This window comes from Vicugna pacos, chromosome 22 (genome assembly GCF_048564905.1).
Source record: "Vicugna pacos chromosome 22, VicPac4, whole genome shotgun sequence".
Taxonomy (NCBI): domain Eukaryota; kingdom Metazoa; phylum Chordata; class Mammalia; order Artiodactyla; family Camelidae; genus Vicugna; species Vicugna pacos.
In genome coordinates this window covers 1287229-1575586 of record NC_133008.1, presented here as the reverse complement: position 1 = coordinate 1575586, position 288358 = coordinate 1287229, and the positions used below count along the sequence as shown (strand labels likewise).

At 43.6% G+C, this 288358-nt stretch overlaps 2 protein-coding genes and 1 long non-coding RNA gene across 3 annotated transcripts in view; all 3 read right to left on the bottom strand.

The window, feature by feature from the left end:
• Nucleotides 1-54458: 54458 nt before the first annotated feature.
• On the bottom strand, nucleotides 54459-279107 carry LOC140688316 (uncharacterized). Its single transcript, XM_072946940.1, has 5 exons — nucleotides 278763-279107; nucleotides 278170-278309; nucleotides 273514-273732; nucleotides 78688-78821; nucleotides 54459-54980 (listed from the first exon to the last, which is right to left on the bottom strand). Exons 1-5 carry the CDS (start codon nucleotides 278918-278920, stop codon nucleotides 54732-54734), a joined length of 900 nt encoding a protein of 299 aa, XP_072803041.1. The 5' UTR covers nucleotides 278921-279107; the 3' UTR covers nucleotides 54459-54731.
• Nucleotides 162901-197357, bottom strand: LOC140688315 (uncharacterized). Its single transcript, XM_072946939.1, has 11 exons — nucleotides 197081-197357; nucleotides 191117-191276; nucleotides 190441-190714; nucleotides 187766-188046; nucleotides 187162-187240; nucleotides 186853-186921; nucleotides 166173-166199; nucleotides 164304-164362; nucleotides 163954-164106; nucleotides 163294-163417; nucleotides 162901-163012 (listed from the first exon to the last, which is right to left on the bottom strand). Exons 3-9 carry the CDS (start codon nucleotides 190511-190513, stop codon nucleotides 164011-164013), a joined length of 684 nt encoding a protein of 227 aa, XP_072803040.1. The 5' UTR covers nucleotides 190514-190714; nucleotides 191117-191276; nucleotides 197081-197357; the 3' UTR covers nucleotides 162901-163012; nucleotides 163294-163417; nucleotides 163954-164010.
• A 2604-nt stretch (nucleotides 279108-281711) lies between the features above and the next one.
• LOC140688322 (uncharacterized) overlaps nucleotides 281712-288358 on the bottom strand; it is an 11249-nt gene continuing 4602 nt past the window's right edge. Inside the window, exon 3 of the long non-coding RNA XR_012062962.1 lies at nucleotides 281712-281790. This is a non-coding gene — a long non-coding RNA (uncharacterized lncRNA). The remainder of the gene's footprint in view (nucleotides 281791-288358) is intronic.

The window sequence follows — 288358 nt, the reverse complement described above, 5'->3', positions numbered from 1 at the left end:
CCTTACTCTGATTTCTCATTCTGTTTCCTAGTGCCGGTTTGAAGTGCCTGCCGTTTTCACTGTAAAACCGAGTTGGAGCTTGTTCCTCCCCATATATATGTATGGAGTGGAGTTGGCAACTGAAAAGGAACTTTGTGTTCCCTTCAAGCTAGGTGAAGGACGGCTTTCACACACACTTATCTCTCAGAACTGAGCATGTGGAGAGACGTTCGTTCATCCAGCACAAAGGGAACGGGTTGCAGGAGAAACCCTTACTCTGGTTTCTCAGTCTGTTTCCTAGTGCCGGTTTGAAGTGCCTGCCGTTTTCACTGTAAAACCGAGTTGCAGCTTGTACCTCCCCATATATATGTATGGAGTGGTGTTGGCAACTGAAAAGAAACTTTGTGTTCCCTTCAAGCTAGGTGAAGGACGGCTTTCACACACACTTATCTCTCAGAACTGAGCATGTGGAGAGACGTTCGTTCATCCAGCACAAAGGGAACGGGTTGCAGGGGAAACCCTTACTCTGGTTTCTAAGTCTGTTTCCTAGTGCCGGTTTGAAGTGCCTGCCCTTTTCACTGTAAAACAGAGTTGGAGCTTGTACCTCCCCATATATATGTATGGAGTGGAGTTGGCAACTGAAAAGAAACTATGTGTTCCCTTCAAGCTAGGTGAAGGACGGCTTTCACACACACTTATCTCTCAGAACTGAGCATGTGGAGAGACGTTCGTTCATCCAGCACAAAGGGAACGGGTTGCAGGAGAAACCCTTACTCTGGTTTCTCAGTCTGTTTCCTAGTGCCGGTTTGAAGTGCCTGCTGTTTTCACTGTAAAACCGAGTTGCAGCTTGTACCTCCCCATATATATGTATGGAGTGGAGTTGGCAACTGAAAAGGAACTTTTTGTTCCCTTCAAGCTAGGTGAAGGACGGCTTTCACACACACTTATCTCTCAGAACTGAGCATGTGGAGAGACGTTCGTTCATCCAGCACAAAGGGAACGGGTTGCAGGGGAAACCCTTACTCTGGTTTCTCAGTCTGTTTCCTAGTGCCGGTTTGAAGTGCCTGCCGTTTTCACTGTAAAACCGAGTTGCAGCTTGTACGTCCCCATATATATATATGGAGTGGAGTTGGCAACTGAAAAGAAACTTTGTGTTCCCTTCAAGCTAGGTGAAGGACGGCTTTCACACACACTTATCTCTCAGAACTGAGCATGTGGAGAGACGTTCGTTCATCCAGCACAAAGGGAACGGGTTGCAGGAGAAACCCTTACTCTGGTTTCTCAGTCTGTTTCCTAGTGCCGGTTTGAAGTGCCTGCCGTTTTCACTGTAAAACCGAGTTGCAGCTTGTACCTCCCCATATATATGTATGGAGTGGAGTTGGCAACTGAAAAGAAACTTTGTGTTCCCTTCAAGCTAGGTGAAGGACGGCTTTCACACACACTTATCTCTCAGAACTGAGCATGTGGAGAGACGTTCGCTCATCCAGCACAAAGGGAACGGGTTGCAGGAGAAACCCTTACTCTGGTTTCTCAGTCTGTTTCCTAGTGCCGGTTTGAAGTGCCTGACGTTTTCACTGTAAAACCGAGTTGGAGCTTGTACCTCCCCATATATATGTATGGAGTGGAGTTGGCAACTGAAAAGAAACTTTGTGTTCCCTTCAAGCTAGGTGAAGGACGGCTTTCACACACACTTATCTCTCAGAACTGAGCATGTGGAGAGACGTTCGTTCATCCAGCACAAAGGGAACGGGTTGCAGGAGAAACCCTTACTCTGGTTTCTCAGTCTGTTTCCTAGTGCCGGTTTGAAGTGCCTGCCGTTTTCACTGTAAAACCGAGTTGGAGCTTGTACCTCCCCGTATATATGTATGGAGTGGAGTTGGCAACTGAAAAGAAAATTTGTGTTCCCTTCAAGCTAGGTGAAGGACGGCTTTCACACACAATTATCTCTCAGAACTGAGCATGTGGAGGGACGTTCGTTCATCCAGCACAAAGGGAACGGGTTGCAGGAGAAACCCTTACTCTGGTTTCTCAGTCTGTTTCCTTGTGCCGGTTTGAAGTGCCTGCCGTTTTCACTGTAAAACCGAGTTGGAGCTTGTACCTCCCCATATATATGTATGGAGTGGAGTTGGCAACTGAAAAGAAACTTTGTGTTGCCTTCAAGCTAGGTGAAGGACGGCTTTCACACACACTTATCTCTCAGAACTGAGCATGTGGAGAGACGTTCGTTCATCCAGCACAAAGGGAACGGGTTGCAGGAGAAACCCTTACTCTGATTTCTCATTCTGTTTCCTAGTGCCGGTTTGAAGTGCCTGCCGTTTTCACTGTAAAACCGAGTTGGAGCTTGTTCCTCCCCATATATATGTATGGAGTGGAGTTGGCAACTGAAAAGGAACTTTGTGTTCCCTTCAAGCTAGGTGAAGGACGGCTTTCACACACACTTATCTCTCAGAACTGAGCATGTGGAGAGACGTTCGTTCATCCAGCACAAAGGGAACGGGTTGCAGGAGAAACCCTTACTCTGGTTTCTCAGTCTGTTTCCTAGTGCCGGTTTGAAGTGCCTGCCGTTTTCACTGTAAAACCGAGTTGCAGCTTGTACCTCCCCATATATATGTATGGAGTGGAGTTGGCAACTGAAAAGAAACTTTGTGTTCCCTTCAAGCTAGGTGAAGGACGGCTTTCACACACACTTATCTCTCAGAACTGAGCATGTGGAGAGACGTTCGTTCATCCAGCACAAAGGGAACGGGTTGCAGGAGGAACCCTTACTCTGGTTTCTCAGTCTGTTTCCTAGTGCCGGTTTGAAGTGCCTGCCGTTTTCACTGTAAAACCGAGTTGCAGCTTGTACCTCCCCATATATATGTATGGAGTGGAGTTGGCAACTGAAAAGAAACTTTGTGTTCCCTTCAAGCTAGGTGAAGGACGGCTTTCACACACACTTATCTCTCAGAACTGAGCATGTGGAGAGACGTTCGCTCATCCAGCACAAAGGGAACGGGTTGCAGGAGAAACCCTTACTCTGGTTTCTCAGTCTGTTTCCTAGTGCCGGTTTGAAGTGCCTGCCCTTTTCACTGTAAAACCGAGTTGCAGCTTGTACCTCCCCATATATATGTATGGAGTGGATTTGGCAACTGAAAAGAAACTTTGTGTTCCCTTCAAGCTAGGTGAAGGACGGCTTTCACACACACTTATCTCTCAGAACTGAGCATGTGGAGAGACATTCGTTCATCCAGCACAAAGGGAACGGGTTGCAGGAGAAACCCTTACTCTGGTTTCTCAGTCTGTTTCCTAGTGCCGGTTTGAAGTGCCTGCCGTTTTCACTGTAAACCCGAGTTGGAGCTTGTACCTCCCCATATATATGTATGGAGTGGAGTTGGCAACTGAAAAGAAACTTTGTGTTCCCTTCAAGCTAGGTGAAGGACGGCTTTCACACACACTTATCTCTCAGAACTGAGCATGTGGAGAGACGTTCGTTCATCCAGCACAAAGGAAACGGGTTGAAGGAGAAACCCTTACTCTGGTTTCTCAGTCTGTTTCCTAGTGCCGGTTTGAAGTGCCTGCCGTTTTCACTGTAAAACCGAGTTGGAGCTTGTACCTCCCCGTATATATGTATGGAGTGGAGTTGGCAACTGAAAAGAAACTTTGTGTTCCCTTCAAGCTAGGTGAAGGACGGCTTTCACACACACTTATCTCTCAGAACTGAGCATGTGGAGAGACGTTCGTTCATCCAGCACAAAGGGAACGGGTTGCAGGAGAAACCCTTACTCTGGTTTCTCAGTCTGTTTCCTAGTGCCGGTTTGAAGTGCCTGCCGTTTTCACTGTAAAACCGAGTTGGAGCTTGTACCTCCCCATATATATGTATGAAGTGGAGTTGGCAACTGAAAAGAAACTTTGTGTTCCCTTCAAGCTAGGTGAAGGACGGCTTTCACACACACTTATCTCTCAGAACTGAGCATGTGGAGAGACGTTCGTTCATCCAGCACAAAGGGAACGGGTTGCAGGAGAAACCCTTACTCTGGTTTCTCAGTCTGTTTCCTAGTGCCGGTTTGAAGTGCCTGCCGTTTTCACTGTAAAACCGAGTTGCAGCTTGTACCTCCCCATATATATGTATGGAGTGGAGTTGGCAACTGAAAAGAAACTTTGTGTTCCCTTCAAGCTAGGTGAAGGACGGCTCTCACACACACTTATCTCTCAGAACTGAGCATGTGGAGAGACGTTCGTTCATCCAGCACAAAGGGAACGGGTTGCAGGAGAAACCCTTACTCTGGTTTCTCAGTCTGTTTCCTAGTGCCGGTTGGAAGTGCCTGCCGTTTTCACTGTAAAACCGAGTTGGAGCTTGTACCTCCCCATATATATGTATGGAGTGGAGTTGGCAACTGAAAAGAAACTTTGTGTTCCCTTCAAGCTAGGTGAAGGACGGCTTTCACACACACTTATCTCTTAGAACTGAGCATGTGGAGAGACGTTCGTTCATCCAGCACAAAGGAAACGGGTTGCAGGAGAAACCCTTACTCTGATTTCTCAGTCTGTTTCCTAGTGCCGGTTTGAAGTCCCTGCCGTTTTCACTGTAAAACAGTGTTGGAGCTTGTTCCTCCCCATATATATGTATGGAGTGGAGTTGGCAACTGAAAAGAAACTTTGTGTTCCCTTCAAGCTAGGTGAAGGACGGCTTTCACACACACTTATCTCTCAGAACTCAGCATGTGGAGAGACGTTCGTTCATCCAGCACAAAGGGAACGGGTTGCAGGAGAAACCCTTACTCTGGTTTCTCAGTCTGTTTCCTAGTGCCGGTTTGAAGTGCCTGCCGTTCTCACTGTAAAACCGAGTTGGAGCTTGTACCTCCCCATATATATGTATGGAGTGGAGTTGGCAACTGAAAAGAAACTTTGTGTTCCCTTCAAGCTAGGTGAAGGACGGCTTTCACACACACTTATCTCTCAGAACTGAGCATGTGGAGAGACGTTCGTTCATCCAGCACAAAGGGAACGGGTTGCAGGAGAAACCCTTACTCTGGTTTCTCAGTCTGTTTCCTAGTGCCGGTTTGAAGTGCCTGCCGTTTTCACTGTAAAACCGAGTTGCAGCTTGTACCTCCCCATATATATGTATGGAGTGGAGTTGGCAACTGAAAAGAAACTTTGTGTTCCCTTCAAGCTAGGTGAAGGACGGCTTTCACACACACTTATCTCTCAGAACTGAGCATGTGGAGAGACGTTCGTTCATCCAGCACAAAGGGAACGGGTTGCAGGAGAAACCCTTACTCTGGTTTCTCAGTCTGTTTCCTAGTGCCGGTTTGAAGTGCCTGCCCTTTTCACTGTAAAACCGATTTGCAGCATGTACATCCCCATATATATATATGGAGTGGAGTTGGCAACTGAAAAGAAACTTTGTGTTCCCTTCAAGCTAGGTGAAGGACGGCTTTCACACACACTTATCTCTCAGAACTGAGCATGTGGAGAGACGTTCGTTCATCCAGCACAAAGGGAACGGGTTGCAGGAGAAACCCTTACTCTGGTTTCTCAGTCTGTTTCCTAGTGCCGGTTTGAAGTGCCTGCCGTTTTCACTGTAAAACCGAGTTGGAGCTTGTACCTCCCCATATATATGTATGGAGTGGAGTTGGCAACTGAAAAGAAACTTTGTGTTCCCTTCAAGTTAGGTGAAGGACGGCTTTCACACACACTTATCTCTCAGAACTGAGCATGTGGAGAGACGTTCGTTCATCCAGCACAAAGGGAACGGGTTGCAGGAGAAACCCTTACTCTGGTTTCTCAGTCTGTTTCCTAGTGCCGGTTTGAAGTGCCTGCCGTTTTCACTGTAAAACCGAGTTGCAGCTTGTACCTCCCCATATATATGTATGGAGTGGAGTTGGCAACTGAAAAGAAACTTTGTGTTCCCTTCAAGCTAGGTGAAGGACGGCTTTCACACACACTTATCTCTCAGAACTGAGCATGTGGAGAGACGTTCGTTCATCCAGCACAAAGGGAACGGGTTGCAGGAGAAACCCTTACTCTGGTTTCTCAGTCTGTTTCCTAGTGCCGGTTTGAAGTGCCTGCCGTTTTCACTGTAAAACCGATTTGGAGCTTGTACCTCCCCATATATATGTATGGAGTGGAGTTGGCAACTGAAAAGAAACTTTGTGTTCCCTTCAAGCTAGGTGAAGGACGGCTTTCACACACACTTATCTCTCAGAACTGAGCATGTGGAGAGACGTTCGTTCATCCAGCACAAAGGAAACGGGTTGCAGGAGAAACCCTTACTCTGGTTTCTCAGTCTGTCTCCTAGTGCCGGTTTGAAGTGCCTGCCGTTTTCACTGTAAAACCGAGTTGGAGCTTGTTCCTCCCCATATATATGTATGGAGTGGAGTTGGCAACTGAAAAGAAACTTTGTGTTCCCTTCAAGCTAGGTGAAGGACGGCTTTCACACACACTTATCTCTCAGAACTGAGCATGTGGAGAGACGTTCGTTCATCCAGCACAAAGGGAACGGGTTGCAGGAGAAACCCTTACTCTGGTTTCTCAGTCTGTTTCCTAGTGCCGGTTTGAAGTGCCTGCCGTTTTCACTGTAAAACCGAGTTGGAGCTTGTAACTCCCCATATATATGTATGGAGTGGAGTTGGCAACTGAAAAGAAACTTTGTGTTCCCTTCAAGCTAGGTGAAGGACGGCTTTCACACACACTTATCTCTCAGAACTGAGCATGTGGAGAGACGTTCGTTCATCCAGCACAAAGGGAACGGGTTGCAGGAGGAACCCTTACTCTGGTTTCTCAGTCTGTTTCCTAGTGCCGGTTTGAAGTGCCTGCCGTTTTCACTGTAAAACCGAGTTGCAGCTTGTACCTCCCCATATATATGTATGGAGTGGAGTTGGCAACTGAAAAGAAACTTTGTGTTCCCTTCAAGCTAGGTGAAGGACGGCTTTCACACACACTTATCTCTCAGAACTGAGCATGTGGAGAGACGTTCGTTCATCCAGCACAAAGGGAACGGGTTGCAGGAGAAACCCTTACTCTGGTTTCTCAGTCTGTTTCCTAGTGCCGGTTTGAAGTGCCTGCCGTTTTCACTGTAAAACCGATTTGGAGCTTGTACCTCCCCATATATATGTATGGAGTGGAGTTGGCAACTGAAAAGAAACTTTGTGTTCCCTTCAAGCTAGGTGAAGGACGGCTTTCACACACACTTATCTCTCAGAACTGAGCATGTGGAGAGACGTTCGTTCATCCAGCACAAAGGAAACGGGTTGCAGGAGAAACCCTTACTCTGGTTTCTCAGTCTGTCTCCTAGTGCCGGTTTGAAGTGCCTGCCGTTTTCACTGTAAAACCGAGTTGGAGCTTGTTCCTCCCCATATATATGTATGGAGTGGAGTTGGCAACTGAAAAGAAACTTTGTGTTCCCTTCAAGCTAGGTGAAGGACGGCTTTCACACACACTTATCTCTCAGAACTGAGCATGTGGAGAGACGTTCGTTCATCCAGCACAAAGGGAACGGGTTGCAGGAGAAACCCTTACTCTGGTTTCTCAGTCTGTTTCCTAGTGCCGGTTTGAAGTGCCTGCCGTTTTCACTGTAAAACCGAGTTGGAGCTTGTAACTCCCCATATATATGTATGGAGTGGAGTTGGCAACTGAAAAGAAACTTTGTGTTCCCTTCAAGCTAGGTGAAGGACGGCTTTCACACACACTTATCTCTCAGAACTGAGCATGTGGAGAGACGTTCGTTCATCCAGCACAAAGGGAACGGGTTGCAGGAGGAACCCTTACTCTGGTTTCTCAGTCTGTTTCCTAGTGCCGGTTTGAAGTGCCTGCCGTTTTCACTGTAAAACCGAGTTGCAGCTTGTACCTCCCCATATATATGTATGGAGTGGAGTTGGCAACTGAAAAGAAACTTTGTGTTCCCTTCAAGCTAGGTGAAGGACGGCTTTCACACACACTTATCTCTCAGAACTGAGCATGTGGAGAGACGTTCGTTCATCCAGCACAAAGGGAACGGGTTGCAGGAGAAACCCTTACTCAGGTTTCTCAGTCTGTTTCCTAGTGCCGGTTTGAAGTGCCTGCCCTTTTCACTGTAAAACCGAGTTGCAGCTTGTACCTCCCCATATATATGTATGGAGTGGAGTTGGCAACTGAAAAGAAACTTTGTGTTCCCTTCAAGCTAGGTGAAGGACGGCTTTCACACACACTTATCTCTCAGAACTGAGCATGTGGAGAGACGTTCGTTCATCCAGCACAAAGGGAACGGGTTGCAGGAGAAACCCTTACTCTGGTTTCTCAGTCTGTTTCCTAGTGCCGGTTTGAAGTGCCTGCCGTTTTCACTGTAAAACCGAGTTGGAGCTTGTACCTCCCCATATATATGTATGGAGTGGAGTTGGCAACTGAAAAGAAACTTTGTGTTCCCTTCAAGCTAGGTGAAGGACGGCTTTCACACACACTTATCTCTCAGAACTGAGCATGTGTAGAGTCGTTCGTTCATCCAGCACAAAGGGAACGGGTTGCAGGAGAAACCCTTACTCTGGTTTCTCAGTCTGTTTCCTAGTGCCGGTTTGAACTGCCTGCCGTTTTCACTGTAAAACCGAGTTGCAGCTTGTACCTCCCCATATATATGTATGGAGTGGAGTTGGCAACTGAAAAGAAACTTTGTGTTCCCTTCAAGCTAGGTGAAGGACGGCTTTCACACACACTTATCTCTCAGAACTGAGCATGTGGAGAGACGTTCGTTCATCCAGCACAAAGGGAACGGGTTGCAGGAGAAACCCTTACTCTGGTTTCTCAGTCTGTTTCCTAGTGCCGGTTTGAAGTGCCTGCCCTTTTCACTGTAAAACCGAGTTGCAGCTTGTACCTCCCCATATATATGTATGGAGTGGAGTTGGCAACTGAAAAGAAACTTTGTGTTCCCTTCAAGCTAGGTGAAGGACGGCTTTCACACACACTTATCTCTCAGAACTGAGCATGTGGAGAGACGTTCGTTCATCCAGCACAAAGGGAACGGTTTGCAGGAGAAACCCTTACTCTGGTTTCTCAGTCTGTTTCCTAGTGCCGGTTTGAAGTGCCTGCCGTTTTCACTGTAAAACCGATTTGGAGCTTGTACCTCCCCATATATATGTATGGAGTGGAGTTGGCAACTGAAAAGAAACTTTGTGTTCCCTTCAAGCTAGGTGAAGGACGGCTTTCACACACACTTATCTCTCAGAACTGAGCATGTGGAGAGACGTTCGTTCATCCAGCACAAAGGAAACGGGTTGCAGGAGAAACCCTTACTCTGGTTTCTCAGTCTGTCTCCTAGTGCCGGTTTGAAGTGCCTGCCGTTTTCACTGTAAAACCGAGTTGGAGCTTGTTCCTCCCCATATATATGTATGGAGTGGAGTTGGCAACTGAAAAGAAACTTTGTGTTCCCTTCAAGCTAGGTGAAGGACGGCTTTCACACACACTTATCTCTCAGAACTGAGCATGTGGAGAGACGTTCGTTCATCCAGCACAAAGGGAACGGGTTGCAGGAGAAACCCTTACTCTGGTTTCTCAGTCTGTTTCCTAGTGCCGGTTTGAAGTGCCTGCCGTTTTCACTGTAAAACCGCGTTGGAGCTTGTACCTCCCCATATATATGTATGGAGTGGAGTTGGCAAGTTAAAAGAAACTTTGTGTTCCCTTCAAGCTAGCTGAAGGACGGCTTTCACACACACTTATCTCTCAGAACTGAGCATGTGGAGAGACGTTCGTTCATCCAGCACAAAGGGAACGGGTTGCAGGAGAAACCCTTACTCTGGTTTCTCAGTCTGTTTCCTAGTGCCGGTTTGAAGTGCCTGCCGTTTTCACTGTAAAACCGAGTTGGGGCTTGTACCTCCCCATATATATGTATGGAGTGGAGTTGGCAACTGAAAAGAAACTTTGTGTTCCCTTCAAGCTAGGTGAAGGACGGCTTTCACACACACTTATTTCTCAGAACTGAGCATGTGGAGAGAAGTTCGTTCATCCAGCACAAAGGGAACGGGTTGCAGGAGAAACCCTTACTCTGGTTTCTCAGTCTGTTTCCTAGTGCCGGTTTGAAGTGCCTGCCCTTTTCACTGTAAAACCGAGTTGGAGCTTGTACCTCCCCATATATATGTATGGAGTGGCGTTGGCAACTGAAAAGAAACTTTGTGTTCCCTTCAAGCTAGGTGAAGGACGGCTTTCACACACACTTATCTCTCAGAACTGAGCATGTGGAGAGACGTTCGTTCATCCAGCACAAAGGGAACGGGTTGCAGGAGAAACCCTTACTCTGGTTTCTCAGTCTGTTTCCTAGTGCCGGTTTGAAGTGCCTGCCGTTTTCACTGTAAAACCGAGTTGGGGCTTGTACCTCCCCATATATATGTATGGAGTGGAGTTGGCAACTGAAAAGAAACTTTGTGTTCCCTTCAAGCTAGGTGAAGGACGGCTTTCACACACACTTATTTCTCAGAACTGAGCATGTGGAGAGAAGTTCGTTCATCCAGCACAAAGGGAACGGGTTGCAGGAGAAACCCTTACTCTGGTTTCTCAGTCTGTTTCCTAGTGCCGGTTTGAAGTGCCTGCCCTTTTCACTGTAAAACCGAGTTGGAGCTTGTACCTCCCCATATATATGTATGGAGTGGCGTAGGCAACTGAAAAGAAACTTTGTGTTCCCTTCAAGCTAGGTGAAGGACGGCTTTCACACACACTTATCTCTCAGAACTGAGCATGTGGAGAGACGTTCGTTCATCCAGCACAAAGGGAACGGTTTGCAGGAGAAACCCTTACTCTGGTTTCTCAGTCTGTTTCCTAGTGCCGGTTTGAAGTGCCTGCCGTTTTCACTGTAAAACCGAGTTGGAGCTTGTTCCACCCCATTTATATGTATGGAGTGGAGTTGGCAACTGAAAAGAAACTTTGTGTTCCCTTCAAGCTAGGTGAAGGACGGCTTTCACACACACTTATCTCTCAGAACTGAGCATGTGGAGAGACGTTCGTTCATCCAGCACAAAGGGAACGGTTTGCAGGAGAAACCCTTACTCTGGTTTCTCAGTCTGTTTCCTAGTGCCGGTTTGAAGTGCCTGCCGTTTTCACTGTAAAACCGAGTTGGAGCTTGTACCTCCCCATATATATGTATGGAGTGGAGTTGGCAACTGAAAAGAAACTTTGTGTTCCCTTCAAGCTAGGTGAAGGACGGCTTTCACACACACTTATCTCTTAGAACTGAGCATGTGGAGAGACGTTCGTTCATCCAGCACAAAGGAAACGGGTTGCAGGAGAAACCCTTACTCTGATTTCTCAGTCTGTTTCCTAGTGCCGGTTTGAAGTGCCTGCCGTTTTCACTGTAAAACCGAGTTGGAGCTTGTTCGTCCCCATATATATGTATGGAGTGGAGTTGGCAACTGAAAAGAAACTTTGTGTTCCCTTCAAGCTAGGTGAAGGACGGCTTTCACACACACTTATCTCTCAGAACTGAGCATGTGGAGAGACGTTCGTTTATCCAGCACAAAGGGAACGATTTGCAGGAGAAACCCTTACTCTGGTTTCTCAGTCTGTTTCCTAGTGCCGGTTTGAAGTGCCTGCCGTTTTCACTGTAAAACCGAGTTGGAGCTTGTACCTCCCCATATATATGTATGGAGTGGAGTTGGCAACTGAAAAGAAACTTTGTGTTCCCTTCAAGCTAGGTGAAGGACGGCTTTCACACACACTTATCCCTTAGAACTGAGCATGTGGAGAGACGTTCGTTCATCCAGCACAAAGGAAACGGGTTGCAGGAGAAACCCTTACTCTGATTTCTCAGTCTGTTTCCTAGTGCCGGTTTGATGTGCCTGCCGTTTTCACTGTAAAACCGAGTTGGAGCTTGTTCGTCCCCATATATATGTATGGAGTGGAGTTGGCAACTGAAAAGAAACTTTGTGTTCCCTTCAAGCTAGGTGAAGGACGGCTTTCACACACACTTATCTCTCAGAACTGAGCATGTGGAGAGACGTTCGTTTATCCAGCACAAAGGGAACGGTTTGAAGGAGAAACCCTTACTCTGGTTTCTCAGTCTGTTTCCTAGTGCCGGTTTGAAGTGCCTGCCGTTTTCACTGTAAAACCGAGTTGGAGCTTGTACCTCCCCATATATATGTATGGAGTGGAGTTGGCAACTGAAAAGAAACTTTGTGTTCCCTTCAAGCTAGGTGAAGGACGGCTTTCACACACACTTATCTCTTAGAACTGAGCATGTGGAGAGACGTTCGTTCATCCAGCACAAAGGAAACGGGTTGCAGGAGAAACCCTTACTCTGATTTCTCAGTCTGTTTCCTAGTGCCGGTTTGAAGTGCCTGCCGTTTTCACTGTAAAACCGAGTTGGAGCTTGTTCCTCCCCATATATATGTATGGAGTGGAGTTGGCAACTGAAAAGAAACTTTGTGTTCCCTTCAAGCTAGGTGAAGGACGGCTTTCACACACACTTATCTCTCAGAACTGAACATGTGGAGAGACGTTCGTTCATCCAGCACAAAGGGAACGGGTTGCAGGAGAAACCCTTACTCTGGTTTCTCAGTCTGTTTCCTAGTGCCTGTTTGAAGTGCCTGCCGTTTTCACTGTAAAACCGAGTTGGAGCTTGTAGCTCCCCATATATATGTATGGAGTGGAGTTGGCAACTTAAAAGAAACTTTGTGTTCCCTTCAAGCTAGGTGAAGGACGGCTTTCACACACACTTATCTCTCAGAACTGAGCATGTGGAGAGACGTTCGTTCATCCAGCACAAAGGGAACGGGTTGCAGGAGAAACCCTTACTCTGGTTTCTCAGTCTGTTTCCTAGTGCCTGTTTGAAGTGCCTGCCGTTTTCACTGTAAAACCGAGTTGCAGCTTGTACCTCCCCATATATATGTATGGAGTGGAGTTGGCAACTGAAAAGAAACTTTGTGTTCCCTTCAAGCTAGGTGAAGGACGGCTTTCACACACACTTATCTCTCAGAACTGAGCATGTGGAGAGACGTTCGTTCATCCAGCACAAAGGGAACGGGTTGCAGGAGAAACCCTTACTCTGGTTTCTCAGTCTGTTTCCTAGTGCCGGTTTGAAGTGCCTGCCGTTTTCACTGTAAAACCGAGTTGCAGCTTGTACCTCCCCATATATATGTATGGAGTGGAGTTGGCAACTGAAAAGAAACTTTGTGTTCCCTTCAAGCTAGGTGAAGGACGGCTTTCACACACACTTATCTCTCAGAACTGAGCATGTGGAGAGACGTTCGTTCATCCAGCACAAAGGGAACGGGTTGCAGGAGAAACCTTTACTCTGGTTTCTCAGTCTGTTTCCTAGTGCCGGTTTGAAGTGCCTGCCGTTTTCACTGTAAAACCGAGTTGGAGCTTGTACCTCCCCATATATATGTATGGAGTGGAGTTGGCAACTGAAAAGAAACTTTGTGTTCCCTTCAACCTAGGTGAAGGACGGCTTTCACACACACTTATCTCTCAGAACTGAGCATGTGGAGAGACGTTCGTTCATCCAGCACAAAGGGAACGGGTTGCAGGAGAAACCCTTACTCTGGTTTCTCAGTCTGTTTCCTAGTGCCAGTTTGAAGTGCCTGTCGTTTTCACTGTAAAACCGAGTTGGAGCTTGTTCCTCCCCATATATATGTATGGAGTGGAGTTGGCAAATGAAAAGAAACTTTGTGTTCCCTTCAAGCTAGGTGAAGGACGGCTTTCACACACACTTATCTCTCAGAACTGAGCATGTGGAGAGACGTTCGTTCATCAAGCACAAAGGGAACGGGTTGCAGGAGAAACCATTACTCTGGTTTCTCATTCTGTTTCCTAGTGCCGGTTTGAAGTGCCTGCCGTTTTCACTGTAAAACCGAGTTGGAGCTTGTACCTCCCCATATATTTGTATGGAGTGGAGTTGGCAACTGAAAAGAAACTTTGTGTTCCCTTCAAGCTAGGTGAAGGACGGCTTTCACACACACTTATCTCTCAGAACTGAGCATGTGGAGAGACGTTCGTTCATCCAGCACAAAGGGAACGGTTTGCAGGAGAAACCCTTACTCTGGTTTCTCAGTCTGTTTCCTAGTGCCGGTTTGAAGTGCCTGCCGTTTTCACTGTAAAACCGAGTTGGAGCTTGTACCTCCCCATATATATGTATGGAGTGGAGTTGGCAACTGAAAAGAAACTTTGTGTTCCCTTCAAGCTAGGTGAAGGACGGCTTTCACACACACTTATCTCTTAGAACTGAGCATGTGGAGAGACGTTCGTTCATCCAGCACAAAGGAAACGGGTTGCAGGAGAAACCCTTACTCTGATTTCTCAGTCTGTTTCCTAGTGCCGGTTTGATGTGCCTGCCGTTTTCACTGTAAAACCGAGTTGGAGCTTGTTCGTCCCCATATATATGTATGGAGTGGAGTTGGCAACTGAAAAGAAACTTTGTGTTCCCTTCAAGCTAGGTGAAGGACGGCTTTCACACACACTTATCTCTCAGAACTGAGCATGTGGAGAGACGTTCGTTTATCCAGCACAAAGGGAACGGTTTGAAGGAGAAACCCTTACTCTGGTTTCTCAGTCTGTTTCCTAGTGCCGGTTTGAAGTGCCTGCCGTTTTCACTGTAAAACCGAGTTGGAGCTTGTACCTCCCCATATATATGTATGGAGTGGAGTTGGCAACTGAAAAGAAACTTTGTGTTCCCTTCAAGCTAGGTGAAGGACGGCTTTCACACACACTTATCTCTTAGAACTGAGCATGTGGAGAGACGTTCGTTCATCCAGCACAAAGGAAACGGGTTGCAGGAGAAACCCTTACTCTGATTTCTCAGTCTGTTTCCTAGTGCCGGTTTGAAGTGCCTGCCGTTTTCACTGTAAAACCGAGTTGGAGCTTGTTCCTCCCCATATATATGTATGGAGTGGAGTTGTCAACTGAAAAGAAACTTTGTGTTCCCTTCAAGCTAGGTGAAGGACGGCTTTCACACACACTTATCTCTCAGAACTGAACATGTGGAGAGACGTTCGTTCATCCAGCACAAAGGGAACGGGTTGCAGGAGAAACCCTTACTCTGGTTTCTCAGTCTGTTTCCTAGTGCCTGTTTGAAGTGCCTGCCGTTTTCACTGTAAAACCGAGTTGGAGCTTGTAGCTCCCCATATATATGTATGGAGTGGAGTTGGCAACTTAAAAGAAACTTTGTGTTCCCTTCAAGCTAGGTGAAGGACGGCTTTCACACACACTTATCTCTCAGAACTGAGCATGTGGAGAGACGTTCGTTCATCCAGCACAAAGGGAACGGGTTGCAGGAGAAACCCTTACTCTGGTTTCTCAGTCTGTTTCCTAGTGCCTGTTTGAAGTGCCTGCCGTTTTCACTGTAAAACCGAGTTGCAGCTTGTACCTCCCCATATATATGTATGGAGTGGAGTTGGCAACTGAAAAGAAACTTTGTGTTCCCTTCAAGCTAGGTGAAGGACGGCTTTCACACACACTTATCTCTCAGAACTGAGCATGTGGAGAGACGTTCGTTCATCCAGCACAAAGGGAACGGGTTGCAGGAGAAACCCTTACTCTGGTTTCTCAGTCTGTTTCCTAGTGCCGGTTTGAAGTGCCTGCCGTTTTCACTGTAAAACCGAGTTGCAGCTTGTACCTCCCCATATATATGTATGGAGTGGAGTTGGCAACTGAAAAGAAACTTTGTGTTCCCTTCAAGCTAGGTGAAGGACGGCTTTCACACACACTTATCTCTCAGAACTGAGCATGTGGAGAGACGTTCGTTCATCCAGCACAAAGGGAACGGGTTGCAGGAGAAACCCTTACTCTGGTTTCTCAGTCTGTTTCCTAGTGCCGGTTTGAAGTGCCTGCCGTTTTCACTGTAAAACCGAGTTGGAGCTTGTACCTCCCCATATATATGTATGGAGTGGAGTTGGCAACTGAAAAGAAACTTTGTGTTCCCTTCAAGCTAGGTGAAGGACGGCTTTCACACACACTTATCTCTCAGAACTGAGCATGTGGAGAGACGTTCGTTCATCCAGCACAAAGGGAACGGGTTGCAGGAGAAACCCTTACTCTGGTTTCTCAGTCTGTTTCCTAGTGCCAGTTTGAAGTGCCTGTCGTTTTCACTGTAAAACCGAGTTGGAGCTTGTTCCTCCCCATATATATGTATGGAGTGGAGTTGGCAAATGAAAAGAAACTTTGTGTTCCCTTCAAGCTAGGTGAAGGACGGCTTTCACACACACTTATCTCTCAGAACTGAGCATGTGGAGAGACGTTCGTTCATCAAGCACAAAGGGAACGGGTTGCAGGAGAAACCATTACTCTGGTTTCTCATTCTGTTTCCTAGTGCCGGTTTGAAGTGCCTGCCGTTTTCACTGTAAAACCGAGTTGGAGCTTGTACCTCCCCATATATTTGTATGGAGTGGAGTTGGCAACTGAAAAGAAACTTTGTGTTCCCTTCAAGCTAGGTTAAGGACGGCTTTCACACACACTTATCTCTCAGAACTGAGCATGTGGAGAGACGTTCGTTCATCCAGCACAAAGGGAACGGGTTGCAGGAGAAACCCTTACTCTGGTTTCTCAGTCTGTTTCCTAGTGCCGGTTTGAAGTGCCTGCCGTTTTCACTGTAAAACCGAGTTGCAGCTTGTACCTCCCCATATATATGTATGGAGTGGAGTTGGCAACTGAAAAGAAACTTTGTGTTCCCTTCAAGCTAGGTGAAGGACGGCTTTCACACACACTTATCTCTCAGAACTGAGCATGTGGAGAGACGTTCGTTCATCCAGCACAAAGGGAACAGGTTGCAGGAGAAACCCTTACTCTGGTTTCTCAGTCTGTTTCCTAGTGCCGGTTTGAAGTGCCTGCCGTTTTCACTGTAAAACCGAGTTGGAGCTTGTACCTCCCCATATATATGTATGGAGTGGAGTTGGCAACTGAAAAGAAACTTTGTGTTTCCTTCAAGCTAGGTGAAGGACGGCTTTCACACACACTTATCTCTCAGAACTGAGCATGTGGAGAGACGTTCGTTCATCCAGCACAAAGGGAACGGTTTGCAGGAGAAACCCTTACTCTGGTTTCTCAGTCTGTTTCCTAGTGCCGGTTTGAAGTGCCTGCCGTTTTCACTGTAAAACCGAGTTGGAGCTTGTACCTCCCCATATATATGTATGGAGTGGAGTTGGCAACTGAAAAGAAACTTTGTGTTCCCTTCAAGCTAGGTGAAGGACGGCTTTCACACACACTTATCTCTTAGAACTGAGCATGTGGAGAGACGTTCGTTCATCCAGCACAAAGGAAACGGGTTGCAGGAGAAACCCTTACTCTGATTTCTCAGTCTGTTTCCTAGTGCCGGTTTGAAGTGCCTGCCGTTTTCACTGTAAAACCGAGTTGGAGCTTGTTCGTCCCCATATATATGTATGGAGTGGAGTTGGCAACTGAAAAGAAACTTTGTGTTCCCTTCAAGCTAGGTGAAGGACGGCTTTCACACACACTTATCTCTCAGAACTGAGCATGTGGAGAGACGTTCGTTCATCCAGCACAAAGGGAACGGTTTGCAGGAGAAACCCTTACTCTGGTTTCTCAGTCTGTTTCCTAGTGCCTGTTTGAAGTGCCTGCCGTTTTCACTGTAAAACCGAGTTGGAGCTTGTACCTCCCCATATATATGTATGGAGTGGAGTTGGCAACTGAAAAGAAACTTTGTGTTCCCTTCAAGCTAGGTGAAGGACGGCTTTCACACACACTTATCTCTTAGAACTGAGCATGTGGAGAGACGTTCGTTCATCCAGCACAAAGGAAACGGGTTGCAGGAGAAACCCTTACTCTGATTTCTCAGTCTGTTTCCTAGTGCCGGTTTGAAGTGCCTGCCGTTTTCACTGTAAAACCGAGTTGGAGCTTGTTCCTCCCCATATATATGTATGGAGTGGAGTTGGCAACTGAAAAGAAACTTTGTGTTCCCTTCAAGCTAGGTGAAGGACGGCTTTCACACACACTTATCTCTCAGAACTGAACATGTGGAGAGACGTTCGTTCATCCAGCACAAAGGGAACGGGTTGCAGGAGAAACCCTTACTCTGGTTTCTCAGTCTGTTTCCTAGTGCCGGTTTGAAGTGCCTGTCGTTTTCACTGTAAAACCGAGTTGGAGCTTGTACCTCCCCATATATATGTATGGAGTGGAGTTGGCAACTTAAAAGAAACTTTGTGTTCCCTTCAAGCTAGGTGAAGGACGGCTTTCACACACACTTATCTCTCAGAACTGAGCATGTGGAGAGACGTTCGTTCATCCAGCACAAAGGGAACGGGTTGCAGGAGAAACCCTTACTCTGGTTTCTCAGTCTGTTTCCTAGTGCCTGTTTGAAGTGCCTGCCGTTTTCACTGTAAAACCGAGTTGCAGCTTGTACCTCCCCATATATATGTATGGAGTGGAGTTGGCAACTGAAAAGAAACTTTGTGTTCCCTTCAAGCTAGGTGAAGGACGGCTTTCACACACACTTATCTCTCAGAACTGAGCATGTGGAGAGACGTTCGTTCATCCAGCACAAAGGGAACGGGTTGCAGGAGAAACCCTTACTCTGGTTTCTCAGTCTGTTTCCTAGTGCCGGTTTGAAGTGCCTGCCGTTTTCACTGTAAAACCGAGTTGCAGCTTGTACCTCCCCATATATATGTATGGAGTGGAGTTGGCAACTGAAAAGAAACTTTGTGTTCCCTTCAAGCTAGGTGAAGGACGGCTTTCACACACACTTATCTCTCAGAACTGAGCATGTGGAGAGACGTTCGTTCATCCAGCACAAAGGGAACGGTTTGCAGGAGAAACCCTTACTCTGGTTTCTCAGTCTGTTTCCTAGTGCCGGTTTGAAGTGCCTGCCGTTTTCACTGTAAAACCGAGTTGGAGCTTGTACCTCCCCATATATATGTATGGAGTGGAGTTGGCAACTGAAAAGAAACTTTGTGTTCCCTTCAAGCTAGGTGAAGGACGGCTTTCACACACACTTATCTCTTAGAACTGAGCATGTGGAGAGACGTTCGTTCATCCAGCACAAAGGAAACGGGTTGCAGGAGAAACCCTTACTCTGATTTCTCAGTCTGTTTCCTAGTGCCGGTTTGAAGTGCCTGCCGTTTTCACTGTAAAACCGAGTTGGAGCTTGTTCGTCCCCATATATATGTATGGAGTGGAGTTGGCAACTGAAAAGAAACTTTGTGTTCCCTTCAAGCTAGGTGAAGGACGGCTTTCACACACACTTATCTCTCAGAACTGAGCATGTGGAGAGACGTTCGTTTATCCAGCACAAAGGGAACGGTTTGCAGGAGAAACCCTTACTCTGGTTTCTCAGTCTGTTTCCTAGTGCCTGTTTGAAGTGCCTGCCGTTTTCACTGTAAAACCGAGTTGGAGCTTGTACCTCCCCATATATATGTATGGAGTGGAGTTGGCAACTGAAAAGAAACTTTGTGTTCCCTTCAAGCTAGGTGAAGGACGGCTTTCACACACACTTATCTCTTAGAACTGAGCATGTGGAGAGACGTTCGTTCATCCAGCACAAAGGAAACGGGTTGCAGGAGAAACCCTTACTCTGATTTCTCAGTCTGTTTCCTAGTGCCGGTTTGAAGTGCCTGCCGTTTTCACTGTAAAACCGAGTTGGAGCTTGTTCCTCCCCATATATATGTATGGAGTGGAGTTGGCAACTGAAAAGAAACTTTGTGTTCCCTTCAAGCTAGGTGAAGGACGGCTTTCACACACACTTATCTCTCAGAACTGAACATGTGGAGAGACGTTCGTTCATCCAGCACAAAGGGAACGGGTTGCAGGAGAAACCCTTACTCTGGTTTCTCAGTCTGTTTCCTAGTGCCGGTTTGAAGTGCCTGTCGTTTTCACTGTAAAACCGAGTTGGAGCTTGTACCTCCCCATATATATGTATGGAGTGGAGTTGGCAACTTAAAAGAAACTTTGTGTTCCCTTCAAGCTAGGTGAAGGACGGCTTTCACACACACTTATCTCTCAGAACTGAGCATGTGGAGAGACGTTCGTTCATCCAGCACAAAGGGAACGGGTTGCAGGAGAAACCCTTACTCTGGTTTCTCAGTCTGTTTCCTAGTGCCTGTTTGAAGTGCCTGCCGTTTTCACTGTAAAACCGAGTTGCAGCTTGTACCTCCCCATATATATGTATGGAGTGGAGTTGGCAACTGAAAAGAAACTTTGTGTTCCCTTCAAGCTAGGTGAAGGACGGCTTTCACACACACTTATCTCTCAGAACTGAGCATGTGGAGAGACGTTCGTTCATCCAGCACAAAGGGAACGGGTTGCAGGAGAAACCCTTACTCTGGTTTCTCAGTCTGTTTCCTAGTGCCGGTTTGAAGTGCCTACCGTTTTCACTGTAAAACCGAGTTGGAACTTGTACCTCCCCATATATATGTATGGAGTGGAGTTGGCAACTGAAAAGAAACTTTGTGTTCCCTTCAAGCTAGGTGAAGGACGGCTTTCACACACACTTATCTCTCAGAACTGAGCATGTGGAGAGACGTTCGTTCATCCAGCACAAAGGGAACGGGTTGCAGGAGAAACCCTTACTCTGGTTTCTCAGTCTGTTTCCTAGTGCCAGTTTGAAGTGCCTGTCGTTTTCACTGTAAAACCGAGTTGGAGCTTGTTCCTCCCCATATATATGTATGGAGTGGAGTTGGCAAATGAAAAGAAACTTTGTGTTCCCTTCAAGCTAGGTGAAGGACGGCTTTCACACACACTTATCTCTCAGAACTGAGCATGTGGAGAGACGTTCGTTCATCAAGCACAAAGGGAACGGGTTGCAGGAGAAACCATTACTCTGGTTTCTCATTCTGTTTCCTAGTGCCGGTTTGAAGTGCCTGCCGTTTTCACTGTAAAACCGAGTTGGAGCTTGTACCTCCCCATATATTTGTATGGAGTGGAGTTGGCAACTGAAAAGAAACTTTGTGTTCCCTTCAAGCTAGGTTAAGGACGGCTTTCACACACACTTATCTCTCAGAACTGAGCATGTGGAGAGACGTTCGTTCATCCAGCACAAAGGGAACGGGTTGCAGGAGAAACCCTTACTCTGGTTTCTCAGTCTGTTTCCTAGTGCCGGTTTGAAGTGCCTGCCGTTTTCACTGTAAAACCGAGCTGGAGCTTGTACCTCCCCATATATATGTATGGAGTGGAGTGGGCAACTGAAAAGAAACTTTGTGTTCCCTTCAAGCTAGGTGAAGGACGGCTTTCACACACACTTATCTCTCAGAACTGAGCATGTGGAGAGACGTTCGTTCATCCAGCACAAAGGGAACAGGTTGCAGGAGAAACCCTTACTCTGGTTTCTCAGTCTGTTTCCTAGTGCCGGTTTGAAGTGCCTGCCGTTTTCACTGTAAAACCGAGTTGGAGCTTGTACCTCCCCATATATATGTATGGAGTGGAGTTGGCAACTGAAAAGAAACTTTGTGTTCCCTTCAAGCTAGGTGAAGGACGGCTTTCACACACACTTACCTCTCAGAACTGAGCATGTGGAGAGACGTTCGTTCATCCAGCACAAAGGGAACGGGTTGCAGGAGAAACCCTTACTCTGGTTTCTCAGTCTGTTTCCTAGTGCCGGTTTGAAGTGCCTGCCGTTTTCACTGTAAAACCGAGTTGGAGCTTGTACCTCCCCATATATATGTATGGAGTGGAGTTGGCAACTGAAAAGAAACTTTGTGTTCCCTTCAAGCTAGGTGAAGGACGGCTTTCACACACAATTATCTCTCAGAACTGAGCATGTGGAGAGACGTTCGTTCTTCCAGCACAAAGGAAACGGGTTGCAGGGGAAACCCTTACTCTGATTTCTCAGTCTGTTTCCTAGTGCCAGTTTGAAGTGCCTGTCGTTTTCACTGTAAAACCGAGTTGGAGCTTGTTCCTCCCCATATATATTTATGGAGTGGAGTTGGTAAATGAAAAGAAACTTTGTGTTCCCTTCAAGCTAGGTGAAGGACGGCTTTCACACACACTTATCTCTCAGAACTGAGCATGTGGAGAGACGTTCGTTCATCCAGCACAAAGGGAACGGGTTGCAGGAGAAACCCTTACTCTGGTTTCTCAGTCTGTTTCCTAGTGCCGGTTTGAAGTGCCTGCCGTTTTCACTGTAAAACCGAGTTGCAGCTTGTACCTCCCCATATATATGTATGGAATGGAGTTGGCAACTGAAAAGAAACTTTGTGTTCCCTTCAAGCTAGGTGAAGGACGGCTTTCACACACACTTATCTCTCAGAACTGAGCATGTGGAGAGACGTTCGTTCATCCAGCACAATGGGAACAGGTTGCAGGAGAAACCCTTACTCTGGTTTCTCAGTCTGTTTCCTAGTGCTGGTTTGAAGTGCCTGCCGATTTCACTCTAAAACCGAGTTGCAGCTTGTACCTCCCCATATATATGTATGGAGTGGAGTTGGCAACTGAAAAGAAACTTTGTGTTCCCTTCAAGCTAGGTGAAGGACGGCTTTCACACACACTTACCTCTCAGAACTGAGCATGTGGAGAGACGTTCGTTCATCCAGCACAAAGGGAACGGGTTGCAGCAGAAACCCTTACTCTGGTTTCTCAGTCTGTTTCCTAGTGCCGGTTTGAAGTGCCTGCCGTTTTCACTGTAAAACCGAGTTGGAGCTTGTACCTCCCCATATATATGTATGGAGTGGAGTTGGCAACTGAAAAGAAACTTTGTGTTCCCTTCAAGCTAGGTGAAGGACGGCTTTCACACACACTTATCTCTCAGAACTGAGCATGTGGAGAGACGTTCGTTCTTCCAGCACAAAGGAAACGGGTTGCAGGAGAAACCCTTACTCTGATTTCTCAGTCTGTTTCCTAGTGCCGGTTTGAAGTGCCTGCCGTTTTCACTGTAAAACCGAGTTGCAGCTTGTACCTCCCCATATATATGTATGGAGTGGAGTTGGCAACTGAAAAGAAACTTTGTGTTCCCTTCAAGCTAGGTGAAGGACGGCTTTCACACACACTTATCTCTCAGAACTGAGCATGTGGAGAGACGTTCGTTCATCCAGCACAAAGGGAACGGGTTGCAGGAGAAACCCTTACTCTGGTTTCTCAGTCTGTTTCCTAGTGCCGGTTTGAAGTGCCTGCCGTTTTCACTGTAAAACCGAGTTGGAGCTTGTACCTCCCCATATATATGTATGGAGTGGAGTTGGCAACTGAAAAGAAACTTTGTGTTCCCTTCAAGCTAGGTGAAGGACGGCTTTCACACACACTTATCTCTCAGAACTGAGCATGTGGAGAGATGTTCGTTCATCCAGCACAAAGGGAACGGGTTGCAGGAGAAACCCTTACTCTGGTTTCTCAGTCTGTTTCCTAGTGCCGGTTTGAAGTGCCTGCCGTTTTCACTGTAAAACCGAGTTGGAGCTTGTACATCCCCATATATATGTATGGAGTGGAGTTGGCACCTGAAAAGAAACTTTGTGTTCCCTTCAAGCTAGGTGAAGGACGGCTTTAACACACACTTATCTCTCAGAACTGAGCATGTGGAGAGACGTTCGTTCATCCAGCACAAAGGGAACGGGTTGCAGGAGAAACCCTTACTCTGGTTTCTCAGTCTGTTTCCTAGTGCCGGTTTGAAGTGCCTGCCGTTTTCACTGTAAAACCGAGTTGGAGCTTGTACCTCCCCATATATATGTATGGAGTGGAGTTTGCAACTGAAAAGAAACTTTGTGTTCCCTTCAAGCTAGGTGAAGGACGGCTTTCACACACACTTATCTCTCACAACTGAGCATGTGGAGAGACGTTCGTTCATCCAGCACAAAGGGAACGGGTTGCAGGCGAAACCCTTACTCTGGTTACCTAGTCTGTTTCCTAGTGCCGGTTTGAAGTGCCTGCCGTTTTCACTGTGAAACCGAGTTGGAGCTTGGACCTCCCCATATATATGTATGGAGTGGAGTTGGCAACTGAAAAGAAACTTTGTGTTCCCTTCAAGCTAGGTGAAGGACGGCTTTCACACACACTTATCTCTCAGAACTGAGCATGTGGAGAGACGTTCGTTCATCCAGCACAAAGGGAACGGGTTGCAGGAGAAACCCTTACTCTGGTTTCTCAGTCTGTTTCCTAGTGCCGGTTTGAAGTGCCTGCCGTTTTCACTGTAAAACCGAGTTGGAGCTTGTACCTCCCCATATATATGTATGGAGTGGAGTTGGCAACTGAAAAGGAACTTTGTGTTCCCTTCAAGCTAGGTGAAGTAAGGCTTTCACACACACTTATCTCTCAGAACTGAGCATGTGGAGAGACGTTCGTTCATCCAGCACAAAGGGAACGGGTTGCAGGAGAAACCCTTACTCTGGTTTCCCAGTCTGTTTCCTAGTGCCGGTTTGAAGTGCCTGCCGTTTTCACTGTAAAACCGAGTTGGAGCTTGTACCTCCCCATATATATGTATGGAGTGGAGTTGGCAACTGAAAAGAAACTATGTGATCCCTTCAAGCTAGGTGAAGGACGGCTTTCACACACACTTATCTCCAGAACTGAGCATGTGGAGAGACGTTCGTTCATCCAGCACAAATGGATCGGGTTGCAGGAGAAACCCTTACACTGGTTTCTCAGTCTGTTTCCTAGTGCCGGTTTGAAGTGCCTACCGTTTTCACTGTAAAACCGAGTTGGAACTTGTACCTCCCCATATATATGTATGGAGTGGAGTTTGCAACTGAAAAGAAACTTTGTGTTCCCTTCAAGCTAGGTGTAGGACGGCTTTCACACACACTTATCTCTCAGAACTGAGCATGTGGAGAGACGTTCGTTCATCCAGCACAAAGGGAACTGGTTGCAGGAGAAACCCTTTCTCTGGTTTCTCATTCTGTTTCCTAGTGCCGGTTTGAAGTGCCTGCCGTTTTCACTGTAAAACCGAGTTGGAGCTTGTACCTCCCCATATATATGTATGGAGTGGAGTTGGCAACTGAAAAGAAACTTTGTGTTCCCTTCAAGCTAGGTGAAGGACGGCTTTCACACACACTTATCTCTCAGAACTGAGCATGTGGAGAGACGTTCGTTCTTCCAGCACAAAGGAAACGGTTTGCAGGAGAAACCCTTACTCTGATTTCTCAGTCTGTTTCCTAGTGCCAGTTTGAAGTGCCTGTCGTTTTCACTGTAAAACCGAGTTGGAGCTTGTTCCTCCCCATATATATGTATGGAGTGGAGTTGGCAAATGAAAAGAAACTTTGTGTTCCCTTCAAGCTAGGTGAAGGACGGCTTTCACACACACTTATCTCTCAGAACTGAGCATGTGGAGAGACGTTCGTTCATCAAGCACAAAGGGAACGGGTTGCAGGAGAAACCATTACTCTGGTTTCTCAGTCTGTTTCCTAGTGCCGGTTTGAAGTGCCTGCCGTTTTCACTGTAAAACCGAGTTGGAGCTTGTACCTCCCCATATATATGTATGGAGTGGAGTTGGCAACTGAAAAGAAACTTTGTGTTCCCTTCAAGCTAGGTGAAGGACGGCTTTCACACACACTTATCTCTCAGAACTGAGCATGTGGAGAGACGTTCGTTCATCCAGCACAAAGGGAACGGGTTGCAGGAGAAACCCTTACTCTGGTTTCTCAGTCTGTTTCCTAGTACCGGTTTGAAGTGCCTGCCGTTTTCACTGTAAAACCGAGTTGCAGCTTGTACCTCCCCATATATATGTATGGAGTGGAGTTGGCAACTGAAAAGAAACTTTGTGTTCCCTTCAAGCTAGGTGAAGGACGGCTTTCACACACACTTATCTCTCAGAATTGAGCATGTGGAGAGACGTTCGTTCATCCAGCAAAAAGGGAACAGGTTGCAGGAGAAACCCTTACTCTGGTTTCTCAGTCTGTTTCCTAGTGCCGGTTTGAAGTGCCTGCCGATTTCACTGTAAAACCGAGTTGCAGCTTGTACCTCCCCATATATATGTATGGAGTGGAGTTGGCAACTGAAAAGAAACTTTGTGTTCCCTTCAAGCTAGGTGAAGGACGGCTTTCACACACACTTACCTCTCAGAACTGAGCATGTGGAGAGACGTTCGTTCATCCAGCACAAAGGGAACGGGTTGCAGGAGAAACCCTTACTCTGGTTTCTCAGTCTGTTTCCTAGTGCCGGTTTGAAGTGCCTGCCGTTTTCACTGTAAAACCGAGTTGGAGCTTGTACCTCCCCATATATATGTATGGAGTGGAGTTGGCAACTGAAAAGAAACTTTGTGTTCCCTTCAAGCTAGGTGAAGGACGGCTTTCACACACACTTATCTCTCAGAACTGAGCATGTGGAGAGACGTTCATTCTTCCAGCACAAAGGAAACGGGTTGCAGGAGAAACCCTTACTCTGATTTCTCAGTCTGTTTCCTAGTGCCGGTTTGAAGTGCCTGCCGTTTTCACTGTAAAACCGAGTTGGAGCTTGTTCCTCCCCATATATATGTATGGAGTGGAGTTGGCAACTGAAAAGAAACTTTGTGTTCCCTTCAAGCTAGGTGAAGGACGGCTTTCACACACACTTATCTCTCAGAACTGAGCATGTGGAGAGACGTTCGTTCATCCAGCACAAAGGGAACGGGTTGCAGGAGAAACCCTTACTCTGGTTTCTCAGTCTGTTTCCTAGTGCCGGTTTGAAGTGCCTGCCGTTTTCACTGTAAAACCGAGTTGGAGCTTGTACATCCCCATATATATATATGGAGTGGAGTTGGCAACTGAAAAGAAACTTTGTGTTCCCTTCAAGCTAGGTGAAGAACGGCTTTCACACACACTTATCTCTCAGAACGGAGCATGTGGAGAGACGTTCGTTCATCCAGCACAAAGGGAACGGGTTGCAGGAGAAACCCTTACTCTGGTTTCTCAGTCTGTTTCCTAGTGCCGGTTTGAAGTGCCTGCCGTTTTCACAGTAAAACCGCGCTGGAGCTTGTACCTCCCCATATATATGTATGGAGTGGAGTTGGCAACTGAAAAGAAACTTTGTGTTCCCTTCAAGCTAGGTGAAGGACGGCTTTCACACACACTTATCTCTCAGAACTGAGCATGTGGAGAGACGTTCGTTCATCCAGCACAAAGGGAACGGGTTGCAGGAGAAACCCTTACTCTGGTTTCTCAGTCTGTTTCCTAGTGCCGGTTTGAAGTGCCTGCCGTTTTCACTGTAAAACCGGGTTGCAGCTTGTACCTCCCCATATATATGTATGGAGTGGAGTTGGCAACTGAAAAGAAACTTTGTGTTCCCTTCAAGCTAGGTGAAGGACGGCTTTCACACACACTTATCTCTCAGAACTGAGCATGTGGAGAGACGTTCGTTCATCCAGCACAAAGGGAACGGGTTGCAGGAGAAACCCTTACTCTGGTTTCTCAGTCTGTTTCCTAGTACCGGTTTGAAGTGCCTGCCGTTTTCACTGTAAAACCGAGTTGCAGCTTGTACCTCCCCATATATATGTATGGAGTGGAGTTGGCAACTGAAAAGAAACTTTGTGTTCCCTTCAAGCTAGGTGAAGGACGGCTTTCACACACACTTATCTCTCAGAATTGAGCATGTGGAGAGACGTTCGTTCATCCAGCAAAAAGGGAACAGGTTGCAGGAGAAACCCTTACTCTGGTTTCTCAGTCTGTTTCCTAGTGCCGGTTTGAAGTGCCTGCCGATTTCACTGTAAAACCGAGTTGCAGCTTGTACCTCCCCATATATATGTATGGAGTGGAGTTGGCAACTGAAAAGAAACTTTGTGTTCCCTTCAAGCTAGGTGAAGGACGGCTTTCACACACACTTACCTCTCAGAACTGAGCATGTGGAGAGACGTTCGTTCATCCAGCACAAAGGGAACGGGTTGCAGGAGAAACCCTTACTCTGGTTTCTCAGTCTGTTTCCTAGTGCCGGTTTGAAGTGCCTGCCGTTTTCACTGTAAAACCGAGTTGGAGCTTGTACCTCCCCATATATATGTATGGAGTGGAGTTGGCAACTGAAAAGAAACTTTGTGTTCCCTTCAAGCTAGGTGAAGGACGGCTTTCACACACACTTATCTCTCAGAACTGAGCATGTGGAGAGACGTTCATTCTTCCAGCACAAAGGAAACGGGTTGCAGGAGAAACCCTTACTCTGATTTCTCAGTCTGTTTCCTAGTGCCGGTTTGAAGTGCCTGCCGTTTTCACTGTAAAACCGAGTTGGAGCTTGTTCCTCCCCATATATATGTATGGAGTGGAGTTGGCAACTGAAAAGAAACTTTGTGTTCCCTTCAAGCTAGGTGAAGGACGGCTTTCACACACACTTATCTCTCAGAACTGAGCATGTGGAGAGACGTTCGTTCATCCAGCACAAAGGGAACGGGTTGCAGGAGAAACCCTTACTCTGGTTTCTCAGTCTGTTTCCTAGTGCCGGTTTGAAGTGCCTGCCGTTTTCACTGTAAAACCGAGTTGGAGCTTGTACATCCCCATATATATATATGGAGTGGAGTTGGCAACTGAAAAGAAACTTTGTGTTCCCTTCAAGCTAGGTGAAGAACGGCTTTCACACACACTTATCTCTCAGAACGGAGCATGTGGAGAGACGTTCGTTCATCCAGCACAAAGGGAACGGGTTGCAGGAGAAACCCTTACTCTGGTTTCTCAGTCTGTTTCCTAGTGCCGGTTTGAAGTGCCTGCCGTTTTCACAGTAAAACCGCGCTGGAGCTTGTACCTCCCCATATATATGTATGGAGTGGAGTTGGCAACTGAAAAGAAACTTTGTGTTCCCTTCAAGCTAGGTGAAGGACGGCTTTCACACACACATATCTCTCAGAACTGAGCATGTGGAGAGACGTTCGTTCATCCAGCACAAAGGGAACGGGTTGCAGGAGAAACCCTTACTCTGGTTTCTCAGTCTGTTTCCTAGTGCCGGTTTGAAGTGCCTGCCGTTTTCACTGTAAAACCGGGTTGCAGCTTGTACCTCCCCATATATATGTATGGAGTGGAGTTGGCAACTGAAAAGAAACTTTGTGTTCCCTTCAAGCTAGGTGAAGGACGGCTTTCACACACACTTATCTCTCAGAACTGAGCATCTGGAGAGATGTTCGTTCATCCAGCACAAAGGGAACGGGTTGCAGGGGAAACCCTTACTCTGGTTTCTCAGTCTGTTTCCTAGTGCCGGTTTGAAGTGCCTGCCGTTTTCACTGTAAAACCGAGTTGGAGCTTGTACATCCCCATATATATGGAGTGGAGTTGGCACCTGAAAAGAAACTTTGTGTTCCCTTCAAGCTAGGTGAAGGACGGCTTTCACACACACTTATCTCTCAGAACTGAGCATGTGGAGAGACGTTCGTTCATCCAGCACAAAGGGAACGGGTTGCAGGAGAAACCCTTACTCTGGTTTCTCAGTCTGTTTCATAGTGCCGGTTTGAAGTGCCTGCCGTTTTCACTGTAAAACCGAGTTGGAGCTTGTACCTCCCCATATATATGTATGGAGTGGAGTTGGCAACTGAAAAGAAACTTTGTGTTCCCTTCAAGCTAGGTGAAGGACGGCTTTCACACACACTTATCTCTCAGAACTGAGCATGTGGAGAGATGTTCGTTCATCCAGCACAAAGGGAACGGGTTGCAGGAGAAACCCTTACTCTGGTTTCTCAGTCTGTTTCCTAGTGCCGGTTTGAAGTGCCTGCCGTTTTCACTGTAAAACCGAGTTGGAGCTTGTACATCCCCATATATATGTATGGAGTGGAGTTGGCACCTGAAAAGAAACTTTGTGTTCCCTTCAAGCTAGGTGAAGGACGGCTTTCACACACACTTATCTCTCAGAACTGAGCATGTGGAGAGACGTTCGTTCATCCAGCACAAAGGGAACGGGTTGCAGGAGAAACCCTTACTCTGGTTTCTCAGTCTGTTTCCTAGTGCCGGTTTGAAGTGCCTGCCGTTTTCACTGTAAAACCGAGTTGGAGCTTGTTCCTCCCCATATATATGTATGGAGTGGAGTTGGCAACTGGAAAGAAACTTTGTGTTCCCTTCAAGCTAGGTGAAGGACGGCTTTCACACACACTTATCTCTCAGAACTGAGCATGTGGAGAGACGTTCGTTCATCCAGCACAAAGGGAACGGGTTGCAGGAGAAACCCTTACTCTGGTTTCTCAGTCTGTTTCCTAGTGCCGGTTTGAAGTGCCTGCCGTTTTCACTGTAAAACCGAGTTGGAGCTTGTACCTCCCCATATATATGTATGGAGTGGAGTTGGCAACTGAAAAGAAACTTTGTGTTCCCTTCAAGCTAGGTGAAGGACGGCTTTCACACACACTTATCTCTCAGAACTGAGCATGTGGAGAGACGTTCGTTCATCCAGCACAAAGGGAACGGTTTGCAGGTGAAACCCTTACTCTGGTTACCTAGTCTGTTTCCTAGTGCCGGTTTGAAGTGCCTGCCGTTTTCACTGTGAAACCGAGTTGGAGCTTGGACCTCCCCATATATATGTATGGAGTGGAGTTGGCAACTGAAAGAAACTTTGTGTTCCCTTCAAGCTAGGTGAAGGACGGCTTTCACACACACTTATCTCTCAGAACTGAGCATGTGGAGAGACGTTCGTTCATCCAGCACAAAGGGAACGGGTTGCAGGAGAAACCCTTACTCTGGTTTCTCAGTCTGTTTCCTAGTGCCGGTTTGAAGTGCCTGCCGTTTTCACTGTAAAACCGAGTTGGAGCTTGTACATCCCCATATATATGTATGGAGTGGAGTTGGCAACTGAAAAGAAACTTTGTGTTCCCTTCAAGCTAGGTGAAGGACGGCTTTCACACACACTTATCTCTCAGAACGGAGCATGTGGAGAGACGTTCGTTCATCCAGCACAAAGGGAACGGGTTGCAGGAGAAACCCTTACTCTGGTTTCTCAGTCTGTTTCCTAGTGCCGGTTTGAAATGCCTGCCGTTTTCACAGTAAAACCGAGCTGGAGCTTGTACCTCCCCATATATATGTATGGAGTGAAGTTTGCAACTGAAAAGAAACTTTGTGTTCCCTTCAAGCTAGGAGAAGGACGGCTTTCACACACACTTATCTCTCAGAACTGAGCATCTGGAGAGACGTTCGTTCATCCAGCACAAAGGGAACGGGTTGCAGGAGAAACCCTTACTCTGCTTTCTCAGTCTGTTTCCTAGTGCCGGTTTGATGTGCCTGCCGTTTTCACTGTAAAACCGAGTTGCAGCTTGTACCTCCCCATATATATGTATGGAGTGGAGTTGGCAACTGAAAAGAAACTTTGTGTTCCCTTCAAGCTAGGTGAAGGACGGCTTTCACACACACTTATCTCTCAGAACTGAGCATGTGGAGAGACGTTCGTTCATCCAGCACAAAGGGAACGGGTTGCAGGAGAAACCCTTACTCTGGTTTCTCAGTCTGTTTCCTAGTGACGGTTTGAAGTGCCTGCCGTTTTCACTGTAAAACCGAGTTGGAGCTTGTTCCTCCCCATATATATGTATGGAGTGGAGTTGGCAACTGGAAAGAAACTTTGTGTTCCCTTCAAGCTAGGTGAAGGACGGCTTTCACACACACTTATCTCTCAGAACTGAGCATGTGGAGAGACGTTCGTTCATCCAGCACAAAGGGAACGGGTTGCAGGAGAAACCCTTACTCTGGTTTCTCAGTCTGTTTCCTAGTGCCGGTTTGAAGTGCCTGCCGTTTTCACTGTAAAACCGAGTTGCAGCTTGTACCTCCCCATATATATGTATGGAGTGGAGTTGGCAACTGAAAAGGAACTTTGTGTTCCCTTCAAGCTAGGTGAAGGACGGCTTTCACACACACTTATCTCTCAGAACTGAGCATGTGGAGAGACGTTCGTTCATCCAGCACAAAGGGAACTGGTTGCAGGCGAAACCCTTACTCTGGTTACCTAGTCTGTTTCCTAGTGCCGGTTTGAAGTGCCTGCCGTTTTCACTGTGAAACCGAGTTGGAGCTTGGACCTCCCCATATATATGTATGGAGTGGAGTTGGCAACTGAAAAGAAACTTTGTGTTCCCTTCAAGCTAGGTGAAGGACGGCTTTCACACACACTTATCTCTCAGAACTGAGCATGTGGAGAGATGTTCGTTCATCCAGCACAAAGGGAACGGGTAGCAGGAGAAACCCTTACTCTGGTTTCTCACTCTGTTTCCTAGTGCCGGTTTGAAGTGCCTGCCGTTTTCACTGTAAAACCGAGTTGGAGCTTGTACATCCCCATATATATGTATGGAGTGGAGTTGGCACCTGAAAAGAAACTTTGTGTTCCCTTCAAGCTAGGTGAAGGACGGCTTTCACACACACTTATCTCTCAGAACTGAGCATGTGGAGAGACGTTCGTTCATCCAGCTCAAAGGGAACGGGTTGCAGGAGAAACCCTTACTCTGGTTTCTCAGTCTGTTTCCTAGTGCCGGTTTGAAGTGCCTGCCGTTTTCACTGTAAAACCGAGTTGGAGCTTGTTCCTCCCCATATATATGTATGGAGTGGAGTTGGCAACTGGAAAGAAACTTTGTGTTCCCTTCAAGCTAGGTGAAGGACGGCTTTCACACACACTTATCTCTCAGAACTGAGCATGTGGAGAGACGTTCGTTCATCCAGCACAAAGGGAACGGGTTGCAGGAGAAACCCTTACTCTGGTTTCTCAGTCTGTTTCCTAGTGCCGGTTTGAAGTGCCTGCCGTTTTCACTGTAAAACCGAGTTGGAGCTTGTACCTCCCCATATATATGTATGGAGTGGAGTTGGCAACTGAAAAGAAACTTTGTGTTCCCTTCAAGCTAGGTGAAGGACGGCTTTCACACACACTTATCTCTCAGAACTGAGCATGTGGAGAGACGTTCGTTCATCCAGCACAAAGGGAACGGGTTGCAGGCGAAACCCTTACTCTGGTTACCTAGTCTGTTTCCTAGTGCCGGTTTGAAGTGCCTGCCGTTTTCACTGTGAAACCGAGTTGGAGCTTGGACCTCCCCATATATATGTATGGAGTGGAGTTGGCAACTGAAAAGAAACTTTGTGTTCCCTTCAAGCTAGGTGAAGGACGGCTTTCACACACACTTATCTCTCAGAACTGAGCATGTGGTGAGACGTTCGTTCATCCAGCACAAAGGGAACGGGTTGCAGGAGAAACCCTTACTCTGGTTTCTCAGTCTGTTTCCTAGTGCCGGTTTGAAGTGCCTGCCGTTTTCACTGTAAAACCGAGTTGGAGCTTGTACCACCCCATATATATGTATGGAGTGGAGTTGGCAACTGAAAAGAAACTTTGTGTTCCCTTCAAGCTAGGTGAAGGACGGCTTTCACACACACTTATCTCTCAGAACTGAGCATGTGGAGAGACTTTCGTTCATCCAGCACAAAGGGAACGGGTTGCAGGAGAAACCCTTACTCTGGTTTCTCAGTCTGTTTCCTAGTGCCGGTTTGAAGTGCCTGCCGTTTTCACTGTAAAACCGAGTTGGAGCTTGTACCTCCCCATATATATGTATGGAGTGGAGTTGGCAACTGAAAAGAAACTTTGTGTTCCCTTCAAGCTAGGTGAAGGACGGCTTTCACACACACTTATCTCTCAGAACTGAGCATGTGGAGAGATGTTCGTTCATCCAGTAAAAAGGGAACGGGTTGCAGGAGAAACCCTTACTCTGGTCTCTCAGTCTGTTTCCTAGTGCCGGTTTGAAGTGCCTGCCGTTTTCACTGTAAACCGAGTTGGAGCTTGTACATCCCCATATATATGTATGGAGTGGAGTTGGCACCTGAAAAGAAACTTTGTGTTCCCTTCAAGCTAGGTGAAGGACGGCTTTCACACACACTTATCTCTCAGAACTGAGCATGTGGAGAGACTTTCGTTCATCCAGCACAAAGGGAACGGGTTGCAGGAGAAACCCTTACTCTGGTTTCTCAGTCTGTTTCCTAGTGCCGGTTTGAAGTGCCTGCCGTTTTCACTGTAAAACCGAGTTGGAGCTTGTTCCTCCCCATATATATGTATGGAGTGGAGTTGGCAACTGGAAAGAAACTTTGTGTTCCCTTCAAGCTAGGTGAAGGACGGCTTTCACACACACTTATCTCCAGAACTGAGCATGTGGAGAGACGTTCGTTCATCCAGCACAAAGGGAACGGGTTGCAGGAGAAACCCTTACTCTGGTTTCTCAGTCTGTTTCCTAGTGCCGTTTTGAAGTGCCTGCCGTTTTCACTGTAAAACCGAGTTGCAGCTTGTACCTCCCCATATATATGTATGGAGTGGAGTTGGCAACTGAAAAGAAACTTTGTGTTCCCTTCAAGCTAGGTGAAGGATGGCTTTCACACACACTTATCTCTCAGAACTGAGCATGTGGAGAGACGTTCGTTCATCCAGCACAAAGGGAACGGGTTGCAGGAGAAACCCTTACTCTGGTTTCTCAGTCTGTTTCCTAGTGCCGGTTTGAAGTGCCTGCCGTTTTCACTGTAAAACCGAGTTGGAGCTTGTACCTCCCCATATATATGTATGGAGTGGAGTTGGCAACTGAAAAGGAACTTTGTGTTCCCTTCAAGCTAGGTGAAGGACGGCTTTCACACACACTTATCTCTCAGAACTGAGCATGTGGAGAGACGTTCGTTCATCCAGCACAAAGGGAACTGGTTGCAGGCGAAACCCTTACTGTGGTTACGTAGTCTGTTTCCTAGTGCCGGTTTGAAGTGCCTGCCGTTTTCACTGTGAAACCGAGTTGGAGCTTGGACCTCCCCATATATATGTATGGAGTGGAGTTGGCAACTGAAAAGAAACTTTGTGTTCCCTTCAATCTAGGTGAAGGACGGCTTTCACACACACTTATCTCTCAGAACTGAGCATGTGCATAGACGTTCGTTCATCCAGCACAAAGGGAACGGGTTGCAGGAGAAACCCTTAATCTGGTTTCTCAGTCTGTTTCCTAGTGCCGGTTTGAAGTGCCTGCCGTTTTCACTGTAAAACCGAGTTGCAGCTTGTACCTCCCCATATATATGTATGGAGTGGAGTTGGCCACTGAAAAGAAACTTTGTGTTCCCTTCAAGCTAGGTGAAGGACGGCTTTCACACACACTTATCTCTCAGAACTGAGCATGTGGAGAGATGTTCGTTCATCCAGCACAAAGGGAACGGGTTGCAGGAGAAACCCTTACTCTGGTTTCTCAGTCTGTTTCCTAGTGCCGGTTTGAAGTGCCTGCCGTTTTCACTGTAAAACCGAGTTGGAGCTTGTACATCCCCATATATATGTATGGAGTGGAGTTGGCACCTGAAAAGAAACTTTGTGTTCCCTTCAAGCTAGGTGAAGGACGGCTTTCACACACACTTATCTCTCAGAACTGAGCATGTGGAGAGACGTTCGTTCATCCAGCACAAAGGGAACGGGTTGCAGGAGAAACCCTTACTCTGGTTTCTCAGTCTGTTTCCTAGTGCCGGTTTGAAGTGCCTGCCGTTTTCACTGTAAAACCGAGTTGGAGCTTGTTCCTCCCCATATATATGTATGGAGTGGAGTTGGCAACTGGAAAGAAACTTTGTGTTCCCTTCAAGCTAGGTGAAGGACGGCTTTCACACACACTTATCTCTCAGGACTGAGCATGTGGAGAGACGTTCGTTCATCCAGCACAAATGGAACGGGTTGCAGGAGAAACCCTTACTCTGGTTTCTCAGTCTGTTTCCTAGTGCCGGTTTGAAGTGCCTGCTGTTTTCACTGTAAAACCGAGTTGGAGCTTGGACCTCCCCATATATATGTATGGAGTGGAGTTGGCAACTGGAAAGAAACTTTGTGTTCCCTTCAAGCTAGGTGAAGGACGGCTTTCACACACACTTATCTCTCAGAACTGAGCATGTGGAGAGACGTTCGTTCATCCAGCACAAAGGGAACGGGTTGCAGGAGAAACCCTTACTCTGGTTTCTCAGTCTGTTTCCTAGTGCCGGTTTGAAGTGCCTGCCGTTTTCACTGTAAAACCGAGTTGGAGCTTGTACCTCCCCATATATATGTATGGAGTGGAGTTGGCAACTGAAAAGGAACTTTGTGTTCCCTTCAAGCTAGGTGAAGGACGGCTTTCACACACACTTATCTCTCAGAACTGAGCATGTGGAGAGACGTTCGTTCATCCAGCACAAAGGGAACGGGTTGCAGGAGAAACCCTTACTCTGGTTTCCCAGTCTGTTTCCTAGTGCCGGTTTGAAGTGCCTGCCGTTTTCACTGTAAAACCGAGTTGGAGCTTGTACCTCCCCATATATATGTATGGAGTGGAGTTGGCAACTGAAAAGAAACTTTGTGATCCCTTCAAGCTAGGTGAAGGACGGCTTTCACACACACTTATCTTCAGAAATGGGCATGTGGAGAGACGTTCGTTCATCCAGCACAAATGGATCGGGTTGCAGGAGAAACCCTTACACTGGTTTCTCAGTCTGTTTCCTAGTGCCGGTTTGAAGTGCCTACCGTTTTCACTGTAAAACCGAGTTGGAACTTGTACCTCCCCATATATATGTATGGAGTGGAGTTTGCAACTGAAAAGAAACTTTGTGTTCCCTTCAAGCTAGGTGTAGGACGGCTTTCACACACACTTATCTCTCAGAACTGAGCATGTGGAGAGACGTTCGTTCATCCAGCACAAAGGGAACTGGTTGCAGGAGAAACCCTTTCTCTGGTTTCTCATTCTGTTTCCTAGTGCCGGTTTGAAGTGCCTGCCGTTTTCACTGTAAAACCGAGTTGGAGCTTGTACCTCCCCATATATATGTATGGAGTGGAGTTGGCAACTGAAAAGAAACTTTGTGTTCCCTTCAAGCTAGGTGAAGGACGGCTTTCACACACACTTATCTCTCAGAACGGAGCATGTGGAGAGACGTTCGTTCATCCAGCACAAAGGGAACGGGTTGCAGGAGAAACCCTTACCCTGGTTTCTCAGTCTGTTTCCTAGTGCCGGTTTGAAGTGCCTGCCGTTTTCACTGTAAAACCGAGTTGGAGCTTCTTCCTCCCCATATATATGTATGGAGTGGAGTTGGCAACTGAAAAGAAACTTTGTGTTCCCTTCAAGCTAGGTGAAGGACGGCTTTCACACACACTTATCTCTCAGAACTGAGCATGTGGAGAGACGTTCGTTCATCCAGCACAAAGGGAACGGGTTGCAGGAGAAACCCTTACTCTGGTTTCTCAGTCTGTTTCCTAGTGCCGGTTTGAAGTGCCTGCCATTTTCACTGTAAAACCGAGTTGCAGCTTGTACATCCCCATATATATATATGGAGTGGAGTTGGCAACTGAAAAGAAACTTTGTGTTCCCTTCAAGCTAGGTGAAGGACGGCTTTCACACACACTTATCTCTCAGAACTGAGCATGTGGAGAGACGTTCGTTCATCCAGCACAAAGGGAACGGGTTGCAGGAGAAACCCTTACTCTGGTTTCTCAGTCTGTTTCCTAGTGCCGGTTTGAAGTGCCTGCCATTTTCACTGTAAAACCGAGTTGGAGCTTGTACCTCCCCATATATATGTATGGAGTGGAGTTGGCAACTGAAAAGAAACTTTGTGTTCCCTTCAAGCTAGGTGAAGGACGGCTTTCACACACACTTATCTCTCAGAACGGAGCATGTGGAGAGACGTTCGTTCATCCAGCACAAAGGGAACGGGTTGCAGGAGAAACCCTTACTCTGCTTTCTCAGTCTGTTTCCTAGTGCCGGTTTGAAATGCCTGCCGTTTTCACAGTAAAACCGAGCTGGAGCTTGTACCTCCCCATATATATGTATGGAGTGGAGTTGGCAACTGAAAAGAAACTTTGTGTTCCCTTCAAGCTAGGTGAAGGACGGCTTTCACACACACTTATCTCTCAGAACTGAGCATGTGGAGAGACGTTCGTTCATCCAGCACAAAGGGAACGGGTTGCAGGAGAAACCCTTACTCTGGTTTCTCAGTCTGTTTCCTAGTGCCGGTTTGAAGTGCCTGTCGTTTTCACTGTAAAACCGAGTTGGAGCTTGTACATCCCCATATATATGTATGGAGTGGAGTTGGCACCTGAAAAGAAACTTTGTGTTCCCTTCAAGCTAGGTGAAGGACGGCTTTCACACACACTTATCTCTCAGAACTGAGCATGTGGAGAGACGTTCGTTCATCCAGCACAAAGGGAACGGGTTGCAGGAGAAACCCTTACTCTGGTTTCTCAGTCTGTTTCCTAGTGCCGGTTTGAAGTGCCTGCCGTTTTCACTGTAAAACCGAGTTGGAGCTTGTACCTCCCCATATATATGTATGGAGTGGAGTTGGCAACTGAAAAGAAACTTTGTGTTCCCTTCAAGCTAGGTGAAGGACGGCTTTCACACACACTTATCTCTCAGAACTGAGCATGTGGAGAGATGTTCGTTCATCCAGCACAAAGGGAACGGGTTGCAGGAGAAACCCTTACTCTGGTTTCTCAGTCTGTTTCCTAGTGCCGGTTTGAAGTGCCTGCCGTTTTCACTGTAAAACCGAGCTGGAGCTTGTACATCCCCATATATATGTATGGAGTGGAGTTGGCACCTGAAAAGAAACTTTGTGTTCCCTTCAAGCTAGGTGAAGGACGGCTTTCACACACACTTATCTCTCAGAACTGAGCATGTGGAGAGACGTTCGTTCATCCAGCACAAAGGGAACGGGTTGCAGGAGAAACCCTTACTCTGGTTTCTCAGTCTGTTTCCTAGTGCCGGTTTGAAGTGCCTGCCGTTTTCACTGTAAAACCGAGTTGGAGCTTGTTCCTCCCCATATATATGTATGGAGTGGAGTTGGCAACTGGAAAGAAACTTTGTGTTCCCTTCAAGCTAGGTGAAGGACGGCTTTCACACACACTTATCTCCAGAACTGAGCATGTGGAGAGACGTTCGTTCATCCAGCACAAAGGGAACGGGTTGCAGGAGAAACCCTTACTCTGGTTTCTCAGTCTGTTTCCTAGTGCCGGTTTGAAGTGCCTGCCGTTTTCACTGTAAAACCGAGTTGCAGCTTGTACCTCCCCATATATATGTATGGAGTGGAGTTGGCAACTGAAAAGAAACTTTGTGTTCCCTTCAAGCTAGGTGAAGGACGGCTTTCACACACACTTATCTCTCAGAACTGAGCATGTGGAGAGACGTTCGTTCATCCAGCACAAAGGGAACGGGTTGCAGGAGAAACCCTTACTCTGGTTTCTCAGTCTGTTTCCTAGTGCCGGTTTGAAGTGCCTGCCATTTTCACTGTAAAACCGAGTTGGAGCTTGTACCTCCCCATATATATGTATGGAGTGGAGTTGGCAACTGAAAAGAAACTTTGTGTTCCCTTCAAGCTAGGTGAAGGACGGCTTTCACACACACTTATCTCTCAGAACGGAGCATGTGGAGAGACGTTCGTTCATCCAGCACAAAGGGAACGGGTTGCAGGAGAAACCCTTTCTCTGCTTTCTCAGTCTGTTTCCTAGTGCCGGTTTGAAATGCCTGCCGTTTTCACAGTAAAACCGAGCTGGAGCTTGTACCTCCCCATATATATGTATGGAGTGGAGTTGGCAACTGAAAAGAAACTTTGTGTTCCCTTCAAGCTAGGTGAAGGACGGCTTTCACACACACATATCTCTCAGAACTGAGCATGTGGAGAGACGTTCGTTCATCCAGCACAAAGGGAACGGGTTGCAGGAGAAACCCTTACTCTGGTTTCTCAGTCTGTTTCCTAGTGCCGGTTTGAAGTGCCTGTCGTTTTCACTGTAAAACCGAGTTGGAGCTTGTACATCCCCATATATATGTATGGAGTGGAGTTGGCACCTGAAAAGAAACTTTGTGTTCCCTTCAAGCTAGGTGAAGGACGGCTTTCACACACACTTATCTCTCAGAACTGAGCATGTGGAGAGACGTTCGTTCATCCAGCACAAAGGGAACGGGTTGCAGGAGAAACCCTTACTCTGGTTTCTCAGTCTGTTTCCTAGTGCCGGTTTGAAGTGCCTGCCGTTTTCACTGTAAAACCGAGTTGGAGCTTGTACCTCCCCATATATATGTATGGAGTGGAGTTGGCAACTGAAAAGAAACTTTGTGTTCCCTTCAAGCTAGGTGAAGGACGGCTTTCACACACACTTATCTCTTAGAACTGAGCATGTGGAGAGATGTTCGTTCATCCAGCACAAAGGGAACGGGTTGCAGGAGAAACCCTTACTCTGGTTTCTCAGTCTGTTTCCTAGTGCCGGTTTGAAGTGCCTGCCGTTTTCACTGTAAAACCGAGTTGGAGCTTGTACATCCCCATATATATGTATGGAGTGGAGTTGGCACCTGAAAAGAAACTTTGTGTTCCCTTCAAGCTAGGTGAAGGACGGCTTTCACACACACTTATCTCTCAGAACTGAGCATGTGGAGAGACGTTCGTTCATCCAGCACAAAGGGAACGGGTTGCAGGAGAAACCCTTACTCTGGTTTCTCAGTCTGTTTCCTAGTGCCGGTTTGAAGTGCCTGCCGTTTTCACTGTAAAACCGAGTTGGAGCTTGTTCCTCCCCATATATATGTATGGAGTGGAGTTGGCAACTGGAAAGAAACTTTGTGTTCCCTTCAAGCTAGGTGAAGGACGGCTTTCACACACACTTATCTCCAGAACTGAGCATGTGGAGAGACGTTCGTTCATCCAGCACAAAGGGAACGGGTTGCAGGAGAAACCCTTACTCTGGTTTCTCAGTCTGTTTCCTAGTGCCGGTTTGAAGTGCCTGCCGTTTTCACTGTAAAACCGAGTTGCAGCTTGTACCTCCCCATATATATGTATGGAGTGGAGTTGGCAACTGAAAAGAAACTTTGTGTTCCCTTCAAGCTAGGTGAAGGACGGCTTTCACACACACTTATCTCTCAGAACTGAGCATGTGGAGAGACGTTCGTTCATCCAGCACAAAGGGAACGGGTTGCAGGAGAAACCCTTACTCTGGTTTCTCAGTCTGTTTCCTAGTGCCGGTTTGAAGTGTCTGCCGTTTTCACTGTAAAACCGAGTTGGAGCTTGTACCTCCCCATATATATGTATGGAGTGGAGTTGGCAACTGAAAAGGAACTTTGTGTTCCCTTCAAGCTAGGTGAAGGACGGCTTTCACACACACTTATCTCTCAGAACTGAGCATGTGGAGAGACGTTCGTTCATCCAGCACAAAGGGAACGGGTTGCAGGCGAAACCCTTACTCTGGTTACCTAGTCTGTTTCCTAGTGCCGGTTTGAAGTGCCTGCCGTTTTCACTGTAAAACCGAGTTGGAGCTTGTACATCCCCATATATATGTATGGAGTGGAGTTGGCACCTGAAAAGAAACTTTGTGTTCCCTTCAAGCTAGGTGAAGGACGGCTTTCACACACACTTATCTCTCAGAACTGAGCATGTGGAGAGACGTTCGTTCATCCAGCACAAAGGGAACGGGTTGCAGGAGAAACCCTTACTCTGGTTTCTCAGTCTGTTTCCTAGTGCCGGTTTGAAGTGCCTGCCGTTTTCACTGTAAAACCGAGTTGGAGCTTGTTCCTCCCCATATATATGTATGGAGTGGAGTTGGCAACTGGAAAGAAACTTTGTGTTCCCTTCAAGCTAGGTGAAGGACGGCTTTCACACACACTTATCTCTCAGGACTGAGCATGTGGAGAGACGTTCGTTCATCCAGCACAAAGGGAACGGGTTGCAGGAGAAACCCTTACTCTGGTTTCTCAGTCTGTTTCCTAGTGCCGGTTTGAAGTGCCTGCTGTTTTCACTGTAAAACCGAGTTGGAGCTTGGACCTCCCCATATATATGTATGGAGTGGAGTTGGCAACTGAAAAGAAACTTTGTGTTCCCTTCAAGCTAGGTGAAGGACGGCTTTCACACACACTTATCTCTCAGAACTGAGCATGTGGAGAGACGTTCGTTCATCCAGCACAAAGGGAACGGGTTGCAGGCGAAACCCTTACTCTGGTTACCTAGTCTGTTTAGTAGTGCCGGTGTGAAGTGCCTGCCGTTTTCACTGTGAAACCGAGTTGGAGCTTGGACCTCCCCATATATATGTATGGAGTGGAGTTGGCAACTGAAAAGAAACTTTGTGTTCCCTTCAAGCTAGGTGAAGGACGGCTTTCACACACACTTATCTCTCAGAACTGAGCATGTGGAGAGACTTTCGTTCATCCAGCACAAAGGGAACGGGTTGCAGGAGAAACCCTTACTCTGGTTTCTCAGTCTGTTTCCTAGTGCCGGTTTGAAGTGCCTGCCGTTTTCACTGTAAAACCGAGTTGGAGCTTGTACCTCCCCATATATATGTATGGAGTGGAGTTGGCAACTGAAAAGGAACTTTGTGTTCCCTTCAAGCTAGGTGAAGGACGGCTTTCACACACACTTATCTCTCAGAACTGAGCATGTGGAGAGACGTTCGTTCATCCAGCACAAAGGGAACGGGTTGCAGGAGAAACCCTTACTCTGGTTTCCCAGTCTGTTTCCTAGTGCCGGTTTGAAGTGCCTGCCGTTTTCACTGTAAAACCGAGTTGGAGCTTGTACCTCCCCATATATATGTATGGAGTGGAGTTGGCATCTGAAAAGAAACTTTGTGATCCCTTCAAGCTAGGTGAAGGACGGCTTTCACACACACTTATCTCTCAGAACGGAGCATGTGGAGAGACGTTCGTTCATCAAGCACAAAGGGAACGGGTTGCAGGAGAAACCCTTACTCTGGTTTCTCAGTCTGTTTCCTAGTGCCGGTTTGAAGTGCCTGCCGTTTTCACTGTAAAACCGAGTTGGAGCTTGTTCCTCCCCATATATATGTATGGAGTGGAGTTGGCAACTGAAAAGAAACTTTGTGTTCCCTTCAAGCTAGGTGAAGGACGGCTTTCACACACACTTATCTCTCAGAACTGAGCATGTGGAGAGACGTTCGTTCATCCAGCACAAAGGGAACGGGTTGCAGGAGAAACCCTTACTCTGGTTTCTCAGTCTGTTTCCTAGTGCCGGTTTGAAGTGCCTGCCGTTTTCACTGTAAAACCGAGTTGCAGCTTGTACATCCCCATGTATATATATGGAGTGGAGTTGGCAACTGAAAAGAAACTTTGTGTTCCCTTCAAGCTAGGTGAAGGACGGCTTTCACACACACTTATCTCTCAGAACTGAGCATGTGGAGAGACGTTCGTTCATCCAGCACAAAGGGAACGGGTTGCAGGAGAAACCCTTACTCTGGTTTCTCAGTCTGTTTCCTAGTGCCGGTTTGAAGTGCCTGCCATTTTCACTGTAAAACCGAGTTGGAGCTTGTACCTCCCCATATATATGTATGGAGTGGAGTTGGCAACTGAAAAGAAACTTTGTGTTCCCTTCAAGCTAGGTGAAGGACGGCTTTCACACACACTTATCTCTCAGAACGGAGCATGTGGAGAGACGTTCGTTCATCCAGCACAAAGGGAACGGGTTGCAGGAGAAACCCTTACTCTGCTTTCTCAGTCTGTTTCCTAGTGCCGGTTTGAAATGCCTGCCGTTTTCACAGTAAAACCGAGCTGGAGCTTGTACCTCCCCATATATATGTATGGAGTGGAGTTGGCAACTGAAAAGAAACTTTGTGTTCCCTTCAAGCTAGGTGAAGGACGGCTTTCACACACACTTATCTCTCAGAACTGAGCATGTGGAGAGACGTTCGTTCATCCAGCACAAAGGGAACGGGTTGCAGGAGAAACCCTTACTCTGGTTTCTCAGTCTGTTTCCTAGTGCCGGTTTGAAGTGCCTGTCGTTTTCACTGTAAAACCGAGTTGGAGCTTGTACATCCCCATATATATGTATGGAGTGGTGTTGGCACCTGAAAAGAAACTTTGTGTTCCCTTCAAGCTAGGTGAAGGACGGCTTTCACACACACTTATCTCTCAGAACTGAGCATGTGGAGAGACGTTCGTTCATCCAGCACAAAGGGAACGGGTTGCAGGAGAAACCCTTACTCTGGTTTCTCAGTCTGTTTCCTAGTGCCGGTTTGAAGTGCCTGCCGTTTTCACTGTAAAACCGAGTTGGAGCTTGTACCTCCCCATATATATGTATGGAGTGGAGTTGGCAACTGAAAAGAAACTTTGTGTTCCCTTCAAGCTAAGTGAAGGACGGCTTTCACACACACTTATCTCTCAGAACTGAGCATGTGGAGAGATGTTCGTTCATCCAGCACAAAGGGAACGGGTTGCAGGAGAAACCCTTACTCTGGTTTCTCAGTCTGTTTCCTAGTGCCGGTTTGAAGTGCCTGCCGTTTTCACTGTAAAACCGAGTTGGAGCTTGTACATCCCCATATATATGTATGGAGTGGAGTTGGCACCTGAAAAGAAACTTTGTGTTCCCTTCAAGCTAGGTGAAGGACGGCTTTCACACACACTTATCTCTCAGAACTGAGCATGTGGAGAGACGTTCGTTCATCCAGCACAAAGGGAACGGGTTGCAGGAGAAACCCTTACTCTGGTTTCTCAGTCTGTTTCCTAGTGCCGGTTTGAAGTGCCTGCCGTTTTCACTGTAAAACCGAGTTGGAGCTTGTTCCTCCCCATATATATGTATGGAGTGGAGTTGGCAACTGGAAAGAAACTTTGTGTTCCCTTCAAGCTAGGTGAAGGACGGCTTTCACACACACTTATCTCCAGAACTGAGCATGTGGAGAGACGTTCGTTCATCCAGCACAAAGGGAACGGGTTGCAGGAGAAACCCTTACTCTGGTTTCTCAGTCTGTTTCCTAGTGCCGGTTTGAAGTGCCTGCCGTTTTCACTGTAAAACCGAGTTGCAGCTTGTACCTCCCCATATATATGTATGGAGTGGAGTTGGCAACTGAAAAGAAACTTTGTGTTCCCTTCAAGCTAGGTGAAGGACGGCTTTCACACACACTTATCTCTCAGAACTGAGCATGTGGAGAGACGTTCGTTCATCCAGCACAAAGGGAACGGGTTGCAGGAGAAACCCTTACTCTGGTTTCTCAGTCTGTTTCCTAGTGCCGGTTTGAAGTGTCTGCCGTTTTCACTGTAAAACCGAGTTGGAGCTTGTACCTCCCCATATATATGTATGGAGTGGAGTTGGCAACTGAAAAGGAACTTTGTGTTCCCTTCAAGCTAGGTGAAGGACGGCTTTCACACACACTTATCTCTCAGAACTGAGCATGTGGAGAGACGTTCGTTCATCCAGCACAAAGGGAACGGGTTGCAGGCGAAACCCTTACTCTGGTTACCTAGTCTGTTTCCTAGTGCCGGTTTGAAGTGCCTGCCGTTTTCACTGTGAAACCGAGTTGGAGCTTGGACCTCCCCATATATATGTATGGAGTGGAGTTGGCAACTGAAAAGAAACTTTGTGTTCCCTTCAAGCTAGGTGAAGGACGGCTTTCACACACACTTATCTCTCAGAACTGAGCATGTGGAGAGACGTTCGTTCATCCAGCACAAAGGGAACGGGTTGCAGGAGAAACCCTTAATCTGGTTTCTCAGTCTGTTTCCTAGTGCCGGTTTGAAGTGCCTGCCGTTTTCACTGTAAAACCGAGTTGCAGCTTGTACCTCCCCATATATATGTATGGAGTGGAGTTGGCAACTGAAAAGAAACTTTGTGTTCCCTTCAAGCTAGGTGAAGGACGGCTTTCACACACACTTATCTCTCAGAACTGAGCATGTGGAGAGATGTTCGTTCATCCAGCACAAAGGGAACGGGTTGCAGGAGAAACCCTTACTCTGGTTTCTCAGTCTGTTTCCTATTGCCGGTTTGAAGTGCCTGCCGTTTTCACTGTAAAACCGAGTTGGAGCTTGTACATCCCCATATATATGTATGGAGTGGAGTTGGCACCTGAAAAGAAACTTTGTGTTCCCTTCAAGCTAGGTGAAGGACGGCTTTCACACACACTTATCTCTCAGAACTGAGCATGTGGAGAGACGTTCGTTCATCCAGCACAAAGGGAACGGGTTGCAGGAGAAACCCTTACTCTGGTTTCTCAGTCTGTTTCCTAGTGCCGGTTTGAAGTGCCTGCCGTTTTCACTGTAAAACCGAGTTGGAGCTTGTTCCTCCCCATATATATGTATGGAGTGGAGTTGGCAACTGGAAAGAAACTTTGTGTTCCCTTCAAGCTAGGTGAAGGACGGCTTTCACACACACTTATCTCTCAGAACTGAGCATGTGGAGAGATGTTCGTTCATCCAGCACAAAGGGAACGGTTTGCAGGAGAAACAGTTACTCTGGTTTCTCAGTCTGTTTCCTAGTGCCGGTTTGAAGTGCCTGCCGTTTTCACTGTAAAACCGAGTTGGAGCTTGTACCTCCCCATATATATGTATGGAGTGGAGTTGGCAACTGAAAAGAAACTTTGTGTTCCCTTCAAGCTAGGTGAAGGACGGCTTTCACACACACTTATCTCTCAGAACTGAGCATGTGGAGAGACGTTCGTTCATCCAGCACAAAGGGAACGGGTTGCAGGCGAAACCTTTACTCTGGTTACCTAGTCTGTTTCCTAGTGCCGGTTTGAAGTGCCTGCCGTTTTCACTGTGAAACCGAGTTGGAGCTTGGACCTCCCCATATATATGTATGGAGTGGAGTTGGCAACTGAAAAGAAACTTTGTGTTCCCTTCAAGCTAGGTGAAGGACGGCTTTCACACACACTTATCTCTCAGAACTGAGCATGTGGAGAGACGTTCGTTCATCCAGCACAAAGGGAACGGGTTGCAGGAGAAACCCTTACTCTGGTTTCTCAGTCTGTTTCCTAGTGCCGGTTTGAAGTGCCTGCCGTTTTCACTGTAAAACCGAGTTGCAGCTTGTACCTCCCCATATATATGTATGGAGTGGAGTTTGCAACTGAAAAGGAACTTTGTGTTCCCTTCAAGCTAGGTGAAGGACGGCTTTCACACACACTTATCTCTCAGAACTGAGCATGTGGAGAGACGTTCGTTCATCCAGCACAAAGGGAACGGGTTGCAGGAGAAACCCTTACTCTGGTTTCCCAGTCTGTTTCCTAGTGCCGGTTTGAAGTGCCTGCCGTTTTCACTGTAAAACCGAGTTGGAGCTTGTACCTCCCCATATATATGTATGGAGTGGAGTTGGCAACTGAAAAGAAACTTTGTGATCCCTTCAAGCTAGGTGAAGGACGGCTTTCACACACACTTATCTCCAGAACTGAGCATGTGGAGAGACGTTCGTTCATCCAGCACAAATGGATCGGGTTGCAGGAGAAACCCTTACACTGGTTTCTCAGTCTGTTTCCTAGTGCCGGTTTGAAGTGCCTACCGTTTTCACTGTAAAACCGAGTTGGAACTTGTACCTCCCCATATATATGTATGGAGTGGAGTTTGCAACTGAAAAGAAACTTTGTGTTCCCTTCAAGCTAGGTGTAGGACGGCTTTCACACACACTTATCTCTCAGAACTGAGCATGTGGAGAGACGTTCGTTCATCCAGCACAAAGGGAACTGGTTGCAGGAGAAACCCTTTCTCTGGTTTCTCATTCTGTTTCCTAGTGCCGGTTTGAAGTGCCTGCCGTTTTCACTGTAAAACCGAGTTGGAGCTTGTACCTCCCCATATATATGTATGGAGTGGAGTTGGCAACTGAAAAGAAACTTTGTGTTCCCTTCAAGCTAGGTGAAGGACGGCTTTCACACACACTTATCTCTCAGAACGGAGCATGTGGAGAGACGTTCGTTCATCCAGCACAAAGGGAACGGGTTGCAGGAGAAACCCTTACTCTGGTTTCTCAGTCTGTTTCCTAGTGCCGGTTTGAAGTGCCTGCCGTTTTCACTGTAAAACCGAGTTGGAGCTTGTTCCTCCCCATATATATGTATGGAGTGGAGTTGGCAACTGAAAAGAAACTTTGTGTTCCCTTCAAGCTAGGTGAAGGACGGCTTTCACACACACTTATCTCTCAGAACTGAGCATGTGGAGAGACGTTCGTTCATCCAGCACAAAGGGAACGGGTTGCAGGAGAAACCCTTACTCTGGTTTCTCAGTCTGTTTCCTAGTGCCGGTTTGAAGTGCCTGCCGTTTTCACTGTAAAACCGAGTTGGAGCTTGTACCTCCCCATATATATGTATGGAGTGGAGTTGGCAACTGAAAAGAAACTTTGTGTTCCCTTCAAGCTAGGTGAAGGACGGCTTTCACACACACTTATCTCTCAGAACTGAGCATGTGGAGAGATGTTCGTTCATCCAGCACAAAGGGAACGGGTTGCAGGAGAAACCCTTACTCTGGTTTCTCAGTCTGTTTCCTAGTGCCGGTTTGAAGTGCCTGCCGTTTTCACTGTAAAACCGAGTTGGAGCTTGTACATCCCCATATATATGTATGGAGTGGAGTTGGCACCTGAAAAGAAACTTTGTGTTCCCTTCAAGCTAGGTGAAGGACGGCTTTCACACACACTTATCTCTCAGAACTGAGCATGTGGAGAGACGTTCGTTCATCCAGCACAAAGGGAACGGGTTGCAGGAGAAACCCTTACTCTGGTTTCTCAGTCTGTTTCCTAGTGCCGGTTTGAAGTGCCTGCCGTTTTCACTGTAAAACCGAGTTGGAGCTTGTTCCTCCCCATATATATGTATGGAGTGGAGTTGGCAACTGGAAAGAAACTTTGTGTTCCCTTCAAGCTAGGTGAAGGACGGCTTTCACACACACTTATCTCCAGAACTGAGCATGTGGAGAGACGTTCGTTCATCCAGCACAAAGGGAACGGGTTGCAGGAGAAACCCTTACTCTGGTTTCTCAGTCTGTTTCCTAGTGCCGGTTTGAAGTGCCTGCCGTTTTCACTGTAAAACCGAGTTGCAGCTTGTACCTCCCCATATATATGTATGGAGTGGAGTTGGCAACTGAAAAGAAACTTTGTGTTCCCTTCAAGCTAGGTGAAGGACGGCTTTCACACACACTTATCTCTCAGAACTGAGCATGTGGAGAGACGTTCGTTCATCCAGCACAAAGGGAACGGGTTGCAGGAGAAACCCTTACTCTGGTTTCTCAGTCTGTTTCCTAGTGCCGGTTTGAAGTGTCTGCCGTTTTCACTGTAAAACCGAGTTGGAGCTTGTACCTCCCCATATATATGTATGGAGTGGAGTTGGCAACTGAAAAGGAACTTTGTGTTCCCTTCAAGCTAGGTGAAGGACGGCTTTCACACACACTTATCTCTCAGAACTGAGCATGTGGAGAGACGTTCGTTCATCCAGCACAAAGGGAACGGGTTGCAGGCGAAACCCTTACTCTGGTTACCTAGTCTGTTTCCTAGTGCCGGTTTGAAGTGCCTGCCGTTTTCACTGTGAAACCGAGTTGGAGCTTGGACCTCCCCATATATATGTATGGAGTGGAGTTGGCAACTGAAAAGAAACTTTGTGTTCCCTTCAAGCTAGGTGAAGGACGGCTTTCACACACACTTATCTCTCAGAACTGAGCATGTGGAGAGACGTTCGTTCATCCAGCACAAAGGGAACGGGTTGCAGGAGAAACCCTTACTCTGGTTTCTCAGTCTGTTTCCTAGTGCCGGTTTGAAGTGCCTGCCGTTTTCACTGTAAAACCGAGTTGCAGCTTGTACCTCCCCATATATATGTATGGAGTGGAGTTGGCAACTGGAAAGAAACTTTGTGTTCCCTTCAAGCTAGGTGAAGGACGGCTTTCACACACACTTATCTCTCAGAACTGAGCATGTGGAGAGATGTTCGTTCATCCAGCACAAAGGGAACGGGTTGCAGGAGAAACCCTTACTCTGGTTTCTCAGTCTGTTTCCTAGTGCCGGTTTGAAGTGCCTGCCGTTTTCACTGTAAAACCGAGTTGGAGCTTGTACATCCCCATATATATGTATGGAGTGGAGTTGGCACCTGAAAAGAAACTTTGTGTTCCCTTCAAGCTAGGTGAAGGACGGCTTTCACACACACTTATCTCTCAGAACTGAGCATGTGGAGAGACGTTCGTTCATCCAGCTCAAAGGGAACGGGTTGCAGGAGAAACCCTTACTCTGGTTTCTCAGTCTGTTTCCTAGTGCCGGTTTGAAGTGCCTGCCGTTTTCACTGTAAAACCGAGTTGGAGCTTGTACCTCCCCATATATATGTATGGAGTGGAGTTGGCAACTGGAAAGAAACTTTGTGTTCCCTTCAAGCTAGGTGAAGGACGGCTTTCACACACACTTATCTCTCAGAACTGAGCATGTGGAGAGACGTTCGTTCATCCAGCACAAAGGGAACGGGTTGCAGGAGAAACCCTTACTCTGGTTTCTCAGTCTGTTTCCTAGTGCCGGTTTGAAGTGCCTGCCGTTTTCACTGTAAAACCGAGTTGGAGCTTGTACCTCCCCATATATATGTATGGAGTGGAGTTGGCAACTGAAAAGAAACTTTGTGTTCCCTTCAAGCTAGGTGAAGGACGGCTTTCACACACACTTATCTCTCAGAACTGAGCATGTGGAGAGACGTTCGTTCATCCAGCACAAAGGGAACGGGTTGCAGGAGAAACCCTTACTCTGGTTTCTCAGTCTGTTTCCTAGTGCCGGTTTGAAGTGCCTGCCGTTTTCACTGTAAAACCGAGTTGCAGCTTGTACCTCCCCATATATATGTATGGAGTGGAGTTGGCAACTGAAAAGGAACTTTGTGTTCCCTTCAAGCTAGGTGAAGGACGGCTTTCACACACACTTATCTCTCAGAACTGAGCATGTGGAGAGACGTTCGTTCATCCAGCACAAAGGGAACGGGTTGCAGGAGAAACCCTTACTCTGGTTTCCCAGTCTGTTTCCGAGTGCCGGTTTGAAGTGCCTGCCGTTTTCACTGTAAAACCGAGTTGGAGCTTGTACCTCCCCATATATATGTATGGAGTGGAGTTGGCAACTGAAAAGAAACTTTGTGATCCCTTCAAGCTAGGTGAAGGACGGCTTTCACACACACTTATCTCCAGAACTGAGCATGTGGAGAGACGTTCGTTCATCCAGCACAAATGGATCGGGTTGCAGGAGAAACCCTTACACTGGTTTCTCAGTCTGTTTCCTAGTGCCGGTTTGAAGTGCCTACCGTTTTCACTGTAAAACCGAGTTGGAACTTGTACCTCCCCATATATATGTATGGAGTGGAGTTTGCAACTGAAAAGAAACTTTGTGTTCCCTTCAAGCTAGGTGTAGGACGGCTTTCACACACACTTATCTCTCAGAACTGAGCATGTGGAGAGACGTTCGTTCATCCAGCACAAAGGGAACTGGTTGCAGGAGAAACCCTTTCTCTGGTTTCTCATTCTGTTTCCTAGTGCCGGTTTGAAGTGCCTGCCGTTTTCACTGTAAAACCGAGTTGGAGCTTGTACCTCCCCATATGTATGTATGGAGTGGAGTTGGCAACTGAAAAGAAACTTTGTGTTCCCTTCAAGCTAGGTGAAGGACGGCTTTCACACACACTTATCTCTCAGAACGGAGCATGTGGAGAGACGTTCGTTCATCCAGCACAAAGGGAACGGGTTGCAGGAGAAACCCTTACTCTGGTTTCTCAGTCTGTTTCCTAGTGCCGGTTTGAAGTGCCTGCCGTTTTCACTGTAAAACCGAGTTGGAGCTTGTTCCTCCCCATATATATGTATGGAGTGGAGTTGGCAACTGAAAAGAAACTTTGTGTTCCCTTCAAGCTAGGTGAAGGACGGCTTTCACACACACTTATCTCTCAGAACTGAGCATGTGGAGAGACGTTCTTTCATCCAGCACAAAGGGAACGGGTTGCAGGAGAAACCCTTACTCTGGTTTCTCAGTCTGTTTCCTAGTGCCGGTTTGAAGTGCCTGCCGTTTTCACTGTAAAACCGAGTTGGAGCTTGTACATCCCCATATATATATATGGAGTGGAGTTGGCAACTGAAAAGAAACTTTGTGTTCCCTTCAAGCTAGGTGAAGGACGGCTTTCACACACACTTATCTCTCAGAACGGAGCATGTGGAGAGACGTTCGTTCATCCAGCACAAAGGGAACGGGTTGCAGGAGAAACCCTTACTCTGGTTTCTCAGTCTGTTTCCTAGTGCCGGTTTGAAGTGCCTGCCGTTTTCACTGTAAAACCGAGTTGGAGCTTGTACCTCCCCATATATATTTATGGAGTGGAGTTGGCAACTGAAAAGAAACTTTGTGTTCCCTTCAAGCTAGGTGAAGGACGGCTTTCACACACACTTATCTCTCAGAACTGAGCATGTGGAAAGACGTTCGTTCATCCAGCACAAAGGGAACGGTTTCAGGAGAAACACTGACTCTGGTTTCTCAGTCTGTTTCCTAGTGCCGTTTTGAAGTGCCTGCCGTTTTCTCTGTAAAACCGAGTTGGAACTTGTACCTCCCCATAAATATGTATGGAGTGGAGTTTGCAACTGAAAAGAAACTTTGTGTTCCCTTCAAGCTAGGTGAAGGACGGCTTTCACACACACTTATCTCTCAGAACTGAGCATGTGGAGAGACGTTCGTTCATCCAGCACAAAGGGAACGGGTTGCAGGAGAAACCCTTACTCTGGTTTCTCAGTCTGTTTCCTAGTGCCGGTTTGAAGTGCCTGCGGTTTGCACTATAAAACCGAGTTGGAGGTTGTTCCTCCCCATATATATGTATGGACCATATGCCGACACAAAAGAAGAGATTGTAGTAAAGTAAAAGTGGCTGAAATCAATGTCCGGAAATCCTAACTAAGTTTCCTAAATGTCCCAACTTAACTAACCACAGGACTGCCGCATCAAGAATGGGGCAAATAGCACCTTGTGGATTTTTTTTTAATAAATAAATAATGATCCACTTCCTACCAGCGGCAATTATGATAAGACTGAGTATAAGTTCTTACAACAAATAGTGTAGGAATCATAATTTCTACTTGATTCAAACCACTTCTTCTATAAAATTTGTATCTTTTTTCTTCAGACGGATTTGTGCCATTTGACCTAGTGATAAAATTTTCAACTTGCTTTTATTAAAAATATTCCCCATAGTGAGAGTTTATTATATCAACTATTCCTTTAATGTTAAACCCTTGTGCCTTGTCACTCTCTTTCATAATATTGCCTGTGGAAATTTCAATCCTTCATTCAGGAAAATTCTGAGCAATATTTCTCATGGAAATCCGTCCTAAACTGCAACCCAAGAAAATGAAATTGACACTGAGCAGCCCGTGAATCCGGCAGACACATGCAGTGCAGTGTTGTGTTCCCGCCTCGAATTTCTGTAACCAGCAGGGAAATTTGTATCTCAAGAAATAGACATAAACAATTTTCAGGACCTGAGCACACAGTTTCCCTTTCAGGGTTTAGTGGGCTTCCATTTAATTCTATGAGAAATGTTTAAAACAACAGAACAACAGCTGAGATAGGGTTTAAAATAACTTTTATTTCAGTGAAAATAAAGCCTACTTACTGTTATCATTTTTACTTTATTTGATCTCACTCTCTTACTTTACCTTCCCAACCTCCTCCACACAATGATGGTGAACATCCCCTCCTGGGTCAGAAATCTAAGTAGAAATTACCAATCACATTGAGGTGTGCTTTGTTGTTTTATTTTTCAAAACAACCAAGTTTCATTCATATGATTTAATAATTAAGATCAGAAACAAAGTCTACTCAATAAATGGTAGACAACACATGTCGTCATAGCTGCTCATCAGGTTTGGCCCCACGTTACACACTTTTACATGGACATGTGCCATGTGCTGTCATGGGAAACGGTGAGTGGGGACAGGGCCTCTGCTCTCACAGGGCACACAGCCTGGTGGGGCAGGCGGTGTTCAATCATTGCCCTTTTCTCTTTAATATACTTACAAATAATGGGAAATGCTATTTAAAAAGAACAAAATGAGTCAATGAAAGTGAAAAATACAAGGACAGTATTTAGGCTGAGGGAAGACAGGGAATCTCTTTGAAGATCTGACACTCCACTGAGACCCAAAGGACAACTCTGGCACTGAAGGTGAAGGGCAGGGACACACTGATAAAGGGCTGAAATCCAGAATATACCAAAATTTCTTTACACTCAACAAGAAGGATGAATAACCTGATTAAAAAATGAGCAAAATGCCTGAACACACACCTCATCAAAGAAGAAATCTGGATGCCAAAGAAGCCTTTGGAAAGATGCTCCACAGCACCTGTCATCAAGGGGATGCAGACTGAAACAGCGAGATACCACTGCACACCTGTCAGAACTGCCAAAATGCAGAACACTGACAGCACCGAATGCTGGTGAGGATGTGGAGCACCAGAAATTATAATGCATTGTTGGTGGGAATGAAAAATGGCCCAGGTACTTTGGAAGATGGTCTGGCAATTTTTTACAGAGCTAGACGTAATTCTAACATATGATCCGGCAACTGTGCTCCTTGGTGTTTACTCAATGAAATGGAAACTTATGTTCACACACAAATCTGCATACAGATGTTAATAGCAGCTTTATTCATACTCAACAGGATTCAGAAGCAACTAAGCTCTTCTTCAGTAGGTGAATGGATAAATAAACTGTGGTCCCGCCAGAAAATGGACTATTATTTGGTGCTAAAATGAAATGAGTTATCAAGGAATGGAAAGACATGGAGGAACCTTAAATGCATATTACCAAGTGAAAGAAGCCAATCTGGGAAGTTTCAGCAACTGTCTGATTCCAACTGTATGGTGTTCTGGGAAAGGGAAAAACACAGAGACTGAAAGATCAGTGGCTGCCAGAGGCTAGAGGGGAAAGAGCAATGAATGAGGTGCAGCACGGAGCATTTTAAGGTCACTAAGACAAACGACTCTGTATGATGCTGTGATGGTGGATACATGTCATTGTACATCTGTCCAAACCCACAGAGTGCACAACACAATGTGTAAATCCTAGTGTCAACTATGGGCTATGGGTGATGATGACATGTCAGTGTAGGTTCACCCATTGTCACAAATGTACACTCTGGTGCAGGTGTCAATATTGAGGAGGCTGTGGGGGCAAACTGCAGTTCATACACCCAATCCAGCCCCAGCCACTGCTGTTAATAAAGCTCTATGGGTGTGTGGACTATCTGGCTGTTCTGGCATCTAAACAGTAGAGCTGAGCAGCTGCACCAGAGATCAGGAGGTTTTCAGACCCTGAAATATTTACCCCCAAGCCCTTGAAAGGAAAAGTCTGCTGAGCCCTGTTCTAAATGAATCAAGATTCACCCTGATGAGGCAGGACAGCAGGGCCCAAACCAGGCATGGTTAATGGGGCTGAAGCAATGTTTTAGTTCCAACACATTTGCTGAAGTCCTGCAAGTCCAGTGACAGACTGTAGCCAGGAAGCGTCTGCAGGAGGAGTCGGGAGCAGGCCTTCCCGCCAGGCTCCGGGATGCTGGGGGCCGCGTGCCGCACGGGGGCCACCCGCTTGAAGAAGGTGGACTTGCAGTGGAAGCCGATCAACTCGTAGAGCTCGGAGAGGATGCTGCACGGCTGAATTTTCTCCTCAGAACGCTGAAGCACAGGGAGAAAAGCAACAAGCATGTGAATGAAACACGTAAGTGAAAAAAGACCCATAAAAATGGTTTTCCCTTAAAACAGAGACCCGATGACACAGGAAGGAAGAGGAAGGCTGACTTAGTGCACTGATGGGACCGGATGCAGAAACGCAGGGAAGCAGCACTGTGCAGACACTCCAGACCCCCGCTGGGCCCCACCTCTCTGCATTCCACCTGTCCCTTTACTAGAAAAGCCCGTATTCCCTGAAATAGAGGAACCTGCTACCTAAACATGGGACACAGAGAAGGGAAAGAGGAAAAGGAAGGGAAAGTAAAGGAACAACAGTTCATCTAGACCCTAGGGTCTGGGCGGGACTTTCACCAAACACACAACTTCTCAAAGCATAGAGCGCACAGGGAGAGGCTGACAGAGTGACTGCGACTTCTGCTCCTAAAGCACCCAGCTACCTGTCAGCACACGCTGCGCCCATTACTGAATCATTATAATCATCTCAGAAACAACTACTACCCCGGCTCACAGGCAAGGAAATCTGAAACTTGGGGAGGAATTATTATCATCCTGGACAAAGTCCCACAGCCCAGTAGTCTCAGAGCCTCCGGCAGACCCTGGGCTAAAATGCTCCTCATCACCACGGGCCCTGAGACTCAGGCTGAGGCCACGTCAGGTCTGCACGGGCCCAGAGCACAGTCTGTGGGACAGGGAATGCTCCCACTCGAAGTGCCAGGTCAAGGCCCTCAGGAACTTGTGTAATGAAACCAAATCCCCAAACTCATTTCCAACCCACTGCCCTGTCCGGGAGGACTGCTCGGCACAACTGCGCTGTCACCTGTGCACAGGCTGAGCAAGGGGCCCAGACAGTGATGTGACATCCCAGTGGAAGTGGCTCGGAGACCACTTCATCACAGGACAGATTCTCCCGGCTTCCAACGTTAACCCTCCATTCCATTTCCAACTGGAAAGTAAGTTTAGACTTGTTTTCCTCTCTTAGAAACAAAGAGAGCGGTAACATCAGAGGGAAACTCAAGACTGAGGAAGAGTCTCCTGGTCATTTGCAAGGATAGGCCGGGGAGGGAACAGAGACAGGGATCAGAAAGACCCGTGTTCCAGTCCAAAGTCTGCACGTCACTCGCTTTGACAGTTTCCTTTTTAATACAGGTGATAAAATCTAATTATGATTTTTGGGAAAACTAAATGAAATAACGTATTCCACAAGCATAGGTGTAAAATCCTCCATGAGTGTTCCAGAAATGGACGTGATCGTGGTTAGTTACTGTCTGCCAATTCTTGTGTTCTCAGCTCACATCACCCAACCAGAGATGTGCGAGAGAATGCCTCACCAGCCAGCAGCCTTCTCCAACTTGGAAACTTACAGTGTCCGAAGAGCAGGCAGTGTTGGATGCTTTGCGGCACTCTGGAGGTAGCACTCCAGTGATGACTTTAAAAAGCTGGGGAGAATTTAGGGGACCATACAGTTCAAATACAGAGTACTCATTCCATGTCTACAAATATTCATCTCTAGCCATGATGATTAAGAGAGGAAATACATATTCAAACATACATCATTTTCCCACATAAGTGCATCAAAACAATTTGGAAAGAGTGTAACTTTCTTCTCTAGATCACACAGCGGGGATTACAAGGTTTGTACTGACAGCCCTACTTGTAAATCATCTGCAAACGTAACTGGGTCCACTATCAGTCATCATAATTTGAAGGGAATGTTAGAAAAGAAAAAAGCCAAGCTAATACTCTCCAATCTTTTGTTTGGTTACGATGTCACAGAGGAGATGGACAGCTCAATAAGGAACCACTCTGCCGTGATCACGGAGCCGGGGAGCGGGATGTGCGGCAAGATGTATGACGCAGCCGCAACTGTGCCCATGATTCTAGGCAGGTACCCAAAGTCACCTTGACAAGGTGTGAAACGTTTATGCCCACGTCCTCATAACCTGACATGTATTAAGGAGAAATGGAAACTTATAAATGGCCAATACCCTTGGTGGATACACCGTCCAAAGAGCAAAGTCACAGTTTGACAACTGGCCATCCCGGTACCTTGGGATTCATTCTTGAAGAACCTTAAAAACCACTCCTCTGTCCTCAAGAAGTGCTGCCTACTAGTCCTATCTTTGGCTCATGGATACCACATGTTGAAGTGAACTTCAATGTCTGCACAGATTTGACTGTCTTTCTCCAGGTTCACTTGTCCATTCTGAAGAGGCCTGAGTTAAGTCCAAATTCCTTAAGATTAATTCCCTCCAGTGACAACTCAACGAGCCTGTAATTACAAGCCAACTGAACAGGACTGTCCTCAGCGAAAAATGTCACCAACCCTTCACTGCTTTCTTAAACTCCTCTCCTGGTTAATTGCAACATACTAACACCACCCTCCACCAAGTTCCCCAACTATGTCAAATAGAAAGTAAGGTCCATAAAAGAGGAGACAACTCCATAGTCACCTTTGAATTCCTAGCATAAAGTAATGTCAATAAATAGAACTATGATTATGGCTTCTTTCCTTTAAAACCTTTCTGGTTATTTAAATGAGACCATGGAAGGGAGGTGTTTGAGTCCAGTATCTTGATCCAGAAGACTCTGGAGGCCTTTTTCAGAATGGCTGTCCACTGATTCATTCAAAACACACCTTCTCTTTCCGGGAGGAGCTGTGATTTTCTGCCATGGGTTTGTGGTCACTCTCATGCCAGAACAGCTTTAAACTAAATCCTTACTTTGGATATGTTATTTTTCCCGCTTCCAAAAAATTTTACTTTCCTTACTTCCTTGCCTTGAGGAATGCTTTTATTCTTTTCTTTCTAATTCAACCTTTTATAAAGCAGGATTCTCAGGATGTGCTTGGCCTTATATAAGAACAGCCATCCAACTCCCAGTGTGAGAGGCCACAGGCTCACCTCCTGCCCTCCTGCCAGGGCAACTGAAACTCAGTTCAGGAGCCAACCGGCACCCCAGGGCTTCTAAGGCTCACGTATCTCCCAGAATCCCTGCTTTCTGGTTTGTCTTGGCTTCTGAGAATTTCCCCTCACTTTCTTGACAATTAGCTGTGCAGCTTGAAAGATGAGGAAGGAAGGTTTTATTTCTTAATCAGAATTTAAAGGAACTTATGTAATGAAGCTTTTCACGAGTTTCTAGAACCCTCCATTGCTGAGACAGAAAACACACAAGATATTTTCTAAATTTAGCTATCATGTGCATTTTTTCTTTGCTTTTGTTTTGTTAACTGCTAATAGACATTTTTTAATTAAAAAATAAAATAAGGTCCCAAATAAGATAGAAAATTGAAGGGGCAAACAAAATTAAAGAGCAAAGACAGAAAAATGATAAGTACTCTACAAAGTTAATAGAATAAATACACTATGGATCAGACCAGCAATTCTCAGTAACAGCTAATTGAAACCTGACCATGAGGTAAAACGTCTCTCCTGTCAGGAGATGACCAACAGAAAATAGAATTAAATCAACAACCTAAAATTCTAAGTCTGGCGAGGTATAGAAGTCTACCAGCTAAGTGTGTCTTCTTCTGGAAAAGAGGGAGACTCACCAGCTCTTTTCTGTGGAGCCTGAGCCCAGGGGAGGACAGTGAAGTGTGTTCTGTAAGTACCCAATTAGCAAAGTGAGTGATGAATAAAGAGATGTGAGCTTGGATGAGAGATGATACTACTATTCACTTGTCCTGTAAAGTATGTCTTCGCGTTCAGAGATCAATATCTCAGCAGGAAAATGCACAGCCCGGGACCAGACCACTTCTGTGATTGTGACACTGCACTTAGATGTCTCAAGGGCACCTCCAACTCCACCTGCAAAGAGCTAACTTCACGGTGTTCCTCCCATAGCCATCCTGCCCAGGGCCCTTGGTCGGGGGCAAGGTCTCCCTGCCTCTCCCAGCTCAGGCCAATCACTCACAGATGTGACAAGACCCCTCCTTCAGGGGCAAATTTCCTCAGTCAACGAGATCCACCACCCACACCTGTCCTACCAGGTACTCACTGGCACTCCCTCAGCACTGACTCTGTGCTGGGGACCATGCTGCACACTGTGCACACGTTATCTCACTGGATCTACACAGCAGTCCTGGGAGTTCGGTACATCACTGCTTCTATTGATTAGATAAATTGTTTCACTTCCTTGGGTGTGTCATCCAAAGTGACACGGCTACTGAGCCACAAATCTGGGACTGAAAATCACTTGAAAATTGAACACTGCTACACCTCGCAGCCACCCTACTCTGACTCATCACATCACCTCCTGCCGAGCCTTCTAAATGTTTCTAAGCATTCTACAAGACAAAAGTGATCTACGAGAGCATCGCACTAGCCTACTTAAAATCTGTCAATGATGGTCCACTGCTCTTAGTAGAAAGCCCCACCGGGCCTGAGCACAGCCCAACGGCCCGGCATCCGCTTTCCCTGCGCGGCCGCGCCGCCTCACCCACCACGCAGCTCTACACGTGCAGCGTCCAGGACAGGGATGCTGACTCCGTACAACCCGGGGCTCGTCTCACTCAAACAATGATCACCCTCTTCAGTGGTTACCTTCTTCAATACTGAATCTCAGAAAAATATTTTCTCTGGATGAATCAATATCTTTTTCCTTACAACTTCCCATCATTGATAATGAGCTCCCCCCAAAAGAGAGAAGACCTAATCCTCAGTCTCCTTATCTGTAAAGTGCAAATAACAGGGAAATATGAGAGGTTTTATTAGAAGTAATATTCATGTGAGGCTGAGGGACAATTCCCAACATACAGTAAGTACTCAATATGTGCTTACTTAATATTAATAAGAATAGATTACATTCCAGCAACCTTAAATCAATGCTTTATGGCTTTGTCTAAAAGACTACCGACAAACTGTTGGACGAACTGTTTTGAGCAGATCAGCACAAGTGTACTGGGCGAGGTAAGCGCTGACTCCAGTTACAGCTGCAACCAACCAGCACTACGGGGCAGGAGCAGTTTGCTCAAACTCTTACATGTTGCTTGAGCATTTAGTTGTAGTTATTGAATAAAGACAGGTATTATTTACTCAAAGCTCCTGAAACATAAATCTTCAAAGATTGATGCAAATTATGTTTCAAGTACAACACTCTCACTAGAAATTACTTGAAAATTACAGTCTTAGCTCCTCCGCACATCAAAACAGCATTTTCCTAATGTATCTGACTATGCACTCTGAAAGGATTGTTTAAAAGAAATTAAGATGAAGCCATCCTGAATAAGATCTCAGTATCATCTACACAAACCCCACCCAAAGGTCTCATTTCTCACTTCCACATAGGTGTTCAGATGGCTTAAGCTGGGTCTTGGTTTCTTATGACACGGGGGTGGGAAGAATTGTGGATAGATCAATGTAGCAAATATAAACCTAGTGTATTTGCTATGTAGGAATCCTAGAAATAAATAAATTGATATATATAGTCCCACCCTTATGAAGCTAAGCCGTTCCATTTACAACTGCATAAAAAATAAAATGAGAGATACATTTAACAAAAGTTTACAAGATTTGTACATTGAATATTTTGAAGTATCACCAAAAAAATTTTAAAATATCTTCATATATGGAAGGCATCCCATGATCATGCAATGGTAGAAAATATTGTTAAAAATGTTAAGACTTCCCAAAGTAATCTACATATTTAATGGAATCCCTATCAAAATTCCAGCTGACTTCTTTGCAAAAACTGAAAAACTGATCCCAAAATTCATATTGAAAGCAAGGGACCCAGGTCAGCCAAAACAATCTTGAAAAAGAAGAGCAAATTTGGAGGACTCACTCAAAGGTTACAGCAAATCTATAGCACTCAAGTCATTATGCTTCTGTCATAAGTTTGGATGCAGAAATCTATGAGACACAATAAAAAATCCTGGGGGGAAACTTACATTTACAGTCAGTTTTCCAGAAATGTGCCAACAACACTCCATTGAAAGTATAGTCTATCCAACAAATGGAGCAGAGACACCTGGGTATCTGAAGGCAAAAGAATGAATCTGGAATCTGGACCCCGTATTTTATATAACAAATATTAATTCAAAATGGATCACAGACAGAAACGTAAAAACTAAATATATGAACTTTCTAAAAGAAGACATAGTATGAATCTTTGTGGTCATAGGATAGGCTATGGCTTCCTAGATACAATACCAAGAGCACAAGTGATAAAACAAAATAGATAAAATGGACTTCATCAAATTAAAATCATTTGTTACAAAGGACAACATCAAGAGTGTGAAATGAAAGGGGAAAGGGGTAGCTCAAATGATAGAGTGCGTGCTAAGGAAGAAAAACAAAATGAATAAATCTAATTACCTCCCCTATAAAGAAATTGTTTTAATGTTTAAAAAAATTAAAGTGAAATGACAATCTGCAGAATAGGAGAAAAATCTTGCAAAGCATATATCTAATAAGAGACTAGTATCCAGGATATAAAACAAATGCTTACAACTGAACAATACAAAGAAAATCGACCCAATTTTTTAATTTGCCAAGGATTTAAATAGATACACAATTGGCCAATAAGCATCTGAAAAGATGGTCAGCATCACTAGCGAAATCAAAATCAAAATGAGATCTCATTTTAAACTCACTAGGATGGTTATAATCAAAACATGGACAATAACAAGTGTCAGTCAGGAGGCAGAGAAATGGATACCCTCAATATGCAGCCGTTGGAAAGGGGCAATGGTGCAGCTTCTTTGGAAGAGCCCGATGTTTCCTCAAAAGGTTAGAGTTATGTGGCTGAGCAATTCCACTCCTACATGTAGAGTCATCCTTCAGTGTCCTCGGGGGGTTGGTTTCAGGAACCCCCACCCTGGATACCATAATCCAAGGATGATCAAGTCCCTTTGCAATCAGCCATCTGGATCCATGAAGTGGAAACTACAGATATGGTGGGCCAACTGTACAGCCAACAGAATGGAAATGTATTCTCACAAAAACTTGCACATCAATATTCATAGCAGTATCATTCAGAGTAGCTAAAAGTCACTAAAAATATCCATCCATCAATGAATGGATAAACAAAATTACCAAGAATAGTCCCACAAACTTTTGGTAATTGAATCTTTGACAAAGGAGGTGAGAACATACAATTGAGCAAAGACAGCCTCTTCAGCAAATGGTGCAGGGAAAACTGCACAGCTGCATGTAAATCAATGAAGTTAGACTACCCCCTCACAACATACAAAAAAATGAATTCAAAATGGCTTAAAGACTTAAAATTGTAGACAAGACACTATAAACCTCTTAGAAGAAGACATAGGCAAAACATCTGACATATATCTCAACAATATTTTCCAAGAGCAGTCTACTCAAGCAATAGAAATACAAGCAAAAATATACAAGTGGGTTCTAATTAAACTTACAAGCTTTTGCACAGAAAAGAAAACAAAAATTAAAGCAAAAAGACAACCTATGGAGTGGGAGAAAATAGTTGCATTAAATGAAAGTGACAAGGGCTTAATTCCCAGAATATGTAAACAGCTTTTACACTTGATAAAAAGAAAAACAAACAATTCAATCCAAAAATGGGCAGAAGACCTAAAGAAACATTTCTCCAATGAAGACATACAAATGGCCAATAGGCACATGAAAAAATGCTCAATATCATTATCAGAGAAATGCAAATCAAAACTGCAAACAAGTATCACCTTTCACCAGTCAGAATAGCCATCATTCAGAAGTTCATAGACACTAAATGCTGGAGAGGCTGTGGAGAATTGGGAACACTCCTACACTGTGGTGGGAATGCAGTTTGGTGGAGCCATTGTGGAAAACTGTATAGAGGTTCCTCAAAAGACAAAACCTTGGGGGCCCAGATGACACAGCAATCCCACTCCAGGGCATATATCCGAAAGGAAACGTAATTCAAAAGGACACTTTCACCCCAATGTTCACAGCAGCATTATTTACAATATCAAGACATGGAAACAACCTAAATGTCCACTGACAGACGACTGGATAAAGAGGTTGTAGTATATATGTCCAATAGACTACTATTCAGCAATAAAATAATAATAAAATAATGCCATTTGCAGCAATATGAATGGACCAGGAGAATGACATTCTAAGTGAAATAAGCCAGAAAGAGAAAGAAAAATACCATATGAGATCGCTCACATGTGGAATCTAAAACAAAACAAAACAAAAACAAAAACAAAGGAACAAAAAGATAAACTTATCTACAGAACAGAAACAGACACAGAGACATAGAAACCAAACTATGGTTACCAGAGGGGAGAGGGTGTGGAATGAATAAATTGGGAGTTCAAGATTTGCAGATGCTGAGTATGTATACAATAAACAGCAAGTATATACTGTATAGCACAGGAGAATATATTTAATAACTTATAGTAACTTATGTTTAAAAAGAATATGAAAATGAATGCAGGTATGTTCCTATTTAACTGAAGTTTTGTGCTGTACACAAGAAACTGACGCAACACTATAAACTGACTAGACTTCAATGAAAATATTTTTAAATAGACCAAAAACAAAAAAAAAGGAAAAGGATATTATCAAACAAAAAGAATAATGTACTGATTCAGGCTACAATATGAATGAACTTTGAAAATTTATGCTAAAATAAGCCCGTCACAAAAGGGCAAATAGTGCCCTTTAAGGTGAACTGTATCTAAGCATTTATTGTACTACTCCTGTAAATTTTCCGGAGTTTTGAAGTCTATCAATATCAAAATAAAATGTATTATTCATTAAAAACTTAAAACCCTTCCTCACAGGTGGGCTTTAATTATTAGATGCAGAAAAGCATGTAAAACTCTTGGAACAACAATTTTCACGTCCACACACAGTCACTGCTGTCACTGCCACTCAGAGTGTGGTGCCAGCGCTGATGAGAGCTGCCTCCACTCGCTCCCCTGCAGACAGGAGGGAAGGCCTGAGCTTTGACAGGCAGGGTTTGCGTGAACCTGGGTCAGCCACAGCCACGTCCCTGACTCTGCGTTACCCAAATTTCTTATACAAACTGCAACATGTAATGTAAACACTCTAGAGGGATGTATCTTACAACACAGGGAATACAGACAATGTTTTACAGTAACTATAAATGGAGCATCTATTGTACACCTGAAACATATATTTTAAATCAGCTATGTCTTTATAAAAAATTAAAAAATAATTTAAAAATGTTATCCCTTTAATATTCAATTTGGTTTTTAATTAACTACTAAACAGCTTAGAATATATAAAAGCATTTAAGTGTGATGTTTGTTTACATATTTATTTACTTCAGCCTCCTGCTAAAAGAGAAATTAAACAATTTTTTAAACACAGCTTAACAACCATAACAACAAAAAGGCAAAACTGAGAGTGAAGAGAAAATGGAGATTCAATACTTAAATGAAACCAGGGGGAGGTAAACTCATAAAAATGGATTCCATGAAGTCAGGGCAAGTGTTAAAGGCCGACTAGAAATTCAGCTGTAAGATTCTTGGCAGCTAAAGCAAAAAGAAAAAGATGATGGGGCAGGTGGTAGAGCGTGTGCTTAGTGTGCACAGGGTCCTGGGTTCAAGCCCCAGGGCCTCCACTAACAGATAAATATACCTAATTACCTACCCCCCAAAAGAGCCCCAAAGAAAAGAAAAAGAGAAATTTCTTTCCAAAAAAATCCTGATATTAAATTTGGATTAAATACTTTAAAAATAAAAGGAAAATAGAAAAGATGAGTGACACTGTGAACAAAAACCCCAGCTGGGCTAACAAGCTAAGTCACAAATCTAAGTGTGATAAGTGTCGGTTTACTGATCTAAGTTTTGCTGGGCTAACTCATAAATCTGAAGTTCAGTGTCAGTTTACTGGGCTAACAAGCTAACTCGTAAATCCAAGGTCAACAATTGTCAGTAACGTGATCTGTTCCAAATTGATAAGCTTCAGTGTACTGATTCCTTGCTTTTTGTTGTTCGAGCCTTATTGGCTAAAAGCCCCATACTTGTAATTAACCCTATAAAACCTCATGTGCACGTCTTGGATGTGCTCAGGGCTTGGGAACAGAAGCCCCTCTGAGCCCGCTGGCATAATAAATCTCAGTACTCCCACCCTCTGAGTGCTGCTTATTTCTTGGCTGGCCTGTTGTTTCCGTAACAACACAAGCGATAATGCCCGTGAGATAAATCTGCGATGGCTGCTGGCAGGTCCCCATGTCTCATGTGGGAAAATCTGAAACATATTTCTCACCACTCAGAGTCATCCTCAGCCCACCCCACATCTCCCGCTGTTAAATGCAGGAACACACGCAGGGCCCGGCCTTTGCTCTCTCTGTGTCATCACAGTGAGACAGGATGGAAGGGGGCAGAGCAAGCCATTCAAGAAAGACCACAGCAATTAACATCAAAATGGTGAAGAATTCAACCCCCAATAGGTCTTGAGGCTCAGGATGAAGAGATTTAACTTCTAGTAGATCCTGAGCTTCATTATACACCCATTGTAATAGTAACATGGTGAATAACACGGCCCCAGGCACCATGGCAGTCACAAGGCTAGCCACAAAAGGTCAAAGGGTGGGAAATGGCCAACTCCTTGGAAATCCCAGCCCCTTGCCCTAAGGCTGGTCCTTCTACTTATTAGCATATGAAACCACGAAGCCCAAGAAAAGGAGCAACACAGAGCCACATCCCAGGAACCCCTCTCTCTACCTCTTCGGAGAAGGCCCACACTATTTCTGTGGAGTGTGTGCCTACTTTTAATCTGAGCATCAAATCCCCATACTTCGTGACGTTTCTCATGCCTGTCAATGTATCTCTCTGAATAAATCTACCTTTACTCAACACTGGCTTGTTCTTGAATTCTTTACTGCATGAAGCCAAGGAACAAAATCTGGTGGGGCACATCCCAGGGGCTCAACGGAAGCCTGGGACACAGCCCTTCTCACGCCCCGCATATTTTTTCTTGTATCAACAGGACTGGGATGTGAAGTGAGGTCTGAGGCCCCAGCTAAGGGACAGAAGCAGCCTCCAGGTCTCCAATTGGTGGGCAGCCTCTCCCCCATCAGGGGCCATGGGGTCTGCCTGGTTCTCTGTGTTTTTTTGTTGTGCTGACTCCCCAGTCAGAGAGATTTCTCCTTAGGCCTGGCTCCACAAAACCCTTCTCTCCAAAATACAAGCACATCATGTCACAATCCTCTTGTTCAACCATGAATTGTTCAGCCAACTTTTTCCTCCCCCAGTTAAGTACCTAAATGTCCTCCCTGCCATCCCACCACTTCTTTCTTTTTGAGAACTCTGCACTCCCCACACACCATCCTGAACGCAGGTGCCTTGCTGGCTGGGACCGAGATGTTTCAGTCTCAAACATCCTGAGTCCTTTCTCTTTCCACTTTCTAACTTAAAAAGGCCTTCCTGTGTCTCCCACCGCTCTGATTCTGAACGTCAAAAAATGCTCAGGTTACATTCACTCTGTGAATACCTCCCAGGTTTTGGCTAGGTTTCCTTCCCAAGATCTTCATTAAGGAGCTGCATCAAGAAGTTTAAAGGGGCTATTCTTACATTTGAGTGGAGGAGCCTGCAAGAAATTTAAATGGCTTTGAAGAGAGAGTTAACCAGGGACAGAGAGGTCGCAGGTCCTAGTCAACAGTGTCATGAGGCGAAATGTTCTTCAAAGGCTCAGAGTGGCTTCTGAACACGGAGTCGGCAGGGAGGAGGTGACAGGCAGTGAGTGGGGTGAGAGACACAGGGTACGGTCCCCCAGCAGGGGAAGAATTGGTTATTTTCTAGTTTTCCAATTTCTTACTACCTTTTTCTCTTATTGCCACATACCATTTCCTACGAATTAAGCATATCAATGTCAGTCATTTGGGCCACTTGGGAGAAGCTGCACGATGCCATTCACAGGGCTGGGACATGACAGCCACACCAGTCTAGGTTGAAAGACCAGTGGGAGTATTTCCATGGTAATCACGGGCATGCAGCAAACTCCCCAGCTTCAATGACCTCCTCTCAAAGTTGGCACCAATAAAACTACCAAGCAAAATGCGTGATGATTCTGGCCAACATCTGTTTATTAGTTAAGTGCCTGTGACACCTGACACTTAATAGGGAATGAGTACGATCAACGAGGCCCTGTCTACCTGGCCACACGCGCCCTGCCTTCCTGCCTTGGTGCAGCAGCACAGCTTGTTTAGCTGAGATGAGCGCCCCCAGAGCAGCCCCGACGGGAAAGCTCCCAGCTCTGCATGGCCAGACGTGTTCCTTTCCTTCTCAGAGCTGATCACAATTTGCTGTCGTCTGTTTTTATGTTTATCCCTTTTGTAACTGCCTCTCCTCCGGAGATTTTGCTCAAGCAGCACAGGACCAGGTGTGTCTTGTGGCTTGCCGGATATTCTGGGCTGGGAAACAGCCGAGCCCACATCTGGCTCTGGTGCTGAACGGAGAGAGCAGAAGGCCCAGGAGCCCATGCTGAACAGAGGCCCCTGCACACAAAATTATGGTCTGACTTTGGGCAAATTACACAGTCTTTTTTACCCTGAGATTCCTCATCTGTCCATAAAAATAACTGCCCATGGCACACAGAGTTACAAGTATTAAAGGAAATCACCAAATTCACAAAGTAGCCAAGGGGCTACCAGTGCATCCTAAACAGACACATGCTGCCTTTAAGGCTCTGACACACACCAAGCGTGGTGGTCGAACAAAGTGTACACTGCTAAGTGTCAGTGTGTTAAGTGCTTCATGTGTGCTATAATAATCTTCAGAACTTACAACAAGCCCAGGAAGTAACGAATATTATCGTGCCCATTTCACAGACTCACCATCAGTTTAAGAGAGGTTACATTCAAGTCCAAGGCGCTATGGTGAGTAAATGGCGATTTCAACCTGAATATGGGCCCAGGCCTGGGCTCCATCTCTGTCCCATCCACCTGACCACTGCCTATGAATTCCACCTGTCCAATACCCAAGTTGAAGCCAGCCAGCTCTTAAATGCAATGTGTGTCACCGTTTGTCAATGTTGGTTCATTACCATAAACAGTTCTCAGAAAGCACTTCAGAAAGGAAAGTTGGACTCACATACCTGCCCACAAAGAAGAAGAATTCTGCCTTGCCTTCTCCTGTAACGTGCAGAAACCCTTCCCATTCACCACCGAATCCTTTTGTATGCTTCCTCCGTGTTCATGTTTACACATGGCTTATTAAAGTAGAAGTTACCTGCAGTAATTCCATCTCGGTTCCATTCCAAGCTTCCAGATTATCCATAATCAGGGTAATACCATAATTTTCTGTGAATGAAAACACTACAAATTGAATGAAAATATTGCAACCATGTCACTAAACAAAGAATGCTGAAAACAAGTCATCAGCGGCTGCCGCCACACCCCAGTGAAGACAGGCCTGCAGCCATTCACAACGGTGCCCTCTGAGCAGACTCAGAATAAGAAAGGACAGATTACTGGCCCTAGATAGCTAGGTGCTTGTCTAAAGTATATATTCAGTCAGCCCAAATGTTGGCTTCCTCCCATATATTGAAAAGCATTAAATTCATGAACTTGAGATACCTGGCTTTCTTTAGATAACAAGCAATGTTTTATTGTTCTGACTACCTGGTCTTTGTTGTAAAGCTCCTATATAATCCTAGCTTCTCCCCTACTCTTGCGAGCAGTCCCTCAGAGTGTTCTGAGAGGCGGTCATCCTGGCTCGAGTCCTTCTGACAAATAAAACATAACTCTTAATATTCAGGCTGCACGTTTATTTCAATCAAGTCCCAGAACAGACACAACTCATCAATTGTGTAATGGGACACACTGGATCAGGAACCAAAAGTGTGTAGTAGTCCCTAAGAACTACGGCTCCCTCTTTCTTCCTGTCATTATACAATCCCACCAGAACTCATTACTTTGCTGTCTGCTCCTCTGGCAACCAAACTCAGAGAAGAGTCAACTCAGCAGAGCGTCCTGCTGGGGAGAACCCCCGCAGCAGCACTGCAGGCTGCCTGCCCTCCCGCACGCTCTGACGACCGCTAGTGTCCTCCGTGGAAACCAGGCCAACAGAGCTGTTCCCTACAGCTACAAAGTCCCAAATATTAAATAAAACCTTTCATTTTATACTATATGTTACATATATACCCATCTCTGAAAACAGCTTTGCCAGAAGCCCAAATCTTCAACATTAATCTGCAAAGGCAAATCAGGTCCCCAAGAGAAAACAAGTCTTAAGACGATGCTAAGACCTCCAAAGTCCTCTCCACGACCATAAACCAAACTGCCTGTAGGTCTGCAGCTGCAGGAGGCTACATGTCTGCTTTTAAAGCAACCCCTTCCTGCCCTCGGGTGCTACAATGCCCTTCTACGCCCTCCCATCTCAGGGTAAGAGCACCCACTGCAGAACCTTGCAGGGCAGCACTGACAGGACTGGACAATGAGGATCAGAGCTAAACTAAGCCTTCTGATGACACGAGTTGTCACTCTGTCACTTTACAGATGAAGATATATATAGAGAGAGGTGGGGTGTTATTGTTCAAAGTCACACAGATAAAAAGTGACAAAGTCTATAACTCTGCTCCTCCCTCTGGTGTGACGCCCCAACTGGGACAACCACAGGGTTCTTTCGTGCCTGCCTGACCAGTTCTTTCCTATCACTCATGACCCACCACAGGGTCTGAAATTAGCCTGCATTTGCAGCATCTTTTCCCTCCAGTTTCTCAGGAACAAGGCTGTTCGGGCCACTTTATGACTTCCAGGTCCCCGAAATCTCCGTGCTCAGGCTGCTCTTGCCTGTGCATCCGGCCCGCTGCTCAGAGGCTCTTCCTCCCCTGCAGGAGGACGTTTCTACTCTTCACAGGGACACCCCCTTAGGGGATCCCTCCTCTCGCCCTCAGCATGGCAGGTGTCCCAGGCCACATCGCAAGATGCCCCAATAGGACTGCATCTGCCCAGGTCTGCTAGTCAGACCAGCAGCCTCAGAGCCAGGGATTATGCCCAGGTCACACTGCAAACCTACTGCCCGCCTCACAGACCCCAGCCAGCAGGTCACCTGGAAGTCACAGCAAGTGCCCCACCCAATCCAGAAGCCTCTTCATTTCCCAGCACCACTGATGACTGGTTTCCAAACTTTGGTCAGTTTCGCACAAAACAACACCTTCTACTGTGTAGCGGGTGGTTTTTGCTTCTGCACCCCATTCTTACTGAAAACGTTAAGGGAAACCAAAAAGCCTCTTCTCAACCCTTTTCTGATGATACCCTCCCACCCACAATATACATATGCTCAAGAGATTTGGATCCACGTGATTTTGTTTCCCTTACGATAAGTGGCTCAAAACACTGCGGGATTATTTTTCCTTTGAGGGTATTAGGACTCAGTTTCTCGGCTTTAATCTGTTTTTGTCTTCGTCTTCTTTGTTCCTAGCAGTTGCCACCTCTTACTCCCTTCAGCAGCCTCCCTCCCAACTTCTAGTCTAGGAAATCAGCTGTGATGAGGGGCACGGGGGCATTCACAGAAGATGAAACAAAGGCAAAGAGAGGCTATATAATTTGCCAAAGATATCACCTTCAACCCCCAACAGAGTGTGTCATGTCCCTGTGTTTAACTCTTATTCTAAGCAAGTTAACTTTTTGTAGATTATGTTTATAAAGATGAGAAATCAAAATACATACAAGGACACACATCAACTCTAAGATATTCATTAACTCCACTATTTTGTTTCTATTTATTTTATTTGTATTAAAAAATTAAGAAACCCTGCAACCAATATAACAAAATGTTACTGGGTTTTAAATACAGAATATAGAGGGGTTAAGTGTGTCATTACTCATCCTTATATGTATGTTCACAAGATAAAATTATTTGAAAGTCTCTCTCCCCTCTCCCTACTCACTACTGGCTCTCACCTGAGATCCCAGACCACACATCTAACAGCCTTTCACTTTACCCACAGCTGAACTCATCAGTTTTCCCCCAGAACTCCCTCTGCAGCTTTCCCTCCTCAGAACACAGCAGGACCATCATTTAACTCATTAATCCACCCAGAAACCTGGGCCTTACTCCATCCTACCTTCACAGACAGCTTTAAATCTTTCTTTTTACCATCTAAACATGCCTTCAATCTGTTCGCTTTTACCCACTATCCTACCGCTCAAGTGGAAGCCACCAACACTGCCCACCTGGACTCACGAGTCTCCCAAGTGGCCCCACAGCCACTCTCCCCTACTTGAGACAAATGGGATTGTGTCACTCCCATGCTTTTTGGGCTCTTTTCAGACCCACTGTTCATAGAAGAAACTCCAATTTCTTCACCTTGTGAAGGTGTTTGCCATGAAACTGTCAGCTCATGGAGGGCAGGGCACGCCCTCTCCCCTCAACCCCACTCTCTGGCAGAGCATCAGCTTGGGAGGACCCGCTGAGCTACATCAGCCTGTATCCTAAACCTGGTCTTGGGTTCTTAGCAAACTGCTTCACTTATCCATACATATCCAAGGTAGATAAGAAAGATTTTAGATGTTGAGCTAGACTATTCATTTGGGGATTTTGCACTGGCAACCTGCAAGTATATGTTCTAATGTTTGTGTCTTGTTAAAACCACACCCAGATTAAAGGAGTATTTGTGGAATGTCTTCGGAGTAAAAGGGTTCTGTACTTTTACAGATTTTATGTTTTATAACATGAATAACCCGGACAGGGTCACAAATGGAAGCGCCTCACAAGTGACAGAAGACAGGTGAGATGCATATAGCAACAGGTCACAAAGATGGTAAGAGCAAAGTTGTTTCTCCAAACCCCAAAAAAATTCCTCCAAGAACAGAAAACTCAGAATTTTGAAAGTAAAATACTATCATATAAGGAAAGAAAATAAATAATCCTCTTCATCAGGATTTCAAGATCTGACTGCAGAGTTATTAGCAGGCTATACTGAATCCTAGCACAGAAAAATCAGATGGACTAGTGGTGAGTAAGTTCCAGGAAAACGGCAGTAATTCCTCCACTTGAAAGAGGACACACACTCACTTGTTCAAGGTGATTGTAAACAACATTCTGCAGAAATTCAGAATATTCAGGCACCGCTTCTAGATGGTGATGACACGGAAGGATGGCTTGGATGCATGCTTCTAACTGAGTCACCGGCATTCTTACACTGCAGGGGGAAACGGAGGCCCTCAGCCAAGAGCAGAGATGTTCCTGTCATGTATCCCAGGTCGTGCCTCGGGGACTCAGTGTCCTGTAGCAGTCCGGCCCCAGGCGAGGACCAGCAGCGTGGCCCACCCAAGCAGGAAGGGCACTGTGCTTGAGAAAGCCCACACCAGATGGGAGCAAGAGTGGCTGGTGGGGTTTTGTGAACCTATGAATGCTCATAGAAAAACACCTGCATACATTCAAGTGATACAATTAACAGTAGCATTCTTTTTAACAAAATTTCAAATGTCAGTGGTAATTTTACCATTCCTTTTCTCTTGTCCCCTGCACTCTGAGACAGGCTTAGGTTCTCTCACACTTGCAGCTCTGATGCAATAGTTGTGAAGTTATTTTACTTTACTGCAAGTGTCTTCGCTCCACGTGTCACTGTGACTGTCGTCTCTTAACACAGTCAGATATCTTCCTGGATCTCTCCATGAGTTCCTTGCTCCTGCTTCTCAGATCCTGAGATAAAGAACAGGTGAAGGCACATGACTGGAAAAGTCAATGTGGACTTGACCAAAGTCCTCAGTGACCCCCTAGGTGAGTGTTGACCACCCCTTAGCTTCGATTCTCAAAGTTCTGCCCAGGGTGACATCCAGACAGGAGGGAGTCCTGGGCCCAATTAAAAGCTGTGTGGCTTGGGTGCGGGGAAAGGTGCAGGAGCTAGTTCCGTAGCCGGGACCCTCCACACCTCTGCTCCTCTCTCTCCCGAGGCCCCGCTGCCAAGCCCCCACGTTCCCTGATATTCTGTCCTTCTCTTCTCCTCTACTTCAAGCCCTTTTCCTCTTCCTTTATTCCCTGATTATCTGCAGCTGGAGAGATTTTTCCATCACAAGATCTGAAAAAATTTCCTGCAGCTGAAAAAGAGGTCTCCAGAGGTCAATGCCCAAATGGTGGTTCCTGAAGAGAGCCCCTGGTTAGGGGGACCCTCACCAACACTCACGGGACATCCGGTATGTTACAGGGTCGACCACCCCCAACAAGAGTTTGCTGTGACCCCAAGGCACGCACAGCATCCCTGCTCACTAAAGTGTAGTTGTAATCCGTTATTAAGAAGCAAAAATAAAAGAATTTCTCATGTTTCTTACTAAAATTATTTATGAGTTAGAAAAAGAAATTGTAAAAGAAAAGAACAAATTTGACTCCATGTTAGATGTGTTCGTTTGGCTTTAAACCTGTACCTTGTTTTCTAGGCTCCGACTTGCTATCTCTGCACCTTTTGTAAAAAAAAGTTGCCTTTAGCCTGAAATATCCAGGACAGCCTATTCTCCGGGCTCTGATCTTTAAGGATATTAGCTCTTCTACACTTATGTACAGATGGCAAGTTGCAAAATAGATAATAACCTTTCTTTTATTTGGAGGTTTTACGGGGGCACCTTAATTTGACCCACCATGGACAGCTGCAGGAACAAAGGATTCCAAGGACAAACAATTCGTACAGCGAGAAGTTTGCAACAACCAACCACATCCCCGCCGCTTTTTAGTATAAAAGGAGACTGAATTCTGCTTTGGGGAAGAGAGTTCTACTGGATATCAATATGCCATTTTCTGGGTCTGCCAGATTTTCAAATGAAGTCACTATTCCTTACTCCAACATCTCATCTCCCCATTTATTGGCCTGTCATGCAGCAAGCAGAATGAGTTTGGACTTGGTAACAAAATGACTGCATTAGAGGTAGTATGTCTCCACTGTTTCCTCATTTCCAGTATGTCACAACCTATCAATTTTATATGCTGTTTAACAACATGACAAAGACCTATTATACGGAATTGATTCCACAGAAATAAAATTATTTCTACTCCCTCAAGACTTTTTTCTTTTCTATTTTATTTTGTTTTGCTTATTGAAAAGAAAATAAAAGTCAAATCATTTTATTTCATGTATTTTTATAGCTACATAATGTAAATACTACAAAAATATTTAAATTGCAATAAAAATTGTTAATATATTTGTATAAAGATATATAAACAATCAATGCAGATTAGGAAAGGAGTAGATATTTACTAAAAATCTACTGCACATCCAGTCTTTTACAAGCATATCCTGGAATATAAGCTCTATTATCCAGGGGTCCCCCACCCCCATTCTCACTGCCGATTCCCTTAGTAATCAACTACCAAGGCACCAGCATAGAACCATGCGATCGCTATTTTAGGTATAAATGAATGAATTAGCTCATTCAATTCTAAAACACAAACCTTAAAATAAATACTGAACTTATTTACAGATAAACAAATTTGGACACAAAAAAGTACAGTTTCTCCCCCAAGACACAAAGATAATAATTGGTAAAGGCAAGATTTGAACTAATCTGCCTGATTATAAAGCTAAGGTGGAAATCCCCTTCGACTGTGTAGGTCCAGCAGCACAGCCCATCACCCTATCTTTGTTCAGATCTGGCTTTAGACAGCCTGAGACAGCACCCCATTCCTATGGAACTCGAGGGGAAACGATAACAATAAGGATTTTATATTCAGTAGTTTCTTAGGTCTCAATTATATAAAGTGTCAGCAGGTCAGCAGAAAACTCTGGGAAATATGAGTGGGTCCAGAGCTTTTCGCTGATAAGAAACTCAATCTATCAGGACAGAGTGACCTTCCCATGAGTGGCCTCATGAACATAAACTAAAGGCAGCTGAAATGAAAACTAGCAAGAACATGGAAGTGAAGCAGGAAGGATCCCTACTATCCCCTGCCCAGTTGCCTCTTCACCCGCGTGGACAAGATGGCAGAAGACCCAGGTTCTTGTCTAAGTTACAACATCATGGATTCTCACCCATAAAATGTTGCGACTCTATGCTGTCTTAAGTCCTTTACAACTAAAATATGATGACACCAATATCTCAGCGGAATGTCTATGTCTCCACTTTCTCTCTTCTATTAGGAGACTATATCTATGGCCACAAACAGAAATTCAATTAAAAACACCATGCACGAAGCCTGGTGAAAGTCTGTGTAAGAGACATTGTTCTCACTCTCTGTGAATGAAAACTCAGAAAAAGTGGACCTTCTCCCTCTGTAAGTGGGAGGTAGACTGATTTTGTGTGTGTGTGTGTTTGCACGCACATGTGTGTGTGTAAATCATATAAAATATATTCTGGGATTTGCACAGTTTTTTTAATGATACTATCATTTCATGAGGATGAGCCAACCTTTAAAGTAATTTGAATCTATTTTTCTGAGAGGCTCTTTTGGTGGAGGATGGGAAAGGGGAAAGGAAAGGAGGAAATAAGTAAATGAAGCAAAGCTGTAAGAATACTGCTAGGGAAAGGCAAGACATTAATTTTGTTTCTAATTGCATCACACACAAATTAGGGACTGGCTTTCCCCCATGTCTTGTCAAGCATTGAGCTGCAGAAGAACAGGCGACAGCCCATTTCTCACTGAGTTTGTGACTGTATGTGACATCTTATAGACACAAATTATTTAACCTGATCAAACACTCTAGCAGCAGGATGTAATTCTCCTAATTTGAGAGACAAGAAAACAGGAAGTGAAAGACGGTATATAGCTTGACAAAAGTCAGAGGACAAGTAAACTAAAGAGGATGAATTCAAACTCAGATCTGAATGCAGAGTCTGATATTCCCACTCCCAGGGCTGGAAAATCCTTAACACAAGGTTCCCCAGCTCCTCTGCATTGTTCCTGGCACCAAGCATTTCCCATGGCGATGGTCTTCAATTCTCAGACACAGTGTTCTGTGAAGCCAATAACCTCCATTCGACCTTGATCATCTACCTGCCACGCCTACCAGGCTTCACCATACAGGCAGAAAAGCTGGATTTCAAGTGCATACAAAGCCACCCTGGTTTAAGCTGGACTGTTTATCAGCTTTTCCAGCATAAAGGCAGCCATGAAAGTGCTCACAGTTTGTACATGAGCCACACTACCTCTCTCCATCTGTCTCCCCACCTATACTACTTAGCTATGACCATTTTGAGAATCTTGGAAACAAATTTTTAAAAACAGAAAAGAAAGGATTCTGTAACAAGTACTTAATACTTACAATTTTAAATGAGAAGTTACAAAGTGAGTATTTACAAACCGAATCTGCCTTCCTAGGTGTCAGTTTTAACAGTTAAAAAATATAATAGCAAAAATTTCTCACTTAAAAAATTAACAAAAACATCAACAATAATCTGGAATAAACTCAAAAACAATGCCCATGTTGTACATGGAGAAAGTACAGGACTGTACTGAGGGGTAAAGTAAAAGTGTGAAAGTAGAGACATCAACCTTTTGTATGGAGGAAAGCAGTTTTAAAGATGTACGTTCTCCTAAAGATAATTCAAAATTACTAAAAAATCCCATGACAACACTTATCTGTTTTTTTTTAACTTGAAAAAATTATATTAGAATTCTTCAGGAATAATAAAGTCATAATACAAGCCAAGAAATGTAGGGATCGAAAAAAGAATCAAAAAATTCGCACTGTAATATATTAAATAAATTTTTACAATATGTAAGATATAATGCTAGAGTAAGAAAGTAAGATTGACAGAAATAAATCATGAGCTCAAAAAGAGACTCTAGTATACATAAGTATTTTTTACAGGTGGGATTTCAAATTAAAAAGCAAAGTATGAATTTAATAATTGTCTTGTTACAATCAGAGAATACCTGGAAAAAACAAATTCTATTCCCGTCAAAATGACCACAAGAAAAATTACAGAAAATGATGTAAATATTAGAAAGTACTAATAAGAGCAAATACAACTCTTTGCTCATATCAATTCAGCTTCTCCTCACTGTACCATTATCATCTCCATCTTAGAGATTAAAAAATCCTTCAGAAGAAATTTATACCATTATAAGAAAGCATTTCTAAGAATAAAACCCAAAAAGAAGACATTTACTATCTTAAGATTATTTTGGGCCACAACAATAATGAACCTACTGAACAAAATGAAAGGCAAGAAATGACAAGTAAAAGCTCTCTGATACATGTTGATGAAGACAAGGGGTTAATGTTCATAATACACATTGAGCTGTCACAAAGCAGCAAGAAGCTCCCCCACTTAAATGTTTGCAAAGGACAAAAGGGATCATTCACTTTTTAAAAGTCAGATGGCTAATGAGTGAAAAATGCTCAAAACCTCACTGGTCATCAAGTGCAAACTAAAATAATGAAAATCATTTTGCTCGTCATATTGGCAAATATGTTTAAAAGATATTATAGCTAGTGTCCATCTTTGAGACAACAAACTGTGAGCGATCTTTTGGAGGATGACATGTCAATGGATATGTAAACTCTGAAAAACGTGTGTGCACACAGGCTGAACTCCACTTTTAGGAATCGTTACATTTAGAAAAAATCAGTTCAAAAAGATGTACTCATCAGAACATTTGCACAGCACTGTTTACAATGGTGGGAAGAAATGCTGAAGTGAAATCATATCCAGCGATAGAGAATTGGTTACATAAGTTATTCTACATCTTTTCATGCCCCACAGGAGAAGGAATTTCAAGATTCACTTGAAAGCATCCTGTGATGTATGAAGTTGTCACATCCAAGGACTAAATTTCCAGAAACCTTAGCTAAAGGAATACTCATACAAGATCACAGGAAAGTTTGTACAAGAAGGATGCCAGTCAAACACCCTTTCTGACAGTGGAAAATGGAGAAAACTTAAGTGTTCACCATCAAGACAATGATGCGGTAAATCACGGAGAGCTGTGGGCACTAAAGTTGCAGCGTTTCAGCGTGGTCCAAGGCCTTGTCCACAGTACTCTCCCACGAAAGGTGTCGTTACACAAGAGACCAAACCTGCACATCAGGAGACCCCTTTACTCTATCTGAAAGGACCGGGTGAGTCTGGAGTGGGAGGAGGTCTATGATATATACGTTAGTGAATAAACCGAGCTACAGAAAACATATAGTATTGCCTTATTTTTCAATAAAGCATATATACACACACATATACATAGATTTCTCATATACGTGTATGTATGTGTGTATATATATATGACAAAGGCATAAACGTCATGAAATATATACTCCACATTGTCAGAAGCTTTTACACTCAGGAAAAAAGGGGAAGGGAAGTAGGGGACTTTCGGTACCACCACAGTTCTCTTTTCAGAATTTCAATTAAGTATACTTGGAATTTAAAAGTTTACTTAAGTACAAAGTAAAAGGGACGATGCCTCCACAAAACAGAATGCTATACTGGTCATTAAAAATCATGTCAGGGGAGATAGAATATTGTAGAAAAATGTGTAATAAGCCGAATGGAAAATGGAGGTCTCCACACAGTAAACAGGCACACAGTGCTCGCTGGTTTTTATGACAGAGCTGATACACACTGATGAAAAGAACAGAAAATAGATGTTAAAGTGTTAATTATTATCTTTGAGTACTGGGACCAGGATAGACCCTTTTGACTCTTTTTTCAGACTTTTATATTAAATACACATTATTTTTCATCTGAAAAATGCATTTTTAGATGTCTAGTACCACACATTGGAAAAAATACATGAGTAGTTACAGAAACAAATAACTAGGAGACACCGCAGCACCGTCACACAGTGTAGAAAGGGCGATCCTGAATAACACCACGCAGTTACATAAGGACCCACAAAGTGAGAGCACCCGCTGTAACAGGACGCGGCTCCCTTCCATTTGTCAGTTGTGTCTTCAGGGCTGAGGCATTTCTGAGCACGGCCAGTGTCAGTGCTGGTGTCTGGATGGATGCCACTGGAGGTGAGGGCACCTGCAAGCCGAGAGGAAGAACAGAAGTAATCCTCTGCTTTTTCTGTCTTGTTTCTTTGTTACTTTTAAAGAGAGGCGTAAATAAGATAAACTGAATCTTCCTTACTGAAATTTCAGTAATGAAGCCATTTTTAAAGTGTTCACAACTTATATTCTGCCTATAACTGTCTTTTCAAAAAAGCCTCATATTTATTAAACGTTGATTAACTCAGTTAATTAACTACATGTTGAAACCTTTTAAAAAACATGAAATGCACTACGTGAAAGCACCACACATGCAGTGACTAGCTCAGCTGTCTTTACGGCAGTGCAGTCAGCCCCCACCATCCCGAGACCCTGAACTCCTGATGCTGGGAAGAGAGCACGCTGCTTCCTCAGATGGAGAGAAACGGTAAAAGCATTTTCTGAAATCTACAGCACTGACAAAACATAACTGCTTAATCCCAGGCTCCTTGGAGGCTGTCATTTTCCGTTTCTGGCCAACACCCGTCAATGAGCAGAACCACCCCATTCCCGAGTCATGGGACTCACGTGGGCAGCAGTTTTGGAGAAATTTCCAGTTATAGAATGTTAACCAACTATACATAAAACTCTGAAAAAGAAAAGATGCAATACTCAGATTTTGGAAGACACTCAAAATATTCTCCTAAGTCTTAGTATTTGGAAAGGCTGGGCTTCTCCTAAGCCACTTATTTATTTCACAGCCAGTGAGCATCTCCCACAAACCCTGCTTCCCTGTGTGTGCTGGGAGCCTCAGGCACATTGATGCTGTCTATCTTATAAGTCACAAGGCAGAGGCATGTGTCTCACGCCTGCAACTCTCACACAGGCCCAACTCCGAGCCTCAATTTGTGAACTTGGCCCCATTTTCTCACCTGTTTATTTGGTATCTGTTCTTCTGTAAGCTGCCTGAAGTGCTTCTTGGAACAAGTCAGAAGAATGAGTGGGTAGAGAAATGGACAGATGGACAGGTGAGAGATGGGCAGACAAACAGGGAGACTCCAAGAGAAGGGGAGCAAACAAAATTTCCTATGCAAAACCCTCTTCTAGTCAAGGAAGAAAACCATCACGAAGAAGTGTGAAGAGGCAGGTGGCTTAGGACTGTTTCCTGGATTCCATCAAAAGTCACACCACGTGATGAGAGGGTAGAAGTATAAATAATAAAAGAAAAAAAGCATGCATGTTTGAAAAATATATCTACATTATGTACTTTCTAAAGAATAGATTTATATCAGCAAGGCTCAATAACACAATCTTTGGGTATTTACAGAAGTGAGAATCCCATCTCCAATCCGCAAGACATCCCTTCGGAGCACTGAGGGTCTACACGGTGCGATCATAAAGCCGTAACCGCAAAAGCTGTGCTATCCTGCACTTACGAGGAACGAGCAGCTGTGCTTGGCCTGCCCACGCGCGTCGTTTACAACCCACAGCACCTCTACGGGGGAGGGATGACTAGCGAGCCCTGTCTCTGCAGGAAAGAAAAAAGTCCGGGAGAGGCTAAGCCGACCTACAAGTTCTCCATTTCACAGGACTTGTCACTCCAGAGCAGGACTCGAACTCGGCCCACGTTTGTAACCACAGTACTACCGTAATTTATGTGCTTTTTGTGTGTATAATACATTTGTTTCTGGCATGAAAGTGTATTTAATAAATGATCGGTTGTCTTGTATATTTCATTAGCTCACAATCTTTATATTTTTGAATTGTACTCTTCCCCTGGAGAAATGAACGGAAAGAGCAGTGGTCAGAATGAGGTGGGGCTTCATTCTTTATCTGTTACCTCATCTCATCCAAGCCCCAAGCAGGGAGAAGGAGCAAATGTTCTCTTCATCTTTTAAAGAGAGGGCTCCAGTGATGCTGATTTACTCAACTCCAAAACTAAGTCTGGGGGAAGGGCACATGCAGCAACGAGAGCAGTATCACCTGTAGGAAGGCGAAAAGAGCTCAGGGGATGGCTCAATGGGTCAGCCTGATTTAATTTCAATTGATAATTCAATAACACACTCTAAAAATACTAGCATGCAATGTATTTGCTCTTTCTTGACATCTAGCAAGTTTTCACAGCCGACATGTAACATTATCATGAACTAGTGAAAAGAAGAGTCCACAGACAAGGAAAATCAATGCCACAGGCAGGCTGAAACCCAGGCTGGAGGAAAGGAAGAGAAAGGGCATATTTAAGAAGAGGGGAAAGTCTGGGAAAAAGACATCATCACAAGGACTCTCAAGCATCATCCAGCAATCATATAATCATTCTTTCAAGAGAGAGTTACTTAGGTCCTATTTTGTGTGAGATTTTACAAAGGGCAAAGAGAGACCACAGCGTCCATGGTGGCAGCAAGTTGCGGGGCTATAATACAATTCTAATCTTGGTACCTTGCACAATTGTCCTCAGTATAAAGGCAAAAATTAAAGTAAAATAATACTATGTAAACCATACACATTGCTGAAATAAATTAAAGAAGACCTAAATACCTGGAAAGACAAACCATGCAAATTCCTGGATCACATGACAATATTCTTGGGATGGCAGTGCTCCCCAGAGTGAAGCACACATACAACGTGGTCTTGATCACAATCCCAGCAGGCTCCTCAGCAATAACTGACTAGCTTCTGCTACAATTCATATGGGAATTCGAGGGTCTCAGTAACCAAAACGTACCTGAAAGAGTAGAACAAAGTGAGAGGACTTGTAATTCTCAATTTCAAACATTACAACTGTATCTACAAGTGAGATTAGAGGCCATTTTTAAGGTATTATTGTGTTTATCCTTATTTTCTAAATTCTGTACAACGAATATACCTGTTAGAATAAGAAAAATAAAAACTAAAGTATCTTTTAAAACATGCACACCGATTCATTCATTGGGGAAAATTATTTTAACTATAAAGAGGTAAACAAATATCTAGTGAAAAAGGACTACTTAAAAACAAGTCTGCATTTACAATTTTCATAAATTGAAAACTGAAAAGCACAAACACATCAAATTTCTAGGGAGACTGGTGAAACATATTAATAATTATTTTCAAAAATTCTAATTGCACAATGAAAACACAAGAAAGAGAAAATCGTGATTGACAGGAAACTGCGAACACGTGGAGAGCAAAGGCCTTGAAATCACTGTTCCTTTAACTCTGCTACTAGCTCAATAGGAGAGGAAATTCCTCACTGAGGGGACAGTGGAATCCCATGCATAAGATAGGATACACAGTACAAACTGCAGTAGTATCGGGAGTGAATATGTTAGAAGAATTCTGAAGTTACAACATTGCTGAAAAACTATAAAAACACTGACAGACAGATTAAAACACACAGTCATACATATTATATAGAAACATGAACTCTGCTCCCATGTTGCATAGAAATACAAACATATTTGTTCATTTATGGGCACTGATTACTTTATCCCAGGTAGAATATTTCAACTAAAACAAATAATCAATATTACACTCCTATTGTCAAATGTACTTGATAACTTACTCTGCTATGTAACCATATGTGTCTAAGATAGATCTAAAATTAGTGAAAAAGAGCTTTGTATGGTTTCTTGAATTCTTCTCAAAATTCCAAGCTTAATTTTAAAATAGATCTGAGCAGTATTTCTATATTATCTTTTCCCTTGTGAAATGAACAACACAGTCTGTTGTCAAAATTCTGTCCTTACAATGATTCACGAGCACCATATCCTCACAAAACTGCTGGACAGCAAGTCACTATCCAGACACTGTGACCAAATAAATGAAACAGAAGGAAGACAGTGATCCTATTCTGGAGGGCTTATAGTCTGTGTCAACACTGGGGTTTTTACTTGATTGGTTTGATTGGGTAGCAAAATAAAATCAATCAAGTACTTTCTTTGAGCATTCTATAAGTCATGACTGTTTTTAGTGTCATTAGCAGGAAAGACTTAAGCATGACTTGGTTAGGTCAACTAGCAACAATCATCACTGGAGAGTGAGTAATAAAGAAGTTAACTGATAGCAATGCTTCTGCCTACATGAGACCTAAAATAAATCTACACTGATATCCGAAAGGAAAATAAGGAGATGAGGTCCCCAATGAGAAAACAAACTAACAAGAAATCAAAAAATGAAAGTCATTTTCATTAACGATTCCAGGCAGTAGTGGAGCATGGTGGTGAAGATCACAAATGCTGGGGACAAACATGAGGGTCTGAAATCCCACAGCACTAGGTAGATGTGACACTGATATTTCAGTGAAATTTTCTGCATCTCAGTCTCCTATCCATAGACTGGGGACAACAACTGCACCCATCTCCTATAACGGTCCTAAGAATTAAGTTATTTTATATATAAAAGCTTAAATAAAATACCTCAGAGTTTAAATAATACCCCAAAAGCACAAGAAACAAAGAAAACAGAGACAAATTGCAGTTCATCAAAATTTAAAACTTTGCTTCAAAGGGCACCATCCAGAAAGTGAAACAACAACACAGAGGAGAAAATTTTTTCAAATCACTTATCTGGTAAGGAATTTGTATCTCAAAATGAAGAAAAAAAAAACCCTACAACTCAACAATAAAAAGGCAACTCAATTAAAAGGTTAATAAAGTATCTGAAAAGGTATTTTTCAAGGAAAATATACAAATGTCCATAAAGCACAATGTAATGATGTTCAATAGCATTAGCTGTAAGGGAAATCAAGTCAAAACCACTAGGAGAAACCGCTTCACACTCACTACAATAGGGTATAATAAAAAAAAAAAAGCGTAACAAGCACTAAAGAGGACACAGAGGAAGCGGAGCACGCAGCCCTTGCTGGTGAGGATGTAACACAGCGTGGCCACTTTGGAAAACAGCCTGGCAGGGCCTCAGAGAGTTGAACATTTCGTTTCTGACTTACCCAGCAATTCTGCTCTCTGGGCACACACGTAAGAGAACTGAAAACAAATATCCACATAAATAATACCACATGAGTGTTCACGGCGACATTACTCATCACAGCCAAAAACAGAAACAACCCAAATGCGTATCACCTGATGAATGGGTAAACAGTGGGGCCCAGCCATAGAGTGGAATGTTATTCAGCAATAGCATAGCATAGAATAGTGACTAAGGCCACAACATGAGCAAATATTGAAAACGGTACTCAGTGTGAAAGAAGTCAGTCACAATAGACGTTTCCACTTATATGAAGTGACTCGATTTACATGAAATGTCCAGCACAGGCAAATCCACAGAGAGAAAAGTGGCTCCTTGGGGCTGGGGGAGGATGGGGAAGATGGGAATGTCTGTTTATGCGTACAGGGCTTCCTGTTGGGGGGATGAAAATATTCTAAGATTGAATGGGATGCACAATTCTGGGCATAGAGTAAAAACCGATGTACATTTTAATGGGTGAATTGTATTAAAACTCTTAAGAACAAAAGGACCTTGGGCCAGTATCTTCCATAGTAAATGCAAATTGCTAACTTTTATTAGAGGAAAAAGAAACTGCTCTCAGCATGAAAGCAGGAGATCAGCAAATGTGAGTTAACCGAAATTGGACAAGAGCATTTCACTTGAAACTGTTGCTGAGTGTACACGAAATATTCAGAAATAGGAAAATCACCTTGACATCACGAGGAAGCATTCTGTTTCAAATACAGATCAAGGATTCGGCAAGCCCAGCTGCCAGAAATGACCAGAGAAGAAACCTGGTTTATAAAACTAGCACCAGAGACAACAAGGAATGGTGATGAGGAAAGCAGGCGGCAAATATCTGGAACAGTTCACTACAAATAATTTCTCCACCAAAAATTGAAAAATAAAATGAAAGTGATGAAATGCTCTGTTGACATCTCGAGAATGGGCTTCCTTCGGTGCTTGACTGTTCTGTAACCCCGATTGAGAGACTAAGGAGAATCAGCATGGCTCCTGGGGGTCCCCAAAGGACTGCCCACCAGCACGCTGACCACCATCACATCTGCCAGGGTTGAATTGCAGAGAAGAGACCAAGTTCTGAAAGGCACAGGAAATATTGACAAGGGAAGAAAACGCTGAGGTCAGTCCTGGGACAGAGGCCCTCTGAGCAGAGGCCAGAAGGCTGCAGGTGAACTGCAGTAGACCTGGGGCAGGAAGGGATCACGGGGGAGCATATCTCAATTCTCTTCTGTCTCTGCCTCCGGTAGAAGAGATAAAGCCTGCATCCTTCTCACCTGGAACTGTGGGTTCTGGCTGGAAGAAGTCTTACTGACAAGGAATGATTATTCAAGACTCTGTGGAAAAAGTCAAGAAATCGAGAGGGATTAGGGAGCCATCTCCATGAGCCTCCCAAATGCTCCCATATTTATAGGGTATAATCAAAGGAAAACTTCGTTAACAGTTGTGAGATAGTAAGGAGGAAATTCGGGAAAGACAGGATGAGGCAGAGATTGTAGAATACACAATGAGTACAAAGGATTAGTGTATCTTTAGGGAAGTCATGGGGTGAGGGGAACAAGATACATTTTTAGATATGTTCATTAAAAAGCAGACCACCAGACCAGCCAGGTCCTTGTTTTGGGGATAATAAATTATCTAACAACACACAAGCCCAGCGTTTATACCTGAGGGTCTCGGTCCTTGCTTTACAACCAGCAGAGTGCTATCTAAAACCTCAACTACACAAGCAAAGCATTGTCTCTGCTTTTTAAGGCAAGGAGTCTGGAGTGAGGATGCACAGGAACTTGCTTGTAAAGCAGTATCAAAGCATATTTTTTCTTCTTAAAATTCAGAGGCGACTGGGGTGTGTTACAATTTGTTAACCCAATCATCTGCTTCCACATGGAACCATTATGGAGGACACCCTAGGATGAAAATCCTGGATGTGGGTCTTTTCCTGCCATCTTCAGCCACTCTATCAGGGTCTAGGCACATCCGTGAATAACGATCCTACAGTACCACTCACTCTCTTAACTCCTGGTGATTGAAACTTAATTTTAGCTCTACACAACTTAACGTAGAAAAGTTTCAGCAATAAAAGATATAATATTCCATTTATATCTCATCATATTACTGATTTTCTGATTGCTCTAAGCTGCTTCTACTTGGTAAAGCACCTCATTCTGAAGCTGAATTCAGTAATTTCCATTGTGCATTTCTAGCCAGTTTGGGCTCGCTAACTTCTTTTGGTCAAATATCGATATACTTAATTGATTTCTTTGTTTATCAATTTCAACCAGGAGGAGAGGGAGTGTCACTCTTTTCCTCAGCCCACCCTCAACTCTTTTCCCATCAACTCAGGCCTCCTGAAAACAAAACAAAGTATTTTTTTCCCTTCTACTCTTTCCACAAACCCAACAGGAAACATCAGCCTGGAGAAAGAATTCAACACAAATGTTAAAACAAAAATCTATAAACCTGAAACAATACCATCTCCGAATCATGATACACAATGACATGAGATTAAGTGTGTCAGGCACAAAGCATGAGGGAGCCTGACTACCTGATTTCTATTCTTCAAAGGAAGGAAGGTTTTCGTATTTTTTATTATCATTCTTGGTCATTGTTTCTGATTATGCCAAAAAATAATTTATGAAATATTTATGCACTGCAATAACTGATTTTTATTGTATCAATTTTAGAAGGCATTCAGAGGGGATAGGAAAACCCACCTCTGTAAAAAATGCAAAATTTCTTCCCCTGTTAAGAACACGTATACAAAATGCAACAGAGAATTCAAATTCTTGTGGAGAGGAGCAAAAGACACAGAATCAAATCAAAGTCATTACAATGAGTCAATTTAAAATTCACTGGACAAACATGCTCAATGCATACAAATAATTTTAAAGGCACACTGCAAACCATTCACTTAATGATCTGCAGGCTAGAGGAAGAATTTCACTCTTTAACAGACAACAGAAATCAATAGGAAGCCCCACCAAACAAGGAGCAGTGAACAATCAGGTTTTTAACAGTTCTGAGAAATCAGCATGTTCTAAAGATCAAAATCCAGAAATTTTAAACATTCATTCAAACCACAATGAAAAAAGCACTTAAAGAAAAAAAAAAAAAAGAAAGTAAGCACATAGATCATTGCAACAGAACAATGAGAATTTCTTGTACCGCTAGAAGAAAGAACAGGCCTTTTACTTGAAAAGAGACTACTTTTAAAAATAACTGCTAAAACACATTTCATCATTCATGTTGCATTTAAAAATCTGAGGTACATGTATCTGATCAGAAAAGCAATTCTGAGTAATAGTATGTTACAATTCAGTGCCAGTTTGCTTTAGAAGAAAAGAGAAAAGTTACTGTTTCTAATTCTGCACAAAGTTTAAAGAACCTCCCTGCCTCTATCTCCTCCCATTTCCTAAGCTCATGCTCCCTAATCCTTCTGAAACAAGTATGAGAAAGTCTTATTCCCAATATGCCAAATGACAACTGAATATCAATTTATTAGTGTAAATCTATGCCAACACCTTGAAATGGAGGAGAAAGGTATCAGAAGTCTATATGGAATTTCTTTCTACCTTCCTGAAATCACACACACCAACGTTCACACAGACACAGACACAGACACAGACACATACCCCCTGGATTACTGGGCACTTCACAAGCTTAGTACTTACAACTTGTAGAAGGTAACTTTGTAGTTACTTTAAAATACAAAACTGTCAGCTTTTGAAAGCCTTCATCATCTGCTAAACCATCTAAATATCAAAGAGACCCAATTCGCCTTCTCTGTAGAATGTAATTTCCCTTGATGGCAAAACAGTCTCTAAGAAGTACTGGAACAAAGATTCGTGTTTATCACTACCTATGATCGTTTTTAAGCACATTAACAGATTCAGAAATGTATGTCTCAAAAACATTTATTCCTATTGAAATAGTATACGTGTTCAATTGTCTATACAGTGACTAGGTCCCATGATGGTGTTTAAGAGCTATTTTGTGTATAGCAATATTTACCTTCAAGTGCAGAAAAGGAGGGTGTGTATTACTCAGTTGTAGAGCACCTGCTTAGCATGCACAATGTCCTGGCTTCAGTCCCCAGTACCTCCAAAAAAAATAAATAAAAATAAGTGCATATTTAAAAATAAGAATAAAGTTATAAAAAATGCAGACTAAAAACCACTGCAATCTAGGTGCTACAATTATACTAAAAAAACAAGTGTTTCTATCAAATATTAACTATATGCCAATCACAGAGACAACCAAAAGTCACACCTGAAGCATCACGTGTGATTCTCAGCAACCCTACTAAGTAGACACGGATGAGAAACCCGGCTCTGCGGATGAGGAGACGGAGCTCGGAGGAGCCGGGGACGCTGACTGTCCTGCTCCCCGTGACACCGCGTCAGCCCAGGGCAAGTGCTGACAGAGCTGCACTGAGGGGACACCCAGCTGCATGGAACCTTGGGGCACTGGGGAGTCCCAGAAAACACTAAAAACTTTTCAGTGAAAAACCAGCTAAAATATATTACACTGTGCTGCATCCTTTAAACAGGGAAAGTGACTGAGACCTTTTTGATGCCTCCGTGTCCTTTCTGCCATTATCAGTTACTTGCCCTCACAGTGCGACCAGTGATGATCTGGACCCCATATGAAGTGCACTCAGATGGAAGAGCTTTTAAAGCTGGTTTATGAAGTTTGTAAGACTGTCTATGACTCACAAAGGCGGTCATTCATCACTTCTCACCGGTGTGGACGTACCACCTGAAATCACTCCTTTCTGCTTTTTAAAATCCCTTCATCTACTCCAGACTTTTCAGCAGCAAAGAAGTAGCTCAACCACAGACAGTGGACAGCTTTTCACCAAATGGACTCGAACAGCCCATCTGACAACCTGGAAGCCCTTGTCTTCTATTAAACCCACTTCCAGGTACTTCATCATTTTCTGATTGGTGGACTCGGCCTCTGACTGGCCTACTCAGAGAGCTCCCAACCTCACATCCAGGGGTGGGAGAGGACCATGCTGTTGGGGGAAATCAGTGAGGAAGCTGGACATCCTCCAGCCACGTCTGCACGGGTAAAAGTGCCTCAACGTGCTCAGAAATTATATCGTCATCATCCCTGGGCTCCCATGGACTGGTTTCACATTAACCAAGCTCATGAGACACTGATGCAAGAAAACCAGAAACTTAAATTTTTAATGTAACAGAAGACGTGAATCTATGAACCAGACTGAAATATCAGAGTTCAACCATGAGTACATTTTCTCCTCCACGGCCCAATCACGGGCAGGCAGTCACATGGCAAGCATGGACAGAAACGGAGCAGGAAGGGTTTCTAGATTAATTCAATGGACTATATTTCTATTATACGAACAGATCTACTGCCCAGAAGTCAATTAACGCCAATCACGATGCACTCTCCGTGGACAGCGGCCAAGAAATGACTATGAGCTCCTGTGTAACACTCCTTTCCCTGTCCTTTCTAGGCTAACTGATGCACAGAGGTATAAAGATTCAGGGATGTCGATAATGCTAAACACCCAAAGCCCATCTCTGGGAACCTCAAAACCAGACAGCCAGGGTTTAAATACCAGCTCTGCCAATTACTAGTTCTGTGATTTTGCCAACTTAATTACCCTCTGTGTGCCTCAATTTCCACACTGTAAAACTGGGATAACAATCAAACCTTCCTTACTCGCTTGTTGAGAAGATTGAAGGATTCATTTCTGTAAAATGCTCAGAAAAGAATGTAGCACATTTTGGGTGTTCAACAAATGTCAACTTAATATCAAATTGTTTTACAAGTCTCCCCTCTAATCATCTTATCTGTTTCCTGGCTAGCCTAAGTCCCAAATAAAATCCTTATTTCTCCTTTTACACACTCTTGGGGAGCACCCTTATGTTCCATCCAACCACCTGTTTAAACTGAGGGAGTGGATGTCTCCTAACCACTCCTCTGGGCCATGGAGGGTGCTTCTCCCTTCACACCCCTGGCCCCTGGCCCACAGCTAGCACTCATTACACTAACAGAGTGAGGTGTGAGTCCGGGGAGACAAGCAGGGCATGTGAAACCCTTCCTTTCACTCCAGTGTTGGTCACCATTGGGAAGCACGCGGGATGCTCAGCTCCATGTCAGGAAAGCCCTGTGCATGAAAGGGCAGTTCTTCTCAAGGGAAGGCTCGCTGTGGCCCAGAGCTACATGGGACAGGGTGAGTCTGTATTTCTGGGACACAGTATCATGACACGCATTTTCCCACAGCCTTGAAGTTCATGGAGAACGTGGCTTCATCAGTAACAAAGAAGACATTTATTGCCTGTCTACTCTTTTGTGTCATCTCTCAGTTGGCTGCTGGAGACAACATATGTATAAGTATTGGATCTCCTTAAACCCCAAAATATATGAAGTAACAAATAATTCTGTGGCTTAACGTTGGTTTAGGGCGACTGTGTAACAGTTCTGACTCTGCTGATGCTAAATTATGGGTATAGGAACTATGGAACCTCCTCAAATATCTTTCATCATAAAAACAGCTCTTCTTATTTTCCTGTTTCTTAGTAATTGCCAAAGACTCTCAAATGATGGCTTCACACAAAACAGCAGCTAAAGTTTAAGAGCCCTCTTGACATACACACTGTGGTAAACACTGCACATAATTTCTAATTCTCACAATTCTACAAATCAGATACAAATGTCCCCATCTCACAGACGAGGGAAAAACTCAAAACGAACTGACTCAGGCTCAAGTGGCTCAGTGGCAGCGCGTGCAGGCAAACCATATCAAAAACTACACCCCTTCGTATATGTACCAAATCTCCTACCACCAATTAACACACAGCGGCGGGGTCAAAACTCAGGGAACTCAATACACTTTTCACCTTTAAGGTCCTCCAGATGCCGCTTCTAGCTGTTTTATAAAATCCCGGCTCACTGGTTTCTAACACTAGAAGAAAAGCCCGATTTTCCCATTGCTTGCACAGCAAGTCTGAAATGTTCACAGTGAGATGACAGAATAAATCTAAGATATAAGCAGAATAACTTTTCCAGTTAGACAGACATAATGGACATTGGGCTATTCTGAAGCATTAAGTAAAGTAATCAAAATAAAATAACGTTGTTTAAGCCTCCTTTTACAAACAGGAAAGTTAAGACTGTAAGTAGGTGCAACAGTGCCACCTATGGGTAAAATGACCTTCCAGGTTACCAGGAAAGATGCAACACAAAAATTGCCTGTAGGATCAGTAACGAGAATCAGATAAATAAAACTTATATAGCACATGCTGCACTTTGATTCGGGGGAAAGGAGGGATATTCAGTATTTAATCTGATATTGCTAATACTCCTGAATATAAACAGAAGATATAGGCTCATGGAAACTCATCTTAGAAGAGGAAAGAATCCAGTTCAGCCACTTCATTTTACAGGAGGGGAAACTGAGACATGGGATCTGTCCTCCTGGCAATCAGCAGCAAAGTTCTCCTATGCCTCATGTCTTGCACTGTAGCAAAAACCAACAGATCTGTACTAGGCCTATATTCATAAAAGTCACGTTTGTATTTTTCCAACAGTAGGTTATCTAAGTATCTTGCAAAATACTAAAAGAGCCAGGATATCATACAATTTTGTTGCCATACAAAAACATTTATTTACATAATAAAACAGCATGAGCTTTATTCTCTCTATTAAAAAAGTGACATGTCAAATCAATGTTTTGATATTTTAAACCTGTTAAGAATGTAGAAAAAAATCAAAATTTTCTTTAATCACAAAATAGAGGAGCTTATTCCCTGAAAATGATCAATATGGATTTTACTAAACTTAACGGATCTGGTCAGAATCCCACGAATTTAAATGTCTGAGTGGATGGTTACACGGCAACATAAATTCTGATTTGTAACAATACATATTCTGTGTAAATAATCTTCAAGGTCATCTGATTAAGGCAATTTAACTAGTCCCTGTCTCACTAGAATGATACAGATTTCATTCAAACTTCATACTACACCAAAAAAAAAATGAATCCTTGTTACTTTAAACCATATTCAAATATATCATACAAATACATATTGAATATGTATCAGAAATAAGCGACACTCTTTAGTATTCAGAGTTGATCCTTCTAAAATATCTGTCATTGTGACAGCACACTTTTATTAAGCACCTCTTGGGTTCTTTGTATACAAGGCATCTACCTCTCACAGTCAGACAAATTAAACGATATTACTCAAATTTCACAAATGAGGAAATGTACTTAAGCCATGAAAATAAAGTACATATTCATCAACAGGAAAGAAAAGAGTAAAGACTTTTCTTACAATATTCACTGACAATCTTTTCTTCCATATTAAAACTACATAAAACCAATTCAGTCTTTGTAAGTATTTCTGTCAAAAAGGGCCACAAGAGAAAAACAAGCAACATCATTAGCAGTGGTTGGACTTTAAGAGCTCACATCTCTTTTGCACTATAATTATTTTTAATGTTTTGTTTTTAGTGCTTACAGAGCACTAAAATAAAAAAAATAACTTTTTATGTAATTACCTGAGAATTAAAAATTTGTGAAAATGAACAATTTTAATTTCTGCCACTCTGTCTCAACTTCTCAATGGTGTCTCTCCTTTCAAGGCCTCATCAGTTTGAGATCACTAAACTCGGCCGTTTATGGAGTCACAGGTGGTCGGGTAACCACTTAACGGGAGGGTGATAAGAGGAGCAATTAAGAATACATTCTGTGCAGCCTGGGTTCCAGCACCGAGCTAGCCACAGCCTGCTGCGTGTAATTTGGGACAAGCTGCTCCATCTCTCAATCCCTCAGCTGCAAAAAAGGAGACACTGATACCTACAATCAAACACCTGCTATGAATTAAAACATGAGGAAAACATTTTAGCCTTAGGTAGGTGTCCACTCACAGTGAGTTTGGTCATTTATGATGATGAGGATGGCTGTTAACAAATTAAGCTAGACCAAACAGGAGAAATCCCCTTAAAGGAGAAACATTTTACGTCAATGAGCATTTCTTTTTGGATGAATTGCAGAATATTCTAATGATTTTTTAATAAACCAAATTTTGTCCATTAATTATAGATTTACAGGTTCATGGACAAGTCTCCAGAAAAAGAATTAGAGGCCTCTTACCTCTGTAAACTAAGAAAGTAAATTTTAACAAAAATCACGGAGGAGATTATACCTCATTTGGGAGAGTAAGTGCTTAACATGCATGAGGCACTCAGTTCAGTCCCCATTAACTCCATTTAAAAACATGGTTTTTTAGGAAATGGAAAATTAAAGCAAAAAGATGGAGGAATACAGAATTTTTTAGAGACTCATCTCAGATTTAAGATGGGGAAGAAACCATCCATTTCTCAGAAGAAATCTTGAGGACTATGTAAACTGGATCTGAGATGTCTAGTCCTTTAACATTATTCAAGAATTCATATTACCAAGTCTTAAAATTACCTGATAACGCACAGTGGTGATACTGATCATAACAGCTGCCATCACGGATCGAGCTCCGGCTAGGACTGCTCTGTTCTGACATCTCTGCCCCTCAGGCCTCACCAGGCTGAGAGCACTAAATTCGGTCATTCAAGAGCATCTTTTGTAAGTCCTCCATTTGTGCTTGTGACTCTCCCCTCACCAGCTCCTCTGAGGGAAGCACTGTTATCATCTTTCCCACTCACAGATAAGGCCACTGAGGCACAGAGACTAAACTCGTTCCAGGTCACATTGGCATTAAAGGAATTCTGTATTTCTGCTGTTTGCTTTTGACAAAGGAATCTGAGATATCAATTCAAGGCAGACTGTTAAATAATCAAGTCTGTCAGGTCTTCACCTCAAAGAGCAGATACTATAAATTCCTGATGTAGGATGAGGCTGCCGCCACAAACTGACTCAGCTTGAAATTAATATCCAAGATGAAGCAGCGGATACACGTAAACATTCACGATTGTCAAGTCTGCTCACGGGTCTGGGCCCTTCACTGCCTGAACGGGGGTGCAATCCCCACCCGTGTCTGGGAGAGAAGCGCGGCTCTTCCCCGGCTCACCCAGGCTTCACGGGGTATTTCCCCCCACAGACGGGCCTCAATGATTAAAAGATCTCAAGATTTTTACACCATGCAAATCTAAAAGACATTTCTGCAGATGGAGCACTTTCTCAGGCTTAAACCTTTTTTGCCTACACTCAGCCAGGGGGAAAAAAGAAACATGACTCTACAAAGTCTCTGACCCGCACCACTCACAGGAGTAGAATGGCCAGAGCAGAAGATGGTTCTTCACATTGCAGGATGAGAACAAAATAAAGATGCCCCGACAACAGGCACTCCCAGAGACAGTGCTCAGCAGTCTTCTGCACACTCACGGTTGTGCAGCCCTCATCACCTTCTATTTCCAGAACACTTCATCACCCCAAAAGAATCCCCCTGTCACTAGCAGTCACTCCCTAATCCCCCTCCAACCAGCTCCTTCCAACCATCACCTGCTCTCTGCCTCTGCATGTGCCTATTCTGGGCTTTTCATATCACTGAAATCAACAATATGTGGCCATTTGTGTCTGCTTCCTTTCAATTAACATGCTGTTATCAAGTCTTGTACATTTTGAAGTGGTATCAGCATCTCTTTCTTTTTTTTTTTTTTTGAAAACTTTAAAGATTATTAGAAGGTGGTAAGTACTATCAAAAAGAGTAGAGTGGAGCATAAGTGATTGGGTTTCAAAGGGAAAAGTGTGGGTTGAACAGTCAAAGTGGACTTCCCAAAACAGGTGGCATTTTTCATTTTCCTCTTCTTTTTTGTCTTTTTTATTCACTCTTACGTGTGAATAATGTTCCACTATATGGAGATACTACATTCTGTTCATCCATTCAGCAGCTATTTATGGACGAGGCCAGAAAAATGAGTGTAAGAGGTGACTAGCATGGATGGCATTGAAGCAAAGGGCAAAATGTGCTTTCAAAAAAATCCAACAAAGAGAGGCACAAGGAAATTCAGTCTGTTTCTGAGCAAAGTGCTTGCTTGCTTCGGCAGGACTACCGTGCAGGGCTGGGGTGGATATTGGCAGGAGTCACGGTGAGGGAGTCAACTAAGACTCCCCACTGCAAGCAGCTCAGCCAATCCTCCTCCCTCATCCTGTATTGTTAGAGAAATGTTTCTAGGTTACTCTTATTTCAAGTAATAGCATTTTAACTGCACATCTGATCATCTCCATCAGACCACATTATCTCCAAGCCACAGAAAATCATTCACTGACCGGAGCAGCTCCAGGACATAAAGGTGAATGATCAGGGAGTCCTGCAGCATTCCAGCCTGCAGGCACAAACCCCACATGTGCCCTGGTGATGTCCAGAAAATAAAATGCATGGAAATTTCTCACTGCTGGCACACGACATCTGCCCTCAAATTGCCCCAAAATCATGCTGGCAAAGCACTACTCAACCCTCTCACTATAAAAAAACCAAAAAGCTACGAAGGCAAATTTAGGCTCTTCCATTGAAAACCAGCAACCATCACTGCCAGTATCTGAGCAGGAATGCTCCTGACTTCGAAAGCCACTGCGCAGATACTTTTCAAACGTGAAACTCATATATGTATTCCAAATAGATGATATTGCAGTAGGATTTTCCTTTTCAAAATTTCCACTTGCAACATTAGCACAAGAAAATTTATGTTTAGGCTTTAAAAAAATCATTTATCCTCCACTTTCTTAGTTTTGAACTTATTATTATTTTATAAATGGAGTTATGCTGTGTATTATAAACCGTTTGATTTCTGAAAACAAGACCTTTATGACCTCACTATTTCAGAGCAAACTTTAACGATTCTTTGAGAGGTGGGACCTGGGGCGCTCACTAACAGCTCTTTAAATACGGACAAGGATGTGCTATTAAGTAATGCAAAGGCTCTAACTTCACATTAGCTCAGAAAGCAAAGAAACCACACCAAAGACTTCCTTAAATATTTTATATATTCGTATTCTTTTGAATATTAAAATTCTTAAAAGAGGATTTTTTGAAAAAGACAACAGCTGTTTTAAATTTCCTCTCACCAAGAAAGCAACCTTTATCAAGAATAAAAACCCCTATGGAAATCGAAATGACAGGACGTTTCTAGCTAAGTGAACATCCAGATCTGAACACAAACCTAAATCCAATCAGATCTCACTCGAACGAGCTCAACAAGTCCTGGGCAACCCTGGAAATTAGCTCTTTTGTTCCAAATGTTGGCTGAGCTAAGATCATCAAACAAGGAAGGGAAAGAGAGAAGACGAAAGTCCACCTGGCAGCCTCCATCAGTTTTCTTACAGCCACAAGGTGCCTCAAGGGCGGCCCCGCTAACAAGCCCCCCATAAAGAAAGCTGGCATCCACACTGCCCCTGCCGTCCCCAAGTAGCCCCGATGCCCATATTCCAGCCTGTGAATGGTATTCTTATGATCCCCCAGTTGGTGGCACCCACCCCCTCATCCCCGCTACACACACAGAGCCACGGCAGCCTTCCCAAAGCACAAATTTGATTACATCAACCCCACTTTGAATGCTTCAGAGGCTCCCTGTTAGAGTTCTAGCCCCACCCCAGACCCTGCTTGCCCAGCCTCACCTCAGTACACAGGTTCCCAGTGACCTCAGGGGTCCCCTGACATGCTCCTACCTCTCACTTGCCTCCAGGCTCATTTTGACTGTTTCCCAAGGAAGCCTTCCCTCCCTCCAACCTCCACAATTTGTTCCTCTCTTCCTAGAGCTTTCTAGGCTAAGTCAACTTCTGACAATGCTAAGCTCTCAAGAAGCAAATACATTTTGCTTATTATCGTGGCTACACCCTCTCTCCCCTATACTCACAGAAGTGCACGTGTTATGAATAAATGAATGACGGGTTGGATCTCATAGGGACAGACATACCTGCTCTCGCCCATCCCGATCCTTCTGTCTGTAGAATATCAGAAGCAAAACCTGAAGTACCTTTCCTGAGGGTCACTTTCTGTTGACACCCTTCACTGCCTACTGTGTCAGTTCTAGTAAAACTCAACTTCTTCCAAAGCCCTACACCACGGACTGTCTCCAGTGTCCTCCCGAGCAGGGGCTCCCTCCACCCTGGACTGCACAGGGCACTCTCCCCGGGTCCCCACACCAAAAGCCTCCAGGCCTCTGCCCGGGCTGCACCTGCGACCTGAGCCACATTCTTGACTCCTTCTCCTGGCTGACTCTTACTCTGTCCTCACAACTGAATTTAGAGCCCATTTCTTCCAGGAAGTCCTCTCTGATAATGTCCTTAAGTCTTGTCTGGGCTCTATCTATAGCGGCAATTTATGGAGACCAACTGGGTGCCTGCTCCTAATAAGACCACGAACCCTTGGGGGCCACGTGGGAAGGAGTGAGAGATTACAAGACGGGTGGGGGAATCAAAAAGCAAAAATCACAGCCCAAGTCCCAAATTCAAGGATACTTTCTCAGAAAAAAGTATAAACTATTTCACACGGGTCCAATTTGGCTACTATTTTTGTGGCTTGTGGACAGCAAGAACTTGGTGTTCTAGTCCAAAACCTAGGTTACATGCAAAGAAATGTATATATTCATATCCAAAGGAAACAAGAGCTGCTCAACAACAGTTTGCAGTTAGAACTGAAAGGAAATTTGATAAAGGCAATCTCTCTCTCTCTCTTCTTTCTTTTCTGGAATCATATAATTTTAGAAGTATTTGCGTGACTAACAGATGGCTACAGCCCGTGAGTTTACACAGGAGTGTTTGGGGCTTAGGAAGCCCAGATTAGATTCACTCTGTAAATGCAATCACACCAACACACTGATCAACACACTGATAGGTGCCGTGGTGGTGAAGCTGATGTTCCAAAGCAGGCAACCTTATTCTGTAAGAGAACTCTAAATAGAAAGCAAGAAATGCAATGTCCTATACTGAATTTCATTTGCTATATGGGTCATTAATTGATAGTATATCTTGACTAATGGAACCCAAAAATAAATTGTCAACGTCGGTTTTCTTCATCTGACCGTTTTATGCTAACTTTGGATATTAAACACTCACTCCATACGGAAAGCTCAGGTTTACACTGCAGCACAGTTACATCCCGCGGAAGAAAGCTGACCAAGGGAGAACTGGAGAGTTTCCGTTCAGAAGCTGCAGAGTCTGGTTTTGCACCTGTACATCATTTGCAACCACGTCATCTTCAAAGGAGTTAGACGTTACCTCTGTGGGGCGAAAAGCACTGCGTGCTTCAGAATCATCAAAGAACGCTGAGCTTTGTGAAACAGTCCTGAGGCACTTAAATCATACTTTTTCTGAAAGGCTCCAAAACTGACCCACTTCACCATTCCAGGTATAACAGGGAAGTACTGGAAACAGTAGAGAGAACATGACCTTGAAGTCTGACAAGGCCCTGCTTGAATCCTGCTACAGCATTTACTAGCCGCTAAACAGACCAATTCCTTAACCCCTCTGAGAAGGTTTCCCAATCTGCAAAAGGGGGCTGCCACTGCCCACCTGGGAGGCATGGATGTGAATGCAACACGCAACTAGGGCGGCCGACTGGTACCTGACACGGGGCCTGGCTAGTTTCCCTCCGCTGCCCTTCTCCCCCTTTAAACTTGCACTGTTCCCCCGGTAACGATCAAGCCCCTGGAACAGACTGCCCGTATCTTCTGTGTATCCCTGGATACGTGCCTTACCCTTAGGAGGCCAGAAAAACAACTGCCTCCTCCCAAGTCACTAACAATGTTCTTAAGAGTCTGGGTATATTTAACTCTATTTTTCAGGGAGACTACTCCAGAACTTTCCAAGCACCATTCTCCAGGTTGGCTCCCCTCCCTTTGCCCATCCCTTCTCACCTCAGATCCTCTGTCTGACTGCCTTCTGTTCATGGGAAAGAGAGTCCGGTAAGGTGGGGACTCCCTAGGCCTCCCTCCCTCCCTCACAGGTGACTGTGACTACATTCTCCCCACTCCCCACTCCAACTTCAGCTTCTGAGGACTCTACCCTCCCAGACCCTGCAGCCTCTGCACCTTCCCAAGACGCACATGTGGCCACGACCCTCCCTGCAGATTTCTTCCTGGTTGGCCCTGCCCACCCCCTGGCCCCTTAAGGATAAATAGCATTGCTCTGAAAATGGCAAATGCAGCTAACTGACACACCAAAGCTGCAAGGTCTGGGCTTTCCTCCAACCCAGGCACAGCCCTGCCCCCCCTCAGCCTCAGTCTGCAGCCCTCGAGAAGATCTAATTCACATGCAAGGCTGTGAACACCAGCTAAGAATGACGACTCCCAACGTGTATCTCTAGTCCGGCTCCTTCACTTGAGCCCCAGGCTCATCGAACCGAGTGCCTCTTTGAAGTCCTAACTTGGATGAAAAATGGCATCTTAAAAATGCCTCATGTCCACCATTTACTCTGGAATTCGATTCCTGGCAGGTATCTCCCAGACTCCCCATTTTAGTAACAGCCCCAGCACCCACCTAGTTGTCTGAGGTCACATTCAATTACCACTCTTCCCTCCCCCAGGCCCTGCCCTGCAATCAGTCCTGTTATTTATGACAATAAGTCCATCTCAAGTGTGGTTCTGCAGGGACCATGGTCGGAACCCCACAAGCTCACAGCATGGTGCACTGAATAACAGTCCTCCGTAGGGTGCTCCCCGGCGGGGGAGGCATCTCCTGCCACTGGCCACCTCAGAAGGCACTGGATTCTCACACAGGAGGCCCAGGAGAAGGGACTCAAGGTTCTCCCGTGGTCTGAGCTTTGAAGGGCCCGAGGTCTGGGGGAGCTCCTAATTAGCAGACACACTTGAAAGTGAGCAGATGAGGATGTGGGAACCCAGGCAAGGCTGTTCTCACTCCAACTCCTGGGCTCATGGGAGCCACGGGAAAGGCCTGTGTCCAGGGTACAGCCCGGCCATCACAGATCCCAGCCTGCAATTGCCAACCCGGACAGCCTAGACTCCATCTACTTGCGACACTTACTTCTGTTCTGTTCCCCACCCAGAATGTGATGGACTCATTCAGATATCCTGGCCTGTCTCAAGTGAGACAAATTCAGTGAAAAATGAAGTGTCCACATTTGGACCAGAGCATGAAAGGAGAAACAAGACCTCATGGTCAGCATGATGGTGGTGGCCACACCCTTCCACCGGGTGAGATGAACCATGGTGAGGGTGAGAATCCAAGGTCCTAGGTCGGCCAAATCATCTTCCTTCATGGTTGTCTGGGGTGTTGGAGACTGACTACCACAAACTAATGACACGGCCGTCAGTGGTGAACGTCAGCTGCAACAGAAACGGATTCAGGTATTTACTACCAACATGGGTTAAAAGTAAATCCCTGGGTAGGAAGGTCTGCACGGCTGCTGAGGCAAACCACAGACCCAGCTCTGAATGCCCACTGGCTGAAGCAGAGAGGAAGCTATGGCCCTTTTAGCTGTCCCTGTGTCCAACAGATCCAGGTGAGCCAGCTACTTAGGAGAAGGCCATGTTGTCCTGATACTCAGAAAAACCAGCCTCGTAAAGGGAACAAAATAGTGGCATGGATTTTAGACCCAATTCGGCCCCTTTATGAAGGCAAAGTAAAGTAAATGGCACGGGGAAGTTGAATGCAAAAAAAAAAAATTAAAGAACCAAACGGTGACTGCTTCCTCCAACAGCGTCCCCTGCAGATGCTCACCCCCGAGCCGGCCACTTCCTCACCAGTGACCACCGGCCAGGAAGCGCCGTCACGCACGTCACACAGCGACAGCCAGGAACCTCGTGCCGAGCACGTTTGTATAAAAGCAGGAATCGTGCAAGTTGCCGCAGAATTTGACTTTACAAGTTTAAATACTCCATGAAAAGAATCCCTCAGCAGCCGCCTAAATCAATTCACATCTCACTTCTTCAAAACAATGAAACAAATTTAATAAGGGCGCATATGTCACCAAATAAAAAGAGGACCAAACAGGTTCCTCAAAGCAAGGATTTTAACAGGTATCAAAAACCAGTGGGTAATGTGCAAACAAAGTAAATATTCCAAAAATTAAGAAAATACAAAATGACGAGGATAATACATGGATCAAGACAGCTGTTAAGTTTTTGCTTTTTAAAATGATTGAGACAGCACGGATGGCAATCTGGCTATTTCCAATGCAGGATGTGCACAGCCCACATTTTCAGATGCAACAACATGCTCACTGGGCAGTACAAGTGAAAAAGGAATAAAGAAAAAGGAAAAGATGAAGACGAGAAAATTAGAAACACACAAGAACAAAAATGATTTTGACAGCATGTACAAGAATTTACGTGAGTGTGTGAGGCCAGGGACACGGGGATGGTGAAACCCACCCTCACCTCTTGCTCCAGGGAAAGCAGGGGCCTGAGGGGAGCGGTGCTGCCGGACGACCCCAACGTGGTCAGCGCCCCTAACCCAAATTCCACCTACAAGCGTCTAGGCAGATTTTGAGCTACAAATTGTGGTCGCATTTCATTCTGGACCGTTTTACTCACTTCCACCAAGAGTAGCAGGAGAGAATTAGGCTCTGCTCCTTCACCAAAGCATTGTTTAAAAAACTAATGACTGTGGAATAGTAAAAGCAACAATGTGGTAAAAGTGACTGGAGGAGAATGTGCTTGACCTGAGCTCACTGGCCGCGTTATCTCACTGACGTTCAGAAGCTGGCTGAGCTCTTATGGTACCAGGACAGACAGACCCACAAGGAGGGAGATTTAATGCGCTGCTGTATTTTGATGCCGGGAGCCATGCCTGGTACATGAGGTTCTGGGTAATCAATGGTGACAGTGTCAAACACTGTGGGCTAAGTACACATTCGGCTACTCCGCCAAGTCCCAAGGGCAGACTTCAAAAGACAAAAACAAGCTGGCATTCTTTGGTGGCTCTGCAGACTCAGAGACAAGCATTTGTTGAGTAAAAATGTCACCAGTGACTCCTATGACAAAAGAGGAGGCACTGGCGTGGGGGCTGGGGCAGGGCTCAAGGCTTCAACTGCTCACTCACCAGTCTGTCCAGGGGGAGAAGGTGGTCCCTGCTTACGTTGCACCAATGCACCTACCTTGACTAATGCCTGGGGCCTCAGCAGGTGTTGACAGGTGAGGTGAACAGAGCCAGACTCGGTGTAGCACGGTGCTGGGAGCTATGCCCTCAGCAGTGCCCAGGCTCCTAAACATACCAGCACATCCCCAAGAAGCAGAAGGGGAGTGCGGGCATGTAGATCACAGGGCCCTGTGAGGACAAGCACAGATCATGGCCACGACAAGCCTCTCCCCTTCCTTAAGCCATACAGGTATATCTGGGAGGAACAGAAAATTCATCCAGAGACCGCTAGGTGGGCTCTCGCAGGTGGGACTCGGGTCCACTTCTCTTCTCACTCACAGGGCTGGTCTAGATATTCTTTTTATCAATTCTCTAGCATCTTCTCCTCCAACTTACCAACAACCAGAAAGTAGGATCTGATCTTAGGTAAGTTCAAGAATCACAGAGCACTGCCTTCACGGCGGGCCCAGCAGCATGTGCCAGGTTCTCGGACCGTCACCTGTGGGACCACCATGAGCCCTCTCCAGACACAAAGACAGAGGCCATAGGACGGGGGGACACAGCTTCCCTTACTCTCCCCAGCAAAGGGGGACCACTTCTCGGCAAAGACATCTCACCCTCTTCTGCCCGAGGGACAGCACGATAGATACACCGGGAAACAGAGCAGAAGGTGGGGGGGTAGGCAGCCCAAAAGAGCTCGTCTGTACTTCCGAGGCAAAGTGGGGACTTTGACTTAATCACAGGGACAAACTGAGAATGAACATTTCCCTGCTCTGTCCCATACACCGTGATACGCCTTTCCCTGCATAAGGAGTTCATTCGGGAGTCCCTGGCAGTGTTTCTGATGTCCTAACTTGGCATGGTGGCTGTCGGGCAAGAAGAGAGGGCCTGAGCCGAACAGGTGCTGGGCCTGAGAGGCAGGAGACACCGGCTCCAGCCCCAGCTCAACCAGTGCCCCGTTCCGCCTCTCGGGGTTAAGCATCTCATCCAAAAGCAAAGGAATGAGACTGTCCCAGGACAGGCTGCCCAACAGAAATGAAATGAGAGCCATGTAAAGAAAGTTTCCCAGTTGCCACGTTTAAAATTTGAAACAAAAAAACAAACCAACAAACAAAAAACAAATACTAGAAACTGATTTTAAGAACAGATCTTACTTAATCAACTGTATGTAAAATACTATCATTTTGACATGTAATCAATGTAGGAAGTAAAGAGATAGTTTATATATATTTGCTAGACAAGCCTCAGCGTCTGATGTGCATTTGACCTACAGCATATCTCAGCTCAGTCCAGCCTCCTCCCCAGTGCTCCTAGCATCAGTGGCTTTGGCTAATTTATTGGACAGCAACTCCAGGGTTCCCACCATGGTCCTGGCTGTAAAGCGGGAGTAAGTGTCCACACTAACCCTAAAAGGATCTCTCTGAAACAAAGGCGGATTCACTTTGAAATGTCTGTAAACCAGCGGGCTGCACCTCCCTCCCCCCTTGGCTACAAGACAGACTTCTTCCTTGCTGATCCCTTTCTGGATGTGGGGAAGCAATCCGGCACAAAGCCAGGGTGGACTGGCCCCCAGGTAAACTTACCTGCTGTCTGTGTCCAGTCCCATGAAGTCCTCCTTCTCAAACAGGATGCAGAGGAGGGGAATCTTGCCCCAAAATTCTTGTGGCCACCATCCAGCCACTTGGACTTGAGCAAGATGAAGAGTGACTCAGTGAAGTCCTCGATCCTCTTCTCCACCACCCTGCAGTCCTCGTAGATTGAAGGACACGTCGGTGAACGGCTGCTCGGCTACCTCCCCATGCAGCACAAAGACAAAGAGCTGAGAGTCATTAAGCGCGGTGCCATACAGCCCCTCTGCACGTGCAGCTTCTCCAAGGCCTTGGCAGAGAGACAGTTGGTAATGGTGACAAGGCCCACGACTTTGCGGTGTGTCTGGAAGACGCTCCACCCATTCTCGGGCACATAGTGGTGCCTGTAGTGGATACAGAATGTCCACTGGGAGCCGCATGGGCTGATATGGCACACCGAGGTGAGTAGCTGATAGATGCAAAAGAAATTCTCCTCTGAGATGATCTCCACTGGTTGGACCACAACGGGACGAGTCTGGTGGTCCTCAGCACACTGCACGTAGTCAGGGATGCTCATGTTGCTGGCCCTGCCGAGAGGGGTGAGGAGATCGAGGTACATAATCTGCTGTGTGCTACGGGCCCATCTGGGTTGCTGTGACCTGGTGTGTACCAGCCAGAAGGCAAGGGAAGCCAAAGCAAATCCGGGGGTACAGTTTGTCCTCAGAGTCTGCACATGGCTAATGTATCTCGGATCATATTACCCAGCTTTTGGTCTAGGCTTCCTGCCTCTGCAGAGAAGGGTCACTTCTTATTTTCTATTTCCAAGCACCTAGCAAGGCCCTGATGCAAAGTCACTGCTCAAAAATGCTGAATAAAAAATGAACAAAGAAAATGCTTTCCCCAAACCCCTTCAGCAGAATATAAAGAAAAGGACCACAGTAGGATTAAAAGATCTGGATTTGTATCCAAATTATTTGATCCCCTAAGCTTCATAATAATGGATAAGAAAACTTGCCTAGGGGAAGAGGATACAGTTCAGTGGTACAGCACATTTTTACCATGTACGAGGTCCTGGGTTCAAAACCCAGTAATTCATTTTAAAAAATGAAACAAATAAATACACGTAATTACCCTCCTGAAAAAGTATTTTTTAATTCAAAAGTCAAAAAACACCTTGCAATTGACACAACATTGTAAACTTGACTATACTTCAATTAAAAAAAAAATCCTTGCCTTACAAGAATATATCTGAATTACGGATGTTTGCAAATGTAAAATGTCTAGGGTACCACCTGCATAAAAAGAGGTGACTGTACAAATGTACTATCCCTCCTTAATGAGCTATACTTCCTTTCGGAGGGTTATAACCTCTCAGAGCTAATTTTCTCAGATTAAAAAGTATAAACATTGCCTGATTCTCAGTAGTGATGAATAATCAGATAAGCCAAAGAAAGCATATGACCCACAGAGTTTACTCAATAAATGTTTGTTGAATGAATGAATAAACAAGCAAGTGAATGCTGCTCCCTGCCACAGACCATCATAATGGTACTGCCTGGAAATCCCGAGCCCACGTTCACCCGACTCTGCACTAACAAAGTGGGTGACCTGGGTAGGCCTGTGTGCTTCTCTAAGCCCCAGTTTAATCATGAATAGAAATGAGGGCAATAACACAAACCTCAAATTGTTAGTGAGTCAGTAATGAATTGTACCCCAACACTGCAAGATGGAGCCATTAAGAAAACTGGGCAAAGGGTCCATAGGCCCTCTCCATATAATCTCTTAGAATCACATGGGAATCTACATTACATCTCAAAATAAAAAGTCTAATTTTTTAAAGAGGTTATTGAGGTTAGGTGAGCTCACTGTCTCAAATTAGGAACACACAGTACAAATAGGTCAATGCCCAGCCCATGAGATACACTCAGTTATCATTCCCACTGGACCCACTGGTACCTCCAACTTCAGAGCAAGAGAATGGGTCCTCGTGGCAACAGGCCACAGCACCTGAAGCTAACAAAGCTAATGGTGTCCATTTCAAAGAGCCCCTGAAACCACCCTTGTTCTAATTTTCTATTTGTAATTTTTATTCCTTTTCATTAAATAGAAACTCCCAATTCCATAGAATTCTTACCAGATATCATGATGGCAGCCCTTCAAAGCCTGACCAAAGAGATCATGATGGCAGAACTTCTTGGTGAAACAATAAAATGAAAAGCTATTTCCACAAGTCCTCTGAGAAAATCTACAAGGGAACTTCATCCTGGACTGAGGAAGAGGACTGGGGAGGAGGGGGTAATCTGGGGCACAGAGAACTATGGCCCACCTGTCCCACAATGGGCTTCAGACTCACCCTCACCCTCCAGGAACTTAAAATACACACAGACAGTCTGCTATGGACAAGATTTTTTTTAAACAAATCCCTGAATCCCTAGCAGGTCTTGTTTCTACCGAGACACAAATGGCTTATGTGTATAATGTTTCACAAAAGCCTTAAAATATTATCACCCCAACTTGACACATCAAGAAACTGAGGTAGAGAAGTTTATCACATTCTACAAGATTAGAGAGAGGCCACGTCAGTCACCATATTTAAATCCAAGCCCCTGCTCCAGTGCTCACACTAGAAAGTGTGACATACTGCCCCTTTCCTGCCCTCTCCCTGCAATCAATCTCTGAAGAGTCTTTTCTGTTTCACCTGGGATCACAATCACCTTCATATTCCACAAAGAGCTATGTCACTCCTTGGAGGACTTATCAAAATCTAAAGGGTTGGGCTGAGAGGAGAGATTTGCATTTTCTGTTTCTCAAAGGAAACATGGCATTAAAAGAAACTGAAAAGTACTTATCAAGTCTAAGCCCTCATTGTGCAGAGAAAGAACCGGAGGCTCAGATGAGTAGAGGAAAGGGCCTTATTAACAAATATTGCCTCAGCGCAGCACCAAGCCAGCCCTGGGCCCTTCTGGGGGAGGATCTGGGAGGCCCAGGAGAATGAGTGTAATAAAACAGAAAGAGAATAAGCATACAATTCCCTGTCTCTACACCACCATACCATGAATTTCCACCAAATTACCCAGTATGGGTGCAGCCAATATTAAGGTTGTTTAAACAGGTTATAGAACCCTGGAATTCTCAACCATAGTTGAAATTCCAAAATTTACTGTGCCTTTTTCCCAGTTCAAGCATCAATTCAGTGGGCACTCTGTACCAGGGACTACAGAGGCCTGAATTTGTCCCAAATACAGATCTCTATTACCACGTGTGCAAACCACATAAAGGCCACCAGAATAAAAGCACCCACAGATAAGATGAAATTACTGAAACTGAAAGCAGCCAAAGAGCATATATTACTAGGAAAAACGGTGCTTCTATAAATGGACTCATGAACATAGAAAGTAAACTGTGTTTAGCAGGCAGGGAAGGGGGGATTAACAGATACAAATTAGTAAATATAAAATAAATGACAAGGACCTGCTGTATAACACAGGGAACTATATTCAATTTCTTGTAATGAGTTATACTAAAAACAATCTAAAACATATATATACATATGCATATGTTTATAACTGAATCTCTTCTGTACACCTGAAACTAACATTGTAAATTGACTAAACTTAAATAAAAAAGAATTTAAAAAAATAAGTAAAAATAAAAGCAACGCCATTAAGAAAAAATAAAAGAACACTCTAATCCCCTTAACTGTATGTGGTGGAGAATTCTGGTTGCAAGCACCAAGTCCACTGGATCACTCCAGCACTGGCTGTCACTCTTTCTGACCATCAGAGAGTCACTTGCTTCACTGAGGTTACTTTTCTCTTCTGTGAAAGGCTACAGTTGCAACTAACAATGTATAGAATCTCATCATTCACAAGTACAAGTAGTGAGGACTTCCCATGGGCCAGTCACTGGACAGATGAAAAGATAGGGTCCCAGATATATTCATGGGTAGAAGAAGTTTATGCCATAAAGACATTAATTCTTCCAGTTTTGATAGACAGATTCATTGCAATTCTGATTAGAATTCCTACCAGACTTTTCTTGGAATGTAACAAGTTAATTTATGATCAGGAATAGCCAAGAAATTTCTTTAGAACCACCACTTCGGAGGGGTGGATAGGTCATTCATTTCCACTGGTCTTTCTGAAGTGATGAAAACGTTCTGGAATAATAATGGTTGCACAACTGTGAATATGCTAAAAGCTGCTGAATTGTACCATTTAAATGGATGGAATTCATGGTGTGTGAACTATATCACAATAACACTGTTACATGAAGAAATATTTCTTGACAATTATTTTTCTGTTTATACCACTAGTCTATCACACAATTTAAGAAAAACAAAAAACCAAAACAAACCAAACAGTGCCAGGAGCTCTTTAGGACTGCAATATCCCTGGGTCTCCAAGGCCTCTGGTGGTGCTGTTCCTCTTAACACACACTAGCTGGGCTGTGCTAGTTAGGGACTGTAACTATCTTTTGAAAATCGAGGATCACTCCTTTCACCCTGGGAGAGGGAAGGAAGGAGGATGTCACAGCCTCATGCCTTCAGCTCATTTTTAACAGAACCAAGCCCTGCTTTCACCACTGTAATCACTCTCACTATAAAAACACGTGACATCAACAAGCACAGCCATGATAACACCTGAAAGTGTTAAAAGTACTTACCTGCAGCAGAAAAACTGAGGGAGGAGACAGAAGCTCGCTCAGCACTGAGGCTCCCTTTTTCCGACTCCAACTGGAGAAGCAGGGCGTTACAGCCGGAGGTTCTCAGCCCAGGGAGCAGTGCCCAGGCCACTGAGCTGGTCCTCCGGGAGCGGGAAAGGGAGAGGAGGGCTGCCCCGGGGGGGAGGGAAAGGGGAGGGACGCGGGCTGCAGCCCTGCTCGGAGGTCAGCCCCAGCCCCAGCCCCAGCCCCAGCCCCAGCCCCCCGCCCCGTCCGGGTCCGCAGTCCCCGCCCGCCCGGACACAGCCCTCCCAGGGGCGTGAACGGGCCGGCGGCCAAGGAGAGGAAGCCAGGGAGGAGAGGACTCGCGGGCGGGAGAGGGGAAGGGGACGCCAGCCGCGGACTGAGGGGATCCCGGCTGGGTGAGAGGTGGTAGGGGCACACCTGGCCCTTGGCAGCTGTGGCCGGGGCGCCGGGGCAGGTGGCGCGGGTAGAGGGGTCTGGCCTGAGCAGTTCATCTGAACACGGGCTGCCTGGCGCCCTTGGGGACTGTGACAGGCGGACCGCCCTCCCGCAACCGCCTAACCACTTTCCCGGGAGCCCCCCACCTTGCACTTCCACAGCCAGAGGCCCCGGCCCCAGACAGGAACCAAAGTCCTACCGGGCGACAGAGTTGAGAAACCTTTGGGCCCGATCCCCGGCTAGGATATAGAGCTTCCAACCAGCGGACCACTTGGCACTGACTGCGCATGCGCAGGAGGGCCAGCGATCCTCTCTGGGTTCTGTGAGAGAAGGTGGGACAGGGAGGGAGGGAGGGAGAAGATGGGAGCGGGTGGAGAGGACGGGAAAATTGGAGAGATACAGATGGACACGATGAGCAGAGAGTAGGGAGGGATCTGGAGAGGGGAGGGTCTTAGCGGAGTTGGAGAGAAAAAGCTTTACCTCTGGGGCACCCCTAGGCGGCAGACCTGCCTCTGTACCCTTCTGTAACCCTTCAAGTTCCGCAGCTCAAGTTTTACTTCCCTGATCCAGCCCTCCATGGGATGCTTCTGCAGAAACTCTATGGGGATCACACCCATTGCCCCCACGCGGACCTGGGTTTTCTGTTGCTCTGAGAACCAAGCACCCGCAGGTGTTGTCGCTCAGAACTACCTTGGAAAGGTACATAATCCCCTTTTACACGCTGGGAAACAGGCAGGCAGGATCACTGCCTTAGCTCCACTGTCCCAGGTGTTGGGCTGGCGGGGAGAGGGATGGTACAAGATCAGAGCCCCAGACAGAGCAGACTGCCTGAGTGTTGGTGCATAGTCCCCATCCCTCCTGGGTAAACCATACCCAACCCTAGTGGAAACATCAAGGGCTCACAGTAGTTCCCTGGGTGTGGGAGAGCTGTCCTCATGTGAAGGAAAAGTCCAGCTGGGCTAACAAGCTAAGTCACAAATCTAAGTGTGATAAGTGTCGGTTTAATGATCTAAATTCTGCTGGGCTATCTCATATATCTGAAGTTTAGTGTCAGTTTATTGGGCTAACAACCTAACTCGTAATTCCAAGCTCAACAAGTGTCAGTAATGTGATCTGCTACAAATTGATAAGCTCCAGTGTACTGATTCCTTGCTTTTTGTTCTTTGAGCCTTATTGGCTAATTCCCCCTTACTTGTAATTAAGCCTTTAAAACCTCATGTGCACGTCTTGGAGGTGCTCAGAACTTCAGAGCAGGAGCCCCACTGAGCCCACCGGCATAATACTTCTGAGTACACCAACACCCCGATTGGTGCTTTTCTTGGCTGGCCTGTTTCCATAACACTCAGCTCCAGTGCCCAGCTTTCTAGGTAGATAGGAGTGTTACCAAGTCGAAATTCTTTCTCCTCAGTGCAGGACAGGACAATAAGTTGGGAGACCAGATGTTGGGGCATGGAATAGCAAGTTTCTGTAGACCTAGATGGCAAACTAATGTCCTGGAAAACCATCTCCCCAAGTCACAATTCAGGATCCTTTCCTATGTGCTTGGTTGTTGCAAACTTCTTAGTGTAGGAATTCATTCTTGTTAGAATCCTTTCTTCTTGCAGCTATCTGCGTGGGACAGATCCCTGCAAACCACCAACAAAACAAACGTTATTTTCTATTCTGCAATTTGCTATCTTTAAATGAATGAAAAAGTGTTAAATATCCTTAAATGTCAGAGGCTTCAGAATAGGCTCTCCTGTATATTTCAGGCTCCAGGCAACATTGATTACAAGCAAGATGAAGCCTAGGAGACAGAGCATAGGGTTAAATTCAAAGGAACAGATCTAATATGGAGTCAGATTTGTTCTGTTCTATTACCCGGCCAGAACCCACTTGAGGATTTAAATCCGTTTAAGTTAAAAATAACTAAAATTTTAAAGGAATTTACATACATAGGTGGGAATGTGCAAAGCATATCTGGAACAGCACCCAAAGGATAGCAAACAGTGGCATCTCCAGAGAGGGCTGAAAGAACAGAAGATGAGGGAAAACTTCTTTCACTTGTGTATTTTTGTGCTCTGTTTGAGTTTTTTTTTTAACCATTTGCTTGTATTTCTTTTTCAGTTAAAAAAACTGTGTAATGGAACAAAGGAGTAACTAGCATAGCAAATACAGCAGCCATGGAATCACTGAGTCATCACTTTTGATTTAAGCCAGAAAGCATTTATTGACTCTCTCCAATGTGCAGTCGTGTTTTAAGAATTCTTTTAATATAATTATTACTATTATTATTATTACTACTACTACTACTGCTACTACTATTAATATAACTATTATTACTATTATTTTATGAAATAATAACATGGTTTATCTCACCCCTGCCCATGGCTGGTGAAAAACCAACTGAGTTTTTCTTGAGTTGTTTTCCAAGGAGTAGAGATGAGTTTATAAACAGAACACATCTTCAGGGTAAAACAGGCAGAGTGCTTTTCCAGCAGGCCAGACAGCTATGAAGGGTTTTCAACAGAGGCGCCCAGAAGCTGAGAGAGAAAGCCTCCAGGACACTACAAAAAGCTGCCCAAACTGCCTTCTCCATGGCACTACTGAAATAGGAAAGAACAAATCTGACTCCATATTTGATCTGTACCTTTGACTTTAACAAAGCCAAGTTAATATGCTCCGGTCTTTTCATGTGTTATGATGTGACAGAGGAGATGGACAGGTCAACAAGGAACCACTCTGCCGTGATTACAGAGCCGGAGAAAGGGATGGGCTGCAAGATGTATGACGCAGCCGCAACTGTGCCCGTGCTTCTAGGCAGGTATCCAAAATCGCCTCGACAAGGTGTCAAACACTTGTGCCCACGTCCTCATCAAAAGACATGTATTAAAGACAAATGGAACCATATAAAAGGCCAATACCCTTGCTGGGTACACCGTCCAAAGAACAAAGTCTCAATTTGACAACTGGCCATCTCGGTTCCCTGGGATTCATTCTTGAAGAACCTTAAAAACCACTCCTCTGCCCTCAAGAAGTGCTCCATATTTGTCCTATCTTTGGCTCAGGGATGGAACACGTTCAAGTGAACTTTAATGTCTGCACAGATTTGACTGTCTTTCTCCAGGTTCACTTGTCCATTCCAAAGAGGCCTGAGCTAAGCCCATCCTCCGTAAGATCTATTCCCTTCAGTGACAGCTCATTGAGCCTGCAATTAAAAGCCAAGTGAACAAGACGGTCCTCAGCTAAAAAGTTCACCCACCCTTCACTGTTTTCTTAATCTCCTCTCCTGGCTAATTGCAACAGACTAACACCTCCCTCCACCAAGATACCCAACTATGTCATTTTGTCTCCCCAAAGAGAAAGTAAGGTCCATAAAAGAGGAGAAAACTTCATAGTCACCTCTGAATTCTTAGCATATAGTAATGTCAATAAATAGAACTCAGATTATTGCTACTTTCCTTTAAAACCTTTCTGGTTATTTGAATGAGACCTTGGAAGAGAGGTGTTTGCTGTCCAGTATATTGATCCACAAGACTCTGGAGGCATTTTTCGGAATAGCTGTTCACTGATTCATTCAAAACACAACTTATCAATCAAGGAGTAGCTGTGCTTTTCTGCCAGGAGTTTGTGGTCACTCTCATGCCAGAACAGCTTTAAACTATATCCTTACTTTGGATTTGTTATTTTCCCCCTCTTCCAAAAAATTGACTTTCCTTACTTTCTTGTCTTGAGGAATTTTCTTTTTCCTCTTTCACCCTTTAGTAAACCAAGATTCTCAGGATGGGCAAGGCCCATTATATGATCACCCATCCAACTCCTAGTGTGAGAGGCCTGGGGCTAAACTCCTGCCCTCCTGTCAAGGCAACTGAAAATCAGTTCAGGAGCCAACCAGCACACCACGGATTCTAACGCTCACTTATCTCCCAGAATACCTGTTTTCTCGTTTGTCTTGGCTTCTGAGGATTTCCCCTTTCTTGACAATGAGTTGTGCAGCTTGAAAGATGAGGAAGGAAGGTTTTATTTCTCAATCAGCATTTTAAGAAACTTGTCTAATGAAGGTTTCCAAGAGGTTATACAACCCTCCATTGCCGAGACAGAAAACACACTAGACATTTTCTAAATTTAGCTCTCATGTGCATTTTTTCTTTGCTTTTGTTTTCTTAACTGCTAACAGACATTATTTAATTAAAAAAAAATAAGGCCCCAAAAAGGATAGAACACTGAAGGGGCAAACAAAATTAAAGGGCAAAGACAGAAAAATGATAACTACTCTACAAAGTTAATATAATACATACACTATGTATCAGATCAGCAATTCTCAGTAACAGCTAATTGAAACATGACCATGAGGTAAAATTTCTCTCCTGTCAGGACATGGCCAACAGAAAATACAATTAAACCAACAAACTAATATCCTAAGTCTGGCAAGGTACAGAAGGCTACAAGCTAAATGTGTCTTCTTCTGGAAGAGAAGGAGACACACAAGCTCTTCTCTGTGGAGCCGGAGCCCACGGGAGGACGGTGAAGTGAGCTCTGTAAGTACCCAATTAGCAAAGTGAGTGATGAATAAATAGACGTGAGCTTTGATGACAGAGATAATACTACTATTCGTTTGTCCTTTAAAGTATGACTTCACGTTCAGTGATCAATACTTCGGCGTCCTTAGGAGTTGAGATTTTAGGAAAATGCACAACCTGGGCCCAGATCTCCTCTTTAAGCTCGTGACACTGCAGTTAGTTGTCTCAAAGGCAGCTCCAACTCCACATGCAAAGAGCTGACTTCACGGTGTTCCTCCCATAGCCGTCCTTACCAGGGCCCCTGGTCGGAGGGTAAGGTCTCCCTGCGTCTCCCAACTCAGGCCCATCACTCACAGATGTGAATGGACCCCTCCTTCAGGGACCAGATATCCTCAGACACCGAGTCCCACTACCCTCAACTGACCTACCAGATACTCACTGGCACTCACTCAGCACTGACTCTGTGCTGGAGACCACGCTGCACACTGCACAGTGTATCTCACTGGATCTCCACAATAGTCCTGGGAATTGGGTACATCACTGTTTCAATTGATTAGATAAATTGTTTCACTTCCTTGCGTGCGTCATTCAAACTGACACGGCTACTAAACCACAAGCCTGGGCCTGAAAACCACTTGAAAATTGGACACTGCTACACCTCGCAGCCACCCTACTCTGACTCATCACATCATCTCCTGCCAAGCCTTCTAAATGTTTCCAAACATTCTAGAAGACAAATATGAACTATGAGAGCACCCCACTCTCCTACTTAAAATCTGTCAATGATGGTTCACTCCCCTTAGGAGAAAGCCCAACCAGGCCTGAGCACAGCCTAAGGCCCCAGCATCCGCTTTCCCTGCACGGCCGTGCCGCCTCACCCACCACGCAGCTCTACACGTGGGGTGTCTAGGACAGGGATGCTGACTCCGCACAACCCAGGGCTTGTCTCACTCGAACAATGATCACCTTCTTCAGTGTTCATCTTCTTCATTGCTGACTCTCACAAAAATGTTTTCTCATGATGAATCAATATCTTTTTCCTTACAACTGCCCATCATTAATAATGAGCTCCCCCCAAAAGAGAGAAGACCTAATTCTCAGTCTCCTTATCTGTAAAGTGAGAATAACAAGGAAATATGTGAGGTTTCAAGAGAAATAATATTCATGTGAGGCTGAGGGACAATTCCATCATACAGTAAGCATTCAATATGTGCTTACTTAATATTAATAAGAATATATTGCATTCTAGCAACCTTCAATCAATGTTTTATGACTTTGTCCAACAGACTACTGACAAACTGTTGGACGAACCACTTTGAGCAGATCAGCACAAGCATACTGGGAGAGGTAAGTGCTGACTCCAGTTACAGCTGCAGCCACCCAGCACTACGGGGCGGGGGCAGTTTGCTCAAACTCTTACATTTTGCTTGAGCATTTAGTTCTCATTATAGAATAAAGACAGTTGTTCTTTAGTCAAAGCTCCTGAAACATAAATCTTCAAAGATTGATGCAAATTAGGTTTCAAGTACAACACTCTCACTAGAATTTATTTGAAAATTATAGTCTTAGCTACTCCGCACATCAAAAGGGCATAATCTTAATGTATCTGACTAAATACACTGAAAGGGTTGTTTAAAAGTAATTAAGAAGAAGCCATTCAGAATAAGCTCTCAATATCATCTGCACAAAGACCCACCCAAGGGTCTCATTTCTCACTTCCACATAGGTGTTTTCAAGTAGCTTACCTTGGATCTTGGTTTCTTATAACACGGGGCAGGGAATAGTTGTGGATAGATGTATGTAGCAAATATATACCAAGGGTATTTGTTGTGAAGGAATTCTACAAATAAGAAGATTGATACATAGTCCCACCCATAAGAAATTCAGCCTTTCCATTTACAACAGCATTAAAAATAAAGTGAGAGATACATTTAACAAAAATTTACAAGATTTGTACATTGAACTTTGAAGTATCACCAGAATAAATTTTAAAAGATCTACATATATGGAAGACATCCCATTTTCATGGAATGATTGACAATATTATTAAAAATGTTAAGAATCCTCAAAGTGAACTATATATTCAGTGGAATCCCTATCAAAATTCCAGCTGACTTCTATGCAAAATTGAAAAACTGATCCCAAAATTCACATGGACGTGCAAGGGGCCCAGGACAGCAAAAACAACCTTGAAAAAGAAGAGTAAAGTTGGAGGACTCACTTTAAAGTGTACTAAAATGCTATAGTACTAAGTCAGTATGATACTGGCATAAGTTTGGATAAATAAATCTAAAAGACACAATAAAAACCCACGGGGAAAAACTTACATTTACAGACACTTTTCCACTAGGGGGCCAAAAACACTCCATTGAAAGAATAGTCTATTCAACTAATGGTTCAGGGACAGCTGGGTATCTGCAGGCAAAAGAATCAATCTGGAATCTGAACACCCATATTTTATATAACAAATAAAATTAATTGAAAATAGATCACAGACAGAAATGTAAAAATTAAACCTATAAACTTTCTAAAAGAAGACACAGTATAAATCTTTGTGGGCCTAGGATAGGCTTTGGTTTCCTAGATACAAAACCAAGAGCACAAGTGATAGAAGGAAAAAGCAGATAAACTGGACTTCATCAAAACTAAAACCTTTTTCTTACAAAGGACATCATCAAGAAAGTGAAATGACAGGGGAAAAGGGTATCTCAAGTCAGAGAGTGCGTGCTTTGCAAAAAAATAAAATAAATCTTTACATCTAACTACCTCCCTTGTAAAGAAATTGTTTTAATGTTTAAAAAAATATAGTTAAAGGACAATGTGCAGAATAGAAGAAAAATTTTGCAAAGCATGTATCTAATAAGAGAGTAGTATCCAGGATATATAACGAATGCTTACAACTGAACAATACAAAAAAATACACCCAATTTTTAAATTTACCACGAATTTAAATAGATATACAAATGGCCAATAATCATATGAAAAGATGCTCAGCATCACTAGGGAAGTCAAAAACAAAATGAGATCTCATTTTACACCCACTAGGATGGTTATAACCAAAACATGGACAATAACAAATCTCGTTCAGGAGGCAGAGAAACCTCATATGTGGCCAGGGGAAAGGAACAATGTTGCAGCTTCTTTGGAGAAGTCTGGTATTTCCTCAAAAGCTTAGAGTTATATGTCTCAGCAATTCCACTCCTACATATAGAGTCATCTCTCAATATCCTTGGGGGGTTGGTTTCAGGAACCCCACACCCTGGATACCATAATCCAAGGATGTTCGAGTCCCTTTACAATCAACCATCTGGATTCATGTAGTGGAAACTACAGATATGGCGGGGCAAATGTACAGCCAACAGAATGAAAACATATTCTCATAAAAAATTTCACATCAATATTCATAGCAGTATCATTCAGAGTAGCCAAAAGTTACTAACAATATCCATCCATCAATGAACGGATAAACAAAATTACCAAGAATAGGCCCACAAACTTTTGGTCATTGAAACTTTGACAAAGGAGGTGAAAAAATACAATGGAGTAAAGACAGCCTCTTCAGCAAATGGTGTAGGGAAAACTTAACAGCTGCTTGTAAATCATTGAAGTTAGACTACTCCCTCACAGAATATACAAAAATGAATACAAAATGTGTTAAAGACTTAAACATGTAGACAAGACACTATAAACCTCTTAGAAGCAACCATAGGCAAAACATCTGACATATATCTCAGCAAAGTTTTCCTAGAACAGTCTACTCAAGCAATAGCAAAACAACCAAAAATATACAAGAGGGATCTAATTAAACTTACAAGCTTTTGCACAGCTATGGAAACAGTAAGCAAAACAAAAAGACAACCAACCTATGGAATGGGAGAAAATATTTGCAATAAATGAAACTGCTAGGGGCTTAATTCCCAGAATATGTAAACAGCTTTTACACTTAATAAGAAACAAAAACAAACAATTCAATTCAAAAATTGGCAGAAGTCCTAAAGAAACATTTCTCCAATGAAGACGTACAAATGGCCAGTAGCCACATGAAAAAATATTCAATATCATTATCAGAGAAATGCAAATCAAAACTGCAATCAAGTATCACCTCTCACCAGTCAGAATAGCCATCATTCAGAAGTTCACTGACAATAAATACTGGAAAGTCTGCGGAGAATTGGGAACACACCTACACTGTGGTGGGGATACAGTTTGGTGGAGCCATTGTGGAAAAGTGTATAGATGTTCCTCTAAAGACATAAAATTGACCTCCCAGATGACCCAGCAATCCCACTCCTGGGCATATATCCAGAAGGAACCCTAATTGAAAAAGACACCTACACCCCAATGTACACAGCAGCACTATTTACAATATCAAGACATGGAAGCAACCGAAATGTCCACTGAGAGATGACTGGATAAAGAGGTTGTAGCATATTTGTCCAATAGACTACTATTCAGCCATAAAATAATAATAAAATAATGACATTGGCAGCAACATCAATGGACCTGGAGAATGTCATTCTAAGTGAAGTAAGCCAGAAAGAGAAAGGAAAATACCACATGAGATTGCTGACATGTGGAATCTAAAAAAAAAAAAGAAAGAAACAAAAAAATAAACTTATCTACAGAACAGAAACAGACACAGAGTCACAGAAAACAAACTGTGGTTACCAGAGGGGGGAGGGTGTGGGAAGGAATAAACTGGGAGTTCAAGATTTGCAGATACTGAGTATGTAAAGAATAAACAGCAAGTTTATACTGTATAGCACAGGAGAATATATTTAATATCTTATAGTAACTTATGTTTAAAAAGAGGATGAAAATGAATACAGGTAGGTTCCTATTTAGCTGAAGTGTTGTGCTGTACACAAGAAACTAACACAAAATTATAAACTAACAAGACTTCAATGAAAATATTTTTAAATAGACCAAAAACGAAAAAAAAAGGAAAAGGATATTATCAAGCAAAAAGAATAAAGTACTGATTCAGGCTACAATTATGGATGAACCTTGAAATTTTATGCTAAAATAAGCCAGACACAAAAAGCCAAATAGTGCCCTTTAAAGTGAACTGTATCTAAGCGTTTATTGTACTACTCCTGTAAATTTTCCAGAGGTTTGAAATCTATCAATATCAAAATAAAATGTATTATGCATTAAAACCTTAAAACGCTTCCTCACAGGAGGGCTTTAATTATTAAATGCAGAAACGCATATAAAGCTCTTGGAAAAACAATTTGCACGTCCACACACAGTCACTACTGTCACTGCCACTCAGAGGGTGGTGACAGCGCTGATGAGAGCTGCCTCCACTCGCTCCCCTGCAGAAAGGAGTGAAGGCCTGAGCTCTGACAGGCAGGGTGAGCGTGAACCTGAGTCATACACAGCCACGTTCCAGACTCTGCGTTACCCAACTTTCTTATACAAACTGCAACATGTAATGTAAACACGCTAGAGGGATGTATCTTACAACACAGGGAATACAGACAATGTTTTACAGTAACTATAAATGGAGCATCTATTGTACACCTGAAACTAATATCATATTTTAAATCAGCTATATTTTTATGAAAAATTAAAAAATATTTTTAAAATGCTATCACTTTAATATTCAATTCGGTTTTTAAGTTACTACTAAACAGCTCAGAATGTATAAAAGCATTTAATTGTGCTGTTTGCTTACATATTTATTTACATTCAGCCTCTTGCTAAAAGAGAATTTAAACAATTCTGTTAAACACAGCTTAACAACCATAACAACAAAAAGGCAAAACTGAGAGTGAAGAGAAAATGAAGATTCAATACTTAAATGAAACCAGGGGGAAGTAAACTCATAAAAATGGATTCCATGAAGTCAGGGCAAGTGTTAAGGCTGACTAGAAATTCAGCTGTAGGATTCTTGGCAGCGAAACCAAAAAGAAAAGATGATGGGGCGGGTGGTAGAGCGTGTGCTTAGCGTGCACGGGGTCCTGGGTTGAAGCCCCAGGGCTTCCACTAACAGGTAAATACATCTAATTAACTGCCCCCCTAAAAGATCACCAAAGAAAAGAAAAAGAGAAATTTCTTTCCCAAAGAACCCTGATATTAAATTTGGATTAAATATTAAAAAAAAGAAAAAAAAGAAAAATTCAAAAGATAAGTGACACTGAAGGAAAACCACAGCTGGGCTAACAAGCTAAGTCACAAATCAAAGTGTGATAAGTGTCGGTTTCCTGATCTAAGTTTTGCTGGGCTACCTGGTAAATCTGAAGTTTAGTGTCAGTTTACTGGGCTAATAAGCTAACCCGAAAATCCAAGGTCAACAGTTGTCAGTAACGTGATCTGTTCCAAATTGATAAGCTTCAGTGTACTGATTCCTTGCTTTTTGTTGTTTGAGCCTTATTGGGTAATAGCCCCATACTTGTAATTAACCCTATAAAACCTCATGTGCACGTCTTGGAGGTGCTCAGAGCTTTGGAAAAGAAACCCCTCTGAGCCCGCCAGCGTAATAAATCTCAGTACTCCAACCCTCTGTGTGATTCTTATTTCTTGGCTGGCCTTTTGTTTCCATAACAACACAAGCGATAATGCCCGTGAGATAAATCTGGGGAGGCTGCTGGTAAGTCGTCATGTCTCACGTGGGAAAATCTGAAACATCCGTCTCACCACTCAGAGTCATCATAAGCCCACACCACACCTCCTGCCGTTAAATGCAGGAGCACGGTTAGGGCCCGGCCTTTGCAGTCTTTGTGTCATCACAGTGATACAGGATGGAAGGGGGAAGAGCACAGCCATTCAAGGAAGGCCGCAGCAATTGACATCAAAATGGTGAAGGATTCAACCCCCAATAGGCCTTGAGGCTCAGGATGAAGAGATTTAACTTCTAGCAGATCTTGAGATTCAGTAAACACCCATTGTAATAGTAACTTGGTGAATAACATGCCCCAGGCACCATGGCAGTCCCAATGCTAGCCACAAAAGGTCAAAGGGTGGGAAATGGCCAACTCCCTGGGAATCCTAGCCCCTTGCCCTAAGGCTGGTCCTTCTACTTATTAGCATATGAAACCACCAAGCCCAAGAAAACAAGCAACACAGCGCCACCTCGCGGTCACCACTCTCTGTCCCTCTTTGGAGAAGACAGACCTTCTGCCTGTGGGGTGTGTACCTACTTCTAATCTGTGCATGAAACCCCCACACCTCGTGACGTTTGTCTTGCATTTCAATGTATCTGTCTGAATATATATACCTTTACTCAACACTGGCTTGCTCTTGAATTCTTTACTGCATGAAGTCAAAGAACAAAATCTGGTGGGGCACATCCCAGGGGCTCAACGAAAGCCTGGGACACAGCCCTTCTCATGCCCAACGTTTTTTATTCTTGTATCAACAGGACTGGGCTGTGAAGGGAGGTCTGAGGCCCCAGCTAAGGGACAGAACCAGCTTCCAGGGTTCCAATTTAAGGGCAGCCTCTCCCCCAGCTTGGGCCTTGGGGTCTGCCCGGTTCTCTGTGTTTCTCTGTTGTGCTGACTCCCCAGCCATACAGCGTACTCCTAGGCCTGTCCCCACAAAACCCTTCTCTCCAAAATACAAGCACGTCATGTCACAATCCTCTTGTTCAACCAGGAAATGTTCAGCCCACTTTTTTCCTCCCCAATAAATTACCCAACTGTCCTCCCTCCCATCACATCACTTCTTTCTTTGTGAGAACTCTGCACTCGCCACACCCCATCATGAACACAGGTGTCTTGCTGGCTGTGACCGAGATGTTTCTTTCTCACACAGCAAGCGTCCTTTCACTTTCCCCTTGTTACCTTAAAAAAGCCTTTCCTGAGTCACCCACCCCTCTGATTATGAACTCACAATGTGCTGAAGTTGCAGTCACTATGTGCATACATCCCAGTTTTGGCTAGGTTTCCATCACAAGATCTTCATTAAGGAGCTGCATCAAGAAGTTTAAAGAGGCTATTCTTACATCAGAGTGGAGGAACCTGCAAAAAAGTTGAATGGCTTTAAAGAGAGTGTTAACCAGGGACAGAGATGTCGCGGGTCCTAGTCAAAAGTGTCATGAGGAAAAATGTTCTCCCAAGGCTCAGAGTGGCTTCTGAACACAGAATCCTCAGGGAGGAGGTGACAGGCAGTGATTAGGGTGGGTGATACAGGTTACGCTCCCCAAGCTGGGGAAGAATAGGTTTTTTTCTTGTTTTCCAAACAATTTCTTACTACCTTTTTCTCTTATTGCCACATACCATTTCCTACGAATTAAGCATATCAATGTCAGTCATTTGGGCCACTTGGGAGAAGCTACACGATGCCATTCACAGGGATGGGGCATGACAGCCACACCAGTCTAGGTTGAAAGACCAGTGGGGGTATTTGCAAGGTAATCACGGGCATGCAGCAAACTCCCCAGCTTCAATGACCTCATCTCAAAGCTGGGGTCAATAAAACTACCAAGCAAATTGCGTGAAGATTATGGCCAATGTTTACTAGGTAAGTGCCCGTGAAAGCTGCCGCTTAATGGGGAATGAGTACGATCAATGAGGCCCTGTCTACCTGCCCACACGCGCCCTGCCTTCCTGCCTTGCTGCAACAGCAGAACTTGTTTAGCTGAGATGAACACCCCCAGAGCAGCCCAGAGGGGAAAGCTCCCAGCTCTGCACGGCGAGACGTGTTCCTTTCCTTCTCAGAGCTGATCACAGTTTGCTGTCGTCTGTTTTTATGTTTATCCCTTTTGTAACTGCCTCTCCTCCAGAGTTTTTGCTCAAGGAGCACAGGGCCAGGTGTGTCTTGGGTCCTGCCGGATATTCTGGGCAGGGAAACAGCCAACTCCATATCTGGCTCTGGTGCTGAATGGAGAGAGCAGAAGGCCCAGGGGCCCATGCTGAACTGAGGCCCCTGCACCCAAAATTATGGTCTGACCTTGGGCAAATTACACAGTCTTCTTTACCCTGAGATTCCTCATCTGTCCATGAAAATAACTGCCCATGTCACACAGAGTTACAAGTATTAAAGGAAATCAACAAATTCACAACCTAGCCAAGGGGCTACAAGTGCATCCTCAACAGACAAATGCTGCCTTTACGGCTCTGACGCACGCTAAGCGGGGCGGCCCCACACAGTGAACACTGCTAAGTGCCAGGGTGTTAAATGCTTCATGTGTGTTATAATACTCTTTAGATCTTACAACAATCCCAGGAAGAAATGAATATTATCATGCCCATTTCACAGATTCACCAACAGGTTGAGAGTATGCATTCTATTCCAAGGCCCTATGGTGAAGAAATGGCAATTTAAACCGGAATCTGGGCCCAGGCCTTGGCTCCATCTCTGTCCCATCCACCTGACCACTTGCCTATGAGTTCCACCTGTCCAATATAAAAGTTTGCAGCCGGCCATCTCTTAAAAGCAATGTGTGCCACCGTTTGTCAATGTTGTTTAATTACCATAAACTGTTCTCAGAAACCACTACAGTAAAGAAAGTTGGACTTAAGGAATTCTGCATTGCGTTCTCCTGCAATGTGCAGGATCCCTTTCCTACACCTCCAAATCCAAGTGTATGCTTCCTCCAAGTTTATGTTTGCACACGGCTTATTAAAGCAGAAGGTATCTGCAGTAATTCCATCTCGGTTGCTTTCCAAGTTTGCAGATTATCCATATTCGGTCTGTGAACGAAAATACTACAATGTGAATGAGAATACTGCAACCATGTCAGTAAACAAAGAATACTGATACCAAGTCATTAAAGGCTTCCGCCACTCCCCGGCGAGGACAGGCCTGCAGCCCAGCCACTGCAGCAACTCACAATGGTGCCCTCTGAGCAGACTCAGAATAAGAAAGGACGGGCTACTGGCCCGAGATAGCTAGGTGCTTGTCTAAAAAATGAATTCAGTGAGTCCTAATATTTGCTTCCTCCCATTCATACAAAATCACTAAATTCTTGAACTTGAGATACCTGGCTTTCTTTAGATAACAAGTAATCTTTTATTGTTCCAACAACCTGGTCTTTGTTGTAGTGCTCCTATATATCCTAGCTCTTCCTCAACCTCTTGGGAGCAGTCCCTCAGAGAGTTCTGAGAGACGGTCATCCTGGCTCGAGTCCTTCCGCCAAATAAAACATAACTCTTAACTTTTAGGCTGCACGTTTATTTCAGTCAACAGTTTTGGACACCATGAAGCACCACAGCAGATTTCTCTCCACCTGAACTCTCCAAGTAACCAGAGCCTTGGTACCAGCAGTGGCCCTTTGTGCTCATCCGCCTCCTCGGGGGGTCCAGATGAATTTGGCTGAGTCTCTCCTGGTTCTCAGATCTCACATATTGGTTGATGATCCTAAGTTTTATCTGGCGGTGTATCCAGGTACGTGGCCCTCCAGTTGAAAGAAACTGAGGTGAATTACCCACCCAGTGGAGACATCCCGAGTGGGTCCAAGTTGAAAGACACTGGGTTCAGGACTGAGTGGTTAGGTAAGAGGCTGGTCTAATGTTTTCCTCAATTTGGTTACCTCCATTGAATTTTTCAGGATAAAAGTAAAACTCTTATGAGGAAACTTTCAACTCCAAATTTTGGACCATCCTCCTGGCTGGTAACAGCATTCTCGGGTGACAGGGAATCTTCCAGGAGTGGTAGACACAAAGACTTCATGCCACAGAGTTGTCCCTGTGGGAAATCTTACTAGCAAATTTATTCTGAGAACCCGACCTTACAATGGGGAATAGAACTTTCAAAAAAAAAATAAAGAACAGAAAAGAAAAGAAAAAGAAATGACAGATTGCCAGTCTCCAAGTAAAACCCCAGCCAGATTTATGTACATACAAAACTTACAACATTAATCGGGAATAAGAAAAAAAAAAAAACTCACTCTGGAAATAACCAGGCCTGATAAAAACATTTTTTGGCATTCTGAACTTATAAAAACAAAATCCCCTTTAGTGGGAACTTGGATTTCTCTTCCTGTGTCCTTGAAATGTAAACGTTTTACCTTTCTCTGGATGTTTTAAGTGTGTGCATGTAAGTATATATATGTTTAGTTAAGTTTTTAAAGGAAACCTTGGACTCTGCCATACAAAAGGTTCAAGTATTGTGTACATACGGTGGCCACGCAAATAAATTGGGATTCTAAGCAATTCTTTGATTGTACCAATTTTCAGATATTTTGCCATCTTAAACTTTGTTGCATCAGCCTGGACCACGAAGGCTTTAAGCTTTTGGAGAGTAAACCTTTGAAATTTATTTAGGCAACACCCCGACTCTCATGTGGAAGGGCCTCTTCATCTTATTGGTTTAAAATCACTATATATATATATATATATATATAGTGATTTTATATATATATATATATATATATATATATATATATTTATATATATATAAATTGATGGCCATATGATGGATTTTTTAATTTGGAAAAACTTTTTAATTGGTGAAAGTTTAAAGAGATCTCATTATAAACGGCTGTTTTATTGGTACCTATTAAAATAAAGTTTAAATGCAGAAAAATATATCTAATGGTTAACCTAAGAACTCAGATATAAAAATATAACTGGTTTGAAAAGCTACATTTTTGTTTTTCCTTTCTGATAAATGTTTCTAGAGATGCTAATAAAAACTTAGTATAATTAATGTTAATTAGGTTGAATAACTGGAAAAAGGATTGTAAAAATGTCAAAAAAACAGATAAGTGGCTTATCCCAAAAGGATAAATATTTTTATATGGTTATTTTGAATGAGATAAATAAAATGGACATTTTTGGATTTACATACAGGGTTTTGATACTACACTACGTAAAGTTAATAAAAAAGGGCCCAAGAGTTCACCTACTCCCCCCCAACATTAAAGTTCAAACAAGTCCGTTTTATTTACCACAGTTTAAAATATATTTATATGTAGACTGAAATACTTGATCAAGGATTGGGACAACAGACCAATTAATGAAATTAAAAATCGAGAAGGGCCTAAGCTCTTTGGCTGAAACTTGGGCATCCTAGAGACTTCTATAAAATTATATACAATGTACACCCACAAAAAAAAGGTTTCTGTCACTCCTTCTAGAAATAAGAATTATTGATTAAACTTAATAAATATAAAAATTAAAGGTATAAGATTTAATAAAATTGAGATAAAAGTTTGTGAAATTGGTATATTTAGATGGTCTTTATATAAACCTTTTGCTTATGTTGTGGGATAGATATGTTTCAGTGGAAAAACGCTTCCCCTTCTTGGTATTATAAGGCTGGGCACATGTCTATCCCTCTGAAAATATTAATTGAACAAATTAAAGGAAACCAATATAGTTACTTGAGACGTCCAATATAACGTAAATCTAAAAAGTAATTTGAGTAGCTAAAAAAAAAATATAGGTTTACCCTGGGTTAACTTATAACTCAAGGAAAAGAGACCTTAATAAATGTCTTATGCAAGCTTTGGAAGACAAAATAAAGAAAACCTTAGTTTTAAAACATGGAATTCTTTGTTTACAGCTCTTCTCACTGATACAAAAATGCCAATTAAGGAGATAAAATTGGGTCTGGGTGACAGAGCAGTTATCTGGGGACCTGGAAGAGAGTGTCTTTGTCTTGCAGATCAGAAATATAAATACAACAAACAGTGACCTAGGACTGAGCCTAATTAGCTCAACGAAATAAAACTTGAGGCCATGAAATTTTTGGCATTTTAGAACTCAGAACTCTGACGGGTCCTTCAGACTTTGTGAGGAAATCTTAATTATCTGTTTCATAAATAGTAAGCCTTAGTGATTTGAGCAAGCAAATTCAGCTTACTCCAACTATTATTATAAATATAAGTAAGTTTTAAAGTGAAGCTATGAGATCTCTAGCTTTTGTCTGTTTATAAGCCTGCATACAGATTATAGAAGTGAGATATTTCTACTGCTAAAAAAAAAAAAATTTCGAAGTCAAAGAGCTCTGCTTAATTGATGTAAAAATATAAGAGCTTAAAAATTAAGTATTTTTAAAATAAAAACTTAACAAATTGACTTTCAGTGTCATGTGAATTGGAAAATATTCAATATTAAGGTAATATTTGATTTTGTTTAGTTTAAGTATGTTCTAATAAATATAGACATCTTTAAAATCATCCATCTTAACTATAATACCTTTACTGTACCTAGGTTTAATGAAAGTCAAATAAGATCCTGTTATATCTGTTGCAGATTTGTCAAAAAAAAAATAACAGTAATGTGCTGTGGTAAAATTTTAAGTAAATTAAATGCAAATGAGATGAGAGCTTTGGGTAAATATTTAAAATATATTTTTAAAATGTATGCTTAAAATAATCTCTAAATGTTTGATATCTTTAAATTCTAGAGTTGTGCTAAATTAAGTTAAATGACAAGATTTTATTAAATATCTATGCCATTTTCAGATAAAGTGATTGAAATATGAATTACTTAACATTTAACTTCCTCTTACAGTGAAACTAAAGGTGTTTAGAAATATTAATAAATGGTTGGTGTCACACAGAAATAGTCTCTATTAGTAAGGGAATGATCTCAGTATCCTAGGAAAGTAATATAAATGCGTAAAGGAAGATGTAAGAATGGAATAATACTTTGTTAATGAAAAATAGTGACTTTCTCCTGAAGCTGGTTACCTCTGAATGGAAGACAAAATAAGGGACACACTAATATAAGTATAGAAAGCTGTGGAAGGCTTGTGGAAAAGGAACCCTGAGGAAAGTTTTGTACGTGGTCAGAATTGGCTAAGTTTAGAATCAAATTGGGCAACGTAAATGAATCTTAGAAGTTAGCTGGAACAAGATTAGATTTGGTTTTCTCTCTGTTAAGAGGAAAAAATTTTCTTAAAATATTAATCCACCTTCAGTAACAGATTGTAAAACTTCTTATACCACTTAGCTGATCTGTTCTGCCTTTACATTTGACATATTTTCTTGTTAATGAATTAGTACTACATTACAGTGATCTATATGTTTATCTGATCAAGTGTTCTGAAATCTTTCAAAAAGCTCCCCAAATATAAAATTCTAATTAATTAAATAAAAATTAATTTAATTAATTAAAATTCTTTTAATCTCCAGTTAAGTTTGGGATGCTACAGAAGGCCCCTGAAACATCCCAAAGAGAGATTTTTAACTATAAAGTTTCATTTGGCATTTTAAATAACATGGAATTGTCAAATGAATCATAAAACTTCTAAGGTTATATTGAATGAGAAATATTATTAATATAGGTATTGTAGAAATTATATGGACTCCCTAAAATTCTGGTTTATCTGAAATGTTACCAGTGATAATTATGGGTATAGTGAACAGGTTTCTTTATTGATTATAGTGTAACGGTGTTTAACCATGCTTTTAAATCTTTTGCCATTTATAGACAGTTAATTGTTTTCTTCTGATGGTTTTGCAAAATGCTTTCTCTTCAAGGAGATTTACTGATTTCTAATAAATTTCAAACTACAGCACTGAACTAAACTGGGTAAGAAATTTTAAAGTTCTAATGAAAACTCTCATTAAAAGAATTAGTTACATGGGACTGATTAACCAGCTGAATATGGTTATAATTTTTGATATTGTTTGAAATACTACTGCCTTTTTACCTGTTTCCCAGACATAAAGAATCTCTTCTCCTTAAGCTAGTTATGGTTCACAGCAATTTGATAAATTATAACTATGTATACAGACTTGGAACAGTTATCTTTTCTCTCTATCTGATCCCTCAAAAGAGTAACAATACTTAGGTCCCCAGTGGCTCTATCAGACAAATTAGGGAGATCATCTCCTAAGAGATATAGGAGTATAAAGGTATTTTAAGGATTTTAAAGAGAAAAGAATTTACCTAATTCTGTAAGGCAAAAATCCATGAAAAGCCTTGACGTGGCTTTCTTGGCCTTAGAAAACCTTATTAACATTCTACCCTGAGACTCCGTATTAAAACTTCCAACACAGTCAATTTAAAAAGCCTATATGATCAAATAATCAGATTTAATTTGTAAAGAAATTAATCTTGATTTGGCTATATTTGAGAAAACTGAGGGTAACTTTAGAGAGAAAAAAATTATATTTTAGTCGATATTAAATTCTAGTTTTGTTAATTGAGGTCCATATTTACTAAGACACTTCCCAGATCATTCCTTGCTGTTATGTCACACTGCTGTACGGTTTAATTGAATTATGAAAAGAATACTCTAGGTTTGATTCTGAAGCTCAGTAATCTATCCTTGGGTAAAATTCCAATGCCCCATGACCTGCAGCCAGGGGATTATACATACTGCAACAGGCATGACTTAAAGAACTGTCTCCAACCTGAATGGAAAGACCCTTTTTCACATACTCTTAACTAGACCATACACACCAAAGCTGAAGGAAACGGAGTCTCGGATTCATTTCCTATCTGAAACAGCCCCTGCAGTGCACTGGCCTATAGAGCGCTGCTCACCTTAAAACAATGCCCAAATGGAGAAAAAGCTTCCATACCAGGATGAGAAGAAGACGACATCTGAGCTAGACTGCTGACCCAAGACACCGAACCAGGACTGTATACCAATTACTTTGATAATTTCTCCAACCTTTGATTATGAACTACTCCAATTGTTAAGTTTATGATAAATTACCTATGTCTAGTACTTCTGTGTTACCTTGGTGGGTTTCCCTAATACAAGGCTCTAACTAGGTAGCCCTCAGAAACATTATTCTAAAAAGAAATTATAGTTCTGTTTAGGCCACTGTTGATCTTACAAGGTGGGAGATTTCAACTGGCCAATTAATACCTGCTCTGACCCTGACCATAAATATGAACTTTCTCATAGGATCAAACTCAGAAACACAAGCAAAATTTTAACCCAAAAATACAACTTCTCGACTAGTAAATTCTTACTCGTGACTTTATTAACGTTACTAGCTGTATTACTTATATCCTGTCTATTTTATAAAATTGTTGTCTGTTACATTTCCCAATGTGTAACTAGGCCCACAAGATTGATGATGGCTAAACATCTTGAAGAAACAGATAAAATTTATAACCCTGAATAAAATAAATATAATAGTGTGATTCTAGGTATGGGAATGAGCAAAGATGGGTAAACACTTTCTGTATCATAATAGACTAGTAAGACAGGTGATCCAGAGAACTTTTAGTATCAACAGGGCCTGACAAAAAAAAACTAACACCTTGAATGGCAACTCAGAAGATTCTTCACCTGAACTAGGAATGAGCCATCCTAGCAACGTGGGACAAAATTGGTCATGAAATGTCTCTCAAAATATTGGTCGAATTTAGGACCAAGGGGGAACACTGTGAATGAAAATACTACAATGTGCATGAAAATACTGCAACCATGACAGTAAACAAAGAATGCTGAATCCGAGTCATCAGCAGCTGCTGCCAATCCCCAGCGAGTACATGCCTACAGCCCGGCCTCTCAGCCACTCACAGTGGTGCCCTCTGAGCAGACTCAGAGTAAGAAAGGACAGGATACTGGCCCTAGATAGCCAGGGGCTTGCCAAAGGAATGAATTCAATGACCCAAATGTTTGCTTCCCACCATACATAGAAAACCACTAAATACTTGAACTTGAGATATCTGGTTTTCTTTAGATAACAAGCAATATTTTATTGTTCCAATTACCTGATCTTTGTTGTAAAGATTCTATTTATCCTAGCTCCTCCCCTACCTCTTGGGAGCAGTCCCTCAGAGTGATCTGAGAGGCTGTCATCCCGGCTCGAGTCCTCCAGCCAAATAAAACAAAGCCCTTAACATTTAGGCTGAACGTTTATTTCAATGAAGTCCCAGAATAGACACAAGTCATCAATTCTGTAATGGAACACACTGAATCAGGAACCAAAAGCGTGTTTTAGTCCAGAAAATCTCCAGGTTCCTATTTCTTCCTGTCATTATACAATCCCTCCAGAACTCATTACTTTGCTGTCTGCTCCTCTGGCAACCAAACTCAGAGAAGAGTCAACTCAGCAGAGCACCATGCTGGGGAGAACCCCCCGCAGAAGCACTGCAGGCTGCCTTCCCTCCCGCACGCTCTGCTGACCCTTGGTGTCCTCCGTGGAGACCAGGCCAACACAGCTCTTCCCAACAGCTGCAAAGTCGCTCACGTTAAATAAATCATTTTATTTTATATGATATTTTACGTATATACCCATCTCTGAAAACAGCTTTGCCAGAAGCCCAAATCTTCAACATTAATCTGCAAAGGCAAATCAGGTCCCCAAGGGAAAACAAGTCTTAAGACGACGCTAAGGCCTCCAAAGTCCTCTCCACGACCATGAACCAAACTGCCTGCAGGTCTGCAGCTGCAGGAGGCTACATGTCTGCTTTTAAAGCAACCCCTTTCTGCCCTCGGGTGCTACAATGCCCTTTTATGCCCTCCCATCACAGGGCAAGAGCAGCCGCTGCAGAACCTTGCAGGGCAGCACTGACAGGACTGGACAAAGGGGATCAGAGCTAAACAAAGCATTCTGATGACACGTGCTTGTCACTGTGTCTCTTTACAGATGTAGATATATATAGAGAGAAGTGGGGTGATATTGCTCAAAGTCACACAGCTAATAAGTGGCAAAGTATATAACTCTGCTCCTCCCTCCTGTGTGACGCCCAACTGGGACAACCACAGGGTTCTCTCGTGGCTGCCTGAACAGTCTTTTCCTATCACTCATGACACACAATAGTGTCTGAACTTAGCCTGCATTTGCAGCATCTTTTCCCTCCAGTTTCTCAGGAACAAGGCTGTTCGGGCCTGTATGAATTCCGGCTTCCTGAAATCTCCGTGCTCAGGCTGCTCTTGCCTGTGCATCCGGCCCGCTGCTCAGAGGCTCTTCCTCCCCTGCAGGAGGACGTTTCTAATCTTCACAGGGACACAACCTCAGGGGAGCTCTCCTCTCGCCCTCAGCATGGCAGGTGTCCCAGGCCTCATCCCGAGCAGCCCCGTTAGGACGGTGTCTGCCCAGCTCTGCTAGTCAGATCAGCAGCCTCACTGCCAGGGATTATACCCAGGTCACACTGCAAACCTACTGCCCGCCTCACAGCCCCCAGCCAGCAGGTCACCTGGAAGTCACAGCAAGTGCCCCACCCAATCCAGAAGCCTCTTCTTTTGCCAGCACCACTGATGAATGGTTTCGAACCTTCGGTCACTTTCGCACAAAACAGCACCTTCAACTGTGAAACGGGTGGTTTTTCTTCTGCACCTCATCCTTACTGGAAACGTAAAGGGAAACCAAAAGGCCTTTTCTCAATCCTTTTCTGATGAAACCCTCCCACCCACAATACTCATATGCTCAAGAGCTTTGGATCCACATGATTTTCTTTCTCTTAGGCTAAGTGGCTCAAAAAACTAAGGGATTCTTTCTCCTTTGAGGGTATTAGCACTCAGTTTCTCGGCTTTAATCTGTTTTTGTCTCTCTCTTCAGTGACCCTAGCAGTTGCCACCTCTTACTCCCTTCAGCAGCCTCCCTCCCAACATCTAGTCTAGGAAATCAGCTGTGATGAGGGGCACGGGGGCAGTCACAGAAGATGCAACTAAGGCACAGAGAGGCTACATAATTTGCCCAAGAAATCACCTTGAACCACCAACAGAGTGTGTCACGTCCCTCTGTTTAACTCTAATGCTAAGCAAGTTAACTTTTTGTAGATTATGTTTATAAACAGATGAGGTATGAAAATACATACAAGGACACACATCAACTCTAAGATATTCATTAACTCCACTATTTTGTTTCTATTTATTTTATTTCTATTAAAAAATTAAGAACCCCTGCAGTCAATATAGCAAAATGTTACTGGGTTTTAAATCCAGAATATACAGGGGTTGTGTCATTACTCATTCTTGTATGTATTTTCACAAGACAAAATGATTTGAAAGTCTCTCTCCCCGCCCCCTACTCACTACTGGCTCTCACCAGAGCTCCCAGACCACACATCTAACAGCCTTTCACTTTACCCACAGCTGAACTCATCAGTTTTCCCCCAGAACTCCCTCTGCTGCTTTCCCTCCTCAGAACACAGCAGGACCATTATTTAACTCATTAATCCACCCAGAAACCTGGGCCTTACTCCATGCTACCTTCACAGAAATCATTGATCCTTTCCTCTTTACCATCTAAACATGCCTTCAATCTGTTCGCTTTTACCCACTGACCGTCCCACCGCTCAAGTGGAAGCCAACAACACTGTCCACCTGGACTCATGAGTCTCCCAAGTGGCCCCACAGCCACTCTCCCCTACTTGAGACAAATGTGATTGTGTCTCTCCCACGCTTTTGGACTCATTTCAGACCCACAGTTCTTAGAAGAAACTTCAATTTCTTCACCTGGTGAAGGTCTTTGCCATGAAACTGTCAGCTCAGGAAGGGCAGGACACACCCTCGTCCCTCGGCTCCACCATCTGGCAGAGCATCAGCTTGGGAGGATTGAGTTCTTAGCAAACTACTTCACTTATCCATACAAATCCATGGTAGATTAGAAAGATTTTAGATGTTGAGCTTGACTATTAATTTGGGGATTTTGCACTGGCAACCTGCAAGTATATATTCTAATTATTGTGTCTTCTTAAAACCATACCCAGATTAAAGGAGTATTTGTGGAATGTCTTCGGAGTAAAAGGGACTGTACTTTTACAGATTTTATGTTTTAAAATATGAACAACCCGGACAGGGTCAAAAATAGTACCGCCTCACAAGTGACAGAAGACAGGTGAGACGCATATAGCAACAGGTCACAAAGATGGTAAGAGCAAAGTTGTTTCTCCAACCCCCGAAAAAATTCCTCCAAGAACTGAAAACTCAGAAATTTGAGAGTAAAATACTATCATATAAAGAAAGAAAATAAATAATCCTCTTCATCAGGGTTTCTAGATCTGACTGCAGAGTTATTAGCAGGCCATACTGAATCCTAGCACAGAAAAATCAGATGGACTAGTGGTGAGTAAGTTCCAGGAAAACGGCAGTAACTCCTCCACTTGAAAGAGGACACACACTCACTTGTTCAAGGTGATTGTAAACCACATTCTGCAGAAATTCAGAAGATTCAGGCACCGCTTCTAGATGGTGATGACACGGAAGGACGGCTTGGATGCATGCTTCTAACTGAGTCACCGGCATTCTTACACTGCAGGGGGAAATGGAGGCCCTCAGCCAAGAGCACAGTTGTTCCTGTCATGTATCCCAGGCCGTGCCTCGGGGACTCAGTGTACTGTAGCAGTCTGGCCCCAGGTGAGGACCCGCAGCGTGGCCCAAGCAAGCAGGAGGGGCACTGTGCTTGAGAAATCCCATCCCCCATGGGAGCAAGAGGGGCTGGTGGGGTTGTGTGAACCTATAAATGCTCATAGAAATACACCTGCATACATTGAAGTGATAAAATGAAAAGTAGCAGGCTATTTAACAAAATTTCAATTGAACTTTTTGAAGTATCACCAAAATAAATTTTAAAAGATCTACATATATGGAAGACATCCCATTTCCATGGAATGATAGACAGTATTATTAAAAATATTAAGACTCCTCAAAATGATCTACATATACAGTGGAATCCCTATCAAAATTCCAGCTGACTTCTTTGCAAAAATTGAAAAACTGATCCCAAAATTAATATGGACGTGCAAGGGGCCCAGGATAGCCAAAACAACCTTGCAAAAGAAGAGTAAAGTTGGAGGACTCACTTTAAAAGGTACTAAAATGCTATAGTAATAAGTCAGTATGTTGCTGGCATAAGTTTGGATAAATAAATCTATGAGACACAATAAAAACCCATGGGGAAAAACTTACATTTACAGACAGTTTTCCACTAGGGTGCCAAAAACACCCCATTGAAAGAATAGTCTATTCAACAAATTGTGCAGGGACAGCTGGGTGTCTGCAGGCAAAAGAATCAATCTGGAATCTGAACACCCATATTTTATATAACAAATAAAAATTAAAACAAAGTAGATCACAGACAGAAATGTAAAAATTAAACCTATAAACTTTCTAAAAGAAGACACAGTATAAATCTTTGTGGTCCTAGGATAGGCTTTGGTTTCCTGGATACAATACCAAGAGCACAAGTGATAGAAGAAAAAAGCAGATAAACTGGACTTCATCAAAATTAAAACCCTTTTCTTACAAAGGACATCATCAAGAAAGTGAAATGACAGGGGAAATGGGTATCTCAAGTCAGAGAGTGCTTGCTTAGCAAGAAAAATAAAATAAATCATTACATCTAACTACCTCCCCTGTAAAGAAATTGTTTTAATGTTTAAAAAAATATAGTGAAAGACAATGTGCAGAATAGAAGAACAATTTTGCAAAACATGTATCTAATAAGAGAGTAGTATCCAGGATATATAACGAATTCTTACAACTGAACAATACAATAAAACAGACCCAATTTTTAAATTTACCACGAATTTAGATACATATACAAATGGCCAATAAGCATATGAAAAGATGCTCAACATCACTAGACAAATCAAAATCAAAATGAGATCTCATTTTACACCCACTAGGATGGTTATTACCAAATCACGGACAATAACAAATGTCGTTCAGGAGGCAGAGAAACCTCATATGCGGCCAGGGGAAAGGGACAATTTTGCAACTTCTTTGGAGAAGCCTGGTATTTCCTCAAAAGCTTAGAGTTATATGGTTCAGCAATTCCACTCCTATATGTAGAGTCATCCCTCAATACCCTTGGGGGGTTGGTTTCAGGAACCCCACACCCTGGATACCATAATCCAAGGATGTTCGAGTCCCTTTACAATCAGCCATCTGGATCCATGTAGTGAAAACTACAGATATGGAGGGCCAACTGTACAGCCAACAGAATGAAAACATATTCTCATAAAAATTTCACATCAATATTCATAGCAGTATCATTCAGAGTAGCCAAAAGTTACTAACAATATCCATCCATCAATGAACGGATAAACACATTTACCAAGAATAGGCCCACAAACTTTTGGTCATTGAAACTTTGACAAAGGAGGTGAGAACATACAATGGAGTAAAGACAGCCTCTTCAGCAAATGGTGCAGGGGAAACTGCACAGCTGCATGTAAATCAATGAAGTTAGACTACTCCCTCACAGCATACACAAAAATGAATTCAAAATGTGTTAAAGAATTAAACATATAGACAAGACACTATAAACCTCTTAGAAGCAACCATAGGCAAAACATGTGACATACATCTCAGCAATGTTTTCCTAGAGCAGTCTACTCAAGCAATAGAAAAACAACCAAAAATATACAAGAGGGATCTAATTAAACTTACAAACTTTTGCACAGCTGAGGAAACAGTAAGCAAAACAAAAAGACAACCAACCTATGGAATGGGAGAAAATATTTGCAATAAATGAAACTGCTAGGGGCTTAATTCCCAGAATATGTAAACAGCTTTTACACTTAATAAGAAAGAAAAACAAACAATTCAATTCAAAAAATGGCAGAAGTCCTAAAGAAACATTTCTCCAATGAAGACGCACAAATGGCCAGTAGGCACATGAAAAAATGTTCAATATCATTATCAGAGAAATGCAAATCAAAACTGCAATCAAATATCAACTCTCACCAGTCAGAATAGCCATCATTGAGAAGTTCACAGACAATAAATACTGGAGAGGCTGCGGAGAATTGGAAACCCTCCTACACTGTGGTGGGAATGCAGTTTGGTGGAGCCATTGTGGAAAAATGTATAGAGGTTCATCAAAAGACAAAACCTTGACCTCCCAGATGACCCAGCAATCCCACTCCTGGGCATATATCCAGAAGGAACCCTATTTAAAAAAGACACCTACACCCCAATATTCACAGCAGCACTATTTACAATAGCAAGACATGGAAACAACCGAAATGTCCACTGACAGATGGCTGGATAAAGAGGTTGTAGCATATTTGTCCAATAGACTACTATTCAGCCATAAAATAATAATAAAATAATGCCATTTGCAGCAACATCAATGGACATGGAGAATGTCATTCTAAGTGAAGTAAGCCAGAAAGAGAAAGGAAAATACCACATGAGATTGCTGAAATGTGGAATCTAAAAAAAAAAAAGAAAGAAACAAAAAAATAAACTTATCTACAGAACAGAAACAGACACAGAGTCACAGAAAACAAACTGTGGTTACCAGAGGGGGGAGGGTGTGGGAAGGAATAAACTGGGAGTTCAAGATTTGCAGATACTGAGTATGTAAAGAATAAACAGCAAGTTTATACTGTATAGCACAGGAGAATATATTTAATATCTTATAGTAACTTATGTTTAAAAAGAGGATGAAAATGAATACAGGTAGGTTCCTATTTAGCTGAAGTGTTGTGCTGTACACAAGAAACTAACACAAAATTATAAACTAACAAGACTTCAATGAAAATATTTTTAAATAGACCAAAAACGAAAAAAAAAGGAAAAGGATATTATCAAGCAAAAAGAATAAAGTACTGATTCAGGCTACAATTATGGATGAACCTTGAAATTTTATGCTAAAATAAGCCAGACACAAAAAGCCAAATAGTGCCCTTTAAAGTGAACTGTATCTAAGCGTTTATTGTACTACTCCTGTAAATTTTCCAGAGGTTTGAAATCTATCAATATCAAAATAAAATGTATTATGCATTAAAACCTTAAAACGCTTCCTCACAGGAGGGCTTTAATTATTAAATGCAGAAACGCATATAAAGCTCTTGGAAAAACAATTTGCACGTCCACACACAGTCACTACTGTCACTGCCACTCAGAGGGTGGTGACAGCGCTGATGAGAGCTGCCTCCACTCGCTCCCCTGCAGAAAGGAGTGAAGGCCTGAGCTCTGACAGGCAGGGTGAGCGTGAACCTGAGTCATACACAGCCACGTTCCAGACTCTGCGTTACCCAACTTTCTTATACAAACTGCAACATGTAATGTAAACACGCTAGAGGGATGTATCTTACAACACAGGGAATACAGACAATGTTTTACAGTAACTATAAATGGAGCATCTATTGTACACCTGAAACTAATATCATATTTTAAATCAGCTATATTTTTATGAAAAATTAAAAAATATTTTTAAAATGCTATCACTTTAATATTCAATTCGGTTTTTAAGTTACTACTAAACAGCTCAGAATGTATAAAAGCATTTAATTGTGCTGTTTGCTTACATATTTATTTACATTCAGCCTCTTGCTAAAAGAGAATTTAAACAATTCTGTTAAACACAGCTTAACAACCATAACAACAAAAAGGCAAAACTGAGAGTGAAGAGAAAATGAAGATTCAATACTTAAATGAAACCAGGGGGAAGTAAACTCATAAAAATGGATTCCATGAAGTCAGGGCAAGTGTTAAGGCTGACTAGAAATTCAGCTGTAGGATTCTTGGCAGCGAAACCAAAAAGAAAAGATGATGGGGCGGGTGGTAGAGCGTGTGCTTAGCGTGCACGGGGTCCTGGGTTGAAGCCCCAGGGCTTCCACTAACAGGTAAATACATCTAATTAACTGCCCCCCTAAAAGATCACCAAAGAAAAGAAAAAGAGAAATTTCTTTCCCAAAGAACCCTGATATTAAATTTGGATTAAATATTAAAAAAAAGAAAAAAAAGAAAAATTCAAAAGATAAGTGACACTGAAGGAAAACCACAGCTGGGCTAACAAGCTAAGTCACAAATCAAAGTGTGATAAGTGTCGGTTTCCTGATCTAAGTTTTGCTGGGCTACCTGGTAAATCTGAAGTTTAGTGTCAGTTTACTGGGCTAATAAGCTAACCCGAAAATCCAAGGTCAACAGTTGTCAGTAACGTGATCTGTTCCAAATTGATAAGCTTCAGTGTACTGATTCCTTGCTTTTTGTTGTTTGAGCCTTATTGGGTAATAGCCCCATACTTGTAATTAACCCTATAAAACCTCATGTGCACGTCTTGGAGGTGCTCAGAGCTTTGGAAAAGAAACCCCTCTGAGCCCGCCAGCGTAATAAATCTCAGTACTCCAACCCTCTGTGTGATTCTTATTTCTTGGCTGGCCTTTTGTTTCCATAACAACACAAGCGATAATGCCCGTGAGATAAATCTGGGGAGGCTGCTGGTAAGTCGCCATGTCTCACGTGGGAAAATCTGAAACATCCTTCTCACCACTCAGAGTCATCATAAGCCCACACCACACCTCCTGCCGTTAAATGCAGGAGCACGGTTAGGGCCCGGCCTTTGCTGTCTCTGTGTCATCACAGTGATACAGGATGGAAGGGGGAAGAGCACAGCCATTCAAGGAAGGCCGCAGCAATTGACATCAAAATGGTGAAGGATTCAACCCCCAATAGGCCTTGAGGCTCAGGATGAAGAGATTTAACTTCTAGCAGATCTTGAGATTCAGTAAACACCCATTGTAATAGTAACTTGGTGAATAACATGCCCCAGGCACCATGGCAGTCCCAATGCTAGCCACAAAAGGTCAAAGGGTGGGAAATGGCCAACTCCCTGGGAATCCTAGCCCCTTGCCCTAAGGCTGGTCCTTCTACTTATTAGCATATGAAACCACCAAGCCCAAGAAAACAAGCAACACAGCGCCACCTCGCGGTCACCACTCTCTGTCCCTCTTTGGAGAAGACAGACCTTCTGTCTGTGGGGTGTGTACCTACTTCTAATCTGTGCATGAAACCCCCACACCTCGTGACGTTTGTCTTGCATTTCAATGTATCTGTCTGAATATATATACCTTTACTCAACACTGGCTTGCTCTTGAATTCTTTACTGCATGAAGTCAAAGAACAAAATCTGGTGGGGCACATCCCAGGGGCTCAACGAAAGCCTGGGACACAGCCCTTCTCATGCCCAACGTTTTTTATTCTTGTATCAACAGGACTGGGCTGTGAAGGGAGGTCTGAGGCCCCAGCTAAGGGACAGAACCAGCTTCCAGGGTTCCAATTTGAGGGCAGCCTCTCCCCCAGCTTGGGCCTTGGGGTCTGCCCGGTTCTCTGTGTTTCTCTGTTGTGCTGACTCCCCAGCCATACAGCGTACTCCTAGGCCTGTCCCCACAAAACCCTTCTCTCCAAAATACAAGCACGTCATGTCACAATCCTCTTGTTCAACCAGGAAATGTTCAGCCCACTTTTTTCCTCCCCAATAAATTACCCAACTGTCCTCCCTCCCATCACATCACTTCTTTCTTTGTGAGAACTCTGCACTCGCCACACCCCATCATGAACACAGGTGTCTTGCTGGCTGTGACCGAGATGTTTCTTTCTCACACAGCAAGCGTCCTTTCACTTTCCCCTTGTTACCTTAAAAAAGCCTTTCCTGAGTCACCCACCCCTCTGATTATGAACTCACAATGTGCTGAAGTTGCAGTCACTATGTGCATACATCCCAGTTTTGGCTAGGTTTCCATCACAAGATCTTCATTAAGGAGCTGCATCAAGAAGTTTAAAGAGGCTATTCTTACATCAGAGTGGAGGAACCTGCAAAAAAGTTGAATGGCTTTAAAGAGAGTGTTAACCAGGGACAGAGATGTCGCGGGTCCTAGTCAAAAGTGTCATGAGGAAAAATGTTCTCCCAAGGCTCAGAGTGGCTTCTGAACACAGAATCCTCAGGGAGGAGGTGACAGGCAGTGATTAGGGTGGGTGATACAGGTTACGCTCCCCAAGCTGGGGAAGAATAGGTTTTTTTCTTGTTTTCCAAACAATTTCTTACTAACTTTTTCTCTTATTGCCACATACCATTTCCTACGAATTAAGCATATCAATGTCAGTCATTTGGGCCACTTGGGAGAAGCTACACGATGCCATTCACAGGGCTGGGACATGACAGCCACACCAGTCTAGATTGAAAGACCAGTCGGTGTATTTGCAAGGTAATCACGGGCATGCAGCAAACTCCCCAGCTTCAATGACCTCATCTCAATGCTGGGGCCAATAAAACTACCAAGCAAAGTGCGTGATGATTATGGCCAACATCTGTTTATTAGTTAAGTGCCCGAGACAACTGTCGCTTAATGGGGAATGAGTAAGATCAACGAGGCCCTGTCTACCTGGCCACACGCCCCCTGCCTTCATGCCTTGGTGCAGCAGCAGAACTTGTTTAGCTGAGATGAACACCCCCAGAGCAGCCCAGACGGGAAAGCTCCCAGCTCTGCACGGCGAGACATGTTCCTTTCTTTCTCAGAGCTGATCACAATTTGCTGTCGTCTGTTTTTATGTTTATCCCTTTTGTAACTGTCTCTCCTTCGGAGTTTTTGCTCAAGCAGCACAGGGCCAGATGTGTCTTGCGGCCTGCCGGATATTCTGGGCAGGGAAACAGCCGACTCCATATCTGGCTCTGGTGCTGAACAGAGAGGGCAGAAGGCCCAGGGGCCCATGCTGAACCGAGGCCTCTGCACCCAAAATTATGGTCTGATTTTGGGCAAATTATACAGTCTTTTTACCATGAGATTCCTCATCTGTCCATGAAAATAACTGTCCATGGCACATAGAATTACAAGGATTATAGGAAATCACCAAATTCATAACCTAGCCAAGGGGCTGCAAGTGCATCCTCAACAGACAAATGCTGCCTTTACGGCTCTGACACATGCTAAGCGGGGCGGCCCCACACAGTGAACACTGCTAAGTGCCAGTGGGTTAAGTGCTTCATGTGTGCTATAATACTCTTTAGATCTTACAACAATTCCAGGGTGAAACGAATATTATGCCCATTTCACAGATTCACCAACAGGTTAAGAGATTTTGAATTCTATTCCAAGGCCCTATGGTGAAGAAATGGCAATTTAAACCGGAATCTGGGCCCAGGCCTTGGCTCCATCTCTCTCCAATCCACCTGACCACTTGCCTTTGAATTCCACCTCTCCAATACACAAGTTTCAGCCGGCCAGCTCTTAAATGCAATTTGTGCAGTTTGTCAATGTTGGTTAATTACCATAAACTGTTCTCAGAAACCACTACAGTAAAGAAAGGTGGACTTAAGGAATTCTGCATTGCGTTCTCCTGCAATGTGCAGGATCCCTTTCCTACACCTCCAAATCCAAGTGTATGCTTCCTCCCTGTTTATGTTTGCACACGGCTTATTAAAGCAGAAGGTACCTGCAGTAATTCCATCTCGGTTGCTTTCCAAGGTTGCAGATTATCCATAATCAGTCTGTGAACGAAAATACTACAATGTGAATGAGAATACTGCAACCATGACAGTAAACAAAGAATACTGAAACCAAGTCATTAAAGGCTGCCGCCACCCCCCAGCTAGGACAGGCCTGCAGCACAATTGCTACAGCAACTCACAATGGTGTCGTCTGAGCAGACTCAGAATAAGAAAGGACAGGCTACTGGCCCGAGATAGCTAGGTGCTTGTCTAAAAAATGAATTCAGTGAGTCCAAATATTTGCTTCCTCTCACACATACAAAAGTACTAAATTCTTGAACTTGAGATACCTGGCTTTCTTTAGATAACAAGCAATCTTTTATTGTTCCAACAACCTGGTCTTTGTTGTAAAGCTCCTATATATCCTAGTTCTGCCTCAACCTCTTGGGAGCAGTCCCTCAGAGAGTTCTGACAGGCTGTCATCCCGGCTCGAGTCCTCCCGCCAAATGAAACATAACTCTTAACTTTTAGGCTGCACATGTATTTCAGTCAACAGTTTTGGACACCATGAAGCACCACAGCAGATTTCTCTCCACCTGAACTCTCCAAGTAACCGGAGCCTTGGTACCAGCAGTGGCCCTTTGTGCTCATCCGCCTCCTCGGGGAGTCCAGATGAATTTGGATGAGTCTCTCTAGGTTCTCGGATCTCACATATTGGTTGATGATCCTAAGTTTTATCTGGCGGTGTATCCAGGTACGTGGCCCTCCAGTTGAAAGAAACTGAGGTGAATTACCCACCCAGTGGAGACATATTGAGTGGGGCCTGGTTGAAAGATAACAGGAAATATCCACCTTGAGGATATGTCCAAAGTGGGGCTGGTGGAAACATATGAGGAAAATACTCACCCAGTGGAGACATCCTGAGTGAGTCCAAGTTGAAAGACACTGGGTTCAGGACTGAGTGGTTAGGTAAGAGTCTGGTCTAATATTTTCCTCAATTTGGTTACCTCCATTGAATTTTTCAGGATAAAAGTAAAACTCTTATGAGGAAACTTTCAACTCCAAAATTCGGACCATCCTCCTGGCTGGTAACAGCTTTCTCGGGTGACAGAGAATCTTCCAGGAGTGGTAGACACAAAGACTTCATGACACAGAGTTGTCCCTGTGGGAAATCTTACTAGCAAATTTATTCTGAGAACCCGACCTTACAATGGGGAATAGAACTTTCAAAAAAAAAAAAATAAAGAACAGAAAAGAAAAGAAAAAGAAATGACAGATTGCCAGTCTCCAACTATTACCCCAGCCAGGTTTATGTACATACAAAATTTACAACATTAATTGGGAATAAGAAAAAAAAAAAAACTCACTCTGAAAATAACTAACCAGACCTGATAAAAACATTTTTTGGAATTCTGAACTTATAAAAACAAAATCCCCTTTAGTGGGAACTTGGATTTCTCTTCCTGTGTCCTTGAAATGTAAATGTTTTATCTTTCTCTGGGTGTTTTAAGTGTGTGTTTGTATGTATATGTATGTTTAGTTTATTTTTTAAAGGAAACCTTGGACTCCACCATACAAAAGTTTCAAGTATTGTGTACATATGGTGGCCACGCAAATAAATTGGGATTCTAAGCAATTCTTTGATTGTACCAATTTTCAGATATTTTGCCATCTTAAACTTTGCTGCATCAGCCTGGACCACAAAGGCTTTTAGCTTTTGGAGAGTAAACCTTTGAATTTTATTTAGGCAACACCCCGACTCTCATGTGGAAGGGCCTCTTCATCTTATTGGTTTAAAATCACTATATATATATTATATTTGTATATAAATTGACGGCCATATGATGGATTTTTTAATTTGGAAAAACTTTTTAATTGGTGAAAGTTTAAAGAGATCTCATTATAAACAGTTGTTTTATGGTTTCTATTAAAATCAAGTTTAAATGTAGAAAAATATATCTAATGGTTAACCTAAGAACTTAGTTAAAAAAATAAAACTGGTTTGAAAAGCTACGTTTGTGTTTTCCTTTCTGATAAATGTTTCTAGATATGCTAATAAAAACTTAGAATAATTAATGTTAATTAGGTTGAATAACTGGAAAAATGATTGTAAAAATGTCGAAAAAAAAAATAAGTGGCTTATCCCAAAAGGATAAATATTTTTATATGGTTATTTTGAATCAAATAAATAAAATGGACATTTTTGGATTTACATACAGGGTTTTGATACTACACAACGTAAAGTTAAAACAAAAAAGGGCCAAAGAGTTCACCTACTCCCCCCCAAGATTAAAGTTCAAACAAGCCCATTTTACTTACCACAGTTTGAAATATATGTATATATAGACTGAAATACTTGATCAATAATTGGGATAACAGACCAATTAATGAAATTAAAAACTGAGAAGTGCCTAAGCTCTTTGGCTGAATCTTGGGCATCCTAGAGACTTCTATAAAATTATATACCATGCACACACACACACAAAAAGGTTTCTGGCACTCCTTCTAGAAATAAGAATTATTGATTAAACTTAATAAATATAAAAATTAAAGCTATAAGATTTAATAAAATTGAGATAAAAGTTTGTGAAATTGGTATATTTAAATGGTCTTTATACAAAACTTTTGCTTGTGTTGTGGGATACATATGTTTAAGAGGAAAAACACTTCCCCTTCTTGGTATTATAAGGCTAGGCACATATCTGTCCCTCTGAAAATATTAATTGAACAAATTAAAATAAACCAATATAGTTACATAAGCCGTCCAATATAATGTAAAACTAAAAACTAATTTGAGTGGCTAATAAAAAAATACAGGTTTACCCTGGGTTTAACTTATAACACAAGGAAAAGAGATCTTACTAAATGCCTTATGCAAGTTTTGGAAGACATATTTAAGTAAGCCTTAAAGTTTTAAAACATGGAATTCTTTGTTTACAGCTCTTCTCACTGATACAAAAATGCCATTTAAGGAGATAAAATACGGCCTGGGTGAGAGAGCAGTTCTCTGGGGACCTGGAAGACAGTGTCTTTGTCTTGCACATCAGAAATATAAATACAACAAACAGTGACCTAGGACTGAGTCTAATTAGCTCAACGAAATAAACCTTAAGGCCAAGAAATTTTTGGCATATTAGAACTCAGAACTCTGAAGGGTCCTTCAGACATTGTGAAGAAATTTTAACTGTCTGTTTCATAAATAGTAAGCCTTAATGATTTGAGCAAGCAAATTCAGCTTACTCCAACTATTATTATACCTATCTTATAAGTAAGTTTTAAAGTGAAGCTATGAGATCTCTAGCTTTTTTCTGATTATAAGCCTGTGTACACATTATAGAAGTGAGATATTTCTACTGCTAAAGAAAAAAAATTCAAAGTCATAGAGCTCTGCTTAATTGACGTAAAAATATAAGAGCTTAAACATTAAGTATTTTTAAAATAACAACTGAACAAATTGACTTTCAGCGTCATGTGAAATGGAAAATATTCAATATTAAGGTAATATTTGATATTGTTTAGTTTAAGTATGTTCTAATTAATATAGACATCTTTAAAGTCATCAATATTATGTATAATACCTTTACTGTACCTAGGTTTAATGAAAGTCAAATAAGATCCTGTTATATCTGTTGCAGATTTGTCAAAAAAAAAATAAAAGTAATGTGCTGTGGTAAAATTTTAAGTAAATTAAATGCAAATGACATGAGAGCTTTGGGTAAATATTTAAAATATATTTTTAAAATGTATGTTTAAGATAATCTCTAAGTGTTTGGTATCTTTAAATTCTAGTGTTGTGCTAAATTAAGTTAAATGACAAGATTTTATTAAATAGCTATGCCATTTTCAGATAAAATAACATTGAAATACGAATTACTTAACATTTAACTTCCTCTTACAGTGAAACTAAAGGTGTATAGAAATATTAATAAATGGTTGGTGCCACACTGAAATAGTCTCTATTAGTAAGGGAACGATCTCAGTATCCTAGGAAAGTAATATAAATGCGTAAAGGAAGATATAAGAATGGAATTATATTTTGTTAATGAAAAATAGTGACTTTCTCCTGAACCTGGTTACTTCTGAATAGAAGAAAAATAAGGGACACACTAATATAAGTATAGAAAGCTGTGGAAGGCTTGTGGAAAAGGAACCCTGAGGGAAGAGTTTTGTACATGGTCAGAATTGGCTAAGTTTAGAAACAAATTGGGCAACGTAAATGAATCTTAGAAGTAAGCTGGTACAAGATTAGAATTGTTTTTCTCTCTGTTAAGAGGAAAAAATTTTCTTAAAATGTTAATCCTCCTTCAGTAACAGATTGTAAAACTTCTTATACCACTTAGCTGATCTGTTCTGCCTTTACCTTTGACGTATTTTCTTTTTAATGAATTAGTACTACTTTACAGTGATCTATATGTTTATCTGATCAAGTGTTCTGAAATCTTTCAAAAAGCTCCCCAAATATAAAATTCTAATTAATTAAATAAAAATTAATTTAATTAATTAAAATTCTTTTAATCTCCAGTTAAGTTTGGGATGCTACAGAAGGCCCCTGAAACATCCCAAAGAGAGATTTTTAACTATAAAGTTTCATTTGGCATTTTAAATAACATGGAATTGTCAAATGAATCATAAAACTTCTAAGGTTATATTGAATGAGACAATATTATTAATATAGATATTGTAGAAATTATATGGACTCCCTAAAATTCTGGTATATCTGAAATGTTACCAGTGATAATTATGGGTATAGTGAACAGATTTCTTTATTGATTATAGTGTAACGGTGTTTAACCATGCTTTTAAATCTTTTGTCATTTATAGACAGTTAATTGTTTTCTTCTGATGGTTTTGCAAAATGCTTTCTCTTCAAGGAGATTTACTGATTCCTAATAAATTTCACACTATAGCACTGAACTAAACTGGGTAAGACATTTTAAAGTTCTAATGAAAACTCTCATTAAAAGAATTACTTACATGGGACTGATTAACCTGCTGAATATGGTTATAATTTTTGATATTGTTTGAAATACTACTGCCTTTTAACCTGTTTCCCAGACGTAAAGAATCTCTTCTCCTTAAGCTAGTTATGGTTCACAGCAATTTGATAAATTATACCTATGTAATCACACTTGGAACACTTATCTTTTCTCTCTATCTGATCCCTCAAGAGACTAAAAACACTTAGGTCCCCAGTGGCTCTATCAAACAAATTAGGGAGATCATCTCCTAACAGATATAGGAGTATAAAGATATTTTAAGGATTTTAAAGAGAAAAGAATTTACCTAAATCTGTAAGGCAGAAACCCATGAAAAGCCTTGACGTGTCTTTCTTGGCCTTAGCAAACCTTAACATTCTACCCTGAGACTCCGTATTAAAACTTCCAACACAGCCAATTTAAAAAAGCCTATATGATCAAATAATCAGACTTAACTTGTAAAACATTAATCTTGATTTGGCTATATTTGAGAAAACTGAGGGTAACTTAAGAGAGAAAATAAATTATATTTTAGTGGATATTAAATTCTAGTTTTGTTAATTGAGGTCCATATTTACTAAGACACTTCCCAGATCGTTCCTTGCTGTTATGTCACATTACTGTACGGTTTAATTGAATTATGAAAAGGATACTCTAGGTTTGTTTCTGAAGCTCAGAAATCTATCCTTGGGTAAAGTTCCAATGCCCCATGACCTGTAGCCAGGGGATTATACATACTGCAACAGGCATGACTTAAAGAACTGTCTCCAACCTGAATGGAAGGACCCTTTTTCAGGTACTCTTTACCAGACCATACACACCAAAGCTGAAGGAAACGGAGTCTCGGATTCATTTCCTATCTGAAACATCCCCTGCAGTGCACTGGCCTATCGAGTGCTGCTCACCTTAAAACAATGCCCAAATGGAGAAAAAGCTACCAGACCAGGATGAGAAGAAGACGACATCTGAGCTAGACAGCTGACCCAAGACACCGGACCAGGACTGTATACCAATTACTTTGATAATTTCTCCAACCTTTGATTATGATCTACTCCACTTGTTAAGTTTATGATAAATTACCTATGTCTAGTACTTCTGTGTTACCTTGGTGGGTTTCCCTACTCCAAGGCTCTAATTAGATAGCCCTCAGAAACGTTATTCTAAAAAGAATTTATAGTTCTGTTTAGGCCACTGTTGATCTTACAAGGTGGGAGATTTCAACTGGCCAATTAATACCTGCTCTGACCCTGACCATAAATATGAACTTTCTCATAGGATCAAACTCAGAAACACAAGCAAAATTTTAACCCAAAAATACAACTTCTCGACTATTAAATTCTTACTCGTGACTTTATTAACGTTACTAGCTGTATTACTTATATCCTGTCTATTTTATAAAATTGTTGTCTGTTACATTTCCCAATGTGTAACTAGGCCCACAAGATTGATGATGGCTAAACATCTTGAAGAAACAGATAAAATTTATAACCCTGAATAAAATAAATATAATAGTGTGATTCTAGGTATGGGAATGAGCAAAGATGGGTAAACACTTTCTGTATCATAATAGACTAGTAAGACAGGTGATCCAGAGAACTTTTAGTATCAACAGGGCCTGACAAAAAAAAACTAACACCTTGAATGGCAACTCAGAAGATTCTTCACCTGAACTAGGAATGAGCCATCCTAGCACCGTGGGACAAAATTGGTCATGAAATTTCTCTCAAAATATTGGTCAAATTTAGGACCAAGTGGGAGCACTGTGAATGAAAATACTACAATGTGCATGAAAATACTGCAACCATGACAGTAAACAAAGAATGCTGAATCCGAGTCATCAGCGGCTGCTGCCAACCCCCAGCGAGTACATGCCTACAGCCCGGCCTCTCAGCCACTCACAGTGGTGCCCTCTGAGCAGACTCAGAGTAAGAAAGGACAGGATACTGGCCCTAGATAGCCAGGGGCTTGCCAAAGGAATGAATTCAATGACTCAAATGTTTGCTTCTCACCATACATAGAAAAGCAGTAAATACTTGAACTTGAGATATCTGGTTTTCTTTAGATAACAAGCAATATTTTATTGTTCCAATTACCTGGTCTTTGTTGTAAGCTTCTATATATCCTAGCTCCTCCCCTACCTCTTGGGAGCAGTCCCTCAGAGTGATCTGAGAGGCTGTCATCCCGGCTCGAGTCCTCCAGCCAAATAAAACAAAGCCCTTAACATATAGGCTGAACGTTTATTTCAATGACGTTCCAGAATAGACACAACTCATCAATTCTGTAATGGAACACACTGAATCAGGAACCAAAGCGTGTTTTAGTCCGGAAAATCTCCGGGTTCCTATTTCTTCCTGTCATTATACAATCCCTCTAGAACTCATTAATTTGCTGTCTGCTCCTCTGGCAACAAAACTCGTAGAAGACTCAACTCAGCAGAGCGCCCTGCTGGGGAGAACACCCCGCAGAAGCACTGCAGGCTGCCTGCCCTCCTGCACGCTCTGCTGACCCTTGGTGTCCTCCGTGGAGACCAGGCCAACAGAGCTGTTCCTAACAGCTACAAATTCGCACACGTTAAATAAATCATTTTATTTTATATGATATTTTACGTATATACACATCTCTGAAAACAGCTTTGCAGAAGCTCAAATCTTCAACATCAATCCCCAAGGCAAATCCGGTCCCCAAGGGGAAACAAGACTTAAGACGACGCTAAGGCCTCCAAAGTCCTCTCAAGGACCGTCAACCAAACTGCCTGCAGGTCTGCAGCTGCAGGCTGTTACATGTCTGCTTTTAAAGCAACCCCTTCCTGCCCTCGGGTATTACAGTGTCCCTCTATGCCCTCCCGTCTCAGGGTAAAAGCAGCCGTTGCAGAACCTTGCAGGGAAGCACTGACAGGAGTCGACAAAGAAGATCAGAGCTAAGCTAATACTTCTGATGACACGACCTTGTCACTGTGTCACTTTACAGATGGAGATATATATAGAGAGAGGTGGGGTGATATTGCTCAAAGTCACACAGCTAATAAGTGGCAAAGTCCATAACTCTGCTCTTCCCTTCGGCGTGACGCCCCAGCTGGGACGCCCACAGGGTTGTCTCATGCCTGCCTGAACAATCCTCTCCTGTCACTCATAACCCACCACAGGGTCTGACCCTAGCCTGCCTTTTCAGCATCTATTTCCTCCAGTCTCTCAGGAACAAGGCCGTTTGGGCCACTGTATGACTTCCGGCTCCCGGAAACATCAGTGCTCATGCTGGTCTTGCCTGTGCATCCGGCCCGCTGCTCAGAGGCTCTTCCTCCCCTGCAGGAGTACGTTTCCACTCTCCGCAGGGACACCTCCTCAGGGGAGCCCTCTTCTCGCTCTCAGCACGGCAGGGCCACATCCCGAGCTGCCCCATTAGGACAGTGTGCCCCCAGGTCTGTTAATCAGACCAGCAGCATCAGAGCTAGGGATCATGCCCGGGCTATCCTGCAAAACTACTGCCCGCCACACAGCCCCCAGCCAGCAGGTCACCTGGAAGTCACAGCAAGTGCCCCACCCAATCCAGAAGCCTCTTCATTTGCCAGCATCGCTGATGACTGGTTTCCAAACTTTGGTCAGTTTCGCACAAAACAGCACCTTCAACTGTGAAGCAGAGGGTTTCGCTTCTGCTCCCCATCCTTACTGGTAATGTCAAGGAAAACAAAGAGGCCTTTTCTCAACACTTTTATAATGACACCCTCCCACCCACAATACTCATATGCTCAAGAGCTTTGGATCCACGTGATTTTCTTTCCCTTATGATAAGCGGCTCAAAACACTGCGGGATTCCTTCTATTTAGAGGGTATTTGTACTCAGTTTATCGGCTTTAATCTGTTTTTGTCTCTCTTCAATATCCCTAGCAGTTGCCACCTCTTACTCCCTTCAGCAGCCTCCCTCCCAACATCTACTCTAGGAAATCAGCTGTGATGAGGGGCCCTGGGGCAGTCACAGACGATGCAACTAAGGCAAAGAGAGGGTCCATAATTTGCCCGAGAAGATCAGCTTCAACCCCCAACAATGTGTGTCACGTCCCTGTGTTTAACTCTTATGCTAAGCAAGATAACTTTTTGTAGATTATGGTTATAAACAGATGAGGTATAAAAATACATACAAGGACACACATCTACTCTAAGATGCTCACTAACTCCACTATTTTGTTTCTACTTATTTCTATTAAAAAATATTAAGAACCTCTGCAGTCAGTATAGCAAAATGTTACTGGGCTTTAAATCCAGAATATAGAGGTGTTAAATGTGTCATTACTCATACTTATTTGTATGTTCACAATACAAAATTATTTGAAAGTCCCTCTCACCTCCCCCTACTCACTACTGGCTCTCACCTGAGCTCCCAGACCACACATCTAACAACCTTTCACTTTACCCACAGCTGAACTCATCAGTTTTCCGCAGAACTCCCTCTGCAGCTTTCCCTCCTCAGAGCACAGAAGGACCATCATTTACCTCATTAATCCACCCAGAAACCTGGGCCTTACTCCATCCTGCATTCACAGCCAGCCTTCATCCTTTCCTTTTTACCATCTAAACATGCCTTCAATATGTTCGCTTTTAAACACTGACCATCCCACCGCTCAAGTGGAAGCCACCAACACTGCCCACCTGGACTCACGAGTCTCCCAAGTGGCCCCACAGCCGCTCTCCCCTACTTGAGACAAATGGGACTGTGCCACTCCCGCGCTTTTTGGACTCTTTTAAGACCCACTCTTCTTAGAAGAAACTCCAAGTTCTTCACCAGGTGAAAGTCTTTGCCATGAAATTGTCACCTCAGGGAGGGCAGGACCCGCCCTCTCCCCTCGGCCCCGCCCTCTGGCAGAGCATCAGCTTGGGAGGACCTGCTGAGCTACACCAACCTGTATTCTAAACCTGGTCTGAGTTCTTAGCAAACTGCTTCACTTATCCATACAATTCCAAGGTAAATTAGAAAGATTTTAGATGTTGAGCTAGACTATTGATTTTGGGATTTTGCACTAGCAACCTGCAAGAACATGTTCTAAAGATTCTGTCTTCTTAAAACCACACCCAGGTTAAAGGAGTATTTGTGGAATGTCTTCGGAGGAAAAGGGACTGTACTTTTACAGGCTTTATGTTTTATAACATGAACAACCCGGACAGGGTCACAAATGGAACCGCCTCACAAGTGACAGAAGACAGGTGAGAGGCACAAAGCAACAGGTTGCAAAGATGGTAAGAGTAAACATGATTCTCCAACCCCCCCAAAAAATTTTTGAAACAACCAAAAATTCTGAATTTTAAAAGTAAAAGAGTATCATATAGAGAAATGAAATAAATAATGCTCTTCATCAGGGTTTCAAGATCTCACTCCAGAGTTTTTAGCAGGCCATACTGAATCCTAGCACAGAAAAATCAAATGGACTTGTAGTGAGAAAGTTCCAGGAAAACTGCAGTAATTCCTCCACTTGTGTAAGGACATACACTCACCTGCTGAAGGTGAATGTAAACCGCATTCTGGATAAATTCGAAAGCTTCCAGGCTCCGCTTCTGGATGCCAAGGACATGGACAGCTTGGAAGCATGCTTCTAACTCAGTCACCGGCATTTTTACACTGCAGGGGAAACGGAGGCACCCAGTCAAGAGCAGAGATGTTCCTGTCGTGTCTCACAGGCCGTGCCTCGGGGATTCAGTGCCCTGCAGCAGCCCGGCCCCAGGCAAGGACCAGCAGCGTTTTCCACCCAAGCAGGAGGGGCACTGTGCTTGAGAAAGCCCATCTCCGATGGGGGCAAGAGGGGCTGGTGGGGTTCAGTGAACCTATAAATGCCCACAGAAATATGCCTGCATTCATTCAAGTGATGCAAACAACTGTAGCAGGCTATTTAACAAAATTTCAATTGTCAGTGGAAATTTTGCCATTCCTTTCCGCTTGTCCCCTGCACTCTGAGACAGGCTTAGGCTCTCTTACACCTGCAGCTCTGTGCAATAGTTGTGAAGTCATTTTACTTTACAGATACCACGGTTCTGCCCAGGGTGATATCCAGCCCAGAGAGGTGGCCCAGGCCAATTTAAAGCTATGCGGCTTGCGTGCAGGGACAATTACAGGAGCTGGTTCCGGAGCCAGGCCCCTCCCCACCTCTGCTCCCCTCTCTCCCGAGGCCCCGCTGCCAAGCACTCAGGCTCCGTGATCTTAACTCCTACTCTTCTACTCTACTCCAAACCCTTTTCCTTTTCTTTTTTTTCCCTAATTATTCCCAGCTGGAGTGATTTTTCAATCTCAATATCTGAAAAAATTCCTGCAGCCGAAAAAGAGGTCTCCAGAGGTCAATGCCCATATGCTGGTTCCTGAAGAGAGCCCCTGGCTACGGGGACCCTCACCAACACTCACGGGGCATCAGAGATGTTGCAGGGTCGGCCACCCCCTACAAGAGTTTGCTGTCACCCCAATGCCTGCACAGCATCCCTGCTCACAAAATATAGTTGGTACACTTATCGGTTATTAAGAAGCAAAAATACAAAATTGCTCGTATTTCTTACTAATATTATCTATGAAGCTGGAAACGGAATTGTAATAAAATGTAACAATTTTTACCCTATGTTAAATCTGTTCCTTTGAGTTTAAACCTGTGCCCTGTTTCCTAGGCTCAGACTTGGTAGCTCTGCACCATTTGAAAAAGAAAGTTACCTTTAGCCTGAAATCTGCAGGAAAGCCTATTCTCCTGGCCCTGATCTTTAAAAATGTTAGCTCATCTGCACTTCTGTAGAGATGGCAAGTTGCATAATAGAGAATAGCCTTTGTTTTTTTGGAGGTTTTACAGGGGTACCATGATTTGATCCACATGGACAGCTGCAAGAACAGCGGATTCAAAGGACAAACAATTCATAAAGCAAGAAGTATGCAACAACCAACCACAACCCCCCCCCTTTTTAGTATAAAAGGAGACTGAATTCTTACTTGGGGAAGATAGTTCTCCAGGACATCAGTCTGCCGTCTTCTGGGTCTGCCAGCATTGCAAGTGAAGTCACTATTTCTTGCTCCAACACCTCATCTCCCGGTTTATTGGCCTGTCATGCGGCGAGCAGAACGAGTTTGGACTCGGTAACAAAATGACTGCATTGGAGGTAGTATGTCTCCAATGTTTCCTCGTTTCCAATATGTAACATGCACATCATTTATGATCTAGTGCAAATAATTCATCAAAGACAACCACAAAAAGAAACTATACTCACCTAGCTATCAACACTGAAGTCACAACCTGTCAATTTTATATGATGTTGAACAACACAATGGAAAAACCTAACATAGGGAGTTGATTCCACGGAAATAAAATTATTTCTACTCCTTCAATACTTTTTCTTTTCTTTTCTATTTTATTTTGTTTTGCTTATTGAAAGGAAAATAAAAGTCAAGTCATTTTATTTCACGTATTTTTGTTATAGCTACATTCTTTAAATACTACAAAGAGATTTAAACTGCAAAATAATTGTTCATATATTAGTATAAAGATATATACACAATCAATGGGGATTAGGAAAGGAATGGACATTTACTAAAAATCCACTGCAATCTTGTCTTTTACAAGCATATCCTGGAATATAAGCTGTATGATCCAGGGGGCCCCATCCGCATTCTCACTGTTGAGTCCCTTAGCAATCAACTACTAAGGCACCAGCATAGAACCATGTGATCAGTATTTGAGGAATAAATTAGGGAATTAGCACATTCAATTCTAAAACAAAAAGCCTAAAATAAATACTGAACTTATTTACAGATAAAGAAAATTGGAACCAAAAAAGTAGTTATTTCCCCAAGGTCACAAAGCTAATAACTGGTAAAGACAAGATTTGAACTCATCTGCCTGATTCTAAAAACTAAGGTGGAAATCCCATTCGACTGGGGAGGGTCCAGCAGCAGAGCCTATCACCCTATCTTTGTTCAGATCTAGCCTTAGACAGCCTGAGACAGCACCCCATTCCTATGGAACTCGAGGGCAAATGATAACAATAAGGATTTTATATCCAGTAGTTTGTTAGGTCTCATTTATATAAAGTGTCAGCAGGTCAGCAGAAAAACTCTGGAAAATATGAGTGGGTCCAGAGCTTTCTGCTGATTAGTAACTCAGTCTCTCAGGACATAGTGACCTTCCCATGAGAGGCCTCATGGACATAAACTAAAGGCAGCTGAGCAATGAAAACTAACAAGAACCTGGAACTCAAGCAAGAAGGTTCCCTGCCATCCCCCACCCAGTTGCCTCTTCACCCGCATGGACACGATGGCAGGAGACCCAGATTCTTGTCCAAGTTACATCATCATGGATTCTCATCCATAATAATGTATGACTCTATGCCGCCTTATGTCCATTAAAACTCAAATATGATAACACCAATATCTCAGCAGAATATCTATGTCTCCACTTCCTGTCTTCTAATAGGAGAATATTTTTATGGACAAAAAGCAGAAATCCAATTTAAAAAACCATGCACGAAGCCAGGTGAAATTCTGCTTAAGAGACTGCTCTCACGCTGAGTAAATGAAAACTCAGAAAAAGTGGCCCTTCTCCCTCAGTAAATGGGAGGTAGCCTGATGTGTGTGTGTGTGTGTGTGTGTGTGTGTGCACGTGTGTGTGTGTGTAAATCAAATACAATGAATTCTGGGATGTGTACAGTTTTTTTAAGTCACTGTCATTTCATGGGAATGAGCCAACATTTAAATAATTTGAATCTAGTGTTCTGAGAGAGTCTCGGGCTCTTGGTGGAGGAGGTGAAAGGGGAGAGTGAAGGAGGAAAGAGGTACATGAAGCAAAGAAGTAAGAATACTGCCAGGGAAAGGCAAGACGTTAGTTTTGTTCTTCCTTGCACCACATACAAATTAGGGACTCGCTTTCTGCTGATGACTTATCGAGCACTGAGTTGCAGGAGAAGAGGGGACAGCTCATTGCTCACTGAGCTTGTGACTGTACGTGGCATCTTATAGACACAAATCATTTACCCTGATCAAACACTCTAGCAGCAGGCTGTAATTCTTCTGTTTTGAGAGACAACAAAGCAGGAGTTCAAACAGGATGCATAACTTGACAAAAGTCAGAGGTCCAGTAAACTAAAGAGGATTAATTCAAACTCAGATCTGAATGCAGAGTCTGATCTTCCCACTCCCAGGACTGGAAAATCCTTAACACAGGCTCCCCAGCTCCCCTGCTTTGTTCCTGGCACCAAGCATTTGCCATGGCAATGGTCACCATTTCTCACAGACACAGCGCTCTGTGCAGCAAATGACCTTGATCAGACCTTGATCATCTACCTGCCACGCCCACCAGGCTTCACCATACAGGCAGGAAAGCTGGCTTTCAAGTGCATACAAAGCCATTCCTTGTCTAACCTGGGCTCTTCTGTGGTTTCTCCAGCCTAAAGGCAGCCATGAAACTGCTCACAGTTTGTACATGAGCCACACTACCTCTCTCCATCTGTCTCCCCACCTATACTACTTAGCTATGAACATTTTGAGAATCTTCGACACAAATTTTTAAAAACAAAAAAGAAAGGATTCTGGAACAACTACTTAATACTTACAATTTTAAATGACAAATTACAAAGTGAGTATTTACAAACCGAATCTTCCTTTCTAAATTTCAGTTTTAAGCGTTTAAAAATATAATAGCAAAAAATTTTCACTTACAAAATTGACAAAAACATAAACAATAATCTGGAATAAGTTAAAAAATAATGCCCATGTTCTAAATGGAGAAACTTCAGGGCTGTACTGAGGGGTAAAGTAAGAGGTGAGAATGTAGAGACATCAACAAATTGCATGGAGGAAAGCAGTTTTGTAAAGATGTAAGTTCTCATCAGAATAATTCAAAACTTACTGAAAACTCCCATGACAACTCCAATCTGATTTTTTTTAACTTGAACAAAATATTTTGGAATTCTTCAGGAATAATAAAATCATAATACTAGACAAGAAAATTTGGGATGGAAGAAAAGAATGAAAAAAAATTCAGACTGCCAATTATTAAATAAATTTTTACAATATGTAAGTTATGGTGCTGGAGTAAGAAAGGCCGATTGACAGAAGGGAACCATGAGCTCAAAAAGAGACTCTAGTGTACATAAGTATTTTGTAAAGGTGGGATTTCAAATCAAAGAGAAAAGTATGACTTCAGTAATTGTCCTGAGACAATCAGACAATCACCTAGAAAGAATAAATACTATTCCTCTCATAAGGACCACAAGATAATTTACAGACAGTGATGTAAATATAAAAAAGTACTAATAACAGCAAATACAACACATTGTTCTTATTAACTCAACTTACCCTTACATTAACAAGTACTATTATCATCTCCATCTTAGAGATTAAAAAAAACCTACAGAGGAGATTTATTCCAGTATAAGAAATTATTTTTAAGAATAATTTCAAAGATAAAACACATAAGGAATACATTTATTATCATAAGAATATTTTGAGACACTACCAAAATTAAAATCCTCCTAAACAAAATGAAAGGCAAGAAATGACAAGAAAAAGCTCTGTGATACATGTTGTTGAAGACAAGAAGTTAATGTTCATAACATACAAAGAGCTGTCACAAAGCAACAAGAAGCTCCCCCATTTAAATGTGTGCAAAGGATAAAAGGAATCATTCATTTTAAAAAAGTCAAATGGCTAATGAGTGAAAAATGCTCAATACCTCACTGGTCATCAAATGCAAACTAAAACAATGAAAAAGCACTTTTGCTCATCATATTGGCAAATATTTTTAAAAGATATTCTATCTAGTGTCCATCTGTGGGAGAAGAAACCATGAGCGACATTTTCAGAGGACGACATGTCAATGGATATGTAAACTCTGAAAAACGTACGTACACACTGACTCAACACCACTTCTACGAATCGTTTCCTCTAGGAAAAAACAAATTTAGTCCAAAAAGATGTACCCATCAGGGCATTTACACAGCACTGTTTACAATGGTGGGAAGAAAAACTGAAGTGAAATCATATCCAGCAATAGAGAATTGGTTACATAAGTAATTGTGCATCTTTTCATTCCCCTATGGAAGGAATTTCTAGAGTTACTTGAATGGAGTCTGTGATGAATGTAAATGTCACATCCAGGGACTAAATTTCCAGAAGCCTTAACTAAAGGAATACTCATAAAAGATCACAGGAATGTCTGTACAAGAAGGATGCCAGTCAAATATCCTTTCTGACAGTGGAAAATGGAGAAAACTTAACTGTCCACCATCAAGACAATGATGCGGTAAATCACGACGAGCTGCGAGCAATGAGGGAGCCGGCGTTTCGCCGTGGTCCAGGGCCTTGTCCACAGCATTCTCTCACCAAAGGTGTGCGTGGGAAAGAGACCACACCCGCAAATCAGGAGACCCCTCCACTCTATCTGAAAGGACCGTGTGAGTCTGGAGTGGGAGGACGTCTATGATATACACCTGAGTGATTAAAGCGAGCTGCAGAAAAACATATAGTATGGTCTCATTTTTAAATAAAGCATATATACACACACGTATACATGGAATTCTCATATGTGTGTATATATGTATGTCATAGGCATAAAGGTCATGAAACATATATATCAAATTTTCAACAGTTTTTACTCTTCGGAAATAAGGGGAAGGGAGGTAGGGCCTTCCTCTACCACCACAGTTCTCTTTTCAGTATTTCAGTTAAGTATACTTGGAATTTAAAAGTTTATTTAAGTCCGAAGTAAAATGGACAATGCCTCCACAAGACAGAATGCTATACTGGTCATCAAAAATCATGCCAGAGGAGATAGAATATTGTAGAAAAACATATAAAAAGCCGAATGGAAAATGGAGGTGTCCACACAGTAAACAGTCACAGAGTGCTCTCTGGTTTTTTATGACAGAGGTGATCCACACTGATGAAAATATACGTTAACGTGTTAATTATTATCTTTGAATAGCGGGACAAAGATAGCCTTTTTTGCCCCCTTTTTCAGAGTTATTATTTTAAATGCACATTCTTTTTCATCTGAAAAAAAGCAATTTTAGGTGTGTAGTACTATGCATTGGAGAATAATACAAGAATACTTAGAGAAACAAGTAACTAGGAGACAAAGCAGCAGCATCACACAATGTAGGACGGGCGATCCTGATTAACACCACGAAGTTACATAAGGACCCACAAAGTGAGAGCACCTGCTGTAACAGGGCGTGGCCCCCTTCTATTTGTCAGCAGTGTCTTCAGGGCTGAGGCAGTTCTGAGCACGGCCAGTGTCAGTGCTGGTGTCTGGATGGATGCTACTGGGGGTGAGGGCACCTGCAAGCCGAGAGGAAGAACAGAAATCATCCTCTGCCTTTTCTGTCTTGTTTCTTTGTTACTTTAAAAGAGAGCCATATATAAGATAAACCGTGTATCTCCCCAAATGAAATTTCAGTAATGAAACCGTTTTTAAAGACTTCACAGCTTATATTCTGCCTATAACTGTCTTTTCAACAAAGATCATATTTATTAAATGTTAATTAACTCAGTTAATTAACTCCCTGTTGAAACATTCTAGTAAAGAACATGAAATGCAGTATGTAAAAGAACCACACCTGCAGTGACTAGCTCAGCTGTCTTGACGGCAGTGCAGTCAGCCCCCACCATCCCGTGGCCCTGAGCTCCTGATGCTGGTAAGAGATTACGCTGCCGCCTCAGATGGAGAGAAACGGTGAAAGCATTTCTTGAACCCTACAGCACTGACAAAACATAACTGACAAATCCCAGGCCCCTTTGAGGCTCTCATTTTCTGTTTCTGGCCAACCCCCATCAATGAGCAGAACCACCCAATCCCCGAGCCATGGGACTCACGTGGGAAGCAGTTTTGGAGAAATTTCCAGGTATAGAATGTAACCAACTATACATAGAACTCTGAAAAAAGAAAAGATGCCATACTCTGATTTTGGAAGACACTCAAAATATTCTCCTAAGCCTTAGTAGCTGGAAAGGCTGGGCTTCTCCTAAGTCACTTATTTATTTCACAGCCAGTAAGCATCTCCCTCAAATCCTGCTTCCCTGTGTCTGCTGGGAGCTTGAAGCACACTGCTGCTGTCGATCTTATAAGTCACATGGCAGAGGCATGTGTCTCACGCCTGCAACCCTCACACAGGCTCGCCTCCTAGCCTCACTGTCTGAACTGGGCCCCATTTTCTCACCTGTTTATTTGGTATCTGTTCTTCTGTAAGCTACCTGAAATGCATTTTAGAACATGTCAGAAGAAGCAGTGGGTTGAGAAATGGACAGATTGAGAGGTGAGAGATGGGCAGACAGAGAGAGAGACTCCAAGAAAAGGGGAACAAATAAAATTTCCTATGCAAAACCCTCTTCTAATCAGGGAAGGAAACCACCACGGAAAAGTGTGAAGAGGCAGGTAGCTTAGGACCGTTTCCTGGATTCCATGAAAAGTAACACCAAGAGATGAGAGGGTAGAACTTTAAATAGTAAAAGAAAAAAAACACGCATGCTTGAAAAATATATCTACAATATGTACTTTCTAAAGAATGGACTGAAATCAGCAGGACCCAATAACACTATACTTGGGTATTTACAGAAGTGAGAATCCCATCTCCAAACCACAAGGCATCCCTTCAGAGCACTGACAGTCTACATGGGGCGGTCATAAAGCCATCACCGCAAAAGCTATGCTACCCTGCACTTACGAGGAATGAGCAGATGTGCTCAGGCTGCCCACGCGCGTCATTTACACCCCACAGCACCTCTACGGGGGGGACGCCTAGCGAGCCCCGTCTCTGCAGGACAGAAAACCAGTTCTGGAGAGGCTAAGCCGACTTACCAGTTCTCCATCTCACAGGACTGGTCTCTCCAGAGCAGGACACGAACTCGGACCCACGATTGTAACCATGGTACTACAGTGCTTTGTGTGCTGTTTGTGTGTATAATACATTTGTTTCTATCATGAAAGGTTATTTAATAAATGATCGGTTGTCTTGTCTATCTCATTAGCTCACAATCAATCTTTATACTGTTGAATTGTACTCTTTTCCCCTGAAGAAAGGAACGGAAACAGCGGGGGTCAGAAAGAGGTGGGGCTCCATTCTTTATCTGGGATCTCATCTCATTGAAGTCCCCAAACAGGGAAAAGGAGCAAATGTTCTCTTTATCTTTTAAAGAGAGGGCTCCAGTGATGGTGACTTATTCAATTACAAAATCAAGGCTGGGGAAAGGGCACATGCACCAACTAGAGCAGTATCAGCTGTAGGAAGGTCAAAAGTGCTCACGGGAGGGCTCAGGGGGCAGCCTCATTTAATTTCAATCAATAAAACAATAACAAACTCTAAAAATACTGGCCTACAATGGATTAGCTCTTTCTTGACATCTAGCAAGTTTCCACAGCCCACATGTAACATTATCGGGAACCAGTGAAAGGAAGAGTCCACAGACAAGGAAAATCAATGCCACAGGCAGGCTGAAACCCAGGCTGGAGTTTAGGAAGAGAAAGGGCATAGTTAAGAACTGGGGAAAGGCTGGGGAAAAAAATCATCACAAGGACTCTCAAGCATCATCCAACAATCATATAATCATTCATTCAAGAGAGAGTTACTGAGGTCGTATTCTGTGCAAGATTGTACAGCGGGTGAAGCAAGAGCGCAGCGTCCATGGTGGCAGCAAGTTGCGGGGCTCAAATACACTTCTGATCCCAGTACCTTGCACACTTGTCCTCAATATAAAGGCAAAGATAATTAAAGTAAAATAATACTCTGTAAACTCAAAGCATTGTTGAAAAAAAAAAGTTAAAGAAGACCTAAATACCAGGACAGACACTCCACACACATTCCCCTATCAAAAGAAAGTGCTCTTGGAATGGCAGTGCTCCCCAGAGCGATCCGTATATTCAACGTGGTCTCGATCACAATCCCAGCGGGCTCCTCTGCAGAAACTGACTATCTGCTGCTACAATTCATATGGGAATTCGAGGATCTCAGTAACCAATACGTACTTGAAAAAGAAAAATTTGAGAGGACTTATAATTCTCAATTTCAAACCTTACAACTGTATCTCCAGGTGAGATTAGAGGCCATTGTGAAGTTATTACTGTGTTAATCCTTATTTACTAAATTCTCTACAATGAATATTACTGTTACAATAAGAAAAATAAAAAGTAAGTTATCCTTTAAAACATGCACACCAATTCATTCATTGGGAAAAATTATTCTATCAATTAAGAGATAAATATCTATTGAAAAAGGACAACTTAAAAACAAGAGTGCATTTGCATTTTTCATAAATTGAAAACTGAAAAGCACAAAGACGTCAAGTTTCTAGGGAGACCAATGCAACATATTAATAGTTATTTTCAGAAATTCTAATTTAACAATGAAAACTCTGGAAAGGGAAAATCGTGACTGAGAGCCAACTGCAAACACATGGAGAGCAAAGGCCTAGAAATCACAGTTCCTTTAACTCTGCTCCTAACACAATAGGAGAGGAAATTCCTCACTGAGGGGACAGTGGAATCCCATGCATAAGACAGGATACACAGTACAAACTGCACTAGAATTGGGGGTGATTTTTTTAGAAGAATTCTAAAGTTACAAAATTGCTGAAAAACTATTAAAACACTGACAGAAAGATTAAAACACACAGTCATATATATTATATAGAAACATATGTAGTCTGCTCCCATGTTGCATTTAAATACAAATATATTTGTTCATTTATGGGCACTTATGACTTTATCCCTGGTAGAATATTTCAACTAAAACAAATAATCAATATAACACTCCTTTGTCAAATCTACTTGATAAGTTACTCTGCTATGTAAACATAATGTGTCTAAGATAGATCTAAAATTAGTGAAAAAGAGCTTTGTATGGCTTCTTGAACTATTCTCAAAATTCAAAGCTTAATTTTAAAACAGATCTGAACAGTAATTCTATATTACCTTTTCTGTCGTGAAATGAACAACACAGTCTGTTGTCAAAATTCTGTCCTTACAATGATTCACGAGCACCGTATCCTCACAAAACTGCTGGACAGCAAGGCACTATCCAGACACTGTGACCCAACAAATGAAACACAATGAAGACAGTGACCCTATTTTGGAGGGCTTATAGTCTGTGTCAACACCAGGGTTTTATTTGATTGGTTTGATTGGTTGGCAAAATAAAATCAATCAAGTACTTTCTTCTTTGAGCATTCTATAAGTCATGACTCTGCTGTTAGTGTCATGAGCAGGAAAGACTTAAGCATGACTTGATTAGATCAGCTAGCAACAATCATCACTGGAGAGTGAGTAATAAAGAAGTTAACTGATAGCAATGCTTCTCCCTACATGAGACCTAAAATAAATCGACACTGATATCCGAAAAGAAAATGAGAATTTGAGGTCCCCAATAAGAAAAAAATCTAACAAGAAATCAAAAAAGTAAAGATTGTTTCATTAACGTTTCCTGGAAAGATTGGAGCATGGTGGTGTTGAGCTCAGATGCTAGGGAAAAACATGAGGGTCTGAATTCCCACAGCACTGGGTAGCTTTGACACTAATATGTCAGTCAAATTCTCTGCATCTCAGTCTCCGATGCATAGACTGGGGACAACAACCGCACCCATCTCCTAGAACGGTCCTAAGAATTAAGTTATTTTATATATACAAGTTTTAATAAAATACATCAGATATTAAATATTACCCCAAAAGCACAAGGAAAAATGAAAACAGAGATAAATTGGAGTTCATTAAACTTTAAAACTTTGCTTCAAAAGACACCATCCAGAAAGTGAAAAAACAACACTCAGGAGAAAATTTTTTCAAATCATTTATCTGATAAGGAATTTGTGTATCAAAAAAAAAAATTCCACAGCTCAACAATAAAAAGGCAACTCAATTAAAAAATGAAAAAAGAATCTGAAAAGATATTTTTCAAGGAAAATATACAAATGGCCAATAAGCACAATGAAACGGTGTTCAATAACATTAGCTCTAAAGGAAATCAAGTCAAAACAACTAGGAGAAACCGCTTCACATTCACTACAATAGGTTAAAATCAAAAAAAGATTAACAAGCACTAATGAGGACACAGAGGAAGCGGAGCCCGCAGCCATTGCTGGTGAGGATGTAACACAGCGTGACCACTTTGGAAAACATCCTGGCACGTCCTCAGAGAGTTGAACATTTGGCTTCTGAATGATCCAGCAATTCTGCTTCCTGGGCACACAAGTAAGAGAACTGAAAACAAATGTTAACATAAAAACTCCTACAGGAATATTCACCATTACTTTTCGCCATTAATTTTCAGAGCCAAAAAACAGAAACAACCCAAATGTCTATCACGTGATGAATGGGTAAACAAAGGGGCCCAGCCATACAGTGAAATATTATTCAGCAATAGCAAAGCATAGAGTACTGACCCAGGCCACAACGTGGACAAACATTGAAAACGTTACTCAGTGTGAAAGAAGTCAGTCAAAATAGACGGTTCCACTTACATGAAGTGACTCGATTTGCATGAAATGTTCAGCACAGGCAAATCCACAGAGACAGAAGAGTGGCTCCCTGGGGCTTGGGGAGGATGGGGAAGTTGATAATGTCTGCTTATGCGTACTGGGTTTCCTGTTGGGGGGAAGAAAATATTCTAAGATTGACTGGGATGCACATTTCTGGGCATAGAGTAAAATCCGCTGTACATTTTAATGGGTGATTTGTATTAAAACTGTTAAGAACAAAAGCACCTCGGATTAGTACCTTCCATAGTAAATGCAAATTGCTAACATTTATTACAGGAAGAAGAAACTGCCCTCAGCATGAAAGCAGGAGATCAGCAAATATTAGTTAACCGAAATTGGACAAGAGCATTTCACTTGAAACTGTTGCTGAGTGTACAAGAAATATTCAGACATGACAAGGAAAATCAGTTTGACATCACGAAGAAGCATTCTGCTTCAAATGCAAATCAAGGATTCGGCAAGCCCAGCTGCTACAAATGACCAGAGAAGAAACCTGGTTCTTAAAACAAGCACCAGAGCCAACAAGGAAATGGTGGTGAGGAAAGCAGGCGGCCTAAAATCTGGAACAGTGTGCTACAAATAATTTCTCCACTGAAAATTCAAAAATAAAATGAAAGTGATGTAATGCTGTTTTGAACTCACGTGAATGGGCTTCCTGCAGTGCTTGACAGTTCTGTAACCCCGAATGACTCAGGAGAATCAGCATGGCTCCTGGGAGTCCCCAAGTAACTGCCCATCAGCACGCTGACCACCATCACATCTGCCAGGGTTGAACTGCAGAGAAGAGAGCAACCTCTGAAAGGCACAGGGAATGTTGACAAGGGAATAAAAGGCTGCGGTCAATCCTGGGACAGAGGCCCTGTGAGCAGAGGCCAGAAGGCTGCAGGTGAACTGGAGTGGCCCTGGGGCAGGAAGGGACCACAGGGGAGCATATCTCAATTATCTCCTCTCTCTCCCTCGGGTAGGAGGGATAAAGCCTGCATCCTTCTCACCTGGAACTGTGGGTTCTGGCTGGCGGAAGTCTTACCGACACGGAATGAATTTCTCAAGACTGCGGAAAAAGGAAAGAAAGCGAGAGGGATTAGGGAGCCAAATCCACGAGTCTCTCAAATGCTCCCATATTTATTGTGTATAATCAAAGTAAAAAGTCAATAACAGTTGTGAGATAGTAGGCAGGAACTTGGGGAAAGAAGGGATGAGACAGAGATTGTAGACTCCACCATGAGTACTAAGGCTTAATTTACCTTTAGGGAAGTCATGGGCTGAGGGGAACAAGATACATTTTTTAGACATGTTCATTACAAAGCAGACCACCAGACCAGCCTGGTCCCTGTTTTGGGGATAATAGACTATCTAACACCACGCAGGCCTGGCGTTTATAGCTGAGGGCCTGGGTCATTGCTGTGCAATAAGCAGCATGCTATCTATAACCTCAAATATGCAAGCAAGGCATTGTCTCTGCTTTTTATGGCAAGGAGACAGGAGTGAGGATGCACAGGTGTTTGCTTTAAAGCAGTTAATAAGCACATTTTTTCTTCTTAAAGTTGACAGGCGGCTGGGATGTGTTACAACTTGTTAACTCAATCATGGGCTCCCACATGGAACCATTATGGAGGACATCCTAGGATGAAAAATCCTGGCTCTGGATCTTTTCCTGCCAGCTTCGGCCACTCCAGCAGGGTCTAGACACATCCCTGAATAACGATCCCACAGAATCACCTAAACTCTTAACTCCTGGTGCTTGAAACTTAATTTTAGCTCTACACAACTTAATGTAGAAAAGTTTCAGAAATAAAAGATATTATATTCTTTTTATATCTCATCATAAGACTGATTTTTCTGATTGCTCTAAGCTGCTTCTACATGGTAAAGCACCTAATTCTGCAGGTGAATTCAGTACTTTCCTTTGGGCATAACTAGACAGTCTGGGCTGTCTGACTTCTATTAGTCAAATACCAATACACTTAATTGATTTCTTTGTTCATCAATTTCAGCCTGGAGGTGAGGGTCTATCACTATTTTCCTCAGCCCACCCTCTACTCTTTTCTCATCAGCATCTCAGGCCTCCTGAAAACAAAACAAAGCATTTGTTTCCCTTCATCTACACTTTCCACAAAGGCAACAGGAATCATCATGCCTAGAGAATGAATTCAACACAAATGTTAAAACAAAAATCTATAAACCTGAAGCAACTCCATCTCCGACTCATGATACACAATGACATGAGAGTAAGTGTGTCAGGTACAAAGCATGCGTGAGCCTGACCACCTCATTTCTATTCTTCAAAGGAAGGAAGGTTTTCGTATTTTTTATTATCATTCTTTGTCATTGTTTCTGATTAAGCCAAAAAATTTTTTATGAAATAATTAAGCACTGCAATAACAGATTTTCGCTGTATCAATTACAGAAGGAATTCAGAGGGGATAGGAAAACCCACCTCTGTAAAAAATGCAAAATTCCTTCCCCTGTTAAGAACACGAATACAAAATGCAACAGAGAATTCAAATTCTTGTGGAGAGGACAAAAGCCACAGAATCAAAGCAAAGTCATTATTATGACTCAATCCAAAATTCACTGGACAAACATGCTCAATGCATTCAAATAATTTTTAAGGCACACTGCAAACCATTCACTTAATTATCTACAGGCTAGAGGAAGAATTTCCCTCTATAACAGACAACATAAATCAATAGGTTGCCCCACCAAACAAGGAACAAACATCAGGTTTTTTGCAGTTCTGATAAATCAGCAAGTTTTAAAGATCAAAATCCAGAAAGTTTAAACATTCATTCACACCAGAATGAATCAAGCACTTAAAAAAAATAAATAACCCAAAGAAACTAAACACATTGATCATGTACCTGGATCAATGAGAAATTCTTGTACAGCTGGAAAAAAAGAACAGTCTATAGACTTATACTTGAAAAATAAAACTACTTTTAAAGATAACTGCTAAAACACATTTCATCATTCATGTTGCCTTGAAAAATCTGAGGCACTTGTCTCTGATCAGAAAAGCAATTCTGAGTATTAGTATGTTACAATTCAGTGCCAGTTTGCTTTAGAAGAAAAAAGAAAAGCTACTGTTTCTCATCTTGCACAAAGTTTAAAGAACCTCCCTGCCTCTATCTCCTCCCATTTTCTAAGCTCATGCTCCCCAACCCTTCTGAAACAATTATGAGAACCTCTTATTCCCACCAATATGCCAAATCACAAAAGAGTATCAATTTATTTGTGTAAATATATACCTACACCTTGAACTGGAGGAGAAAGATTTCAGAAGGCTATATGGAACTTATTGCTACATTCCTGAAATCACACACATACACGTTCACAGAGACACAGACATATACAAACTGAATTACTGGGCACTTCACAAGCTAAGGACTTACAACTTCTAGAAGATAACTTTGTAGTTAGCTTAAAATACAAAACGGTCAGCTTTTGAAAGCCTTGAACATTGCAAAATCATCCAAATATCAATGAGATCCAATTAGCCTTCTCTGTAGAATGTAATTCCCCATGATGGCAAAGCAGACCCTAAGAAGTAGTGGATCCAAGACTCGTGTTTTTCACTAGCTATGATCGTTTTAAAACACGTAAACAGATTTAGAAAGGTATGTCCCTATGACATTTATTCTTATTGAGATGGCATATGTATTCAATTGTCTATGCAGAAAATAGGACCCATGATGGTGTTTAAGAAATATTTTGTGTATTGAAATATTTATTTTTAAGTGCAGACAAGGAGGGTGGGTATTACTCCATTGTAGAGCACCTGTTGTGCACGCACATGTTCCTGGCTTCAATCCCCTGTACCTTCATGAAAATAAATAAATACAAGTGCTTATTTAAAAATAAGAATAAATTTATATAAAAAAATAAATGCAGACTAAAAACCACTGCAATCTAGGAGCCACAATTATAATAAAAAACAAGTGTTTCTATCAAATATTGACTATACGCCAATCACAGAGACAACCACAAATCACACCTGACAACCATCACGTGTGATTCTCAGCAATCCTACTAAGTAGACACGGATGAGAAACCCGGCTCTGCGGATGAGGAGACGGAGCTCGGAGGAGCCGGGGACACTGACCGTCCTGCTCCCCGTGACACCGCGTCAGCCCAGGGCAAGCGCTGACAGAGCTGCACTGAGGGGACACCCAGCTGCATGGAACCATGGGGGATTAGGGAGTCCTAGAAAATACTCAAAAGTGTTCAATGAAAAACCAGCTCAAATATGTTACTCTGTGCCCCATCCTCTAAACACAGAACATGTCTGGGACCTTTCTGATGCCTCCGTGTCCTTTCTGCCATCATCAGTTACGTGCCCTCTCAGCGCGACCAGTCATGAACTGGACCCCATACGAAGTGCACTCAGATGGAAGAGCTTTAAAAGCTGTTTTATGAAGTTTGTAAGACTCTGTCTATTCCTCACACAGGCGGTCATCCAGCACTACTCACCGGTGCGGATGTACCACCTGAAATCACACCTTTCTGCTTTTTAAAATCCCTTCATGTAATACAGACTTTTAAACAGCAAAGAAGCAGCTCAACCACAGACAGTGGACATCTTTTCACCAAACGGACTCAAACAGCCCATCGGACTACCTGGAAGCCCTTTTCTTCTATTAAACCCACTTCCAGGTACTTCATCTGATTGGTGGACTCGGCCTCTGAATGGCCTACTCAGAGAGATCCCATCCTCACGTCCGGGGGTGGGAGAGGACCCTGCTGCTGGGAGAAATCAGTGAGGAAGGTGGACATCCTCCAGCCATTTCTGCACGGGTAGAAATGCCACATGCTCAGAAATTATACCGTCAGCACCCCTCGGCTCCCATGGACTGGTTTCACATTAAGCAAACTTATGACACACTGATGCAAGAAAACCAGAAATTTAATTTATTAATGTAACAGGAGATGTGAAACTACAAACCAGATTGAAATATCAGAGTTCAACCATGAGTACAGATTCTCCTCCACGGCCCAATCTCGGGCAGGCAGTCACATGGCAAGCGTGGACAGAAGCAGAGCAGGAAGGGTTTCTAGATTAACTCAATGGACTAAATTTCTGTTATAAGAACAGATCTACTGCCTGGAAAACAATTAATGCCAATCACGGGGCACACTCCATGGACAGTGGCTGAAACACGACTGTGAGTACCTGTATAACTCCACTTTCCCTGTCCTTTCTGGTCTAACTGATGCAGAGGTACAGAGATCCAGGGATGCAGATACCTGTAAACACCCAAAGCCCATCCCTGGGAGCCTGGAAACCAGATAGCCAGGATTTAAATCCCAGCTCTGCCACTTACTAGCTCTGTTACCTTGGCCAAATTACTTACCCTCTGTGTGCCTCAATTTCCACACTGTAAACCTGGGATAACAATCAAATCTTTCTTACTCACTTGTTGTGAAAATTGGAGGATTCATTTCTGTAAAACTCTCAGAAAAGAATGTAGCACATTTTTGGTGCCCAACAAATTTCAATTTAATAAGAAAGTGATTTACAAGTCTCCCATCTAATCATCTTCTGTGTTTCATGACTATTCTGAGTCCCAAAGGAAATCCTTATTTCCCCTCTTATAAACTCTTGAGGAGCACCCTTCTGTTTCAAGCCACCACCTGTTTAATCTGAGGGGGGATTCCCTCCTCCCCACTCCTCTGGTCCATGGGAGACTGCTTCTCCCTTCACACCCCTGACCACTGGCCCACGGCTAGCCCTCCTCACACTAACAGATTGAGGTGTGAGTCCGGGGAGACAAGCAGGGCATATGAAAGCTTTCCTTCCCCTCCAGTGTTGGCCACCCTTAGGAAGCAGCCGGGATGCTCAGTTCCATGGCAAGACAGTCCTGTGCATTATGGGTCAGAATCTCTCAAGGGAATGCTCGCTGTGGACCAGAGTTACCTGGGACTGCGTAAGTCTCTAATTCTGGGACATAGTGTCATGACACTCACTCTCCCACAGCCCTGAATTTCATGGAGAACGTGGCTTCATCAGTAATAAAGGAGACATTTATCGCCTGCCTGTTCTTCTTTGTCATCTCTCAGTTGGCTGCTGGACACAACATGTGTATAAGTATTGGGTCCCCTTAAGCCCCAACATATATGAAGTAACAAAAATTCTGTGGCTTAACATTGGTTCAGGGCGACTGTGTAACTGTCCTGACTCTGCTGATGCTAAATTATGTGTATAGGAACTATGGAACCTCCTCAAATATCTTTCATCATAAAACCAGCTTTTCTTATTTTCCTGTTTCTCAGTAATTGCCAAAGACTATCAAATGATGGCTTCACACCAAACAGCAGTTAAGATTATGAGCCCTCTTGTCATACACACTGTGCTAAACACTTTACATAATTTCTAATTCTCACAATTCTACAAAGCAGAAATGAGTGTCCCCATCTCACAGACGAGGGAAAAACTCAGAAAGAACTGACTCAGGATCACGTAGCTCAGTGGCAGCGCGTGCACGCAAACCCAAGTCAAAACACCACACCCCTTTGTATATGTACCAAATCTCCTACCACCCATTGACACACAGCGGTGGGGATAATACTTAGGGAACTCAGTACACTTTTCAGCTTTAAGGTGCTCCAGAGGCCGCTTCTAGCTCTTTTATAAAATCCCGGCTCACTGGTTTCTAACACTGCAAGAAAAGTCCGATGTTGCAACTGTTTGCACAGGAAGTCTGAAATGTTCACAGCGAGATGATAGAATAAAACTAAGACATAAGCAGAATAATAGTTCCAGGTAGTCAGACATAATGGACATTGTGCTACCCTGAAGCACTAAGCAAAGGAATCAAAAAAAAAAAAACGTTGTTTAAGACTTCCTTTACAAACAGGAAAGTTAAGACTGTAAGAAGGTGTAACAGCGCCACCTATGGCTTAAAAGGCCTTCCTGGTTGCCTGGAAAGGTGCAACACAAAAATTGCCTGTGGATCAGAAACAAGAATCAGATAACTAAAAGCTTATGTAGCACATACTGCTCTCCTAGTCCTCATGTCTTGCACTGTAGCAAAAACCAACAGACCTGTACTAGGCCTATATTCATAAAAGTCATGTCTGTATTTTTCCAACAGGAGGTAATCTAAGTATCTTGCAAAATACTTCTCAAAGAGCCAGGAAATCATAGAAGTGTATTGAAATACAAAAACATTTATTTACATATTAAAACAGCATGAGCTTTTTTCTATTAAAAAAGCTGACATGTCAAATCAATGTTTTGATATTTTAAAACCTATTAAGAGTGCAGAAAAATAAATCAAAATTTTCTTTAATCACAAAAGAGAGAAGCTTATTCCCTGAAAATGATCAATGTGGATTTTTCTAAACTTAATGCTTCTGGTCAGAGTCCTACGAATTTAAATGTCTGAGTGTATAGTTACACGGCAGCATGAACACTGAGTTGTAACAATACACATTCTGTGTAAATAATCTTCAAGGTCGTCTGCTTAAGTCAATTTAACTAGTCCCTGTCTCAATAGAATGATACAGATTTCATTAAAACTTCATACTGCACGCACACACACACACACAAAACCCTGAATCCTTGTTACTTTAAGCCATATTCATATATATCCATATTGAATATGCATCAGAAACAAGCCACCCTCTTTAGTATTCACAGTTGATCCTTCTAAACTATCTGTCATTGTGACAGCACATTTTTACTAAGCAGCTCTTGGATGCTTTGTATACAAGGCGTCTACTTCTCACAGTCAGACATGGTAAACGGCATCACTCAAATTTCACAAATGAGGAAATATACTTAAGCCATGGAAACAACGTACATATTTATCATCAGGAAAGAAAAGAGTAAAGATTTTACTTTCAATATGCACTGACAAACTTTTCCTCCATACTAAGACTACATACATAAAACAAATTCAGTCATTGTAAATTATTCTGTCAATAAGCACCACTAGAGAAAAACAAGCAACATCATTAGCAATGATTGGACTTTCAAAGCCCACTCCTATTTTGCACTATAATCATTTTTAATGTTTTGTTTTTAGTGCTTACATAGCACTAATATAAAGAAAACATAAACTATTTAAGTCATTACCTGAGAATGCAACACTTGTGAAAATGTACAATTTTAATTTATGCCACTCTGTCTCACATTCTCACTGGTGTCTCTCCTTTGAAGGCCTCATCAGGCTGAGATCGCCAAAATCGGTCATTTATGGACTCACAGGAGTTCGGGAAACCACTCAACGGGAGGCTGATCAGAGGAGAAATTGAGAATGCATCCTGTGCAGCCTGGGTTCCAGCACCGAGCTAGGCACCGCCAGCTGCGTTTGATTTGGGACAAGCTGCCCACCTCTCAATCCCTCAGCTGCAAAAAGGAGACATTGATACCTACCGTCAAACACCTGCTTTGAAGTAAAACATGAGAAAAACAGTTTAGCCTTTGGTAGGTGTCCACTCACAGCAAGCTTAGTCATTATGATGATGAGGATTACTTTTAATAAGTTAAGCTAGACCAAAAATTAGAAATCACCATAAAGGAGAAACATTTTAACTCAATAAGCATTTCCTTTTGAATGGATTGATAAACGTTCTAATGATTTTTTTAATAAACCAAATTTTGTCCATTAATTTTAGATTTACCGGTTTATGGACAAGTCTCCAAAAAAAGAATTAGAGGCCTCTAACCTCTGAATACTAAGAAAGTAAAGTTTAAAAAAATTATGGGGGAGAGTATACCTCAGTTGAGAGAGTATGTGCTCAGCACGCATGAGGCCCTCAGTTCAGTCCCCAGTAACTCCATTTAAAAACTTTTATTTAAAAAAAAGGAGAATTAAAGGAAAAAGATGGAGGACTACAGAATTTTTTTAGAGAATCCACTCAGATTTAAGATGGGGAAAAAATATCCATTTCTCACAGGAAATCTTGAGAACTATGTAAACCGGATCTGAGTTGTCTAGTCTTTAACATTATTCATGAATTCATATTACCAAGTCTTAAAACTACCTGATAACCCACAGTGGTGATAGTGATCATAAAACCTGCCAATGCGGATCGAACTCCGGCTAGGACTGCTCTGTTCTGACATCTCTGCCCCTGAGGCCTCACCAGGCTGAGAGCACTAAATTTTGTCATTCATGAGCATCTCGTGTAAGTCTTCCATTTGTGCTTCTCAGTCTCCTCTCACCAGCCCCTCTGAGGGAAGCACTGTTATCATCTTCCCCACACGCAGATAAGGTCACTGAGGTACAGAAACTAAACCTGCTCCAGGTCACATCGGCATTAAAGGACGTCTGTATTTCTGCTGTTTTGCGATTGACAAAGGAATCTGAGATATCAATACAAGATAGACTGTTAAATAATCAAGTCTGTCAGCTCTTCACCTCAAAGAGCAGATACTATAAATTCCTGATGTAGGATGAGGCTGCCGCCACAAAATGACTCAGCTAGAAATTAATATCCAAGATGAAGTAGCGGATACACATAAATATTCATGACTGTCAACTCCTCTCACGGGTCTTGGCCCTTCACTGCCTGAATGGGGGTGAAATCCCCACCCGTGTCTGGGAGGGTAGCGCGGCTCTTCCAAGTCTCACCCAGGCTTCACAGGCTGTTTCCCCCTACAGACTGTCCTAAATGATTAAAAAGCTCACAAGATTTTTACACCAGCCAAAACTGAAAGACATTTCTGCATATGGAGCACTTTCTCAGGCTTAAACCATTTTTGCCTACACTCAGCAAGGGGGAAAAAAGAAACATGACTCTGCAAAGTCTCTTAGCCTTACCACTCACAGGAGTTGAATGGTCTCAGCACAAGATGACCCTTCACATTACAGGATGAGAACAAAATAAAGCCGCCCCAACAACAAGCACTCCCAGAGACAGCGCTCAGCAGTCTTCTGCACACTCACGGTTGTGCAGCCCTCACCACCATCTATTTCCAGAACACTTCATCACCCCAGTAGAACACCCCTGTCACTAGCAGTCACTCCACAACCCCCCTCCACCCAGCCCCTTGCAACCATCATCTGCTCTCTGCCACTGCATGAGCCAATTCTGGGCATTTCTAAGATCACTGAAATCAACAATATGTGGCCGTTTGTGTCTGGTTCCTTTCAGTTAACGTGCTGTTATCAAGGCTTTCCCATGTTGAAGTGGTATCAGCATGTCTCCTTTTTTTTGAAAATGTTAAACTTTATTAGAAGGTGGTAAATACTATCAAAAATAGTAGAGTGGGGTATAAGGGGTGGGGTTTCAAAGGGAAAAGGCCGGGTTGAGCAGTCAGGGTGGACTACCCAGAGCAGATGGCTTTTTTCATATTCCCCTTTATTTATTTTTTCTTTTTTATTCACTCTTATGTCTGAATAATATTCCACTAAATGGAGATACTACATTTTGTTCTTTCATTCAGCAGCTATATATGGACGAGGTCCAGAAGAATGAGTGTAAGTGGTGGCTAGCAGGGATGGCATTTAAGCAAAGGGCAAGATGTGCTTTCAAAAAAAAAAGTGAACAATCAGAGGCACAAGGAAATTCAGTGCGTTTCTGAGAAAGTGCATGGTTGCTTCAGTAGGACTGCCATGCAGGGCTGTGGGGGATAGTGACAGGAGACACAGTGAGGGAGTCACCTGAGAATATTCCCCACTGCAAGCAGCTCAGCCAATTCTCCTCCCTCATCCTGTATTTTAGAGACATTTTTGCTAGCTTTTCTCTTATTTCAAGTAACAGTACTTTAGTTACACATCTGATCATCTGCATCAGACCACATTAGCTCCAAGCCACAGAAAATCATTCACTGACCGGAGCAGCTCCAAGACATAACATTGATGGACCAGGGAGTCCTGCAGCATCCCATCCTGCAGGCACAAACCACACATGTTCCCTGGTGATGTCCGGAAAGTAAAATGCATGGAAATATCTCACTGCTGCTGCACGACATCTGCCCACAAATTGCCCCCAAATCATGCTGGCACAGCACTACTCAACCCTCGCACTACCCAAAAAAAAAAAAAAAGAGAGAGAGAGAAAAGAAAAGAAAAGAAAAGAGAAGAAAAGAAAAGAAAAGAAAATATAAGAAAAGAAAAGAATAAAGCTAAGAAAGCAAATTTAGGCTCTTCCATTGAAAACCAGCAACCATCACTGCCAGTATCTGAGCTGGAATGATCCTGACTTCAAAAACCACTGTGCAGTTACTATTCAAATGTGACAGACATATATGTATTTCACTTAGATGATATTACAATAGGATTTTTCTTTTCAAAATTTCCAGTTGCAACAATAGCACAAGAAAGTTTATGTTTCATTTTTTAAAAAAATCAATTATTTTCCACTTTGTTAATTTTGAATCTATTATTATTTTATAAAGGGAGCTATGCTGCAGATTATAAACCAAATATCTGGCTTCTGCAAACAAGACCTATATGACTTCACTATTTCAGAGCAAGCTTTAATGATGCTTTCAAATTGGGGGCGCTCACTAACAGCTCTTTAAATACTGTCAAAGATGTGCTATTATGTAATGCAAAGGGTCTACCTACACATCAACTCAGAAACCAAAGAAACTACACGAAAGCCTTAGTTTATCATTTTAAAATATTCCTATTATTTTGAATATTAAATTTCTTAAAAGATAAGATATTTTTTGAGAAAGACATCAGTTGTATTAAATTTCCTCTCACCAAGAAAGCAATCTTTATCAAGAATTACTACCCCTATGAAAATCCAAAAGACAGGACGTTTCTAGCTAAGTTAACTTACAGATCTCAACACAAGCCTAAATCCTATCTGCTCTCACTTGAACGAGCCCAGCAAAGTCCTGGGCTACTCTGGAACTTAGCTCTTCTGTTCCATATGTTGGCAGAGCTAAGATCATCACACAAGGCAGGGAAGGAGAGAAGAGGTAAGTCCACCTGGCGGCCTCCATCTGTTTACTTCCAGCCACAAGGTGTCGCTAGAGCGACCCCGCTAACAAGCCCTCCACACAAGGAAACCCGGCATCCACTCTGCCCCTGCGGTCCCCAAGCAGTCCCGACGCCCCTCTCCCACTGGTGGCCTCCGAGCCTGTGAATGGTCTTCTAATGACCCTCCCAGTTGGTGACACCCTCCCCCTCTTCCCCGCTACACACACACACACACACACACACACACACACACACACACACAGCCAAGGCAGCCTTCCCAAAGCACAAATTTGATTACATCTCCCCCACTTCAAACCCATCAGAGGCTCCCTGGTAGAGTTCTAGCCCCACCCCCGACCCTGCTTGTCCATCCTCACCTCAGTACCAGGTCCCCAGTGACCTCAGGGGCCCCGTGACCTGCTGCTACTTCCCACTAGCCTCCAGGCTCATTTTAACTGTTTGTCAAGGAAGTCTTCCTTCCCTCCAACCTCCGCACTTTGGATTAGGTGCCCTGCTGTGTTAATAAAACATTTTAATCTAAGTCAACTTCTGACACTGCTAAGCTCTCAAGAAGCAAGTACATTTTGCTTACTACTGTGGGTCCACCCCCTCTCCCCTAGACACTCAGAATTGCGTGTGTTGTGAATAAAAGAATGAAGGGGTGGGACTCAAAAGGACAGGCAGAGCTGCTCTCCTAAGGGTCACTTCCTGCTGACACCCTTCACTGCCTCTTCTGTGTCAGTTCTAGTAAAAACCAAGCTCCTCCAAAGCCCTCCACCCCTAGGCCCTCTCCAGTGTCCTTCAAAGCAGGGTCACCCACCACCCTGGACCACACAGGGCAGTCTCCCCGAGTCCCCACCCCACAAGCCTCCAGGCCTCTACCCGGGCTGCTCTTGCCACCTGAGTCACCCTCTTGATTCCTTCCCCTGGCTGACTCTTACTCTGTCCCCAGAACTGAATGTAGAGCCAATTTCTTCCAGGAAGTCCTCCCTGATGATGTCCTTTAGCTCTTGGCTGGGCTCCATCTACAGCAGCACTGCTTGGCGACCAACTGGTATTTGTCCACCTGCTCCTATGAGACCATGACCTCTTGGAGGCCACGTGGGAAAATGGAGTGAGGTGACAAGAGGGGTGGGAAGAGCAAACAGGAAAGTCGCAGCTCAAGTCCCAAATTCAAGGATTCTGTCTCAGATAAAAAGAATAAACTGTTTCATACGTGTGTCATTTGGCTATGATTTTTGTGGCTCATGGAAAACAAGAGCTTGGTGTTCAAGCCTGAAATCCAAGTTACATGCAAAGAAATGTATATATTCATATCCAAAGGAAACCAGAGCTGCTCAACAACACTTTGCAGTTAAAATCCAAAGGAACTTTGATAAAGGCAATCTCCCTCTCTCTCTTTATTTTTATTTATTTATTTTTTTTTGGTATCATTTAGTTTTAGAAGTATTTGTATAACTAAGTGATGGCTACAGCCTATGATTCTGCACTGGAGTGTTTGGGGCTAAGGAAGCCCAGATTACATGCACTGTGTAAATGCAATCACACCAACACAATGACAGGCGCCCTAGTGGCTGAGCTGAAGTTCCAAAGCAGAGAACCTTATGTTGGAAGACAGCTCTCAGTAGAAAGTAAGAAATGCAATGTTCTGTACTCAATTTCATTAGCTTTATGAGCCATTAACAGATAGTATGTCTTGTCTAATGAAACCCCAAAATATATTGTCATCTTCGATTTTCTCCATCTGACTGTTTTATGCTAAATTTGGATATCAAACCCTCACTCCATACGGAAAGCTCAGGCCTTAGCTGCAGCACAGTTACATCCCGTGGAAGAAAGCCGATCAAGGGAGAACAGGAGAGTTTCCCTTCAGAAGCTGCTAAGTGTGGTTTTGCACCTGTATGTCATTTACAACCACGCCATCGTCAAAGGAGTAAGACCTTACATCTGTGGGGCAAAAAGCACTGCGGTGGTTCCGAACCATGAAAGAACACTGAGCTTTGTGCAACAGTCCTGAGGCACTTAAAGCGTACTTTCTCTGAAAGGCTCCGAAACTGACTCACTTCACCATTTCAGGTACAACCGGAATTAGTAGAGAGAACATGCCCTTGAAGTCTGACAAGGCCCTGCTGGAATCCTGCTACAGCATTTACTAGCTGCTAAATGAACCAATTCCTTAAACCTCTGAGGAGGCTTCCCAATCTTCAAAACGGGGCTGCCACCGCCCACTTGGGAGGCATGGATGTGAATGCAACACGCAAGTAGGGCGGCCGACTGGTACGTGACACGGGACCTGGCTAGTTTCCCTCTGCTGCCCTTCTCCCCCTTTAAACTTGCACTGTTCCCCCTGGTAAGGGTGAAGCCCCAGGAACAGACTGCCCGATTCTTCTGTATATCCCCGGATACATACCTTACCCTTAGGAGGTCAGAAAAACAACTGCCTCCTCCCCAGTCACTATCAATATTCTTAAGAGTCTGGGTTTTTTTAACTCTATGTTTCAGGGAGACTATTCAAGAATTGTTCAACCACCGTTCTCCAGGTTGGCTCCTCTCCCAACGCCCATCCCTTCTTACCTCAAATCTTCTGTCTGATTGCCTTTTGTTCGTGGGAAAGAGAGTCCACTAGGGTGCGGACTCCCTAGGCCTCCCTCCCTTCATCACAGGAGAGTGTGACTACATTCTCCCAACTCCCCACTCCGACTCCAGCTTCTGAGGAGTTTCCCTTTCTGGACCCTGCAGCCTCTGGATCGTCCCAAGACGCGCACACGTGGCCAAAACCCTCTCTTCAGATTTCTTCCTGTGTGGCCCTGCCCACCCCCCAGAACCTTAAGGATAAATGCCATTGCTCTGAAAATCACAAACGCCGCTGACTGACACACCAAAGCTGCATGGTCCGGGCTTTCCTCCAAACCAGGCACAGCCCTGCCCCCCCTCAGACACAGTCTGCACCTCTTGAGATGAGCTGATCCACTTGCACGGCTGTGAACACCAGCTAAGAATGACGAATCCCAATGTGTATCTCTAGTCCGGCTCCTTCACCTGAGCCCCAGGCTCATAGACACGAGTGCCTCTTGGAAGTCCTAACTTGGATGACAAATGGCATCTTAAAAATGCCATATGTCAAAAAAAAAGGCCTTATGTCCACCATTTACTCTAGACTTCGATTCCTGGCAGGTACCTCCCAGGCTCCCCATTTTAGTAACAGCCCCAGCACCCACCTAGGTGTTTGAGGTCACATTCAATTTCCACTGTTCCCTCCACCTGGCCCTGCCCTGGAATCAGTCTTGTTATTTCTGTCGCTAAGCCAGTCTCAAGTCTGGTTCTGCAGGGAGCACGATGGAAACCCACAAGCTCACAGCAAGGTGCACTGAGTCACAGTCCTCCGAAGGGAGTTCCCTGGAGGGGGAGGCATCTCCTGCTGCCAGTCACCTCAGAAGGCACTGGATTCTCACAAAGAAGGACCAGAAGATGGGACTCGAGGATCTCCCGTGATCTGAGGTTTGAAGGGCCCGAGGTCTGGGGGAGCTCCTAGTTAGCTGACACTCCTGTCAGTGAGCAGATGAGGATGGTAGGAACCCAGGCAAGTCTGTTCTCGCTCCGACCCCTTTTCTCTCGGGAGCCACGGGAAAGGCCAGTTTCCAGGGCACAGACCGGCCATCACAGATCCCAGCCTGCATTTGCAACCAAGACAGCCTAGACTCCTACTTGCGACTCTTACTTCTGTTCTGTTCCCCCCCAGAATGTGATGGACTCTTTCAGAAAGTCTGGACTGTCTCAAGCGAGACCAAGTCAGTGAAGGATGAAATGTCCACATTTGGACCAGAGCATGAAAGGAGAAACAAGGCCTCATGTCCAGCATGACGGTGGTGGCCAAGCCCTTTCCCTGGGTGAGATGAACCAGGGTCGGGGTGAGAATGCAAGGTCCCTTCACGGCTGACAGGGGTGTTGGAGACTCACTACCGCAAAATAACCACACGGCCGTCAGTGGTGGACATCAGCTGCAACAGACACAGAGTCAGCTATTTACTGCCAAAAAGGGGTAAAAGTAAAGGCCGGTGCAGGGAGGCCTGCACGGCTGCTGAGGCAAACCACAGACCTGGCTCTGAATGCCCACTGGCTGAAGCAGAGAGGAAGCTATGGTCCCCTTTAGCGGTCCCTGTGTCCACCAGATCCAAGTGAACCAGTTACTTAGGACAAGGCAATGTTTTCCTGATACTTAGAAAAACCAGCCTCATAAAGGGAACAAAAGAGTGGCATGGTTTTAGGCCCGCTCCTGCCCCTCTATGAATGCAAATTAAAGTAAATGGCACTGGGAAGGTGAATGCCAAAAAAAAACCAAAAAACAAAAAACCGGTGACTGCTTCCTCCAACAGCGTCCCCTGCAGCTGCTCACCCCCGAGCCGGCCACTTCCTCACCAGTGACCGCCGGCCAGGAAGCGCCGTCACGCACGCCACACAGCGACAGCCAGGAACCATGTGCCGAGCACGTTTGTGTAAAAGCCAGAATCAAGCAAGGTGCTGCAGAATTTGACTTTCCAAGTTTAAATACTCCATGAAAAAAATCCCTCAGCAGCCGCCTAAATCAATTCGCATCTCACTTCTTCAAAACAAATAAACAAAATTAGTAAGAGAGCATTTGTTACCAAATATAAGGACGAACTAACAGGTTCCTCAAAGCAAGGACTTTAACAGATATCAAACTCCAGTGGGTGATGTGCTAACATAGCAAAAATTCCAAAAAAGTAGAAAATAAGATGACTAGGATAATATACGAATCATGGCAACTGTTAAGTTTTTGCTTTTTATAGCGATGGAGACGGCACAGAGGGCGATCTGGCTATTCCAATGCAGGGTGTGCACAGCCCACATTTTCAGACCCAACAACATGCTCACGGGGTGGTATAAGGGAAAAAGGAAAATAGAAAAAGGAATAGAGGAACAGCCAAAATTAGAAACACACGAGAACAAAAATGACTTTGACAGCATTTACAAGAAATTACGTCAGTGTGATGAGGACAGGGACGCAGGGACGGTGAGACCCACCCTCACCTCCTGATCCAGGGAAGGCAGGGGCCTGAGGGGAGCGATGCTGCCGGGGGACCCCAACGTGGTCAGCGCCCCAAACCAAAACTTCACCTAGATGCGTGTAGACAGCTTTTGAGCTACAAAATGTGGTCGCATTTCAAGCTGGACAACTTTACTCACTCCCACCAAGAGGAACAGGGGAGAATTAGGTTCTGCTCCTGAACCAAAGCATTGTTTAAAAAATTAATGACTGTGTAATAGTAAAAGCAACAATGGAGTAAAAGTCACTGGAGGAGAACGTGCTTGACCCGAGCTCACTGGCCACGTTATCTCACTGACGTTCAGATGCTGGCTGAGCCCTTATGGTACCAGAACAGACAGACCCACCAGGAGGGAGGTTTAATGCGCTGCTGTATTTTGATGCCGGCAGCCATGCCTGGTACACGAGGTTCTGGGTAAACAATGGTGACAGTGTCAACCACTATGGGCTAAGCACACATCCAGCTACTCCGCCAAATCCCAAGGGCAGACTTCAAAAGGCAAAAACAAGCTGGCATTCTCTGTTGGCTCTGCAGAATCAGAGCCAAGCAGTTGCTGAGCAAAAATGTCACCAGTGCCTCCTATGACAAAATAGGAGGCACTGGCGTGGGGCTGGGGCAGGGCTCCAGGCTTCCACTGATCACCCACCAGTCTGTCCAGGGGGTGAAGGAGGTCCCTGCTTTCATTGCACCGATGCACCTACCTTGAATGACGCCTTAGGACTCAACAGGAGGTGACAGGTGAGGTGAACGGAGCCAGCCTTGGTGTAGCACGGTTCTGGCAGCTATGCCCTCAGCAGTGCCCAGTTTCCTAAACCTGACACCTCATCTCCAAGGAGCAGAAGTGTAGTGTGGGCATGTAGATCACAGGGCCCTGTGAGGACAAGTACAGATCATGGCCACGACATGCCTCTCCCCTTCCTTAAGCCATAGAGGAATGTCCGGGGAGGAAGTGAAAATTATTCCAGAGCCTGCCAGGCACCACACGCAGGTGGGACACGGATCCCCTGTGTCTGTCATTCACAGGACTGGTGTGGATTTTCTTTTTATCAATTCTCTGGCATCTTCTCCTCCATCTTACCAACAACAAGAAAGTAGAATCTGACCTTAGAATCACAGAGAATCACAGAGCCCCTCCTGCACAGCGGGCCCGGCAGCACGTGCCATGTCCTCCGACCGTCACCTGTGGGACCGCCATGAGCGCTCTCCAGACTCAAGGCCCGAGGCCGTAGGCCGGGGGGACACAGCTCACCTCACTCTCCCCAGTAAAGGGGGACCACCTCTCGGCAAAGACGTCTCACCCTCTTCTGCCCGAGGGACAGCTTGAAAGATACACAGGGAAACATAGTAGAGGGTGAGGGGTTAGGCAGCCCAGAAGTGATCGTCTGCACTTCCAAGGCAGAGTGGGGCCTTTGACCTAATCACAGGGACAAAGTGAGGACGAATTTTTCCCTGCTGTGTCCCATACACCGTGACACGCCTTTCCCTGCGTAAGGAGCTAATTCGGAAGCCCCTGGCAGTGTTTCTGATGTCCTAACTTGGCATGGTGGCTGTCAGGCAGGGGAGAGGGCCTGAGCCGTGCTGGTGCTGGGCCTGGGAGGCAGGAGACATCGGCTCCACCCTGAGCTCAACCAGCACCTCGTTCTGCGTCTCGGGATTCAGAGTCTCATTTATAAGCAAAGGGATGAAACTGTCCCAGGACAGGCTGTCCAACAGGAATGAAATGAGAGTCATGTAAATAACGTTTCCCAGTTGCCACGTTTAAAATGTAACAAAAAATAAAACCAAGTAACTGATTTTAAGAACAGACCTTACTTATTCTACTGTATGTAAAATACTATCATTTTGACGTGTAATCAATATAGAAAGTAACAAGATAGTTTATATTCTTTTTACTAGACAAGTTTCAGCGTCTGATGTGCATTTGACTTACAGCACATCTCAGCTCAGACCGGCCTCCTCCCCAGCACTACTAACATCAGTAGCTGTGGCTACTCTATTGGACAGCAACTCCAGGGGTCCCCCCAAGTGTCCTGGCTGAAAAGGGGGAGTAAGTGTCCACACTAACCCTAAAAGGATCTCTCTGAAACAAAGGCGGATTTAGTTTTAAACGTCTGAAAACCGGCGGGCTACACCTCCTTCCCGCCTTGGCTACAAGAAAGCCCTCCTCCTTGATGATCCCATTCTGGATGTAGGGAAGCAATCTGTCACACAGCCAGGGTGGCCCGGCCTTCAGGTTGACTTGCCTGCTGTCTGTGTCCAGTCCCACGAAGTCCTCCTTCTCAAATAGGATGTAGAGGAGGGGGGTCTTCTCCCCAGAATTTTCGGGGTCCCCATCCAGCCACTTGGACTTGGGCAAGATGAAGAGTGACTCAGTGAAGTCGTCGATCCTCTTCTCCACCACCCGCAGTCCTCGTAGATTGAAGGCCACGTCGGTGTGCGGCTGCTCGGCCACCTCCCCATACAGCACAAAGACAAAGAGCTGAGAGTCGTAGAGCGTGGTGCCATACAGCTCCTCTGTGCGTGGAGCTTCTAGAAGGTCTTGGCCAAGAGGCAGTCAGTAATGGTGACAAGGCCCATGACATTGCGGTGGGTCTGGAAGTCACTCCATCCATTCTCGGGCGCATAGAGATACCTATAGTAGATACAGAGTGCCCACTGGGAGCCGCACGGTCTGATCTGGCTCACCAAGGAGATTCCATTATAGATGCAAAAGAAATTCTCTAAGATGATCACCACGGGTTGGAACACAATCGGGAGAGTCTGGTGGTTCTCAGCGCACTGCACGTAGTCAGGGGCGTTCATGTTGCAGGCCCTGCCGAGAAGGGAGGGTAAATCGATGTACATACTGTGCTGTGGGCTGCGGGCCTCACTGGGATGCGGCGACCTGGTGTGCACCAGCCAGAAGGCAAGGGAAGTCCAAGCAAATCGGGGATAATTTTGTCCTCAGCATCTGCACATGGCTACTGAAGCTCAGATCACATTACCCAGCTTTTGGTCTAGGCTTCCATCCCCTGCAGAAAAGGATCATTTCTTGTTTTCTGTTTCCAAGCACCTAGGCAGGCCCTGATGCAAAGTCGGTGCTCAAAACTGCTGAATAAATGAATGAATAAAGGAACTGCTTCCCCACCCCTCAGCAGGATATAATGCAAAGAACCATAGTAGGATCAAAATATCTGGATTTCAACGCCAATTTATTTGAACTCCTAAGGTGCAGAATAATGGGTAAGAAAACTTGCTTTGGGGAGGAGGGTACAGTTCAGTGGTAGAGCACGTGCTTAGCATGTTCAAGGACCTAGGCTCAATCCTCAGTACCTCATTTTAGAAAAATGAAACAAATAAATAAACTTAATTAACCCCCTCAAAAAATATTTTCTCCATTCAAAATTCAAAAAAAACCACCTTGCAATTGACACAACATTGTAAACTTGACTATACTTCAATTAAAAAAAAACTTCTTGCCTTACAAGAATATATCTGGATTATGGAAGTTTGCAAATGTAAAATGCCTAGGGTACCACCTGCATAAGAAGAAGGAACTGTACAAATGTACTATCCCTCATTTATGAGCTATTTTTCCTTTGGGGAGATTATAACCTCTCAGAGATATTTTTCTCATATTAAAAAAAAAAGAAAAAGAAAACATTACCTGATTCTCCATACTGCTGAAGAATCAGATAACCCTATGAAAGCATCTGACCCACAGAGTTTATTCAATAAATGTTTGTTGAATGAATGAATAAACAAGCAAAGTGAATGCTGCTCCCTGCCACAGACCATCATAATGGTACTGCTTGGAAATGCCAAGCCCACGTTCCACCCAAATCTTCACTAACCACGTGGGTGACCTGGGCAGACCTGTGTGCTTCTCTCAACACCAGTTTATTCATAAATAGAAATGAGGGCAATAACACAAACCTAAAAGGGTTAGTGAGTCACGAATGAATAGTACCCCAACTTTGCAAGATGGAACTATTAAAGAAAATTGGGCAAAGAGTCCATAGGCCCTCTCCATATTATCTCTTACAACTCCATGGGAATCTACATTACATCTAAAAATAAAAAGTCTATTATTTTAAAGAGGCTATTGAGTTTAAATCAGCTCACCGTCTCAAATAAGGAACACACAGTACAAATAAGAGAATGCGCAGCCCATGAGATGCACTCAGTAAATATTCCCACTGAACCCACTGGTCCCTCCAAATTCAGAGCATGAGGATGTGTCCTCGTGGCCAGAGGCCACTGCACCTGAAGCTAAAAAAGCTAATGGTCCCCACTTTCAAAAGCCTCTGCCACCAACCTAGGTCTAATTTTGTATTTGTAATTTTTTTTCTTTTTATAAAATAGAAATCCCCAATTGCATAGCCTTCAGGTCACCAAAACCTGACCACAGAGATCATGATGGCAACCCTCCTTGGTGAAACAATAAAATGAAAAGCCATTTCCACAAGACCTGTGTGTAAATCTACTAGGGAACTTCATCCTGGACTGAGAGGAAGAGGACTGGGGAGGAGGGGGCAATCTGAGGCACACAGACCCATGGGCCACCTGTCCCACGATGGACATTACACTCAACCCTCACCCTCCAGGAACTTCAAAATACACACAGACAGAGTGATGTGGACAATATATATGTATTTTTAAAGAAATTCCGACTCTCTAGCAGGTCTTGTATCTACCGAGACACAAATGGCTTATGTGTATAATGTTTCACAAAAGCCTTAAAACATTACCACCCCAACTTGACACATTAAGAAGCTAGGGATAGAGGTTTATCACATTGTGCAAGATTAGAGAGATGCCACATCAGACACTGTATTTAAACCCAAGCCTTTGCTCCAGTGCTCACACAAGAAAGTGTGACATACTGCCCCTTTCCTGCCCTCTCCCTGCAATAAATCTCTGAAGAGTCTTTTCTGTGCCACGTGGAATCACAATCACGTCAATTTACCACAAAGAGCTATGTGACTCCTTGGAGGACGTGTCAAAATCTAAAGGGTTGTGATGGGAGGAGAGATTTGAATTTTCTGTTTCTCAAAGGAAACATGGCTTTAAAAGAAACTGAAAAGCACTTATCTAGTCTAAGCCCTCATTGTGCAGAGAAGGAAATGGAGGCTCAGAAGAGATGAGGAAAGGGACTTATGAACAAATATTGCCTCAGTGCAACACCAAGCCAGCCCTGGGCCCTTCTGGGGGAGTACCTGGAAGGCCCAGGAAAATGATTGTTAGAAAAAGGAAAGAGAAGAAGCATACAAGGCCCTGTCTCTACACCACCATACCATGAAGTTCCACCAAATTATCCAGTATTGGGTGAAGCCAAAATTTAGGTGGGCTAAAGAGGTTATAGAAACCTGGAAGTCTCAACCATAGTGGAAATTCCAACATTTACTGTTTTTTTCCAAGTTCAAGCATCAGTTCAGTGGGCACTCCATACGAGGGACTACACGAGGCCTGGAGTTCTCCCAAATACAGATCTCTATTATCACGTGTGCAAACCACACACAGGCCCACCAGAAGAAAAACGCCCACACATAAGATGGAACTACTGAAACAGAAAAGAGCCAACCAGCATATATTGCTAGCAAAAACGTTGCTGCTAGAAATAGACTCATGGACATAGAAAGCAAACTGTTGTTAGCAGGCAGGAAAGGGAGGATTAACAGATACACATTAATAAATATAAAATAAATGACAAGGACCTACTATATAGCACAGGGTACTATTTTCAATTTCTTGTAATGAGTTGTACTAAAAACAATCTGAAAAACATTTATATACATATGCATAAGCTTATAACTGAATCTCTGCTGTACATCTGAAGCTAACATGGTAAATTTACAACACTTCAATAAAAAATAATTTTATATAATAAGTAAAAATAAAAGCAACGCCATAAAAAAAAAAGTAAAAGAACACGGTAATCCCCTTAGCTGTAGGTGGTGGAGAACTCTGCAAGCACCAAGTCCACTCGAATACTCCAGCACTGGCGGTCACTCATTCTAACCATCAGAGAATCACTTGGCTTCTACGAGGTTACTTTTCTCTTCAGTGAAAGGCTACAGTTGCATCTAATGATGTATTGAATCTCATCATTCACAAACCCAAGAATTAATGAGGATTTCCCATAGGCCTGGCTCTGGACAGATGAAAAGAAGGGTCCCAGATATATTCATGTGTAGAAGAAGTTTATGCCATAAAGACATTAATTCTTCCTGCTTTGATAGACAGATTCATTGCAATTCTGATTAGAATTCCTCCCAGATATTTCATGGAATGTAACAAGTTAATTTATGGTCAGGAACAGCCAAGAAACTTCTTTAGAACCACCACTGGGAAGGGGTGGATAGGTCATGCATTTCAACTGGTCTTTCTGATGTGATGAAAACGTTCTGGAATAATAATGGTTGCACAAATGTGAATATGCTAAAAGCTGCTGAATTGTAACATTCAAGTGGGTGGACTTCATGGTGTGTGAACAATATCACAATAAAGCTGTTATATGAAAAAATCCTTCTTGCCAATTATTTTTCCCTCTATACTACTAGTCTGTCCCACAATTTAAGTAAAACAAACTAACAAAAAAAACCAAAACAAACCAGATTTTGCCAGGAGCTCTTTAGGAGTGCAATGTCCCTGGGTCTCCAACGCCTCAGGTTGTGCTGTTCCTGTTAACACACAATAGCTGGGCTGGACTAGTTAGGGACTATAAGTATCTTTTTAAGATCGACGGTCTCACGTTTCACCCTGGGAGAGTGAATGATGGAGGATGAGACAGCCTCATGCCTTCAGCTCATTTTTAACTGAACCAAGCCCTGCTTTCACCACTGTAATGCCTCTCAGTATAAAAACATGTGACATCAACAAGCACCGCCATCATAACACCTGAAAGTGTTCAAGGTACTTACCTGGGGCAGAAATCCTGATCAAGGAGACAGAAGCTCCCTCAGCACTGCCGCTCCCTTTTCCCGACTCCACCAGGAGAAGCTGGGAGTTACAGCCGCGGGCTCTCAGCCTGGGGAGCAGCGCCCACGCCGCTAATCTGGACCTCAGGGATCGGGAAAGGGAGAGGAAGGCAGCCCCGGGGTCGCGGGGCAGGGAGAGCGGGGTGGGGGACGCGGGCTGCAGCCCCGCTCGGAGGCCAGCCCCAGCCCCAGCCCAAGCCGCCCGCCCCGTCCGGGTGTGCAGACCCCGCCCGCCCGGGACACAGCCCGCCCAGTGGTGGGGACGGGTCGGCGGCCTAGGAGAGGAAGCCCGGGAGGGGAGGACTCGCGGGCGGGAGAGGGGAAGCGGACGCCAGCCGCGGACTGAGGGGAGCCCGGCTGGGCCAAGAGGCGCAGGGGCACACCTGGCCCTGGACAGCTGTGGCCGGGGCGCCGGGGCAGGTGGCGCGGGCAGAGGGGTCTGGCCCGAGCAATCCAGCTGAACACACGCTGACTGGCGCCCTGGGGGGCTGTGACACGCCGACCGCCCTCCCGCAGCCGCCTCACCCCTTTCCCGATATCCCCTCACCTTGCACTTCCACAGCCAGAGGCCCCGGTCCCAGGCAGTAGCCAAAGGCCTACAGGGCGACAGAGCTGAGAAGCCATTGGGGCCGATCCCCGGCTCGGAGCTGGAGCTTCCAACCCGCGGTCCAGCTGGCAGCAACTGCGCATGCGCAGGAGGGCCAGCGATCCGCTCTGGGTCCTGAGAGAGAAGGGGAACCGAGGGAGGGAGAATAGGGGAGGAGGAGGGGAGGCGGGGAAAAGTGGAGGGAGACACATGGACAGGAGGAGCAGAGGGAAGGCAGTTATCTGGAATGGGAGGGGAGTAACAGAGATGGGGAGAAAGCGTTTTACCTCTTGTGGCACCCCGAAGGAGGCAGCAGTCCTGCCTATACACCCTTCTCTTACCCGTCATTGCCCACAGCTCATATTTTACGTCCCTGGCCCAGCCCTCCAGCTAAGGTCTCTGCAGAAACCCTACGGGTATCATACCCGTTGCCCCCACAAGGAGCTAGGTTTACTGTTGCTCAGGGAACCAAGCACCCGCAGGTGTTGTTTCTCAGAACTACCTTGGGAAGAGTACATATTCCCCTTTTACACGCTGGGAAACAGGCAGGCACGATCTCTGCCTTAGCTCCACTGTCCCAAATGTTGGGCTGGCAGGGAGCGGGAGGTAAAATGTCAGAGCCCCAGAAGGAGCAGACTGCCTGAGTGTTGGTGTAGAGTCCCCATCCCTCCTGGGTAAACCACACCCCAACCTCGGGGAATAATCAAGGGCTCACCTTAGGCCCCTGTGTGTGGGAGAGCTGCCCTCAGTCCCAGTGTCCAACTTGCTAGGTAGGTAGAAGTGTTATTGAGTCCAAATTCATTCTCCTCAGTGCAGGACAGGCCAGTAAGTTGGGAGACCAAGTGTTGGGGCATGGAATAGCAAGTTTCTGTAGACCTAGATGGCAAACTAATGTCCTGGAAAACCATCTCCCCAAGTCACAATTCAGGCTGCTTTCCTATGTGCTTGGTTTTTGCAAACTTCTTGGTGTAGGAATTCCTTCTTGTTAGAATCCTTTGTTCTTGCAGCTATCTCCCTGGGTCAGATCCCTGTAAACCTCCAACAAAACAAACGTTATTTTCTATTCTGCAACGTGTTATCTTTATATGATTGGAAAAGTGTTAAATACCCTTAAAGGTCAGAGCCTTCAGAATAGGCTCTCCTGTATATTTTAGGCTCTAGGCAACATTGTTTTACAAGCAAGAAGAAGCCTAGGAGACAGAGCACAGGGTTAAAGTCAAAGGAACAGATCTAATATGGAGTCAGATTTCTTCTTTTCTATTACTGGGGCAGAAGCCACTTGAGGATTTAAATCCCTTAAAGTTAAAAATAAGTAAAACTTTAAAGGAATTTACATACATTGGTGGGAACTTGCATAGCATATCTGGAAAAGCACACAAAGGATTGTAAACATTGGCATCTCCAGGGAGGCGTGTAAGAACAGAGGATGAGGGAAAACTTCTTTCACTTGAGTATTTTTTGCTCTGTTTGAATTTTTTTAACCATATGCATATATTTCTTTTTCAGTTAAAATAAATGTGTAATGGAGCAAAGGAGTAACTAGTTCAGCAAATACAGCAGCCATAGACTCACTGAGTCATCATTTTCGATTTAAGCCAGGAAGCATTGATTGTCTCTCTCCTATGTGCCCAGTGCTGTTTTAAAATTTTTTATATATTTCTTTTATAAAATAATAACATGCTATCCCTCACCCCTGCTCAGGGCTGGTGGGAAACCAACTGAGTTTTTATTGAGTTGTTTTCCAAGGAGTAGAGATGAGTTATAAACAGAACACAACTTCAGGGCAAAACAGGCGGACTGGTTTTCCAGCAGGCCAGATAGCGATGACGGGTTTTCAATAGAGGCGCACAGAGGCTGAGAGAGAAAGCCTCCAGGACCCTACAGAAAGCTGCCCACAGTGCCTTCTCCATGGCACTACTGAAATAGGAAAGAACAAATCTGACTCCATATTAGATCTGTTCCTTTGACTTTAAACCTGTGCCCTGTTTCCTAGGCTTAGTCTTGCTGTTTCTGCACCTTTTGTGAAACAATGTTGCCTAGATCCTGAAATATACAGGAGACCCTATTCTCAAGGCTCTGACTTTGAAGGATATTATCACTTTTCCATTCGTATAAAGATAACAAGATACAGAATAGAAAATAACATTTGCTTGTTGGAGGTTTACACGGATCTGACCCAGGTGAAGAGCTGCAAGAACAAAGGATTCTAAAAACAAAGAATTCATACACCAAGTTTGCATCAACCAAGCATTCCCGCTTCCCCTTTTTAATATAAGAAGAGCCTGAATTCTGACTTGGGATGATGGTTCTCCAGGACATTGGTCTACCATCTTCTCCACTGGCTTTACAAATTAAAGCCGCTATTTCTTGCCCCAAATCCTTGTCTCCTGATGTGTTGGCCTATAATGCACGAGTAGAACAAGCGTGGACTCGGAAACACAAACATACATTGGAAGTACGCATTTGGTATATTAAATGACCTGCTTCCACTCGTATTCCTGAGGTTTTCTTCTCTTGACCACTCCTACTTTATTTATGAAAAACCTGTCATGTGGACACATTTCCTTCTCTAGCCACTACCCTTCCATGTAAAAACTGATGCCAAGAAGGCAATGGAAGTTGCTAGAAGGTATTACCTGGCCAAAAAAGAGCAGAAGTGGGTTCTGGCTGATGTTCAGGAGCAGGCCGGGGCACCTGACAAGATGTCATAAGTACGGATAGACAGCTGGGCACCAAAGGAGAAGCTTCTAAACTTCCATGAGGGACTTGGATAGGAAGGAACAGTCCCAGACTATAGCTCTGATCCCACCACGAGCTTCCTGGGCAAGGCTGGGCAAGTCATTTAAATTCTCTAGACCCGTGCTGTCCAACACGGGAGCCACCAGCCACATGCAGGATTATGATGTTATTCTGTAGCCAGACAGAATTATAAATAAACACTTTATTGCAAAGGGTCAGCAGGTATAATATTTAAAAACATTATTGGTTATCTTGCCCTAACAAGTTATTTTTGTATGTCTAGCTTTCTGTGGGTTGTAATGCCTGCGACTAATGTTTCCCTTACAGTGAGGTATTTTGAAATTATAAGTTACTGGACACAGTACACTCATATCACAGTTGAAAAAAACTGATTAAATAAGCAAGGTGATCTGACTTAGTAGTTATGAGCAGGGGCTCTGGGGCCAGCCTGCATAAGTATTAATTCTCACTCTCCCTCCAGGGAGTTCTGTGTGAATCTTGGACAAATTATTGTTGCTGTTGTTGTTGTTGTTGTCGTTGTCATTGTTATTATTTGTGCCTCTTTTTCCTTACCTTTTAAATAGCGAGGAAAATGTAGACTCTATCCCCTACAGTGTTGGCAGGATTAAATGAGTAAACGTCTGTGCTGCCCACTTCCCTGGGTTTCAGCATTCTCCAGGCAATCAGTGCAAAACACAGTGGCATTCTCCACTGTCTTCGTCAGTCTGGGATTCTGTAACAAATTACCGTGTGTCGGGTGGCTTAAACAACCAGCATATTCCTTATGGTTTGGAGGCTGAGGCTTTCAAGGTCAATGTATCTGGGAGAGGATTGCCAGCTCGAAGATGGCTGTCTTCCCACTATCTTCATGGCCCAGAGAGGAGAGAGAAGCAAGCACTTTGGGGCCCTGTATAAGAACACTAATACCATTCATGAGGGCTCTACTCTCATGACCTCATTTTAGCCTACTAATCACCTCCCAAAGGCCCCGCATCCCTATATCATCACCCTGGGAGATGAGGTTTCGACATATGGATTTTGAGGGGATGCATTCAGTCCACACATCGGCTAACTCTCCCAAACATGCAGTCATCAAACCTGTAGCTAATTTCAAAATAATGTTTATATCTCTCTGCCCATTTCCATTCCTACATCTACTAACACTGAAGCCCTGCTACATTTTATTTCTTATTTTCCTTGTGAGGTTTAATTGATTCCTCTAACTCCAAGGATTCGCTCACTCCAGTCTGCTTGACAGCCCTGCCAGGTAGGTCTTCCTTAAAACACCTTCCCACTTCACCTGGTTGTTTTTTAGGTGTAAATGTCATAATTCTCTCCACACCCCATCCTAGACCTTTAATCCCTTACACTACCACTCACTATATTATTTTCCTATTACCACTGTAACAAATTCCCATAAGCTTAATAGCTTAAACCAGCACAGACTTATTAGCTTATGGCTGTGGATGTCAGAGATCCAACACAGTTCTCATTGGGATAAATTCAAGATACCAGCAGGGTTCCTTCCTTCTAGAGGGTCTAGAAGAGAATGTTTCCTTTTTTTTTTCCCAGTTTACAGAGGTCACCCACCTTCCTTAGCTTGTGCCCCTCAACTTCCTCCATTTTCATGGTCAGCAGCCTTTCTGAACATTGCTCCATCGCTACACCACCCTCTGATTTTAAACTCAGCTGGGAAATATCCTCCATTTTAAGGACCCCTGTGATTACATTCAGCCCACCTGGACAATCCAGACTACTCACCCTATTGTCTCATCTCAGGATCCCCTTGTCCCATCCCACTCAGGCAGTATGTATGTGGCTGTGACATTCACCTTGTGTAACATTTCCTCATGAGCAATTTATGGTTCAAGGCACTTATAAGTGACTTTTTGTTTTTCTTCCTTATCCTTTCTACATTCAGTTTGTCTGGTGAGATTATATGAATCCTTTTTATTTGTGCCCCTGCACTAATCTATAATAATGTATCATGGGTTTAAAGGCTAACTAATAGACAATTTAGGAGACAGAAATCCTCTAAGATTTTTAATCCTAAAATATCTGTCATCCCTTTTGCCATGTACAGTAACATGTCACAGGTGGCTACCCTGTGGCCAGGGAGGGACATGATTCTGCCATCACACTCCCCTCATTCTCACCAATGTGCTGATCAACTAACCAAGGATCTATGCTCTCCAATTCACTCACTTCCTCCTCCTTTCCATTGACTATCCTGTTCCCACCGCTTCCTTCATTCACCACATCAGGATTTCATGACCACATTCTCCCCTAAATGAAATGGGTATCTTGCATCTAATGTCTGACAGCTGTTCTTATTGTATATGCACACACTGACCTACACATAATCCCGTCCATCTATTTATTTTCCTAGAATCTTCCAGAAGAATCAGTTCCATGATGTTGATGATGATACTGACAATGATGACAGGGGCCTCTCAAGGATTCTGATAAAGAGGGAATCGATAAAGGGAGGGAATCATTGCAAAATTGCCCCAGAAACAGGCTTAAAGGTAAATAACTCTTATAGTGTTTAATGAAATTGACTAATATTTAACTATTTTTAAGACTTTATATCACTGAATTTAAAATTTTAACGGGAATTTTCATTCACCACTAACCAAGATTCAACTCTGGGACCAAAATCTAAGGATTTCTGTCTTCTAAAAAATTGTCCACTAGCCTTTTAAACACGTGATCCTTTTAAAAAGTTTAGTGCTGGGCTGAAAATAAGCAGGATTCATATAATCTCACGAGACACAGTGAATGTGGAAAGACTAAGAAATAAAAACAAAAAGCCATTCATAACGTCTTGAACTTTATGTTGCTCACAGGAGAAAATGTTTGCCAATGTGTGTGTCACATCAACATGACGACTGAGTGGGATGGGGAAGCTGATCTTCCTCATCAGTCATTTATGCTGATTTGTTAGATGCCAAAACAGTTTCCTCATTGAAATTGCTTCTAACAAGTATGGAAGAATTTAGGTTCTACCAAAAGCAGGCTAAATATTTTCCCCTGCTTTCAGGTCTCTGGACTGAATGTCCCTACAAGAAGGACATGGTTATGTTTCATAGGGAAGTCTTCCTGAGAAGCAACAGGCTTTCCAAGGGCAGAACTGCAGGGCCCCCCATGGAGGGCTGGAGGAGGTCTAGAGGGGACACTGGAAAAACAGCAGGAGTGAATTCAGATACTGCTGCTCAGGTCGCCAAAGACAGCATTGCTATCTCTAAGGATATGACATTCTCCCAAATTTTCCATGAGTGAAGGAGCCTGTGAACACTAAGCAGGTTGTTAAGACACAGCAGCACATAATTTGCGTGACAACACAATTAGAGTATGATTTGATATTTGGAAAATAACTAGCCCATTGTTCTTTGAAACTGCAACAGTAGCAATAGAAATAAAAAAGACTGAGCCGTCTTGGAGACAACAATCAATAAACAATTCTAAATCTGCAGAATTCCTTGACAATATTCAAGCAATGAGCTAGATGTGTGCTGCAGATACCTCTTACTGCAGGGCTCACTCCTGCAAAGCATAGAACTAGTTTCTCAGCACACAGAGGGAACCAAGTCAAGATTCCTAATCTTTTGAGATTTACTAAATGGCTGGAAAGATCACACAAGTACATACAGGCAAATATGATTAAATGGAATCAAATAATATCAAATGTGATTTGAGCACAGACGAAAGAGAAATTCCTTTCACCTGGGATCTAGAGAGACTTCTTCAGAAAATGTGGCTTTGGAGACGGCCAAAGACATGGGTGGAATTTTGGCAGAACAGGATGTAAGGAATTTAAAAACTTATTCTATAATTCATATAAAAATTCAAAGGATCCCAAAAATCCAAAACAACTTTGAACAAGAAAAACAAAGTTGGAAGACTTGCACTATCTGATTTTCAAACTTTTTTTATAAAGCTACAGTAATCAGAAATTAGGGTGTTGGTGTAAAACAGGAAAATAGAATAATGGAACACAATAGAATGTTCAGAACTAAACCAAGACTTATACAGACAATTGATTCTCAAAAAGGATGCTGTGGAGAAAGGATCTTTTCAGCATGTAGTGCTGGAACAATTAGATCGTGATACGCAAAAAAAAAAAAAATGAACTTTGATCCACACCTCACAAAATATACAAAATTTACCTCAAAATGGATCATAGATCTTAATAGGAAATCTAAAACTATAAAACAGCTAGGAGAACAAGCATAGGCTTAAGGTTTATGGCCTTGGGTTTGGCAAATTTTTCTTTGCTATGACACCAAAAGTATCATCTATTTTAAAAAGAAACTGATAGAGTGAACTTTATGAACATGAAGACTCTTCAATGCTCTTCTAAACACTGCTAAGCAAATGAAAAGACAAGCCATAGACAGAAGCTATTTGCAGATCATATATCTGATAAAGGTCTCTCTTTGTATCTGATCCAGAATAAAGAGGTCTCAAAATTCAATAATAATTCAAACACCTGAATGAATGAGGCCAGAAAACACACTTCAGTAAAGATATCCAGATGGATAATAAGCATATGAAAAGATGCTGATTAAAGGTGTCATTAGTCATTAGAGAAATACTTTTAAAAACCACAGTGAGATACTAGTTCACATACATACTAGAATGAATACAGTTAGAAAGACTGACCTTACAAGGTGCTGGCAAGGAAGTAGAGCAACCAGAACTGATACACACCACGAGGAATTTACAATAGTACAACCATTTTGGAAAAGTCTTTAACAGATTCTTTTAAAAAGGTAAACACCTGTGTACCATATAATCCAGATATTCCTCATCTGGTGCTTTAGAAAGGAAAAGCATATGTCCATACAAAGACTTGTAACCAAATATTCACTGCTATTTTATTTATAATAGCACAAGTTGTAAATAACCCATGCATCCATCAAGAAGTAAATGCAGAAAGAAATGATGGTCTATACAAACACTGCTCAGCATCCACAAACTACCTCATGCTAACTTGGCAGTTTGCAGAGGGTTAAATCTTATCCCTGCACAGTTCTTCATATTTAGATAATAAAAATGATGGTGTCATCATGGGTATTTTTCCATCTTTTAAATACCCTTCAGTCTTCTAATAAAGCTACTTCTAATTAAGAGACCGTGTAAATAGTTTTCAATCTTCATAATAAATAACTGTGGTTTTATCTGGTTACTTAAATTATGAATAATAATGTTCACATTTGTAAAAGTTATTAAAATCAACATTGTTTAATGAAAATATCATTTCTTTTCGCATGAACATGTATTAACTACAAGAAATGTTCCATGCTTTCTTCTACGATTTACTGTTAGAGCCTTAAAGAATAATATTTTCCTCAAAAGATATTACGGCAAAGGGATTTCTTTTGGTGGAACTGTTCCGGCATCAAATCTGGTGCATGTCTCAGGCCACTGGCAACATAGAGATGATAGAAATTAGGAGGCATTATAAACACAGAATCATTTTTAAAGGAATTAAAAAAACTGGATGTGTGTAAACAAAGAATCAGAGAATATTCTGGTGAAATAAATGTATTTTTCAGCTTAAGCAAGACATGGGGTGAATAAATCTGAAATGAAAAAACCACCCAGAGATTAGCAGCGAGTCATGCATGCAGTGTGAATGATCAAAACCAAGTTGTTTCCAAACCAGTGTGCAGGCTTGATGCCTTCATGAATCAAATCTGTGTGGCACCAGGCCACCTCGAATACATGTTGATGAGGTATTTATAAGCCCTTCACCATCCCAAATCAAAGCCCACGCACGAGCCACAAGACCATCACCTACACATTTGGAAAACACACAACATGGTGAATAGCACTTTTCTTGTTCAGTAGCCGGTGGCAGCGAACTGTGAGCAGACAGAGATACAGGGACACAGAGGCACCTCCCCTCACTCAGCTGATAAACTTCCGTGCATCCCTGGGGACAGGATTGTCATAAAATGCACCATGGATTGATTCTCCTCCTAGGAAAGGAACCGTAGTGCTGTCATTAGGTTTGAGCAGGGGTGGGTGGAGGATCTCAGAAGAGTTGTTTCAGCACACCAATAGAATTCTTGGCCACCGTGACCACGAAAGACAAGTCCCCTGCCATCCCGGTAGGCACTTGGGCTCCTGACAAAAGCTGGGCTCAGTAAAGGGTTGAGTAGAAGGCACAGACCTGAGGGATGCCCCAGCAATAGGCAGGAGGTAGGGCCTGGTTTATACTGCTCTGGGTGTATCCCAGACTCATCCGAATACGAAATCAGAAATTTGCAAAACAGCAGAGCTGGGGTGGATCATCTACTCCAGACTCCTCACCTTACAGTTAAAAGGGTGGCAACCCTGACAGGCAAAGCAACGTGCTAAAGGCAGAGCGTGGAAGTGGCAGTGCCAGATGAAACGCAGCGTGCAACCCCCGTTCAAGGCCGCTGACTCTGACGACGGGGCCAAGGTTTCCAATGAGGAGAATAAGACAGTGTAAATACTTTGTTCCCCCTAAAACCCCAAATGTTTTTTAAAGGCACAAAAACTCACCTTAACTAGATCTCTTCTGAGGGGGCTCTCTTCTGCTTCTTCGTCTTTCTGTCTCCATTTCCCTCTCTCAGACACAAACACATTCAGTTTTGTGAAAGGGGACTTCCTTCCATACAAAGACAGACTTCACATCTTCAGAAAGATACCTGAGAAAGCACGTTTCTCAATTCAAGTCTTTGTGGGAGTTCTGGGCAACTGGCTTATTTTCTAGAACAATCGGTAGTTACAAAATCAGGAAATCATCTTCCACAAAGGCAGAGTTCTGGTCCGTGTTGATAAAGTTGGGGATGTCACATTTCATGAGTCTGTTCGGCTCCTCCTCTGGCCACCTGCTGCATCTGATGGCTTCCTGGAGCCGAATAACACTGTAAAGGGCTATGGTAGGGATACCAGCTTTGGCCTTGTCCAAGTGGTCCACTTCATTGATGTAGCAGTGAAAGAGGGACCTAGATTCGTCATTGCACTGCCAGAGAACACCTTGGGCAGCAGCGGTCTTCCAAAGTCTGACACAAAGCTGTTGAGTCTAAATCTCTTCTCGGGAGACTCTGCCTTGCTACAAAGAAAACCAAAATAAAATATCGTTCACAGTGTAGCTCGGTGACCTGAAGAATCATAGTTTTTGCCATCTACTGAGAGTAAATCCCTGCACAGAGCATGCTGACATGCACTGGAATCGAAAGACATCACTTCTGAACACATACAATTAAACCCAAGGCAAAAGTCTAAAGTGAGGGCCCATGGACCATCCTAAAAAGACATCGTTCCCTGAGAATCCTCAATATTGGTGCCTCGCACACCAGTGTTTCTCCGTGGGACACTCAGATCTCTTCATCAGGATTCGTTAAAGTGCTTCTTAAAATGCAGAATTCTGGGGTGCACACCCTCAGAATCTCCAGAGGTAGCGACTGGTAGTCTGTATTTTCATAGCCACCAGGATAACTAAACATGCTCAGGTTTAGCACCGCAGTCTACATCGGGTCACCTGAGCATCGACAATTCTGTCTCACGGGATGGGGGGTGCCATGTGTGTCAGGGTGCTGTCCTACCCATGTGTCTCCCCTGATTCTCAGAACTGACAGTGCTGCCCCATTGGGCACGAAATACCACCGTTTCACAATGCATACGCAGGGCGCCCGACTGAAAAACAATCAGTGATAGGAGAGGGGACAAAACTCAGCTTCCTGTTACCTTGTTTCACTTACTGTGGGACGAGTGATCAATTCAAGGGTAATAAATCAGTGAATGAGTGAATAACATGACTCGCGTTAGTCCCACGAGTGCCTGGAAGAGCAAGCCTGGGCACATTGAGAACCATAACAGCCCATCTACTTAAATGTCATCCTCCACAGATCTATGTAAAGGTTACTTCCACCCAGGCAGTGACTCCACAAGGGCAAGAATCATGTATGAACACACTCTCAAATCCAGAACAGAACCTGACAACAATTAGGCTCTGGAGTCTGTGTTTAGCGAGTGTGGAATCTCAGTGATTCCAGCTCTTACACCTTGCCTTCCCATCCCACCACACACGATATGGCCCTTATGTCCAGTTCTCCCGGGGCTGGGGCCACGGAACCCATTTATAGGACTGGAAGAATCTGATCATTTAAACCATCCCCCAGATTATCATCAAGAGTCACCTGCATTTCAGGGATCAGTAATCCCAGAAGCTTTGCAGTTCAGGCAGCTGAGGGATTTTTATATCAGCTCTGTCTTCTACTGTGACTGCCTGGGTGACATCAGACAAGGAATTCTGAAAAGCCTGAACTTTTCCTTTCAGGAATAATCTAATTAACAAATCTCGTTGACCACTCAACAAATGTGATGTGAAGATCAATAATTTACACAGGAGTACAACATTCACTAGGTCGTGGATTTAGAATCAGAGGAAAATCATTTTAGAAAGATTGACAGAATGTAGCTTTAATGCGAATTTAAGTATTCTTACCTTTCAGTAAATCATCTTCCCCTACTTATCACTTCACCCAAGTTTAAAAGATGTCTGAGAACAGGGATGAGTGTGTCAGCAATCTGAGACCCAATAACCTAAAATGTCACCTAGGAAAAAGAGGGGAGTAACACATTTTTAAAAAGCATGGTGAGGATGGCGGGGCCATCCCCAACCCCAGACTAAGAAGCTCTGAGTAATAGCTTTCCTGCCTGCCTGGGGCATCAGCTGATGTGAAAATCCACCCAGAAACCTCACTGTCCAGCAGCTCTTCCATAACACAGGCTACACTTTCTCAGAATTAAGAATTGCGTCCAGTAACCACTTCGCTGAAGAATAAAGACAAAGGAGAACAAGAGAGTTCTGCCCCTCCCAAGGGAGAGCCCAGACCTCGGGCTGCATGCACTGCGCCCACCTCCCTGGAGAAGAATAAACTGGAGAAGGGCGTTCTGCGAAACTGCGGCAGCAAAGGTTGAGATGGGAACAAATTGACCAGCTGGCCAGGGACAGCCCCCTCCGTCGCTGCCTTGGCGGCTGCCTCAGCCCTCTCAGCCCATCCTGCCCACCTCCGGTGGCTAAGCTGTCAGAGAAATTGCTTTGCGACCTGGAGCAACAGAGGCTGCCCTCAGGCCAATCTGCGGAAAAGATGGGAGCTAAACCCCCAGCTCCCGAGCGGCAGGCTCCATACCCCCGCCAACACCCCGACGCCCCCGCACCCTACCGCAACCCCGGGGAAATATGACCCGAAGAAGTGTGACCTGGGAACGAGGGGCAGCAGAGGCCGCCCCCACGTCAGGCCTGCAGAGAGATTGGAGCTTATCCTCCAGCTCTCCAGGGGCAGCCCCTGTCCTCTCCACCTCCTGATCTCACCGCGCCCACCTTCCAGGAGCAATCAGACCAGGTGTGGGGTGTCAGGCGAATCTTGCGCCAGAGAGGACGTCCCCAGGCCAGGTCAGGGGAGAGGAGAAGAAGTGGCCCCATTAGGCGGGGCAGCCGGCCGTCGCAACTGCCTCTGCCCCTCGACCACATCGGGCCCGTCTCCCAGGAGCAAGCTGACCTGGAGACGGGCATCCGGCTTCTTGGGCAGCAGAGGACGCCCCCAGGATTGGTCACGGGGAAGAGGAGAGCAAATTGACAGGCTCCGCGCTGCAGGTCTTCTACCCCCGCCATCGCCACCCCCGCACCTTAAAGGCACCGCCCAGGGCGCCCCTCCCCCAGCAGGCTGAGTGGGACAGGTGCGTCTGGTGACCTGGGGCAGGAGAGGCCACTCCCACACCAGGCCATCGGGGAGACGGGAGCCAATCCACCAGCTCCCCAAGGCAGCCCCTACCCCCGCAGCAGCCACCACTCTTGCCCATGACCTCACAGTGGCCTCCTCTAGGGAGCAGGCTGACCTGGAGATGGACGTCCGACGAACTTGGGACAACAGGGACCGCCCCCAGGGCAAACCATGGGGGGAAGTGGGAGCAAATGGACAAGTTCCATGGGAAAACCTGCCGCTGCTGCCACCACCCCCAAAGTACCAAGTCCAACTCCCGGGGTCAGGCCGACTAGGATACACGCGTCTCATAACACAGGGCAACAGCGACCGCCCCCAGGACAAGACGCGGGGAAGATGGGAGCAAATGGTCCGCTCCCCCGCTGCAGGCCCCCGACCACCGCCACCCCTGCACCCTGACTACCCTGCCTCCCGCCCCCAGCAGGCAAAGTGGGACAGGGGTGTCCCGGGACCTGGAGCAGCAGAGGCCGCCTTCAGGCCACGCGGTGCAGACATGGAGCTAATCCACAATCTCCTCCGGGGCAGCCTCCCTATGCCTGCAGCCACCACCTTACCAGCCCCCTGACCGCACCGCACCCATCTCCCAGGAGCAAGCTCACCTGGAGTCGGACCTCAGGCAAATCTCCGGCGGCAGACGTCGCCCCCAAGCCAGGCCGTGGGGGAGAGAAGAAATGGAGCAACTCCCTGGAACACATCCCCTGCCCCTGCCGCCTCCGCCGCCGCCTCCCAGGAGCAAGTTCATCTGGAGACCCGCGTCCCGCCTCTAGGGCAGCAGAAGCCGCCCCTGGCTCCGCCTCTGGGGAGAGCGGAGCGAATTGATCGGCTCCCCCGCGGCAGCCTCCCTCCCACCGTGGGTCCCGCACCTTAACGGCCCCGCCCCCACTCCGCACTCAGCAAGCTGAGTGGGACAGGAGTGTCCGGCGACCTGGGGAAGAAGAGGCCGCTCCCAGGCCCAGCAGCCGGGACAAGGCAGCTATTCCACCCGTTCACCAGGGGTAGACACGCTCCGCCCCTCTGCCGCTGCCACCGCCCTCTGACCTAACCGCCCCACCTCCCAGGAGCAAGCTTACCTGGAGTGCAACATCTGGCGAATCTCCGGCGGCCAAGCCCCACCCCAGGCCAGGCTGCAGGGAAGAGAAGAAATCGATCGGCTTGCCCGGGCAGCCTCCCAACCGCCACCGCCGCCGCCGCCGCCCAAAAGCATTGCAATAGCCTACCGGGGTCAGGCTGACTGCAAGGATGTGCACTTGCCTTCTTATCCTGGCCAGGTCCCTGAGCACCTCCCTGCATCCCTACACTCCCTGCACCTCTGCACCCCTGCTACTCTCTGCAATTCTGCATCCCTCCACCCCCACATCCCCTGAAATGCCTGCGCCCTCCACAGCCCCTGCACCCCTGTCACCAGTTACACTTTTGCGCTGCTTACACTCCTGCACCCCTGCATGTCCCACACACCACCTCTTGGGCCTTTGGCAGAGTCTCTGCTGTTAGACCAATGCACAGTGACTCACTCTTTGCCAGTATATGATGCATCAGTGGACGTCAGGGGTTGCCTGCAGGAAGGTACATGTTCCCGGTCACTAGCCTGGGCCACTAGGGTGATCTCTGTGAGGTCACCCAGGACGGGTTCAGAGATGCTGTTCTCTGGGAAGAGAGGAGTTGAAACCGGTCTTGAGGGCAGAGCTGTGCTCACCAGGCCGTCCACGCTTCATGTTTTACACAGGGCTTCGGAGAAGTGAAATGGATCCGGCCAAGTAAGACCGGCCTGCTGTGAGCCCACCTCAGTCCTGGGCTCTGAGTCAGACCGACTGGCTCCCTCAATCAGGGCCCAGTTTGGGCACCTGAATGGTCCCTTTGAGGCATCCCAACAGTTCTCAGGATGAAGTCTGGCTGCTTCCACCCCATGGCCCTCCCTCCTACTGTGCTGGCCTCAGGAAGGTTCCTTATATGGGGAAGAAGGCAGCCCACACCCTACCCCACCCCTCACCTTTCTCTAACCCAGGCTGGTGCTCTCTCTGCCCCTCAGAGTCTGGGAAGCCATCCCTCTTCAGTTATGTCCCTTCTGAGATGGACTTGCTTCCACTCAATTCTAGGCGAGGATGCACCATGGAATGCACTGGGTAAGAGAACCAAAATAAATAATTTCTTCTGTGAGGTTGTCTGTTTATCTACTGGGGCTGGGCTGTGTGTAGTTTGCTACAGCTATTGGTGTGAGAGGCTAAAACAGCCTGTGTGTCCTTGTTTTCATCTCCCCGCTGTCTTTGGGTTTTCCCTAGACACTCCTGAGACATTTACTTCTGTTAGTATTATTCCTGTTATTACACACGGGCCCTACTGACATGGAGGTAAGGTGTTGGGGGAGCGGGACAGAGCAGGGCATCTGCAGTCCTGTGATTAGTTCTCATTGAGCCTGTGCCCTGAGCTGTGACCTCCACAAGTGTGTCTCTTTCCCCCCACCCCAATTTGGGTGACACAGAAGGGATTTCCCTTCTCCCAGGTTGGTTAGGCTCTGGTAAAATAATTTCTCATTAAAAAAACAAACAAAAAACAACTTCCCCCAATGAAACAGAATGTTCTGGGTGTATTCCAATACAGTTATTTTCTCCTCTCCAGGCAGGAAGCATGAGGAGTTATCCTCTGACCTTCATTCTGAGAACAGGACACGGTCCTGGATGTAAAATACATGAAAAAGAGCATGGGGCCCCTCTGACTGGCCCCCTGGAGTTGTCACACTCTGATTTCCCCACACTGAGCCTCCTGCTGGCCTCAGGGACCTGTTAAATCTGCCTGCCCCCGGGGTTCTTACAAAAGCAGGTTCTGCCTTGGGAGCTGTGACTCTCCAAGCCTGCCCGCTGTTCCCTTTGCAACCTCTCTGGGTTGGAAGCAGCTTTCCCCCTCAGTCTTCTGGGATCTAAGAAGAGCAGTGGGTTTGCAGCTCCCTCAGATTTAGTGTTATTTTCAGGACAGGAGGAAGAACTTCTGAGCTCCACACGAGCTGGACCAGAGGCTGGAATCCTCCCTTCCTCTGCCACCGTGCAATCAGTGGCTGTGGTTCTAGCCGAGTTTCTGAAGATGTGGACTTAAACACACATATCCCAGCCCTCACAGGAGCACACAGTCCCATAAATCCCCCTAGTTTCCACTGGTAACTATGGAGCCGATGGGGACACGGGTTTCGGGACCACAGAGGCCTGACTGCACGACTTGCTCCGTGGCCTATTTACGTGGTTGCTCCGGGCCTTGTCTGAAGTGGCTTGTTTACCACACCTGGTACGTGGGAAACACAAAATAAGTACTAGAACCTTCACTTTTTCTCCCTCCAGGGCCTTCAAACGTAGAAAGTAATAAGTGAACTCAGACAGCCTAGTCACCACAATGAGGTCCGTCCAGCCCGGCTCTCCTGAGTGATGGGCACTGACTTGCACCTTAACTCGGAACAGTAGGGGAACTGCCTTCCTCTAACTGGGCCTCTCCCCACACCAGGCACGCCCGCAGCTCAGACGGGGCCAGCTCCCCAACTGAGGTGTGTGCTGGTGGCTTCAGTGTGACCTGGCCCTGCCGGGACATGAACCTGCAGTGAGTGAGGTGGAGGGTCGGGTGGAGGGGGGTCCCTTCTGGGGTGGCAGGGGGCCCGGTAGCACCCCTCCCAGCCTGGTGCCTGGGGCTCCCTAACACCTCCTACAGCTCCTGGGTTGGCTCCGGTCCTGGCCACTCCACACACCCTCCCAGTATCTTTTCATTATGTCCCTTTTCTGCTTTTATCAGCGAGAAGTGGCTTCTGTTGCTTGTTCAGTGAAACAGTACATCGGGAAACCAGACTACTTCTAACATCAGTAAAATACCAACCTCGGTCAGCTCGCCGGGCAGACCGTGCAGCACAAAGGCCTGAACAGGGCTGTGCGAACGGCTTACGTGAAGGGTCCTCAGCATCTGTCTTCAGAGATACAGAAGCTGATGGTTCAGGTAAAACCTCAGGGTGGGATTGAGGAATCCAAAGCTGGTTGGTTTCAAAGGCTAATTGGTCAGACCAGACCCCTGAGCTGTGGTCAGAAGCCTGGCTCACCGTCACGCAGACTCAGCGCCCTAAGTGCCGGGTGGGGCCGGTGCTGTTCCCTTTGTAGGCTCTCGTTGGGGATTCAGTGTAGCCCCTTAAATACAGCAGAAATTCCAGCCCCATTAGCCCCCAACCTGAGTGTTCCATGACACAAATCCCGGGAGTGTTTAATTTTCATCTTTGTTTAGGAGGATGAAGGTGGTTCAAGAGAAGACATAAATTCACACTTAGTGACACAAGGTCACAGCCAGTACTTCCTCCACGGAGAGCTATGTGCTCCCACAGTGGTGGCTGGGGGCTCGGCAGAGACCCTCTGCTGGTCCCAGAAGGACTCGCTCCTCTGGCCACAACTCATGGGTTGGACAGCAGATCCAGAGGGTGACAGAGCATCTTTCCTGGGAATTTGGAACTGACACATAGAAATCAAGTTCACTCATCTGGAGTTTGGCGGAGGGGAGGGGCGGTGGTTGGAAATCAAATGAAACCAGAGCATGAGAGACACTTAGAAGTGAAAGAGCGAGAGACAGAGAGACTGAGCTTGTGAGAGCAAATAGTCAGAAAGAAGGCAAACAATCAGGGGACAGAGGAATTCCAGCTCCTGACTGTCTAGTCTGTCCCAGCCCATCAATGACCCCGTGAGATGTTTAATAACATTCCAGTTTTGCAGATTAGGAAACAGGCTGAAAGAGGTGGGGGCTGGGTTTGGGTGCACAGTTAATTCAATTGCCACTGGACCCCACACTTCCCATTGCCTGAAGGCACCCTAATCCTCACTGGGACCCCTGTAGTCCCCTGACAGCCCAGCACCCTGATCAAAGGGACCCTGCGGGAGTGGGAACCCCTCTTGAGTGTGGAGAGTTCCCTGCCCCGAGATGCCATGCATCAGCAAGCTCCCGCTCACCCCAGGTTAACATCAGCCCAGCTGTACAGTCTCCCAACCCGCTTCCCTCCCTGCCAGGCACCCCCAACCTTATCACCGAGTGTACTGCAGGAATTCAGGCACAGGGATGCCCAAATCAACACGAGCCCACCGGCTATAGAAACAGCAGACTCCCAGCCCCACCTGGGTTGCGAGGGGACAGAAGGTGTCCTCAACTTTCATGTGTCTAAAACAATCTTCTTCAGCTGGAGGTTCTAGAGAAAAATAAAAGGTCCAAAACATAGTTCAGTGAGGAATTCCTCCAAGGACCTGACTCCAGTGTCTACAACCATGTGTACCTACCCCCGGAATTGGGGTGAAGGTGGATTATTGATCAGCACAACCCCTGGTGGCCCAGCTCCTTGGCTTGGCTGCCCAGAGGGGGCTGGGGGAATGGGTAAGGCCAGGGCACTCAGGAAAAGCACAGAGGACCTGACCTCTCCCTTCTGCACTCGTAAACCCTTCCCCAAATCTCAAGGCATTGGACAGAGATCCGCCACAATAATGAGATGCTCCCATCTCTTCACTCACTCCTGTCGGTTCACTTACATGCTGAGCATCCACTGGGTCCCAGGACAAGACACATAGAATGGCTGATGGGACAGGCTTGGTCCTTCCCCCTGGAACCTGTTCAATCTGATCAAAGAATGATCACTCATAAAGAGTTTCTCAAAATTATACAGAGACCAAAGACCAACTGCAGAGTGAACCAAATTTAAAAATATATATGAAGATCCCCCAGTCTCCCCGCCTAAGGTTAACAGCATAAAGCAAAAAATTCTTGCCTTTAATCACCAGGGAAGTTGTCACCCCCTCTCAGGTGGAAAGGAGAGTTATTCTTTGAGCACATCACAGAAGTGCTCCATCGGATTGGACCAGGGCATCTACATTCATTCAGCAAATGTGTATAAGCTCCTACTACATACGGGAATCTCCTAACTAGACCATTCCCAAGGCTCTCGGGCTTTATCAGTCAACAAAATAGACATGACTCCCCATAATGGGGGCTCAGAATTTTAGCAGAGGAAACAGGCAGCATGTTGGGGTAGCAAGAGTTTGGATAAATTTTTAAAAAAGAGTGATATGAGCAAACTCGGGTGATGGCGGTGGGGTGGGAGGCAGGCAGGAGAGAATAAGGCAATCCTGGCAGATCTCACGGAGTAATGAACTTGAAGCAGAATAGATCCGGAGGAAGAAGGAAGAGCCGGAGCCAGAGGCCCCCAGAGTGAGGGGGAGAGTGTGGGCAGAGAGGCAGAGCACGCCGGGTCCTGAGGCCTTTGTGATGACTTTGGCTCCTAATGACATGGTGACCCGTTTAGTGAGTTTTGAGGGGAGGGGTGATGTAGTCCAACTTATGCTTTTGTGTTTGTGTTTTTTGGGGGGAAGTAATTTATTTATTTTAATGAATGTGCTGGTGATTGAACCCAGGATCTCAAGCATGCTAAGCATGCGCCCTACCACTGAGCAACACCCACCACCCCCAATGTATGTTTTTACAGGCTCCCTCTGACTCTGTGTGGATGAGAGATTGTAGGAAAGCAAAGATGGAAACAGAAGGCTATTGGTATCCAGGAAAGGCTGAAGGTGGCTCTTAGGAGGGCGGGGAGCAGAGAGCAGGTATTTAATTAAGACAGAATATCCAGAATTTTCTAACAAGCTGGATTTGCTGTCTGTGAGTGTAAAAGAAAGAGAGAGAAAGGACATGGTTCCAACATCTGGGCCTGGACAATGGGAGGGATGTCCTCTCCGGATGGGAAAGGGGATGGGAAAAGGTGGGGCTGAGCAGGTGGAAAGGGGCTGGTATCAGCTCAGTTCTTCAATGTCATGGTTAAGGGGTGTGTTACATATTGCCACAGAAGTGCCTAATAGGTAGAGGAATCTGTTTTCTTTTTCTTTTTAACATTTAAAAAATATAATTAAACATATTAATTGTATCATGTGAATGATTTGGGAATTTTGTTTCATGCCAAGTTATATGTTATATATAGCCAAATGGAGCATATATCAAAAAGGGGAGAAATGAGGGCTTTCACATAAACTGACTGTCCGTAACGTAGGTAAAATTTCAATAAAACCAGTCTTCAGGGCAAAAACCTCATCTCGGTGTTACATAAAAATAAATGAAAAACGACTATGTTGATGTACCATTATTTCATGTTACATAATAGCCCCAAACTAACAGTGTTTAACTATGAGGCTTGTAGAAATACTATTCGCTTTATTCACATAAATACAGAAGTGCAGAAATGTTCTAAGGTAGAATTAGCATCTTAGTGGAAATAATACATATTTGAGCATTTTACATGATATATATGTACTGATTCAAAATTTGGAAAAGTAATTTCATAGTAGAACATATGTATGAATGTGAAAGCAAGATGAATGAAAGGAAAAGAATGTGATGTGAGTCTCAGGGATAAAGGCTCAGATGGAAAGGGGAAATCAGGGAATTTTGGAGAAATCGAGAAATTGATGGCATGCCAATTTCCAAGGCTGGGTTGCTTCCACCAAAGGAATAGCAGAGAGAGAGAGGAGAGGCCCAGGAACCCACCCTGGGGAACACCCACAGTATATGTTTGGAAAAAACAGGAGACATTGGCAAAGGACCAGCCAGCAGGCCAAAAGCAGAAACAGACAGAGAGATGGGCTGGAGGTTGAGTGAAGCAGGAACACGGGGTAGGAGGGATGGAAGAGCTGGGTCAAATGCTGCCGAGGGGCCAAGCATGATGAGGAGTCAAAATTGACCACTATATTTAAGCAACATGGGGTCACTGATGGCCTTGACAGGGCAGTTTCCATAGAGCGAGGGATCAGGCGAAAAGCCAGAATGGGTCTAAAAGGGGATGGCTCAAGAGAAGATGCAGACAGTGAGTTTAAACAACTCCTTAAAGATTTGCTGCAAAGACACAGGGTGGCAATTGGTGGGGGTGAATTAGGGTCAAGGAGTGCTGTTGGTTTAAGAGGATGGACGTTTATATACTGATGGTGCCAACTAGCAGGAGAACAAAATAGATGAGGCAGTGAAAGAGAGGATGGTTTTGGGAGTGACAACCCAGAGAAGATGGGAGGGATGGGGCCTCGGGGACTTTTGGAGGAACTGGCTTTCGATGCCACTTTTAATAAGCGGTGGGGCACCGAGAGTGAGGTCACAGACATCAGAAGGCGAGCGGATGTGCTGGGAGTTGCTTGTGAAATTTCTCTTCTGTTGGCTTGTTTGCTTGTTCAAAGTAGAAAACTAACCTTACCAGCTGAGGAACAAGGAGGAAGAAAGAGTTACTGGAGCCATGAGCAGAAGATAAGAAAGAGCCTTCCAGGGAGAATGGGACAGTAAAAAGGGCAGGGGGAGGCGGGGGAGTGCGCTCCCAGAAAGTTACATTTTCTCTTTGACGTCCCCAAATGTGTGATGTGTTATTACCCTTCCTGCTGTCTACAAAATAAAAATTAATTATGGTTCAGAGGAAATGCTATTTCATTCTAAGAGGCTGCCTGTTTCTCAGGAATGGTCATCTTAAACTGCAAATATTACAAACAATGTTGAAAAGATGAACCTGTGTACCTAAAATCCCCTATTTTCTATTAATCTGTTTACTACTTAGTTCCCCTATCAATAACACATAACAAATACTGCCATGATGGAGGTACATCGATGCTTAAAAGGAAATGAGATCTGTATCCTTTTGCTAAATTCCATGGCTTCCTTAATATGCAGTTCCACTTGGAATTTAGGAATGTCTGGTATAAGAAGTGAGAAACAGTTTGAGAAAATCCCGACTCAGAATTATACATCACAACCACATCTCACAAGTATTTACAGCCGTAAAAAAGTTTAAAAGCAAAACTCCGTAACTACTCTTAAAGACCTTTGCAAACCTGGGCCTGCCAAGATGTTTCCAAACTGGAAAGGAACTCCAATCTCTTGCCTGGTACCGGACCAGAGGCTGGCCAGCCTTTTCTGTAAAAGCGAGAGAGTAAATATTTTCAGTTTTGCAGATCATTTTGTTGTAACCATGCAGGTAGGCAATAAGAAAGCTAAGAGCACTGGGAGATAGGAAACAAACGGGCATGCCCACACTCTCCCTTCCACTCAGGGCAGCTTCTCTGTGGTGGGGAGCTTTGCCACAATCACTTGCTTCTTTTTTCCATTGGTTTCTTTGTTTCCACCTTACTGCTCGAGCTCAGAACTTCAGGTGGGCCTGGTCCTTCAGCATCCATGCAGAGAAGGCTGAGCGGGGTTGGGAACCCCACCTGATGGAGAAGAGAGATTACTGGGAGGGACATTGTGGAGGCCACCATGACACGAGACAATCACACCTTCCGGGGTGAAAGGGAACGAAGACAAGGGAAGGACACAGTAGTGGGACCCCTAGGTCGCCTGCCAGGCTTGTTCTCCCTCCACGGCAACCATGGGGGCCTGGGGGGTGTTGGGCTTCAGCTACGGTGATTAGGATGAAGGGACTCAATATAAAGGACCCTCCAACTCCTCACTAGGTTCCAAACGCAGCCCCTCTAATTCCACCCTCTGAGTTTCTGGAACTCTGCTGGAAGAATACATGAGCAGGCCAGAACCAGAGCCCAAGCCAAACATGACAGGGGCTCGTGGGGCTGTAACCCCATGCTCAGTGGTCGGGGACTCCTTGCAAATCTGCAGAAATCCCTGTTGCACCTCATTCCTGGGAGAAACCCCAGATCTCCTCCTGCTCTGTCTGTTCTTCTCTTGAGGCTATTGTCCTGGAGGGATGCTGAGTCCTTGAACCTGGTCCTCCAAACGTACATAAGCAGCCTGTTCAATAAAACAAATTATGCACTTTTTCACATTTGCCAGTTTTTTGATTCCAGAAAGGTTGTGGGACTCATTCTCACAGTCTCCTGTGCCCCCACCACATGGTGGCCCTCTGCTCATGTAAACACGATTTCCCACAACTGCACCCTGCCTCCCAGCTTGTCAGAGGGGAGTGTCCCACAAAGACACAGGTGTTTGTGAGGATCCTGTCCCCCAGCAGAAAGCCTGCTCCTGGAGCCACGGACAGGGATCTGGCCTCCTAAGCCGCTCAGCTCTAATTCAAAGCCTAAAGTGGGGGCCCCGAACATTGCTGAATGACTTTCTGAATCACCTGGACTGGAGGGGACTGATTTTCTTTCCAGGAATGGAGGTAGAGCAGCCTCCATTTTCAGGGCTGACCTTGACGATGGATCTAGTTCCCCCGACTGCACCGCAGGAAGGAGTGGCCCTTCCATCCCACAGGTTGGAGACCCAACCCAAGGGAGTACTGAAGCAGTGCATTGCTGCCAGTTCCAGCATCCCTGCAGAGTGGCCTCTGCCCTTGAATGACCCCCTTCCCAGGGCCTTTCTTGCCCGGACACCACCACACCCCAGGCTGTGCCAGAGCTCTGGGGCTCTGCGTGTCCAGGGCACACAGGTGGCACCTGAGCCAGGTGTCCCCTGGGCCTCAAGGGAGAGAGGTCTGCTTCTGCATCAGGGGAAGGTGACCCCACAAGGCTGGCAGGACACTCTCAATATGGACCTCCAGGAGCCCTGGGAGCAGTTTCCCTGCAGGTGTTAAGAGCCATCATTAGGAGGGCAGGCCCCTCTTTGTGCAGACCATCCAGCAGTGCTGGGCCCACGTGCTGACCTCAGAAATCTACATGCCCCCAGGATACCCCAGGCAACCTCACAACTTTGTCACTTGGTGACCGGGGTACCACGAGCCCCTTGGCCATCCCATGAGGGTGGTCCTTGCAGGCATGGTCTCCAGGTTCTCCCGTTGAGAAATCCCCCTGGGTTTCTGTGGTCACAGAGCAGACACCAGAAGATTCTAGTCCTGCAGTGACCCCCATAGCAGTCAGCTCCCCTGTGCATGTCCAGGGACAAATGACAGCAATTTATTGCCAGGTACCGTGATGAACAAGGGGGTGGGATTCCATACTAAGTTCAGGATCCTGGTAACTCACTCTGCACCCCAAAAAGCTTCCATGAGAAATGTGTGTATTGGGATGTCTGTGCCCCTAGAAGAGCTGTTCCTGAGGGTTCCTGGGACCCTCCAGCCCCTCTCAAGGTTCTCAGATCCTGGGTCTAAATTTCTATCTGCCTCTTTTGGTGTACGGCCACCTGTGTCTCGTGGTCATGGGTCACTTTATTGCATGACTTGGCATGTTCTTAGTGCTCGTCCTCCACCCCTGCACTAGACTCCCAAGATGTTCCCACTGACCCTTGGCTCCCTGGGTGGCTCAGGGGGCCCTAAGTCTGCACCCTTCACTCTCCTCCTCTACCCCCACCTCTGGGGCCACCCCTAGGTGGACTTGGAGGTGTTTGTAAATGAGTCTTACACAAGGACATGTCTGGACAAAGCAGGACCCCACCCCCGGAAAACTCACCTGCTCCCTTCTCAGAAGAGGACCCCACAGCCCCACATTGCCTCCCAGGGGTCTACTCAGGACACAGTCCCCCAGTTCTGGGCAAGGTGTCTCCCTGGAATCCTTGCTTCCAGGAAGAGTCTCTCTGTCCTTCTTCAGAGTTTAGAGGTGTTCCCATGTCCCTGACCACCAAGATGCCCAGCACAGTCCCTTCAGTGACCTGGAGAGACAAGTAACTTATGTGGCCACAGGTCTCACAGGACACACCTGCTGGGACCCCAGGCTAAAGGGCTGTCCTTCTGCCTTCTCAGGTGTGGCTCCCGTGGTAACTTTTTGCAGGGGGCCCAAACGGGGAGTGTGGCCCAAAGCAGTTCATGGGGCTCTCTGGGCAGGGAAGACTTGGGCCAGGTGGCCTTGCCTGGTTTCCCTGCTGGGCCACTCTGAAAAGCCCCGCTCCTCTGGCTGTGGCTGGAGGCCCCTCAAACCTCAGGGCGGGGCTCTTTCTCTCAGCCTCCACTGACTCCAAAGCCACGCTGGTGCTGGCGAGGGGAAAGAGCTTTCTTGCCTTCTTTTGGCCAAGTTGCCACAGGTGGATGCTGCGGGGAGCTGGAGAGAGAGGTAGCACTTGCTCAGATGTGAGTGGTTAAGCAATTTGACACCCTGTCAACTAGCCTTAAACATTGGAATGAGGTCTTTCCCGGTAAAGCTGGAAGTTACTTTCAGTAACTTGTCTAAAGATTTCTTTTTTTTTTCCACTAAAAGACTCATAAAACCTCTCCCAGGTCATTCCTGGTATGGACCATTATCCAGGGATCAATCAGGAAATGCAGGAGGAGAGGGGTGGGGGTGGGGGAGAGGGGAGGTTAGATCAGAGCCCACGGAGAGGAGATGCCCCTCCCAGGAGCCTCACACTGGGCAGTGGCTTCTGGCATCCAGCTCTCCTGTTCTCAGGCCCATTCCATCTGTGGGGTTTTCCAAAAACATAATGGTGGAAGGGCCATGGAGGACACCTAGAACTTCCAGAATAGACAGGGGGAGCAGAGTTACCATGCTGGCCCTGGGTTTGGAGACAGACCTGCAGTGGAGACCACAGGCTTCTGAGAAGCCAGTTTCGAAATAAAGGCAGTATGCACTGGAATACCCGGCTCGAGAGAGTGCTTCATCATAGACATGTAATTTACATAGTTCTCACCACTAAATTCTGTGTTCCCAACACGCTACATGAATGACGGCTTCAACACACATTCATTTCTGAGATGTGAAAAAGTGTAGAGCCGCTCTTTCATCCTGCATAATGGGCATGGCTACACTTAAGAACACTTACCAAGATTTCTCAGCAAGAGCCAATTTCGAAATAAAGGCAGTTTGTGCAGGAAAACCCTGTTGGAGTGAGGGCTTCCCCATACACATGTAAGTTATAGAGTTCCCCTCACCATGAAACGCTGTTCCCAACATGCTACATGCATGAAGGCTTCGACACACATTCAGTTCTAAGCTGTTAGCATGTGGAGAGCCGCTCTTTCATTCAGCACCAAAGGCATGGTTACACCCAGGAAGATTTACCCAGATTTCTCAGCTGCTTCCTTCAGCCAGATTCAAAATAAAGGCAGTTTGTGCTGGGAAAGCCTGTTGGAGCGTGTTCAGAGCTGTTTTGGGCTCTGTCCCAGCTGGAGGGTGCAAAGCCCAACCTCCAGAAAGAGGGACCAGGACCCCACCCGCCAGGTGGTGTTGCCTTTGTAGGGGAACAGTGATCTTTGGGTAAGATATATTGCGGCTCTCTCTAAAAACTGCTTTGACTTAAGTTTGCATCCTAGTCACCAGTTCCAGGACAACAGAAAAGGCATACCCTACATCCCTTTGCACTCAACTCTTCCCAAAAGAGCAAATATTTGTCCATGAAAATACCAGCTGCTCTTCTAAGGCCCACTAAATACCCAGCAGTGTGGGCGGTGCACTCTTGATCAGGGACAGGTGGAGAGGGAACAGCGGTCCTCCAGCAGGCTTGGCCTGGTGTGGCAGCTGCGCTGTGGGTGCGTGGTGGGGAGGGAATGCAGGGAATCCTGTTTGAGGGGCCTCTGTGCACGCCTGCATTATAGTCTGAGGTTTCATACAAAGGCTCCAGGCATCCTAACTGGTCAGATACAGCCCCCACCCTTGGGCTGGAACCACCAGGAGATAAGTACCTGTAACAGGGACGGTGCCTGGTGTGGGGAGAGGTCATGGGACACTCCGGGGGCAGGGGCGGTGGTGCTGGGGAAGGCAGGGGATGCAGTGAAGGGTGGAGGGAGCAGGGTCCTTTGCTTGGGGGTGCGAGTTCTTTGGGAGACCACAGGGAATGGCACACATCATCCCCACCCTATACCCCAAATTCCTAGCCCCGCCAACACAGGGGCTGCTCCGCACCCTCTCAACGTGGCTCTCCTGTAAGACCGCACCCAACCAGGCATCTGGCACCCTGCCCTACCTCCCCTCTTGGGACAGATCCCGTCTTCTTGGAAACTGCCTAGCAGCGCGTATTCAAGGCCGGCAGCCGGCCTGGCGGATCTGCACTTCAGGTGCCCTACCTGGCCAGACGTGCCTGCCTGGGCTCAGTCCTCTATCTTGCCCACCGGTAGCCTGGGTCCACTTCCGGTGCAAGCGGAGGCCGCGGAGCCCAGGCTGAGCCCCGCACACAGACAGGTGAGGGTGACCCCGCCCCGCTGCCCCGCCGCCGCGCCCACTGTTGGCAGCATTGCCCCAGCCTCCGGCCGGTGCCACCTGCAGCTGAGGACCTCCGCGCAGCCCCGCCCGCCCCGGCCCCGCCCAGCTGCCCCATAAGCCTCCCCCCACCCCCGTCCTGGCCGCGCCCTTGCTCCCATTGGCTCCGAATGTTCTGCTCTCGCACGTCTAGCCTCGGGAGGACGCAGACGCAAGCGCTAGGGGAGGGCCCCGCGGCGTTGCCATGGATAAAGACGCCGCGCTCCTCGCGGGCTGGCGTGCGCTTCTGGGGCAGGCAGCGGGCTCCGGAAGTGTGCAGCTGCCCGGGGCCATGGCGGTGTTTGCTGCTGGGGATGGCGGCTTGCTTGGCCGGGCCACTAGTTCTGGCCGCGTCAGTCGGCGGCCGACATCCTTTCTGGGGCGGCGTCTCACAGACGGTAAACGTACGGCAGCGCCGTTGGCGGGGCCAGTGGACATGGACCGGGGTGGGATCCGGGTTGGTGTGGCGGCCGGGGAGGGCTGAGGTCATGATGGCAGCCCTTCTTGGTGAAACAATAAAATGAATAGCCATTTTCACAAGACCTCTGAGTAAATCTACTAGGGAACTTCATCCTGGACTGAGGAAGAGGACTGGGGAGGAGGGGGCATTCAGGGGCACAGAGAACCATGGGCCACCTGTCCCACGATGGACTTTAGACTCACCCTCACCCTTCAGGAACTACTAAATACACACAGACAGAGTGCTATGGACAAGATTTTTTTTTTAAACAAATCCCTGAATCCCTAGCAGGTCTTGTTTCTACCCATACACAAATGGCTTATGTGCATAATGTTTCACAAAAGCCTTAAAATATTATCACCCCAACTTGACACATCAAGAAACTGAGGTAGAGAAGTTTATCACATTCTACAAGATTAGAGAGAGGCCACGTCAGACACCTAATTAAATCCAAGCCCCTGCTCCAGTGCTCACACTAGAAAGTGTGACATACTGCCCCTTTCCTGCCCTCTCCCTGCAATCAATCTCTGAAGAGTCTTTTCTGTGTCACCTGGAATCACAATCACATTCATTTTCCACAAAGAGCTATGTCACTCCTTGGAGGACTTTTCAAAATCTAAAGGGTTGGTTTGAGAGGAGAGATTTGCATTTTCTGTTTCTCAAAGGAAACATGGCTTTAAAAGAAACTGAAAAGTAGTTATCTAGTCTAAGCCCTCATTGTGCAGAGAAAAAACCGGAGGCTCAGAAGAGATGAGGAAAGGGCCTTATTAACAAATATTGCCTCAGTGCAGCACCAAGCCAGCCCTGGGCACTTCTGGGGGAGGATCTGGAAGGCCCAGGAGAATGAGTGTTAGAAAACAGAAAGAGAAGAAGCATACAAGGCCCCGTCTCTTCACCACCATAACATGAATTTCCACCAAATTACCCAGAATGGGTGCAGCCAATATTAAGTTTGTCAAAAGAGGTTATAGAATTCTCAACCATAGTGGAAATTCCAACATCTACTGTGCTTTTTTCCCAGTTCAAGCATCAATTCAGTGGGCACTCTGTACCAGGGACTACACGAGGCCTGGGGTTCTCCCAAATACAGATCTCTATTACCACGTGTGCAAACCACATTAAGGCCACCAGAAGAAAAGCGCCCACAGATAAGATGGAATTACTGAAACTGAAAGCAGCAAAAGAGCATATATTACTAGGAAAAACGGTGCTCCTAGTAATGGACACATGGACATAGAATGCAAACTGTGTTTAGCAGGCAGGAAAGGGGGGATTAACAGATACAAATTAGTAAATATAAAATAAATGACAAGGACCTGCTATATAACACAGGGAACTATATTCAATTTCTTGTAGTGATTTATACTAAAAACAATCTAAAACATATATATAAACATATGTATATGTTTATAACTGAATCTCTGCTGCACACTTGAAAATAACATTGTAAATTGACTACACTTAAATAAAAAATAATTTTAAAAAATAAGTAAAAATAAATGCAACGCCATTAAGAAAAAATAAAAGAACTCTCTAATCCCCTTAACTGTAGGTGGTCGAGAAATCTAGCTGCAAACACCAAGTCCACTGGATCACTCCAGCACTGGCTGTCACTCTTTCTGACCATCAGAGAGTCACTTGCTTCACTGAGGTTACTTTTGTCTTCTGTGAAAGGCTACAGTTGCAACTAACGATGTATAGAATCTCATCATTCACAAGCCCAAAAAGTAGTGAGAACTTCACATGGGCCAGGCTCTGGTCAGATGAAAAGATAGGGTCCCAGATATATTCATGGGTAGAAGAAGTTTATGCCATAAAGTTATAAATTCTTCCTGTTTTGATAGACAGATTCATTTCAATTCTGGTTAGAATTCCTACCAGATTTTTCTTGGAATATAACAAGTTAATTTATGGTCAGGAATAGCCAAGAAATTTCTTTAGAACCACCACTTGGGAGGGGTGGATAGGTCATTCATTTCCACTGCTCTTTCTGAAGTGATGAAAACGTTCTGGAATAATAATGCATGCACCACTGTGAATATGCAAAAAGCTGCTGAATTGTACCATTTAAATGGATGGAATTCATGGTGTGTGAACTATATCACAATAAAACTGTCCTATGAAAATTATTTCTTGACAATTATTTTTCAGTTTATACACTAGTCTGTCCCACAATTTAAGAAAAACAAAAAACATAAACAAGCCAAACTATGCCAGGAGCACTTTAGGACTGCAATATCCCTGGGTCTCCAAGGCCTCTGGTGGTGCTGTTCCTGTTAACACACAATAGCTGGGCTGGGCTAGTTAGGGACTGTAACTATCTTTTTAAAATCGACGATCACTCCTTTCACCCTGGGAGAGGGAAGGAAGGAGGATGTCACAGCCTCATGCCTTCAGCACATTTTTAACAGAACCAAGCCCTGCTTTCACCACTGCAATCCCTCTCACTATAAAAACACGTGACATCAACAAGCACCGCCATCATAACACCTGAAAGTGTTCAAGGTACTTACCTGAGGCAGAAACATGGAGGGGGGAGACAGAACCTCGCTTAGCAGTGACGCTCCCTTTTCCCGACTCCACCAGGAGAAGCTGGGCGTTAGAGCCGGAGGCTTTCAGCCCAGGTAGCAGCGCCCACGCCACAGAGCTGGTCCTCAGGGAGCGGGAAAGGGAGAGCAGGGCAGCCCCGGGGTCGCGGGGCAGGGAAAGCGGGGAGGGGGACGCGGGCTGCAGCCTCGCTCGGAGGACAGCCCCAGCCCCAGTCCCAGGCGCCCGCCCCCGTCCGGGTCCGCAGACCCCGCCCGCCCGGGACACAGCCCGCCCAGGGGCGGGGACGGGCCGCCGGACGAGAAGAGGAAGCCCGGGAGGAGAGGACTAGCGGGAGGGAGAGGGGAAGGGGACGCCAGCCGCGGACTGAGGGGATCCCGGCTGGGTGAGAGATGGCAGGTGCACACCAGGCCCTGGACACTGTGGCCGGGACGCCGGGGCAGGTGGCGCTGGCAGATTGGTCTGGCCTGAGCAATTCATCTGAACACGGGCTGACTAGCGCCCTTGGGGTCTGTGACAGGCGGACCGCCCTCCCGCAGCCGCCTGACCCCTTTCCTGGGAGCCCCCCACCTTGCACTTCCACAGTCAGAGGCCCCGACCCCAGGCAGGAACCAAAGGCCTACCGGGCGACGTAGTTGAGAAGCCTTTGGGCCCGATCCCCGGCTCGGATATGGAGCTCCCAACCAGCGGACCACTTGGAACTGACTGCGCAAGCGCAGGAGGGCCAGCGATCCTCTCTGGGTTCTGTGAGAGAAGGTGGGACAGCGAGGGAGGGAGAAGATGGGAGCGGGTGGAGAGGACGGGAAAATTGGAGGGATACAGATGGACAGGATGAGCAGAGAGAAGGAAGGGCTCTGGAGAAGGGAGGGTCTTAGCGGAGATGGAGAAAAAAAGCTTTACCTCTGGGGCACCCCTAGGTGGCAGACCTGCCTCTGTACCCTTCTGTTACCCTTCAAGCCCCGCAGCTCAATTTTACCACCGTGATCCAACCCTCCGTCCGATGCTTCTGCAGAAACCCTAGGGAGATCACACCCGTTGCCCCCACGCGGAGCTGGGTTTTCTGTTGCTCTGAGAACCAAGCACCCGCAGGTGTTGTCGCTCAGAACTACCTTGGGAAGAGCACATATTCCCCTTTTACACGCTGGGAAACAGGCAGGCAGGATCTCTGCCTTAGCTCCACTGTCCCAGGTGTTGGGCTGGCGGGGAGCGGGATGGTACAAGATCAGAGCCCCAGACAGAGCAGACTGCCTGAGTGTTGGTGCATAGTCCCCATCCCTCCTGGGTAAACCATACCCCACCCTAGTGGAAACATCAAGGGCTCACAGTGGTTTCCTGGGGGTGGGAGAGCTGTCCTCATGTGAAGGAAAAGTCCAGCTGGGCTAACAAGCTAAGTCACAAATCTAAGTGTGATAAGTGTCGGTCTACTGATCTAAGTTCTGCTGGGCTATCTCGTAAATCTGAAGTTTAGTGTCAGTTTATTGGCCTAACAACCTAACTCGTAATTCCAAGCTCAACAAGTGTCAGTAATGTGATCTATTACAAATTGATAAGCTCCAGTGTACTGATTCCTTGCTTTTTGTTCTTTAAGTCTTATTGGCTAATATCCCCTTACTTGTATTGAAGTATTTAAAACCTCATGTGCACGTCTTGGAGGTGCTGAGAACTTCGGAGCAGAAGCCCCTCTGAGCCCGCCGGCATAATAATTCTGAGTACTCCAACACTCCGATTGGTGCTTTTGTCTTGGCTGGCCTGTTTCCATAACACTCAGCTCCAGTGCCCAGCTTTCTAGGTAGATAGGAGTGTTACCAAGTCGAAATTAATTCTCCTCAGTGCAGGACAGGCCAATAAGTTGGGAGACCAGATGTTGGGGCATGGAATAGCAAGTTTCTGTAGACCTAGATGGCAAACTAATGTCCTGGAAAACCATCTCCCCAAGTCACAATTCAGGCTCCTTTCCTATGTGCTTGGTTAGTGCAAACTTCTTAGTGTAGGAATTCCTTCTTGTTAGAATCCTTTCTTCTTGCAGCTATCTGCGTGGGTCAGATCCCTGTAAACCTCCAACAAAAGAAACGTTATTTTCTATTCTGCAATTTGCTATCTTTTAATGAATGAAAAAGTGTTAAATATCCTTAAAGGTCAGAGACTTCAGAATAGGGTCTCCTGTTTATTTCAGGCTCTAGGCAACATTGTTTTACAAGCAAGATGAAGCCTAGGTGACAGAGCATAGGGTTAAATTCAAAGGAACAAATCTAATATGGAGTCAGATTTGTTCTGTCATATTACCCGGCCAGATGCCACTTGAGGATTTAAACCCCTTTAAGTTAAAAATAACTAAAATTTTAAAGGAATTTACATACATAGGTGGGAATGTGCAAAGCATATCTGGAAAAGCACCCAAAGGATAGTAAACAGAGGCATCTCCAGAGAGGGCTGAAAGAACAGAGGATGAGGGAAAACATCTTTCACTTGTGTATTTTTGTTCTCTGAGTTTTTTTTAAACCATTTCCTTGTATTTCTTTTTCAGATAAAACAAATGTGTAATGGAGCAAAGGAGTAATTACCTTAGCAAATACAGCAGCCATGGAATCACTAGTCATCACTTTTGATTTAAGCCAGAAAGCATTTTTTGACTCTCTCCAATGTGCTCTGTCCTGTTTTAAGACTTCTATTAATATTATTATTATTATTATTATTTTATTATTATTATTATTATTATTATTACTATTACTGCAACTACTACTAATATTACTATTACTATTATTACTATTATTTTATGAAATAATAACACGGTTTACCTCACCCCTGCCCATGGCTGGTGGAAAACCAACCGAGTTTTTCTTGAGTTGTTTTCCAAGGAGTAGAGATGAGTTTATAAACAGAACACATCTTCAGGGTAAAACAGGCAGAGTGCTTTTCCAGCAGGCCAGAGAGCTATGAAGTGTTTCCAACAGAGGCGCCCAGAAGCTGAGAGAGAAAGCCTCCAGGACACTACAAAAAGCTGCCCAAACTGCCGTCTCCATGGTACTACTGAAATAGGAAAGAACAAATCTGACTTCATATTTGATCTGTTTCTTTGAATTTAACAAAGCCAAGTTAATATCCTCCGGTCTTTTCATGGGTTATGATGTCACAGAGGAAACGGACAGGTCAACAAGGAATCACTCTGCCGTGATCACGGAGCCGGGGAAAGGGATGGGCTGCAAGATGTATGAAGCAGCCGCAACTGTGCCCGTGCTTCTAGGCAGGTATCCAAAATCGCCTCGACGAGGTGTCAAACATTTGTGCCCATGTCCTCATCAACAGACATGTATTAAAGACAAATGGAAACATATAAAAGGCCAATACCCTTGCTGGGTACACCGTCCAAAGAACAAAGTCTCAGTTTGACAACTGGCCATCTCGGTTCCATGGGATTCATTCTTGGAGAACCTTAAAAACCACTCTTCTCTCCTCAAGAATTGCTGCATATTTGTCCTATCTTTGGCTCAGGGATGGAGCACATTCAAGTGAACTTTAATGTCTGCACAGATTTGACTGTCTTTTTCCAGGTTCACTTGTCCATTCCAAAGAGGCCTGAGCTAAGTCCATCTTCCGTAAGATCTATTCCCTCCAGTGACAGCTCATTGAGCCTGCAATTAAAAGCCAAGTGAACAAGACTGTCCTCAGCTAAAAAGTTCACCCACCCTTCACTGTTTTCTTAATCTCCTCTCCTGGCTAATTGCAACAGACTAACACCTCCCTCCACCAAGATACCCAACTATGTCATTTTTCTCCCCAAAGAGAAAATAAGGTCCATAAAAGAGGAGACAACTCCATAGTCACCTCTGAATTCTTAGCATATAGTAATGTCAATAAATACAACTCAGATTATTGTTAGTTTCCTTTAAAACCTTTCTGGTTATTTCAATGAGACCTTGGAAGAGAGGTGTTTGCTGTCCAGTATCTTGATCCACAAGACTCTGGAGGCCTTTTTCGGAATAGCTGTTCACTGATTCATTCAAAACACAACTTATCAATCAAGGAGTAGCTGTGGTTTTCTGCCAGGAGTTTGTGGTCACTCTCATGCCAGAACAGCTTTAAACTATATCCTTACTTTGGATTTGTTATTTTCCCCTCTTCCAACAAAATTGACTTTTCTTACTTTCTTGTCTTGAGGAATTTTTTTTCCTATTTCACCCTTTAGTAAAGCAAGATTCTCAGGATGGGCTTGGCCCATTATATGATCACCCATCCAACTCCTAGTGTGAGAGGTCTGGGGCTCACCTGCTTCCCTCCTGTCAAGGCAACTGAAAATCAGTTCAGGAGCCAACCAGCACACCACGGCTCCTAACGCTCACGTATCTCTCAGAAACCCTGCTTTCTCGTTTGTCTTGGCTTCTGAGAATTTTCCCTCACTTTCTTGACAATGAGTTGTGCAGCTTGAAAGATGAGGAAGGAAGGTTTTATTTCTCAATCAGCGTTTTAAGGAACTTGTGTAATGAAGGTTTTCAGGAGTTTCTAGAACCCTCCATTGCCGAGACAGAAAACACACTAGACATTTTCTAAATTTAGTTCTCATGTGCATTTTTTCTTTGCTTTTTTTTTTTAACTGCTAACAGACATTTTTTAATTAAAAAAAAAATAAGGCCCCAAAAAGAATAGAACACTGAAGGGGCAAACAAATTAACGGGCAAAGACAGAAAAATGATAACTACTCTACAAAGTTAATATAATACATACACTATGTATCAGATCAGCAATTCTCAGTAACAGCTAATTGAAACATGACCATGAGGTAAAATTTCTCTCCTGTCAGGACATGGCCAACAGAAAATACAATTAAACCAACAAACTAATATCCTAAGTCTGGCGAGGTACAGAAGGCTACAAGCTAAATGTGTCTTATTCTAGAAAAGAGGGAGTCTCACCAGCCCTTTTCTGTGGAGCCTGAGCCCACGGGAGGACGGTGAAGTGAGCTCTGTAAGTACCCAATTAGCAAAGTGAGTGATGAATAAATAGACGTGAGCTTTGATGACAGAGATAATACTACTATTCGTTTGTCCTTTAAAGTATGACTTCACGTTCAGTGATCAATACTTCGGCGTCCTTAGGAGTTGAGATTTTAGGAAAATGCACAACCTGGGCCCAGATCTCCTCTTTAAGCTCGTGACACTGCAGTTAGTTGTCTCAAAGGCAGCTCCAACTCCACATGCAAAGAGCTGACTTCACGGTGTTCCTCCCATAGCCGTCCTTACCAGGGCCCCTGGTCGGAGGGTAAGGTCTCCCTGCGTCTCCCAACTCAGGCCCATCACTCACAGATGTGAATGGACCCCTCCTTCAGGGACCAGATATCCTCAGACACCGAGTCCCACTACCCTCAACTGACCTACCAGATACTCACTGGCACTCACTCAGCACTGACTCTGTGCTGGAGACCACGCTGCACACTGCACAGTGTATCTCACTGGATCTCCACAATAGTCCTGGGAATTGGGTACATCACTGTTTCAATTGATTAGATAAATTGTTTCACTTCCTTGCGTGCGTCATTCAAACTGACACGGCTACTAAACCACAAGCCTGGGCCTGAAAACCACTTGAAAATTGGACACTGCTACACCTCGCAGCCACCCTACTCTGACTCATCACATCATCTCCTGCCAAGCCTTCTAAATGTTTCCAAACATTCTAGAAGACAAATATGAACTATGAGAGCACCCCACTCTCCTACTTAAAATCTGTCAATGATGGTTCACTCCCCTTAGGAGAAAGCCCAACCAAGCCTGAGCACAGCCTAAGGCCCCAGCATCCGCTTTCCCTGCACGGCCGTGCCGCCTCACCCACCACGCAGCTCTACACGTGGGGTGTCTAGGACAGGGATGCTGACTCCGCACAACCCAGGGCTTGTCTCACTCGAACAATGATCACCTTCTTCAGTGTTCATCTTCTTCATTGCTGACTCTCACAAAAATGTTTTCTCATGATGAATCAATATCTTTTTCCTTACAACTGCCCATCATTAATAATGAGCTCCCCCCAAAAGAGAGAAGACCTAATTCTCAGTCTCCTTATCTGTAAAGTGAGAATAACAAGGAAATATGTGAGGTTTCAAGAGAAATAATATTCATGTGAGGCTGAGGGACAATTCCATCATACAGTAAGCATTCAATATGTGCTTACTTAATATTAATAAGAATATATTGCATTCTAGCAACATTCAATCAATGTTTTATGACTTTGTCCAACAGACTACTGACAAACTGTTGGACGAACCACTTTGAGCAGATCAGCACAAGCATACTGGGAGAGGTAAGTGCTGACTCCAGTTACAGCTGCAGCCACCCAGCACTACGGGGCGGGGGCAGTTTGCTCAAACTCTTACATTTTGCTTGAGCATTTAGTTCTCATTATAGAATAAAGACAGTTGTTCTTTAGTCAAAGCTCCTGAAACATAAATCTTCAAAGATTGATGCAAATTAGGTTTCAAGTACAACACTCTCACTAGAATTTATTTGAAAATTATAGTCTTAGCTACTCCGCACATCAAAAGGGCATAATCTTAATGTATCTGACTAAATACACTGAAAGGGTTGTTTAAAAGTAATTAAGAAGAAGCCATTCAGAATAAGCTCTCAATATCATCTGCACAAAGACCCACCCAAGGGTCTCATTTCTCACTTCCACATAGGTGTTTTCAAGTAGCTTACCTTGGATCTTGGTTTCTTATAACACGGGGCAGGGAATAGTTGTGGATAGATGTATGTAGCAAATATATACCAAGGGTATTTGTTGTGAAGGAATTCTACAAATAAGAAGATTGATACATAGTCCCACCCATAAGAAATTCAGCCTTTCCATTTACAACAGCATTAAAAATAAAGTGAGAGATACATTTAACAAAAATTTACAAGATTTGTACATTGAACTTTGAAGTATCACCAGAATAAATTTTAAAAGATCTACATATATGGAAGACATCCCATTTTCATGGAATGATTGACAATATTATTAAAAATGTTAAGAATCCTCAAAGTGAACTATATATTCAGTGGAATCCCTATCAAAATTCCAGCTGACTTCTATGCAAAATTGAAAAACTGATCCCAAAATTCACATGGACGTGCAAGGGGCCCAGGACAGCAAAAACAACCTTGAAAAAGAAGAGTAAAGTTGGAGGACTCACTTTAAAGTGTACTAAAATGCTATAGTACTAAGTCAGTATGATACTGGCATAAGTTTGGATAAATAAATCTAAAAGACACAATAAAAACCCACGGGGAAAAACTTACATTTACAGACACTTTTCCACTAGGGGGCCAAAAACACTCCATTGAAAGAATAGTCTATTCAACTAATGGTTCAGGGACAGCTGGGTATCTGCAGGCAAAAGAATCAATCTGGAATCTGAACACCCATATTTTATATAACAAATAAAATTAATTGAAAATAGATCACAGACAGAAATGTAAAAATTAAACCTATAAACTTTCTAAAAGAAGACACAGTATAAATCTTTGTGGGCCTAGGATAGGCTTTGGTTTCCTAGATACAAAACCAAGAGCACAAGTGATAGAAGGAAAAAGCAGATAAACTGGACTTCATCAAAACTAAAACCTTTTTCTTACAAAGGACATCATCAAGAAAGTGAAATGACAGGGGAAAAGGGTATCTCAAGTCAGAGAGTGCGTGCTTTGCAAAAAAATAAAATAAATCTTTACATCTAACTACCTCCCTTGTAAAGAAATTGTTTTAATGTTTAAAAAAATATAGTTAAAGGACAATGTGCAGAATAGAAGAAAAATTTTGCAAAGCATGTATCTAATAAGAGAGTAGTATCCAGGATATATAACGAATGCTTACAACTGAACAATACAAAAAAATACACCCAATTTTTAAATTTACCACGAATTTAAATAGATATACAAATGGCCAATAATCATATGAAAAGATGCTCAGCATCACTAGGGAAGTCAAAAACAAAATGAGATCTCATTTTACACCCACTAGGATGGTTATAACCAAAACATGGACAATAACAAATGTCGTTCAGGAGGCAGAGAAACCTCATATGTGGCCAGGGGAAAGGAACAATGTTGCAGCTTCTTTGGAGAAGTCTGGTATTTCCTCAAAAGCTTAGAGTTATATGTCTCAGCAATTCCACTCCTACATATAGAGTCATCTCTCAATATCCTTGGGGGGTTGGTTTCAGGAACCCCACACCCTGGATACCATAATCCAAGGATGTTCGAGTCCCTTTACAATCAACCATCTGGATTCATGTAGTGGAAACTACAGATATGGCGGGGCAAATGTACAGCCAACAGAATGAAAACATATTCTCATAAAAAATTTCACATCAATATTCATAGCAGTATCATTCAGAGTAGCCAAAAGTTACTAACAATATCCATCCATCAATGAACGGATAAACAAAATTACCAAGAATAGGCCCACAAACTTTTGGTCATTGAAACTTTGACAAAGGAGGTGAAAAAATACAATGGAGTAAAGACAGCCTCTTCAGCAAATGGTGTAGGGAAAACTTAACAGCTGCTTGTAAATCATTGAAGTTAGACTACTCCCTCACAGAATATACAAAAATGAATACAAAATGTGTTAAAGACTTAAACATGTAGACAAGACACTATAAACCTCTTAGAAGCAACCATAGGCAAAACATCTGACATACATCTCAGCAATGTTTTCCTAGAGCAGTCTACTCAAGCAATAGAAAAACAACCAAAAATATACAAGAGGGATCTAATTAAACTTACAAGCTTTTGCACAGCTATGGAAACAGTAAGCAAAACAAAAAGACAACCAACCTATGGAATGGGAGAAAATATTTGCAATAAATGAAACTGCTAGGGGCTTAATTCCCAGAATATGTAAACAGCTTTTACACTTAATAAGAAACAAAAACAAACAATTCAATTCAAAAATTGGCAGAAGTCCTAAAGAAACATTTCTCCAATGAAGACGTACAAATGGCCAGTAGCCACATGAAAAAATATTCAATATCATTATCAGAGAAATGCAAATCAAAACTGCAATCAAGTATCACCTCTCACCAGTCAGAATAGCCATCATTCAGAAGTTCACTGACAATAAATACTGGAAAGTCTGCGGAGAATTGGGAACACACCTACACTGTGGTGGGGATACAGTTTGGTGGAGCCATTGTGGAAAAGTGTATAGATGTTCCTCTAAAGACATAAAATTGACCTCCCAGATGACCCAGCAATCCCACTCCTGGGCATATATCCAGAAGGAACCCTAATTGAAAAAGACACCTACACCCCAATGTACACAGCAGCACTATTTACAATATCAAGACATGGAAGCAACCGAAATGTCCACTGAGAGATGACTGGATAAAGAGGTTGTAGCATATTTGTCCAATAGACTACTATTCAGCCATAAAATAATAATAAAATAATGACATTGGCAGCAACATCAATGGACCTGGAGAATGTCATTCTAAGTGAAGTAAGCCAGAAAGAGAAAGGAAAATACCATATGAGATTGCTGACATGTGGACTCTAAAAAAAAAAAAAGAAAGAAACAAAAAAATAAACTTATCTACAGAACAGAAACAGACACAGAGACATAGAAACCAAACTATGGTTACCAGTGGGGAGAGGGTGTGGGAAGGAATAAACTGGGAGTTCAAGATTTGCAGATACTGAGTATGTAAAGAATAAACAGCAAGTTTATACTGTATAGCACAGGAGAATATATTTAATATCTTATAGTAACTTATGTTTAAAAAGAGGATGAAAATGAATACAGGTAGGTTCCTATTTAGCTGAAGTGTTGTGCTGTACACAAGAAACTAACACAAAATTATAAACTAACAAGACTTCAATGAAAATATTTTTAAATAGACCAAAAACGAAAAAAAAAAGAAAAGGATATTATCAAGCAAAAAGAATAAAGTACTGATTCAGGCTACAATTATGGATGAACCTTGAAATTTTATGCTAAAATAAGCCAGACACAAAAAGCCAAATAGTGCCCTTTAAAGTGAACTGTATCTAAGCGTTTATTGTACTACTCCTGTAAATTTTCCAGAGGTTTGAAATCTATCAATATCAAAATAAAATGTATTATGCATTAAAAACTTAAAACGCTTCCTCACAGGAGGGCTTTAATTATTAAATGCAGAAACGCATATAAAGCTCTTGGAAAAACAATTTGCACGTCCACACACAGTCACTGCTGTCACTGCCACTCAGAGGGTGGTGACAGCGCTGATGAGAGCTGCCTCCACTCGCTCCCCTGCAGAAAGGAGTGAAGGCCTGAGCTCTGACAGGCAGGGTGAGCGTGAACCTGAGTCATACACAGCCACGTTCTAGACTCTGCGTTACCCAACTTTCTTATACAAACTGCAACATGTAATGTAAACACGCTAGAGGGATGTATCTTACAACACAGGGAATACAGACAATGTTTTACAGTAACTATAAATGGAGCATCTATTGTACACCTGAAACTAATATCATATTTTAAATCAGCTATATTTTTATGAAAAATTAAAAAATATTTTTAAAATGCTATCACTTTAATATTCAATTCGGTTTTTAAGTTACTACTAAACAGCTCAGAATGTATAAAAGCATTTAATTGTGCTGTTTGCTTACATATTTATTTACATTCAGCCTCTTGCTAAAAGAGAATTTAAACAATTCTGTTAAACACAGCTTAACAACCATAACAACAAAAAGGCAAAACTGAGAGTGAAGAGAAAATGAAGATTCAATACTTAAATGAAACCAGGGGGAAGTAAACTCATAAAAATGGATTCCATGAAGTCAGGGCAAGTGTTAAGGCTGACTAGAAATTCAGCTGTAGGATTCTTGGCAGCGAAACCAAAAAGAAAAGATGATGGGGCGGGTGGTAGAGCGTGTGCTTAGCGTGCACGGGGTCCTGGGTTGAAGCCCCAGGGCTTCCACTAACAGGTAAATACATCTAATTAACTGCCCCCCTAAAAGATCACCAAAGAAAAGAAAAAGAGAAATTTCTTTCCCAAAGAACCCTGATATTAAATTTGGATTAAATATTAAAAAAAAGAAAAAAAAGAAAAATTCAAAAGATAAGTGACACTGAAGGAAAACCACAGCTGGGCTAACAAGCTAAGTCACAAATCAAAGTGTGATAAGTGTCGGTTTCCTGATCTAAGTTTTGCTGGGCTACCTGGTAAATCTGAAGTTTAGTGTCAGTTTACTGGGCTAATAAGCTAACCCGAAAATCCAAGGTCAACAGTTGTCAGTAACGTGATCTGTTCCAAATTGATAAGATTCAGTGTACTGATTCCTTGCTTTTTGTTGTTTGAGCCTTATTGGGTAATAGCCCCATACTTGTAATTAACCCTATAAAACCTCATGTGCACGTCTTGGAGGTGCTCAGAGCTTTGGAAAAGAAACCCCTCTGAGCCCGCCAGCGTAATAAATCTCAGTACTCCAACCCTCTGTGTGATTCTTATTTCTTGGCTGGCCTTTTGTTTCCATAACAACACAAGCGATAATGCCCGTGAGATAAATCTGGGGAGGCTGCTGGTAAGTCGTCATGTCTCACGTGGGAAAATCTGAAACATCCGTCTCACCACTCAGAGTCATCATAAGCCCACACCACACCTCCTGCCGTTAAATGCAGGAGCACGGTTAGGGCCCGGCCTTTGCAGTCTTTGTGTCATCACAGTGATACAGGATGGAAGGGGGAAGAGCACAGCCATTCAAGGAAGGCCGCAGCAATTGACATCAAAATGGTGAAGGATTCAACCCCCAATAGGCCTTGAGGCTCAGGATGAAGAGATTTAACTTCTAGCAGATCTTGAGATTCAGTAAACACCCATTGTAATAGTAACTTGGTGAATAACATGCCCCAGGCACCATGGCAGTCCCAATGCTAGCCACAAAAGGTCAAAGGGTGGGAAATGGCCAACTCCCTGGGAATCCTAGCCCCTTGCCCTAAGGCTGGTCCTTCTACTTATTAGCATATGAAACCACCAAGCCCAAGAAAACAAGCAACACAGCGCCACCTCGCGGTCACCACTCTCTGTCCCTCTTTGGAGAAGACAGACCTTCTGTCTGTGGGGTGTGTACCTACTTCTAATCTGTGCATGAAACCCCCACACCTCGTGACGTTTGTCTTGCATTTCAATGTATCTGTCTGAATATATATACCTTTACTCAACACTGGCTTGCTCTTGAATTCTTTACTGCATGAAGTCAAAGAACAAAATCTGGTGGGGCACATCCCAGGGGCTCAACGAAAGCCTGGGACACAGCCCTTCTCATGCCCAACGTTTTTTATTCTTGTATCAACAGGACTGGGCTGTGAAGGGAGGTCTGAGGCCCCAGCTAAGGGACAGAACCAGCTTCCAGGGTTCCAATTTAAGGGCAGCCTCTCCCCCAGCTTGGGCCTTGGGGTCTGCCCGGTTCTCTGTGTTTCTCTGTTGTGCTGACTCCCCAGCCATACAGCGTACTCCTAGGCCTGTCCCCACAAAACCCTTCTCTCCAAAATACAAGCACGTCATGTCACAATCCTCTTGTTCAACCAGGAAATGTTCAGCCCACTTTTTTCCTCCCCAATAAATTACCCAACTGTCCTCCCTCCCATCACATCACTTCTTTCTTTGTGAGAACTCTGCACTCGCCACACCCCATCATGAACACAGGTGTCTTGCTGGCTGTGACCGAGATGTTTCTTTCTCACACAGCAAGAGTCCTTTCACTTTCCCCTTGTTACCTTAAAAAAGCCTTTCCTGAGTCACCCACCCCTCTGATTATGAACTCACAATGTGCTGAAGTTGCAGTCACTATGTGCATACATCCCAGTTTTGGCTAGGTTTCCATCACAAGATCTTCATTAAGGAGCTGCATCAAGAAGTTATACAGGGTATTCTTACATCAGAGTGGAGGAACCTGCAAAAAATTTAAACGGCTTTAAAGAGAGTGTTAACCAGGGACAGAGATGTCGCGGGTCCTAGTCAAAAGTGTCATGAGGAAAAATGTTCTCCCAAGGCTCAGAGTGGCTTCTGAACACAGAATCCTCAGGGAGGAGGTGACAGGCAGTGATTAGGGTGGGTGATACAGGTTACGCTCCCCAAGCTGGGGAAGAATAGGTTTTTTTCTTGTTTTCCAAACAATTTCTTACTACCTTTTTCTCTTATTGCCACATACCATTTCCTACGAATTAAGCATATCAATGTCAGTCATTTGGGCCACTTGGGAGAAGCTACACGATGCCATTCACAGGGATGGGGCATGACAGCCACACCAGTCTAGGTTGAAAGACCAGTGGGGGTATTTGCAAGGTAATCACGGGCATGCAGCAAACTCCCCAGCTTCAATGACCTCATCTCAAAGCTGGGGTCAATAAAACTACCAAGCAAATTGCGTGAAGATTATGGCCAATGTTTACTAGGTAAGTGCCCGTGAAAGCTGCCGCTTAATGGGGAATGAGTACGATCAATGAGGCCCTGTCTACCTGCCCACACGCGCCCTGCCTTCCTGCCTTGCTGCAACAGCAGAACTTGTTTAGGTGAGATGAACACCCCCAGAGCAGCCCAGACGGGAAAGCTCCCAGCTCTGCACGGCGAGACGTGTTCCTTTCCTTCTCAGAGCTGATCACAGTTTGCTGTCGTCTGTTTTTATGTTTATCCCTTTTGTAACTGCCTCTCCTCCGGAGTTTTTGCTCAAGGAGCACAGGGCCAGGTGTGTCTTGGGTCCTGCCGGATATTCTGGGCAGGGAAACAGCCAACTCCATATCTGGCTCTGGTGCTGAATGGAGAGAGCAGAAGGCCCAGGGGCCCATGCTGAACTGAGGCCCCTGCACCCAAAATTATGGTCTGACCTTGGGCAAATTACACAGTCTTCTTTACCCTGAGATTCCTCATCTGTCCATGAAAATAACTGCCCATGTCACACAGAGTTACAAGTATTAAAGGAAATCAACAAATTCACAACCTAGCCAAGGGGCTACAAGTGCATCCTCAACAGACAAATGCTGCCTTTACGGCTCTGACGCACGCTAAGCGGGGCGGCCCCACACAGTGAACACTGCTAAGTGCCAGGGTGTTAAATGCTTCATGTGTGCTATAATACTCTTTAGATCTTACAACAATCCCAGGAAGAAATGAATATTATCATGCCCATTTCACAGATTCACCAACAGGTTGAGAGTATGCATTCTATTCCAAGGCCCTATGGTGAAGAAATGGCAATTTAAACCGGAATCTGGGCCCAGGCCTTGGCTCCATCTCTCTCCCATCCACCTGACCACTTGCCTATGAGTTCCACCTGTCCAATATAAAAGTTTGCAGCCGGCCATCTCTTAAAAGCAATGTGTGCCACCGTTTGTCAATGTTGTTTAATTACCATAAACTGTTCTCAGAAACCACTACAGTAAAGAAAGTTGGACTTAAGGAATTCTGCATTGCGTTCTCCTGCAATGTGCAGGATCCCTTTCCTACACCTCCAAATCCAAGTGTATGCTTCCTCCAAGTTTATGTTTGCACACGGCTTATTAAAGCAGAAGGTATCTGCAGTAATTCCATCTCGGTTGCTTTCCAAGTTTGCAGATTATCCATATTCGGTCTGTGAACGAAAATACTACAATGTGAATGAGAATACTGCAACCATGTCAGTAAACAAAGAATACTGATACCAAGTCATTAAAGGCTTCCGCCACTCCCCGGCGAGGACAGGCCTGCAGCCCAGCCACTGCAGCAACTCAAAATGGTGCCCTCTGAGCAGACTCAGAATAAGAAAGGACGGGCTACTGGCCCGAGATAGCTAGGTGCTTGTCTAAAAAATGAATTCAGTGAGTCCTAATATTTGCTTCCTCCCATTCATACAAAATCACTAAATTCTTGAACTTGAGCTACCTGGCTTTCTTTAGATAACAAGTAATCTTTTATTGTTCCAACAACCTGGTCTTTGTTGTAGTGCTCCTATATATCCTAGCTCTTCCTCAACCTCTTGGGAGCAGTCCCTCAGAGAGTTCTGAGAGACGGTCATCCTGGCTCGAGTCCTTCCGCCAAATAAAACATAACTCTTAACTTTTAGGCTGCACGTTTATTTCAGTCAACAGTTTTGGACACCATGAAGCACCACAGCAGATTTCTCTCCACCTGAACTCTCCAAGTAACCAGAGCCTTGGTACCAGCAGTGGCCCTTTGTGCTCATCCGCCTCCTCGGGGGGTCCAGATGAATTTGGCTGAGTCTCTCCTGGTTCTCAGATCTCACATATTGGTTGATGATCCTAAGTTTTATCTGGCGGTGTATCCAGGTACGTGGCCCTCCAGTTGAAAGAAACTGAGGTGAATTACCCACCCAGTGGAGACATCCCGAGTGGGTCCAAGTTGAAAGACACTGGGTTCAGGACTGAGTGGTTAGGTAAGAGGCTGGTCTAATGTTTTCCTCAATTTGGTTACCTCCATTGAATTTTTCAGGATAAAAGTAAAACTCTTATGAGGAAACTTTCAACTCCAAATTTTGGACCATCCTCCTGGCTGGTAACAGCATTCTCGGGTGACAGGGAATCTTCCAGGAGTGGTAGACACAAAGACTTCATGCCACAGAGTTGTCCCTGTGGGAAATCTTACTAGCAAATTTATTCTGAGAACCCGACCTTACAATGGGGAATAGAACTTTCAAAAAAAAAATAAAGAACAGAAAAGAAAAGAAAAAGAAATGACAGATTGCCAGTCTCCAAGTAAAACCCCAGCCAGATTTATGTACATACAAAACTTACAACATTAATCGGGAATAAGAAAAAAAAAAAAACTCACTCTGGAAATAACCAGGCCTGATAAAAACATTTTTTGGCATTCTGAACTTATAAAAACAAAATCCCCTTTAGTGGGAACTTGGATTTCTCTTCCTGTGTCCTTGAAATGTAAACGTTTTACCTTTCTCTGGATGTTTTAAGTGTGTGCATGTAAGTATATATATGTTTAGTTAAGTTTTTAAAGGAAACCTTGGACTCTGCCATACAAAAGGTTCAAGTATTGTGTACATACGGTGGCCACGCAAATAAATTGGGATTCTAAGCAATTCTTTGATTGTACCAATTTTCAGATATTTTGCCATCTTAAACTTTGTTGCATCAGCCTGGACCACGAAGGCTTTAAGCTTTTGGAGAGTAAACCTTTGAAATTTATTTAGGCAACACCCCGACTCTCATGTGGAAGGGCCTCTTCATCTTATTGGTTTAAAATCACTATATATATATATATATATATATAGTGATTTTATATATATATATATATATATATATATATATTTATATATATATAAATTGATGGCCATATGATGGATTTTTTAATTTGGAAAAACTTTTTAATTGGTGAAAGTTTAAAGAGATCTCATTATAAACGGCTGTTTTATTGGTACCTATTAAAATAAAGTTTAAATGCAGAAAAATATATCTAATGGTTAACCTAAGAACTCAGATATAAAAATATAACTGGTTTGAAAAGCTACATTTTTGTTTTTCCTTTCTGATAAATGTTTCTAGAGATGCTAATAAAAACTTAGTATAATTAATGTTAATTAGGTTGAATAACTGGAAAAAGGATTGTAAAAATGTCAAAAAAACAGATAAGTGGCTTATCCCAAAAGGATAAATATTTTTATATGGTTATTTTGAATGAGATAAATAAAATGGACATTTTTGGATTTACATACAGGGTTTTGATACTACACTACGTAAAGTTAATAAAAAAGGGCCCAAGAGTTCACCTACTCCCCCCCAACATTAAAGTTCAAACAAGTCCGTTTTATTTACCACAGTTTAAAATATATTTATATGTAGACTGAAATACTTGATCAAGGATTGGGACAACAGACCAATTAATGAAATTAAAAATCGAGAAGGGCCTAAGCTCTTTGGCTGAAACTTGGGCATCCTAGAGACTTCTATAAAATTATATACAATGTACACCCACAAAAAAAAGGTTTCTGTCACTCCTTCTAGAAATAAGAATTATTGATTAAACTTAATAAATATAAAAATTAAAGGTATAAGATTTAATAAAATTGAGATAAAAGTTTGTGAAATTGGTATATTTAGATGGTCTTTATATAAACCTTTTGCTTATGTTGTGGGATAGATATGTTTCAGTGGAAAAACGCTTCCCCTTCTTGGTATTATAAGGCTGGGCACATGTCTATCCCTCTGAAAATATTAATTGAACAAATTAAAGGAAACCAATATAGTTACTTGAGACGTCCAATATAACGTAAATCTAAAAAGTAATTTGAGTAGCTAAAAAAAAAATATAGGTTTACCCTGGGTTAACTTATAACTCAAGGAAAAGAGACCTTAATAAATGTCTTATGCAAGCTTTGGAAGACAAAATAAAGAAAACCTTAGTTTTAAAACATGGAATTCTTTGTTTACAGCTCTTCTCACTGATACAAAAATGCCAATTAAGGAGATAAAATTGGGTCTGGGTGACAGAGCAGTTATCTGGGGACCTGGAAGAGAGTGTCTTTGTCTTGCAGATCAGAAATATAAATACAACAAACAGTGACCTAGGACTGAGCCTAATTAGCTCAACGAAATAAAACTTGAGGCCATGAAATTTTTGGCATTTTAGAACTCAGAACTCTGACGGGTCCTTCAGACTTTGTGAGGAAATCTTAATTATCTGTTTCATAAATAGTAAGCCTTAGTGATTTGAGCAAGCAAATTCAGCTTACTCCAACTATTATTATAAATATAAGTAAGTTTTAAAGTGAAGCTATGAGATCTCTAGCTTTTGTCTGTTTATAAGCCTGCATACAGATTATAGAAGTGAGATATTTCTACTGCTAAAAAAAAAAAAATTTCGAAGTCAAAGAGCTCTGCTTAATTGATGTAAAAATATAAGAGCTTAAAAATTAAGTATTTTTAAAATAAAAACTTAACAAATTGACTTTCAGTGTCATGTGAATTGGAAAATATTCAATATTAAGGTAATATTTGATTTTGTTTAGTTTAAGTATGTTCTAATAAATATAGACATCTTTAAAATCATCCATCTTAACTATAATACCTTTACTGTACCTAGGTTTAATGAAAGTCAAATAAGATCCTGTTATATCTGTTGCAGATTTGTCAAAAAAAAAATAACAGTAATGTGCTGTGGTAAAATTTTAAGTAAATTAAATGCAAATGAGATGAGAGCTTTGGGTAAATATTTAAAATATATTTTTAAAATGTATGCTTAAAATAATCTCTAAATGTTTGATATCTTTAAATTCTAGAGTTGTGCTAAATTAAGTTAAATGACAAGATTTTATTAAATATCTATGCCATTTTCAGATAAAGTGATTGAAATATGAATTACTTAACATTTAACTTCCTCTTACAGTGAAACTAAAGGTGTTTAGAAATATTAATAAATGGTTGGTGTCACACAGAAATAGTCTCTATTAGTAAGGGAATGATCTCAGTATCCTAGGAAAGTAATATAAATGCGTAAAGGAAGATGTAAGAATGGAATAATACTTTGTTAATGAAAAATAGTGACTTTCTCCTGAAGCTGGTTACCTCTGAATGGAAGACAAAATAAGGGACACACTAATATAAGTATAGAAAGCTGTGGAAGGCTTGTGGAAAAGGAACCCTGAGGAAAGTTTTGTACGTGGTCAGAATTGGCTAAGTTTAGAATCAAATTGGGCAACGTAAATGAATCTTAGAAGTTAGCTGGAACAAGATTAGATTTGGTTTTCTCTCTGTTAAGAGGAAAAAATTTTCTTAAAATATTAATCCACCTTCAGTAACAGATTGTAAAACTTCTTATACCACTTAGCTGATCTGTTCTGCCTTTACATTTGACATATTTTCTTGTTAATGAATTAGTACTACATTACAGTGATCTATATGTTTATCTGATCAAGTGTTCTGAAATCTTTCAAAAAGCTCCCCAAATATAAAATTCTAATTAATTAAATAAAAATTAATTTAATTAATTAAAATTCTTTTAATCTCCAGTTAAGTTTGGGATGCTACAGAAGGCCCCTGAAACATCCCAAAGAGAGATTTTTAACTATAAAGTTTCATTTGGCATTTTAAATAACATGGAATTGTCAAATGAATCATAAAACTTCTAAGGTTATATTGAATGAGAAATATTATTAATATAGGTATTGTAGAAATTATATGGACTCCCTAAAATTCTGGTTTATCTGAAATGTTACCAGTGATAATTATGGGTATAGTGAACAGGTTTCTTTATTGATTATAGTGTAACGGTGTTTAACCATGCTTTTAAATCTTTTGCCATTTATAGACAGTTAATTGTTTTCTTCTGATGGTTTTGCAAAATGCTTTCTCTTCAAGGAGATTTACTGATTTCTAATAAATTTCAAACTACAGCACTGAACTAAACTGGGTAAGAAATTTTAAAGTTCTAATGAAAACTCTCATTAAAAGAATTAGTTACATGGGACTGATTAACCAGCTGAATATGGTTATAATTTTTGATATTGTTTGAAATACTACTGCCTTTTAACCTGTTTCCCAGACATAAAGAATCTCTTCTCCTTAAGCTAGTTATGGTTCACAGCAATTTGATAAATTATAACTATGTATACAGACTTGGAACAGTTATCTTTTCTCTCTATCTGATCCCTCAAAAGACTAAAAATACTTAGGTCCCCAGTGGCTCTATCAGACAAATTAGGGAGATCATCTCCTAAGAGATATAGGAGTATAAAGGTATTTTAAGGATTTTAAAGAGAAAAGAATTTACCTAATTCTGTAAGGCAAAAATCCATGAAAAGCCTTGACGTGGCTTTCTTGGCCTTAGAAAACCTTATTAACATTCTACCCTGAGACTCCGTATTAAAACTTCCAACACAGTCAATTTAAAAAGCCTATATGATCAAATAATCAGATTTAATTTGTAAAGAAATTAATCTTGATTTGGCTATATTTGAGAAAACTGAGGGTAACTTTAGAGAGAAAAAAATTATATTTTAGTCGATATTAAATTCTAGTTTTTTTAATTGAGGTCCATATTTACTAAGACACTTCCCAGATCATTCCTTGCTGTTATGTCACACTGCTGTACGGTTTAATTGAATTATGAAAAGAATACTCTAGGTTTGATTCTGAAGCTCAGTAATCTATCCTTGGGTAAAATTCCAATGCCCCATGACCTGCAGCCAGGGGATTATACATACTGCAACAGGCATGACTTAAAGAACTGTCTCCAACCTGAATGGAAAGACCCTTTTTCACATACTCTTAACTAGACCATACACACCAAAGCTGAAGGAAACGGAGTCTCGGATTCATTTCCTATCTGAAACAGCCCCTGCAGTGCACTGGCCTATAGAGCGCTGCTCACCTTAAAACAATGCCCAAATGGAGAAAAAGCTTCCATACCAGGATGAGAAGAAGACGACATCTGAGCTAGACTGCTGACCCAAGACACCGGACCAGGACTGTATACCAATTACTTTGATAATTTCTCCAACCTTTGATTATGAACTACTCCAATTGTTAAGTTTATGATAAATTACCTATGTCTAGTACTTCTGTGTTACCTTGGTGGGTTTCCCTAATACAAGGCTCTAATTAGGTAGCCCTCAGAAACATTATTCTAAAAAGAAATTATAGTTCTGTTTAGGCCACTGTTGATCTTACAAGGTGGGAGATTTCAACTGGCCAATACCTGCTCTGACCCTGACCATAAATATGAACTTTCTCATAGGATCAAACTCAGAAACACAAGCAAAATTTTAACCCAAAAATACAACTTCTCGACTAGTAAATTCTTACTCGTGACTTTATTAACGTTACTAGCTGTATTACTTATATCCTGTCTATTTTATAAAATTGTTGTCTGTTACATTTCCCAATGTGTAACTAGGCCCACAAGATTGATGATGGCTAAACATCTTGAAGAAACAGATAAAATTTATAACCCTGAATAAAATAAATATAATAGTGTGATTCTAGGTATGGGAATGAGCAAAGAAGGTTAAACACTTCCTGGATCATAATAGAGTAGTAAGACAGGTGATCCAGAGAACTTTTAGTATCAACAGAGCCTGATAAAAAAAAATAACACCTTGAATGGCAACTCAGAAGATTCTTCACCTGAACTAGGAATGAGCCATCCTAGCAACGTGGGACAAAATTGGTCATGAAATGTCTCTCAAAATATTGGTCGAATTTAGGACCAAGGGGGAACACTGTGAATGAAAATACTACAATGTGCATGAAAATACTGCAACCATGACAGTAAACAAAGAATGCTGAATCCGAGTCATCAGCAGCTGCTGCCAATCCCCAGCGAGTACATGCCTACAGCCCGGCCTCTCAGCCACTCACAGTGGTGCCCTCTGAGCAGACTCAGAGTAAGAAAGGACAGGATACTGGCCCTAGATAGCCAGGGGCTTGCCAAAGGAATGAATTCAATGACCCAAATGTTTGCTTCCCACCATACATAGAAAACCACTAAATACTTGAACTTGAGATATCTGGTTTTCTTTAGATAACAAGCAATATTTTATTGTTCCAATTACCTGATCTTTGTTGTAAAGATTCTATTTATCCTAGCTCCTCCCCTACCTCTTGGGAGCAGTCCCTCAGAGTGATCTGAGAGGCTGTCATCCCGGCTCGAGTCCTCCAGCCAAATAAAACAAAGCCCTTAACATTTAGGCTGAACGTTTATTTCAATGAAGTCCCAGAATAGACACAAGTCATCAATTCTGTAATGGAACACACTGAATCAGGAACCAAAAGCGTGTTTTAGTCCAGAAAATCTCCAGGTTCCTATTTCTTCCTGTCATTATACAATCCCTCCAGAACTCATTACTTTGCTGTCTGCTCCTCTGGCAACCAAACTCAGAGAAGAGTCAACTCAGCAGAGCACCATGCTGGGGAGAACCCCCCGCAGAAGCACTGCAGGCTGCCTTCCCTCCCGCACGCTCTGCTGACCCTTGGTGTCCTCCGTGGAGACCAGGCCAACACAGCTCTTCCCAACAGCTGCAAAGTCGCTCACGTTAAATAAATCATTTTATTTTATATGATATTTTACGTATATACCCATCTCTGAAAACAGCTTTGCCAGAAGCCCAAATCTTCAACATTAATCTGCATAGGCAAATCAGGTCCCCAAGGGAAAACAAGTCTTAAGACGACGCTAAGGCCTCCAAAGTCCTCTCCACGACCATGAACCAAACTGCCTGCAGGTCTGCAGCTGCAGGAGGCTACATGTCTGCTTTTAAAGCAACCCCTTTCTGCCCTCGGGTGCTACAATGCCCTTTTATGCCCTCCCATCACAGGGCAAGAGCAGCCGCTGCAGAACCTTGCAGGGCAGCACTGACAGGACTGGACAAAGGGGATCAGAGCTAAACAAAGCATTCTGATGACACGAGCTTGTCACTGTGTCTCTTTACAGATGTAGATATATATAGAGAGAAGTGGGGTGATATTGCTCAAAGTCACACAGCTAATAAGTGGCAAAGTATATAACTCTGCTCCTCCCTCCTGTGTGACGCCCAACTGGGACAACCACAGGGTTCTCTCGTGGCTGCCTGAACAGTCTTTTCCTATCACTCATGACACACAATAGTGTCTGAACTTAGCCTGCATTTGCAGCATCTTTTCCCTCCAGTTTCTCAGGAACAAGGCTGTTCGGGCCTGTATGAATTCCGGCTTCCTGAAATCTCCGTGCTCAGGCTGGTCTTGCCTGTGCATCCGGCCCGCTGCTCAGAGGCTCTTCCTCCCCTGCAGGAGGACGTTTCTAATCTTCACAGGGACACAACCTCAGGGGAGCTCTCCTCTCGCCCTCAGCATGGCAGGTGTCCCAGGCCTCATCCCGAGCAGCCCCGTTAGGACGGTGTCTGCCCAGCTCTGCTAGTCAGATCAGCAGCCTCACTGCCAGGGATTATACCCAGGTCACACTGCAAACCTACTGCCCGCCTCACAGCCCCCAGCCAGCAGGTCACCTGGAAGTCACAGCAAGTGCCCCACCCAATCCAGAAGCCTCTTCTTTTGCCAGCACCACTGATGAATGGTTTCGAACCTTCGGTCACTTTCGCACAAAACAGCACCTTCAACTGTGAAACGGGTGGTTTTTCTTCTGCACCTCATCCTTACTGGAAACGTAAAGGGAAACCAAAAGGCCTTTTCTCAATCCTTTTCTGATGAAACCCTCCCACCCACAATACTCATATGCTCAAGAGCTTTGGATCCACATGATTTTCTTTCTCTTAGGCTAAGTGGCTCAAAAAACTAAGGGATTCTTTCTCCTTTGAGGGTATTAGCACTCAGTTTCTCGGCTTTAATCTGTTTTTGTCTCTCTCTTCAGTGACCCTAGCAGTTGCCACCTCTTACTCCCTTCAGCAGCCTCCCTCCCAACATCTAGTCTAGGAAATCAGCTGTGATGAGGGGCACGGGGGCAGTCACAGAAGATGCAACTAAGGCACAGAGAGGCTACATAATTTGCCCAAGAAATCACCTTGAACCACCAACAGAGTGTGTCACGTCCCTCTGTTTAACTCTAATGCTAAGCAAGTTAACTTTTTGTAGATTATGTTTATAAACAGATGAGGTATGAAAATACATACAAGGACACACATCAACTCTAAGATATTCATTAACTCCACTATTTTGTTTCTATTTATTTTATTTCTATTAAAAAATTAAGAACCCCTGCAGTCAATATAGCAAAATGTTACTGGGTTTTAAATCCAGAATATACAGGGGTTGTGTCATTACTCATTCTTGTATGTATTTTCACAAGACAAAATGATTTGAAAGTCTCTCTCCCCGCCCCCTACTCACTACTGGCTCTCACCAGAGCTCCCAGACCACACATCTAACAGCCTTTCACTTTACCCACAGCTGAACTCATCAGTTTTCCCCCAGAACTCCCTCTGCTGCTTTCCCTCCTCAGAACACAGCAGGACCATTATTTAACTCATTAATCCACCCAGAAACCTGGGCCTTACTCCATGCTACCTTCACAGAAATCATTGATCCTTTCCTCTTTACCATCTAAACATGCCTTCAATCTGTTCGCTTTTACCCACTGACCGTCCCACCGCTCAAGTGGAAGCCAACAACACTGCCCACCTGGACTCATGAGTCTCCCAAGTGGCCCCACAGCCACTCTCCCCTACTTGAGACAAATGTGATTGTGTCTCTCCCACGCTTTTGGACTCATTTCAGACCCACTGTTCTTAGAAGAAACTTCAATTTCTTCACCTGGTGAAGGTCTTTGCCATGAAACTGTCAGCTCAGGAAGGGCAGGACACACCCTCGTCCCTCGGCTCCACCATCTGGCAGAGCATCAGCTTGGGAGGATTGAGTTCTTAGCAAACTACTTCACTTATCCATACAAATCCATGGTAGATTAGAAAGATTTTAGATGTTGAGCTCGACTATTAATTTGGGGATTTTGCACTGGCAACCTGCAAGTATATATTCTAATTATTGTGTCTTCTTAAAACCATACCCAGATTAAAGGAGTATTTGTGGAATGTCTTCGGAGTAAAAGGGACTGTACTTTTACAGATTTTATGTTTTAAAATATGAACAACCCGGACAGGGTCAAAAATAGTACCGCCTCACAAGTGACAGAAGACAGGTGAGACGCATATAGCAACAGGTCACAAAGATGGTAAGAGCAAAGTTGTTTCTCCAACCCCCGAAAAAATTCCTCCAAGAACTGAAAACTCAGAAATTTGAGAGTAAAATACTATCATATAAAGAAAGAAAATAAATAATCCTCTTCATCAGGGTTTCTAGATCTGACTGCAGAGTTATTAGCAGGCCATACTGAATCCTAGCACAGAAAAATCAGATGGACTAGTGGTGAGTAAGTTCCAGGAAAACGGCAGTAACTCCTCCACTTGAAAGAGGACACACACTCACTTGTTCAAGGTGATTGTAAACCACATTCTGCAGAAATTCAGAAGATTCAGGCACCGCTTCTAGATGGTGATGACACGGAAGGACGGCTTGGATGCATGCTTCTAACTGAGTCACCGGCATTCTTACACTGCAGGGGGAAATGGAGGCCCTCAGCCAAGAGCACAGTTGTTCCTGTCATGTATCCCAGGCCGTGCCTCGGGGACTCAGTGTACTGTAGCAGTCTGGCCCCAGGTGAGGACCCGCAGCGTGGCCCAAGCAAGCAGGAGGGGCACTGTGCTTGAGAAATCCCATCCCCCATGGGAGCAAGAGGGGCTGGTGGGGTTGTGTGAACCTATAAATGCTCATAGAAATACACCTGCATACATTGAAGTGATAAAATTAAAAGTAGCAGGCTATTTAACAAAATTTCAATTGTCAGTGTTAATTTTACCATTCCATTCCGCTTGTCCCCTGCACTCTGAGACAGGCTTAGGCTCTCTCACACATGCAGCTCTGATGCAATAGTTGTGAAGTAATTTTACTTTGCTGCAAGTGTCTTCGCTCCCAGTGTCACTGTGACTGTCGTCTCAACACAGTCAGATGTCTTCCTGGATCTCTCCCTGAGTTCCTTGCTCCTGCTTCTCAGATCCTGAGATAAAGAACAGGTGAAGGCACATGACTGGAAAAGTCAATGTGGACTTGACCAAAGTCCTCAGTGACCCCCTAGGTGAGTGCTGCCCACCCCTTACCTTCGATTCTCAAGGTTCTGCCCAGGGTGACATCCAGCCAGGAGAGAGTCCTGGGCCCTATTAAAAGCTGTGTGGCTTGGGTGCAGGGAAAGCTGCAGGAGCTGGTTCCGTAGCCGGTCCCATCCACACCTCTGCTCCTCTCTCTCCCGAGGCAGCGCTGCCAAGCCCCCAGGCTCCCTGAGCTTCTGTCTTTCTCTTCTACTCTACTTCAAGCCCTTTTCCTCTTCCTTTATTCCCTGATTATCCCTAGCTGGAGTGATTTTTCTATCACAGAATCTGAAAAAATTTCCTGCAGCTGAAAAAGAGGTGCCAGAGGTCAACGCGCATATGGTGGTTCCTGAATAGAGCCCCTGGTTAGGGGGACCCTCACCAACACTCATGGGGCATCAGGCATGTTGCAGGGTCGACCACCACCAACAAGAGTTTGCTGTGACACCAAGGCACGCACAGCATCCCTGCTCACTAAATTGTAGTTGTAGTCCTTTATTAAGAAGCAAAAATAAAAAAATTGCTCATGTTTCTTACTAAAATTATTTATGAGGGAGAAAAAGAAATTGTAATAGAAAGAACAAATTTCACTCCATGTTAGATGTGTTCATTTGGCTTTAATCCTGTACCTTGTTTTCTAGGCTCAGACTTGCTATCTCTGCACCTTTTGTAAAAGAAAGTTGCCTTTAGCCTGAAATATCCAGGAGGGTCTATTCTCCGGGCTCTGATCTTTAAGGATATTTGCTCTTCTACACTTATGTATAGATGGCAAGTTGTAAAATAGTGAATAACCTTTCTTTTTTTTGGAGGTTTTACAGGGGCACCATAATTTGACCCACATGGACAGCTGCAGGAACAAAGGATTTCAAGGACAAACAATTCATACAGCAAGAAGTTTGCAACAACCAGCCACATCCCCGCCACTTTTTAGTATAAAAGGAGACTGAATTCTGCCCTGGGGAAGAGAGTTCTACTGGATAACAATATGCCATTCTCTGGGTCTGCCAGCTTTACAAATAAAGTCTCTTTTCCTTACTCCAACATCTCATCTCCCGATTAATTGGCCTGTCATGCAGCAAGCAGAACGAGTTTGGACTTGGTAACAAATTGACTGCCTTAGAGGTAGTATGTCTCCACTGTTTCCTCATTTCCAGTATTTCACAACCTATCAATTTTATATGCTTTTTAACAACATGAACAAAAAACCTATTACAAGGAATTGATTCCACAGAAATAAAATTATTTCTACTCCTTCAAAACTTTTTTCTTTTCTATTTTATTTTGTTTTGCTTATTGAAAAGAAAATAAATTCAAATCTTTTTATTTCAAGTATTTTTATAACTAGATATTGTAAATACTACAAAGATATTTAAATTGCAATAAAAATTGTTCATATATTAGTATAAAGATATATACACAATCAATGCAGATTAGGAAAGGAGTAGATATTTACTAAAAATCCACTGCACATCCAGTCTTTTACAAGCATATCCTGGAATATAAGCTCTATTATCCAGGGTCCCCCACCCCCAATCTCACTGCGGAGTCCCATAGTAATCAACTACCAAGGCACCAGCATAGAACCATGAGATCACTATTTTAGGTATAAATGAGAGTATTAGCTCTTTCAATTCTAAAACAGAAACCTTAAAATAAATACTGAACTTACTTACAGATAAACAAATTTGGAAACAAAAAAGTACAGTTTCTCCCCAAATTCACAAAGATAATAACTGGTAAAGGCAAGATTTGAACTCATCTGCCTTGAATATAAAGCTAAGTTGGAAATCCCCTTCAACTGTGGAGGACCAGCAGCACAGCCTGTCACCCTATCTTTGTTCAGATCTGGCTTTAGACAGCCTGAGACAGCACCCCTTCCTATGGAACTCGAGGGCAAACAATAACAATAAGGATTTTATATTCAGTAGTTTCTTAGGTCTCAATTATATAAAGTGTCAGCAGGTCAGCAGAAAACTCTGGGAAATATGAGTGGGTCCAGAGCTTTTTGCTGATAAGAAACTCAATCTATCAGGACAGAGTGACCTTCCCATGAGAGGCCTCATGGACATAAACTAAAGGCAACTGAGCAATGAAAACTAGCAAGAACATGGAACTCAAGCAAGAAGGATCCCTACCATCCCCTGCCCAGTTGCCTCTTCACCTTTGTGGACAAGACGGCAGAAGGTCCATGTTCTTGTCCAAGTTACAACTTCATGGATTCTCACCCATATAATATTACGACTCTATGCTGTCTTAAGTCCTTTCCAACTAAAATATGATGACACCAATATCTCAGCGGAATGTCTATGTCTCCACTTTCTCTCTTCTATTAGGAGACTATATCTATGGCCACAAAGCCGAAATTGAATTAAAAACACCATGCACGAAGCCTGGTGAAAGTCTGTGTAAGAGACATTGTTCTCAAGCTCAGTGAGTGAAAACTCAGAAAAAGTGGTCCTTATCCCTCTGCAAGTGGAAGGTAGCCTGATTGTGTGTGTGTATGTGTGCACACCTGTGTGTGTAAATCAAATACAATTTATTCTGGGATGTGCACAGATTTTTTTTATGTTACTATCATTTCATGAGGATGAGCCAACCTTTAAAGTAATTTGAATCTACTATTCTGAGAGAGTCTCAGGATATTTTGGTGGAGGATGGGAAAGGGGAAAGGAAAGGAGGAAAGAAGTAAATGAAGCAAAGCTGTAAGTATACTGCTAGGGAAAGGCAAGACATTAATTTTGTTCCTACTTGCATCACACACAAATTAGGGACTGGCTTTCCCACATGTCTTGTCAAGCACTGAGTTGCAGAAGAACAGGTGACAGCCCATTTCTCACTGAGCTTGTGACTGTACGTGGCATCTTATAGACACTAATTATTTAACCTGATCAAACAATCTAGCAGCAGGCTGTAATTCTCCTATTTTGAGAGATAAGAAAACAGGAAGTGAAAGAGGGTATATAGCTTGACAAAAGTCAGAGGACAAGTAAACTAAAGAGGATGAATTCAAACTCAGATCTGAATGCAGAGTCTGAACTTCCCACTCCGAGGGCTGGAAATTCCTTAACACACAGGGTCCCCAGCTCCTCTGCTTTGTTCCTGGCACCAAGCATTTCCCATGGCGATATTCTCCAGTTCTCAGACACAGCGCTCTGTGCAGCCAATAACCTCCATTCGACCTTGATCATCTACCTGTCATGCCCACCAGGCTTCACCAGGCAAGAAAGCTGGCTTTCAACTGCATACAAAGCCACCCCTGTTTTATCCTGGACTCTTCAGCGGCTTTTCCAGCGTAAACACAGCCATGAAAGTGCTCACAGTTTGTACATGAGCCACACTACCTCTCTCCATCTCTGTCCCCACCTATACTACTTTGCTATGACCATTTTGAGAATCTTGGAAACAAATTTTTAAAAACAGAAAAGAAAGGATTCTGTAACAAGTACTTAATACTTACAATTTTAAATGAGAAGTTACAAAGTGAGTATTTACAAACCGAATCTGCCTTCCTAGGTGTCAGTTTTAACAGTTAAAATATACAATAGCAAAAAATTCTGACTTAAATAATTAACAAAAACATCAACAATAATCTGGAATAAACTTAAAAACAATGCCCATGTTGTACATGGTGGAAGTACAGGACTGTACTGTGGGGTAAAGTAAGAGGTGTGAAAGTAGAGACATCAACATTTTGTATGGAGGAAAGCAGTTTTGTAAAAATGTACGTTCTCCTAAAGATAATTCAAAAGTACTAAAAAATCCCACGACAGCACTTCTTTTTTTCTTTAACTTGAAAAATTATATCAGAATTCTTCAGGAATAATAAAGTCATAATACTAACCAAGAAAATTTGGGATCGAAAAGAGAATCAAAAAATCGCACTGTCAGATATTAAATAAATGTTTACAATATGTAAGATATAGTGCTAGTGTAAGAAAGTAAGATTGATAAAAATAAACCATGAGCTCAAAAAGAGACTCTAGTGTACATAAGTATTCTTTACAGGTGGGATTTCAAGTTAAAAAGCAAAGTAGGAATTCAATAATTGTCTTGGGACAATCAGAGAATCCCCTGGAAAAAACAAATTCTATTCCAGTCATAATGACCGCAAGAAAAATTACAGAATGTGATGTGAATATTAGAAAGTACTAATAACAGCGAATATAATTCTTTGCTCATATTAATTCAACTTTTCTTCACTATAACAAGTACCATCATCATCTCCATCTTAGAGATTAAAAAAACCTACAGAAGAAATTTATACCATTATAAGAAAGTATTTCTAAGAATAATATCAGGAATAAAACCCAAAAAGAAGACATTTACAATCTTAAGATTATTTTGGGCCACAACAAAAATGAACCTACTGAACAAAATGAAAGGCAAAAAATGACAAGGAAAAGCTCTCTGATACATGTTGATGAAGACAAGGGGTTAATGTTCATAATATACATAGAGCTGTCACAAAGCAACAAGAAGCTGCCTCACTTAAATGTGTGCAAAGGACAAAAGAGATCATTCACTTTTTAAAAGTCAGATGGCTAATGAGTGAAAAATGCTCAATACCTCACTGGTCATCAAGTGCAAATTAAAACAATGAAAAAGTACTTTTGCTCATCATATTGGCACATATTTTTAAAAGATATTCTAGCTAGTGTCCATCTTTGAGAGAACAAACTGTGAGCGATCTTTTGGAGGATGACATGTCAATGGATATGTAAACTCTGAAAAACGTGTGTACACACAGGCTGAACTCCACATTTTGGAATCGTTTCATTTAGAAAAATTCAGTTCAAAAAGATGTACTTATCAGAGCATTTACACAGCACTGTTTACAATGGTGAGAAGAAAAGCTGAAGTGAAATCATATCCAGCGATAGAGAATTGGTTACATAAGTTATTCTACATCTTTTCATGCCCCACAGGAGAAGGAATTTCTAGATTCACTTGAAAGGAGCCTGTGATTTATGTAGTTGTCACATCCAAGGACTAAATTTCCAGAAAACTTAACGAAAATAATACTCATACAAGATCACAGGAATGTTTGTATAAAAAGTATGCCAGTCAAACACCCTTTCTGACAGTGGAAAATGGAGAAAACTTAAGTGTCCACCATCAAGACAATGATGCGGTAAATCACGGTGAGCTGTGGGCACTAAAGTTCCGGTGTTTCGGCGTGGTCCAAGGCCTTGTCCACAGTACGCTCCCACGAAAGGTGTCCTTACACAAGAGACCAAACCTGCATATCAGGAAAACCCTCTACTCTATCTGAAAGGACCGGGTGAGTCTGGAGGGAGAGGACGTCTGTGATATATACCTGAGTGAATAAACCGAGCTGCAGAAAACATACAGTATGGCCTTATTTTTCAATAAAGCATATATACACACACATAGACATAGATTTCTCATATACGTGTATGTATGTGTTTATTTATATGACATAGGCATAAAGGTCATGAAATATATACTCCACATTGTCAGCAGTTTTTACTCTCAGGAAAAAAGGGGAAGGGATGTAGGGGACTTTCGGTACCACAACAGATCTCTTTTCAGAATTTCAGTTAAGTATACTTGGAATTTAAAAGTTTATTTAAGTCCAAAGTAAAATGGACGAGGACTCCACAAGACAGAATGCTATACTAGTCATTAAAAATCATGCCAGGGGAGATAGAATATTGTAGAAAAATGTGTAATAAGCCGAATGGAAAATGGAGGTCTCCACACAGTATACAGGCACACATTGCTCGCTGGTTTTTATGACAGAGGTAATACACACTGATGAAAAGAACAGAAAATAGATGTTAATGTGTTAATTATTATCTCTGAGTACTGGCACCAGGATAGATCCTTTTGACCATTTTTTCAGACATTTATATTAAATACACACTATTTTTCATCTGAAAAATGCATTTTTAGATGTCTAGTACCACACATTGGAAAATTACACGAGTACTTACAGAAACAAATAACTAGGAGACACCGCAGCAGCGTCACAAAGTGTAGAAAGGGCGATCCTGAATAACACCGCGCAGTTACATAAGGACCCACAAAGTGAGAGCACCTGCTGTAACAGGGCGCGGCCCCCTTCCATTTGTCAGATGTGTCTTCAGGGCTGAGGCAGTTCTGAGCACGGCCAGTGTCAGTGCTGGTGTCTGGATGGATGCCACTGGAGGTGAGGGTACCTGCAAGCCGAGAGGAAGAACAGAAATCATCCTCTGCTTTTTCTGTCTTGTTTCTTTGTTACTTTTAAAGAGAGGCGGAAATAAGATAAACTGGATCTTTCCTACTGAAATTTCAGTAATGAAACCATTTTTAAAGTGATCACAACTTATATTCTGCCTATGACTGTCTTTTCAACAAAGCATCATATTTATAAAATGTTAATTAACTCAGTTAATTAACTCCCTGTTGAAACATTCTAGTAAAGAGCATGAACTGCAGTATGTAAAAGAACCACACCTGCAGTGACTAGCTCAGCTGTCTTGACGGCAGTGCAGTCAGCCCCCACCATCCCGTGGCCCTGAGCTCCTGATGCTGGTAAGAGAGCGCGCTGCTGCCTCAGATGGAAAGAAAAGGTGAAAGCATTTTCAGAACCCTACAGCACTGACAAAACATAACTGATAAATCCCAGGCTCCTTTGAGGCTGTCATTTTCCGTTTCTGGCCAACACCCGTCAATGAGCAGAACCACCCCATTCCCGAGTCATGGGACTCACGTGGGCAGAAGTTTTGGAGAAATTTCCAGGTATAGAATGTAAACCAACTATACATAAAACTCTAAAAAAGAAAAGATGCAATAATCTGATTTTGGAAGACACTAAAATATTCTCCTAAGCCTTAGTACTTGGAAAGGCTGGGCTTCTACTAAGCCACTTATTTATTTCACAGCCAATGAGCATCTCCCACAAACCCTGTTTCCCTGTGTCTGCTGGGAGCTTCAGGCACATTGATGTTGTCTATCTTATAAGTCACAAGGCAGAGGCGTGTGTCTCACGCTTGCAACTCTCACACAGGCTCAACTCCTAGCCTCACTGTATGAACTTGGCCCCATTTTCTCACCTGTTTATTTGGTACCTGTTCTTCTGTAAGCTGCCTGAAATGCTTATTGAAACAAGTCAGAAGAATGAGTGGGTAGAGAAATGGACAGATGGACAGGTGAGAGATGGGCAGAAAAACAGAGAGTCTCCAAGAGAAGGGGAGCAATCAAAATTACCTATGCAAAACCCTCTTCTAGTCAGGGAAGGAAACCACCACGGAGAAGTGTGAAGAGGCAGGTTGCTTAGGACTGTTTCCTGGATTCCATGAAAAGTCACACCAAGAGATGAGAGGGTAGAACTATAAATAATAAAAGAAAAAATTCATGCATGTTTGAAAAATATATCTACATTATGTACTATCTAAAGAATAGAGTCAAATCAGCAAGGCCCAATAACAAAATCCTTGGGTATTTACAGAAGTGAGAATCCCATCTCCAATCTGCAAGGCATCCCTTTGGAGCACTGAGAGTCTACACGGTGCGGTCATAAACCATCACCGCAAAAGCGATGCTATCCTGCACTTACGAGGAAAGAGCAGCTGTGCTCGGTCTGCCTACACGTGTCTTTTACACCCCTCAGCACCTCTACGGGGGAGGGACGCCTAGCGAGCCGCATCTCTGCAAGACAGAAAACAAGTCCAAGAGAGGCTAAGCCGACCTATCAATTCTCCATCTCACAGGACTTGTCACTCCAGACCAGGACTCGAACTCGGACCCACGTTTGTAACCACAGTACTACCGTATTTTATGTGCTTTTTGTGTGTATAATACATTTGTTTCTGGCATGAAAGGGTATTTAATAAATGATCGGTTGTCTTGTCTATCTCATTAGCTCACAATCTTTATATTTTTGAATTGTACTCTTCCCATGGAGAAAGGAACGGAAAGAGCGGGGATCAGAATGAGGTGGGGCTCCATTCTTTATCTGTTGCCTCATCTCATCGAAGTCCCCAAACAAGGAGATAGAGCAAATGTTCTCGTCATCATTTAAAGAGAGGGCTCCAGTGATGGTGACTTACTCAACTCCAAAACCAAGTCTGGGGGAAGGGCACATGCAGCAACGAGAGCAGTATCACCTGTAGGAAGGCAAAAAGAGCTCAGGGGATGGCTCAATGGGTCAGCCTGATTTCATTTCAATCGATAATACAATAACACACTCTAAAAAATCTAGCATGCAATGGATTTGCTCTTTCTTGACATCTAGCAAGTTTCCACATCTCACATGTAACATTATCACGAACTAGTGAAAGGAAGAGTCCACAGACAAGGAAAATCAATGCCACAGGCAGGCTGAAACACAGGCTGGAGGAAAGGAAGGGAAAGGGCATAGTTAAGAAGAGGCGAAATTCTGGGAAAAAGACATCATCACAAGGAATCTCAAGCATCATCCAGCAATCATATAATCATTCTTTCAAGGGAGAGTTACTTAGGTCCTATTTTGTGCAACATTGTACAGTGGGCGAAGCAAGAGCACAGCGTCCATGGTGGCAGCAAGTTGCGGAGCTCCAATACACTTCTGATCCCGGTACCTTGCACACTTGTCCTCAGTATAAAGGCAAAATATATAGTAAAATAATCCAATGTAAACTCTATGCAATGCTGAAAAAAATTAAAGAATACCTAAATACCTGGACAGACACACCACGCACATTCCTGAATGAAATGACAGCATTCTTGGGATGGCAGTGCTCCCCAGAGCGATCCATATATTCAACGTGGACTCGATCACAATCCCAGTGGGTTCCTCTGCAGAAACTGACTATCTGCTGCTACAATTCATATGAGAATTCGAGGATCTCAGTAACCAAACCATACTTGAAATAGAAGAAGAGTTTGAGAGGACTTGTAATTCTCAATTTCAAACCTTACAACTGTATCTCCAGGTGAGATTAGAGGCCATTTTTAAGTTATAATTGTGTTTATCCTTATTTTCTAAATTCTGTACAACGAATATACCTGTTAGAATAAGAAATTTAAAAAGTAAAGTATCTTTTAAAACATGCAAACCGATTCATTCATTGGGAAGAAAATATTTTGACTATAAAGAAGTAAACAAATATCTAGTGAAAAAGGACTATTTAAAAACAGGAGTGCATTTACAGTTTTTGTAAATTGGAAACTGAAAAGCACAAACACATCAAGTTTCTAGGGAGAGTGTTGCAACATATTAATTGTTATTTCCAAAATTCTAATTGAACAATGAAAACTCAAGAAAGAGAAAATCTTGATTGACAGCCAACTGCAAACACATGGAGAGCAAAGGCCTAGAAATCACAGTTCCTTTAACTCTGCTACTAACTCAATAGGAGAGGAAATTCCTCACAGAGGGGACAGTGGAATCCCATGCATAAGACAGGATACACAGTACAAACTGCACTAGAATTGGGGGTGATTTCCATAGAAGAATTCTAAAGTTACAACATTGCTGAAAAACTATAAAAACACTGACAGATAGATTAAAACACACAGTCATATATATTATATAGAAACATATGAAGTCTGCTCCCATGTTGCATAGAAATACAAACATATTTGTTCATTTATGGGCACTGATTACTTTATCCCAGGTAGAATATTTCAACTAAAATAGATAATCAATAATACACTCCTCTTGTCAAAACTAGTTGATAAGTTACTCTGCTATGTATGCATAATGTGTCTAAGATAGATTTAAAATTATTGAAGATTTTTGTATGGTTTCTTGAACCCTTCTCAAAACACCAAGCTTAATTTTAAAATCAATCTGAGCAGTATTTCTATATGATCTTTTCCCTTGTGAAATGAACAACACAGTCTGTTGTCAAAATTCTTTCCTTACAATGATTCACGAGCACTGTATACTCACAAAACTGCTGGACAGCAAGGCACTATCCAGACACTGTGACAAATCAAATGAAACACAAGGAAGACAGTTACCCTATTCTGCAGGGCTTATAATCTGTTCCAACACCGGGTTTTTATTTGATTTGTTTGATTGGTTAGAAAAATAAAATCACTCAAGTACATTCTTCTTTGAGCATTATGTAAATCATGACTCTCTTTTTAGTGTCATGAGCAGGAAAGACTTGAGTATGAATTGATTAGAACAACTAGGCACAATCATCACTGGAGCCTGTGTAATAAATAAGTACACGAGATCTAAAATAAACCTACACAGATCTCTGCAAGGAAAATGAAGAGGTGAGTTCCCCAATGAGAAAACAAACAATCAAGAAATCAAAAAAGGAAAACTTTTTCATTAATGATTCCAGGCAGTAGTGGAGCATGGTGGTGAAGATCACAATTGCTGGGGACAAACATGAGGGTCTGAAATCCCACAGCACTGGGTAGCTGTGACACTGATATTTCAGTGAAATTTTCTGCACCTCAGTCTCCTATCCATAGACTGGGGACAACCACAGCACCCATCTCCTAGAATGGTCTTAAGAATTAAGTTATTTTTTATATAAAAGTTTAAATAAAATACCTCAGATTTTAAATATTACCCCAAAAGCTCAAAGAACAAAGAAAACAGTGATAAATTGGATTTCATCAAATGTTAAAAATTTGCTTCAAAGGACACCATCCAGAAGGTGAAAAAACAACAGAGAGGAGAAAATTTTTTCAAATTATTTATCTGATTAAGTATTTGTATCTTCAAATAAAAGAAAAAACTCCTACAACTCAACAAGAAAAAGAGAACTCAATTAAAATGTGTATAAAGTATCTGAAAATGTATTTTTCAAAGAAAATATACAAATGGCCAATAAGCACAATCAAACGATGTTCAATATCATTAGCTGTAAAAGAAATCAAGTCAAAACCACTAGGAGAAACCGCTTCACACTTACTACAATAGGTTATAATAAAAAAAAGGTGTAACAAGCACTAATGAAGACACAGAGGAAGCGGAGCGCACAGCCCTTGCTGGTGAGGATGTAACACAGCGTGGCCACTTTAGAAAACAGCCTGGCAGGTCCTCAGAGAGTTGAACATTTGGTTTATGAATGACCCAGCATTTCTGCTCTCTGGTCACACAAGTAAGAGAACTGAAAACAAATGTCCACATAAAAATTCCTACAGGAGTATTCACGGCGCCATTACTCTTCACAAACAAAAAGCAGAAACAACACAAACGACTATCACCTGATGAATGGGTAAACAGTAGGGCCCAGATATACAGTAGAATATAATTCAGCAATAGCAAAGCATAGAGTACTGACCCAGGCCACAACCTGGAAAAACATTGAAAAAGTTACTCAGTGTGAAAGAAGTCAGTCACAATAGACAGTTCCATTTACATGAAATAACTGGTTTTACATGAAATGTCCAGCACAGGCAAATCCATAGAGAGAGAACAATGGCTGCCTGGGGCTGGGGGAGGATGAGGAAGATGGGAATGACTGCTTGTGCATACAGGGCTTCCTGTTGGGGGATGAAAATATTCTAAGATTGACTGCGATGCACAATTCTGGGCTTTGAGTAAAAACCGCTGCACATTTTAATGGGTGAATTGTATTAAAACTGTTAAGGACAAAAGCACCTAGGGCCAGAACCTTCAAATAGTAAATGCAAATTGCTAACTTTTATTACAGGAAGAAGAAACTGCCCTCAGCATGAAAGCAGGAGATCGGCAAATATGGGTTAACAGAATTGGACAAGAGCATTTCACTTGAAAGAGTTGCTGAGTGTACACGAAATATTCAGAAATAGGAAAATCAGCTTGACATCACGAAGAAGCATTCTGCTTCAAATGCAGATCAAGGATTCGGCAAGCCCAGCTGCTAGAAATAACCAGAGAAGAAACCTGGTTCTTACAACAAGCACCAGAGCCAACAAGGAAATGGTGGTGAGGAAAGCAGGCAGCCAAAAATCTGGAACAGTTTGCTACAAATAATTTCTCCACTGAAAATTCAAAAATAAAATGAAAGTGATGCAATGCTGAGCTGGCCTCACGTTAAAGGGCTTCCTCTGCTGCTCGACAGTTCTGTAACCCCGAATGAGAGACTCAGGAGAATCAGCATGGCTCCTGGCAGTCCCCAAGTGACTGCCCACCAGCACGTTTACCACCATCACATCTGCCAGGGTTGTATTGCAGAGAAGAGACCAACTTCTAAAAGGCACAGGAAATGTTTACCAGGGAAGAAAAGGCTGCTGTCAGTCCTGGGACAGAGGCAGTGTGAGCAGAGGCCAGAAGGCTGCAGGTGAACTGGAGCAGACCTGGGGCAGGAAGGGACCACGGAAGAGCAGATCTCAATTTTCTACTCTCTCTCCCTCGGGTAGGAGAGATAAAGCCTGCATCCTTCTCACCTGGAACTGTGGGTTCTGGCTGGCAGAAGTCTTACGTACAGGGAATGAATACTCAAGACTCTGTGGAAAAAGTCACGAAAGAGAGAGGGCGTAGGGACCCAACTCCACGAGCCTCTCAAATGATCCCATATTTATTGTGTATAATCAAAGGAAAACGTCATTAACAGTTGTGTGATAGTAAGCAGGAACTTGGGGAAAGAAGGATGAGACAGAGATTGTAGAATCCACCATGAGTACAAAGGCTTAGTGTATCTTTAGGTAAGTCATGGGGTGAGGGGAATAAGATACATTCTTTAGACATGTGAATTACAAAGCAGACCACCAGACCAGCTAGGTCCTTGCTTGGGGGATAATAGAGTATCTAACTGCACACAAGCCCAGCCTTTATAGCTGTGGGCCTGGGTCATTGCTTTGCGATGAGCAGAGTGCTATCTAAAACATCATCTACGCAAGCAAAGGAGCAGGAGTGAGGCAAGGAGACAGGAGTGAGGATGCACAGGCACTTGCTTGCAAAGCAGTTACTAAGCATACGTTTTCTTCTTAAATTTGACAGGCGGCTGGGGTCTGTTACAATTTGTTAACCCAATCATGGGCTCCCACATGGAACCATTATGGAGGACACCCTAAGGTGACAAATCCTGGCTCTAGGTCTTTTCCTGCCAGCTTCAGCCACTCTAGCAGAGTCTAGGCACATTCCTGAATAATGATCATACAGAACCACCCACACTGTTAACTCCTGGTGCTTGAAACTTAATTTTAGCTCTACACAACTTAACGTAGAAAAGTTTCAGAAATAAAAGATATTATATTTACTTTATATCTCATCATAGGACTGATTTTTCTGATTGCTCTAAGCTGCTTCTTCTTGGTAAAGCACCTAATTCTGCAGGTGAATTCAGTACTTTCTTTGGGCATAACTAGCCAGTTTGGGCTCGCTAACTTCTATTGGTCAAATACCGATACACTTAATTGATTTCATTGTTCATCAATTTCAGCTGGGAGCAGAGGGAGTGTCACTCTGTTCCTCAGCCCAACCTCAACTCTTTATCATCAGCAACTCAGGACTCCGGAAACCAAAAAAAGCTTTTGTTTCCCTTCTACAGTTTCAACAAACCCAACAGGATACATAAGCCTGGAGAAAGAATTCAACACAAATGTTAAAACAAAAATCAATAAACCTGAAGCAACTCCATCTCCGAATCATGATACACAATGACATGAGATTAAGTGTGTCAGGCCCAAAGCATGGGTGAGCCTGACCACCTGATTTCTATTCTTCAAAGGAAGGAAAGTTTTCCTATTTTTTATTATCACTCTGTCATTGTTTCTGATTAAGCCAAAAACTAGTGTATGAAATAATTAAGCATTGAAATAACAGATTTTGTTGTATCAATTACAGAAGGCATTCAGAGGTGTTAGGAAAAACCACCTCTGTAAAAAATGCAAAATTTCTTCCACTGTGAAGAACACGTATACAAAATGCAACAGAGAATTCAAGCTCTTGTGGAGAGGAGCAAAAGCCACAGAATCAAAGCAAAGTCATTACTATGAGTCAACTCAAAATTCACTGGACAATCATGTTCAATGCATTCAATGAAATTTAAAGGCATACTGCAAACCATACACTTAATGATCTGCAGGCTAGAGGAAGAATTTCTCTCTTTAACAGACAAGAGTAATCAATAGGGTGCCCCACCAAACAAGGACCAAAGAACAATCAGGTTTTTAACAGTTATGATAAATCAGCATTTTCTAAAGATCAAAATCCAGAAATTTTAAACATTCATTCACACCACAATGAAACAAGCACTTAAAAAAAAAAAGAAAATAAGCACATAGAACATGTACATAGATCAATGAGAATTTCTTGAGACGCTGGAAGAAACAGGCTATAGTCTTTTACTTGAGAAATAAAACTACTTTTAAAGATAAATGCTAAAACACATTTCATCATTCATGTTGCCTTGAAAAATCTGAGGCACTTGTATCTGATTAGAAAAGCAATTCTGAGTAATAGTGTGTTACAATTCAGAGCCAGTTTGCTTTAGAAGAAAAGAGAAAAGAAAAGCTACTGTTTCTCATATACTGCACAAAGTGTGAAGTGTCTCCCTGCCTCTTTCTCCTCCCGTTTTCTAAGCTCATGCTTCCCAACCCTTCTGAAACAAGTATGAGAACCTCTTATTCCCGCCAATATGCCAAATGACAAAAGAAAATCAATTTATTTGTGTAAGTATTATATGCTTAAACCTTGAACTGGAAGAGAAAGATATCAGAAGTCTATATGGAACTTATTTCTACATTCCTGAAATCACACACACAAACGTTCACACAGACACAGACACATACCCCCTGGATTACTGGGAAATTCACAAACTTAGGATTTCCATCTTCTAGAAGATAACTTTGTAGTTAGTTTAAAATACAAAACTGTCAGCTTTGGAAAGCCTTGATCACCTGCTAAACCATCCAAATATCAAAGAGACCCAATTAGCCTTCTCGGTAGAATGTAATTTCCCATGATGGCAAAACATACCCTAAAAAGTCCTGGATCTAAGTCTCGTGTTTATCACTAGCTATGATCGTTTTTAAGCACATTAACAGATTCAGAAACGTATGTCTCAACAGCATTTATTCTTATTGAAATAGTATACGTGTTCATTTGCCTATACAGAGACCAGGTCCCATGATGGAGTTTAAGAGCTATTTTGTGTATTGCAATATTTATTTTTAAGTGCAGAAAAGGAGGGTGGGTATTACTCAGTTGTAGAGCACCTGCATAGCATGCACAATGTCCTGGCTTCAGTCCCCAGTACCTCAAAAAAAAAATAAATAAAATAAGGGCATATTTAAAAATGAGTAAAGTTATAAAAAAATGCAGACTAAAAACCACTGCAATCTAGGAGACACAATTACAATAAAAAAAAAACAAGAGTTTCTGTCAATTATTGGCTATTTGCCAATCGCAGAGACAACCAGAAATCACACCTGATAACCATCACGTGTGATTCTCAGCAACCCTACTAAGTAGACACGGATGAGAAACCAGGCTCTGCAGATGAGGAGACGGAGCTCAGAGGAGCCGGGGACGCTGACCGTCCTGCTTCCCGTGACACCACATCAGCCCAGGGCAAGCGCTGACGGAGCTGCAATGAGGGGACACCCAGCTGCATGGAACCTTGGGGCACTGGGGAGTCCCAGAAAACACTAAAAACTGTTCAGTGAAAAACCAGCTCAAATATAATACACTGTGCCACATTCTTTAAACAGGGAACATGAGTGAGACCTTTTTGATGCCTCCGTGTCCTTTCTGCCATCGTCAGTTACTTGCCCTCACAGCGTGACCAGTGATGAACTGGACCCCATATGAAGCGCACTCAGATGGCAGAGCATTTGAAGCTGGTTTATGAAGTTTGTAAGACTCTGTCTGTGCCTCACACAGGCGGTCATCCATCACTTCTCACCGGTGTGGACGTACCACCTGAAATCACTCCTTTCTGCTTTTTAAAATCCCTTCATCTACTCCAGACTATTCAACAGCAAAGAAGCAGCTAAACCACAGACAGTGGACAGCTTTTCACCAAATTTCTTGAACAGCCCATCGGACTACCTGGAAGCCCTTTACTTTTATTAAACCCACTTCCAGGTACTTCATCATTTTCGGATTGGTGGACTTGGCCTCTGACTGAGCTACTCAGAGAGCTCCCAGCCTCACATCCGTGAGAGGACCCTGCTGTTGGGAGAAATCAGTGAGAAAGGCGTACATCCCCCAGTCATGTCTGCATGGCTAGAAGTACCACAACGTGCTAAAAATTTATACCATCATAACCCCTGGGCTCCCATGGACTGGTTTCACATTAACCAAACTCATGAGACACTGATGCAAGAAAACCAGAAATTTAACTTATTAATGTAACAGAAGATGTGAAACTATGAACCAGACTGCAATATCAGAGTTCAACCATGAGTATATGTTCTCCTCCACGGCCCAAACACGGGCAGGCAGTCACATGGGAAGTGTGGACAGAAGCAGAGCAGGAAGGATTTCTAGATGAATTCAATGGACTAAATTTCTGTTATACCAACAGATCTGCTGCCTGGAAAACAATTAATTCTAATCACGGTGCACTCTTCGTGGACAGTTGCCGAGACACGACTGTGAGCACCTGTGTAACTCTCCTTTCCCTGTCCTTTCTGGGCTAATTGATGCACAGACGTACAGAAATCGAGGGATGCAGATACATCTAAACACCCAAAGCCCATTCTGGGAGCCACAATACCATACAGCCAGGGTTAAAATACTTGCTCTGCCACTTACTAGTTCTGTGACCTTGGTCAACTTACCCTCTGTGTGCCTCAATTTCCACACTGTAAAACTGGGATAACAATCAAACCTTCCTTACTCGCTTGTTGAGAAGATTGAAGGATTCATTTCTGTAAAACGCTCAGAAAAGAATGTAGCACATTTTGGGTGCTCAACAAATGTCAAATTAATATTACAGTGGTTTACAAGTCTCCTTCCTAATCATCTTCTGTGTTTCCTGGCTAGACTAATACCCAAAGGATATTCTTATTTCTCCTTTTATAAACTCATGGGATGCACCCTTCTGTTCCATCCCACCACCTGTTTAAACTGATGGAAGGGATACCTCCTCCCCACTCCTCTGGGCCATGCAGAGTGCTACTCCCTTCACAGCCCTGACGCCTGGCCCACAGCTAGCCCTCCTCACATTAACAGATTGAGTTGTGATTCCAGGGAGACAAGCAGGGCATGTGAAACCCTTCCTTTCCCTCCAGTGTTGACTACCCTAGGGAAGCACCCTGGATGCTCAGCTGCATTGCAGAACAGCCCTGTGCATGATGGGGCACATTCTCTCAAGGGAAGGCTTGCTGTGGCCCAGAGATACCTGGGACAGGGTGAGTCTCTACTTCTGGGACACAGTATCATGACACTCATTTATCCACAGCCCTGAAGTTCATGGAGAACGTGGCTTCATCAGTAACAAAGAAGACATTTATCACCTGCCTACTCTTTTGTGTCATCTCTCAGTTGGCTGCTGGAGACAACATGTGTATAAGTATTGGTTCCCCTTAGGCCCCAACATATATGAAGTAACAAAAATTTCTGTGGCTTAACGTTGGTCCAGGGCGACTGTGTAACAGTTCTGACTCTGCTGATGCTAAATTATGGGTGTAGGAATTATGGAACCTCCTCAAATATCTTTCATCATAAAATCAGCTTTTCTTATTTTCTTGTTTCTTTGTAATTACCAAAGACTATAAAATGATGGCTGCACACAAAACAGCAGCTAAAGTTTATGAGCTCTCTTGACATACCCACTGTGGTAAACATGTTACATAATTACTAATTCTCACAATTCTACAAAGCAGATATGAGTGTCCCCTTCTCACAGACGAGGGGAAAACTCAGAACGAGCTGACTCAGGATCACGTGGTTCAGTGTCAGCACGTGCAGGCAAACCCAAGTCAAGAAACTACACCCCATCATATATGTACCAAATCAACTCCCACCAATTAACACACAGCGGTGGGGTCAATACTCAGGGAACTCAACACACTTTTCAGCTTTATGGTGCTCCAGAGGCAGCTTCTAGCTGTTTTAAAATATCCCGGCTCACTGGTTTCTAACACTAGAAGAAAAGCCCGATTTTGCCATTGTTTGCACAGCAAGTCTGAAATGTTCACAGCGAGATAAAAGAATAAAACTATGATATAAGCAGAAAAAATTTTCCAGGTAGAAAGACATAATGGACGTTGTGCTATTCTGAAGCATTAAGCAAAGGAATCAAAATAAAATCACATTGTTTAAGCCTTATTTTACAAACAGAAAAATTAAGACTGTAAAAAGTTGCAACAGCGCCACCTATGGCTAAAAAGATCTTCCAGGTTGCCGGGAAACATGCAACACAAAAATTGACTGTAAGATGAGAAACGAGAATCAGATAACTAGAAGCTTATGTAGCATATACTGCACTTTGCTTCGGGGGGAAGGAGGGGTATTCAGTATTTAATCTGATATTGCTAATACTCCTAAATATAAACAAAAGACATAGGCTCATGGAAGCTCATCTTAGAAGAGGAAAGAATCCAGTCCAGCCACTTCATTTTACACCAGGGGAGACTGAGACCTGAGATCTGTCCTCCTGGCAATCAGCAGCATAGCTCTCCTAGGTCTCATGTCTTGCACTGTAGTAAAAACCAACAGAACTGTACTACGCCTATATTCATAAAAGTCACGTCTGTATTTTTCCAACAGTAGGTAATCTAAGTATCTTGCAAAATACTTCTCAAAGAGCCAGGAAATCATAGAAGGGTATTGAAATACAAAAACATTTATTTACATATTAAAACAGCATGAGCTTTATTCTCTCTATTAAAAAAGTGACATGTCAAATCAAAATTTTGAAATTTTAAAACCTGAAAAGAGTGCAGAAAAAAATCAAAATTTTCTTTAGTCACAAAAGAGAGGAGCTTATTCCCTGATAATAATCAATGTGGATTTTTCTAAACTTAATGGTTCTGGTCAGAATCCCGAGAAATTAAATGTCTGATGGATGGTTACACGGCAACATGAATTCTGAGCTGTAACAATACACATTCTGTGTAAATAATCTTCAAGGTCGTCTGCTTAAGGCAATTTAAGTAGTCCCTGTCTCACTAGAATGACACAGATTTCATTAAAGCTTCATACTGCACTTAAAAAAAAACAATCCTAGTTACTTTAAGCCATAATAATGTATATCATATATATACATATTGAATATGCATCAGAAATAAGCTACCCTTTTTAGTATTCAGAGTTGATACTTCTAAACTATCAGTCACTGTGACAGCACATTTTTATTAAGCACCTCTACGGTGCTTTGTATACAAGGCGTCCAGCTCTCACAGTCAGACAAGGTAAACCATATTACTCAAATTTCACAAATGACGAAATATACTTAAGCCATGTAAACAACTAAGATATTCATCATCAGGAAAGAAAAGAGTAAGGATTTTACTTACAATACTCACTGACAAACTTTTCTTTCATACTAAGACTACATAAAACAAATTCAGTGTTTGGAAATTTTTCAGTAAATAAGCACCACTAGAAAAAACAAGTAACATCATTAGCAACAGTTGGACTTTCAAAGACCACTTCTCTCTTGCACAATAATTATTTTAAATGTTTTGTTTTTAGTTCTCACAAAGCACTAAATTAAAAAAATATTACCTTTAAAGTCATTACCTGAGAATAAAACATTTGTGAAAATGTACAATTTTAATTTATGCCACTCTGCCTCTCATTCTCACTGGTGTCTCTCCTTTGAAGACCTCATCAGGCTGACATAGCTAAAATCGGTCATTTATGGGCTCACAGGAGTTCGGGAAAACACTCAACGGGAAGCTGATTAGAGGAGCAATTGAGAATTCATCCTGTGCAGCCTGGATTCCAGCATCGAGCTAGCCACCGCCAGCTGCGTGTGATTTGGGGCAAGCTGACCCATCTCTCAATCCCTCAGCTACAAAAAAGGAGACACTGATACCTACAATCAAACACTTGCTATGAAGTAAAACATGAGCAAAGCATTTTAGCCTCAGTTAGGCGTCCACTCACAGCAAGTTTGGTCATTATGATGATGAGGATGGCTGTTAACAAATTAAGCTCGACCAAACAGGAGAAATCACCTTAAAGGAGAAACATTCTAAGTCCATGAGCATTTCCTTTTGGATGGACTGCAGAATATTCTATAGATTTTTTTTAATAAACCAAAATTTGTCCATTAATTGTAGATTTACAGGTTCATGGACAAGTCTCCAGAAAAATAATTAGAGGCCTCTAACCTCTGAAAATTAAGATGTAAATTTAAAAAAAAATCAGGGAAGAGATTATACCTCATTTGGGAGAGTATGTACTTAGCATGCATGAGGCCCTCAGTTCAGTCCCCAGTAACTCCATCTAAAAACTTTGTTTTTTAAGAAATAGAGAATTAAAGCAAAAGGATGGAGGAATACGGAAATTTTTAGAGACTCATCTCAGATTTAAGATGGGGAAGAAACCATCCAATTCTCAGAAGAAATCTTGAGGACTATGTAAACTGGATCTGAGATGTCTAGTCTTTTAACATTATTCATGAAATCATATTACCAAGTCTTAAAACTACCTGATAACCCACAGTGGTGATACTGATCATAACAGCTACGATCACGTATCGAGCTCCGGCTAGGACTGCTCTGTTCTGACATCTCTGCCCCTAAGGCCTCACCAGGCGGAGAGCACTAAATTCGGTCATTTATGAGCATCTCGTGTAAGTCCTCCATTTGTGCTTCTCACACTCCCCTCACCAGCTCCTCTGAGGGAAGCACTGTTATCATCTTCCCCACCCGCAGATAAGGCCACTGAGGCACAGACACTAAACCCGTTCCAGGCCACATTGGAATTAAAGGACGTCTGTATTTCTGCTGTTTTGCTTTTGACAAAGGAATCTGAGATATCAATTCAAAGCAGACTGTTAAATAATCAAGTCTGTCAGGTCTTCACCTCAAAGAGCAGATACTATAAATTCCTGTTGTAGGATGAGGCTGCCGCCACAAACTGACTCAGCTTGAAATTAATATCCAAGATGAAGCAGCGGATACACGTAAATATTCACGATTGTCAAGTCTGCCCACGGGTCTGGGCCCTTCACTGCCTGAAAGGGGGTGAAATCCCCACCCGTGTCTGGGAGGGAAGCGCGGCTCTTCCCGGGCTCACCCAGGCTTCATAGGCTATTTACCCCCACAGACTAGCCTCAACGGTTAAAAGCTCTCAAGATTTTTACACCAGGCAAAACTGAAAGACATTTCTGCAGATGGAGCAATTTCTCTGGCTTAAATTTATTTGCCTACACTCAGCCAGAGGGAGAAAAGAAACAGGACTCTACAAAGTCTCTGACCCTCACCACTCACAGGAGTAGAATGACCACAGCAGAAGATGGCCCTTCACATTGCAGGATGTGAACAAAATAAAGATGACCCAACAACAGGCACTCCCAGACACAGCGCTCAGCAGTCTTCTGCACAATCACGGTTGTGCAGCCCTCAACACCTTCTATTTCCAGAACACTTCATCAGCCCAAAAGAATCCCCCTATCACTAGCATTCACCCTGTAATCCCCCTCCACCCAGCCCCTTCCAACCATCACCTGCTCTCTGCCTCTGCATGTGCCTTTTCTGGGCTTTTCAGATCACTGAAATCAACAATATGTGGCCGTTTGTGTCTGCTTCCTTTCAATTAACATGCTGTTAGCAAGGCTTGTATATTTTGAAGTGGCATCAGCATCTCTTTATTTATTTATTTTTTTTGGAAACATTAAAGATTATTAGAAGGTGGTAAGTACTATCAAAAAGAGTAGAATGGAGCATAAGTGATTGGGTTTCAAAGGGAAAAGTGTGGGTTGAACAGTCAGGGTGGACTTCCCAAAACAGGTGGCATTTTTCATTTTCCTCTTTTTTTTTTCTTTTTTATTCACTCTTACGTGTGAATAATGTTCCACTACATGGAGATACTACATTCTGTTCATCCATTCAGCAGCTATGTATGGACGAGGTCCAGAAGAATGAGTGTAAGGGATGACTAGCATGGATGGCATTTAAGCAAAGGGCAAAATGTGCTTTCAAAAAAAAGCCAACAAACAGAGGCACAAGGAAATTCAGTGCGTTTCTGAGCAAAGTGCTTGCTTGCTTCGGCAGGACTACCGTGCAGGGCTGGGGCAGATATTGGCAGGAATCACGGTGAGGGAGTCACCTGAGAAGACACCCCACTGCAAGCAGCTCAGCCAATCCTCCTCCCTCATCCTGTATTGTTAGAGCAATGTTTCTAGGTTACTCTTATTTCAATTAATAGCATTTAACTGCACGTCTGATCATCACCATCAGACCACATTACCTCCAAGTCACAGAAAATCATTCACTGACCGGAGCAGCACCAGGACATAATGGTGATGGATTAGGGAGTCCTGCAGCATTCCAGCCTGCAGGCACAAACCCCACATGTGCCCTGGTGATGTCCAGAAAATAAAATGCATGGAAATATCTCACTGCTGGAACACGACATCTGCCCTCAAATTGCCCGAAAATCATCCTGGCAAAGCACTACTCAACCTTCTCAGTACAAAAAAAAAAAAAGCTAAGAAGGCAAATTTAGGCTCTTCCATTGAAAACCAGCAACCATCACTGCCAGTATCTGAGCTGGAATGCTCCTGACTTTGAAAACCACTGCGCAGTTACTTTTCAAACGTGAAACTTATATATATATACCACGTAGATGATATTGCAGTAGGATTTTTCTTTTCAAAATTTCCAGTTGCAACATTAGCACAAGAAAGTTTATGTTTAGGCTTTAAAAAAATCAATTATCCTCCATTTTCTTAATTTTGAACTTATTATTATTTTATAAATGGAGCTATGGTGCGTATTTAAAACCTTTTGATTTCTGAAAACAACACCTTTATGACCTCACTATTTCAGAGCAAACTTTAACGATTCTTTGAGAGGTGGGGCCTGGGGTGCTCACTAACAGCTCTTTAAATACTGACAAGGATGTGCTATTAAGTAATGCAAAGGCTCTAACTCCACATTAGCTCAGAAAGCAAAGAAACTACACCAAAGACTTCCTTAAATATTTTATATATTCCTATTCTTTTGAATATTAAAGCTCTTAAAACATATGATTTTTTTTGAAAAAGACAACAGCTGTAATAATTTTCCTCTCACCAAGAAAGCAATCTTTATCAGGAATAAAAACCCCTATGGAAATCGAAATGACAGGACGTTTCTAACTAAGTGAACATCCAGATCTGAACACAAACCTAAATCCTATCAGATCTCACTCGAAGGAGCTCTACAAAGGCCTGGGCAACCCTGGAGATTAGCTCTTTTGTTCCAAATGTTGGCTGAGCTAAGATCATCACACTAGGCAGGGAAGGAGAGAAGAGGAATGTCCACCTGGCAGCCTCCATCAGTTTTCTTCCAGCAACAAGGTGCCTCTAGGGCAGCCCCGCTAACAAGTCCCCCATAAGGAAAGCCGGCATCCACACTGCCCCTGCCGTCCCCAAGTAGCCCCGAAGCCCATATCCCAGCCTGTGAATGGTCTTCAAATGATCCCCCAGTTGGTGGCACCCTCCACCTCTTTCCCGCTACACACACACACAAAGCCACGACAGCCTTCCCAAAGCACAAATTTGATTACATCAACCCCACTTCAAACAGTTCAGAGGCTCCCTGGTAGAGTTCTAGCCCCACCCCAGACCCTGCTCGCCCAGCCTCATCTCAGTACATAGGTCCCCAGTGACCTCAGGAGCCCCCTGACCTGCTCCTACTTCCCACTTGCCTCCAGGTTCATTTTGACTGTTTCCCAAGGAAGCCTTCCCTCCCTCCAACCTCCACAATTTGTTCCTCTCTTCCTAGAACATTCTAGGCTAAGTCAACTTCTGACAATGCTAAGCTCTCAAGAAGCAAATACATTTTGCTTATTTATGTGGCTACACTCTCTCTCCCCTAGACTCACTGAAGTGCACGTGTTATGAATAAATGAATGACGGGTTGGATCTCAAAGGGACAGACATACCTGCTCTCGCCCGTCCCGATCCTTCGGTCTGTAGAATATCAGAAGCAAAACCAGAAGTACCTTTCCTGAGGGTCACTTCTGTTGACACCCTTCACTGCCTACTGTGTCAGTTCTAGTAAAACTCAACTTCTTCCAAAGCCCTACACCCCGGACTCTCTCCAGTGTCCTACCCAGCAGGGGCTCCCTCCACCTTGGACCACACAGGGCACTCTCCACGGGTGCCCACGCCAAAAGCCTCCAGGCCTCTGCCCGGGCTGCACCTGCGACCTGAGCCACATTCTTGACTCCTTCTCTTGGCTGACTCTTACTCTGTCCTCACAACTGAATGTACAGCCCATTTCTTCCAGGAAGTCCTCTCTGATAATGTCCTTTAGGTCTTGACTGGGCTCTATCTATAGCAGCAGTACATGGTGACCAACTGGGTGTTTGCCCGCTCCTTTGAGACCACGAACACTTGGGAACCACGTGGGAAGGAGTGAGAGATTACAAGACAGGTGGGGGAAGCAAAAAGCAGAAATCACAGCCCAAGTCCCAAATTCAAGGATACTTTCTCAGAAAAAAGTATAAACTATTTCACACGTGTGCAATTTGGCTACTATTTTTGTGGCTTGTGGACAGCAAGAACTTGGTGTTCTAGCCCAAAACCCAGGTTACATGCAAAGAAATGTATATATTCTTATCCAAAGGAAACCAGAGCTGCTCAACAACAGTTTTCAGTTAGAACTGAAAGGAACTTTGATAAAGGCAATCTCTCTCTCTCTCTTCTTTCTTTTCTGGAATCATATAATTTTAGAAGTATTTGCGTGACTAACAGACGTCTACAGCCCGTGATTCTGCACTGAAGTGTTTGGGGCTGAGGAAGCCCAGATTACATTCACTCTGTAAATGCAATCACACCAACACACTGATAGGTGCCGTGAGTGGTGGAGCTGATGTTCCAAAGCAGGCAACATTATTCTGTAAGAGAACTCTAAATAGAAAGTAAGAAATGCAATGTCCTGTACTCAATTTCATTTGCTATATGGGCCATTAACTGATAGTATATTTTGACTAATGAAACCCAAAAATAAATTGTCAACGTCGATTTTCTTCATCTGACCATTTTATGCTAACATCGGATATTAAACTCTCACTCCATATGGAAAGCTCAGGCCTATGCTGCAGCACAGATACATCCCGAGGAAGAAAGCCGACCAAGGGAGAACTGGAGAGTTTCCCTTCAGAAGCTGCAAAGTCTGGTTTTGCACCTGTACACCATTTGCAACCACGTCATCATCAAAGGAGTTAGACGTTACCTCTCTGGGGCGAAAATCACTGCGTGCTTCAGAACCATCAAAGAATGCTGAGCTTTGTGAACCAGTCCAGAGGCGCTTAAATCATACTTTTTCTGAAAGGCTCCAAAACTGACCCACTTCACCATTCCAGGTATAACAGGGAAGTACTGGAAACAGTAGAGAGAACATGCCCTTGAATTCTGACAAGGCCCTGCTTGAATCCTGCTACATCATTTACTAGTCACTAAATGGACCAATTCTTTAACCCCTCTGAGAAGGCTTCCCAATCCCCAAAAGGGGGCTGTCAGCGCCCACCTGGGAGGCATGGATGTGAATGCAACACGCAAGTAGGGCGGCCGACTGGTACCTGACACGGGGCCTGGCTAGTTTCCCTCGGCTGCCCTTTTCCCCCTTTAAACTTGCACTGTTCCCCCGGTAACGATCAAGCCCCCGGAACAGACTGCCCGTATCTTCTGTGTATCCCTGGATACATGCCTTACCCTTAGGAGGCCAGAAAAACAACTGCCTCCTCCCAAGTCACTAACAATGTTCTTAAGAGTCTGGGTATTTTTAACTCTATTTTTCAGGGAGACTATTCCAGAATTTTGCAAGCACCATTCTCCAGGTTGGCTCCCCTCCCAGTGCCCATCCCTTCTCACCTCAGATCCTCTGTCTGACTGCCTTCTGTTCATGGGAAAGCGAGTCCGGTAAGGTGGGGCTCCCTAGACCTCCCTCCCTCCCTCACAGGTGATTGTGACTAACTTCTCCCCATTCCTCACTGCAACTCTAGCATCTGAGGAGTCTACCCTCCCGTACCCTGCAGACTCTGCACCTTCCCAAGACGCACACGTGGCCACGACCCTCCCTTCAGATTTCTTCCTGGCTGGCCCTGCCCAGCCCCTGGCCCCTTAAGGATAACTGGCATTGCTTTGAAAATGGCAAACGCCACTGACTGACACACCAAAGCTGTATGGTCTGGGCTTTCCTCCAACCAAGACACAGCCCTGACCCCCCTCAGCCTCAGTCTGCAGCTCTCGAGATGATCTAATTCACATGCAAGGCTGTGAACACCAGCTAAGAATGACGACTCCCAACGTGTATCTCTAGTCCGGCTCCTTCACCTGAGCCCCAGGCTCATCGACCCGAGTGCCTCTTTGAATTCCTAATGTGGATGACAAATGGCATCTTAAAAATGCCTCATGTCCACCATTTACTCTAGAATTCCATTCCTGGCAGGTATCTCCCAGACTCCCCATTTTAGTAACAGCCCCAGCACCCACCGAGGTGTCTGAGGTCACATTCAATTTCCACTGTTCCCTCCCCCAGGCCCTGCCCTGGAATCAGTCCTGTTATTTCCATCAATAAGCCCATCTCAACTGTAGTTCTGTAGGGACCATGGCCGGAAACACACAAGCTCACAGCATGGTGCACTAACAGTCCTCCGTAGGGTGCTCCCTGAAGGGGGAGGCATCTCCTGCGGCTGTTCACCTCAGAAGGCAGTGGATTCTCACACAGGATGTCCAGGAGAAGGGACTCAAGGTTCTCCCATGGTCTGAGCTTTGAAGGGCCCGAGGTCTGGGGGAGCTCCTAATTAGCAGACACACTTGGCAATGAGCAGATGAGGATGGGGGAACCCACGCAAGGCTGTTATCACTCCAACTCCTGGGCTCTCAGGAGCCACGGGAAAGGCCTGTGTCCAGTGTACAGCCCAGCCATCACAGATCCCAGCCTGCATTTGCCAACCCGGACAGCCTAGACTCCATCTACTTGCGACACTTACTTCTGTTCTGTTCCCCACCCAGAATGTGATGGACTCATTCAGATATTCTGGCCTGTCTCAAGCGAGACAAATTCAGTGAAAAATGAAGTGTCCACATTTGGACCAGAGCATGAAAGGAGAAACAAGGCCTCATGGTCAGCATGATGGTGGTGGCCACACCCTTCCACCGGGTGAGATGAACCATGGTGAGGGTGAGAATCCAAGGTCCTAGGTCGGCCAAATCATCTTCCTTCACGGTTGTCTGGGGTGTTGGAGACTGACTACCACAAACTAACGACACGGCTGTCAGTGGTGGATGTCAGCTGCAACAGAAACGGATTCAACTCTTTACTGCCAACATGGGTTAAAAGTAAAGGCCGGGGCAGGGAGGTCTGCACGGCTGCTGAGGCAAACCACAGACCCAGCTCTGAATGCCCACTGGCTGAAGCAGAGAGGAAGCTATGGCCCTTTTAGCTGTCCCTATGTCCAACAGATCCAGGTGAGCCAGCTACTTAGGAGAAGGTCATGTTGTCCTGATACCCAGAAAAACCAGCCTCGTAAAGGGAACAAATAGTGTCATGGATTTTAGACCCAATTCTGCCCCTTTATGAAGGCAAAGTAAAGTAAATGGCACGGGGAAGTTGAATGCAAAAAAAAAAAATTAAAGAACCAAACGGTGACCGCTTCCTCCAACAGCGTCCCCTGCAGCTGTCACCTCCATGGCGGCCACTTCCTCACCAGTGACCGCCGGCCAGGAAGCGCCGTCACACACGTCACACAGCGACAGCCAGGAACCGCGTGCCGAGCACGTTTGTGTAAAAGCAGGAATCGAGCAAAATGCTGCAGAGTTTGACCTTACAAGTTTAAATACTCCATGAAAAGAATCCCTGAGCAGCCGACAAAATCAATTCGCATCTTACTTCTTCAAAACAATCAAACAAATTTAATAAGGGCGCATTTGTCACCAAATAAAAGGAGGACCAAACATGTTCCTCAAAAGCAAGGATTTCAACAGGTATCAAACACCAGTGGGTGATGAGCTAACAAAGCAAATATTCCAAAAAATTAGAAAATAAAAAATGACTAAGATAATAGATGGATCAAAACAGCTGTTAAGTTGTTGCTTTTTAAAGCGATGGAGACTGTACGGACGGCAATCTGACTATTTCCAATGCAGGGTGTGCACAGCCCACATTTTCAGAAGCAACAACATGCTCACTGGGCAGTACAAGTGAAAAAGGAGTAAAGAAAAAGGAAAAGAGGAACAAGAGAAAATTAGAATCACACAAGAACAAAAATGATTTTGACTGCATATACAAGAATTTATGTGAGTGTGTGAGGCCAGGGACACGGGGATGGTGAGGCCCAACCTCACCTCCTGCTCAAGGGAAAGCAGGGGCCTGAGGGGAGCGGCGCTGCCGGGGGACCACAACGTGTTCAGCTCCCCTAACCAAAATTCGACCTACAAGCGTCTAGGCAGCTTTTGAGCTACAAATTGTTGTCGCATTTCAGTCTGGACCGTTTTACTCACTTCCACCAAGAGTAGCAGGAGAGAATGAGGCTCTGCTCCTGCACCAAAGCATTGTTTAAAAAATTAATGACTGTGGAATAGTAAAAGAAACAATGGAGTAAAAGTGACTGGAGGAGAATGTGCTTGACCCTAGCTCACTGGCCGCGTTATCTCAATGACGTTCAGATGCTGGCTGAGCCCTTATGGTACCACAATAGACAGACCCACAAGGAGGCAGGTTCAATGCGCTGAACCACTGTGGGCTAAGTACACATCCGGCTACTCCGCCAAGTCCCAAGGGCAGACTTCAAAAGGCAAAAACAAGCTGGCATTCTCTGGTGGGTCTGCAGACTCAGAGACAAGCATTTGTTGAGCAAAAATGTCACCAGTGCCTCCTATGACAAAGAAGTGGCACTGGCGTGGGGGCTGGGGCAGGGCTCCAGGCTTCCACTGCTCACTCACCACTCTGTCCAGGGGTAGAAGGTGGTCCCTGCTTAGGTTTCGCTGATGCACCTACCTTGACTAATGTCTGGGGCCTCAGCAGGAGTTGACAGGTGAGGTGAACAGAGCCAGACTCTGTGTAGCACAGTGCTGGGAGCTATGCCCTCAGCAGTGCCCAGGCTCCTAAACATGTCAACTCATCTCCAAGAAGCAGATGGGGAGTGCGGGCATGTAGATCACAGGGCCCTGTGAGGACAAGTACAGATCATGGCCACGACATGCCTCTCCTCTTCCTTAAGCCATAGAGGTATTTCCGGGGAGGAACAGAAAATTCATCCAGAGCCTGCTAGGTGGGCTCTCGCAGGTGGGACTAGTGTCCCCTGTGCTTCTCACTCACAGGGCTGGTCTAGACATTCTTTTTATTAATTCTCTAGCATCTTCTCCTCCAACTTACCAACAACCAGAAAGTAGGATCTGATCTTAGGTAAGTTCAAGAATCACAGAGCACCACCTCCAAAGCGGGCCCGGTAGCACATGCCAGGTCTTCTGACCGCCACCTGTGGGACCACCATGAGCCCTCTCCAGACTCAAGGACCGAGGCCGTAGGCCGTGGGGACACAGCTTCCCTCACTCAGGCCAGCAAAGGGGGACCACGTCTCGGCAAAGGCATCTCACCCTCTTCAGCCCGAGGGACAACACGATAGATATATGGGGAAACAGAGCAGAAGGTGGGGGGTAGGCAGCCCAGAAGAGCTCATCTGTACTTCCGAGGCAAAGTGGGGCCATTGACTTAATCACAGGGACAAAGTGGGAATGAACATTTCCCTGCTCTGTCCCATACACCGTGATACGCCTTTCCCTGCATAAGGAGTTCATTAGGAAGTCCCTGGCGGTGTTTCTGATGTCCTAACTTGGCATGGTGGCTGTCGGGCAGGAAGAGACGGCCTGAGCTGAAAAGGTGCTGGGCCTGGGAGGCAGGTGACAGCGGCTCCAGCCGCAGCTCAACCAGCGCCTCGTTCTGCCTCTCGGGGCTCAGCATCTCATCTATAAGCAAAGGGATGAGCATGTACCAGGACAGGCTGCCCAACAGAAATGAAATGAGAGCCATGTAAAGAAAGTTTCCCAGTTGCCACGTTTAAAATTTGAAACAAAGAAACAAACCAACAAACAAAAAACAAATACTAGAATGTGATTTTAAGAACAGATCTTACTTAATCTACTGTATGTAAAATACTATTATTTTGACATGTAATCAATATAGGAAGTAAAGAGATAGTTTATGTACTTTTACTAGACAAGCCTCAGCGTCTGATGTGCATTTGACCTACAGCACATCTCAGCTGAGTCCAGCCTCCTCCCCAGTGCTCCTAGCATCAGTGGCTTTGGCTACTTTATTGGACAGCAACTCCAGGGGTCCCACCATGTTCCTGGCTGTAAAGCGGGAGTAAGTGTCCACACTAACCCTAAAAGGATCTCTCTGAAATAAAGGCGGATTCACTTTGAAATGTCTGGAAACCGGCGGGCTGCACCTCCATCCCCCCTTGGCTACAAGATTGACTTCTTCCTTGCTGATCCCTTTCTGGATGTAGGGAAGCAATCCAGCACACAGCCAAGGTGGACTGGCTTCCAGGTAAACTTACCTGCTGTCTGTGTCCAGTCCCATGAAGTCCTCCTTCTCAAACGGGATGCAGGGGAGGGGGATCTTGTCCCCAGAATTCTTGGGGCCACCATCCAGCCACTTGGACTTGAGCAAGATGAAGAGTGACTCAGTGAAGTCCTCGATCCTCTTCTCCACCACCCTGCAGTACTCTTAGATTGAAGGCAACGTCGGTGCGCGTCTGCTCGGCTACCTCCCCATGCTGCACAAAGACAAAAAGCTGAGAGTCATTAAGCGATGTGCCATACAGCTCCTCTGCATGTGGAGCTTCTCGAAGGCCTTGGCAGAGAGACATTCGGTAATGGTGACAAGGCCCACGACCTTGGGGTGTTTCTGGAAGACGCTCCACCGATTCTCGGGCACATAGCGGTGCCTGTAGTGGATACAGAGTGTCCACTGGGAGCCACAAGGGCTGATATGGCACACCGAGGTGAGTAGCTGATAGATGCAAAAGAAATTCTCCTCTGAGATGATCTCTATGGATTGGACCACAACGGGACGAGTCTGGTGGTCCTCAGCACACTGCACGTAGTCAGGGATGCTCATGTTGCAGGCCCTGCCGAGAGGGGAGAGGAGATCGAGGTACATTCTCTGCTGTGTGCTACGGGCCCATCTGGGTTGCGGTGACCTGGTGTGTACCAGTCAGAAGACAAGGGAAGCCAAAGCAAATCCAAGGGTACAGTTTGTCCTCAGAGTCTGCATATGGCTACTGTAGCTCGATCACATTACCCAGCTTTTGGTCTAGGCTTCCTGCCTCTGCAGAGAAAGGTCATTTCTTATTTTCTATTTCCAAGCACCTAGCAAGGCCCTGATGCAAAGTCACTGCTCAAAAATGCTGAATAAAGAAATGAACAAAGGAAATGCTTCCCCAACCCCCTTCAGCAGAATATAAAGAAAAGGACCACAGTAGGATCAAAAGATCTGGATTCCTATTCAATTTATTTGAACTCCTAAGCTTCCTAATAATGGATAAGAAAACTTGCCTTGGGGTAGAGGGTACTGTTCATTGGTAGAGCATATGCTTAGCATGTACGAGGTCCTGGGTTCAAACCCCAGTACCTCATTTTAAAAATGAAACAAGTAAATACACCTAATTACCCAGCTGAAAAAGTATTTTTTAATTCAAAAGTCAAAAAACACCTTGCAATTGACACAACATTGTAAACTTGACTATACTTCAATTAAAAAAAAAAGCCTTGCCTTACAAGAATATATCTGGATTACGGATGTTTGAAAATGTAAAATGCATAGGGTACCACCTGCATAAAAGGAGGTGACTGTACACATGTTCTATCCCTCCTTTATGAGTTATACTTCCTTTGGGGGGATTATAACCTCTCAGAGCTAATTTTCTCAGATTAAAAAATATAAACATTACCTGATTCTCAGTACTGCTGAAGAATCAGATAACTCTATGAAAGCATCTGACCCACAGAGTTTACTCAATAAATGTTTGTTGAATGAATGAATAAACAAGCAAAGTGAATGCTGCTCCCTGCCACAAACCATCATAATGGTACTGCCTGGAAATCCCAAGCCCACGTTCACCCGACTCTGCATTAACAATGTGGGTGACCTGGACAGGCCTGTGTGCTTCTCGAAGCCCCAGTTTAATCGTGAATAGAAATAAGGGCAATAACACAAACCTCAAATTGTTAGTGAGTCAGTAATGAATTGTACCCCAACACTGCAAGATGGAACCATTAAGAAAACTGGGCAAAGGGCCCATAGGCCCTCTCCATATAATCTCTTACTACCACATGGGAATCTACATTACATCTCAAAATTAAAAGTCTAATATTTTAAAGAGGTTATCGAGGTTAGGTGAGCTCACTGTCTCAAATAAGGAACACACAGTACAAATAGGACAATGCCCAGCCCATGAGATACACTCAGTTAACATTCCCACTGAGCCCACTAGTCCCTCCAACTTCAGAGCAAGAGGATGGGTCCTCGTGGCAACAGGCCACAGCACCTGAAGCTAACAAAGCTAATGGTGTCCACTTAAAAGAGCCCCTGTCACCACCCTTGTTCTAATTTTCTATTTGTAATTTTTTTCTTTTCATTAAATTGGAACTCCAAATTGCATAGAATTCTTACCAGATATCATGATGGCAGCCCTTCAAAACCTGACCAGAGAGATCATGATGGCAGCCCTTCTTGGTGAAACAATAAAATGAAAAGCCATTTCCACAAGACCTCTGTGTAAATCTACTAGGGAACTTCATCCTGGACTGAGGAAGAGGACTGGGGAGTAGGGGGTAAACTGGGACATGGAGAAATATGGGCCACCTGTCCCACAATGGACTTTAGACTCACCCTCACCCTCCAGGAACGTCTAAATACACACAGACAGAGTGCTATGGACAAGAATTTTTTTTAAACAAATCCCTGAATCCCTAGCAGATCTTGTTTCTACCGAGACACAAATGTCTTATTTGTATAATGTTTCACAGAAGCCTTAAAATATTATCACCCCAACTTGACACATCAAGAAACTGAGGTAGAGAAGTTTATCACATTCTACAAGATTAGAGAGAGGCCACGTCAGACACCGTATTTAAATCCAAGTCCCTGCTCCGTTGCTCACACTAGAAAGTGTCACATACTGCCTCTTTCCTGCCCTCTCCCTGCAATAAATCTCTGAAGAGTCTTTTCTGTGTCACCTGCAATCAAAATCACATCAATTTTTCACAAAGAGCTATGTCACTCCTTGGAGGACATACCAAAATCTAAAGGGTTGGGTTGAGAGGAGATATTTGCATTTTCTGTTTCTCAAAGGAAACATGGCTTTAAAAGAAACTGAAAAGTATTTATCTACTCTAAGCGCTCATTGTGCACAGAAAGAAACGGAGGCTCAGAGGAGAAGAGGAAAGGGCGTTATTAACAAATATTGCCTCAGTGCAGCACCAAGCCAGCCCTGGGCACTTCTGGGGGAGGATCTGGAAGGCCCAGGAGAATGAGTGTTAGAAAATAGAAAGAGAAGAAGAATATAAGGCCCCGTCTCTACACCACCATACCATGAATTTCCACCAAATTACCCAGTATGGGTGCAGCCAATATTAAGGTTGTCTAAACAGGTTATTGAAACCTGGAATTCTCAACCATAGTGGAAATTCCAGCATTTACTGTGCTTTTTTCCCAGTTCAATCATCAATTCAGTGGGCATTCTGTACCAGGGACTACACGAGACCTGGAGTTCTCCCAAATAAAGATCTCTATTACCACGTGTGCAAACCACATAACGGCCACCAGAAGAAAAGCGCCCACAGATAAGATGGAATTACTGAAACTGAAAGCAGCCAAAGAGCATATATTACTAGGAAAAACGGTGCTTCTATAAATGGACTCATGAACATAGAAAGTAAACTGTGTTTAGCAGGCAGGGAAGGGGGGATTAACAGATACAAATTAGTAAATATAAAATAAATGACAAGGACCTGCTATATAACACAGGGAACTATATTCAATTTCTTGTAATGAGTTATACTAAAAACAATCTAAAACATATGTATATACATATGCATATGTTTATAACTGAATCTCTGCTGTACACCTGAAACTAACATTGTAAATTGACTACACTTAAATAAAAAATAATTTAAAAAATAAGTAAAAATAAAAGCAACGCCATTAAGAAAAAATAAAAGAACACTCTAATCCCCTTAGCTGTAGGTGGTGGAGAATTCTGGTTGCAAACACCAAGTCCACTGGATCACTCCAGCAATGGCTGTCACTCTTTCTGACCATCAGAGAGTCACTTGTTTCACTGAGGTTTCTTTTCTCTTCTGTGAAAGGCTACAGCTGCAACTAACGATGTATAGAATCTCATCATTCACAAGCCCAACAAGTAGTGAGGACTTCCCATGGGCCAGGCTCTGGACAGAGGAAAATATAGGGTCCGAAATATATTCATGGGTAGAAGAAGTTTGTGCCATAAAGACGTTAATTCTTCCTGTTTTGATAGACAGATTCATTGCAATTCTGATTAGAATTCCTACCAGATTTTTCTTGGAATGTAACAAGTGAATTTATGGTCAAGATTAGCCAAGAAATTTCTTTAGAACCACCACTGGGGAGGGGTGGATAGGTCATTAATTTCCACTGCTCTTTCTGAAGTGATAAAAACGTTCTGGAATAATAATGGTTGCACAACTGTGAATATGCTAAAAGCTGCTGAATTTTACCATTTAAATGGATGGAATTCATGGTGTGTGAACTATATCACAATAACGCTGTTATATGAAAAAATATTTCTTGACAAATATTTTTCTTTTTATACCACTAGTCTGTCCCACAATTTAAGAAAAACAAAAAACCAATACAAACCAAACTGTGCCAGGAGTTCTTTAGGACTGCAATATCCCTGGGTCTCCAAGGCCTCTGGTGATGCTGTTCCTGTTAACACACACTAGCTGGGCTGGGCTAGTTAGGGACTGTAACTGTCTTTTTAAAATCGACGGTCACACGTTTCACCCTTGGAGAGGGAAGGAAGGAGGATATCACAGCTTCATGCCTTCAGCTCATTTTTAACAGAACCAAGCCCTGCTTTCACCACTGTTAATCCCTCTCACTATAAAAACACGTGACATCAACAAGCACCGCCATCATAACACCTGAAAGTGTTCAAGGTACTTACCTGCGGCAGAAACACTGAGGGAGGAGACAGAAGCTTGCTCAGCACTGATGCTCCCTTTTCCCGACTCCACCAGGTGAAGCTGGGCGCTACAGCCAGAGGCTCTCAGCCCGGGGAGCAGCACACACGCCACTGAGCTGGTCCTGAGGGAGGGTGAAAGGGAAAGGAGGGCAGCCCTAGGGGGGAGGGAAAGGGGGGGTGCGGGCTGCAGCCCCGCTCGGAGGCCAGCCCCAGCACCAGCATAAGCCGCCCGCTCCCGTCCAGGTCCGCAGACCACGCCCGCCCGGGAAACAGCCCGCCCATTGGTGGGGACGGGCAGGCGACCGAGGAGAGGAAGCCCGGGAGGAGAGGACTCGCGGGCGGGAGAGGGGAAGGGGACGCCAGCCGTGGACTGAGGGGATCCCGGCTGCGTGAGAGGTGGCAGGCGCACACCTGGACCTGGACAGCTGTGGCCGGGGCGCCGGGGCAGGTGGTGCTGTCAGAAGGGTCTGGCCAGAGAAATTCAGCTGAACACGGGCTGACTGGCGCCCTTGGGGGCTGTGAAAGGCGGATCACCCTCCCGAAGCCGCCTGAACCCTTTCCCGGGAGCCCCCCACCTTGCACTTCCACAGCCAGAAGCCCCGGCGCCAGGCAGGAACCAAAGGCCTAACGGGCGACGGAGTTGAGAAGCATTTGGGGCCAATCCCCGGCTTGGACATGGAGCTTCGAACCAGCGGACCACCAGGCACCGACAGCGCATGCGCAGGAGGGACATGGATCCTCTCTGGATTCAGCGAGAGAAGGTGGGACAGCGAGGGAGGGAGAAGATGGGAGCGGGTGGAGAAGAGGGGAAAAGTGGAGGGATACAGATGGACAGGAAGAGCAGAGAAGGGATGGGTCTGGATAGGGGAGTGTCGTAGCGGAGTTGGAGAGAAAAAGCTTTACCTCTAGGGCACCCTGAGATGGCACACCTACCTCTGTACCCTTCTGTAACCGTTCAAGTCCCGCAGCTCATGTTTTACCTCCCTGATCCAGCCCTCCATCAGATGCTTCTGCAGAAACACTACGGGGATCACACCCGTTGCCCCCATGCGGAGCTGGGTTTTCTGTTGCTCTGAGAACCAAGCACCCGCAGGTGTTGTCGCTCAGAAGTTCCTTGGGAAGAGCACATATTCCCCTTTTACACGCTGGGAAACAGGCAGGAAGGATCACTGCCTTAGCTCCACTGTCCCAGGTGTTGGGCTGGGGGGAGTGGTGTGGTACAAGATCAGAGCCCCAGACAGAGCAGACTGCCTGAGTGTTGGTGCATAGTCCCCATCCCTCCTGGGTAAACCATACCCCACCCTAGTGGAAACATCAAGGGCTCACAGTGGTTTCCTGGGGGTGGGAGAGCTGTCCTCATGTGAAGGAAAAGTCCAGCTGGGCTAACAAGCTAAGTCACAAATCTAAGTGTGATAAGTGTCGGTTTACTGATCTAAGTTCTGCTGGGCTACCGTAAATCTGAAGTTTAGTGTCAGTTTATTGGCCTAACAACCTAACTCGTAATTCCAAGCTCAACAAGTGTCAGTAACGTGATCTATTACAAATTGATAAGCTCCAGTGTACTGATTCCTTGCTTTTTGTTCTTTAAGTCTTATTGGCTAATATCCCCTTACTTGTATTGAAGTATTTAAAACCTCATGTGCACGTCTTGGAGGTGCTGAGAACTTCGGAGCAGAAGCCCCTCTGAGCCCGCCGGCATAATAATTCTGAGTACTCCAACACTCCGATTGGTGCTTGTTTCTTGGCTGGCCTGTTTCCATAACACTCAGCTCCAGTGCCCAGCTTTCTAGGTAGATAGGAGTGTTACCAAGTCCAAATTCATTCTCCTCAGTGCAGGACAGGCCAATAAGTTTGGAAACCAGATGTTGGGGCTTGGAATAGCAAGTTTCTGTAGACCTAGTTGGCAAACAAATGTTCTGGAAAACCATCTCCCCAAGTCACAATTCAGGCTCCTTTCCTACGCGCTTGGTTGTTGCAAACTTCTTAGTGTAGGAATTCCTTCTTGTTAGAATCCTTTGTTCTTACAGCTATCTGCGTGGGTCAGATCCCTGTAAATCTCCAACAAAACAAACGTTATTTTCTATTCTGCAATTTGCTATCTTTTAATGAATGAAAAAGTGTTAAATATCCTTAAAGGTCAGAGCTTCAGAATAAGCTCTCCTGTGTATTTCAGGCTCTAGGCAACAATTTTTTACAAGCAAGATGAAGCCTAGGAGACAGAGCATAGGGTTAAATTCAAAGGAACAGATCTAATATGGAGTCAGATTTGTTCTGTTCTATTACGCGGGCAGAAGCCACTTGAGGATTTAAATCTCTTTAAGTTAAAAATAACTAAAATTTTAAAGGAATTTACATACATAGGTGGGAATGTGCAAAGCATATCTGGAAAAGCACCCAAAAGATAGTAAACAGTGGCATCTCCAGACAGGGCTGAAAGAACAGAGGATGAGGGAAAACTTCTTTCACTTGTGTATTTTTGTGCTCTGTTTGAGTTTCTTTTTTAACCATTTGCTTGCATTTCTTTTTCAGTTAAAATAATGTGTAATGGAGCAAAGGAGTAACTAGATTAGCAAATACAGCAGCCATGGAATCACTAAGTCATCACTTTTGATTTAAGCCAGAAAGCATTTATTGACTCTCTCCAATGTGCTCAGTCCTGTTTTAAGACTTCTTTTATATTATTATTATTATTATAATACTATTATTATTTCTAGTACTATTACTATTACTATCATTACTATTATTTTATGAAATAATAACATGGTATACCTCACCCCTGCCCATGGCTGGTGGAAAACCAACTGAGTTTTTCTTGAGTTGTTTTCCAAGGAGTAGAGATGAGTTTATAAACAGAACACATCTTCAGGGCAAAACAGGCAGTGTGCATTACCAGCAGGCCAGACAGCAATGAAGGGTTTTCAATAGAGGTGCCCAGAAGCTGAGAGAGAAAGCCTCCAGGACACTACAAAAAGCTGCCCAAACTGCCATCTCCATGGTACTACTGAAATAGGAAAGAACAAATCTGACTCCATATTTGATCTGTTTCTTTGACTTTAACAAAGCCAAGTTAATATGCTCCGGTCTTTTCATGGGTTATGATGTCACAGAGGAAACGGACAGGTCAACAAGGAACCACTCTGCCGTGATCACGGAGCCGGGGAAAGGGACGGGCTGCAAGATGTATGAAGCAGCCGCAACTGTGCCCGTGCTTCTAGGCAGGTATCCAAAATCGCCTCGACGAGGTGTCAAACATTTGTGCCCATGTCCTCATCAACAGACATGTATTAAAGACAAATGGAAACATATAAAAGGCCAATACCCTTGCTGGGTACACCGTCCAAAGAACAAAGTCTCAGTTTGACAACTGGCCATCTTGGTTCCATGGGATTCATTCTTGGAGAACCTTAAAAACCACTCTTCTGTCCTCAAGAATTGCTGCATATTTGTCCTATCTTTGGCTCAGGGATGCAGCACGTTCAAGTGAACTTTAATGTCTGCACAGATTTGACTGTCTTTCTCCAGGTTCATTTGTTCATTCCAATGAGGCCTGAGCTAAGTCCATCCTCTGTAAGATCTATTCCCTCCAGTGACAGCTCATTGAGCCTGCAATTAAAAGCCAAGTGAACAAGACTGTCCTCAGCTAAAAATTTCACCCACCCTTCACTGTTTTCTTAATCTCCTCTCCTGGCTAAGTGCAACAGACTAACACCTCCCTCCACCAAGATTACCAACTATGTCATTTTGTCTCCCCAAAGAGAAAGTAAGGTCCATAATAGAGGAGACAACTACATAGTCACCTCTGAATTTGTAGCATATAGAAATGTTAATAAATAGAACTATGATCATGGCTTCTTTCCTTTAAAACCTTTCTGGTTATTTGAATGAGACCTTGGAAGGGAGGTGTTTGCTGTCCAGTATCTTGATCCACGAGACTCTGGAGGCCTTTTTCAGAATGGCTGTTCACTGATTCATTCAAAACACAACTTATCAATCAAGGAGTAGCTGTGCTTTTCTGCCAGGTGTTTGTGGTCACTCTAATGCCAGAACAACTTTAAACTATATCCTTACTTTGGATTTGTTATTTTTCCCCTCTTCCAACAAAATTGACTTTCCTTATTTTCTTGCCTTGAGGAATTCTTTTTTTTCCTATTTCACCCTTTAGTAAACCAAGATCCTCAGGATGGGCTTGGCCCATAATATGATCCCCCATCCAACTCCTAGTGTCAGAGGCCTGGGGCTCACATCCTGCCCTCCTGTCAAGGCAACTGAAAATCAGTTCAGGATAGAACCAGCACCCCAGGGATTCTAAGGCTCGCATATCTCCCAGAAACCCTGCTTTCTCATTTGTCTTGGCTTCTGAGAATTTCCCCTCACTTTCTTGACAATTAGTTGTGCAGCTTGAAAGATGAGGAAGGAAGGATTTATTTCTTAATCAGCATTTTAAGGAACTTGTGTAATGAAAGTTTTCACGAGTTTCTAGAACCCTCCATTGCCGAGATAGAAAACACACTAGACATTTTCTAAATTTAGCTCCCATGTGCATTTTTTCTTTGTTTTTGTTTTCTTAACTGTTAACAGACATTTTTTAATTAAAAAAAAATAAGGCCCCAAAAAGGATAGAACACTGAAGGGGCAATCAAAATTAAAGGGCAAAGACAGAAAAATGATAACTACTCTACAAAGTTAATATAATACATACACTATGTATCAGATCAGCAATTCTCAGTAACAGCTAATTGAAACATGACCATGAGGTAAAATTTCTCTCCTGTCAGGACATGGCCAACAGAAAATACAATTAAACCAACAAACTAATATCCTAAGTCTGGCGAGGTACAGAAGGCTACAAGCTAAATGTGTCTTCTTCTGGAAAAGAGGAAGACACACCAGCTCTTTTCTGTGGAGCCTGAGCCCACGGGAGGACGGTGAAGTGAGCTCTGTAAGTACCCAATTAGCAAACTGAGTGATGAATAAATAGACGTGAGCTTTGATGACAGAGGTGATACTACTATTCATTTGTCCTGTAAAGTATGACTTCCGTTCAGTGATCAATACTTCGGTGTCCTCAGGAGTTGACATTATTCGAAAATGCACAGCCTGGGCCCAGACCTCCTCTTTCAGCTTGTGACACTGCACTTAGATGTCACAAGGGCACCTCCAACTCCACCTGCAAAGAGCTGACTTCACGGTGCTCCTCCAATAGCCGTCCTGCCCAGGGCCTCTGGTCCGGGGCTAAGTTCTCCGTGCCTCTCCCAACTCAGACCCATCACTCACAGATGTGAATGGACCCCTCCTTCAGGGCCCAGATATCCTCAGACACCGAGTCCCACCACCCACACCTGACCTACCAGATACTCACTGTCACTCACTCAGCACTGACTCTGTGCTGGGACCATGTTGCACACTGCAAACGTTATCTCACTGGATCTCCACAACAGTCCTGGGAATTGGGTACATCACTGTTTCAATTGATTAGATAAATTGTTTCACTTCCTTGAGTGCGTCATTCAAACTGACACGGCTACTGAGCCACAAGCCTGGGCCTGAAAACAACTTGAAAATTGAACACTGCTACACCTCGCAGCCACCCTACTCTGACTCATCACATCACCTCCTGCCAAGCCTTCTAAATGTTTCCAAGCATTCTACAAGACAAAAGTGAACTACGAGAGCACCCCACTCTCCAACATAAAATCTGTCAATGATGGTCCACTGCCCTTAGGAGAAAGCCCCACCGGGCCTGAGCACAGCCCAACGGCCCAGCATCCGCGTTCCCTGCGCGGCCGCGCCGCCTCACCCAGTACGCAGCTCTACACGTGCCTTCTCTAGGACAGGGATGCTGACTCCGCACAACCCAGGGCTTGTCTCACTTGAACAATGATCACCTTCTTCAGTGTTCATCTTCTTCTTTGCTGACCCTCAGAAAAATGTTTTCTCATGATGAATCAATATCTTTTTCCTTATAACTTCCCATCATTGATAATGAGCTCCCCCAAAAGAGAGAAGACCTAATTGTCTGTCTCCTTATCTGTAAAGTGAGATTAACAAGGAAATATGTGAGGTTTTATGAGAAATAATATTCATGTGAGGCTGAGGGACAATTCCATCATACAATAAGCACTCAATATGTGCTTAATTAATATTAATAAGATTATATTGCATTCCAGCAACCTTCAATCAATTTTTAATGACTTTGTCCAACAGACTACTGACAAACTGTTGGACGAACCACTTTGAGCAGATCAGCACAAGCGTACTGGGATAGGTAAGCGCTGACTCCAGTTGCAGCTGCAGCCACCCAGCACTATGGGGTAGGGGCAGTTTGCTCAAGCTCTTACATGTTGCTTGAGCATTTAGTTGTCGTTATTGATTAAAGACAGGTGTTCTTTAGTCAAAGCCCCTGAAACATAAATCTTCAAAGATTGATGCAAATTAGGTTTCAAGAACAACACTCTCATTAGAAATTATTTGAAAATCATAGTCTTAGCTACTCCGCACATCAAAAGGGCATGTTCTTAATGTATCTGACTAAATACACCGAAAGGGTTGTTTAAAAGAAATTACGATGAAGCCATCCTGAATAAGCTCCAGTATCATCTGCACAAAGCCCCACCCAAGGGTCTCATTTCACACTTCCACATAGGTGTTCAGGTAGCTTAACTTGGGTCTTGGTTTCTTATAACACGGGGTGGGGAATTGTTGTGGATAGATTTAAGTAGCAAATATATAACTAGGGTAATTGCTGTTAAGGAATTCTAGAAATAAGAAGATTGATATATAGTCCCACCCATAAGAAACTCAGCATTTCCAATTACAGCAGCATTAAAAATAAAATGAGAGATACATTTAACAAAAATTTACAAGATTTGTACATTGAACTTTTTGAAGTATCACCAAAATAAATTTTAAAAGATCTACATATATGGAAGACATCCCATTTCCATGGAATGATAGACAGTATTATTAAAAATATTAAGACTCCTCAAAATGATCTACATATACAGTGGAATCCCTATCAAAATTCCAGCTGACTTCTTTGCAAAAATTGAAAAACTGATCCCAAAATTAATATGGACGTGCAAGGGGCCCAGGATAGCCAAAACAACCTTGCAAAAGAAGAGTAAAGTTGGAGGACTCACTTTAAAAGGTACTAAAATGCTATAGTAATAAGTCAGTATGTTGCTGGCATAAGTTTGGATAAATAAATCTATGAGACACAATAAAAACCCATGGGGAAAAACTTACATTTACAGACAGTTTTCCACTAGGGGGCCAAAAACACCCCATTGAAAGAATAGTCTATTCAACAAATTGTGCAGGGACAGCTGGGTGTCTGCAGGCAAAAGAATCAATCTGGAATCTGAACACCCATATTTTATATAACAAATAAAAATTAAAACAAAGTAGATCACAGACAGAAATGTAAAAATTAAACCTATAAACTTTCTAAAAGAAGACACAGTATAAATCTTTGTGGTCCTAGGATAGGCTTTGGTTTCCTGGATACAATACCAAGAGCACAAGTGATAGAAGAAAAAAGCAGATAAACTGGACTTCATCAAAATTAAAACCCTTTTCTTACAAAGGACATCATCAAGAAAGTGAAATGACAGGGGAAATGGGTATCTCAAGTCAGAGAGTGCTTGCTTAGCAAGAAAAATAAAATAAATCATTATATCTAACTACCTCCCCTGTAAAGAAATTGTTTTAATGTTTAAAAAAATATAGTGAAAGACAATGTGCAGAATAGAAGAACAATTTTGCAAAACATGTATCTAATAAGAGAGTAGCATCCAGGATATATAACGAATTCTTACAACTGAACAATACAATAAAACAGACCCAATTTTTAAATTTACCACGAATTTAGATACATATACAAATGGCCAATAAGCATATGAAAAGATGCTCAACATCACTAGACAAATCAAAATCAAAATGAGATCTCATTTTACACCCACTAGGATGGTTATTACCAAATCACGGACAATAACAAATGTCGTTCAGGAGGCAGAGAAACCTCATATGCGGCCAGGGGAAAGGGACAATTTTGCAACTTCTTTGGAGAAGCCTGGTATTTCCTCAAAAGCTTAGAGTTATATGGTTCAGCAATTCCACTCCTATATGTAGAGTCATCCCTCAATACCCTTGGGGGGTTGGTTTCAGGAACCCCACACCCTGGATACCATAATCCAAGGATGTTCGAGTCCCTTTACAATCAGCCATCTGGATCCATGTAGTGAAAACTACAGATATGGAGGGCCAACTGTACAGCCAACAGAATGAAAACATATTCTCATAAAAATTTCACATCAATATTCATAGCAGTATCATTCAGAGTAGCCAAAAGTTACTAACAATATCCATCCATCAATGAACGGATAAACACATTTACCAAGAATAGGCCCACAAACTTTTGGTCATTGAAACTTTGACAAAGGAGGTGAGAACATACAATGGAGTAAAGACAGCCTCTTCAGCAAATGGTGCAGGGGAAACTGCACAGCTGCATGTAAATCAATGAAGTTAGACTACTCCCTCACAGCATACACAAAAATGAATTCAAAATGTGTTAAAGAATTAAACATATAGACAAGACACTATAAACCTCTTAGAAGCAACCATAGGCAAAACATGTGACATACATCTCAGCAATGTTTTCCTAGAGCAGTCTACTCAAGCAATAGAAAAACAACCAAAAATATACAAGAGGGATCTAATTAAACTTACAAACTTTTGCACAGCTGAGGAAACAGTAAGCAAAACAAAAAGACAACCAACCTATGGAATGGGAGAAAATATTTGCAATAAATGAAACTGCTAGGGGCTTAATTCCCAGAATATGTAAACAGCTTTTACACTTAATAAGAAAGAAAAACAAACAATTCAATTCAAAAAATGGCAGAAGTCCTAAAGAAACATTTCTCCAATGAAGACGCACAAATGGCCAGTAGGCACATGAAAAAATGTTCAATATCATTATCAGAGAAATGCAAATCAAAACTGCAATCAAATATCAACTCTCACCAGTCAGAATAGCCATCATTGAGAAGTTCACAGACAATAAATACTGGAGAGGCTGCGGAGAATTGGAAACCCTCCTACACTGTGGTGGGAATGCAGTTTGGTGGAGCCATTGTGGAAAAATGTATAGAGGTTCATCAAAAGACAAAACCTTGACCTCCCAGATGACCCAGCAATCCCACTCCTGGGCATATATCCAGAAGGAACCCTATTTAAAAAAGACACCTACACCCCAATATTCACAGCAGCACTATTTACAATAGCAAGACATGGAAACAACCGAAATGTCCACTGACAGATGGCTGGATAAAGAGGTTGTAGCATATTTGTCCAATAGACTACTATTCAGCCATAAAATAATAATAAAATAATGCCATTTGCAGCAACATCAATGGACATGGAGAATGTCATTCTAAGTGAAGTAAGCCAGAAAGAGAAAGGAAAATACCACATGAGATTGCTGAAATGTGGAATCTAAAAAAAAAAAAGAAAGAAACAAAAAAATAAACTTATCTACAGAACAGAAACAGACACAGAGTCACAGAAAACAAACTGTGGTTACCAGAGGGGGGAGGGTGTGGGAAGGAATAAACTGGGAGTTCAAGATTTGCAGATACTGAGTATGTAAAGAATAAACAGCAAGTTTATACTGTATAGCACAGGAGAATATATTTAATATCTTATAGTAACTTATGTTTAAAAAGAGGATGAAAATGAATACAGGTAGGTTCCTATTTAGCTGAAGTGTTGTGCTGTACACAAGAAACTAACACAAAATTATAAACTAACAAGACTTCAATGAAAATATTTTTAAATAGACCAAAAACGAAAAAAAAAGGAAAAGGATATTATCAAGCAAAAAGAATAAAGTACTGATTCAGGCTACAATTATGGATGAACCTTGAAATTTTATGCTAAAATAAGCCAGACACAAAAAGCCAAATAGTGCCCTTTAAAGTGAACTGTATCTAAGCGTTTATTGTACTACTCCTGTAAATTTTCCAGAGGTTTGAAATCTATCAATATCAAAATAAAATGTATTATGCATTAAAAACTTAAAACGCTTCCTCACAGGAGGGCTTTAATTATTAAATGCAGAAACGCATATAAAGCTCTTGGAAAAACAATTTGCACGTCCACACACAGT

Excerpts from the sequence above, each read along its gene's own strand:
- LOC140688315 (XM_072946939.1), bottom strand. The coding sequence starts at position 190,513 with ATGACATCTTGTCAGGTGCCCCGGCCTGCTCCTGAACATCAGCCAGAA. Across the intron at positions 188,047-190,440 it reads TTCTGCTCTTTTTTGGCCAG|ATAACTGCCTTCCCTCTGCT; the intron begins GTAATACCTTCT and ends CTCCCATTCCAG. Across the intron at positions 164,107-164,303 it reads GCCAGAACCCACAGTTCCAG|AGGTTGCTCTCTTCTCTGCA; the intron begins GTGAGAAGGATG and ends TGTGCCTTTCAG.
- LOC140688316 (XM_072946940.1), bottom strand. The coding sequence starts at position 278,920 with ATGTCCCTCCTGCGCATGCGCTGTCGGTGCCTGGTGGTCCGCTGGTTC. Across the intron at positions 78,822-273,513 it reads GGACTGGACACAGACAGCAG|GTGCCCTCACCTCCAGTGGC; the intron begins GTAAGTTTACCT and ends CTCGGCTTGCAG. Across the intron at positions 54,981-78,687 it reads ACAGCGGGTGCTCTCACTTT|CGTTCTGAGGAGAAAATTCA; the intron begins GTGGGTCCTTAT and ends CCTGTGCTTCAG.